The sequence below is a fragment of the Netta rufina genome, assembly GCF_964035555.1.
Source record: "Netta rufina genome assembly, chromosome: 11".
Lineage (NCBI taxonomy): Eukaryota > Metazoa > Chordata > Aves > Anseriformes > Anatidae > Netta > Netta rufina.
In genome coordinates, this window is record NC_140134.1 from 10,955,668 (window position 1) to 11,180,335 (window position 224,668).

At 49.8% G+C, this 224,668-nt stretch overlaps 9 protein-coding genes across 42 annotated transcripts; 5 read left to right on the plus strand and 4 right to left on the minus strand.

The window, feature by feature from the left end:
- Positions 1 to 629: 629 nt before the first annotated feature.
- Positions 630 to 10,367, plus strand: ADPGK (ADP dependent glucokinase). Of its 2 annotated transcripts, none has more exons than XM_084293558.1 (7): positions 630 to 874; positions 3,062 to 3,287; positions 4,498 to 4,560; positions 5,091 to 5,211; positions 5,722 to 5,918; positions 6,107 to 6,205; positions 6,786 to 10,367. In XM_084293558.1, the coding sequence occupies exons 1-7, from the start codon at positions 660 to 662 to the stop codon at positions 7,335 to 7,337; spliced, it is 1,473 nt and encodes a 490-aa protein (XP_084149684.1). In that variant the 5' UTR covers positions 630 to 659; the 3' UTR covers positions 7,338 to 10,367. The 2 variants fall into 2 exon arrangements, with proteins under 2 accessions (XP_084149684.1, XP_084149685.1); XM_084293559.1 differs by having other exon boundaries at positions 6,789 to 10,367.
- A 1,636-nt stretch (positions 10,368 to 12,003) lies between these two features.
- BBS4 (Bardet-Biedl syndrome 4) lies at positions 12,004 to 54,579 on the minus strand. Of its 4 annotated transcripts, XM_084293554.1 has the most exons (16): positions 54,433 to 54,579; positions 52,662 to 52,713; positions 37,016 to 37,095; positions 32,889 to 32,952; positions 31,981 to 32,092; positions 31,269 to 31,341; positions 29,389 to 29,442; positions 27,751 to 27,878; positions 25,933 to 25,987; positions 24,986 to 25,054; positions 23,629 to 23,781; positions 23,319 to 23,490; positions 22,744 to 22,813; positions 18,556 to 18,697; positions 17,984 to 18,194; positions 12,004 to 17,011 (listed from the first exon to the last, which is right to left on the minus strand). In XM_084293554.1, exons 1-16 carry the CDS (start codon positions 54,454 to 54,456, stop codon positions 16,860 to 16,862), a joined length of 1,611 nt encoding a protein of 536 aa, XP_084149680.1. In that variant the 5' UTR covers positions 54,457 to 54,579; the 3' UTR covers positions 12,004 to 16,859. The 4 variants fall into 4 exon arrangements, with proteins under 4 accessions (XP_084149680.1, XP_084149681.1, XP_084149682.1 ...); XM_084293555.1 differs by lacking the exons at positions 31,269 to 31,341; positions 31,981 to 32,092 and having other exon boundaries at positions 54,433 to 54,449; XM_084293556.1 differs by lacking the exons at positions 31,981 to 32,092; positions 37,016 to 37,095; positions 52,662 to 52,713; positions 54,433 to 54,579 and having other exon boundaries at positions 32,889 to 32,915.
- A 567-nt stretch (positions 54,580 to 55,146) lies between these two features.
- Positions 55,147 to 110,290, minus strand: ARIH1 (ariadne RBR E3 ubiquitin protein ligase 1). The gene is made up of 14 exons (XM_084293504.1): positions 109,779 to 110,290; positions 88,532 to 88,599; positions 80,681 to 80,825; positions 76,027 to 76,119; positions 75,597 to 75,652; positions 72,004 to 72,070; positions 70,884 to 70,990; positions 70,120 to 70,162; positions 68,744 to 68,815; positions 62,007 to 62,137; positions 61,853 to 61,910; positions 60,285 to 60,545; positions 59,345 to 59,457; positions 55,147 to 56,780 (listed from the first exon to the last, which is right to left on the minus strand). Exons 1-14 carry the CDS (start codon positions 110,142 to 110,144, stop codon positions 56,696 to 56,698), a joined length of 1,665 nt encoding a protein of 554 aa, XP_084149630.1. The 5' UTR covers positions 110,145 to 110,290; the 3' UTR covers positions 55,147 to 56,695.
- A 10,074-nt stretch (positions 110,291 to 120,364) lies between these two features.
- Positions 120,365 to 131,733, plus strand: HEXA (hexosaminidase subunit alpha; the record flags this gene model as incomplete). The annotated part of the gene is made up of 14 exons (XM_084293648.1): positions 120,365 to 120,599; positions 125,031 to 125,129; positions 125,490 to 125,555; positions 125,713 to 125,759; positions 126,002 to 126,112; positions 126,981 to 127,082; positions 127,158 to 127,290; positions 127,656 to 127,836; positions 128,144 to 128,230; positions 128,578 to 128,650; positions 129,069 to 129,246; positions 129,544 to 129,634; positions 130,011 to 130,115; positions 130,603 to 131,733. The coding sequence occupies 14 exons, from the start codon at positions 120,365 to 120,367 to the stop codon at positions 130,664 to 130,666; spliced, it is 1,572 nt and encodes a 523-aa protein (XP_084149774.1). The 3' UTR covers positions 130,667 to 131,733.
- Positions 131,734 to 134,160: 2,427 nt separating this feature from the next.
- Positions 134,161 to 143,878, plus strand: CELF6 (CUGBP Elav-like family member 6; the record flags this gene model as incomplete). Of its 29 annotated transcripts, none has more annotated exons than XM_084293249.1 (12): positions 134,161 to 134,446; positions 136,584 to 136,666; positions 139,547 to 139,595; positions 140,655 to 140,783; positions 140,872 to 140,951; positions 141,412 to 141,555; positions 141,711 to 141,855; positions 141,956 to 142,105; positions 142,227 to 142,289; positions 142,952 to 143,032; positions 143,132 to 143,275; positions 143,751 to 143,878. In XM_084293249.1, 12 exons carry the CDS (start codon positions 134,161 to 134,163, stop codon positions 143,876 to 143,878), a joined length of 1,482 nt encoding a protein of 493 aa, XP_084149375.1. The 29 variants fall into 29 exon arrangements, with proteins under 29 accessions (XP_084149375.1, XP_084149400.1, XP_084149386.1 ...); XM_084293274.1 differs by having other exon boundaries at positions 134,302 to 134,446; positions 139,547 to 139,626; positions 140,662 to 140,783; positions 142,931 to 143,032; positions 143,132 to 143,215; XM_084293260.1 differs by having other exon boundaries at positions 134,302 to 134,446; positions 139,547 to 139,626; positions 140,662 to 140,783.
- A 2,423-nt stretch (positions 143,879 to 146,301) lies between these two features.
- PARP6 (poly(ADP-ribose) polymerase family member 6) lies at positions 146,302 to 152,980 on the minus strand (the record flags this gene model as incomplete). Its single annotated transcript, XM_084293526.1, has 22 exons — positions 146,302 to 146,404; positions 146,477 to 146,561; positions 146,700 to 146,763; positions 146,875 to 146,954; positions 147,456 to 147,525; positions 147,682 to 147,754; positions 147,856 to 147,968; positions 148,387 to 148,435; positions 148,613 to 148,680; positions 148,824 to 148,889; positions 148,981 to 149,106; positions 149,234 to 149,326; positions 149,415 to 149,510; positions 149,767 to 149,820; positions 150,035 to 150,212; positions 150,462 to 150,611; positions 150,865 to 150,931; positions 151,012 to 151,102; positions 151,207 to 151,267; positions 151,481 to 151,575; positions 151,695 to 151,772; positions 152,948 to 152,980. 22 exons carry the CDS (start codon positions 152,978 to 152,980, stop codon positions 146,302 to 146,304), a joined length of 1,893 nt encoding a protein of 630 aa, XP_084149652.1.
- Positions 152,981 to 154,451: 1,471 nt separating this feature from the next.
- Positions 154,452 to 172,627, plus strand: PKM (pyruvate kinase M1/2). Of its 2 annotated transcripts, XM_084293502.1 has the most exons (11): positions 154,452 to 154,584; positions 159,220 to 159,389; positions 159,801 to 159,892; positions 162,145 to 162,276; positions 162,497 to 162,683; positions 163,484 to 163,754; positions 163,993 to 164,143; positions 164,971 to 165,123; positions 168,230 to 168,396; positions 171,367 to 171,548; positions 171,844 to 172,627. In XM_084293502.1, the coding sequence occupies exons 2-11, from the start codon at positions 159,239 to 159,241 to the stop codon at positions 171,948 to 171,950; spliced, it is 1,593 nt and encodes a 530-aa protein (XP_084149628.1). In that variant the 5' UTR covers positions 154,452 to 154,584; positions 159,220 to 159,238; the 3' UTR covers positions 171,951 to 172,627. The 2 variants fall into 2 exon arrangements, with proteins under 2 accessions (XP_084149628.1, XP_084149627.1); XM_084293501.1 differs by lacking the exons at positions 154,452 to 154,584; positions 168,230 to 168,396 and adding an exon at positions 168,905 to 169,071.
- A 404-nt stretch (positions 172,628 to 173,031) lies between these two features.
- GRAMD2A (GRAM domain containing 2A) lies at positions 173,032 to 180,171 on the plus strand (the record flags this gene model as incomplete). The annotated part of the gene is made up of 10 exons (XM_084293582.1): positions 173,032 to 173,159; positions 173,247 to 173,295; positions 175,089 to 175,161; positions 175,239 to 175,342; positions 176,090 to 176,188; positions 177,140 to 177,211; positions 178,277 to 178,339; positions 179,650 to 179,803; positions 179,876 to 179,975; positions 180,060 to 180,171. The coding sequence occupies exons 1-10, from the start codon at positions 173,056 to 173,058 to the stop codon at positions 180,169 to 180,171; spliced, it is 930 nt and encodes a 309-aa protein (XP_084149708.1). The 5' UTR covers positions 173,032 to 173,055.
- A 3,182-nt stretch (positions 180,172 to 183,353) lies between these two features.
- SENP8 (SUMO peptidase family member, NEDD8 specific) lies at positions 183,354 to 189,726 on the minus strand. The gene is made up of 3 exons (XM_084293052.1): positions 189,697 to 189,726; positions 189,257 to 189,415; positions 183,354 to 185,926 (listed from the first exon to the last, which is right to left on the minus strand). The coding sequence occupies exon 3, from the start codon at positions 185,881 to 185,883 to the stop codon at positions 185,245 to 185,247; it is 639 nt and encodes a 212-aa protein (XP_084149178.1). The 5' UTR covers positions 185,884 to 185,926; positions 189,257 to 189,415; positions 189,697 to 189,726; the 3' UTR covers positions 183,354 to 185,244.
- Positions 189,727 to 224,668: the final 34,942 nt, after the last annotated feature.

Genomic DNA, 224,668 nt, shown 5'->3' on the forward strand with positions numbered 1-224,668 from the left:
GGGCTGCAGCAGACAAAAGGATGTCCTCCCACTGCTCCCTGCTAAACCCAGCACAGGCTGCCTCACAGGAACGTGGGCACAGACCTGAAGTAACTCAACCTGGGGAAGGCACAAAAGAGGCTGAGAGCAGAAGCTGCGCTGCTGAGACAAAGGTTGATGAACATGAAGAGCTGAAACATAGAGCATGGGGCTACACAGGTGCTAGGAAGGCACTGAGAGAAAGGGGCACAGGCTCCCCGTTCTCCACACCACACTGCTTGCTCCCCGCTGACCTGAGGGACCGAGGCCAGGCTCCTCGGGGCCGGGCAGAGAAGCCTTGGAGGCCGCAGACAGCTCTGAGGCGCCCTGAGGCGGCCGAGGGCCGCCCACGCCCGCCATTTCCCCTCACGAAGCGCCGCCACGCTACCGCTCCCCCGGCCCTATTCCCGTAGCTCAGCTACGCCCGCCACGCCGCAGCGCTCTACCGGAGGTACGCAGAATGCGCAACGTTAAGAGAGGCTGCGCACTCGGCGTGAGGCCCGCCTCGATTCCCGAAGCGGCTTTACGGCAGCCGGCGCCGGGCGGAGGCGGGGCGCTACGGAGGCGGCGTAAGGAGGGGCGGCCGCCCGCCTGCCCGCCCGCCCGCCTTCCCCTCAGACGTGGCGGCGGGGGCGGCCGCGATGTGGCGGCGGGCGCTGTGCGTGGGGCTGCTGGCCCTGGCGCTGGGCTACCTGTGCCTGCTGGGCCCCCAGCTGCCCCCCTCGGCCCTGCGGCTGCTCCCCGCCTCGCTGCTGGGGGGGCTGCGCCGGGCCGGCTCCCTCGAGAGCCGCATGGTGGCGGCCTGGCAGGCGGCCATCGTCCGCCCGGCGCGGGGCTGGGCGCGCGTCGCCGTCGGGTAGGTCAGGGACGTGTGAGGGGGGGCACCGAGGGGAAAAACGGGAGAGGGAAGGGCGAGGAGCGAGTGGGAGGGTGCCTGTGGGGAAACCCAACGGCCTCTCTCTCTTTTTAAGCTGCAAAGAGGGTGAGGGGAAAGTTCAGGAATATCAGGCGGGTCTTCAAAGCTGGGTTTAAGCGTAGCCATGAATCTCGGTGTTATATATATAGCGCTTGACTCACTTTGTCGTAAATAAAAGGATGTGATGGGATAACTTGACTGTGATGCAAGGTTTGACCTCCGAGTGTTGCAAAAAGGTATTGAGTGTAATGGCTGCGTAGCTGCTGTGGGATCAGCTGGAGCCTTGCTCGTGCATTATGGTCGATGCAAACTTTCTCCCCTGAATACAGAACATTTCTAGTGTCCCCTTTAGTCTTATGCCATGCCCTCACTGGAAAAGAGACGGTTATCTTCAGCTTAGTCCTTTCTTCTTTGCTTTAAAGGGACTCAGTACATAGAAATAGCTAGATACACATAATAGATACACAACCCAAAGGCCCAGGGCCTCAATGTTCCACAGCAAAATAAGTTCATTAGTAGCATCTCCCTGCTGTTAGGGCAGATTATTAAAAGCAAGAAGTGTGTTAGCAGAGGAGTGGCAGGGAGGGAGAAGAAAGACAGCTGGAGGATGATTAGAAGGGTCTCACTTGAAAGAGCCGTGACTTGCTTTCTGTCCCTTTGCATCTTTAATGATTCATTAAAACATAAGATTGCTGCCCTTTTGCTGCAGTGAGGTTGTGGCTAAAATGCTGTTGAAAATTATTGTTTCTTTCTTTTTTTTTGTCTGCTGTGCAAGGGGATTTTTCTCCCTTAGTATGTGATGCACAGTGCAGCGGATTTCCAATCAAACAGGAGCTGCATTAAAAGTGCACTGAAAACCCTTGAGGTTTTTAATGTCCTTTATTCAGTGTGATGCACACTTCATGTGTTGCAGCCCAAGTCATGCATGAAAGGTCACTGATGAGGAGGAAAGGCCGTGCGGTTCAAGCTGACATTGGTATTTGGAGTGTTGTGGACAGATGCAGAGCAAGCTGAAGATCCTGGGAAAGCTTTATAGGTTGTTTGGATCACTGTCATGGAAGCATGGGGCAGAGGAACAGCAAATGCCCTTAGAGCAGTTCCAGAACATGCTATAGCAATTGTTCATGTGATCTCAGTAAATATTTTGTTTATATTACTGTCTCTCTGAAACCAAGGAATAGGAATGAAGGCAAGCACTCATAAACTTCCCCTAAAATACATCAGTAGAGCATGTAAGATGTTTCCTGCAGGCCTGGTTCCAGCGCAGAAACTGTCCTGTTCTCTGCTCTGACTTGGGCTCCGCTGTGTTTAAATTGCTGTAATTTATAAAAAGTTTATAAAACGAAGGTTTGAGCAGCAGGTCTGATGTCACTTAAGGCTGGATCTGCCAAAATGGTTCTTGTAACTTCCCAAGTGGTGCTGGATTTTTCTCCTGCTTCGCCATTTGAGAGAAGGAGACATGCCACTCCTGGAAACTGGGGATGGTTCTTTTCAAACTGCAGTCTTCGAATGTTTTGACTGAAAAGTGGCTCTCTTGACTTCTTGTAAACAGAATCACTCCAGGTACAGGGTGTTTGTGTATGTGCTTTTGCTTTTTATTAGCAATAGTTGAAACTCAAGAGGCTGATCTAGTGGGCTGAAATACTTTCAGTTTTAACAGTTTTGAATTGCCTGCAGGTTTTAAACCAGAACTAGAACAATAAAAGCTTCTTTATTTTAAGAATTAAAAGTTAAAAATGCTATTATTATGGTGTGTGCTCTTTTTTGAGCAAGCCTAAACAGCAAACAAAGTGCAAAATGTAACAACATTTACAACCACCTTTGAACACGAACAACTTACACTTTGTTTTAGTTTAGCAGAATGTTAAAAATCCAACCCTTCAGTGCTGTGATGGAGCACAATAAAGAGAGAGCACTTTAGTAAAAATTTAGAAAATTCATATCCCCATGTTTTTTTCTGTTTTGTTTTGTTTGTTTTTTAACTTGGTTGTTTTTCCTGAGGGCTGCCCAGATTTAACAGCAAACATCACTGGCTGGGAAGTGAAGTCATTGTATTGTCTCCCAGGCGCCCTAACGTACGCTCGTACGCTGGCTTTCCCTGCAGTGCATTTTCCTTCTCTCTTTCAGTGTCAACGCCTGCGTGGACGTGGTTCTGTCTGGTGTGAAGTTGCTGGAGGCACTTGGTCTCGAACCTGGGGATGGAAAAAACCACGCTGTCCTGACCTCCCAGCAGGACCTGAGGGAAGCATTTGTGCACTTCATGGAGAAAGGGGCAGCTGCTGAGCGCTTCTTCAGCGATGCGGAGTCTTTCCATCACATAGCACGGACAGCCTCGGAGTACCCAGGTGCCCAGGTATGTCCTCCACGGGAAGACAGGTTTTGAGAAGTATGGTTCTTATATTCTGCATTGATGGTGACTTTTGTTCTCTGTCTAGTGAGAGCCCTAATCGTTTAGGAAAAAACAGAGGACAGAACTCTGCACCTGTCCCAAACTGAAGGGTTTTGAATGGTCTGTCCCTTGCTTGCCTTTTCCAAACTGAAATACCAGCCCAAGATTACCTCTGCAGGATAGTACTAAAGACATTTTCATGTTTCATGGGAGCCAGATGGGATTGATGCTGTAAAAGAGGCTCTAACATGTTGTAGTGAGACAGGAAGTAAGGAAAAAATCCACACATGAGAAGTTGCAAACATGCTGATCAGCTCTAGGACCTTAATGCAGGGTTTAAATTCTCTCTAGAAGTAGGGATGATGAAAAAAACTCAGTGATTTTCCTGAAGCTTCACTTTCCAAAAGCAAAGTCCTGTTGCTCTAATTTATGCTGGGTCTTCTGAATCTAGCTGCATATCTGCTTGACAGCTAATTTCTACAGACTATTTAATGCTGCCTTATATGCAGTTTGCCAGCTGCTTTTGAAAATCTGGCCTTTTATTGGTCAGGACTTCTGCATGTTGGTCTATTTCTCGATGTTCGCTACATGGGCTTTCTGGCATCACTTGGTTATCAGCTGTATCTTTCTACAGCTTGTTTTCTGTCACCTCTTGGCACCTGTGGTCCTCGTGACAGATCTATGTTCTTTAGTTTCAGAGCTCACGTAGGTGTTTTCTTACTTGAAAGTTCGACCTTTCTTACCTAAAGAAACTTTCACAGTTCTGCTCGCTTTGTGTGGGCATAGATGGCAGGTTTAACCCTGAAATACTGTAGTTTTCGAATGACTGCTTGTCTGCCTGTTGATTTAAAAAAAAAAAAAAAAAAAAATTACCAATTGCCAGTGCAGAAAATCTGCACTGAAGTAGGAGGGAGTGTTAAAAATCAGTTGATTTGCACAGGGCTGTCAGTTACCTAAAGGCAATATTTAGACTTTAAGAAGAGAACACTTAAGTTGTTGGCATCTCACAGTGAATTGTAAAATTGTTTTACCTCCGTCCCCACTAAGCTTTCCTAAATTCTCTAATCCTGGAACCTTTCTAGAAGCTAAAATCTGAAGCCTGTACTAAGGACTAAGCACGTGTAAAGCTATCAAAGCAAGGGAATGCCCATACCTGCCTCGATCTGTTTTACAGCTTTACGTAGGAGGAAACGCTGCTCTCATTGGTCAGAAGCTTGCAGCAAATCCAGACCTGAAGGTAGGTGTGTCAAAAGTTATACGCTATTCACTCGGCTTTAAGGAGTCTCAAATCTGTTCTTTAGGTAATGGTTTACAGCTTATTGCTCCCTTGGAGTTACTGGCTGCTGTCTTAACCTTCTTTCCAATAAAACAAATATGGATCCCTGTGCTGTGCTGATCCTTTTAATTTTTGCTAATTTAATAAAAGTGGCTTCTTCTTTTCACATGGTCATGTGGAGGCCAAATCGTTGGATATAGACTAGTGTAAGGTCCTCCATCTTCCAGTGAGCTTGCAAGAGTGAAGAGAGTTTGGTTCTAAAGCTGTGATGGCTTATGTATTTCTGTACCGTGCATAACAAATCCTGAAAGGAAATACATTTTCCTGTATGAGAACTATCTTGCTCATCAGAAACTACTGGGAAGAGATGAAATGCGGGACTAATGCATGCATAGAATGGCTTTACACAAAATGAGATGGCTACTTCAATGCACTGAAATGCTGGCAGGGGACATGGCAGGGGATCCTTGATTGTTTTCATTGTTTTCTAGATCCTCCTTTGTGGCCCAGTTGGTCCCAAGCTCCACGAACTGCTTGATGACAATGTGGTTGTGCCACCTGAATCCATGCAGGAAAGAGATGAATTCCATCTCATCTTGGAGTATCAAGCAGGTACCGTACCAAAGGCTGAATGTTGGATGGAACCCTGATCATCACTAAGAGATTCCTGGGTTTACAGTTTTCCTTTTTTTTTTTTTTTGAATTGGTTAAAAGGACCGTGTAAGTTATCAGTACTGGCAGCTGTCACTGGGCTAATCTGGTAATTCTGTGCGCTGCAGGGAGCTGTGGTAGGTGAGCAAACATCTTAAACTCCTTTGAAACTTCATTCCTTTGTAATGCAGTTACTGTAAATACTGACTTATGCTGCTGTGCTGCCATCCTCTTGGTTCTGTATTCTTGTACACTGTGGCCTATAAAAACCAGGTATACTTTTTGTTTTGTGGTATATATCCTAAGCAGACCTGAGGGTATAATTCTGCTGCCAATAGCTGTTAATTGGGTGCAGTCATGGTATGAAACCATGCCTTCAGATTCCAGCAGGATATCCCAAAATAATCTGTAGGTAGGTGGTTTGATTTGCTTCTCTTCTGAGTTGGTTTGCTCCTCTTTGCTTTGCCCTAGGTGAAGAGTGGGGACAGGTGAAAGCGCCCAATGCCAACCGCTTTATCTTCTCCCACGACCTATCAAACGGCGCCTTAAATATGCTGGAAGTGTTCGTGTCCAGCTTGGATGAATTTCAGCCAGATCTTGTGGTGCTCTCAGGACTTCACATGATGGAAGGCCAGAGCAAGGAGATGCGACACAGACGACTAATGGAGGTAAGATACTTAGATCTCCTCCATTTCCATCCCAACAAATGCTCCATAGCAAACTCCGAGCTTCCCAGGCTTGAACTTGTAATAAGGTGCATCTTCCTGTCTCCCACAGTATGCACACCTTTGTTCCTTCTGTTTCTTTTAAAACACGTTTTAGGTGTTGTTTTTCACCTTTTCCTCTACCCCTGCAGGCTGTGGCCTCCATCTCTGACATCCCTACTGACATTCCGATACACCTGGAGTTGGCCAGTATGACTGACCAGGATTTTATGAGCAACATTGTGCATCAGGTAACAAAAAGGACGTGCTCTTTTCATCAGTTTCCTTTTCTTTAGTATCACAATGCGCAGACTGATAGATAATATAGAAATAAAAAAAAATAAAATGAGGTTTATCATTATTAAAATTGAAAACATGGATTTAATGTCTGCTGATGCATTCTGAACAGATTTACTGAGCTTTACTGAGCTTACCAGTCTCCTCTGAGCAGCAGAGAACTGCAATGACTCATGGCCTAGCAGAGGCCAGATTTGTTTTCTTTAGCTCACAGAGGGTATTCCTTTTAGAAAGGTTTGACTGAGGTTTCATAAAGGAGGTATCTTAAAAAGCTTTTGGTTGATCATCAGTTCAGGGTTTTTGCAGTATTTCTTTCCTGCAAATCCCAATGTTTAAGTTGACACAGCTCTAATCCCAGCATTATGTTACATGTGGATGTGATGTTCTGTTGCTCTTTCATGTCAAAGTGCACCTCTAGAAAAAGAATTTCAGAAATAGCCAGCAGGCTGTGATGCACTTTGGTAAAAACAGTACCGTGAAGGAGAACCCAGAAGTCTGACCTGTCTCTGAAGGAAGAACTCTTGCTCCTGTTAGCAGGTCTTTCCCCTGGTGAACTCCATCGGGCTGAACGAGCAGGAGCTGCTCTTCCTCACGCAGTCGGCCTCTGGTCCCCACGCCTCCCTTGCTTCCTGGAACGGCATCCCCGATGTGGGCGTAGTCAGTGACATCCTCTTCTGGGTCCTGAAGGAGCACGGGAAGACCACGGACCGGGCCTCTGATCTCACACGCATCCACTTCCACACCCTGGCCTACCACATCCTTGCCACGGTGGACGGGTTCTGGGGCAACCAGGTTGCTGCTGTGGCTGCTGGAGCTAGAGCTGCAGGGGCTCAGGCCTGCGCGACCGAAACCATCGACACCAGCAAAGTCTTTCTGAAGGCTCCTCTGGAGTTTGTGACCTCCCAGATAGAGGCACCTTCCAAAATATCCTTAAATCCAGATGAGCCAGTAGTGCATTGGCACAGAGAAGGCATCTCATTCCACTTCACGCCCGTTTTGGTGTGTAAGGATCCTGTCCGGACCGTGGGACTCGGGGATGCTATTTCAGCTGAAGGACTGCTATATTCAGAAGTGTATCCTCAGTAGGAGACCAGGGCCCCCCTTTGTCTCCAGTACTGTATGGTGTCTGAGGAACCATGTTCTTCTCATTAGGATTTCAGGCAGCGGTGATATAGGAACAGAATCAGGGTATGCTATGTTTTCTGGACATAACTGTAAAAGAGCCAAAGAATAATTCCAGGTATAAACTGTCAGATACATTCCAGTCACTTTGCAGCAACTAAAACATTTCACGTTGAAGTGCAGAGGTTTTAGTATTTAATGTGAAAATTGGCTTTTCTTTGTCTTAAGCATGTGGGGAGGGAAACAAATGCCAAAATCCCTGTCTGGAGTAGGTTTGCTCTGTGGGTCTTGTCTGTTAGTGCTGGAAAGTGCAACAGCCAGGAGAATTTTGTGTGTGTGGATCCCAGGCTGAGCACAGCAGTGCTTGGCCCTGCCTTGCTTCTGATAAAGTAAAAATAAAAGGCTCTTGCATTATCTCCTCTCAGCACATTGCTACATGGCAAGAGCAAACCTTGCGTTTGCTTGGTGCGATGATGAAATCTATTACTGACAAAATTACCTCTCAACCTCAGCGCCCCTCGAGCTGGAGGGAGCCGCAGCCCTGAAATGTGACGCACGCTGTACCTCCTCCCCATGTGCACAGAGGAAACCAGACTCAAGGCAGCGTAGGTGATTTTGGGTCACTTGTCTCTGTGATTATTGGTATTCAACTGAGTCCTAGTTGCCTGCATTTAGTTTGGGGGCAACTAAAAGTGAAGATAGTCAGGGTTTTTATTTGGGAACACAGCTTTATTTTATTGCCAGGTAAATCACAAAACGTTCCCTGTGTCTGCTGACCACTACATGCCAAGGGTTTCAGCCAGAGCGGCTCACAGCTTGCTTTCTTTGCTAATGGCAGGTGCTTATATCTGGTATTTTCCAGCTGACAGAAAAGCTATTGAGTGATAGAGACTTTTTCTTTTGTTTTGTTTGAGAACTGATGTGCAATCTTTCATCTCCCTGCCTTCTGTTCAGAAGGGTTAAATTATTAGGGAAGGGCCCTCTGGAGCTCTGGAGGCTCAAATGCTGCAACAGGTAAGACAGATGTGAGGAGCTTTTTATTTACTGTGACTAGATCACTAGGCTGTCTTTGCTGTGGGCAGCCTTTGAAAATAAAAACAGAGGAGTCAAATCATCTACTATCATTGCCTTGCTAGTTTAGAAAGCTTGTTAAATACTTCGTTTATGTATTTTTTACCTCTAGGTAGCAGCACACCATTGATTGCACAGCACCAGTGTTCTTTTGTCTCTTTTCCAGCATGGTTTTGTCTCTGTCCATTTCCAGGATCTTCAAGCCCATTCCCATAGCAATCAGATACTTTTTTTTTTTTTTTTTTTTTTTTTCAGTGTAACTGAATTAAATGCAATCAGCGTGTCTATGCAAGTCTGCACTGTACCAGAATTTGTAGGGGGGCACTTTTGGTCAGCCTTTGCATCTCAGCAGTGGGGAGGAGAGAACACTACCCATTAGGCTGGCCTGATCTCTTTCAGCAGGGCTGTCACATTGCCGTCAGTGATGTTCTCCTGGTGGAAAACGCCATTGTGAATGCTCTGTAAGGATAAAAATTGACAGCTGTTGTAACTTGTACTGACTCAACACAAAATGCTGTCTGTCAAACTTCTCCTTTCCCTCTGAGGAAAGTCTTAAGTGTTGCACCAGAGGAGAAATACAGGCAGCGCTGTGCTTTCCTGTAGCTTATCCCATCCTGGTCTTCCACCAAGTCTCAGTATTTATCGCAATGCAGGATCTTCTTAAGACTGAAAGGCTTTCTATTCTTTGTTGGTGCTTTGTTTTGTTTTAATTTATAAATTGTAGCATGGAACTTAGAGTTAAGGTTTAGTCTTCCTACAGAAAAAACAAATAAAAATTTTCTCCTTTCAGCCATCTAAAAGGTCTGAGGCCATTAGCGGGGTTATTTGCAACCTTTGATCAGAGCCTTCTGGTACAACACCGCTGGGACCACCAGTGGCCACGCATCCTGCCAGCTGGAGAAGTAATCCTTTGCTTACGATAGGTCCCACTTTCCTGACGTCGGGCCAAGCTGTGTGGATTCTCGGGTTGGAAACGAAACAAAACTAAATACACACAAGCTGTCATGAGCAGTGGTCCTGCTGCTCTGTTTCCCTTCTCTCTTCCAAAAGCATTTGCTGAGATACGAGGCCAGTTGGGCTGTGATTGTCTTTTGGCCATTTAAAATCAGGTAACTGCGCCACCAGAACTTGTCCCAAGGGTAAGGCATGCTTACACTAAAATGAGTGTTACAGGCTTAAATCCAGTCTCTTTTTAAAAACTAATTTGAATAAATAACTGCTGTAAGTAAGTATGAAAAAGGCAGTTATTGCTTAAGAATTCATCGGGGCCTAAAAAACCTAACCATGAAGCAATGCCTCTGAACTTCCTCCTGTTGCTCTGTTCCTTCTCAGCAGGTACCGTTTGTGCCTCGCCTTTGGCCTGCGGTTGTTGTGCTGCGAGCCTGGCAAGGCTGCAGCTCTGCCCGAGTATCTGCTTTGATCAGGCATCTCGCTGCCAGCTCGCCTGGTCACCAGATTTGTAACAAGTGTGACCCGTTAATCAGATAGGCCCTTGCTATCCCTGATCAAGTTTTGAAACAATCTATATGATAATAAAACTGAATCGAATGGCAGCCTGTCTACGCGTCACGTTTCACATGCTGTGAATTTGATCTGCTTAACTTCCCTCTGCCTCCCAAACTTAATTGCAGCAAGGCTTGCAGATTCCTGAAACCTGTTTGTCCCACATCTCTGCACAGCAGCAACAGAGACTACAAAAGAAAGCTGCTTGAACAGATCTTGCTGAAAAACAGAAATGGAAATAGACAGTGGTTTTTTAGTTTTTTTGTTTGTTTTTTTTTTTTTTAATTTTTTTTTACAGAAAAAAATAGTGAAATACCTTTCACTGGGGGGTTGGAACTTGTCCCCCAGGCTGCTATTTTTACTATCCCCATTGCAGTACTGTTGCTTTTAGTTCCTGGGGTTTGGTTTTTGTATTTTTTTTTCCCCATGAAAAACAGCTGGAGCACATCTTAAAACCATGTGTCCTGTTTTCTTATGAGTACTTAATGCTTAGAAAGGGGTCCTGTGATCTATGCATACGTGTGGTTGTTTTTTCTTGTAAAATCCAAAAGTCCTTGGTAGGCAAGAGATTATCCACAAATTTACTTACTTGATTACTGAAAAATCAGAAAAGTTGCAATAATACCCAAGTGTTAAAACCAGTCTTGAAAGGATGCCCCCTTACCCTCTCTTTCTGTTCTCATGCCCTCCTCATACCTTGAAATCCAGTGATGGCTGACTCAAACCTCAGCTAGCCTTGTACTCCCCAGCAGAAGGGTTTCCTTTGGAAATGCACTGGAAATGTTTATTTGCACATAGTTTGCTGAAGATGCAATACATGAGCTCATCACTGTGGCAGTAAGTCGGTGGCTCTCCAACTGATAGAACTGGTGTGTGTTGGTATTTCCACCTCTGAGTGCCTGTAGCCAGTGCAGCCATTAGTGATTTTGTTTTTTGTTCTTTTTTCTTTCACTTACCCTTGACCAAAACCAAGCAGTGGTTCCCATCTTCCTTCAAATGGAAGGTGCCGGCATGTTCCATGACGTTGCCTCCATGCACCTCAGCTAACCAGGTGGCAGGTTAGCTGAGGTGCATGAAGCTCAGGAAGGTTCAACATCCCTCAGCAGGGACATTGCTTCTCCACTGTGCCCATGGTGCCACGTGGTTGCTCCCTGGCCAAGGAAGAGCCTATCCCAAACCCCACTCTTTCCAGTTTAAATGCTCTTTGGTGTTTCACAGCACTGCTAAGGAATTACTTGATTTTCTTTGCTTTTGTGTTTCTTGGTTATCCCCTGTTGTGCTATGTAAGATCTGGTTACATTTGCTCTTTTGTGTGAGTTCCTCTTACAGAAATGATAGTGACATTTTCTTCCTTAGCTTTTATGCCTTGTCTCTAGCAAAGTCCGCATCAGCTGCCCGAATACGGTTAGAGCTTCCTGTAGAGCCTGGCTCCACTTCTCAGCTACTGGAATCCCAGGCTTGGACAGCAGCAGGGACAGATCTGCCTCCAGAGCCTAATGGACAATGCCAGCAGTGTGTAGGTCTTTGCCATCAGGTATTTTCTGCCCATATCTGTTTCAAGACAGGCTAGTCTAAGGCTTTTTGTAGCCACCTCCCAACAACAACAACAGAAATAAAAGATCTTAAGCTGTGAAGTCTGCTGGTGCTGCTGGTGGCTGGCTTTTTTTCTTACTCTCTTAATCCTGGACTGAATCACCAGGAACGATGTGCCACAGCAGGGTGATCTTCCCAGCCACGCTCTGAGAACTGAAAAGGAAAACCGGGGAACAGCTTCTGTGAGAAGGGTCCAAGGGCACATACAGCATTGCAGGTACCCCAAAAGCTCTTCAGACATCATGCTGTTGGGCTCCATGCTGGAGCTTGCAGCTAGGTAGAAGCTGATGGAGTGGACTAGTGAGCAGCTATGCTGCCTGCACGGGTACTCAGCACTGGCTGCGGGTACACGTGCTCAGAGCAAGCTGTTCTGGAGCAGTCCCGGCAAGCATTCCTGTCACACCATGTGCGTTACTATTTCTGGTGTAAGGAAACTCATCGAGTTGATGAGTACATTTGAAAGAACAGTATAAAAACAGAGGAAATACCAAATTTACATTTTTATAGCATTAGTTGGGTTGTTATGTTCTGCATTAAAAGTGAACGTTTCAACCCATATTAATTGTGCTGTTCTCCAGTGCAATTTGTGTTTTGGTAAAAGCATACAGTTAGGTTTTAAACCTGTGATCACAGCAAAGTAGTAGTTTCATTTTGAGGGAAAATAAATAAATACATGTCTATAGACTCATTGGTTAAAACCAGCTACAGCAGAAGCCACAACAACTACCACCTCACGTTCCACATTCAGGCAGTGATGAGGATATCAGAGAAATGGGAATGCTGAAGTTTGTCTTTGCTCTTTGTTTTTAAAATTTGGCTGCTAAGAGGCAGAGCAAACCTATTTGCAATGCGTTCTCTTTACCCCCTGGTCTGCTCTCAGCCCTCAGGCCTGTTTTCCTCAGCACCGAGTGATGAGCTCTTTAGCCAAACTGTTGTAGACCCGGGAGTGACTGCTCTCCTGTCTGTTCAGATGCCAGATGAAGCTCTGTTCCACAGCAGATGGAGCAGTTTCTTGCATAATAATCTCAGGTGGATCCTACGCCCTGACCAAACTGAATTCTCAGGGAGTTATCGATCCAGACTTGTGGTAGGATGCCCTTTCAGCAAGGGGAAAAAACGCAGGGTGGAAATAGCAGGCACAGCCACTCCCTCCTGTGCCAGAAGCTGGGAAAGATGGAGGTTCCAAACGGCTCCCTGTCGCTTTGAAAACTGAACCTGGTATCAGCCTTTGCTGAACTCATAGCAGCTGAAGAACACAAATACTGGCAGCTAAGGGTGAATAATCTCATTAAAATGCAAGTGGAAGAAACAACAACAAAATCCTGAAAACCTCACCTGTGAATGTCTCAGGAAAGCTGCTCCTTGTACAGTGCAGCCTGGTTAAAACTGGATTCAAATCTCACCTGCATCTCTCATTAAGAACCCCTGCAGAAAACACTGATTTTTTTGTGTGCAGTTTAGTTTGAGAGAGTGGTACAGCTTTCCTTGTAGCACAGCTGTTTTCTGTTACAGAAACCAGTCTTGACAGATGAAGTACTTGTAATACTATATGCTTTCTTGTAGCGTATATAGGTGTGGAGCTTATTATTTTAATAAGGCTCATTTTTCTTCATTCCCCTGAGGTTTGTCTGCTTCTGTAGAAAAGATTTTGCCACTTCCCAACAGTGAAGTCTAAATTTCAGGTGTTTTATGCAAGAACAGGACGAGTAGGACCCAGGCTCTTGCCATTATTGTCTGTCAGTGACCACAACTGGGCAAACGAGGGCATACAGGAACCCAGCAAGTACATGGTAACAGCGCATCAGCCAGCATCCAGTTGTCTCAGGGATTTCAGAATCAGAGTTATTTGGGTTTAATGCAAGTTGCTGGATGGGTAGATAATTATTCCTGGCTGAAACAAGATCTTGCTGTCCAGGCTTTTATTTTTTAACTGTCTTCTAGATTCGTTCCTGTCACGAAGTCAGTCTGCAGTCTACCTTGTAAGCAGTTTGATTTAACCTGGTTAATTGTAACACTTTTTTTTTTCCTGAGAAGGGAAACAGAATGTCCTAAAGCAGGTGGTTTCTGCTTCCCTAGAAATTAAGCTCATTATTACTTTCCATCTTAAGTTTTCAATTACAGGGGGAAAAAACAGAAAATTAGAATTATGGTTGATGCCAGAAGCAGGTTTTGGAACATAAGGTGTGATTTCCAAAATCCCTAAATGACTTTGTACAGTCCTGCTGAAAACTCCCTTGCTTAATTTCAGTTGAAAGAACAGTCCAGCTTCATTCTCATCATTAGATAGCATAAAAAAACTCTCCATAAAGATACTGCAAATTTACGGCATGCAAATGCTGTCATCACAGTACCCAGGAGGAGGAGAGGAGACGGGACAAGGAACTGCAGTTTTATTTATTATCCAACTGTAATTGCAGATTTAAAAACACTTCCTTAGATGTGAAGCTCCCTTCTGCTTTGCTGAAATCTGGAAAGAACAAGGTGCTACCTTTTATTTTCACAGAAGGAGAGTTAATCATCTGCGTAAGCTTTTTACCAGAAGGTGTATTTTAAATACCTTGACAGCACCTCCCCATGCAGCACCCCCTCAGTAGTGACACGTAACAATTACCCTAAAAAGCAGCCCAGAAGCTAACAGGTTGCACCAGTGGGACTGGGTGAGAAAAGAACCTGCTCCGATTCTTGCTTGGCCCTTCTGGTTCCCACAGCACCTGTGGGCCAAGGACTGTTGCACGTAGCCGGTTGGTTTCGTGATGCTGCAGTCCTGAAGTTAACTTAACCCGTGTACAACTGGCAGAAGGCAGGGGAAAGCAACTGGTGACATGAAAACAAGGGGATCGAGCAGCTGGAGGGAAAACCTTCTGCTATCAGCAGTGCTGGTGAGCGCGTGCCTGTAAGTGCTGTGTTCAGGTCACTGAAATTTCCACAGCTTGCGAGCCCTCATGGTAAGACCAAATGATTACAATGAGCAATTGCCACAGGAAAAAAACGTCTTGAACTAGAGTTCTGGGGTGAGATAAAGTTTCCACACCCTGCCTACCCTTGCTCTGTGATCTTAACTTCTTCACAGCTACGGTTATGCTGCAGTAACTTTCAGTGTAAAAAGTTTAATGTGAATAAAATCACTGCACTGTACCTGGTTTATGCTGCTTCTTGTCTGGTTTGTTTAAATTCTCCAGCACTCCACAGAAGAACCTGTGATTTCTTCAGCACGATGAACACCTCACCACGGTGCTACCCCAGGGCTGCACCAATTCAAAACCAGCCCATAGAGGAGAGGTGGAAAAAGCCACATTTGAGATAAGCCAGCGATTTTGGCAATCAAAAGAGAGAAAGTGAAGGGTTCCTACTCTTTTAGTGGCCCCTGGGGAGCAGGATAGCACTTCAGTTCCCAGCTGCACTCTAAAGATACATTAACGTCACTCTGGATAATAGCAGCTAACCAGAAAGCACCGCTGAAGGATATTAATGCACCCAGAGCCTTCCTCAGGCTGCTGCTACAAGTTGCTGCAGAGAAGTTTCCATTACTAACCTTGCCCTATCAGACTTGTTGATTACGGAGCGATAGAATGCAGCGGTGCAGAACAAAAAGCAGGAATATATTTTAAGAAGCTCAGCAGCCCAAACAGCAAATAGGCTGAGCCTGAAGCTTCAGCTGCTTTGGGCAAGTGCTAGACATCCTGCTTAGAGAACTCGGATCAGAAGTCCCACAGCAACATCAGCTCTGTGCACTTCTCTGCACACTGATGGGGAAGAAGAAGAAAAAGCAGATGTACTTAATCCAGTTACTGGTTCTTTATGTAAAGCATGGTGGTCCTGCCTTAACTCCCCAAACCAGTTGCTTTGAGGACCTGTACCAAGCTCTAGATAAATTCCAGGGGCAAAAAAACTGACAGGAGCAGAGAAAGGAAGGCTAAGGTTTTTCTGTTCAAGGATAAAAACACTTTCAAAGCATCTCAAGTATCACATGGGCATTAAAATTCCTTGCTCCGCTCACCAAGAGGCTGCTTTGCCTTCTGGAACCTAGCAGAAATGATTTCTCCTGAATGCTCCTATAAGGAAGGCATAACTGAGTTATTCAGAGCACAGCTGCTGTCACACTAAAACAATTTAAATTTAGTGTTGAAGCTGACCATGGCAAGCCTTTTCAGAAAGGATCTTTTTTTCCTGCAAACCAATCTTTCCCCCATGCTGGGCAACGCTAATTCTAAAGGAAGAACTCCAATCACATGAGCACAGAGCTTCACTGAGGCTCATTCACCCTGTTTCTCGGCAAACAATTAGGAATTTGGTTCTGGCAGACTTTTGTGCTGCTGCAGCTAGCCTGCTTCCAGAATAGCTGGCCCCTGAGCACCTGCCTTGCTCTCACCCAGCTCTGCAGTTTTCTTTGGCTGTTGTTAGCTACCACACATGCTTTAAAATAGATTTTCTCCTGTTGGATTCAAGAAATACACAGAGTGATCTTGGCATCGGAATGGGACCATGGTCCTAAAGGAGGTGGCTCAGCTGGCTGACACTCGTGCTGCCACCGGGCTGCCACGTTAACAGAACGACTGCCTCAAGACCAACCAGCTCGGCTTTGCCACGCAGCTGTCACCACTACAGAAAGGGTGCGCTCGTGTACTGCATGGCCACCACACGGCCCTGCCAAGGAATGAGAGCTCCCAGCTCAGCTCCCTGCCTGAGCAACCTCCTTGGCCCAGCCTTGAGAAATCATTTAGGAAGTCTTGCCTTTGTGAAACCAGGAGTGACGAGTACGTCCCTGCCAGGATCCAGGCTGTGTCAGGCCCAAGCCAGGCTCACAGCTCTGTGATCACCCTGGTGAGGTGTTTCGCCTTCACCCGTTCTCCAAGTGCACTACCACTGACCTTACTATGGCTTGTGCAGGGCTTCCTCAGCTTACAAGTTCAGCCACCAGAAGGGGTTGATCCTCTTTGGGTTCTCGTTTTCCAGGACACTAAGTCACTACTGCTGGCTTTTCTAAACTTACTGGATGCCTCAGCACCCTTCTGGAGGACTTAGAGATGAACACTGAAGACATCCAACCCCATCAGGTCTCCATCCTCCAGTCTCTTGCAGTAAGGTGTGACCACGCTAACAGTAGCTACATGGGAACCGCTTCTGACTGCTGCAACTACTCCTTGGGACAAGGCAGAGAGCACGTGCTAAAATCATTAACCAAAAACAGCTGCATTTAGCCTAACTGACAGTGGGGTGAAGCCACCGTGGGTCAGGGGAGAGGGCAGGTCCCCTTCCCCACAGGTCAGCAGGCAGCGTTGCAGATGTCCCCACACCTGCCCATGCTGACCAGAGTCCGTTCTAGTCCTCTGCCTGCCGGCTCCTGCGCTTCTCTTTCCGTTGTTCCTCGGCCTCTGTTGGTGCTGTGGTCTCCTCAGGACCCGGTTCTGAGCTCGGTTCTGGTTCCAGGGGCAGTGAGGGAGGCTTTGCAAGCGGAGCTGATGCTCCAGCACCTGGGGAGAGAACACAATTACAGAACGACTGTGTGTTTTGTCTGTTCTTTTGTCCCTCCAAACAGGATGGAGATGCAAAACAATCATAGCTATTTTTTGTTCTCAGATTTCTTCTGTCTAGCATTAGCTTATCAGCAGCACTCAATTATTTTGTGAGCTATTCAGCCAGAGACCTTACAGTACTTGGGGTTCTGCTGAAAGGCAGCTGAGGCACAGTCTCATTCGGCCAGGCTGCTGTGAGAAGTCAGCAGGAACTTAGGAATTAAGTCGTGCTTTGGAAGGGAAAATTGTCCCACTAAGGCTGGTTTATACTCAAACTGGAACCAAAACCACAGCGTAGCTTTCAGTTCACAGTTTTAGCAATCTCAGGAAGAGTTTCCAGGCAGTTAATGTAGCTCCTTACGGAATAAAATCAAAACAGGATACTGCCACGCTGCACTTGTATCTGTACATACATAGGCCAACAGATAATGTTATGAACCAGCTCCTCTGACATAGGTGATAAAGTCCTTCAGGTAAGCCCCAAATTCCTGTATGTTTTTGTTTTTCAGCCTCCAATTCTTTCATGCATGGAAAGTTTATTCCATGCGTGAGGAATGGAATGGGTCCTCAGGGGTGCCAAGGAAAGAGGCCTAGGTTACACAACCTCCTTCCTGTTCCAACCCACAGGAAACAGATCTTAACAGTGACAGAAAATCACCACAATCAGCAGTATCCTGAGTGCATTCTTCCTTGGGGCCAAGGGGCAAGAGCAGGTCAGGCCATAGGCAATGGAGATGCCCCCACCAAGCCCCCAGCAAGAAGCAACACATGCAGCTATCAGCCTAGGTCTTCTAAGGCTGAATATATCTGAATGGAGCTCTGTAAGCAAGTAAATATCCTCCAAAACACACGCTGTAACTCCATACCCAAAGGGACAGAGGCTTCTCCCCTCCCACAGTTCCACTTTGCAGAGGTGCAAAGGAGAGGTACCTGGTGGAAGCTGCATGCTTTTCCCATACCCAGCAGCCGAGGACATGGCTTGACCCAGGGCCTGGTTAGAGCCCAAGGGCTGCTGAGTGCTGGAGGATTTCCCTGATGGCGCAGCTCGCTGCTTGGATTTAGACTCTTTAGTAGGCTTAGTCCAGAGCAGGCTCTCCCCGACCTGCAGGGCAGCTCCCATCTTCTGGGCAACCTCCACCATCTTCTCGAGAAACAAAGAGAGGAGACCCTTGTAAACAGGAATACTTCAGACAACAATAAAGTCAACAAAGAAATAGAGCTGTGCAGAGCTGGCAACTGCCTTGGTGCTCGAGGGAAACATCTCCGCTAATTCATTCCCTTAATTAAGAGGGAATCTTGTCTTGCTGTGTATTGATTGAAGAACTGGGCTTCAAAGAGCAGAAAAGAAGTAAGCAGCTCTCAGCAGGCGACTGCTCTGCTCAGAAAATCTCATAAGCAGAATTTCTTCCTAATAATTGGACTCAAAAGTCAAATTTCCTCCTTGTTTGTTGCGAGTCTTAATGTGGCTTTCTAGTTCCTGCTGACAACTCGTAAGCACCTACCTCAGGGTCAAAGTCAAGAGTGCTGCTCTCCTTCACTGCATTGACCTTCTTCTCCATCTCCTGGTACTGGCAGAGGGCTCCCTTCTTGTCCCCCTGGTTATACAGCAGGACAGCGTAGTTGAGGTTGACGAGGGGATTGCACCTGCAGCAAACACAGGGGATGCATTGCACTTAGCTGGACTCAGACCACGCTGACGTGCCCAAGCAGCAAAGCTTCAGCCTGGCTCAGACAAGCCACGGGGTGCTCTGGCCCTGAAGTCCCATCTGCTCACATCGCTCCTCCACTGCCCAGTCTCAGTTGCTCTGAGGCGAGGGCTACAAAGATCTCCCCAAGCAGTGACCTCTGCTCTCAGGTAGGTGAGCTGGCTTTGTCAGCGTCTGCAAGATCGGTTCAAAGGAGGCAAGAGCTCTCCCTAAAATGCACGCTATGTTTGGGGGCAGCCTCAGAACTACTGGGGCTGCCTGTGGGAGGGTGGAGGAGCATAAGGCAGCTGTGCTGTGCTAGAGTTTGGTTTGAAACCAGCTGCAAAGACCTGCAGAACAGTTTTGCACTTGTCAGACTTAAAAGGGCAGCAGCAGAAGCCCAGCTGAGAGCAGAAACCAGCGCTGCGCTGTATTTACCCGTGCTACCACTTACACCTTTGGGAACAAGACAAGAGTCCGGCCTGCTTGGCCAAAGACTCAGAGCCCTGGGCCAGCAAAGCATTCCACAGTGACACTGACAGCATGAGGACTCTTGTGACTGCTTCACCCCCTTCAGGATCTTCTCTGCACCAGCCAACTCCTTGCACTTGGGGACTATCTCAGGACTGGCTTTAATAAATCCTAGACAAAGTGCCTGAGCAGCGAGCAGGCACCTCCGTGTGAGAGCTGGTGCCTGGGGCAGGTGAAGTGATGGGGGCTTTGTGAAAGCTGATCTCTGCTCTGACTCAGCACTCCACATTTGTAGGAGAGCAGCTTGTCATGGGACAGGACAGTGGCACTGGCTCATACTGATCGTACTTTACAAACTGACATGCTGCAGAACATGCTGTTTATGCTTCACGTTCCCTGCCTCTTCCCTCTCTTTCACCCAGTAAAACCATATACCGTGTGTGTATGGTTACAGAGGAACAGCGGGCAGTGCCTGCCAACGAGGGATTCAAAAGGAAGCCCAACACTGTGAGTAACACTGCAACCCTGTGCAGCTCTGCCTCCCCTCATGATTCTGTGATGGAGAACAGCATACGAACACAATTTTATATGGAATAGAATTGTTCCACGTGCTCTCATTTTCTACAGTACCCATTTTCTTCACCAGGATACATTAACCCAGAGCAGCAGCTTTTCTTCCAGCTTAGCCAAGAGTGTGAGCAAACTCAGCTGGAAGGAAAGAGCTAGCTGCTTCCCTGGGTTCTGGGATTCAGTGAACCCCTCGGAGACCTCTTCCTTCTCTAGCTGCTTCACAAGCCAAGGTTTACACTCAGCAAAATGCTCTGACCATTCTTCAACAGTCTGAATCCCACACTTAACTTGGTGAAGCAAAGCACATAGGTGTTATCTGACAAAGAAACGAACAGCAAGAGGGGCACCACAGGAGCTCAGGCAGACACTCGGCTCATCCTGGCTGCAAGGCTGAGACCTGGAAAAGCAGAGGCTGCATTTGGCCAGCCCGTAGCGTGTACGTGTATCCCTGCACACGGGTCAGCCAGGGATGCTTCGGAGTTTGCTCAATAAATGTGAGCGAGGGACTGGTGCCCTCTCCTGGAGCATGGCAGGGATAGCTGGAGCCATCCAAAGATTCCAGCACCCACACCCAGGGGGCCAAGACAGAGAGCTTCCTTTGTGAAAAGTGCAGAAGGAAAGGCGTCTGCCATCGCTGTGCAATAAATAGAAAGCATCGTCTGCAGGCCATGACTATCCATCCTCAGTAAGTTATATGACAGCGCTGCAAGCAAGAAGACTATTAGAAGAAATCCGATAGCATTCATCACCATTGGATTTCCTTTATCTGAGAAACCGGAACACTGATCCTGCAATAAAAATAATAATAAAAAAAAAACACCCTCCTCATCGTCTTTGCCAAAGCAAAGGATGTAATGCATGAGCAGATAAATATAAAAACCTGATTTCCTGAGGGAAAAAAAAAAAGCCAATAAAAACAGGAAAAAAAAAAAAAACACACAAAAACAGACTCACACAACAAAACACCAAAACCAGAAATTGGCCAGATCTGGAACAGCCACTTTTAAAATTAAATGAACTCTATCATGCTAGTTATCCTTCAAGAGCTGAGAAGCAATATAACGGTTAGAAAAATCAATAGCTAAATAACCAAAGGGGAGAAAAAAAAAAAAAAAAAAAAAAAAAAAGGCACAGCTATGAGCTAAAACCAGTATTAAGATGAAGAAACATCTTTTTTGAACATTTTGGCAGAACACTTTCCCTTCCAGACCCCAGCATGGTACCCAGACCAAATGTCATAGCGTGGCTATAAAAGTATTTATGGCAATGGGAACAGACACAGCTACCTTCATCCCAGCCAAACAGCTCATAATGTGCCAAGAAAGTAAGCCTGCGGGGACACGGATTCAGCCACAAAATAACTGTAGAGAATACAAGGCATGTCAGCTGAACGAGGCACAAAGAGCCTGACAGAGCCTGGATATTCCTCCCAGCAGTCAGTGGCAGTTTGTATTAATTTTTGCTTTGATGAAGTTTTATTTTCCTGGTGAAACTATAAAGCTGTAGCATGCTACTGGTGCCAGATATTTAGGCAAAGTTGGGGAGCTCAATTCCTATTCCCTCTCTTTGATCAAAGCACACAAACTCATGACTAAGCAGTCTGAATGAGCTTAAGATCCTGCACGCCCTTGCTAGACATAGAGTTCTGATTAGGAAAGCCAGGCAAAGGAGCCGACTGGATCTTGGTTGGAGCTTTTGGTAGAACAGCTGATGCATAATTGCAAAACACACAGCAAGACGTGTAAATCTTTGACCATGGCTTGCACAGGTTCACTTCCTGTGAGAAGGCTGCCCAAACGTCCTGACATTTGAGGCAGAAGTAGAAATATTTAAATCTTGCTTTGTAACTTTGTTGATGCATAACCATGAAGAATCTCAGTGCCAGATGTGTGCTGGTGGCGCCGGGCTAACCGATTCAAGGGCTCTGTCATGCATGCAAGCCAGGCAATTCTCAGCAAAGCGCCAAGAACATTTACAGCACCTCTTCGCAAAAGGAACTGCACTAAGGGGTCAGACACTATTCTTTTAAACTTGCTGCCTTTTTTTAATGGGCTTGGGAACTTCCAGAATTCCCAGAATTAAGCCTAGCCTGTGTGCCGAGGTTGGAGGGGACAGGGACCAGTGTTTTCTCCTGCCATCTTGTGGTGGCCACTATGGAAAAGAGCCTGCCTTAAGACTCACTGTGCAGGCTGCTCTCAGTATGCAAATATTCGCAGTAAACTGGGGAGAATCGCCATCAAACCTCCCACTAGTTAAAATGTGAAAAGTGAAAAATGAAAGGTAAAGAAAAGCAGACCCAGGCAGCCAGAACTATTCCTAAATTTGAGACAAATCTGTTTTTTCTGCCTGAAATGACGCAAATGACTATCTTTACCACTGAAAGGCTCACTTTAACATTTCTGAAAGCAAGTGCTCTGATTTTAAGAGCTAGATTGCAAACACCAGCATTGCTAACAAAATGGAGGAGAAAGAGCTGCACCACTGTCCTTTATATGCTTTATATTAGCTTCTTGCCCACATTTTCCCAGCTAAAATCTTCCCTCTGACCAGTTCAGAACAGGCTTTAACCCAAGCCTCTCAGTGCTCTCGCCAGTGCTTGAACTTTGGGTTATAAAATATTCTGGGATGACTGGTTTCCTTCTATTGAATCTGCTCCATTGTGTGTAAATAAAGGAGGACTGGAATCCAAAGCCATCATCACTGACTCACTAAATAAACAGTAAAATAAAAATCAGCTTTGGTTTGGTCTCAAACAAAATTTCTTTCATTTTTCAGAGCTGACCTGAATGGAAAAAAAACAAGTGGTTTTCAAACTGATTTGCATTGCTTCAGGAATAAAAACATTTCCCTAATGAAAACCATCTTGGGTCAGAGTAGTCAGAGCAACAAAGCATGTGAAGGAAACCAGGTGCAGGGAGGAAAAGCAGCGTGATCAAAGAGCTAAAAGATGTGATTAAGACTTACTTGTCCAATGCCACAGCTTGCTCATAGGAACGTTTTGCATTCTCAATGTCTTCAAGGTTTGTCAGAGCAACTGTACCAAAGGAAAAGGTACACACAGAAGATGATACTTCACAAGGACTTTACTTTTGGGATAATTCAGACTGTCATTAAATCATGAAATAAATAGGTGCTAGCAGGGTTGTCTGTATTACTGCGCCCAGTGCAGGTGAGGATTAACTCTTCTAATGTCCCTTCTTATAACTACTCATCTCACCAAATCACAAAAATTACCAGTGCTGGACATGCACACCCTCTAGGCAACACCAACCCAAACTCTTAAAGATAAAAAGTGTTTGGTTTTGTATTTTATTTTTTTTTCCGAATGTGTAACCTGGATCTAACTACAATTTAACCTTTCTGTTCACTACCAAGAGAGAACAAACTATTCAGGCTTTACACCCACTGGTGACCTGCTGGGGAACCTGGTATAGCCTTTGTCCAATGTTTTTTTCCTTCAGGACAAACTTTCCCTCTCCAAAACGCTGCATCTCCTAAGCTGGATATACACCAGAGCTGCATAACGGCGTGTCGCTTACCTGCAAGGAGCATGTACAGCTCTCCCATCTTGGGCTGGAAGTTGATGGCAGCACTGAGGAAGTGGAAAGCTGATGCGTACTGCTGCATCGTCAGGTGCACTAAGCCCAAATTGTACAGGATCTTCCAGTCAAAGGGAGCCAGGTAGTTTGCCCGCTTCAAGCAGCTGATAGCCTTCAAAAAGGAATAAGTGTGCTGTAATACAGCCCACCCAAGCAGACCTCTTGTCTCTGCCACAACGGTACTCGTGTTCTTATATAAAATTGAAAACATGAAAAAACATGAAGAAAAATAAGGAAACGAGATACTTACTGCAACGTATTTTTTCTTGCCGAAGAAGCACATCCCAATATTGTTCCACAGTGGGGGGCTTTCAGGCATGGTGCTGGCCACCACCCTGTATTTGGAGAGGGCAACATCAAAGTCTCCATGGGTCTGCATCAGGCTGCCAGCTGCCAAGGTGGCCTTTGAGAGAAGAGGAGAGCAACCAGATGAGGAACTGCGTTTCCCCAAACATGATGAGATGATAAAGTTGTTAAGCTAAAGCCATCTCAAAAGCAACCATTTAACTTTTTCAGTTGTTTTCTTCTAGGGGCTGCCAAAACCAACAGTGAGGAGCAGATGAACCTCTAGAACCTCTCAGCATATAGTGAAGACAGGGTAAAGAGGGACTTGTGTCCACTTTTTCCTGACCTATCTCAATCATAGCACTCTCTGAAATCCTGTAATGTAAAAAGTGCTTAGGGTATGTTTTAGGGTGATAGCATATCTTCTACAGCCCAGGTGTCTGAGAAGATCTATGCACTACTACTTTCTTTTTACCAGCAAGTACTGATAGAAACAGTTCTGGTGTAAGTTATCTGGAGAGTAAAAAACACAAGCGAGACAAAGCAGCCTAGTTCACACCAACTAGTTGATACTGCAAATTAATGGAAATATGCATTGGGGGAAAAAAGGCAAGTGGCTGCAACACATATATATTTAAACCACACTAAGCTAGTTAAGTCATTTATGATACTTCACGATGACAAGTAAAATTTGTAAGTGTAAAGGTGTTTTCACAATAACATTTGGCTTGCATTCATGTATCAGTTGTCAACCATGCATTTCAATATTCTACTTTGCTAACATCGTACCAAAGGAGGCAGCAAGAAATGAAGTAACATGTTTAAAAAGGGAAGCAGTTCCACAACCAGGAATGAAACCTAGATGCCAAACTCAGCTTTCCGGACTGGAGCCAAGGAAAAGTCACACTTGTATGTAACAGCTGGAAACACAGAGGATTATTAGCAGATGGGAGAATAATGTAATGGGACATCACTTGGGCCTGTGCTCCATGCCTAGGAATCACAGTGACCCAGGTCTTGGGCTTTTTAAAACAACGTCTGGAAGACTTCCATTGTAAAGCAAATTCAGTTCATTAAACTAGGTGCAACTTCAGATTAAAAAACAAGGGATCAATTTAACACCACATATTCTGCCCAGTTCCCTTTCTCTGTTTCCACACACATCCAGTTTCCCCTCCAGGGAAAGGTCCCAGAAATGTATTTTGGAAAAAGTTTTCTGGAGCATAATCCTTTTTTAGCCTCTCAATGATACAGACAGCAAAGCTTTGATACTGGAATTAGTTTCAAGAGGTCAGCTGGTTCATTTTCACTCCTCCTGATACCTTGTAATTGCCTTGGTCGTAAGTAAGTGCCTTTCCAAGGTGTTCAAAAGCCTTCTGGTAATCCCCAAGCTGGGAAAAGAAGTAAATGAGAAAAGTCAGAAAAAAATGAGAAAAGTATCAGAAAATCAGGAATAAGAAAGGAAAACATAGGCTTTATGGACACCCAAATTTCTGTTCAGCTAAAAAAAAGGACTCAGAAAAGTGATTTTTGCAGAGCTTCCACTTACTAACTTACACACACATTCCTGTTTGATGATTTACAAAACAAATCATAAAAATGGATTATGCTGAGCAGGATACACTGTTCCATCCCAATTTCCCTATCTCCAGAGAAAGGCAATGTTTATGAAGATCTACACCTTATTCTCCAGCATCTAAATAGATAGGGAAATGCTTAAGGAGCTTTCTGAATTAGCACTCAGTGCAAGTTTTCTAGCCCATCAATCCTGCCAGGATTGATACTGCCAGCTCTTCTTTGCCCATTTGCTCCTTGGGTAGCTTACTTTTGGAATAATCAGATGGTCCTGCCCATACATTTCACAGGTAAGTGATAAGTATGCCTTTGTTATTTAAATCAATGATTTTCTTCTATGGTGCATTAATGCTGCTTTCACGGCTGCTTTTGTTGTAGATTAACTTGCTGGACTCCAGCTCCAGAAGTAAGGTAATGACTAGTCATGTTTTACTGTACTTAGAGGATTTATAACAGAATTAGGGCAGCTGCCAGACAGAATTCCTGCTCTGGCTCAGATCCAGGATCAACTTGCTGTTAGCAGCAAAAGTAAAAAAGAAAATGAGAGAAAAGCAAGCTCTGTCGTGATAAATACAGTCCTTACAGAAACACAGGGTAGTCACATAAGGATGGATAGAAATTAACTCTATAAAACAGTCTTGGTCGTTTTGTAAATAAGTAAGTTCATGTAATAGATATGGGAAGTTTTCAGTACCTGCAAGTAAATTAAGCCCAGTTTTGTAAGGAGGTCTGTATTTTCTGGAGAGAACCTGTAACACAAAAGCCAGAGAGCTGCTTTGTGAATTGGCCCTTCTAGAACAAGGTAAATACAGAACATGGCATCGCTATGCTACACTGCCCTAGTGTCACAATAGGAAATTAACTGTTATTATTAATAATACTCAAATATTGGAACAGTTACCATCATGGGGACTTCCTTTGAACAATAATACATCTAAGATTTCAAAATGCCTTATAGATACTAAGAAGAAGTGAAGGCAGCTGTTTGAAATGGGTCTGGAAGCATGATAAGAGGATGTGGTTTTATTAAGCTTCACAGTGAGCCTGCATGAGTGACCTGGAAATAGAAAATGGGGTTCTCCTGTCTCCCATAAATGATCCTGTAAATCCCTCCCCAGCTTCTGGGGCCACGTGTGACAGACAATCCTCAGCGTTTCTGGTGGATCCCACACATTCATCATCAGACTCGCCATTCACTACTCTACAAAAAGATTATGAGCTGCAGACTGCTCATCATGGCCTTGTGGTACACTGCAATCCACAGGCACTGCTCTAGTAGTTAACACACCTCGGACAATATACACCACTGTTTAGCACAGCAAGGCTTCAAAAAGGATGCCCTTGGTGTTTTCAGTTACTGCATGCAACTCCCAAACCCTCGTGGCTAATTTGGGGTTCAGACAGCAATGTCATGAACACTTTTAAAAGCATCCCCATTCCCAGGAGGTTTTTAAGAAATAAATAGCATTAAAAAAAACAACAACAAAGTAGAAAGGGACGCTGTATGTTTGTGGCCTCACTTAACAGAAGTAAATTTTCAAGTCACTGCTATCAAGTCTTAAGAAATCTAGTATGTACAATCACACGGGCACATTTAAATCTCAACTGGAGCAAAACCTGTGTGCCTGGTGGAAGATAAACAGAAAGCAGTGACAGACTAACCTGCAGCTGGTAACAGCAGGCTAAATGCAGCGGGCAGATGAGAACAAAAAGAAAAAAGCAGGAGTGAGGAAGAAGGGAGGGAAGGGGGGCAGCAAGATAACCAGTATAAACCTGGTAAAATGCTTAGCAAGGATTATTTATGTAATAAACATTCTAGATTAATCCAAACGTCTACCCGACACAATATAATGCCAGAGAGCAGCCAAAAGCAGATGTGTAAGAAGGAAAAACAGCTAGTACAAAATGCAGATCCTCCAGTGGTTTCTGACATGCTCCTGCTTTCCTTTAGTCTTTTGCCTACATTTTTAAAAGCACCGGTAAATCAGACACTCAGGAACGTCCTAAAAAAGACAGATTGGTACTCAGAAATGGTGACAGGGTGGGAGAAACTCACCATGCACCAGCCCATCTCCAGTCTGCCTACTCACACTCCTTCAAACACAAATCACTCCATGAGAAACCCAGCAACTGAGTTTTGACAGACAGTCGGGGTTAGAGAGACAGCCAGGGTTAGATCTTGTTGGTAGAAAAACCTTTGGGATTTATTAAGTCCATTTGGGATATGTTTGCTCCGAGGCATTTCTGTCCATTTGTTTTCCACTGTTTCTTGGCAGACCTTCAAACAGCTACCTTCTTCCCTGACATGTTGTCAGCAGGAGTAGGACTACAGCTGAGAGCAGAGACAGCTGAAGAGCTTGCAAAGTGCTTGCTTTGCACAGAGACACTGTAATTACCATTAGCTTTTTAACTGTGTCCTCAATTCAGATCTGGGACACCCATCAAATTAATCCTGGCATAGGATGGAACACTGACAGAGAAAAAAAAGAAAAATATATATATATATTCTTACTCTATAGCTTTCTTATAGACTTCAATGGCTTTACCAGTCTCCCCCTCCAAAAGGTGAATTTTTCCCAGCATCTTGTAAGTCTGATCATGTCTGTTGAGCTCCAGGGCATTGTTTAGCTGGTCTCGTGCCTAAACACACAACCACAGAGAATAAAAAATAATCAGTGATCATTCCTCGGTGAAGCAACAGCCCAAGAGCAACCCACAGCAGCTAGGGAAAGGGAACAGCTAGCACCCTCTGAGCTCAGAGAGCCCTGCTAGCTAAGCCCAGCCTGGCTAATTGTTGAAACAAGTTCTGCATTGGGGGCCATGAGCTTTCTGGGACAGAAAAAAGGGAAGCAGCATGCTCCGAGCCAAGAGGCAACAACCTCACAAGGAAGAGAGGAGCACAGGCCTGTTCCTGTGCTTGAATTTGTTTGCTTTAAGGGAAGCCTCAGCCCTGTGAGGTTAACAGGTACATTGCAGTTTATTCCTCGCTCAAATGCTTACTCCAGCAGCAAGCAGGGATTGCCAAGTAAACCAGGGGAATGAATCAGCCCTTGTCAGGCACACACCGCTCCCCTCCAACAGGAGACGCTTTGCAACATGTCCTCCTCTTACCTCCTCAGGCCTAGCCAGCAGGACTGCAAAGAACATTTGCTGTTTCTGGACACACCATATATTAGAAAGAGAAATGCTGACAGGTTAAAGGAATGCTACACTATGGGATACTTGTTACCAACAACTACTGAAAAGACAGCCATCCCCATGGGCTTCGTTGTGTTTTAGGTGTCCTCCAGGAATTATTCAGCACTCACTGCTACCCAGGGTGACCAGTACGTCTCAGTTATGGGAAAGCTGGCAGGTCCCAGTATGGAAACTGCTAGTGCAGATAACAAATCCCATGGATGGACCTATGCTCCACAACATCCTGCTTTACAGCAATGCCTCCAACAGGGAATGCAGCGGGGTTTTGCCTGCAAGGACCACAGCATTCCACCAGAAAGAGCAGCAGGGAGCAATTGGGCCAAACTGGGAACAAAGGCTAAGTGCTGTGTTTTCCTGAATCCTGCCAGAGACAAGGGGAAGCAGGTTTTCCTTCAGACCAATGAGACTATTCACAAGATGCAGTAGTTTGAGCTTTATGCTGGGGAAACAGCTTGGGTCTTAACCATCACACTTCTCTTGCTGCAAGAAGATGGAATTGGCATGCTCAGTGGTTTGCTGCTCCTCACAAAACCTGCAATGTTTACCACAGTAGTTTTAAAAGGCTCTGAAACAGATGCAGCTCTTGATGGAGCACAGCTGGTTTTCTGTCTCGTTTGAGGCAGCTCTTTGAGGTTCCTCAAACATTCCTTTTAAGAACAGAAATGCTCTCTGAAAAATTCTAGTTCAGGAAAAGCCTCCTGGCCAGCAACAAGGCTAAACGCAGTTTCACTCTTATCCAAGTTCACAAACTTTCAGCTGACTCAAAATAATTCAACATGCAAATGAGAACAGACACAGCTCATGAACTTTTGCTCCCAGAAATGAACACTGAAGCAAAAAGCTTCCTTGATACCCAGCACTGCAAAGGGTCCACCTCAAACCCCCAGAGTGTGAAATTTCCAGGAGCCCTGCTTCCCATCTGTCAGGTAGGTGAGATGAGCATTTGCATTACCTTGTTGAAATGTTTCAGGTACATGTAGCACACCCCCAGGTTGTGGCTGATCTCCTGTATGAAACAAAGCAAAATAAAACCCAATCAGCATGAGGTTTGAGATGTGATACGTAATCTACCAGTGACAACAGTCATCGCTGACCTGGACAGGGAGACTCCCAGCCCATACCCTTCTTGCTTTAGTTCAAATAAACCTATGAATTCCAGTTGCTCCAGGAACCTACAGAGCTAAACTGTGACAGAATGGGAAAGACTACAGTCCAGAGGGACTAAAGCACAGAAATGACAATGGTATCTTTGGAGAATATGGAGCAAAGACTGTTTTCTTCATGTGACTCAGTTCCCAGTGAGATTCCTGAAGCTAACACCCATTGCCCTCATGGGTGGCTCTCCATCTACCTGTACAATCACAAAGACACACACAACACTGCATCCAGCTGGACAAAATTTAAAGATGTGTCTAACTTTCCAAAATAGAAGTCAAGCACCAGAAGGGCTGATATCCAGGATCTCTGGCAGCTGAAACACGTTTGCAACACAGTAGGGAGATCACTTTGGCATCCTAAACACTCTAGTGCCACTGTAGGGAACAATCATGCCACTAATTCATCGCCAACAGTGTAACAGCCAAGCTACTTGTCATCTTCCTCGCCCTGGCACATCCTGCAGAGCTGAAAAGCAAGGTCCACAAGTTCCTCGTTTCTATTCTGGTAAGCATTTCACTGCTTCATCAGTTTAGACAGCCTTGACCTTTGAGAGAAAACTCTCTTATTTACCCTCACAATGATACTTTCCTCGATGTGTCTCTCCAACTGTGGAGAACAGTAATGAATCAAAGAGCTACTCCTGGTCACTGCAGCTTGCAGAATGAGGCAGCACAAGCGAAGAGCACAGGCTGCTGCCAGTGCTGAGCCAGGTACGGGAAATAACTGATCAAAATGCCCACTGAAGTCTGCCTGCTGTGGCTGTAAATAGGGTTATAGTCATGCCAAGCACATACTGCAGGTAGCTTGGTTAGCTAAGGGACGATCCCCAGCATAAAAGGTTTCCGAGTTGTTTGGCACTGATGAGTTGATGAGAATAACATCAAATGTATCCTGGTATCAAGCCTCAATTTTAGACACACTGAGCACCAAAAGTACCGCTAAAGTCAGCAAGTGCATCATGTCTTAGCAAAAAAGATCACATGTGGCGAGTCTGTCCTAGAAACAACACTTCTGCAGGCAAAACGGCCACCTGCAGAAGGCTGTCCACAGCTAACTGCAAGCCGCGTCCTCTCTTTTCTCACCTCCTGTCACACATCTCCCTTTGCAGTGTTCTTCCTTCCTTCTTTTCCTCTTAAGAGGAAAGAGCTAATTTATTATTGCTTCTGTAGATATCAGCCTACATTTTGTCCAAGTAGATAATGCTTGGTAGATAAGAAGTAACCTTTTCAGCTAATTTGAGGGCGATCTTTTTCAATGCTGTTTTGCATTACGAAAGGATTCCCAATTACTGAAGCAAGTTTTAGTGATAATGAGGGTTTAATGATGACCAAAGGAGGCACTTCCCATACTGTCCTTAATGTCATTTAGCTCTTCTACTATATATGGCTGTGTTGATACTGGTACTTTGCAAAGCTCAGACACGTTGCTAGATTCTCTGCTGCTTGTGCCCCAAGACAAGGTGTGGGACTGCAGGCTGAGATCATGCCTTGCTCCTGCCATCCAAACCAGCGGCTGCAGAGCCTCATCAGCATCATCGTTCTGCCTCTCAGCCCTGCAGCTCACACTGCAGGCAGCATGAGCTCACCTCTGCCTGGAACACGTCTGCAGCTGTCTCCATAAAACTGCAGAAACATCTGCACAGCACAGTAATCTCCAAATCAACACAACACTCACCCAGTCCTTTTCATCGAGTTTAGCTGCTTCGTTGTACACTTCAATGGCTGCCTTGTGTTTCCCCAAAAGAAACCTGTGAAAGCATTTCAATTTTTATTTTTTCTTGCTTTGAAACCCTGCTGTGCAACCACTATCACCTTTGCCAGTGAGAAATGATGCTATTTGCTAGTTCTCCAGAGACCTGCCTGAGAAGCCCTGAGAAGTTTCCAATCTGAGCAATATGTCAGCACTGCTCCCTTTCAGGACCGAGGTCATTAATTCTGCACTCCCTTACATTATTGGAGATGCAAGGAATGAATCCACAGGCTCTGTCATCTGCCTTTGTCTCAAAGGAAAAGCACGGGTGATCAAAAGCAGACTGGACACTCAGAGACAAGAAGGGGTCTGCAGGGCAAGTTTACACTGCCCAAGGCTGCAGCTTTAGCTCTGGACCTGGAAATCGTTGTGCTACTTCTCTCACTTAAAGCACAAACACAAATGAAAAAAAAAATACAGAAAAAAAAAAACACACAACACAATAGCAGCCAAGCACGTAACAGAGAATGTGCTTTAAAGGGTAGCCCACGCTTCTGGAAAGCATCTCAAGTGTTGATAAGGAGGAAGCATGCTTGGAATTAAGCAGCCAGAGATTCCACTTGATGCCTGGGAGAAAAACAAAACCTGGAAGGTCCTGGGTAGCACATCAAAGTGAAACAATAAAAACACCACTCACAGCGATCGTGCCACCTGCTTGAGGTTGTCAGCACTTCGAGGGTTCAGAATGGAACATGTCTGAAAGAGTTCAAGAGATTCTTGAATTTTCCCCTCCAAGCGAAATATCAAAGCTGCAAGACAACATATACCAGGCAAATTAGTCCATTATCTGCAGAAAAAACGTACCTCTGACAGCAGGGAGCTAACAGGGGGTACAGATACATTATAGCAGTACTTGTTTGGTCTTTCTCCTCCTGCAGCAACCTCATGCAGAAGCTGTGTGCGAGGACAGAATGAAAATACACGCAAAGGACCCATGCTCGTTTGGGAAAAAAATCTGTTCTTTATGGTACAGGCATCTTGAAACCCTGGCCAACTGTTCGTTATGATGCAGTCTGGATTCCTCCCCTCCTCCTACAGGCTGCCATAAGCCCTTGGCCAAGAAATCTCAGCTGTCCCCCAGTCCAGTCATCTGCCAAGGTGACACACAGCCCTTTGAATTTCAACGCCAAGATCTGGGGGACGTTTGTGAGAAGGCAGAGGAAGACCACTCTTAGAGCCAGTGGCAAGACAACAGCCACCTGAGGCACGTAGCTCTGACAGACAACACACATCCACAATACATTTCACAGCACACGATCAAACATGACCCAATCGAACACCAGCACATCGAAGGCCAAGAGCCACGAGTCCAAGAAGGAACTGACGACAAACTCATCAGTGAAGAGAAAACAGAACATCTTGTCTCTGTCCATGTGATAATCCCAAATTTCAACACTAGAAGGGAGGTAGAAAAAAAGCCAAATATACTTACATATGAATTTTATACCCGTTTCCTTCTTTTGTCCCCACTTGTTCCCTGTATCTTGTATCAAAAGTAACTGGCTTTAGCAATATTAAGACTTTCAGAGGCCTCATGTGACATACCTTGAACGTAGACAGCATATTCACACCTTCCATGAGACTCCTGGAGCTGCTCTTTGATGACAGCCTGAAACGAGGAAGTGCAAAGACCACAGGGTAAATGTAATCCCCGTCTCTGAGAAGCCCATTTACTGGGCCACCATCACCCCCTTCCCAAACCGTAGCATGACAGTTTTCAAACGAATATAAACCCTTCACATTTTTTAATAAAGGCAACCTCTACGAAAGAAAAATGATTCTGATCAACCAAATGCCTCCTGTGACTTTGATTTGGAGAATCTTTTTGCACGTGCTACATATAGCTGTGCTGTATCTGGGCGCACAGCAGAGTGCCCCGAAATACCTTGAATTAAAACATCACGCAACATGTTGTCAGACACGGTGCTTCCTTCTGTGACACTAACGGTGGTATCACACTGGACACCACAAATACAACATTCACGTAACCAAATTTTGTGCTTGGGAAAGTCAGTATTAAGACAGAATTCGCAGCTAGTTTTTGCAATATGCTGTATTAAAACACTAAAAAAGTGCTCAACTTTCAACATTTTAACAAAACTAGTGAAAGAGATTTTGTTTCAGCTACATAAACCACAACTGTACATATAGGACAGGCACTGGATTGCGTTTGGGACAACTACAAGAGCGCGTGGAAGAGTGCAAATTCATCATTGTTTGTGAGAGCATGGTGCCAGGAATACCACAGCTGTTCAGTGTTTCTCTGTTCGTTCCCATTACCAAAGATAATGAGATATTACCTGGGGAAAACGCCACAAGAAATCTATGAAAGCATCCTCTGCTGATAAGGGTATCTACTCTAGGCCCTTTGTGAAGAAATAAATTGAATTGGAGCAACTGCAGCTGAGTCAGTGAAAGTCAAATGAACAAATGATGAGTACATGGGGAAAGGAAGGAAGAAATCTGAGGAAAATGTAAATTATTGTTGGATGCACTCCTGCAGCTGACAGCTTGGGGTGCGGGTGCAGTTTGGCTATATTCCATAGTCACACATGACCTGAAATTGTAAAAGTAGCCAAAATGAGTGACTATGGGCAGGATGCAAACTCTGACTACGAAGCAAACGTCCTGTTTCTGCTCTCTTTGAGGTTCCTCCTTTGCTCTGATGTAGAAGACAAAGAGGGGAAAGAAAGGAGGACTTCTGGGCTAGCAACAACCTGGCGCTCATCTGGTACTTCTGTCTAGTGTGTGATCAGTACCACTATCCCCTGCCTCCGAGACGAATAGAAATGAAAGGACCAGAAAGCAAGGAGGAAAATTGAACCTCAAACATAGCACATGGAATGATGGAAAGCGGGGTGAAGGCAAGGAGAGTTATTATTGAGAAACCTCACTGACAGAAAGAAAATTAAACAAAGGAAGGAAAAGAAAGAACAAACGTGGGCTGCTCTTCCCCTTGGCCATAATACCCTCTGATCTCCTGACCAGAGACCCTCCACAAGCCTACATTTTAGTCTTAACCAAGTACTTTATCATCGGACTTTCAGCTCAGACACAAACAAGCATTTCTGAACGCGGGTATGCAACACTGCCCCATCTACATAAAACCAGTCTCAGAGCAAGAGCAGGCAATAGAGAGTTATCTTTTATAGAGATCTGATTAATTCCTTAAGCCCTAAAAATCCCATAGTGAAAGGCCTTGAGCTGAGAAATATGATCTGTAATCCCAGCGTTTCCTCCCAAGTTTATTTAACTTGCTGACAGAATTTAGACGTATTGGCAGGAGACCAACCAGCATGAGTGATTTTAATTAATTAAAAGCATCTGGTAATTTTAATAATCCTTCCCTCACATGTAACAGAAGATTTCTGTTATGAAAAACGGTTAGGGGGAAGAGCTGGAGTTGCTGCTGCAAGCAGAACACACACTTTATGAGCTGCCTATGTGAAGAGCAAGAGCTGAGTGATGACGACTGCTTAGCAGGGCCCGTCCCTGCGCTCCCCCCTTACCACCCCCCAGATCCACTCTGCCTGCACTGCAATAGCAGGGCTGCTGCTGCCTCTGGCTCCGGGGGATGTTTGCCTTGTGCCTTGCTGGGTAGTGGAATCAAGCAGGCGGAGTTATTCATCTCGCGCTGTAATAAGCAGCAGCATTTGTCAGAAGCTTGGCAACGCCAGAATAGATGCAGGAGCGGCCCTGTAAGGGTTAAAGCCAATTTAATGCTTGGATTTCAGGGAGTCAATGTTAGGAAATATTTTTTCCTTGGGCTTTTACACCGCTGACAAATAGGGGAGCTTCTACAGTTGCGCTGGAGAGGAGGCATCTCAAGGCACTGAGTGGGAAAGAGTCTAACAAGATCAGGCCAAAATTAATAGCATCAGAGGTCATGTGTTTATTAGCTGAGTCTTAAAAGAAAACTGATGGGCATTAATGAATGCCCAAATTGTACTGGAATCAGTGAGTTTAAAGCCATTTCAGTCATCAGGAATAACAATGCCACCTTTCATTTTTGAAGGTATTGGCACTGAATAGCATGTTTGAGGCTGCCTATGCTCACGGCGTGTAAAGGCAGGCAGCTGGGGCATCCTGCGTAGACCTGTAACCCCACCGAGCACCAGCAGAGAGAGCCAGAGGCTACCGGAGGGCAGTTCAGTGCACCTAGGATCTGCATTGCCTCCTGGACACGGCTATGGTTCAGAGACTGCAGAAGGATCCTGGCATGCTGACGTTCTTATCTTCTTTGGGACAAATCCAGGCCTCTGAGCACACATTCATCGCATCTGGGAGGACGGACGGAAGATTATTTAACCAACTACTGTCCGGTGCCAAACTCTCCCGATGTAACCACAAAAACACGGTTCTGTGAGCCAGGAGGAAGGAGCTGACAGCTAAAGCAAAACTGGTCTGCCACAGGAAACGTTATTAGCTGTCTTCTCTACATCTTTCCCCATCTTTTACTTCCTTCAGTGACTAAAGACAAATTGCAGAAGCCAATGCTCCCTTCACACACCATCCACACGGCTACTTTCTGTTTTCCTGAGCTGTACGTCTCTGCACTCCACGAGTCTACAGCCTGCCATGGAACTGGCAAACGTACAAAACAGGAGACCAAGAAAATGCAGTCAGATCAACAGAAAAGGGAAGCAATTTTCTATTTAGATTACTAGTCCAGCCTCTGCTTAGATCTGTTTAAACCAAGATCTGAGAGGAAATCATTCTGCTGATGATAGAGCCCTCCAGCTCCGCTAATTAAGAGCTAAATGAATTTCCTCTGGCCTACCAGTTTCTTAAGCATCCCCAGGAGTTCTCCAACAGAGAGAGACAAGTCCTGGCCGATCCTGGTGTTTCAGGAGGGAAAAACTATTTCCAGATCTTCTTTGCACATTACAAAAACAGAAAGGCAACTCTTACACCCCTCCTCCTGCCACTGGCACATCATCTTCAGTGTGTCAGGAAAACACACTGGTTAATAAACTTGGCATTTCCTTAGTCCACTTACTGTTAAATCCCAAATCAAACAACCACTTCCATGATACCCACCAAACCGAGGAGAAATCAAAAGGTGCAGCGTGTCACAAGCAAAATGAAAGAATATCATTCAAGGATAGCCAAGATGTATTTTTAGACTCAGTAGAAATGTATTACTCGATTGAAGTGTTTTTTATAGCAGCTGTGTAGTACCCTTGAGAGACCTGCACTACGGAACTGCGTTATAATCAGTGTGGAAGACCCCGTGTATCACCTGGAACAAGAGAAGCTTGCAATCCTTTCATTTTCACCACTTCCAAACGTATGGTGAGTTTATGGAGCACTCTAGAGAACTGCACGTATGAATCCTGATTGTAGCTGAGGATTTAATAAAATTAAAGCTGTTTTGATCCTTGTCTTAGTTCTACTTTCTTTTGGTCCCCTGATTCCAAGAGAAGTCAGGAAGGAGGGTGACTACGGCTCAGCCTTACCTCAAAGTTGGGATATTACGTTGGTGATGTACTGGTTTATGGGGAAAAGAGGGTTCCTAACGACCCTGTGGCACAGCAGGTGATCTGGCAAACCTGGAAGGCCACAGCTCTGCACCTCCCCTGTCCACAGCACAGCTAGGCCAGGCATGAAAACCACCATTTGACAACATAGTTAAGTACTTCCTCATGCAAAATCTCAGCAGCAGCTCTTACCTTACACTCGTCATACTCCCTGCGAACGTACAGCAGATAGATGTACCAGTTTCTCCTCTCTATAACGGGTATCTCCGGCACTGCATGTAAAATACAAAATGAGATTGATCAGCAGGGAACCCGGGCAAAGCACGAGAGGGATTCTGAACTGCCTGCTCTGCAAGCACAACACAACTAATTTAAGAACAGCAATTGCACCCGTCGGTGCAATTAAACTTCCGACATGGTTGTAACCCATGTCCAGTTTCATTTTATTTCTCAAGCTGATGTGTAAAATGCATTGTTAGAGACAGAGACACTAAATGAGGTCTCTTAGCAGAAAACAGAGAAGTACCACCTCAAAAGGCTTGAGGCATCTGCTCCTTCTGGTGCAGCTAGAGGAGCAAGCAGCACCGAGCAGCAACACGTTGGCTACGCACACATTTTAATTTAGCACTAACGCCGGTCTGATGGGATTGGTTTTTCCAAATACGCAAGAAGCAGCTTGGGGAAATGAGTTAGATTCACATTTCAGAAGTAGGGCAGAAGAATCAAACTTCTTTAACATAAATTTCTGGGAGTGAATGAGAAGGAAATAGGCACCACACACAAAAGGAGACTTTGGAGATGTTGTCATTCTCGAGGTGTGAATAATTCAGAGAGGTCAGTCTTGGTTCTTTGAAACTGTGAAGGGAGTATGAAACATCACAGGTCTGAGATGCTGTGAAGCTACTGGCAGAAAAACCTATTTGATGCAGTGGAAGGGAGAGGATTGTGCTCCGGTGTTTCAATCGTATGGAGCTTGCAGCAGTAATTATGGCAAATCACGAATGGATGTTGCTTAGTGATATTCGTGTTGGGTTTAAAAGTTTAACACACTGCTGTGCATTTCATTACGGCTCAAAATGTATTGCTTGGTTCTCGTTTCTGCAGCTCAGATGCTGGTAGCTGAGAGGTAACCATAGCAACTGGCAAAAAGCTGTATGTTTGCAAGTCAATATTGTGACAGAAGCGTGGAAGGCAAAGATGGTCGCAGGGGCCGAGGCCACAGGGATGCCCCACGGTCCCCACTGCCAGCCTGCGGCACGGGGCAGGGTCAGATGGAAAGCTGACGTGACCACCTTAGGGCAACACAGGGACCTGGGATCCAAAAGCTCTCATCAAATGCTGCTCCCTCTCAGACCTTTGTAAGAACGGCATTTGCACACGCACGCTCCCCGATCAGTTGAATTGATTTCCACCAGCTTTATGTTTTCCATTTGTTCTTCCTCGTGGTTTCCCAGCAAGTAAGGAGTTAAAAGTGTCTACAAAGTGATTTTTAAAAAAGCACTATTTCATAAAGAGCGCAGAGGGCTGCTCTTCTGGACTGCATCGAGTGGTTACCTAATTCATTGGCAGACTTGTAATGACTTCCTTGTGTAAGTTACTGCAGATGCCAGGCTCTGACAGAACTTTCTTTTCCTAGAAATACAGCACTTAGGGGTACTGGAAATGAATTGCAGAAAGCAGCCAGACTTGTGTGCTGCCCCTGTGTGGCATCTCGCCACCACCCAGCACAAAATACTGAACCAGATGGCACATCAACCTGACCTATTCAGGTACTCCTTACCTTCTTTTGTAAGCATGGATTTAAAGGCAGGCATTGCAAACTCTATTTAACCATCAACGTTCCAATTCCAGTCCAAACTAAAGTACACTATGCTAATTTGTGCTAGTAATACAGCCTAAAATTACAAAATCCTGTATCATTACAAACAATGGAAACTGTTTTAAATAGGGAACGATCAGAAGAGACTCCAGACAAATCCCACCTGGTCTCCAGTCTGATGCCAACAGTACTGCAAGCCTTACCGAGAGGTCAAAAAGAAACAGAGAGCACCATTAAACCTTAAAACATACAGAAAATCGAGCTGGCTGGGGTGTGTTCCAGCTGAGGTGGGAAAGACCAAATGAGGTTAGACCCTACATGAATGCTTTGGGATATGGACGGCACATCAGCGAGCAGATGCAAGATGGGTTGTTGAATTCCTGAAGGAAAGGGCTTTTTCACAGTTGTGGGACCAGAAGGACGCTGCACTGCCGCCTACATGACAGCAATGCCTGCTGAGAGCAGTGCTGGGAAGGAAGAAAGAGGCGACGTTCACCCCAGCCAGCAACACGAACGCTAAATGTCACAGCACTGAGCTGGGTACCGAGCTGCAATCGATCCTGCGCATGCACTTCAAAAAAGCATCAGAGACCAAAGAGAACAATGCCATCTGGAAATGAACACATTTTATAATGGATTTGAGCGTGAGCTTGATCAATTTACCATAATCTACCTCAAACATCTGCAGCATAGACAGGCACGAGCCACGGCAGTGTTTTCTTTCCTTGTCATCTCCTCTGCCATTGTCCTGCTGCTGAGAAACAAGCAGGAAAGGAAAGAAAAGGACAAAATGGACACCGACATCTCACAAACACCGTCTGCCTTATGGGTCTGAGACTGCAAAACCCAGAAGAGTTACCTAAAAGAGCTGGGCTGGAGATAAAACTGAGAGGAAACAAAAAAGCCACAAAACACACAAGTGAATAGCATTCACATCTGCAGAGATAAAACAGTTTTGCTTCCCCCCAGCAATGCGCTGAGCTATCTCCTCGGATAACCAGGCGGAATTGGGAAAACACGTGGAGTTTTTCCTCTCCTAAAACACATTTGGAAATAGCAACAAACCTGACTGAGATGACATCAGCCTCCTTTTTCCTCTTTCCCTAAGACAAATAAATTGAAAAAAGATAAATAAATTCTGATGTCTTTCTAAAAAGATGTCTAGATTAATTCGTAGATATAAGCGATCTGAACACAAAAGAAACACAAAGATTCATAGAAGAATGTTGATAGACTCCCTGAGCCTATTCCAGAAAGAAAACATCAGTGGTTTGACCCCTTCTCTGAAGAACTCCACGACAAACATTACGTACCAAACCTGGTGTGGAAGCCACAGAGGACAGAGAAGAGTGGAAAGACAAAGAAACTGCAAGGAAATTAATAAATCATTAGACAAGAACTTGTCTAATCCACCCAAAAATGGCTGTGGGAAGCAAAGGACTGCTAACTGGGCTGTATGTTACCTACAAACACAACAATGGGTGAGGCATGCCATGCCGTACAGTGCTTGCTGCATTGGCCTTGACAGCAGCACGTGGCTGGATCTGGCCACGGGGCTGCTGCGAGGGGCACAAAGAAAGGAAAGAAGCACTGGCACCACACTGCAGACTCCTCAAGGGTAGGGATGATGGGGAACAGTGGAGTTTTCATGTGGCACAGTGGTTTGCAATCTCACCCTAATCAGAGGCCGCAACCAGGAGGTTTCTGCACAGGAAGAGCTGCTGAATTTGGCCTCACTGGGAGGAGCTGAGCACATTCATCACGTCCCTCAGGCTGCCTGCAATGCAATTTTCCACCTTTTTCAACACACCGACTTTCAGAAGTCCCTTGTATGTAACTGCTGCAGAGCACAGGAAAACATGCCTTTCTTTGCCACGTTTCGCACAGTCCACTACAATCCAGTGCCCGCGGGGATGCAGGGACCACAGGTTAGAAAAGCAGGGCTTCTGACCATTCTAGCAGAGGAAACAGACATATTTTCTGTAAATCATGCTGATCAAGGGCCAGTTAAAGAAAATGCAATTATCCCCAAACTGTATTTACAGTGAAAAGGGTTTATAGCTTGTGTAATTATCTTTTCGCCTCTCTTTTCTGAGAGTACAAAAGTCTACTCTCATTAAGCACCTGCGACAGGGTGCTAGGCACCAAATATATGATTAAATACCTCAGTCAAGAGACAGGCCAGTTGCTCTGCGGTGTTTTGATTGAATTCAAAAGGGAATCCATCTGATCCCCCTCTTTCTCGGTGGCCAGTGATTGATTGCACAACTTGCTCCCAGCAACGTGATTTTTCTTTCTGACAACGCGCCTTTACGGAAGTCACTGGAGTGGAAACCCCGACAGAATCAGAGGAAGATCATCAGGTTTGTATCTGCGCTGCACTATCATCGCTCCTCACTCCATTCATCCTCTTATAGATTTTCTCAAAGGACTGGAAAAAATGAAATCTGAATCGTCCCCTTTTGTGGAAACCTCCCTAGGAAATTACTTTGTGCTCGTGTCTTCGTATTGGGTAATTACAGCCTAGGTACCAGCTATCAACCAGCAGTTTTCAGATTTAATAGAAGCCTATTCAAATTGCTGTCATGTAAAAAACATGGGGGGGGGTGGACAAACAACCAAATTTCAGGGGGAAGCGATTGCTAAAGCACCAGCTGTCCTCTAGAAGGTACCCAGAGACTACTCGTGCTGTAGGCACAGCCAGATGAAGCCAACTTCACCGTAACCACAAGGACGCAGCCACCAGGCAGCCTGTCACCCCTCCTAGTTACAGCCCACTCCAAAACTGGATGCTGTAAAACAAAACCCTGCAGTCTTGAGAAAGCACACCAGCACATAGGGACTTTCAAGATTAATGAGTAAGGATGGAATGACTCAAGTCTCTCACTACCGTGGTGCTTTGCTATTAGCAGAGCTGCACCAAAGAAAAAATGTGGGACAGTGCATCACGCTCAAAAAGAAAGAGAAGGGAGCTTTGCTGCAGCAAAGGCATGAAGCTATAATCTTGTGCCATCAGAGAGGGCAAGGCTCTCTCGAAGACACAAAAGCAGGATTGATCTTTTTGACTTGGGATTCATTTCCTGGCTACAAGTACTTCTGGTCCTCAGCTTAGCATCAAACTCGTGGCAGTGTAACGACGTTTCACCTGCGGCTGGAGGAGGCTCCTCAAACCCGAGATGCGATGTGTGGTTAAGGCTTTCAGCACCAACATCTACCACATCCTGCAATTCCCAGCTCAGTCTCCCCGAGACATTTGCTGGCATTACTGCCAGGGATGTGCTCGTTCCCACCTGCAGAGTTTGGGGAAGGTTTGCTGCTGGGCATGGCTGCGGTTACAGCCCAAAATGAAGCTTGGTGCTTCCACAACTGTGTTTAATTAGACGCCGATAGGAAAGGAAAGGCAAGGATGAAACCAGCTGTGCAGTTCTCCTTCTTGCCTTGAGCTTCACAAGCTCCCAACGTGGGGAAATAAGGTAAAGCTGATGAAATAGAGGTAATGAGCATCTTCTGAATAAAAATAATACGAAAATAATAAGGAACAAACTCAAAAGGCTGCTATAGAACGATGTACCAGGGAACCTTATTTTCCAAAATAAGGTACAAATTATGGATAGAAAGCATTTTAAGCTCTCAGCTTTTTAAATTTAAAAACAACAGGCTGTTTTGACAGCAGTGAAGCACCCTACAAATCCCTAGCTAGGCTGGTGCACAGACACAAGAACAAGAAATCCTCTTCCTTACTCAGACACCCAAAGGCTTTTACTGAGACTGTGGCAATATAAACACATTATAGCTTGGGAAGAAAACTAGTAGAGGAACATCGTCCTGCCTACGCCCACACCCAGCTTTGGAGTTTGAAAAGCATATAAATGGAGACAAAATGTATTCAAAATTTGGTAATGATAAAAAATAGCTCAGAAAATCACCACCCAGCGGAGGTTGTTTATGCTACACTGCACTCATTGCGTGTGTATATCTGCATACATGTGTGAGAATACGGGTGTTCGAGTACACAACAATACCTGTAAAATGCAGAAACGTTTGTAAATGTAAAATACCTGTAAACAACAGAAAAAAGGAGAGAATTTTGCAACCATTTCCTCGCACAGCTGCAGCCATTCCCTCTGTTTAATTCCCTTCCCTCTGTTTTCCCTTTTGCAAATTGCTGCTGGAACACCTTTAAATCAAACGATAAACCCGTATGGTTCCTCCTTATTTACAGTCAGCTGGGGTTAGTAAAATTCATCATATACTACCCTGACGCTGGAAAGAAAGCCATAATTCATAGCTGTGATCTTACTATCACGTATTAATAGCTTCACAAGACACAGAGAGAACTGCAAGGAGGCTGAAAAACAAGAGCAGGTTTAAACAAAAAGGCAACATTTCTGACTCTACACCTCCCCCTGCAGGAAAATTAGCCAAAGTTATATGAAGAGATGAAAATTGTATCTTAAAGTTGATTTACACGCTAGGAAAAAAAAGGGGGGGCAATTTTTGTTGCTAGTTTACATTGCATGAATCTTGAAGAGCAGCCAGCTCAGACTTCAAAGTCAGTGGTTTTCCTGAGTTAAGGCATTTAAGGTCTGAGTTCCTCCAAATGAAATGTTTTTATTTGCAAAACAAATACCTGCACAGATTATTCCATATAAATGCCTCCACAGCGTGGGCTGCTCCAGTTTAACCTTTGAAAGGTGAAGTGAGGAGGTTACAGAAGTAAAGGAACCAATGCTTGCGACCACCCCAGACCTCCCAGCGGCTCAACCAGTTTGCTTACTGGGAAACCTCCAGTACCAGCACGAGGCTGGCGAGATACCGCTCTGCAACCCTGACTCCTTTCGACAAGAGGAGGGGAATTATATTTCCCTAAGCACGAATGCATTAGCCTGAGCACTGCGACACAAAGCATTTGATTCAGACCTAAAAGAGCGAGCAGCCTTGGGGTGAAGCTTAGTAATGCACACATACCTTCAAAAGCAAACTAAAAAAGTAGACTCTCGTTTACTGGCCTCAAAAAAAGACACCAACCATCTGTTTCCTCTGCACGAGCCAATTTTGAGCATTGATGCTGTCTGCTGAGCAGCAGCACGCATGCTGAACAGAAGAAAAACAAGTCTGAAACAACTTTTGCCATGTTTGCTTTTAAACGCAAGCTAATCTAGAAAAAAACAGGCTGATTCGACAACAGCTCTCAACTCTGCGCTGGAGATATTCAAGGATTCAAGCCCCTAGCAGAGCCCCCCCGCTGTTATCTTCCCCATTTCAATGCTTTCATCTTCCTCGATGCCCTGCGCTCGATACCCTGGTAGGCAATGGGGAGAGGGAGCTCCCTTTGGGTGTTTGTTTGTCAGAGTACGCCGCCCCAGAATAAAACTGCACAGGAGGTCCAAGATATGAGCTGATGACAGTAAAGCAGGGATGGAAGATATTTCCCCCACAAAAAGAAGTCATGCTGGCTGCAGACGTTCCCAAAATAACCCTCCTAACCAGCTTCTCATTAATTCCAGTTCCAGGAGCGCGGTAGCGATCAGTGCTTTCAGGATTTCCAAACTAATCCTTCTTTTGGCTTAAATACTTATGCTTAGGCTTTTTCTGTCTATGGTGCGAGGTGTTTTGCATAGAAATTGAAACCAAAATTGTTATAAGGCCTTTGTAAGAAAAAGCTTTCCCATGTAAAAGCAAAACAAAATTAAGGCAGGAATAGCACGGCAATTCAGTCCCGACAGCCTCCCAAACTTCCCACTCATCAGAGAGTAATAGCTAAAACCTCCCCGTGTTTCATCCCTTCCAAAAGAAGGATATTTCATATGTGGTCTTGAAAATGGTCCAGCGCTTCCTGCTACCAGCCCCTGTTTCTGAATGCCACTGTTTTTCCTGACGTGTTGCCTCGGGATGAAGTTTTCCACGCCAGATGTCTGTCCCAGAACAAAGATTTGCTCTTCCCTACTGCATGGGTGTCATGTCTTCATTACATGAGGACTTCTACAGCATTGGTATTTTCACCAGGTGCCCTGCCTCATCCTAATTAGGATGAATATAAAAATAAATCAAGGTTGGGTGTTGAATGACATTGCTGCAAAATGTGAACGATACAGTGCCTAAATTGCAGGACTTCTGTTACAAAGCTTAAACCTTATGGGGCAAAGGGGACAGAACCTGGAAGAAATGAAGAGTTTCTTTGTTAAGTCACTGCAATGTTGCATGAGACATGAAACCTCACTCTGATGCTGGAAAAATCACCTACCAGAGCTTCCCCACATGCCCATCCCTCATTTTTGGCTGCCCACGAGACCTGGTACCTCCCAGCACTGACTCCAGCAAGCACGATGCACGGCAGGGATGCTCTGGACACCGAGGTGTTAGCAGACACAGGGTTTGTAACTCTGAAGAAGCAAGCCCTCAAGCTTCAGAGAACCTCACATCAGTACCCACTTTTGACTATGACCTTGCAGCACCAGGGAATTTGTCTGTGCTGGGATAAACAAGACATCTGGCTATACCCTAAATAAGGGAGATATTTTTGACTTCACACTCCCACTGAGCTGTTCCCTTTTCAGTGAGTGCCACCATCCCTGTGCAACGGGTGATGTTGGAGAGCTGGGCAAAAGCCAGCGTGTAATTATGTCACGAAAGACTCAGGGGCTTGGATTAATGTTGCGCAGGCAAGGTTAATTGTGACATTCTTGAGTGGGATGCATCTCCCTTAACTTAGGCGTCAGAAAATTAAGCCAGCTGAGTTATTTGCCTTGGGCTGTCTTTACAGTAAAGGAGAGGAATACGCGTCCTCGGGGAGCGATTCATCTCACCCGGAGATAGGTGGCTGGGAGAGATCAGAGGGGTGGCATCAGGTGGGGCTTTCCACTCACTAAACATGGGCATAGGTGATCTGCTCTGACCTGGAGCTGGGTATCAGAGCCATCTAAATTAAGAAAGATGAATCCCGCCCTTCCTAAATTTGTTTGTTACTATTTTAGTATATAGATTTTTTAATTTCACAGCAGGAGATGCCATTTCATTTGTAAGCAGTACACCAGACAAACGAAACTGAATACTTTAAAATACAAAAGAAACTGCCTAGCACCAAGAACTTTTAAAGGAAGATGAAAAAAATAAATTTGCCAACTTAAATGTCATCCTAAAGTAGTACGTTGCAATTGTATGGCTAGATCTCCTAAAGCTGGGCTACTGCACCCCATATATATAGTGGTAGATATTTCTTAATTATCAAATCAGCAAAAGGCACTCAGATTACACTTGCTTGCTACAAGAGTTAGCACTTTTCTTGCACTTTTCATTGTCTAATTAGGTTTGCAATAGGTTTAAGAAGCAGATATGAATTTATATTTTTACAGAGGGGAAATGAAATTAGGCTGACAGCTGCCAAAAGATGTAAAACTAGAAGTGAAACCATAAAACGTCTGATTTAAAAGTCTGCACTAAAATTTTACGGTGACACCAGCCTTGACAGTACAACACACCTACCACACTCGATCTAAAACGAGTCCCCGCGTTATCACAGATATTAATGTGCACACACAAGAGGGCAGAGCTGTACTAGCACATTCAAACTTAAATGTTTTCAGTTCTTTATGGTGCGGGGTTGTTGCTTTGAGGCGAAGAGGATGAAGTGTATTACACAATTTAATTAACCCAAAATAACTCACCTTTTTTAACAGCTCTCTTCAGAACTAAAAACACCTTCATCAGATCCTGCACCAAACACGTGTGCCAGTGCTACCCACGTACCAGAGATGAAAATACTGGCTTTTCTTATAAAACAATCACCAACCAATCCGTATTATTTAGAAATCATTTTCTTTCAATGGGTTTTTAGGTTCAAATGGGCTACAAAACCTGGCTTGCACATGGCCAAATGGAACCAAACTTGTTATGTCCAGAAACCAGGAACCACATTTGTGTCATTGAGTCCCCCCTCAGCATTTCTGCTAACATATTTTCATTTTGACACACTTAAAAGTATTAATTAATTTAACTCAAGGGCGTCGTTTTTTATCTGGATTTCTCAGGCAGCTTCACTCTTACAAGTTCAAAGGCAGCTTTGAAGCTGGCTCAAAGAATGGATTTATATTGATTTATCAGGAATTCAGAAATGACCGGCTCTGCAGCACACAGAACCAACTCACCAGGGCACTACAAAGTTCCTGCTCCTCAGAGCGCTCGAGCCATTAAAATACTTGCAGGAGGGATGCCCATCAGTTCATCTGCGTGAGCTGCCTAGAGAGAAAGCTAGACGCATTCGCAGGACACCGCATAAAAGACGCCTATCTTTTTCTGCATAAGCTGGAAGTTTATGTGTTGCAATGTGAATGCAACAGTCACATTTTGAGATTGTCACCAGCGCTTCCTAACTACAGCCAGTACCACATGAAGTGAGTTTACTGCCCATCAAATTGGCACCAGCACCTGCTTTTTATTAGAGCCCAGTGACGACATCCTTGTCTTCAAGAATGAGGACCTACGTGAAAAGGACAGCACGATCAGTATTTGAGCTAAATATTGACGGGGACAGGAATAGCTAGACAAGAATAATACCCAGCACTTGAGAATGTTTCAAAATTCAATTAAGCAAAAGAAACTACTCCGGTAAGATGCAAAACACTGGGGCTTTGTCATCTATCCAAAACCCAGGTTTCTGAGTGGTAAAAGAGTTTTGAGAAGCTTTGAGCCACAAAGAAGAACACCCTCCTTACCGCAGCGTTTAAGAACAGGACACAACCACTGCTTTAAAACATCTACTCACATTATATGCTTCCCTACTTCTGGTGTCTAGTTTGGCTGTAATAGCCAGGTCTACACCAAACTTTGCTATTACATACAAAGTGACACTGAGCACTCATGTGTTTACCACTGCTAAACCTGTCTCATCGACTGTTTGGGTCAGTACCTTACTTTCTCTCTGCGAAGCAGAGTGCTATTAAACCAGAGGGAACTTTGTTTCCTCCCCTTCGGTAGCCCACACTGGCCTTACAAGCCATTTTGGCTAGTTCAGCTGTAATTATACCAGACAGAAGTGGAAACCACCCAAAAAAAAAAAAAAGAAAAAAAAAAAGAAATCAGATGAAGACTCACAAGCCTTGAAGCAGGCAGAAAACAGCCAGACACCTGGCTGATTTTACAGAAGTGCTCTGATGTGAAGCGATGAGTGTGTTAAATCACCCTGCGGGCAGAGCTGAGCAGGGAACACAAAATTTCTCCCTTCTGGTACGCTCGTACATCTTGCCTGCACCCTTCAGTACTATCTTTAGCAGCACTCAAACAGGTCAAGTAGTACTCTGCAGTATATTACATTTATGTAATATTTTTCACTGAACGTCTCCAAATGTTTTGTTAACTGAAAACCTGCAGCATCCAAACGCTGTCACTGAATGTTAGACCAATCTTCTCTTTGATAAATGTTAAAAAACAAAGCTGAAGCACTTTGCCAAAGGTCACAGCTAATCCAGAGCAGAATTCCTTTGCTATAAACATTAGAAAAATCATACCTACAATGGATCCAAAAAATATCCTAATGCCCCGGACTGGGGAGAACACTTAATCCTTGCTAATCCTTTTGCAATTCTCAAGTGGGAGATTTTCTCTTTGAATATTATCAACCTGCCCCATCCTTGGGTATGCGTAACAATTCAGAATTGCCTTCTTCTGTCTTAAGGGCTTCTGGCCCACGTTTTTCCAGCAACTCAAGTGTATTCCACTTTATTTTTCTACAGTGTATTTAATATGTTAGTTTTTTTTTTGTTTTTTTTTAGGATTTAGGATTTTAGGATTCTATCCTGTTATTAAAAATCCATCACTGTATCTCTGCAAAAGCTGGGGTCTAATATTTGTGTAGAAATCCAAATGCAAATCCATTAACCTCTGAACTGTTATTAGACTAACACGAGAGCCCAGAACTTGCTTTCTAAATAATATTTTTCATGACAAAGGGAAATAAATTCAAGTTCCATAAAAGCTCTTTTCCCAGCTTGTATTGTTGACTTTCTCTGCTGCGGCACTATCAGTTACCATAAAATGACTTGACTGGCCTGCGTGGCAAAAGGAGTGGAGAGCTGGGAGACAGTCGAGCTCAATTCAAAACCAGTACAGCATTTGGGGAAATATCTGATTAATTTAAAATGCAGCAGGGAGATTAAAACCCCATCTCAGCAGGCAGATATTAACTCTACGTTGCTTCAAGGAACAGAGCTTCCTTTATTCCACCACCAATTGCTTGGGGAGAAAATATCAACACAGGGAGAGTTATGGATCTTGATGTAGCAACAAAGGGAATTGATTTTCAGAGGAGCTCTCCCCACGGGGGGTAAAGGACAAAATAATGAACGGTTTTAGCTACTAACGTGTCAGTTACTGAATAATGGTTGTCAGCAAGCGCAGCTACAAGATACTCGGTGGGGCTTGCCTTCTGCCACCCCCTTTAATTTAGATTGCTATGTTCAGAGGTTTCGACCCCGATTGCTGCAGTGCCTTTCCCCAGCAGCACCACAGCCTGCTGCAGACCCCCTGCATGCTTGGCGGATGCTCACTGCTCTCCCTTTGGGCTGACCTTCCTGCAGGAGGGGCTCTCTTCACTCCAAACCCCTCAGGCTTTCACAGCCACCTGACTGACTCATCAGCCCCGACAGCTGCTAATTGAAGAGCAATTTCTGCCTCTTATCTCACAGTTAGCCTTGTTTAACAGCCAGGGTGCAAAACACTGCTTCCAAGTTTCCATTTTAAGTTGTCTCCCAGGACAGGGAGCATCCCTGTGAGGAGCACCAGGCAGCAGCAAGGGGAAGTCACCGGACCCTCCAGTCGTGCAGTTCAACAGCACTCAAAGTGTTCCCCTCTGCATAATTCAGACTGAAAACGTGGCGTTCCTTCTGGCTGAGCAACAAATCCACGTTTGTAGCTTCTCATTCAAATTACTTTTTGCAAATCTGAGACAACATTTTCAGAACCATCCATTTAATGTCTTACATCTGCCCAGGACAAACACGGGCAAGCTGAACCCAGCCACCGCGATGACTTCAGTTAGGATTCAGTGATGACTTGGTCATAGGCTACTACATCTGCGTGCAACGACGTTATTTAGTTATTATAATACGCGCTCTGTTCAGGGACAAATTTTATCCACACCAAACCACCTGTAAGAGAAAGCCCTAAGCTACTGTATCACAGTCTCATATCTCATCAACCTGCTTGCACTAATTCTAATGTTTTTCTCGCTTCCCACCTGAAAATGCAATGCAGATAATAAAGGCAGATCGCTGCAATAGAAAGTTACCATTCAGTGCTTAAAAATGTCAGTTTAAGATAACTTTAGCAGTGCTCTTCTACACAAACACACCAAGCAGATTTGCTTGGCTCCTTAAAGTTTACTAAAACTCTCCTCAGCCAAACTACATAGGGACAGAGACTTCATTAAGAAATTCTAGAAAAAATCCTGTTTAAAAAAAATCTGTCACAGGTAAGAGATGCTACTCTTCCCTGCCAAAGTCCCCAGAAGAATATACAACATCACTTTCATTTTTTCCTCTCCTCTCTAACATATCCCCAGCATCATACTCACACAGGACAGTTAATCACGCCCTATAACAAATCTTGCAGCTTCCTAGAGATTAACAGGAGGCTTAAATCAGCTTTTACCCAGTGTATGGAAGGCAACAGAGTCAAATATTAAATGGCAAAGGCTTCCAAAGCATTTAAGAACTTCCTGTGGTGAGCCAGGTACTGGAGGTGCCCCACTTTACCTCAAGACCCAGACATAATTACACAATCACAGGCTAGACTTTTTGTCTTCATGCTAGCTCACTTTGACTCAAGAGTCGTACAAGGGAGACCCAGGGGCACCAACAGTTGGATTTCATTTACAATTTTCCCCTCTGGCAGACAGCTGTGCAAACACCCATGCCAAATCAAGGAGGCAGAAGGAATATCGGGTGGTGACGGATGCAAAGCAATTCTTCCGTGCAGCCTGAAAACCTGAAGGAATGTTGGTGGCCCTTCTTAAAGAAGCGCCCGGCTCGGTTTCGAGGCTGTCGATCAGCCTCTTGATCAAACGGCAGGCAGGATCCACAAAAGCGGTCCCATTAAGAAAGTCACAACTGCCTCCATTCGCTCCCCCAAACAATCAATATTAAACTGCGCGCACTTAAAAGCAGGAAGGCTCGCGACTGACAGTTTAACAAGCAAGCTGACAGAGGCACGGCAGCTTCTACCCAGCACACCTCCGCGGCTCGTTCGTAAGGTTGACGGCCCCATCTTTCTTGCTCAGCTATTCCGTTCGCTCATGAATTATGCAGAGTTGATTTAATAGACCTCAGCCCGCCAGGAAAGAGCCGCGGAGTGATAGTCCATCTCTCGGCAAACACCATCCGCCTGATCCCTTTGCAGCTGTCTTATTTAGAGAGCTGAAGGGGATGCTGTCCTGAAAAAACAGGCAGAAGATGCAGCCTCCCAGGGTCAGGGAAAATATCATAGATGTGGCTTGCATGAGAAGGCAGAACAAGGTGAGGTTCCTGCAGATGAAGGAATCAGTCACAATCTTTACAGAACTGGATGGAGATGAGCAGTGCCTCCATGGAAGCCATACTAACTGTTGTGAAGTGAGAGCCATCCCTGCCCCGAAAGAGTTGCTGGTGGAGATAAAAGTTCTAGATTTATTTTTACTTGCATACGGGCCTGCAGCAGTAGCAATCTCTTCTTAGATCCGGGCAACATACCAGAGGCTCACGCTTGTGCAAGGCAACAACAGTAGGTGGATACAGGGCTAGGTGAGGTTAGCCTGGCCTCCCCAGAAAAAGGCAAAGAGGCTTTTCCAGCTTCCCAGGGCCAGTTATAGCACTGTGCCTACATGCAAGACAAAGACTTCACCTTTAGGCAGAAAACACAATGCCCAGTCGCCAAATAAGCTCCTTTGTAATGCCAGCATTACCAACAGGGCATTCTCCATCACGAGGGATACAGAAACATGGAATATTTTATCCCAAAGCGTGCTCTGACAGGAACACCACACATTGAGGTAGAAAAAGGCCAAACTGCAGTGCTCCCTACCTGAGCGTTCCTGAACTAAACAGCAAGGGAAAAGGTGGACTGCTTCCGACTTGTGCTGTCAGCATGTTGGGCTTCTGGCAACACCGCAGAGCTCACTCCGCATCATCACCTGAGCTGATGGGGCCCTGGGGGTGCTTGAGTAAGGGAAACGCAGAGAACCCAAACCTCACAGGTATGCAGGTCTCTACAGTGAGCAGATCCGTATGGGGAACGTGGGCACAGCTGAGAACTGCAGAGAAGGAAACGCTCACAGAGGGCACTGGAGCAAGTCACACTGCACGATTTAGGGAAGAGGGGGAAGGAGCGGCTGCACCACCAAGCTGCACTGCAGGCTTTACAAGACCCTTTGCAAAATATCAGGATTTAGTCAAATATTTCAATAACTCAAAATGCCACTGATCTAGTTCAGATTCAATCAAGATTTCAGAAATACTTGGAGACTTAACACCCATTTTGGTATATAACAAAGAAAAAAGAAACCTAGAGTTAAAACAGTTACAACCTGACTGGTTTGATCCCAGTTGCACATGCTTTTACTTCAAAATGTAGAAAATGTGATGTCAAAAAATTGATGAGACATGATGTTTGTTTCCCAAGATCATTTTTAAAGCAAAACATTATTTTGAAGAATGCAAGTATACACACAACCAAAAAGGACAAAAACACTCATATTATTTAAGAAGGTAGATGAATATCAACTCATTAGCAAGCCAAGAAGTATGTAACCACTAAAATAAAGTCCGTTAGATTATAAGATGCAGCCTGTAGGTACAATCAGTTAGCCAGCAAAAGCACTGAGCTAGTGCTGACATAGACCCTACAAAAAAAGTACTTGTACTCAGCAGCTTGCAGTCTAGAAAGCCTCGTCTTTTCCCAACGGACATTTCTTTCTTACTAGACAGCTGCACACACTATGAAGAAATCTTAATATCAACCTGCCAAGAAACACAATCGTATCTTAAAACAAACCTCTTTTAGGATGGGGTTTTGGAGGCTCTCTAGCCACTGGCAATGTAGAAACCTAGAAAGACAGAAAAGAGAAGTATTAAATACACCAGGCAAGGTTTCTTGAAGACACATTCCACAAAATAATCAGAAAGGACAACCGGCAAACCCCAAAAGAGTGCACAAAAATAGCATCGCTGCTGCTAGACAAACTCTGCCCTGCCAAGCACTAATCTTCCCTAGCCATAGCTCATTTGAGATTTCCACTCACTGTGTAGACTAAATAAACCTGTTTGTCTTACAGATTGTTCAGTTTTTGTAGGTTCACTGCTATTGATTAGGATTCCAGAAAGTGATCATGTTGCATGTGTTTACATTAAAAAAAAAACTCAAGCATTTAAGACACTACTTGGAGATCACAAGGCAAAATTTTAGAAGTGTGTTATAAACATTTATAAAATTCTTTTGAATGAAATGGTTCTGAGAAGTGAAGGAAAATCACAGCCTCTGTACTGACCTACATGAGAGGCACACGGCTGTGCAGGCTCAGACCACACCTGAGAGGAGCTCACTCCAGAGAAAGGTAAGTTTCACAGTGCATCTTAAAGTGTTTTGGGGTCATCTTTAAAGGATTTATTTAGGGCCAAGGTGACCTAATTAAACACCCAGCATTCTGCCTTTTCTTGGTCGAGAAATGACAACGTGGAAGTCACCCAGAGCAAGAGGAGAGAAAGTCAAGTGCCTTCTTCCCAGCAGGGGCATTCTCCACAGGCCTGCAGGCTGCTAACCAGTTCTTGAGGTTCTCTTGAGGAGAGGTTTAATCACTCTTCGTGAAGATGCAGTCTTTTAGGGAAAACAAGTGCATGCTCCAGAACATAGGGGCAAAACCAAAGGCACGCCGAGGGCAGAACCCTGCCCCAAACGCTTTGGGAGTGCAGCAACGCCGTGCCACACAAGGCAGGAAACCTCACCCCACAGACACTGCCCACAGCTTGCAGCCCGTGGAAATAAACCCAGTGGGGAATTTTTCTTACTGTACATCAAAATCGAGCACTTGCAGAAGTTACACAGGATCACCCAGGGGAAATATTTTCATTTTTGCCTTCCAAGTCTCCCAGGGAACAGTCCTCAGACAGTCCTTGTTCCTCTTCTTACAGGATTTTACAGGCCTGTCCCACCTTAACATTTTATTTTGTTAGGGTGGAGTTTCAGCCTACCTACTCGTTCCTTTCAGGGCTTTGGGAACATTTTTAGGTCTAGTTTTCTGGCTCTGGCCAGCTTCGTTTCTTAATTTTTAATATTTAGTCACTTTTCTGGTTGTTAATGAGAAGCGTAGCGTCGGTCCTTTTGCAGAGATACCTCACCCCAAGACCTTCTTCCCAAGCAGCAGTAATGAGTGCAGAGAGCTTCTTTTTGATATATTTTCAGTGTGTTTTTGTTTTTTGTTTTTTTACCAACACATCACCCCCGAGTGCCGCTCAGTGGCTTCTCCCGTTCCTCGCCTCCCACCGCCCCAAACACCCCTCGTTTGGCCACCCCTGCGTGCTGGCTTGGCAGCGGCCGGCCCCACAAACCGCCTCATTTCCCCCTCCCCCTGCCCTGTCAATACCTCCCCACCCCCGGGGAGCGAGAAATAACCCGATCCCGCCATCATTTCCCTCACGGAACGCCTAAAAACCCTTAAAATCGCCTCAAGAAGCGCCCGGAAGCGTCCTCCCACCCCCTCACCCCCTTAAATTCGGTGTTTTTTTTTAAGCCCGGGCTGCTCCCCCGCCCGCCCCCCTCAGCCCCTCACCGGCCGGGCCTGCGGCTCCGCCATGGCGGCGGCGGGCGGGCGGCGCCGTTGCCGGGGTTACCGCGCGGCCCAGTTCCGGCGCCGGGCCCGCCATGGCGGCAGCGGCGCCGCGCGGAGCCCGACGGGAAGGCGGCGGGGATGGAGCCGGCTCCCGCCCACGGGCTGAGGGGGGGCTCGCGGCTCCTGAGCGGAGCCCCCCTCCCAGAAAGGGGTCGCTGGTTGTTATAAACGCGTCGCCCTGCCCGCCCCCGGCTTTAAAAAGTATTTAAAAGACGTGACCGGCTCCTGAGTGGGATTCGGATCAAACAACAGCTAGGTTTTCCCTTCAGGAGCAGAAGCCCTGGGGCTGGGGTAGACGGTTTGGGAAATGCTGAGTAAAAACCATGGGTGAAGGCTCAGCCTCGCTCAAACCACACTGCTCCCGGAGCAGACATTTTACGTATTTTGAATAGTTGAAGCCCAAGTAGCCACTGCCACGGTGGTAGGCACAAACACGTCTGCATCGTCCCACCCCTCACCCGCCAGCACTCGAGTCGCAGCAGGAAAGCTGTGAGGTGCAGGTATCGGCATCCACAGGGAACAAATAAAATGAAGAGACTGCATTTTACATCACCACCGTGCCTGCGAGCTGCCCCTTTGCCATTTGTCCCCCTCGAGGCTGGCAGAGCTCATAGGACACTAGCCTGGCGAAAAATACCACAGGAGGAGTTCCTATACAGGAGTAAATTTAATAAAACCACCACCAATTGTTTACTTTAACATAGCTCTTGTTACAGAAATCATAAAAATGGACTCAGTAGCTAACTCATTAGTTCTTTCCCCTTTTAATTGAAAAATACCCCCACTGATTTCAATTTCTACTGCACTAGATGGAGTGTTAAATATTTGCCAGGACAGTATGCCCAGTAATCGAGCCCAAAACAAACACAAAGACAATTCCATCATCTTTCCTTTTCAATGTTACGACTCGTTATAATGTAAGTGAAACTTAACAGCAAGGAACGCTCCATTTGACAGATGAAAGGGGGAGGGAGAGGAGATCCACAGCCGAAATCTTGCAAGAATCTTTTGAGAAGTGGTGCAAAATACCCCTCCTTTTCCTGCCTCAGAACTAAGGAAAATTAAAAAAAAAAAAACAACACAAAACTCTAACCACACACATACACACACTTCCTCCAGGTTCAGAGTGCGTGTCCTGCGTGCATGGATGGGAACAGCTGAGTCTGATTTGGGCAGGCCAAGCAGTACCAATGTGGGGAGAGAAAAAAAATAAAGAAAAAAAGGCAAAGCATCCTGAACCACAATGTACATTCGTCACTAATGCGGTGCACACCGGGTTACCGAGTGTCAGGAGCTGAGCGTGAGGGGACGGGTCCGTCGCCAGCAATAGGTACACACAAAACCACAGAGGCCACGGCTGTAAAGGAACTGCAGGAAGAGGAGAAACCCCACTTCTCTGGTTAAAGCCTTCAAAAAAAGTCACTACACCAGCACACGCTTCCCCCACCCCATCACAGGGAAAACAGAACAAAACAAAAAAAAATAATCAAACTGAAAGAAAATGCACAGCAAATAGACATAATCTTGAAGATTTTTAAAGAATAAATATTTTTTTGTAATTAAACATTATGCAAACACGTGCCACGCTTGCTCTTTGTCCATGCATATGCGCTATATACAACTTTGAAAAATACTGTGTTGTCCTCTTTTTGTTTTAAAAGTCATATACAAATTTTTTTTTTCCTTGCTGTGTACCCCCCCCTCCTCCCCTCCCCAAGAATCACCTTTACAAGGAGCCAAATCGACATTCATCCGTGTACTTGGGTGGCAGAGAGGAGGAGGGGGGCGGGAGAGACATCCCCCCTTACCAAAGTACATCAAAATGGCTGGTTTGGACATGAAAAGCAGTGTCAAGAAATTGGTTTAAATTTCATCTGTACTACACACAGGAAAAGAAAGATAGAAAAAGAAAAAGGAGTCGGCTTGGAGAATGAAGCTACGTTACAAGTTAAAGTTGGAGGGTTTTTTTTTTTTTAGTGCGTCTGTCACACTCTTATTGGCCGCCTAGAATACTGTTGTACAATGGTTTATCTACCTTTTTTATTACAATATAATTTACTTAAATTTTCTGTTAACAAAACAGAATCCCGGTACTACAGACCAGCGGTGTAACAGGCGTAGTGCCTTGTGTGTGTTTTTATTTTTATCGCATGAGCACTCTAGATGGTAAAGGTTTCAGAGTTCGTTTTATGCGAGGCCTGTCTCAGTCCTCAATGTACTCCCACAGGTCCTTCTCGTAGCCTTCATGCACGTGCTGCAACAAAACCCTTCGTCGACTCTCGCAGTATCTGCAGCAAAGGGGGACAGCACAGAAAAGACAGGTTAGGAGGCACAGCTCGTCCCAGGCATTGAGTAATGCAAACCTACATTAAGCCTTGCTTCCAAAGGGGAGATCCCCAGAGAAGGGCTTTGTATCTGTAGCCAGTTAACAGCACTAATTAAGACTTCAGCTACTCCAGTCACTCACTTCAGGTCCCTAGGTGGAAAACCATGCAAATTTATAGTTTCCTGTGCAAAAGTATCCCCAAAGCCCCTAGAGCTGAGAAATCTGCTTTGATAACTGAAAAATGAAGGAGTGGCTGCAATTTGCAGAAGCTAGTGCACAGGTTAGTGGTGACACCTGCAACAGGAGGGAGCTCTCCTCAAAGGTGTGCTGATGCCTGCTCACTGAGCTGTATATAGACAATTCCAGGAGCTAGCTGGGCAAAACCCTGGAATGCTGACCCTGTTTTATTCCCCTCCAAAATCCCTGTAGAGATGGAAGTGGTAGAGCATTGAGAGATGGCTACAAAAAGGGCACTGGGCTGGCTGGAGGGCAGGTCTCACCCCACAGCTCTTGCGCCTCAGAGGGGCGCTATGCCCTGCAAGGTCTTCCCTCCTACACACTTAAACTGACAAAGCTGCAAATAAAGCTGATCCCAGAGTTAGGTACAGTCCTACCAGGATCAATGATAGTGAGGAAAAGGGATATCATAGGAACATATCAAAAGATGCCATGTTCATTTCAGGTGCATTAGCCAACTAAAAAGATAAAAGCAGAGAAACGTTTAAAGTATTCAGGTTCCAAAAGCAAATTATAAATAAGCAGCAGGCAATTCTGGATTAAACCCCTTCCAGTGGAGCACATCCCTCTGCTCACTAAAAGGAGCTGCCCAGTAGAGGCACAGGAGGAGCCCCCCAGCACAGTGCAGGAGACCCTAACAGAAAGCTATCCAAGCATAGCACATGCCAACACGTAGGCAGGAGTGCAAGTACATCATAGCAGCCTGAACTCAAATGTTTAATGCCCTAATACTGTTAGCATTCAGTATCAGATCAGATCAACAGATTTATCTGAATAAAACTGTTCTGGCTCTTCTCCCTGCCATCAGCTGTTGCAACACACGTCCTCGTACACCAAGTCCCACTGATTTTTACAAAGCATGCAATAAAGAACATGCACAATTACTGCTTTCCCAACTTCAGTTATTTTGTTGTCGATGAGAGGGTCAATTCTGTTTTCTAGAAATATCTTTGCAAGCTAGGAAATCAGTTTCCCAGTCTTTTAAACCCCGTCTGACCACCTCGATAACATCCTTGGTCTCAATCTTGCATCACTGTAACCAGTACACAAAGAGCACTGCGCAGGACATGATTAAGACATGACTGAACTAGTTAATTAGGGACCTGCACAGGCTTGACAGATGCATACTGTTTTCCCAGAAACTTGAAGGCAGACTGAGGATATATGTTGTCAGGCAATTCAAGCTATACAATTTTTAATTTCTTCTGGATAACTGTAGCCATCCCTAGAAGGGCATCCAGTTTCACAGAACCAAAGCAAACAGCTGCTTGAACTGATACCAACTTAGCGGCCATTTTAAAGGCTAAGTTACAAAACTTATCCAAAGAGGAAGTCTGAAAGCCTTGTCCAGTCCCAGCCCTGCTGCCAGACCCTTTGGCAAAATTGGCCACAGGCCCACTGTGAGTTAATGGCTGCTTCTTCCACTCCCCAGCATCCCTTAATCACTAAAGCTTACCCTACTTGGGCATATTTTTTTTTGCCCCCAACCTAGACACGACAAGTTTAGCGACTTTGGCAAAATGCCTCAAAAAAATGCAAGCCATAATCCTGTGACTCATCCACATTTACAGCTTTGAAATTTTCCACTGTGCAGAAGCAATTCCCCAGGGACCGTAAAAAGCACTGGCATTTCTGTCACCTGGGCCCCACTTCTGCTCTCTTTCAGGGTTGAACAGGTTACTCTCTCCTTCTTCTTCAGTACAGCTTTTTTGCACCCACTTTTTGCTCAGGGGACACACTGTGCAAGCAAGACAATGAGAAGAGCTGTCTGCTTTCTTATGGCAATGCAACCTAGGCCAAAGTTGTTAGTTGGGAACAACAAAGTCACTCCTTGTTTTCCTTTGGCAGGTCCTGGCCACTCCCCAGTGCTCCTTCTGTGCAGCGCACGAAGAGCCTTTGCTTTTGGTCACAAGATTTTTCTGTTCGGGACTTGAACCTTCTAGCTACTGCTCAGCAGAGCAGATGCAAGGAAGAGCTAGGAGCCACCTCCCCTGAGGGCTGGTCCCAGCAGGGGCACAAAAACACGCTGCCAGCATCTGTGAAGCCCCCTGCACGAGGGCTTCACGGCCAGCAATTTCAGGCTCTGGCACAGGACACTGCTGTTCTGAGATGCCCAGGGACAGGCTGATGATCACAATGTATGGCAGAGGGCCAACAGCAAACAGCTTCCCAGGGATATGACTCTAGAGAAAACAGTAACTTGACAAATACATGCTGCTACCCACCACAGGAGATGGCATTACAGGTGCTAGAGCAGCTCTGAGATACGAGGATTATTCAGAAACAAACCTGTACTTATCCTGTACTTTCTGCTTTATGTCTTGCAGCGAATCTTGGGAGATATCTCGCTCAAGGTACCCAGAAAGCACCTCTGTAGCATTCTCTAAGTCTGCTTGGTTATTCTGCAAAGACAAAAAAAAAATGTGTTTTTAGGTGGAAGGGAAGATTTTTCTGTCAATCCAACCAAAGTAAAAAAAAACAAACAGTGTGAGATATAAACCATGTAACACTGCAGTAACCTGCTCTGAGCACTGTGACTGAAAAAGTAGAAATTTCATTTGATCAGAAGAGAACCGTTATATCTACCAGCAAGCCCTATTCCTCCCTCGATCTGCAATATCCTGGCAAGTCTAAGGAATCTTTTCCTTACTACTACAGTGCAGTACAAGCCAAATGGTCTCCCATTATGCCCTTAAGTCTATTTCCATCCCCCCAGCATTGGCACAGCTGTACTGACTCCTGGTACATACAGCTTTGACTTCTGTTCAGTAGTTCCGTGCACCCTGACCACACAGCCCAGAAGCCTTATGCTTAAGTTCTGCACATAGACCAGTGAGGGATTGCTGTAAACCTTAAACAGCCAATACAGCTTCACGGGTGAAACAGACTGTGTAGGTTGTCAAGAGCAATTTTAATGGTAGTGCCCTTGGAAAAAAGTCAGCACCAGGGAAAGGAAAAACACTGGCGTTAAGTTTAATGCATTCTTTTGCCAGTTCAAGCCAGAACCCCAATCCTCTTTTTTTTTTTTTCCCCTCAGAGTGCAGCAACAAGTAGCAATATTTCATCTTCCGGCAGAGGATCTACAAAATGCCTAGCAGGGCATTTACAGACAACAATATTTAGAACGACTCACTTCTGTACAACTGGGGACAACAGCTTCTCCAAGCACTACACCCCTATGCCACTTATCTTTGTGACCTGAACTCCTGACAACCATGTTTTCTCCTACCTCAAAGATAATGGACTGATTATTCTTTTTGAGGTAGAAGGCAAAGACGTAAGTGTACATGAGTGTGGCACGACACTGGCAGAGGACGTCGACTGCTTTCTTCAGGAACTGCACCTCGATCCACGACATGTTGTGCTGCTGCATCTCCTCCATTTTCTGCTTCACCTGAGCATAGAGCTTGTGCTCAAAGCGCAGGCTCTGCATGTGGTTCATATAGCGGTTGCAGTAGAATAGGTACCTCTGCAGGGCTGCTCTGGATCGCTGTGTTAATTCCCATTAGGGAAAAAGAGAACAAATAGTTAAAACAAAGTAATGGCTGCAAGAGAAGTAAGCCCTTCACAAAGCTCTTCCTGACCCTGAGAACGAGCTTCCTTTCCAAAGGTGTTTCCTCTCCTCACATGTTGGCCAGATTCAGACGGCGCCACTTTGTGCGGCACTGTTAACCCTGACATTGTGCACAGAAGAGAGGCCAGACCCTCTGCAGCTCCCTGTCATGCAGGGGACTTCCTAGCACAGCTGCAGCATCCTCACTCCCAACCCTGAAAGTAATTGGAATCACATTGCTGAAGCCTAAAGTTTTTTTGTTTTAATTTCAGCCTCCCCTCTCAAGTTCCAAGGACCTAAATGCTTCCAGTGTCATAACAGACAGCCAGGAGCAGATTTTCCTTTTTTGGCTAATAAAGAATTCTAATTAAACAATTATTGTGCTTGTGTTAAGAGGGCAACCTTAGGTTGCCTAGGCATGTCGATTACAGAGCAGGGGAAAGACGCGATGTGCTAAGTAGTACAAGAGAACCAAGATGACTCAATACGCAGCCATTAATCTTATTTTCTTCTCACTGACAGATCAGCTGAAAACAAGGACAACATGGGCATGGTTAAACTTGCAGAGTGGATGTACAAAGGTAGCACACGCCAGCCAAAGTCATCCCTATCTGCAGGAGGAGGGGCTGCAGGAAATACTTTGGTTTTTGGCTGTAACGGTACTTTGACAGAGATGCAGGAAATGGATTTCTGCAAGCTGCAGCACACAGCATGCAATCCCTCCCCATTAAAAGAGACTTTGGCTCTGCTAGCCATATTCACAAAGCAGTTCAAGGTAGCTGCAGCTTCACTCCCAATTTCTACTTCTGTCAGGCCTCCAAGTATAGGTATTGGAACAACTGAAGTCTACTCTATTTACATTCAAAAGGTCTGCTGTGTTTAAACTCCTCGGGATTAGCATTAAGAACTTTGCAGTGAAGAGCATTTTCCAAAGGGCGTTGGGATTGCTGTCTCAGACCTAAAGCATTATGACGACTTCATGCAGGAGCTGCTATAAAACAGGCAAGGCAGCATGACAGATAACAACTGAGTTAACAAGTTCTCTACGCTGCACTGAAGTGATTTTGAACCTTCCCCCCACCCAGCGCAAGGCAAGAATCCAAAGCTGCTGGTGAACATAACTGTCTTTTGGCTTCGCGCCCAAATCCAGGAAATTCCTCGCGGCTGGTTTACAGGTTTACAGAAAGCCTAAAAGCATGCACAGAGCTGCTGAGCTCCCTCACCGCCAAAGGTTATGGACTCACCTCCTGTGCATCCCTTGCTGCCTTTGCATCATCCTCGTTGTAACGATTGCAGTTGTACCTGTAACGGGGACACCGATGCCACAGAGTTCAATTCAAAACTCGATGCAGTTTCTCTCGTGGCTGCCTCGCCTTCCCACCACGCTTCTGAACTCACCAGGCAGATCCGTGGGGCTCCCAGGGGCCCAGACACACCCAGCAGAACTCGGCTTTGCAGTTCTGGTTCCGACAGACCATGTGGTTGCAGCCCCCGTCCTTCTCGATGGTGACGTGGCATTTCGGGCACTCCTGTGGACAGGACACAGAGCACTGTCAGCACGGAAAGCGAGGCGGGCTTAGTCACAGGCATCCCTTAAAAATCTTAGGAAGTGAGAAGGGTTCTCACAGCAGTAAGAGACTGCACATCGGGTGAAACACCCGGGTTACTTTTTCCCTTTGATCATCAAGGTCCTCTTCGAAGTTAAGTCTCCAAGTAATTCCAACCTCAGAGCAGCTAGACAGACCAAAAAAGCAACAAGTATCACCTTCGTTGCTATCATACATTGCTAGTGGTACAAGGGATGGGTAATTTCATGACCTTCTCCAGAGTTACAATGGTAGCAGCGATGGTTCATAATTGCCCAGGGGAAGGCATCTGGCTTTCCTCACCATCAAGTGTTTGGTCCACTGCAGCACTCAAACCTCAAAAAAGCCTAGCAGTGAGCTGGTATCATGCTGCTATCAATCCGAGACACCTGCAAGTTGTGAAATGTCATCCAAAAAGTATCCAAAAACTACCAGCAAGAATCCATTGTGCTTCAAAGAAGCCTCTGTCAGCTAAAAAGACAATGCTCCTCCTGGGGCATTTCCACACTTCCCGTCAGGCTCCTTTTCTCCTCTTCATGTAACACCTCACTGAAGGCTTTTCTTACACAAGTCCACGTGGGGCTTCCTTTTCAGGTGTAAGGCTTCTGTCGAGTATGAGCATATCAAAGAGCAGCACTGCACAGGGAAATCTTCGGAGAAGATATATATATATTTTTTAATAACACCAGTATCACTCCCATAGATCAGCAGAATATGGCCACTTTCCAAAACGACATTCACCTCATGCAGAATATAAATGACTTCTGTAGTGTCCTACTGAGTACACAAAGCTGAAGTAGCAAAACCACGCTGAGCTGCATCTACAGGTGAAGGAAGCCAGTCCAGCTCATCTGCTGCTTGTTCCTGCCTCTCTGGCACTTCTCTCATGCTGGCAATACCAGAGTTGAACCGAGAAACTCCTTGGGTTAAAACCAAGCAATGAGTACAGTTGGAGAAAAAAAAAAAAAAAACATCTAGGCTGGATCAGCCCAGCTCATCACACAGCCACACCAGCGTTTGTGAAGCTATACAGGGTACAACCCAACACATTCGTGCACACACACTCCAGACGTCCCAAGCACTACCACGTAAGCTACATTTGCATGCACGTTGGTCCTGTTTGTGCTGTAAGAGCAGAATCTGCACAGTTACATACTCAGAGTATAACCGAGAGGTGCCAAAGACCATCATGGTCTCCACCTGTCAGAGGCGACCTGTCTCACTCGATGAGCAGGCTACAAGGGGAAAAAGAGACAAGGGAGAAGATGCTGGCATGAAACTGAACTTGGTTTTGGCCATCACAATTGAAGTGCTCTGAGCTGCTTGTGCTCAGCAGTGAATGATTTTCCAAGAGGAGGTGATGGTAGCAGAGCTGCACAGCTTTCCTCAGCCACGTGTCTCATCTGCTCAGGTGCCAACACTCGAGTGCCTCCGTGGAAGACACAGCTATAGCCAAACAGCTGCAGCCAGAGCTCCTGCTTAGGACAGTCCCACAACTGGGGCAAGAGAGAAACAGCTCCCAGACAACCTGCCAACGTGCCAAGGCACAGTGGAGTACATCCATGCTGCTTGTGGGGCCGTCCTCACCCACAGCTACACTCATTTTGGAGTGCTGAAATTCTGTTCTCAGGTCTTGGAGGATGCAAGTGAGCTCCTCCGAGTGTCAACACGGTGGTGCTTGGAGCTCCAGGGCAGCACCGTGATGCAAACCAGAACAAAAAGACCCTAACTACAGCCCTTGCAGTACAGGGAATGCCATCCTGGCCATGCGTTTACATTCTGCTAAGCAAAGCGCAAGGGAGAGATTACACAGTGAGCTGTGCAAGTTCTGAGAAAGTGAAGAAGCTGAACATTATTAGAAATTAAGGAAAAGCTATGAGAAGGATGCATGAAAAAAACAGCGAATGCTGGCAGAAAGAAAAAAAGCAGCAACTACTCAAGCCACTAATGCAATGAGTGGAGGAGATTTATAGATTAAGGAGGATATGGAAGGCAGTTCTTATGGAGAATTACGGCCATGCAACAACATAATAGCCAGCAAATCAAATTACTAAACCGGTAGATTATTCTGCACGTTATCTATCATGCCACGATGCAGAAGTGACCTCATTAACATTGTTCCACTCCGAACAATTCGGTGTTTGCTTACACGCTGCACTTTGCAACAAAAGCCCAGGCAAACCTGGCCAAGGAGAACAATCCCCATTCTGTGCTAAAAGGCTGCGTGTACAGAAAACCCCACAAACCTCAGCAGCTGCTCTGCGGGCAGGAGGCTAAATAGAAACACCTTCCAGATTTCCATGCAGGTGAAATTCCAGATTCGTCCTCCCCAGGACTCCCAGAAGCAAGGGACACACATTGGCCTCCCTGACGTATTCACCACGATGCCTTCACCTGTAACCAGCCCTAAAAGATGAACCCTCCAACACCACAGCGAGCACCTCAACAAAATCCACAACTGAACTTAATTACACTTGGTGCAAAGTAGCATGCTCTGACACCACCTAGAATCGTTGAGCAAAGGAGGATATTTTAAACGCTCGCTCGTCTGAGAGGAAGGATGGCATTTTGACATCTCAGGGAAGGCTGTTCACAGTTCTGGCACGAAACCGCGCTGGTGAGAAATGAAGGAGCAAAGTTCGCTGCTGGTGCCCAGGGAGGATCCAGGCAGCTGCCAGAATTTCCACGCGTTAGAACAAATGTAGGACTTCCAGAAAGTACAGAGGGAGTACATGTTCAGGCATTAAAACCAACCTGAAAAGGAAGAGAACTGGGTTTTTGCCATTTTATCTCGCTTGGAGGAGAAAAATGCCCAATAGCTTTTGTGGAAGAAAAAAATCTGCCTGTTTTATACATCAGGCCTTCAAGTCCTGTCTAGCCCAGAAGATAATGAGATGGTGACACGCCAGGAGCCAGAAGTGGTAAGGCAGGGGCATTTTTAGTATCAGATGAACAACTTTCATTAACTCCAATTTAACTTCAACAAAAAACAGTGCCTTGGGTGAAGACCAGACCGTTAACATCTTTGTTCTTCTTCCCTTAGTGCTCAAGATGCCCAAAGACCAACATCGCTGAAACTCAGGGTTAAAAAGGTTTTGTTCCCGCCCCCCAAACCCTTCTAAGATTCTTTCGGACAGTTTTGAAACACCTTAGGAACCCCAAATAAGCACACAAATCCAAGTTTTCTGTTTTTATTTCTTCATCCTTTGAAGGTCCACTTAGTAGAAGTAACTGATTCATGTGGTTTCTTTATTGCCAAAGCCATGCGAACCGAACACCACCAGAAAGCTGCCTAGTTTATTCAAGAAAGGAACTGTTTAAGAACCAAGTTTATACAACAAACTGAGGAAAGAAACACACAAAACTTTCAACTATTCAACCCTTTGTCTGCAAGAATACTGAGAACTAAAGCCTTGGTAAAGAACTTGCTTATAGGCTTACCTGGAATTTACATTTACTTAAACTAAAAGCCATCTACTCCAAGCACACCACGATCGAGCAAGAGCTCTATCTTTTGAATAAGCAGAAATAATTTAGTGTATAGGTCTCCTAAGATCAAATAAAATTAAAAAAATATATAGAGGAGGCCACAAAACTCACTCCTCAAATCTCCTCATTTTTCATTCAGACCACTCCAGGTTTGTCAAAAAATGCATCACACCACTCCGGTTTTTGAACAGAAACCAATTCAGCTGGGTTTTACTTTTCTACTCTCTCATATAACAATTGCCTCATTTTCCTTTCCTATCCTGTCTCCCAGGGCAAGCTGGAACAAACGTATCTCACATTCTCCTGTTGCAGAGGATTACCCAGACTCGAAGCGCACACGTTCCAGGAAGACTGGTGTTTTTCTGTTACGCCTCCATCGCGGTGAGATGGGAAGTGTTCTTCCCTGCACGGAGACCACATAGGACTGCAGCCCAGCGTCACGCTCGGAGGGCTTGAGAAAACACTTTTCAAAAGCTAGAAATGGCAACGGAGACAGCAGGAGCAACAGGAATGCAGCAGCAATTAAATGACTTGAGTTTTTTTCCCCCACCTTAAAATGGATTTTTGCACCTGATGGGATCTGATCCGATTCCCTTCTTGGTTCTTCAGAATGAATAAAGTCGATGCAGAATTTGGCCTCTGACTTGTACTCACTGAAGCGAGCAGCTGTGAAGAAGGTTCAAGACATCCCTCCCCAAACACGACTGCCCTGCTTTCCTTGTAGAAATAGTAAGGAGACTGACAGCAAGGGCAGACGTACGCACACCCAAACTGCGCAGCTCCTACCCCAATGTCTTAATATGGCAGGAAGGGATCTTTCCCAAGCTGTACAAACACTTGGCTCCTCTGTGACCGCGGACTGCACAGCTCCAACCACGCGTCTTCCAACAGCCATCCCCTCTCACACATCATCACAGCAGCACACAGTTCCCATCCTCGCTGCCCTCGAGAAGGCAGAGATCATTATGAAAGGGAGGGTTACATTTCTTGCCAGCTTTCCCCCGAATTCAATCTAGCATCAGTTCAGAGAGAGGAGAATTGTGATATTGTCCTTCAGTTATTTCAGTCAGTACGGACACCACAGGGCTCCACGACAGTTGGCTTGCTCAGATGTCTGGTGTAATTACCCTGCCTTTTTCCCCCCCCCTCTCCTGGTGCTACTGCACAGTCTGGACTCCAAAGTGTTTTCTTGCTGCAGGAGCATCTCTTATGGTATTAGAGGAAGTAGCTTAGACAGGGATGTGCAAGGACAACAGCCCTTCTGCTGCTGACACCAGATGACAGGCACTAACAGATAAGCTGGGCTGATGCCAGCATGGCTTGGCCACACTTGTTTCCCCTCCTCACCCTCCTCTGGATGGGTGTTTCCCACAAAAAAATAAAAAGCTTCTTGCTCCTGCCATTTAAACTTATTTCTGATAGTCTGAGATATGCTTTAAATACCCCTAGCATGGCTCCTTGCTGACAAAGTCTAGATCCCAGTTTAAAAAAAGGATGACCATCTTTACAACACTCTTTGGGCAAGCAAGCTGCAGATACCAGTCTAAAAAATACAAGGAGACAAGCAGCTTCGTATTTCCAGCAGCCTGTCTTAGTGACACATTACTCATGTTTCATTTACAGAACACACACAAGGATATTTTGGCTTTTTTTTTTTTTTTTAGATGAGCACAGAATCCAGGAAGGGAAAGCTTAACTTGAGATTATAACAACACCCCACAAGCATGAGGCTCTCCAGGAAAGCAGGCAAAAAAACCCAAAGCAGGAGAGCTCAGACCTTGGCCTTTTGCAGCACATGCCAAGGTAGGGACAAGGTAGGAGACGGAGAGCCCTAAGGCCAGAGCCAGTGTCACCCTTAAGGGGCAGCAGCAGCTCCTCCTCTGGCTCCCAAGGGCTCCACCACAAGCAAGATAGGGCTGTCCAACAGGAAAACAGGGCTGCGCCACTGTGATATTCCAGGTATTTGGTTCCCAAGGCTAAACTAGCTGCTTTACATGTGCTTGCACTCAACCCTTTCCAAATTATTTGGTTCTTCTCCCTCAGGTTTAATTTAGGCAGTATCTGAAGGGCAAGCAAACCGAGTAAATTTGGTTCGGTTCTTGACCCATGATCCACCTCTGAACACGTTCACCCCAGAAACGGCCAAGTTCACTTTCCTGAGCAGAGCTCAGCCCCCAAGCAGGGACCACACAAACCCCAGCCCGTGAAACAAAAAAGCACCGAGACTGCACAATTCCAGCACGCCTTTAGCCGTGCGTTTCAGCGATGGGTGTTTCTGCTCTCACCATAATGCGACATTCCAGTTCAATGAAAAACACGCAGCCAGCCCCAGAAAGCAGCAGCGCTGCCGCAAACAATGCCATTAACCAGTTACACAACGGGGCTAAGAAAACAAAGCGGCCATTTCCTCACACCCTCCCCACCTTCTTCCACCCTGCCGGCAGAAGTGAGACCTGAGTCTGCTCCTAGCCCCAGCCTCCCGATGACATCTGCTTCTCCTGTTTCCTCGCCACCACCCCGCCGCTGTTTTTATTCCCAACAAACGCAGACCTGCTGAAGTTTCACGCAAAGTTGGGCTTGCTGGAAGGAAGACATTTACATAATAAAATCTTAACAGCTGTTCTGCCAGTCTCTATCTGGAATGTTGCCCAGCGGAAATGAACAACTCTTCAAGAGACCAGCCCCGGGGATTTAAAGGCAGATGTAAATTATCACAGCTGTATCAAGCCACGGGTGGTGTTTCACACACCTGGAGTGAGGCACTGAATTGCTCAGGGAAGCCATCAGTGCCAGACAGGAGCCCAAAGACTTAAAACTTGAGCTTCCTTTGGGTCTCCAGTCAACTTTCTTACATGAACAAACTCTAACCTGAAGAATGTCCCTCAATTCGAGGCAGTAACACCTATTTGCACTTCAAAAAGTGTACTTCAGTGAGCTGAGGATTTTAATGTGTGCTTTTAATGACAACAGCAGAAAAAAAGAATCCCGTATTGACAAATTAGGTTGCCATTCTTCTTTTCATCTGATCGAGTACATAAAACACAAGGAGAACACCCTCACCTTTGTGTTTGCTGCAATCCAATTAGAAGTTTCACTGTCATCATCACACTTCTTAATCCACTTCTTTAACCACTGTTAGAGAAATGCAGAAAGAGTTACATTAGAACAGAGGAACCAGCTGTAAAGGCTCCCAAGACAGCTGCTTACATTAAGGTGATAGTGAAAAACACAGAGCTCAATGCTACCACACTGAAGTGCAACTTCACAAAGCTTCCTAGAGCGGATACAAATCCTTTGACTTACTCACTAGATACATACCAGAAGAGAAGAAGATAGGATCAGAAGTCTAAGCAATTATTATTATTCCAAAATCCTACCTGTTGGAAATTATCTTTTAGTAAATCGGGATAGGGAAACAGCATAGGTGATGCTAGAAAGCAGTGCAAACGGCAACTAATTTAGTTGCAGACATTTCCTGCAGCACCAACCTGATGCAGTGAGCAGGACCACTGCACTAACACTTCAGCAAAGAGTTTACAGTTCCTAAAGTTCAACCAGCTAAAGCTTTACATGGGACTCGATGTTACAGGTATTTTAAAAGTGATCTGTCAAAACTGTAGTCAGACCCTCTGTGCTGGCTACCTTTACACCAAGCCATGTCATGTATTTTTCCCTTGCCATCCACCTTAACTTCTTTTTTTTCCCTTCTTAACCTTAGAGGGAACATGGCTTTACCAAGTGAACACGAGTTACAAAAACAAAGGACTGCTTACACCTGGTAGATAAACTGACCACTATTGTTCCAGAAAGACCAGCCAAACCATGCTACACCTCTGGTGAGGCTTCCCTTTCCCCTCCCCAATGAAGTTTTTATGCATTTGTCACTAAGAACACAGACTGCCCTGGCCTCAAGGCATGAAACATCTTTGTGAGCTCTGCACAGGGCCACAGGAATCCTAGGTTTAACTGCAGCTTCTGGCAGACCTGTGAAAAGTAACAGCCCAGTTCCAGAGTTCACTGCATGGCAGCAGGTCCTGAACCAGGACCAAATTCCTTCAGTACTACAAACCCCAACCCTGCAGAAGCACCAACACCTACGGAAACGCTGAGTGTAGGAATGCTCTTTGTAAAGTGAGGCATTCGCTTCTGAAGCCACCCACTTCTCCTCCAGGGTCTCTGTTGTACAGCCTCCTCCTCGGGGTGTTCCCCCATGTGGCTGAGGAATTGTTCTATCAAAAAGAAACTTTCAGGCTTCCTAAATAAATCCTGGAGGACTTCTCTAATTCTTCTCATGAAGTGATCTAAGCAGGTGAATTACAATGCTTCTTGAAGCACAAGCTTTGCAGCTGTTCACATCATTTTTGTGTGTCTTACACATAACTTGACTTTAATTGTTTCAAAGTCACACATTTGGAAAATTGCTTTGAGACGCTCACCTTGCATTTAACAGGATCATGCCAGTTTTCACCACAGTTAAAGCTGAAAGTGAAAGAAAGGGAAAATAAGCAAATTAGGTAGCCAGCTATACTTTTATTTCCCTTGATTAACACCATGGAAATCTTCTGGGTTATTCTGTTGAAAGACCATGGACAACCTCAAGGAAAAACTACACACGTCAAACACCTCAAATCCCACAGCCTCACTGGAATATATATCACATCCGTGAATCTCAGTGCCAATGTTACACGCTTAGGTGCAACAGGGATTTATTTTCCTTCAAGCACCTCAGGCAGCTTTGCAAAATAAATTTGGTATCTTAAAAAAAAAAAAAAGCAAACAAAAAGGACCTCACCTGGACAAGACCCTTGACTTAACTAATTATTATAAAAACATATGCTGCAGGCAAGCTTGTTATTCAAAGTTAATAGACGAATGCCATGTCAGGACTATATACACCTAAAAATCACTGGGATTTTCTTCTTGCAATCAAAAACCTCACCTAACTTGAAATCAAGTAGCTGAAGGCCAACTCTCATTGAAAGTCAGATGTGGGGCCTGGTCAAAGGAGCCTTGAGACACCAGCTGCAACAACTGCACACCAGCTGGGCCAAATCCTGACTTACTATTTGAAGCCCACCTCCTCCCCATGCTCTTCCCACCACATTTAAACCCCATCTCAATATAAAGTCTTCTAAATTATATACTAAAACACTTTGAACACAAAAAGCAACATCAACTTCTTTTATGTGTTTGTTCTTACCAAAACTGACGTCCACATTTGCAGCGAACAGGTTTAGCATCAGGATATTGGACTTTAACAACGTGGTGGCAGTCTGGGGCAGGACACCATTTTAACAGTCGATTACACTACAAAAAAAAGCCAAAAAAAAATAATAGAGAAAGGATGCTGCACAAGAAACTTACCCATCTGCCCTTCAGCCCTTCAATCGCACTTCCTCCTGCCTTACTGTAAGTCTCCTCAGCCAAGGCATTTGCTCCCTTACTAGCGAGAGAAAGCAGGAATACAACCATCAGCATTCCACTGCCAAATGGAGTCCTTTATGAAAGAGGAGGAGGAGCACAACCTCTCCTGCTGACCTCGGAGTTCACTCAGAGAACACATTTGAATAATTTGAAGCTATGGAGCTCTCCACTGAAATAGTGCATTTAAACTTGTCTGCAACTACTCACTTCTGTTCCACTGCTCCCACAGCCTTTTTGAAACTTAAAAAGTTCACAGCCCTGCACAGTAACTAGCTCTTACTACCACTGCATCATTTCAAACAAGGAGTGTAAGCGTAATCGCAGTAACAACTTGCATACCAGGCTCTGCAACAAATGTGAACGCATGCAAGTAGAAAGAGGGGACAAAGGAAAGTCTTCCGAAGAACCTTTCTCTAAGATAATTCTGGTTTTGGAGGTGTAAAACCACTAGAATTTTGCTAAAAGCAATTTTACAGCTTGACTTCAAATGGCAAACATTAAAGGCACTTTCTTGTTTATAACGCTGTTTCCTGGTTTTCAGTCTGAAGCATCTCAGATAACATTCAAGAACTATAAACATGAAGTGCTCCTCAGAACTTAGCAATTGCAACAGTTGTCCAATGTGTATTTACAACAGCTGGCTATACCTCTAGGTAACCATGTCACCATGGCTTTTGTCCTATACATTTTTACTCTTCTCCTACAACTGTAGCTGTAGCTAACTGGGCTATAGAACAGCCCCCGCAAAGCCTCTCATTTGTAGTTACGTTTGATTAGAGACTATGCAAAAGAAATCCTATTCTACAGCTATAAATGAGCCTCACTTCCATGGTTTAGTACACATGCAAGACAAAAGACACCCTGGAAGCCATTACAAATTCCAAAGGAAAACTCACCTCTACAAAACTATTGGTTATTAAATGCTGGTACTTTAATTTAACCTTGGAATCTGTGATCAGACGCCTGTGGAAATAGAAAAAAAATGTAGTAAACTCAGTTTTCCCCCCCACACACATAGCCAGTATACACAGACAAAGGATTTTGATTCTTCCTTTTCTATGCTTGCAGGCGCTTTTTTTGTGCTTACCTTTTCTCTATTATATTATGAAATCTACAGATACTGCATTCAACTTGTAATATTAATATCAGAACCAGACAAAGCCATGAAGTTCAAGGGAACTAATCTCTCAGTGTGAGGATGTTTGCTTTAAAAAAAAAAAAAAAAAATCACTGTCTTCAAGAGCACAAGAACCAGAGCAGTTTCATTAGCTCGTTCACATTACAGGTGCATTTTGTGTCAAATTCCTTTAAAAAGCTTCAGAACTGCTGCGTTGACTTTGGTAGACCTTATGTTAGCTGGGTTTGAACGGAATGCAACAATTTCAGTTTGAAAGTCGATGTGGCTTTAATCTATTATATTCATCACAAAAAAGGCAAAGCTGATTGAAATCCAACAGCACAGAGTGATAGTGTCCACAGCGTCCACTTTACTTCTGAATTGAGTCAGCTCAGAGCAGAAGACAACCAGACAGGAATCCTTTAAAAGCATGGTGACCACTTTTCTCCTTGACACAACGATCCAGCTGGCATTTGCAAACTGTCCACGCTAGATGTGTTATAAATAATTTAATTATGTACTGCTGAAGACTGTCATATACATCTTTTAGTTATTAAAGAAACATCTTCTGCATTTACAAAGCTTCACATCAAAGCTGGCCTAGTACACACTTTGTGATATTTCTGTTTTAAATCCAACTGTAGTGCAGCCTGGTACAGCCACACCACGTATAAATATTCTAATTAATACACTGCCCATTTCAGGGTGCAGCCAGAATCAAGCATGCTCCTGCATGTTATCACGCCAGCGTTCACTGACAAACAGCGCACGTGACCAGGCGATGTTGCATAAATCCTAGCCCTTAGCAGTCTGGGGAGCTCCTCACCAAATGACACGCTGGTTATTACATAAACACAGCACGTGACAGCCAAATTCCCAGTGCTAAAATAAAACAAATCGACTGACAAAGCAGCTCATCAGGCCCTTGTCCGTGACGAGCCTGCAATTTCAGAGTGAAACTAACCAAAAAAGGAAAATAAAAATAAATTTGTCAAATAAATTATAAATCTCACTTTACTCTATACCTAACCTTCTAGATACAAAAAAGTAAATTGCTTAAGTGGCATTTAATGTATATATGAGATGAAACGAAGTTCATGAAAGAGTATTACACACTGACATGTCTTCAGAACAATTTCAGATCCATCCGAAGATGGCAGCTCCCCTTTATAAGGCCATCAGTTTGACACTTTTGTTCCATTTTCACAATGCAAACTCCTCAAAGACACAAAAGAATGAATTTTCAAGCCCCACATCAGGTGAGAATTCAAATACCTTCCCACAGGAATTACTCCAAGACCCTACTGCATTCTGAAGTGACACAGCAGCAATGTTTTTTGCTATTACGCAAAGGAAGACTAAAGTGAAGGCAGTGCTCCATACGACTTCCCATAAGAAAACCCCAAATTCACCCATTTCCCCCGAGTGGGTTGATTCTCAAAGGTTAGTACCGGCCTGCTGCCATCCACCAGCACAGCCACCAGGTAAGCCTGCCTCATTTCCTAATGAAATCAACAACTTTGCATGTAGGATAAAGCAATTACCAGCAGCATTAGCGAGAGTGAACAAGGGATGGGAACAGACTACCTTCAGCCAATCTGAAGGTCTCAAAAGAGCCAAAGGGTCTTTGCAACCTTCCTGCTTAAGGTCAGCAGGAAGAGCAGCAGCAGGAGAGCTAGCAATCTGCTAGCTGAAGACTCACAAATCAAGGAAATTCATCTGAATTGCTCAATTTGGACTTGCAGGGAGAGAATGCAACCTGGAGATGTACTGCCTCATTGATGGAAAGTACCGAGAAGGGAGTAAGTGAATAGCTTGGCCTATCTACTCTGATTTGATGGATAAAGAAACTTAAATGTCTCTCTGCATTGCACATTCCTTTTAGGCTTCTATAGCTTGGAAACCTAGAGCTGGAGACTTCGTAAAAAGAACAAGACTTAAAAAGAGAAAAACTAAGCACATGGGAGGGGGTGCAGTTCCAGATGGCATTACTGACATCTTCGTTCCTGCCATTTTGTAAAATAGCTGCAGATCACCATCACTGCTTCTCAGGCAAAGCACTAGAAAATGCACCTCTCCTTCCCCAGAGATTGCAGGTGTCCCCATAAGGGGAGGGAAAGGAGAGTTTTCACCTCTGTGCTTAACATTTCACTTAAACAAAGAGAACTTGCTTGTTTTACTGCCAGAAGTCCCAGCTATCCCTGCCGGTTCTAGGTGGGGCACAGCACATGCTTCCATCTTCCCCTTCCTCCCCCTTCTACTGCCGCCACCACAGCCTCCAGTGACCTGAAGACCCCCAGCTAGCCTATGTGAAGAGACCCCTGAGCACATCTCAGTCACTGAGAGCTACGACCAGGAACACCCTCGAGTGATTTCCTGCTGAGAGCGTATGACGCCGCAAGTCAAGCTCAGACTCCAGTAAACAAAAATCTCCATCACATCACTCAAGAGATGCCAACTTCAGTTTGGTTTCCACCCACTGAACTCCACAAACCACCCCTCAACGGGGCACGAGGATATTTCAGCTACTTCCACTTCTCTTCAGCCTACACTTTATGACTAACAGAACCACTGGCGCAGAGGGATGTGGGAAATCACTCGTCTGAAAGCAACTGATAGAAAAAACAGCAAATTAATATCAATGAGTGAGTCAGGCTTCAGGAAGGAAGGAATAAGGTAAGAGAACGAGCTTCTATTTAGATGCTTTTTAGCATGAGGAATTAAAATGAACTTAATCAAGGTTCAGCATTATGAAGGATATTACTCACGCAGTAGCATCACACAGCATAAAAGGGGAGGAAGCTTGTGGAATTCACTGCTTCGCCTTGTGCAAGCAGCCATCCTTCAGCGAGACAACTTAATAAGCCAAGTGACACAGGTTGACATACCAGTTTAATCAGATCTTGCGTTTGAGGGTCAACTGCTCTCTATCAGAGGGCATAAAACATCCCCCACCTCAGACTGTACACAGGACTGACATCCTCTGACTCACAGAGTAACTACAGCCATAGGACCTGGTGAACCAGTGGGATGACCTAGGTAGGAAGTCAAATTCCTACATAAATCAAAGGAAACAAAATGCACAAAGCTGTTAAACAGGGTTTGGAAAGACTGCCTGATGTTTATTATGCTGTCTCGATGACCCAACTGGTCAAGGAGTCTTTCCTCCAAGTACTGGGGCACAGGTTTTTCAGACCTAAACGGGAAGTTAAGAAACACACCAGAATCAAAATAGACACTTCAGTGCCAACCTCCCTAGTGCCTTAAGCTTCTACCCGGCTTTTTATAAGCCAGTACATATTTGAATAGCACATGAATAACAAAATGGAAAAAAGAGAAGAAAGCCAAGAGGTAGCAACTCATCATACTTACATAACTGTATTGTCATCGACTAAGATATCACAGCCATGAGCAGGGCATGAAATGGTCTGAAAAAAACAAAAAGGTCATAAAAAGAACAGTGTTTATCTTATTTATTTTTTTGCATCAGAGAATTCCAAGGCAACAGACTTCACTCCAACCACAGCAAAAACAGTAGATGGACTTTATCATCACATCCCAGATGTGCCACCCTGCACAGCACGATTCCTCCCACCCAGAGCAAAGATTTACACAATACACTTCCCTTCAGCTTCACTCACGGCAAAGACTGCAGCCCCCAAGGTTTTTAAAGGTTTGTAGTTTTATTGTTGCTCTTTTGTTTTTTTCTAAACTTTAGTGAAGGATTTCCCTCCCCCCTTCCCCCTCCTCTCCAGTACACAGAATGTTGACAAGTCGTGACGTGTACGAGTTGACATTTTACCTGTCCCATGCCTTCCTCCATTATTTTGGTAGTTAAATATTCACTCCAGCACTGCATACAGAACTTGTGTCCACACTCTAGGCCAGTAAAGTACTGCAACGACAAAGAACACAAGACGTTGGGACATTTTATGTATTCCAGCCTCCTCGATGATGTGCAGATTACTGCATCCCTCATCCCCCGTACCAAACCTGAGCCTCTAGTATTTATTTCCATCACCACCATCATGGGGCATCACTAACACAGCTCTAGACACACTTTCAAGGCCAGACTTCAATCCCCAGCCCTAGCAGAAAGGAAAGGTGTGGCCGACGTTTCCATCCTGCCTGCCTGTTCACACTGATCCTCATCTTAAGAGCACAAAACGGCTCTCCCCTTGTTTTTCTCTGGGAATTCAATAAAATAAACGTAATGCCACCAAGCAGGTCACAGTTATATGATGAGTTGTGCCTCCTGTTTGGCCACTTGGCTTGCAGCAACACGTGGGGGCTGCCTCTAATTCCCAGAAGAAGCCTACCTGCTATGCGCAGGCACTAATTTACCTCCCTCCTGGACAGGAAACAAGAAGCGATCAGCGAGCATTAAACAACAAATAAAAACGCACCCACTTATGGTCTTAATACGCACACAAAGTTTGCCAACTTGCTTGGTAAGCTTCCCTCTGAAACCCAGATGCTCATCTGATGAGGACACTAAAGATCCTAATTGGCAGGTGTAAATTACTAAATAAAATTCTCTGATAAGCAGCTGCAGACAGAAACAAGGACAGCTTCACCTGTGAATGCATCATCTACACGGAGTGTGTCAAGATACCATCTGGGACTGAGCAGTTACACAAGGGGTGGAGAAGCACACGGTGCTCAGCAAGGACTGAAATTAAGTCACTTTCCTAAGGTCATCTTAAAAGTTATTTTACACTGAGAGCCAGGGGCAGGGACAAGCTAGATTTGAAACTGTGCCCCCATAGTGTTATGCAGGTGACAGCCAAGCTCTGCAAACTCCCTTGCAGATAAAACAAGGACTCGACCCTAAGATGCCATCACCTTGGATGCACCTCTGTAAATGAAGGAAAGCTGTTTGCAGAACAGCCCGAACCAGCAGCAGGATGCTGTTCATCACGAAAAGGAGAAGTCCATTTTGAGAAAGTGTTCTCCCTAAACAGCTTCCTTGTCCATGTGAAACTCAAGGTGACAGCCACCACTCGCATTGCCCATTTTGCCCATCCAACACCGGCCTACACTTGTCTTCCACTGCTACCATGCTGGAACTGCGCAGCGCTCCTCAGCGCCTTCTTCCCACGGCCTCGCTCTTCTCTGATTCACGCTTGGCTGGCACCCCTACCATCAGCGGAGGCACAGGTTCGGACCTGAGGCTTGGAAACGGGCTGCGGGACTCTGCATGCCAGCCCCACGGCCCTGCCAGAGAGCCCATAATGGCAGCAGGAGGATGGTGAAAGCCGGCCCGAGTGGTCAGCGAGGAGCTGAGGGCATCTGGCTGTGCTTTGGGTGGAAATGGAGACAGCCACCCAGCCCCTCTGCAAATCGGAGTAGCGTGTTGTGTCAGGGAGATTGGCCACAGGTAGCTCTGTGGCCAAGGTAACTCCTCAAGGCTGGACAAGAAATTTGCTGCCAGTTCCTGAACGGGCTAACAAGGCAGCTGAGGCTCTCCACAGATGCTGCAGTGACCAAGTGACATCCCCTGGAGGTGCAGGGTTACAGCTGAAAAGTCTCCTGGTTTCTGCAACTTTTTAAACTATTAACAGCACATAACCAGCCTGAAGTCACCAGTTTTGCCTCAAATTGATGCTTCTCCACATGGAAAGAAAGCAGGGACAAGGGGATCACCCCTTACTAAACCTAAATGCTCCGGCAGCAAGCACACAAGGGGAGTGTGGCAAAAACAGGCAGTGAAAAGATGTGCTAAGTGCCCCCATAAAAGGCAGCCACCACACCTCCTCCCGAGCCGCAAAGAATTCAGAGCTCCTTTTAACTCACTTCTTTACTTTGAGGGAGTTCCCAATTATTTTTGGCCAAGTTGACAGCAGATGTCAAAGGAGCAAGTGAAAAAGAGCAACAGGAAACGAGTGAATGGGGTAACTGCGTCCGAACAGTTAACTCAGGGGACAGCTCTGCTGTCACCCCACCTATACTGATCACCTACATTTCATGAGATGCCAGGCACGAGCACGCTGTCCTCGCAGCACCAAGGCCACCAAAGAGGGGACCAGCTGCTGCAGGATGTGCTGACAGCTTCGCTCGGGCTTTCTTCAGGTCTGTAAGGATGGCAGCACAGCCTTACGTTAGCTGTGTGTGCTCAGCGCAGTTTCACAACAGCGTGATGTCTCCCAGACACCCCCAGCCTGGCAGCTTTCCTCTCAAATGGGATCCGAAGGATGAGATGCAAGAGAGGAGGTGGGCAAAGCCACCGCCCTCTCAATTCCCAGCTTCACCAAGAAGGATTTTGTCTGCAGTAACTATTGGGACTTGACCTCGGCTCACAGAGACTCGGGTTTTGAATATAGCTTACCCTAGAATTTAGAATTTACATTGACTAAACTTCCGAACAGACAGCTTATGGTCACTGTGGACAGAGACACCACAGCCCCTTACAGAAGAAGCCGTGAGCATTAATTTCCCTGTACTTCCACCTCCTGGGTACAGCAGAGACGGAGAGGTTCCCCTCGCTTGTCTCTCGTTAATCAACACTAGCAATTCAGAGAAACCCCTGCTCCCTTGCAACACCTCACTGCTCCAGTTAGGAAGTGCTTTTCTAATAACTGGGCCACTGCTATTTTTACGACCTACTCGAACTACAAAAGCAAGAACCGGTGTGCTTTGGGCAGTTCTTTCCAGCAGCAAGAAAGATGCTTCCCAGGCAGCATAAGTGTGTCAGGTGTGAGTGCTGGGCACACTGCTCCCATCCAGCACAGCAATTACACTGAAAAGAAGGTAAATAATACCTATTAAATGACATAAAACCTGTACTTGAGATCTCCAAAAGGACCTTTTCTGGAGATAGACCTTAAGACAACTGAAGAGGTCTCCCCCTTTTTCACCCCTCAGTCCTTCTCCTGTTTTCATCAAAAATGCTGCAGCTCCTAAGTCATTTCCTCACTCGAACATGGAGAGGTCTGTAGTGATTACACAGCAGGGCTGTAGCATAAGGTAGAGGGGCAGACAGATTTCTCAAACATGTCTTTCTTTTTAGAAGCACTTTATACAAAGCAAGCAATGATTCTCCTTCGCAGATACTCTCTAAAAAGGAAGTCGTAAGCATGTACAAGGCTTAAAAGGAGATGCATGAAGGCTTGTGGTTACTGGCCCAAGAGCAACAGAAATCTTATGCTGAGCATCTCAGCTGCCTCAAACTGGGCTTTGCTTCGCTCTGCCTGCTCCAGAGCAAGGAAAAGGCTGGCAAGCAAGGTCATGGAAGCAAGAGCCCTTCATTCATGGCTACTCATAAAACCCAAAGCTCATAATGGTTTCCATTATTGCTGTAAAGCAAGCCCATAAACACACCCAGAGCAAGAGTGGAAGTCTTACGTACGGGCTGCTTTTCTCTTTAAAGGTCAGGCAGATGTCACAGTGTTTTGGAGGATCAGAACAGCTCCACCAGGAACTCTAAGTTCCAATAAAAGAATTCCTCACCTATGTCAGCACCCTGCCTTTTGGCAAAGCCACTGTTGGACTCCCATGATTGAGCTTTTCCACTAATCTCCTTTTCTTCCCGGATTGCCCATCGCTGCTTTCTGCCCCGGGAAGGTCAACAGCAAGCTGCCTGCCTGAGCAAGACAGGGTGAAAGCCTGGACCTCTCCTCAGCAATTACACCAAAAAGGTTTTGTGAACAGCTACCAAAAAGCAGCACTAACACCAATCTTAACCAAAAGCCTGAATGAGAGCCCCAACAAGCCCTTCTACCCCGACCTTCTCCCAGTAGCTAGGTATCGTGGGAGCACAGTAAGTAATACCCATTATTTCCTCTGAGGAGCACAACTTTTATTCCTAGTCACACCTAGTTTTATTCTGAGCTTTCTAGCTTGACTGTATTGCATCATGATTTACTATTATAAGCTGTTTCCTGCCCTGCCGTTCTATTTAAGTAAATCGCTCTGCCTGTCATGCTTCCTACTTTTTTTTTTTTTCCGCCTGCCATTTATTTGTATGTCTCAATTGGTATCTGACCTTTGAATCCACCACTTGCTTTTTTTCTGAGTAACTTCACTGTGCTGCTGTGCAGAACCCAGCATCCTCAAAGGTTTCTGCAGAAAGGATAGTCCTTTCGTTTGAAATATGATGCCACTTCAGGAAAACTAATACTGTTTGAGGTTTGCTTAAAAAAAAGTTCGTCAAACCACAGAGTAAAAATTAAAGAGAATACAAAAAGCATTACAGAGTTCTTTGGTCCCTGCTGTATTACTCAGATCAACTGCAGCACACAAGACACTTTACTGTGTTAAAAACCATCTTGAACAGTTTTTTATGTCTATACTACAGATAAGAAGATTCCATCAAAAAATAAAACCTCAGTTTCTTTTCAAAGGCTTTTCTAAAGTGCTGTTGGAGAAGTCCTTACAAAAGTGCTCAAAATGTCGAGTTTCACACAGCAAAACCGGGGGTTACCCATCAGAAACTGCTTTGGATGCCAAGTACTCACCGAGTTTGGGTAGTTCAGATAGCAGATCTGACAAGGCATATCCTGGGCTGATGACCTTGTGTTCATCTGGCGCGTTCGAGACTTTTTACTGGGATTAATTACATGACACTCTGCAAAGAGCTTCTCCAAGTTGCCATCGAAGTACCTGCACGACACAGAAGAAAACAAAAATGTAACTCCCTTCCCTTTAAGTCACTTCTCAATTTCCATTTAGCCGTTAAATGTACAAGGTTGGTTTTGATACTTCAAAAAAAAAAAAAAGTTTTTTGTGGCCCCCTGGCCACAGAGGGGTCTATTAGATAAATCAAAAATTTCAGAGGTCTGGGCTTGAATTGCATATTCCTGAAAATTCAGGTACCTTCAATTCCTCAAGTAATTCATAATTCTGAAAGACATTGCTTTGCATTAAAGCTCCAAGACAGACAGCTGGAACCAGACCATCTGACTTCACAGTCCAGGCATCAGGGCACCTTCCTAAAGCACAGGTTTCTCAGGTTCAGTTCTCTTTTCAGCTCCAGCCTTCCACTTCTTGCTAATATTCTAATCACAAAAACATTGAGGAGGCAGAAAACAGCAATCGGTCATCACGCAGGCATTAACAGGTCCCTAGCTCCTCTACTTTGTGTTTTCCTCAGCGTGCTCATTTATGTGAAGTGTCTCGGAGAGGTCCTGACTCTGGTTTCAGCACTTCTCTCTCCGAGAAGCGACGCAGCAGCAGAATCAGCTGATCGAGCACTTACAGAGTTCACTGAGGTCCAATTAAGGCAACTGCAGGACTGCATTTCACGTGCTCCAAGCACCTCCAGAGTTTGGGAACGGCTGCTGGACAGGCGTCTATGAGATCCGGCCCTTCACCCAGCTCCAGGTGGAGCAGGCTGCAGCAGCACACTGCACACCTTGCCTACATCCGTGCCTGCAGAGAGGACGCATGGCCCTCTTCTCAGGCTCAAACCCTAGCCACTGAAGTACCAGCTGCCTCCAGCCAACGCAGAGATGTTTTAAGCAGATCCTAAGAAAATACAATTCCAGGTTTGCAGTGGTTCCAAAGGTCAGGGAAAGGAGGACATAAAATTGGTTGGGGGGGGAGATGAAAGGCCACTTGCTGTTTCCTACTCTTCCCTTAAGGACAAAAAGCACTGCTTTGGTTTAGTGTCTTACAGAAAGCTCTTCAGCTTGGTGCAGGGCCACACTGGAAAGAGCCACAAGCAGGCAAGTCGGCCTCTTCCCAATACCAAGACACCACACCACGCCTTCCTGCAGCCTGCAGCAGTTGCACAGAACTAATCAAATCTGACAATTAACCAGCTAACCTTGCCCGCATGAACATCCCCCTTCCAATGTCAGTAAACAAGTTGTTCCCCTCCCTTCCTCCATCAGGGAGTTAAATCCAAATAAAGTGGCACCTACCTAAGGGGGAAAAAAGAAAAACAAAAAACCAGAAGAACGCACATCTGATCATAGCACAGCCACGTTTAAGACCAGTAAATTTACTCCCAGCAACTGTCCCTACAGCAAAGCACACAGGCAAGACTGATGTAAAAGGTTCTTTACAAGGCATATTTTAAACTCCTCACAGACCAGGCAAAAAAAAACCAACAACTCTACTGTCCACCAACAGATAGAAGGCAACCAAGTCTTTCTGCCAGGGTCAGAATTTACCAAGTGGCTCTCAAAAATCCGGGACTAGGCACATACACATCATCTAACCAAAGCGCCTCTTGCTAGAGGGGTCTTATCCTGTAGCATTCCCAAGAAGTCCCAGATCTGCAGCAGCTCTCATACAGCTCTACCTACCAAAAACCTACCAAAAAGATCTGATTTAAAGGGTTAATGCTTTCTTAGAAGGAAAACCTATTTCTGAAGAGTTAAGAAAAGGTCTCCTATTTGCTGTCTCCCATCAGTGAATGCTCAGCGACTGCCACTCTAATCCTGATTCCGATCCCACTGCAAACACACGCGGCATTTTGGCATTCCTGCCAAACCACCTGATTGCAATGACTTTAAAATCATGAATGCAACGAGGCAACGTGCCACGCAAAAATGGTTCACGGCTGTTTTATAAGCATCTCGATGCAGTTCACATACTTTACCACCTGAATTTTCAAGGCACTGAATTTTGAGTGTGCTGTACCGGCGTGTTCTGGAATTGCAGCACACACGAGGGCTTCGCTGCTGCTCCCCAAGGTTAGCCCAGGGATTTGGTTTACCCAAGGTATTTTGCGTGCCCTCAGGGTTACTTTTATCTAGAAAACTTCAGCAAGTGAATTCAGTGCAGTCCCATTATACACCATATTTATAATGGATAATTATTAACCCTACAAGAAGTTTCCATCCCTGAAACTGTTTGGACCTGCAGGGTGATCGGCATAGGACAGCCTCTGTTCGAAAAGAGCACACGGACAGTGGGGCGGGATGTCTGCAAAGAAAAGAGTTTTGAAGACAAATCCTACAATGCAACCACAAGACTGGCACTCGTGGTCAGCTCAATGCTTATGGAAACAGCAGTGATGTTTGTAACAGTGAGACAGTTTAAGTGCATAACCACATCAGGAACTTCACTCTAGCACTTTCATCTTTTAGCTACATTCTTATAAGGTCTCTGAAAAAGCTACTCTGAGCCAGGACACCAACACACAGACAGAAGTTGCCAGCAGCTGCTTTTTCACCCAGAATCGCCTACCTCCTCTAAGTATCAACAGGGCCCAACTCACAACAGCCACCTCCTTCCCAAGCTTTCCCTATTTTCCCCATAGAGAGAGAGAATGGGAGATTAACCTCACTGATGTCGATGGAAACAGGGCACTGGGTACTCCTCCTCCACGCTGTGCCCACAGCCTGTTTGCATTTAATGCCTTTGCTTTCTTTGCTGTGCCAGGATGCTCTGAGCAAGTGATTTCCACAACTATTTGTACGTATGCATCTCGGACTTAAAATGATGCTGCAAGGGAACATGAACTCTATGAAATGCCTACGAATACCTGAAAACACACAACTGAAATGGGAACTCCAAAGTGAAGTCCAACAACATCTCTCCAGCAGCTCCACCACTCCTTATGTCAAGGCACTCACTGCCCAGCCACAAGACTGTTCCAGCTCCTCACACAGTTAGGGATGACTCCTAATTTCAGCCACCACATCTTTTTTCCCACTTGTACAAACATGGGCACAGACCACACACCCAGAGTTCCCCCTTTGCCCTTTCTATGTTCTTCCTCTGAGGGACTGGGGGACGGATTCTGCAGCTCCCTTCCTGGCACCACAAGTCAGCTCCTCGCACGACACCTCCCCACTTCCCCAACCACCCCAGCAGCCCCACACAACCGCTGCTTTCCACCTCCATTCATCCTTCTCAAATCCAAGGAGACCAAAGCAGACGCAGTCCTGGCAAGTTCTCACTGCCCTCTCATACAAATTCACCCGGATTTCTCCTGCAGATGTCCACCTAGCGCCTCCTGCGTGATGCCCACCTTTCTGCAGAGCTCCTTCATGCTAGCAGCTCCATTTTAACCTACTTCAAATCCCAGATTCTCTTCCAGCTCTGTGCTGATGAGACCCATCGTGACACTTCGTACTACTTTCCACTGCTAGGATCCTCCGGCTGTCTGTTTTTCCCCCATATGACGTCTGGATCTTCCTCTGAGCCGAATGCTTCCTAACGGATTTGTGCCAAGTCACTCATTAAGACTTTAACAAACATTCATCCCCAAATTAATTGATAAGGGGCTTATTAACAAGTCCCATCTGGTCTGCTACCCTCCCTCCCGAGCAAAGGGACTCCAGGCACGCCCTCCAAATCCCTGTACCCATAACGCATACCCCACATTTGGTATCGTACAGCTGCATACCAGCATCTCTGCTGGGAAACCTGGGAGAAAAATGGGAGAAAAAGCCTTTACTTCCCATCTTCCCTCCTTCAGGGCTCCAGAGTTATCCCACCCCCTTCACCCTCTGCTCCTCTCCCTGTCACCTGCAAGGCCCTGAGGTTTGCTTCCACTGCAGATGCAGCACTGTCCTCTCCCACCTTAGCCACGTGGCAACAGTCATTTCTCAAAGGAAACCCAAAGATTTGTTTTGTTCTTACTGATAGCGCAGGTTCTGCACCATATCCTCACTGCAGAGCATTCCTCTACCCTAATTTCTCATTCTCTTGGCTTGGATGCTTCACCAACCTGGGTTCTGACTATCCCCACACCATCCCTAAACCTCTCACTAGCAAAGGGTTGCTTCTTGGTAGCTGGGTCCTCCTTTCCATCCTAGGTGGGAGCACAGCATCTTTAACACCCCTCTGTGTTAAATCCCTTACATTCCCTTCCTCTCTTCACAAATTCAGCGATTCCAGCACTTAGGCCATTCCCGAAGTGTTGTGGTCTGTTCAGCAGCAGACTTTGTTCAATACAGCTGACTGCAAAACTAATAGAGCCAGTTATTGATGTTCCTTCTTTTCATTACAGACCAAGATGTTTTCTCTGCCACTTTAAACTCATCAGCCACACAGCAAAAATTCTGTTCAAGTTCTTCTAGAATTTCTTCTTTGCTTACCAAAACCAAGTCCATAATAGCATCGGGTCCTGTTGGCAGAGGGATTAAGCTGTCGACTCCTTTATTTTCTCAAAACAGCATCCATCTCTACAGACACCGCTGCTGGTAACTGCCCAATAACAATTTTCTAGACATAATCAAATTTCATCCCAGGGAGTATTCAATACAAAAACCCTTTCCACTCAAAACAAGCTCCTAGTACACACTTTGGGTTATTTACTTTATTGAAAGGGTATTTGTGAATGTCAGAAAATCAGCACACTCCCAGTAAAAGATACCTTTGCACCAAAAAGCTGCCCATAAGCAATAATTTCTTCACCTATTCAGCCCTGCTGAATAGTCTAAAAGCACTTCCATGCCCAAGGGAAAGGAGGGAGGCATGAAAGCACCTACAGGCAGGAGGGGGACCCCAAAGGCAAGGGCAAGAGGCAGCCTGGGCTAGCAGCCAAGCCACCAAGGCTGTTTGAGCATCTGTCCTCTGCTCAGGGGAATGCAGACATGCAGCCACCAAGAAGCACCTATGAGGGACCTCAGATCTCTCTCTGTATCCCAAATTGGGCCTTTGGTTATATGCTGAATTGCTTTTCTTCAGGAATTGCTTTTCTTCAAGACAATAACATCCTTGTTGTCTGAGACACGTGCAACACGTCAGAAGCTGGAGTATTTCCTGCACTACCCACTTCGATCCTTCAAACCAACCCACCCCAAAACACCACTGTGGCTTTCAGCCCCATCAAATAATTAGTACTTGAGGAGCGGATAGGGCAGCTTTTGAACTGTGGATGTTACCTCACTTGAGGTAGAATAAACACCTGTAACATATCTGCCCTCTTAGTAACTCCAGGCAATTACTCCATGACAAAGCTGTCACAGACCATAATAACCTGTCACAGACCATAATAACCCACGTATTAAAAACGTGCATAACAATACAACAAAGCAAGGAGGCTTTTGTGTATTAAACACATGGAAATTTTCATCTCACGAGCTCAGAGCTGGTAGCACTCGGCACTTATCAGAAAAAAGCCACTTGGTTTATCTGCTCTCCTGCAGGCGAAGTCCGATGGGGCTGCCCGCCGGGTCATGCTGATTCACGATGAGCTAAGGTCGGAGAGGCACTGCCCAGGTCTGTAAACACACACCATTGAGCAACGGAGCTGGAGCTCAGACTTGGTGTGACAGCAGCTACCACAAACTGCACCCAAACATCACACCTCAGCCAGTGTTAAACCCAGCCAGACTGCAGGAGCTTCTGAATGGGAGGAATCTGAGTCGAAGTTTGTGCCCGATCACAGCACGCCTCTCCTCTCCCCGTGGATGCTTCCCTGTCAGTTCTGTTTTTTAGTTTGGTGACACTAGCACAATGCTGCCCTACGATTTGGAAATACACGAAGCCAAGCCAGACTCAAAAACAATCTCTGTTTTGGAAGACTAACCAAGCCTAGATTTGGGCTTAATCAGCTTGTCTTTGTCTAAACAGGAAAACCTTCCAAAGCATCTATTTTCGCAAAATCCTCCACTTCGACAAAAAAGACACAATCTGCAGCTAGCTCGTGACCACTCGCCTCCCACCCTCACCCTCATCTAACACTGCAGCAATCGCAGAGCCTTCCTCAACCCTCTGCAAAGAGCCAGCCCCAGCCTCTGCCCCAGCATCCCGCTCCTGTTTCACGCAGCTGGGTGCCAGCGGAGGGCTGCAGACGGCTCCGTTTGGTGAAGAGATGACAGAAAGCAGCAATAGCTCCTCGAGGGAAAACGTTTTAGTGTTTTTCTAGTACAGCAGGGTACCTGCACCAGAACTGCAGCTCGTGTGCAATAGCTCTGCGGAAGCAAGGGCCACGTATTACATTACTCACAGGGGTGATCCTATGGAATTAAGATAAGTATTTTAATGAATACATACCCAGAGTAAATATTTACCTGTGGACTTCATAAATATTTACACTTAAAATGTTTGGCTGCAAACTGCAAAAGCCTTTAGCAATAACACCTTGCACAGAAGTGGCTGACACCCCCCTTCAAAAAAACCCACAGGCTAAACCGTATTTTTAATTGATGGCAGCCTTACCAAGCTTCTGGTGAGAACGGGCTAAAAAAGAAATCTTCCGAATAAATGGATGATGTTTCAGTACACTTAGGCAGAGATATCTCAAAGTGAGAAGGAGATAGCCAAGGAGAGTGAACTTTAGCCTGACTAAATGAACCAGCACAAGAAGCTTAAACAAAAAGAAACGAAGGGGGAGAAGTTACACAGAAGGAGCTAAGGCAGAAAGCTTAGCAGTTACAGTCAGTCAGCCTCAGAGTGACCATGCGTGGAGGTTCCTGCCTCCACCCAAAGTACAGAGCTCTGGGCTGCTTTCTCCTGCCCTGATCATCAGGAGACGGTAATTGAGAAGAAGCTGAGTAACGAAACAACCCTACAGATGCACAGACCTCTTCTGCCCTCACCCCTTGACCCAACCATGTCTTCTAACTCTTGGTGTAAAGACCAGCAGAGACTGCAAGCACCCTAAGTCACCGTGCTGCCTTTACTGCTCCTTCTGGTCCAGCCCAATTCCTCCACGGGCTTCTGAAGTGAACTGATTTCTCCAGCTCCTTCATACTCTTCAACAGCAGCACTGGCATGGATTTTTTTTTTTTTTTTTTTAAAGGTGCATTGCCACTGCAGGTAGATTTGACCTCCACTGTAAGACACAAGCTAGAAAGCACCTTTACCTGCAACACCTTCCAAAAGCTAAGAGCCAAAGAGAAGCAGCCATAAAACACTTTGCTCAGAGGGAGAGACAAAACTCCAGCCATTATTTATACACACATTATTTATACACACCCTACAAAGGAAAAAACTAGCACTGCAAAACGAAGACCAGGAAGGCAGATGCAGTTTACCAGCACCCCTCACCAGTCAGGATGAGTTTGGTCTCAGCAAGACTAAAGAATAATCAAGTCAGGAACATGCATGCTAGGATCAGATGCAAAAGCACCTAAATCCAAACCCAAAACAGTTGAGAGATAACAGGAATCTGTTCCTGCTTGCTTTAGTCCAGAGTCTGCAAAAATCCAGCAGCTCTACGTATTAAAACTGAAAGGCACCCACCACTCCAAGTGGCAACTAGCTTCCAAAACTTCTCAAGTCTTGAAGGCATCATTAATATTAAACCAAGGAGTCACTCAGCCAGTAAGAGCTGCTAGAGGAGGAAACATCCAGAGCTTACACAAGAGATTCTCCTACCACACACACTGCATTCATCTGTTCTCACACTAATCCAGTAATAAACATTTCTTGCGGGTACGATGTGAAGTGTGGCTGCTTACCTCTCCATCAGCTTCTCTTTATCCCAGTTGAAATGGCTAAGCAGTATTCGAGTGATAGTCGCTGGATTCTAGAGAAAAAAGAGAAAGAATAATTGAGTAAAACTGTTTACCGAGCTGATGTTGTATCGTGAGGATCCCAAGCAGAGTTCTCAAAAAGCAGATAGGGAAAACAGCGTGCCTGGTAACGGGCTGCCTGCACGAATTCTGTCAGCTTATACTGGAGAACAGTTTGTCTTGACAGATAGAAAAAAATAACAAAAACCGCAACACGTCTCTAAAGCAAAACATCTACACGAGAGTACAGCTGAAGACTTCAGGAACTGGTTAGCTACTGCAGCCACAACAGGTGGGACATCTCCACGTCCCACGTGCTCACGCAGAGTGAACCCAGGATGCCCTTTAGATGCAGGAAGGGCTCACCAGCACCCACCCTGCCATTTTTTCCTGCACAGTATTTGCAGAAAAAGAATATTCCACATTTGTCCCAACCTCAAACCCCCAAACTCTGGGCTCAAAACTTGCCCAGAAAGTAACCAGCCATAGGGTGACGATGTCCATGAAGCCTCCAGGCGATCCCAAAGCACCCCGAGGTTCAGAAGCACTACGTCATTATCCAACACAAAGAAATACAGCCTGGAAAGGTCAAAAACACAGCTACAAAAAGCCAATTTTCAGTTTACTCAAGTTTTTCCTTCCAGCTATGTCCGTATCTTCAGTCAAGGCTCTGGGCACACGGGATGAAATCCCATGTAGCTTTTTTTTAAACCCCAGCACTGTGCCCTGGCTCCCCAAATCCCAGCTGTCTCAGCTCAGGCCGAGGACCATTTACACACAACAGCAAGCACCCTAGGAGTGGGTGCCCGTCCTCTGCCATTCCACACCAAAATGGAAGTTTGCCTGAGGGCAGATTTTCAATGGACACTCTGAAGCTGTTGAAAAGTAGGACATGAAATAGCAATGTGCTTTTCTGAGCCCGCAGGCTATAGCTACAAGTTGAAGCTGCCAGAAGCCAACACTGCTGCCCAAAGCAGCAGTCCCACCCCTTCCTCACCCTCTGCTTTATTGCCTGCCTACACAGACAGCTGCATCAGCACAAGGGAGAGGGCAGGAATACGGAGCCGGCGACAAGCGGGACAGCATCTTCCAGCACTGACAGCATCAGAAATGTTCCCTGAAATAAAGCCTCAGAGTCAAAATTTGAGCACAAAGAACTAGCCTTGCAGTTTATGCTGTAAAAAGTGATGGTTCTCTCCCTCTTCAGCCTGTTCTTAGTCTTATTAATGCCAACATGGCTTATTTAAGGCCAAATTAAGAATTTTTTCCAGCTTAAAAAGCCCAGGCAAACCTGCTTTAAAAAGGTTAGATGTTCCAGTGGAGCCCCACGAACAGCTGTGATGGTCAGTCTGCAGCCAAAAACCCAGGAGTCAGCACTGCCGAACACTCCCTACTGTGAACAACGGCCCGAGTCCCCCTCTGAACGGGTCTCACATGCGACATGGATGTGAGCTCGGAGCCATAACCCACACAGGAGACGCACTAAGGCAGCACGGAGCCCCCTTTAAAAGGAAAAGGGTTTCATGGCAGCCCTGCCACCAAGCAGCTCAAGCCTCCTGCACCAAATAGTACAACATCTATTTTTAATTAACTCTTTATTTCTACAGAACAAATCCTGCCCAAAAACAGGGAACCCACTAAGGCATACCAGCCTCATCCCATGCACAGCTCGCTCCATCTAATCCCTCGGGCCCACCGCCCATGCCTGTGCTCCAGAGCTACAAGCAAGTTTCAGGCAGCAAAGCGCGCGGCTCCCTCAGCCACAAGGATCCTTTGGTCCAGAGATCTGCCAGAAGGATGCGCAACAAAGCAACATTTTCTTAACTTCTCAAGCAACACTGAGAGCTTTAAATTAGCCCCAAGACTTGTGCTACAGCAGCCCCCTTGGCTGCAGCATTAAGGCCTCAGGGATCACCCATCAGTTGCTTTGCAGGCCAAGAGGTGATGGATGCAGTAGGCTGAGTTTTCTCATTCAGAGGAGGCAGACAGACAAGTTCTCCCCGCTCTGGAGGGTAAATTACGCTGCGCTAACACAGAACTCATTGCTCTGCGGTGATTATCGAGTGTTGCAAGGCAAATCCAGCAAACGCCGCTCGCCAAAGGACGCACGGCTGCGAAGAACAGGAGCATCTCGTTTGGGGCCTGTCCATTTTCCCAACCGAGTGCCACTGCAGGACAAGTTTCTCCTGATCAGATGCCCCAAACACCCACGTGTCACACACAAAAAAGCTGTTTTTCCACTGCGACAGCACACGAACCAGCATGTTATTAGAGGATTACACTTCAGAGAGGAGCATGGTTGGCGAGGTGGATTGTACTGCAAACACGCAGCTCTTGGTGGGCTTCAGCTACAGCAGGATTTGTTCAGTGGTATTTTTTTAAAAAAAGGGAAGACCAGCAGCACAACAAGCTCCCACCAGCAACAGCTGCTTGCCCCATCCAAGATGGGGCATTTACAACTTGGCTGGTTGTTCAGCACCACCGAGGATTAACACAGCTCTGCCCTTGCCCCCAGGCTGCACACGCAGCACTGTAATCCAGCAGGGAGGGAGGCAGCGGTGAGAGGCTTGGTGTGCACAACACAAACCACCCCTAAACACAAACGCACAAACCTCTGGCACTATGGGCTGTTTAATTTAAGGCTGGGCACACCTGTAAGGAGCTGGGTGGCAGCTGCTCAGCATTAACTGCTGGCATGTGCACGCTTCTCCCAGTTACTGGGGAGCTGCTCTGGTTGGGGTAAGTCATCAGCACCTACCCCAAGGAGTTAGGTGCTGCAGAGCAGCTATGTCCCATCACCTGCCCAGTTGTGTGTGGGTTAAAATGGCACCAAAATCACCCCAAACCCTGCTTTGACACCAGTTCTGCTGCAGCCCTCCGTCAGCGTGGCTGCTGCTAGGAGACCTCAGCCGTGCTCCAGGCACCTGGGGGAATTAACTCCCAAATGATGCTGGGTTACGCAGCGCCGGTACGTTTTCTGTCCTGGAACTAGACAGGCTCCTCATTTTTCACCCAGGATTGCGGTCTGTGAGTGTCACCCCACAAAGATAACTTACAGACAGGCTACGAAGCTGCTCAGCTAGGATTACCACTCGGGCTTGGAGCTGCAGCCGGAGAAGTGGGCTTTTACAAAGGGTGCTTTCTGTTTACCAAAGGAAAAGAAGTAAAGCAGCCAGAAACAGCTGGTAAACTAAGGAAAAGCTAACACATTCAAACGTTCAATTTCCATTCAGACGTGGTTTGATGAAAGCTGAAACAGCAGATCTAATTTACAGCAGTCGCCTATTAAATTTTACATGTCAAGCTGAGGAAGATTGCCTAGAGCTCGGGGCAGCGAGCCTGTTGATATCCAGATATAAATGAAACCCGAGGAAAGCAGCCATTTTGTTGAAATTCTCAGGGCACTCTCAAAGACTCGCTGTCACAACTAGCTAGCTAACAAAACACTCAGAATAAAGCTCTGCCTACACAGAAATGCAGGCAGTCCTGCAGCAGGGATTTTTTTTAGGTTAACAAAGCAGCCAAGTCCCAATCTGCTTCAAACAGATTCCACTTGACTACTGCTCCTCAGCGGAGATATTTACGTTTACTGCTCTCGTCTACATTGTCGTATTTGGACACACTGATGCAAGCAGGAGACACAGGGATGGGAAACCCTACAAAGGTTCAGAAATCAGATCTGGACTTCACCAAAGAAGCATCACAAACTGCAATAAAACTCCTGGATTTGGCAGAATGTGAGGGACTGGAAGCTTGGTCACAAATACCTGAGTTAAATTCTTTGTGCCACCAAAAGAAAAGAACAAACTGGAAGGAAGAATATGGATGCCTGTAAATGCTATAAATGAATTATGAATTGAAGATTATTGGGACATTAGCTTAAATCAGAATTTCCAAGCAGCATAATTTGCTGAATGACAGTTTGCAGCACTTGATCCATTCATGTTTTCATCTGTCAAGACGAGCTGCACGGTTAATTCTTGCAGTTATTACAGACAAAAGCATACTTCAGCTTCTCAGCACACGCTGAGAGTAAGCTGCTGTTCCAATTTGAGCATTCACTGCAGATAAAAACCATTTAACAACAACTCTGCGTTCTCCAGAAAAATTCTCTCTCACCTCCCTGAGACCTGGTATTGATAAATTCTTCATTTTGTTTCCTCCCATTTCATGGCTTCGCTTGTGTTTTGTTTTTTAATCACGGCAGCTCTGGCATTTCAACAGTTTTCATTCTAACTGCAGCATTTATTTCCCATTAGCAGCGGCCTTCTCAGACTCTGTGCATCGATGTGAATTTGATACTGCTTCCAGGTCGGTTTTCTATGAATCTGCTTTGGCACACAGAGAAGACGCTCCAGAAACACTGGCTTCACCCAAGCCCCGCACATCAATGAATGGTTTGAGCCTCAGCAGCATCCACAGCTACTTTCCACAGGCACATAAATGCCCCAAGACCGTATTTTAAATTCCCTGGCAAAAGGAACCCAACTGGCTTCAGGGCAGATGGTTGAGGTCAAAGACTTGTGCATGAAGGTGACGCACGTGGGTCAAAAAGCAGAGGGCTGCCAAGAAGAGTTCAAAACTACACCTCTTTGGAACAATCAAGTTTGTTTGGAGCATTTGCTCTGAAAAAAAAGAAGCCAACCACCATGTGTTCCAGTAAGGAGGCAGCATGTCACGCCACCACTGTAAATATTTAATCAGCCCAAACCACAGTGTTTGCCAACAGAAGAGCACCAAGTGGAAACTCCGGCTGCCCTCCGAGCACGTGCAGGAGGGAACGGCACCAACGCTTCCTGCTGCCGCATCGCTGCACACACCACACAGAAGGACACAGAAACAAACAAAACTAACCAACCTGACACGTCTCACGTTAGCAGGTGGAGTGAGAGCCACCTCCCCATTAAAAGGTTTGAAGGATTTCTTGATAAATTAAGGAGATTTCTGGCTTGCCCTAGCTGTAGCCCTCATGATGGCCAGGATCAGCAGTGGATGCACCATGTGCTTCTCCCCGCTGCCCTGCAGGTGACCGTAGGCTGGCGTGCCCTAACCCGAGTCACACCTGATGGGCACAAGCACCATCATTAATGGCATCATTAATGCCATCAGGTGGTGGCATTAATGCCATCAGTCGATGGCATTAATGCCACCACCGAGCAGGAGCAGCACAACCCAACAAGCCTTCATTTCAAACCCGAGCAGGTTTGCACTGAGCCCGCTTTCTCAAGGCCAAGAGCTCACTCTCCATCTCCAGGCCGAGGGCAGCCAGCAAAGCACGCCGGGCACCAAACTGCTGCTTCCTCGGTCCAACAGTAGCAGAGGAAACGCCAGCAGCGAGCCCTGCACTAACCAGGTCACCAACTGTTGCTAGCACCACGGCTCTTCATCTGTGTGTCTCCCAGCCCCGTGCAGGTAACCTTAGACATAAACAGAGTTGGAAGCGTTTTAGATAAGCTTCTAGCCAGAATCACGTTACAGTAATGCTGTCATCATCAGGTCTGCATTGTCTTACACGTGTGCTGAGTGCCCTTTGTGAAGATCCATTCACATCTATTCCTGCAGGAGACAATTACAGGAAATCTTACAAACTCAACCCCTTTTCTAGCAGCTTAACAAAATCCCCAGGAACGGATGAGGGAAGATGAGACGTAAGCACTGAGCACCTCCAGGACCTGATCTCCTGAAGGGCTTACCTTCAAACTTACTCATTTTTAACACCACCAACCAAGAGCTCCGAGAAGGCCCTAGAAAACTCTGGTGTAACCCAGTACTGGCTGGCTCGATTACAGACACAGTGTGAGTGCTGCTGGAGGACAGCTACAGCTATCAGCCCACTGCTGCCATCCCCAGTCTCCATCTCTGCCATCCCGAGGCCAGGGGGAGGATTACTCGGAGGTGCCTTTCTGCCTTGAGCCACCTCATGGTTTGTAGGGCCAGGTCAACAAACACATGTGGACCAGAAAGATCTCAGCTTCCAAAGCTTGCTAGAAATAAGAAAATTGGTACTTTATCTCTATGCACCCACTGAGGACATGGTCTTTGCGTCCTATAACTGCACTGAAGTGATCCTTTCAAATTATCCAGCTCTGAATCACTCAAATTTCCCTTTTTCCTGCATTTCCAGGCAGCTCAACTAGAAGACAGGCTACCTCCCTGCAACACCGCCCAGCACTGCTGTCCTCTGGCTGGTACCTACTGCAGCTCCCCCCAACACACACAGCAGCTTCAGCCTGCATCCTGATCATCTCCTTAGCTTCCCACGTCTTACTTCATCTCAATCGCCCTTCACACATCATCTCTAATTTTGAAAATTAAGTTTTCCAGAATTATTGAATTAGTAACATTACACGTTGGCACCAAATGGCAGCTTGATACGAAGATCTCAGCTTGTAGTAACCTCTTTATCTGCACTTTACTGATTGTTTCTAGCTGATGAACATACACTCTTTTAGCAGAGGGAGATAATAAAAAGCAACTTTGGAGAAAACTTTATTACTCCACTTAATTGGTTCAAGAGACAAAACCGAAGCAGTCAGCTGCTTCGCATTTTCTCCGAGCCTTTTGGAAAGTTTTCAGGTTAATCATTAAGAGCCACAACAAAGATCCATTGTCTAACAAAGCTTTTAAATCCGAAAAGAAATCCTCAAGCAACAACTCCGGGATGAATTAGCAGATTTGGAAATGCAAGAACTGCATTCACACTGCAATACTTCCAAATAAAAGCAGAGCAGATGGGTTTGCCATGCTGCGGTGTTCTGGGCAGTTCTGGCTATCTGATGGCTGCAGAAGCTCCACCACCAACTCGACGGAGATTTAAAACCACATGTGGGCTACAACCAAGGAGGCTGTTTTTAAGTGCTTCACCTGCGTTTGCTTCTCTACCAGGTTTGATAATGGGATATGGGAAGATGTCAGCCCCTCCTGCACACATTTTGTATGAAGAACACTTTGGCTTCTACTACCTTTCACTCCAGCTTCTGGGTGTAAAGGGCACCCTTCCCAAAGGCAGCATCACACCCAGTGTTTGGCTCCTCCTGGGGTCTCCCATCACCAGAAATCCCAACGTGGGAGCAAAGCTCAGCAGATCCGTGCAAGCAATGAGCCACGTCTACAGTTTCCGGAGCTGCCGCCGAGCGGCTGTAGCTGACATAGTGAGAGAGAAGCGGAGTGGGAGCACACGGGTGCCGAGCGTGTTTCCGAATGGGTTTGTTCAACCCATTGCCTCCCACTCACCAATTTGCAAAGACTTGCCTTAAAAGAGTAGGAGAAGGTGATGGCATCATTTCCATATAATTCATTCAGTTTACTATTTTGGTGGCTCCCTGAAGTCTCCCATTGCCACGGAAGAAAACAGCACACGGCGCAGCAGCTGAGCTGTGGAAGGGGTGATTTTAAGCGCCCCATACGTGCCCCAAAAATAGTTCTGGCAATCCTGAATGCAAAGGACCCACAGGTTCATCCAGGCAGAGGTCAGGTCTTTGGTAACCACCACTTCCCCCTCAGGCCAAAGCTTTAGCCAACATCTCGTGCCTCACAGCACTGCTGCTGTTAGGGTGAGAAGTCACTGAAACAAACAGATGGGTGTTCGGAAAGAGCACTCAGAGCCCTCTGGTTCCCAAATCAACAAGGTGCCATCACTTTCCCTGCTCATCCACCGTGTATCACTACCACAAGCACTATCCACAACGTGTATTTCGGCCCCATCCCCTCCTGCTGTTACACAGAACTGCTCTTCCAGACCTCCAGGCTCAGCTTTTCCCCTTCTGTCCCCTCTGAACCTGCACTACAAAGCTTCTCACCCCACTCTACTTCATTTTGACCCACCAGTTGCTGCACCATTCATGTAAATGTACTGCAAACAGATCCAATTGTGCCAAATACAGAGGAAAAGTGTTGGTTTTCTCGAGACCACAAGCACCTCAATAGCAGAAAGCAGCAGCAATCGATACTTTTAGTCCCACAGAAGAGATGCAAGGTTACGGGTTCAATTCTTGTCTCAAACCAATAAGACAATTCACTAGCACGGAGCTTGAAGGAAAGCGAACAATATTGATTCAAGAGGAACACAAAAGCTGATTTTGCCACGGAAAGGAATGACCCCAAATGACAGCGGTGGAATTCAGCGAGGGGGCAATGGGTACCACAACCCCTCAGCTCTGCAACATGGCTGCAAAGAGCAGCATTTTTAGAAGAAACTTGCACTCTGAGAATGGAAAAAGCCCTCCTGAACCCTTTCCAGTGCCTGTGCACAGACAGTACCTTTGACTGGAAGAACAAACAGGACAGTGACCGGGCAGAGCAGTAAAATGGGCTCGTCAGAACCTGCTCTGAAGCAGCTGCATCCCACTGCTACCAGAAGCAGCTCTGAAAGTATTTATTTTGGCAGCAACACAAGCTCGTGCAACCGCTGACCTCTCCGTGGTGGGAGCACGACTGCCTGCACAGCTACAAGTGAAGCAGACGAAGGCACTGACCCGGGGAAGGGGTTTCCTGGTTTATTTTAACCCAGACCACTTCTGGGACCAAGATCACGGTGAGGCCAGACAGCCGAGTTGGCACAACTTGGACAGGAGGGTCTTGTTCCCAACAAGTTTTTCTGTTTGGGAGATCACTGCCCAGAGCCACGTGCCAGACATGTCCAAGTTGGGTTCTCCTGCCAGAGCTTCTGGTCCTGAAGGCTTGAAAGCTCATCAAGGTATGATTTGATGCACATTACTGGAGCAACCCAAAGCAGCACATTGGGGTTTGGGGGGAAATGCTGTCTTCTCTGGGTGCCCACTTCAACATCAGAACAAATTGCTGCTGGGAAAGCCCAGATCTGCCTGTGTCACCCCCAGAGCCTGGTCTGTGTGCGGTGAGAAGATGGTAAAGGAATACAGCTGAAAAGGGAACATTGCCGTACAAATGCTTTTTCCTTTAAATCATTTTACAGAAGTGTGAGCTATCACAAAAAAAGCTGTCCCTGCTTCTTTTTCCTCCCTCAGATGCGTATCAGAACATTAATTTTGCTCTTTCCCCACAGTCAGCACTGTGCATTGCCAGATTCTGGTCCAGAGCCAGACTCACCCACAGGACTTTACCCGTTCCATGGGCTCAGTACCTCTTGGTAGGAACCTGGCGCTGTTCCTCCCCATCAGGTAGCAAAGGCGCTGCTCTGCCAGCTCCACAAGGCCCAGCAGCTCACGGAGTGTAAGGAGCAGGCTGCCTCGACCCTGCTCAGCAATAGCTGCGCCTTCTCCGTGGGTTTTGCATGCCCTTGGGTAACACAACTTCATTTTTGCTGCTTAAGCACCTGGTTAAACCACTGCAGCACTCAACAGGCAGTTCTGCTGCCTCAGAAGGATGCTGCCAGCAGATCTGTGAAGAAGGCAGAAACTGGACTTCACCCCAGGAGGAAATCAGTCCAGCACCATACAACCATGCACAATGGTTATGAAACCCTTTTTTTTTTTTTATGTCAGATTTAAAAAACAAAAACATTCCACGTGTTCTTCTCAAAGAAACCAACCCATCACTTCATTCCCAAAGATCTGCTACTCTGCGTTAAAAATCTGTATGCTAGAACAGAACTGACTGAAAAACGCCTATCCCACAAGGTACCTGCACCAAAGTCCTTCCTGGAAGAGTATCCTGCAGTATTTCTGTGATGTCAAAAGACTGGATTTTTCTGGGAGAAAAAAAAAATACATTGAAGAAGTAACAATACCGTGACATACTTCAAGTGTGTAGCAGAAGTCAGGCAGAGCAGATGAGGACATTTTCCTGACACCCATGGCAGCGACGCACACCAGGAAGGGCAAATTCCTGACAACTTGTGCTTGCTTTCCCGTAGACAATTTCTATAGCAGATCTGCCTCTAGGCTCAAACATGTGCCAAGAAAACAATAACAACTAATTGATTTTCTGGATTAAGCGTTGCAAGTTCTCTGGAAAGGTCTCTGGTATCTCCAACTGCCCTTTCCTGGTCTCAACAGTTTTTCCAGATGATGATTATGAAAGAGTGAGCTGCTTTCAGACAGCGTGCAAGCAGAGGATCAGAACCAAGGAATATTCAACTCAAATACGTCTCAAACTGTCAGGGAATCTGTCTTCCACCTGCTTTTACCAGGAACCAATGGAGAATATCTGTACCACCACGGCATGCTCACACAGACAGATGAGAGGTTTATCACAGGAGAAAGATAATCCAACCAAATGGTGCTTGCCTTGAGCCCACTGCCTTCATGTTGACTCCTCTAAAATCAATCATTTCCACAGATATCCTGAGCACACCTTTACCCCAAAGGATGCTGCTGGCACAAACATGGCCCTTCTGTCCCAGCAGCTGTTGCAGTGCTTGGTTACACGGTGCTTTGCTCTTCTGAGAAGAAGTTTGAACAAAAGGACAGGCTAACTCCCCTAGCAAAAGGCTGAGCTCCTGGGCTCAGAGGTGCTTGCGGGGGAAATGCTCATTGCTCCACCATCTTGAGGTACCACACTTGTGCAGCCCGTGCCCTGCATCCAGGCTTCCTCTTCAGAACATTGCAATTAACATTTTCCAACAGAGAAGGTACACAGCGAGTAGAAAACAGTAGGGCAAAATAACTTCAATGAGCAGCATTCCAGTAGCACTCAAAAATCAATCACTTAAAAATCTACCACGAAAGCTAAACAAATCCCACCCCAACACAAAACCACCTCTCACACCTCTCACTGCAGCGGCCAGGTTATCTCAAGTAAGTTTTGAGACAGGGTCACAGGTGGTAGGCAGCCGCTCAGCCTGTCAGATGATGTGACTGATGACACACACGGACTCGGCAGAAGAATGTTTAGCCAGCAGCACTTCACAAGCAAATTTTTAGGGAGAAATCCTTAACGTCCTTCCATCTTATCTTCCTTCCCCAGGTCTGGGTTTGGTGAGCATCCAAAAGCTCCATATCTCTCCCCTCCAGCCCTTATTGCTTCCGATGGCGTCCCCTGCTCAAGGCAGGGCACACTTTTAGTCAGTGGGCAGAGAGAAGCCTTCGCTGCTCACCAGAACAGTGACACGTACCGTAATTCTCAAGCAGAAACACTGCTTGGGCTGACTTCATTTCCTCGTGTTGCTGCTGCTGCTGCCACCTTCTCATTTCCAGCCCTCACCGTGCGTTACCTCCGCAGCAGCCAGCAGAAAGATGGACAGCCTCACCCAGCTGGGACACGAAACAGGAAGAACGTAACCCTCTGAAGTAGCTGCTGGCCAGGTGTGGTTTCATGCACACGCGATGTCACCTTGAGGAGCAAGTCTCCCCTAGCAGAGCCTACAACCCTCAAGTCACACAAAAACACAAAATCAAAGTTGGGGACCTCCGTGCTTTTCAACCTGACAGGCCCAGGAAGTCATCGCCGGTGCATCTAGGGGACGTAATCTTTGGCAACGTTCTCACCTTGGCCAAAGCCCCGGAGCAGATGTGGTTACGGCATCTATCACTTCCCCCCACAGAAAAGCAGCTCTACCTGCAGAAGCGCTATTTTCTGGCAGAAGTTGCATCTGCACCAGGAAAACCTGCCAGCATCCTTTCCCCAACAAGCCTCTTCTAGCTCAGACCACTTCTTACTGATGACTTTGCAGTTTACTTACCACACTCTGCTCATTTAGTTGTACTCAGTTTTATAGCCAGCAAAACGGAGCCCCAGCAACATCCCATTTTACGAGCCAAAACTTCCACTGGAGAGGTGATTTTGCCTGTTTACACCTCAAAACTTTCCTGCACAGAAGTCACCAGTGAAGAAAGGATATTCTGGAGGCACGAAGAGTTTGGCGATTCCTCTGTTCATGCTCATTCATGCCTCTGAATAAGGCACAGTCACACCTGTAACTGCAGCCACCAGCTGCTGCACATTTCCAAGCGCTCCCCCTCCAATTAGTTCCCTTCTCAGCCACCCCAAAAAGCAACGTGGGTCCCTGCACCACAATCTCTTCCTAGAAGCATCCTCTGTTAGTACTATGACTGCAAGCCCGCTGAAGGGTCCCTAAGGAACACAGCAAAACCTGGCAGCAACAGCACCGAGCCCTGCACGCTCCCATAAGCTACCTACAAAGCACCCACGAGAACTCCTCCAAGCCACGCTGCTGTTAAAAAACAGCACTTGGTGCGTCTCAAAACTGTCCTTATCATTCACATCCAGAGCACACAGCATCCCAGCCAAAAAAGTCAACACCAGAGATAGAAGACTCGATCCCAAGCAGTGACCCCCACAGAGGATTATTAACACGAGAAGGCAGATGAGATTCAGAAATTAAGGCAGCAGGCCAAGAAGCATGTATTTTTTACTAATTTCTCAAAAATTATACCAGTTTCTATACAGTTTTCAAACCCATTTGCAATACACAGCACAGATTTCCCATCTGGAAGTAAATTATCTCATTGCTTAAATGCAATAGTTTAAGACCTTATCAAGTTATACTTAATCTTAACTGTCATAGCTAACTAAACTCGCCTTTACTATCAGCTATCTGTCCAACACAAAAATGCCTTCAGGTGTTCATTTCACCTCTTAGCAATACAAATAAGGAAGCTTCAAACGCATCACTTTATCAAGTAAGATAAAGCTGAGTATGAGAAGGGTTGTTAGAGCACATGCTAATGCATACATAAAATATGTATGAAATTGAAGAATAAACCCAAGTTGCTCAGAGAGCCTTTCAAGTCATCACAGAAGTATTACTAATTACCCAAACAAGGATGTCAGACATGTTTGTTCATCAGATCTTCATAGTAATTAGAAATTGTTACTTAATCTTCTGTATGCACACACCAGGTGGGATTTTACCCTGAAGACTTCCACTTCACACGAAAACAAATTTCACATTAATAGCACCTATTGGGTTCGTTTATTGAGGAATGCAGAACAGGAACCTGCGTTTCTCATTGCAAGGCAGGGACTCATTGCCTGGGCTTACCAGAACTTGTCAGAGCTCCCAGAAGAGAAATGAAATGCTGACTACATGCTGGAGTGCTCTTCCATCGCTTTATTAAGAAGTTGGTGTTCGTTCTAGCTTTGAAATGCATCGATCAGCGAAGTGCTGTCACTCCCTGTTCTGGAGCCTGAACTTGCAATGCCTCGGGAGATTTCTCCCTAGGCCCCTCAAGACACAGATCTGGCACGCACGCTCCCTTCTTGGTCCTCAACTCTTTGTGTTTCAGACCATTCCCTTCCAACTCCCTAATCTGCCGATCCCAGAGCCTGAACTGGATGTCAATTTTTAAGAGTTAACTTCTTCTGTTGTTCCTCCCGCCGAGAGAAGCGCAGTGCAGACCGTTTGCTCATGAGAGTTCTCCTATTTTCCCCCAGTCCCTCTCCACATTTGTTTGCCAGACAAAGGAATGCTGCTTGCATTTTGTGCTTTGTTACACAAGAACACACGCGATCCAAAGTTATCAGCTGCAGAAGGGATTTGCACTTAGCACAGCCATGCTGAGCTCTTCCAGAAGTTCTGTACGTGCCCAGAACAGGCCACAGAAGCTGAGTCTCCAGGTGTTGACACACACACTGAGCGTCTTGGCACTAACACCCAAGGCAGTCAGTTGTATCACCAGCTGACTACTTTCAGGTATAACCATACAAACCTAGTTCTGCATTTTTAGCACGCGTTCTGCACTTCAAGATGACTTGAGCTGTGCCCAAGCAGAATCCCTCAGCAAGGGCTCCTACTCTACCCTGCTGACCTGCTGGAAAACAGAGTTCAGGGCTTGCATCCTTCACCTGGCGAAGCAACAAGCAAAACATTATTCTATCAAGCACAGGGGATTTTTCTCAAAATGGTATGAAGGCAATAAGCGAATGATCAAGCTTTGAATTCCTAGTGTTGGAGACTACCTCCCTCCAGCTCCCAAATTCTTCAAATTACAAAGCAATCAAAGCTGGGTCTTTTGTAAATTGCCATGCACCCTCTCTCCACAAGAAAAGGCATGTTCATGATGTCCCAGAACGTGGAGGAAACCTCAAACCCTCAAAAAATTGAGCAAGTCATACAAAAAAAAAAAAAAAAATCTCCTTTATATTTTAGCCTTTATGTTTCAGCCACAATCACTTTCACTGCACACCTGGTTTTGAAGCAAGACAGCCAAGACAGGCTCCTCGCACCGCCTATCTCAGTGTTTTCCCATCTCTGGGAATCGGAAGCTCCACATCATGCTCTAGGATGTAAAAGCTTTAAATGAGGAAGGTAGAAACCCCAGAATGTTTTTGAAAAGGCTGAAAGGAAGGAACTGAACATGCTAGCATGAGCACGAGGGCACCATCAGCGGTTCAAAAAAAAAGGCCACAAAGCAGAGCTTTGGGTAGGCACGCAGGCTACCACCCCAGTTCTCCTAGCTCGTGGCCACAAACCGCCCGCTCACAGGGCTCTCCTTTGATCCCACCAGCTCTCCAGCACTTCCTAAAAGACCTGGCGACACCAGGGGTGCTGACAAAAGGGACCCTGATGCCACCACACTTGCACGAGGCAAGCCAGCGTGCTCAGAGGCAGGTGCCTAAGCTACAAGAAGCATTTTTTTCTCCTGAAAAAAAAAAAAAAAAAAAAGTCTCTAAATGGCTCACTAGCTTCCTCCTTGTCCCAAACGACTTACATGCTGTTAAAAATACCTGCCTAAGACTTGGAATTTGAAATTATTCCGGGCATTTGCAGATCTCAGCCTCTGCAAACAGAGGAAAGGCTTGGTGCAGCTAGCTGTGTGAACCTCTGTACTCGCACAGCACTCTTACTACCCTGAATACCAAAACCAATTACTCAGCGTTACTATGCCATGTAAACAAGGGACCTCTTTTGAAAGAGTGTCTGTAGTCATAAGGACATTTCAAATTCTAAAAGGCTCTGATTTGTGAAGCACAAACACTGCTGAACTAAGTTACAGATGAAACTCGGCTTCTTAGGAAGCCTTCAATAGCAGTTCTCAATGCATTCATTTAAGCCAGTATTTCCATCACAGCTCGAGATCAAAAGCTAAAAAGCAAGCCGAGGAATCAAATATGAGCCAGGCAAAGATGTTCAACTTCCCCAACCAAAAAATACCTGGGATGGTGCAGATTGAAGCATCAGCGGCTTTTTCCATCATCAGATTACAACCCACAGTTCTTCCTCCAGCTCAGAGTTGGTCACTTCACGCCCGAGCCTCCTGCAGTACCCTACAGGAGCTCCTGTATCAAACACGCAGGCATCTGTATTCCGGGCTGCACTCAGATGCACCATTTGGCATCACCAAGTAGCTACAAACCTGCCGTGTGCGTTTTACAATAAACGAGGCTGCAATTTTCCTGCAATTGCAGAAGCCAGAGCAACTTCGTGATGTTGAGCAGCGTTACACACCTATAGACAGAAAAAAGCCTCCCAGCCTTCATGGATGCCAAACAACACAGGGAACACAGCCGCAAGCAAGAGAAAACATCACTTCCAATATTTTTAGATCCCTCCAGAGGACTGGAAACACAACCCAGAACAGATAAGGTGCAGACTGAATGACACGGACGGGACTTTCATTATAAGAAGAGCACAGTTCAGAGTTCAGTGAGAACCATAACAGCAGACCCAAAATTCCTTGTTTACTCTGCCTCACGCATGGAGTAAGGGGGAAGAGAGCTTGTTTTCAAAGAGAAAAAATTCAACAGGTGGCAGGGGGGCTTGGGGAGGTGCTGTACAGGGAGCTACTTCTAATTTATGAGCTTACAGCCTCACTTCAAACAAAAGTTGAAGTCTTCCAGGTCTCAGTTTTCATCACAAGAAGCACACCCTGTCAAACTGCAGTTCTGTGCACCGTGCTCTTAAATCCAATACTGCTTGCCAAACAGCACTAAGCAAGTATGCAAAGTATTTCTGAATAGGCACAGCACTGCCCTACACTTCCATGCCACACCACAGGAACACTGGACGCATCAGAAGGGCGGCTTGATTTCCTATTATGAAGTTTAAATTCCTGCAAGTCAGAAACTAAGGAGTGAGAGCTCGGGATAAGCAGATAGAAAGGAAACCACAGCTCATGTATGACTGAACAACACAGCTACTGTTTCACACCAAGGAGGGTGAGTGCTGCAGTCTCTATTAGGACTTCTCCGTGGCACAGCAGTTTGGGATTTAGAGCAGAACCACCACTTCTGCTTTGCGTGCCACGTATGGTTCTGCTAACTAGAGCTAAACCCACAGGGAATATCAATGGCTGCACGTATCTTTTGTTCCTCCCCCCCCCATAAACAAATGTTTAAAAGTAACGAAAACCAGAACAAAGTGTTTTCAGTTTCATTTTGCAAACGTCCCCAGGACACAGCAGTCCCCATCTGCACCCACAGGCCCCCTGAGAGGCGGCCGCTTTGTTGGGATTCCTGCAAAGTGACGCTGGGGCAACAGAGCCCAGCATCAGTTTTTACTCATGGACAGCCATGAGATTTGTATTTGGCCTAAAAGAAACAAATCTAAAGCACAAAGCAAGTGGGCCAGTTAAGCACGAGCTTTAGCTTAATCTGGAGACTTAAAAGATAGAACAAACCTGGTAACTCTGAAGTTTATAATAGTATTTTTTTGTTAGCTTTATTATATTCAGAATTACATGTCTTAGCAGCCAGGGAACAGATAGGATGTCATTTCCAAAAGCCTCACAGTGATGGCTTGTAGCAGATTTCAGGAGCACTTTGTCACAACGAAGTTTGTTCCGTTCCTTGGAAACATTAAGCGCATTCCTCCGATAATGAAACACCTTATAAACGCCGTGTGACAGAACCATGCAGTTTAACAAAGCATTTCCTTCCAGCATCATAACATGCAGGGCCCCAACTGAATTTTATTATCAAATAGCTAACCACACAGTAAGAGAAGTCAGAGCCTTGCAAACTCACCTTGTACAGGCACCGCGAGCAGACCCAAAAGCAAGCAGCATCAGCCTCAAGTGCTTCCTCCCACAGACTCCTACCTAATGCTTGTCAAGCAGCTTCAAGCACTCGGGGTTTTCAAGATGTCATCTCGAACATGAAATCCAGTTCTAAGCACAGCCCTGGATGACAGCAGCGGTGCCTGTTGCTCGCTGGAAAGTCATTCCTATTTTGGACAAAGTATTTTGAACGCATTGCCAAGACCACTGAATTACACCACTACGTGGGAGATTTCCTAAGTTACGACTGGAAATCAGCACTTTCTGTCTGAGCAAGAGAAGCCACTGTGGAGTAACACCACTCTTCCCAAGCCACACTGGACTGACACTTGCTGTAACAGAGCCTGACTAACTGCAGAGCAGTGTTCTGGGGGATCTGCACTGCCCCGGTCACAAAAAAAGCCACCCCTTGTAGCTTCAGAGCAGCCTGGGGTTTTGGCTTATTGCAACATCAAAGCTGCAGCCGGTAAGGATACTCACTTCTCAACAAGTTATCCAGCCTGGTCCTCTAAACAAGGACCAGTATTCAGTATAACTGTTCTGATGTTGCACGTTACCTGTTCTACCCCGCAGAACCTCATTTCACAGCCTGCAGTAGAGAGGAGAGGTATTTCTGAGCTAGACTAAGTTGCGTGAGATGCGGTGCTTCTGTCTCTTCCCAAAGCCAGGGGGGTCTCATGAGCTCACAAGGCACGACACCCAGCTGCGTCCAGGGTGCTGCTCTGGGTGGGAAAAAAAAAAAAGCAAGGGCTCAGCTCCCTTTTCTGTGCTTTGTTTTTAAATGTCACCATCCATCTCCAAGCTTCACCCTGAGAGTTTTCCAATACTTAACCCTGCTGAAGTCCAAAAAGAACAAATGTTGTCAGGTGACATCACAGTGATGTCAAACACTCCAGAAAAAGCCGATCGAGAGCGGAAAATGAACCCAACTTAGAAATAGCAAAGTTGCACCAAGTTGCAACAAGGCAAAAACACTGAGCCAAGCAAGACTAGAGAGACACCGACCATCACGTGCTCTATTCAGAGTAGAAATAAACATGCTATTCTAAACATTTCCAAGTTTATTTTCAGAAAATCTACAGCAAGGACAGAAATAGCAGTCTGATATTAAAAAAAAAAAAAGAAGTAATGATGGTAGAAACTTATTTGGACAGTCCCTCATGCCACAGTACGGAGAAGACGAATACGGGGATGACATCCAACTGTGGGAAAATGCCTTTCAAAGGAGGCAACCTTTTGTTTACCAGAGCCTTCATGTCTAGTTTTTTGCAGTTGTTCAGTCAGTTATTCTGCCAGCAGCTGGAAAAAAAAAACACCCCAGAAGTCCGCCCATTTACGTTGACAACTAAAACCAAAATAACTTGTGGAATGATTCTCTTCTCCATGTAATTATAGCAATATAATGGAAGCGATATTTGGATCTGAGGTGGGGTTTGAACGTCTAAGCCAACCAACAGCGCGAGGTTAGAGGTTTATTCATCCCCCTATTTTTGCATTTGGAGGAGAAGGGGAATTCTTGCCATGTGGCACAGGGAGTCAAATCAGATTATCAGCATAAAAGCTAAATATTGTGCAAAAATCATCATTAGGCACCTGAAATCCCCCTTATGTTCAGACAAGAGAGAGTGAATGCAAAACACGGTGAGTATCTGACTCACTCTGAAACCTCCCGAGTTCACTGCAAGTTTAGCGGTCTTAGATGGCCAAGTGATAGAAAAAGCTAACAGCTCAGCACTCAGCAGCCATCTTCACGTGCACGTTACCTGCTGCCAGCACAAATCACACGCCTCGTAGCCAGGAAGTTTATCACAAGTTAGCCACTACTTCAGCAAAGCCTTTGTCAGGTCAAATCCCTGTCCTGAGAACTTTGGGCTGTTCTTATACAGCTTGCAGTTGGGAAGTGATTAAATGGATGGGAAAATAGATTTAATTCAACTCCTTCCACTGGTGGTTATATCAGCTAATAACTGTTCTTCAGGACCCGTGTTTTGTCAGGGACAAAGGCCCAAGGCCCTGCACATGGAAGCTGTATCTGCAGCTCAGGTACCCCCCCTTGCAGATGCTTCATGGCTCACCGATACCCTTTCTTCTCATTGCACCTGCAAAACAATCAACTGAAAAATAAAACCCACGACTGACTTCTGACCAGAAATTGGTACCTCCTCTGATGAGAGGGCACAGGCCCTACAGCTGAAGCTTTTGGACATCAGGGCCCTCTGCGTGGTAACAAATAAGCTCCTGAGGACTGCAACAGGCAACTGCAACTGTTATCATTTGATATCAAACTGCATTTAGATACACAGGGACCAAAGCCATCCAGTTCTAGACTGGAACAAGTGAATCACAGGACTGCAACCAAGGATCCGCAGCAGGATCCTGAGCCAACGTGAGTCCAGAAAAGGTTTACTGAACCAGAAAAGCAGCAGCAGCAATCCTGGTTGGATGCCAAAAGCAAGAAATATACAGAACGGAGCCCTGGAAGCTTTCAGCGCAAGCAAGAGAAGTGAGGATGAGCAAATGCTGAGGCACTGACTGAATTAAGTTCACTTACCTCCGAACAGGCTAGAAATCCAGTAAGGTGCCATTTCAAAGCAATTTGGAGTAACTTAATGTTTTCCTACCCTCTTCTGATGTCTGCTAGCACTTGAGCTGATGTTAGGTCCTAGGCTGACTCATACTCCAAACCAACTGACATTCTGCACCCTGCTAAACCAGGAATAACCACCACAAACCTAACGCCAAGACCTAAAGCAGCAGCCACGGAGCTCCTGCAGGCTGGCTGTGCTCTGCAGAGCCCCACGGAGCCAGCTCAGGGAAGGGCCAGGCCCCCCACCACCACCCTGGGTGCAAGAACAGGAAAAGGGTCTCCACCTCCCTCAACTTCTGGCTAGTTGTTCTGCTATGCTGAGGCCAAGTGTTCAAGTTATACAGCTTGAGAGCAGTGTAAAAACGAAGAAAAGCCATGGACCAGAAAAGAGGACCTCATTTAAATCAGCTCCTTAAAAACATGCAGGTGAATTCCTCAAGCCAGGGACACACAGGAGCAGGATGCTCACTATTCCTCATCAACAGAAACATTTCCACCACTTTGCTTACTCAAAGCTGGGACAAATGGTTGAGTCTGTCCAATACCACCAGTCCGGGTGGTGATTCTCACAGCCTTAGTCATTAAACACACCCCCACCATTTTAATCACTACTTCAAAGAGTTAAAAACTTCACCGAGTGTTTGCATGTTTACTTCCCATTTGCACATCTTCATTTCCCTCCATTAGGATCAATAACTGGGAGCAAGGAAATATCCATACGTAACCAGGAGATCTTCTTTAGCTCTCATAATCAGCTAATCGAGCCAGACTCCTTTATAAGCCTTACATGCGCGGTACTGTTATTAAAGTTATAAACTTTAATTTGACTGAAGAGCTGCCATTTACTCATTTCCTAGGTGAACACTCGGGCAGTTGTTTGCATCAAGCTCCCCATAAACTACGGTGGATTTACAGCGCGTGCAGCCACATTTTAAAGCTGCTCGTGGAGTCCCTGTAAAGCACAGGACAGCTGGGCAAAAACATTCACTGAGGCATCTGGCATTTAACGCTGGAAGTACATGCAACTAGGAAGCAACTGATTTGGGGGAATGGTGTCCTTTGTTGTGTAGTATCAATAAATTCAGTCTCCTCACACCACTTAGGAAATGCAATACCTTCACACTGCTGCTCACGCTGTCGGCTAAGGAGAAGCGTTTGCTGTTTGCTGGCTGTAACTCTGAATACCACCAAGCAAACCGAAACAAAAGAAAACACACGCACTCCGGTCACCTGCAGGAAAAGTGGACGGCACCAGAAACTTAGGGCAAGCCGGAGGAAAACCCAGCTGTAAATATTTAGGAAGGGATGCTAGATAGCCTCGGCGGCTTGAATTTCTTCCAGCAGCACAAGAGCCGGGAGATTAGATACGCTGGTCGGAAGGCAGTGGGTGTGCTCTGGAGCCCTGCTTCGTTTTTAAAACGCCACAATTAAAGGGAGGTGGGATGGGGGGGGGGGGCACAGCCAGCCCGTTCCAGAGCGCCCAACCGCTGCCCTGCCTCCGGTAACCGGGCGGCTGGAGGGGGGGGGGGGGGGGGGTGGAAAAGAGGCAAAACAGCGATATTAGCAACAAAAGGAAAGAAATCCCAAATGGGAAAGGCACAAAGGGGGGTGGCGGGGGGTGGGTTGGGGGGGGGGGGGGAGGCCGAGGACCCATCCCCAGAAACCGGGGGGAGCCCCCCAGAAACCGGGAGGGGGGGCCGGGGGCCCCCTCGGCGAGGCGGCGGCGCACCTGGATGACTTCGTTGACCTCGCGGATGCACTCCACCATGTGCTGCAGGATCTGCTCGGCCGTCAGCACCTCGTAGCGGTAATCCTCCTCCTGCTCCGGGCCTCCGCCGCCGCCGGGGCCCGGCCCGCCGCCCAGGCCTCCTCCTCCGCCGCCGCCGGGCCCCAGCCCTCCGGTCTCGCCGCCCAGCAGCCCGTCGCGCTCGCCGCCGCCGCGCAGGCCGGGCTCCACCAGCTCCACCTCGCCCAGGTCCAGGTTATCGTCGGGCTCGTCCTCCTCGTCGTCCTCCTCGTCCTCCTCCGCGCCGCTGTCCTCGCTGCACTCCTCGTCCTCGTCGAACTCGTAGTTGTAGCCCTCGTCCGAGTCCATGGCGAGGCGGCCAAGCGGCGGCTCACCCCGCCCGCTGCCTCGGCCGCCTCAGCGCCAACAAAGGGACGCGGCCGCCCCGCTCCGTCACCGCGCGCCGCGCACGCACGGCACGGCACGGCACGGCGCGGCGCCGCACGGCACGGCACGGCGCGGCACGGCGCGGTACGTCACGCCGCCGCGCCTCAGGCGCCGCGCCTGCGCGGCCGCCGCCATCTCCCTTCGCCCCGCCGGGAGCCATCTTGAGTGCGCGCCGCTCCCCCGCCCGCTTCCTTCCCGCCCCGCGCGCCGCCGCCATCTTGAGTGCGGCGCGGCCGCCATGCTGAGAGTGGCCGCGGGGGGTTGGGGAGGGGGGCTCATTGCTGGGGTTGGTCGTTGGGGGGGGTGAAGGAAAGAAGTTTAAGTGCAGAATCACAGAATTGTCTAGGTTGGAAGAGACCTCAGGATCATCGAGTCCAACTTCTGACCTAACACTAACAAGTCCTCCACTAAATCAGGGAAATGGGAGAGAAATCCCAAGGAAATGTGAAGGAAAGAAGTGTGAGGGAAATAGGAGAGAAATGTGAAGGGGAAATGAGAGAGAGATCCAAGGGAAATGTGGAGGAAAGAAGTGTGAGGGAAGTAGGAATCACAGAATCACAGAATTTCTAGGTTGGAAGAGACCTCAAGATCATCGAGTCCAACCTCTGACCTAACACTAACAGTCCCCACTGAACCATATCCCTAAGCTAAGGAGAGAAATGTGAAGGGGAAATGAGAGAGAGATCCCAAGGAAATGTGAAGGAAACAAGTGTGAGGGAAGTAGGAGAGAAATGGAAAATGGGAAAGAAATCCCAGGGAAATGAGAAGGAAAGAAACATGAGGGAAATAGGAGAGAAACTTAAAGGGAAAATGTGAGAGAAATCCCAGAGAAATGTGAAGGAAAGAAGTGTGAGGGAAATAGGAGAGAAATGTGAAGGGGAAATGAGAGAGGGATCCCAAGGAAATGTGAAGGAAAGAAGTATGAGGTAAACAGGACAGAAATCCCAAGGAAATGTAAAGGAAAGAAGTGTGAGGGAAATAGGAGATAAATGTGAAGGGGAAATGGGAGAGAAATCCCAGAGAAATGTGAAGGAGAGAGGTGTGAGGGAAGTAGGAGAGAAATGGGTAATGGGAGAGAAGTCCTGGAGAAACGTGAAGAAAAGAAGCGAGAGGGAAATAGGAGAGAAACATGAAGGGAAAGTGTGAGGGAAGTCCCAGGAAAATGTAAAGGAAATAAACATGAGGGAAATATGAGAAACATAAAGGGGAAATCATAGAAGCACAGAATATCCCAAGTTGGAAGGGACCCATAAGGATCATCAAGTCCAACTCCTGGCACCGCACAGGTCTGCCCAAAAGGTTAAACCATGAATGTGAGAGAAATCCCAGAGAAATGTGAAGGAAAGAAGCGTGAGGGAAATAGGACAGAAATGTGAAGGGGAAATGGGAGAGAAATCCCCAAGAAATGTGAAGAAAAGTGTGAGGGAAATAGGAGAGAAATGTGAAGGGAAAATGTGAGAGAAATCCCAGAGAAATGTGAAGAAAGGAAGTGTGAGGGAAATGTGAGAGAAATGTACAGGGAAAACATGAGAGAAATTCCAGAGAGATGTGAGGAAAATGTGATGGAAAGTAACATGAGGAAAATGACAGGGAAATATAAGGCAAATGTGAAGGAATAATTTGTGAGGGGAAATAGGAGAGAAATGTGAAGGGAAAATGTGAGAGAAATCCCAAAGTGTGAGGGAAATATGAGAAAAATGGAAAATGTGAGAGAAATCCCAGAGAAATGTGAAGGAAAGAAGTTTGAGGGAAATATGAGACAAATGTGGAGGGAAATTCCAGAGAAAGGTGAAGGAAAGACATGTGAGGGAAATGTGAAGGAAAAAAGTGTGAGGGAAATATGAGAAAAATGTAAAGGGAAAATATGAGAGAAATCCCAGAGAAATGTGAAGGAAAGAAGCGTGAGGGAAATATGACAGAAAAAGAGAAAATGTGAGGGAAATGACAGGGTAATATGAGGGAAATGTGAAGGAAAGACATGTGAGGGAAATGAAATGACAGGGAAATATAAGGGAAATGCAAAGAAAAGAAGTGTGAGGGAAATAGGAGAAGAATTTAAAGAAAATGTCGGAGAAATTCCAGAGATATGTGAAGAAAAGAAGCGTGGGGGAAATGACAGGATAATACGAGGAAATTTGAAGGGAAAATAAAAATAAAATGAGGGAAATGACAGGGAAAAGTGAAGGAAAGATGTGTGAGGGAAATAGGAGAGAAATTTAAAGGAAAAATGGGAAGGAAATCCCAGGGAAGTGTGAGGGAAATAGGAGGGAAACCTGAAGGAAGGAAATGTGAGGGGAATGTGTGGGAAATTACAGGAAAACGTGAAGAAAAGTGAGGGAAAATAGGTTCAGTGAGGTGCTGGTACCAATATGGGTGTGTGGGCTTGGCCCTGACCCCTCTGTTTGATGCTTTGCAGGTTTCATTTGATGCAGACGTTGCCCACACGTGGGGCAGCCCCTTACCAGCCAGCGTTTATCAGATGCCTCCATCTCTGTGTTTCCGAGGGCTGTTTCCAGTGTCCCAGGAAGAACGTGGGCAACAGTGATTACAAGCAGTGGGTCCCTACACACAGCCCATGCTTTCCAAGGAGAGCAGCTCCACACACCTCTCCCAAGGAAAACTGATTTCGTGTGGGCCATTCAGCCCCTGGGAAAGGTCATGCAGCAGCAGGCATGCAGGCACTGCTCACGTGTGGAACAGCAACATCTGCCCATGGATACAGGGAGAGGCGATCCAGCCTCTGTGCCACTTGTTTTTCCCTGGTTCCCAACCACGAGGCCTTGTGTGACCCCAGCTATGCCAGGTGGCATCTCTGCTCCAGCTTTGCTTTCTGGTCAGCGGTGATAAAAATAGCCAGTTTTTCACAGTTGTGCTGGGCATGATTCCCTTTCTTCAGTGGGCTGCATAACCCAAAAAGGAAAAAAAAAAAAAAAAAAAAAAGCTCCTTGAAAAGCTCCTTGCAGGGCAGGTACTATAAAAAGAGGCAGCCTCATCTGGAGCTGTTTATTATTTAATCTGGCATTTTGCAGGGGAGCAGAGTATGCACTAGTGGCTCTGTAACGTGCTCACAAACAGACCTTTCCCTTCTCTTCCCTTCTGCAAACAGCCGGGGCTGAGCCTGCTGTTCGAGAATGCTCTGGGCAGGTCAGGGCCGTGGAGCAGCGCCGCGCTCAGGTGCCCCCATCCCTGCTGGGGCCTCTCTTGGACGCTGCCACGGAGGGCAGGGGCAGACACCGAGCTGGCCGCCAGGCTGCGGGTCTGGGGCGCGGCAGGGGTTGAGCGCCCTTTGCCCCCCACGTCACACAGCGCCCTGAGCTCAGCTCGCACCCCACGACCGCCGGCTTTCTGCCTTTGCAGCTCTGTTGCCAATATCAGACGTGCTGGGCCTGGTAGAGCCGAGGGACGGGGGAGGTGAGCTGGGCTTATTGTTTGCAGCCGTTTGGGGAGCGCGAGGGACTCCGGTTGGCTTGGTAACAGGCTGTAGCCTGGCCCAGAGGAGAGCCGGCTGATAGCAGATCCTCCCTTGCTGTTCACTGCGGATGTGAGGAGACTGCACAGCCCCGGGAGGACTCCAGGGCTGCCTCCTCCACCGCCAGGCACTAATCCTCGGCTTCCTCGTGCCCTGGGGGATCGTTTCTCCCTGGGTGAAGCAGGTCATTCTGATGTGGTAACATTCTTCACCCACTTTGCCGGGATGAAAATGACCCGGTGCCCGGAGGGCGGGGGAGACTCAGCCTCGCAGTATGCGGCGTAGGTGTGAGGAGTTTCGTCAGCTCTTTGGGCCGGGAGTCACCGCGGCGCTTTGTGTTTGTGCAGCACCTGGCACAGCGGGATCCTGCTTCCTGCCTGTGCTTCCGCTGGCCTAATGCAGCACAAACAACAAATACCTTACGAAACAGGCAGGGGCACTTGCAGAAAATTAGAAGCTGCCGCCCGAAAGCTGCAGGGGTGTTTATTTGCTGATGGAGCACGTAAAGCGTAATGATGGCCGCAGTGTCAGGGGCTGAAGCGCAGGGTGAGGCCTTTGGGGATCCAAGCAGATGAGGTGTCTGATTTTGGGTGGATGCTCTGGAGGCCTTGCTGGGTACCCGTCTGCACCTTCAGATCTACAAGTAGCTCCAAAAATCAGTGCCGGGTGTTTTGTAGCACCACAGTCTCCATCCATGGGGTGCCTGCTGTCCTCACATCCTGCTCTGCCCCGGCATCGTGCCTGTGACCGGGTCAGGAGCACATCCCGGTGGCACAGGTGGGTGCGGGCTGGGCTGAGAGACATCGGGGCTGGGCACGCACATTGCCTCATGCCAACCTACCGAGTAAATAAAGCCAGCTCCCTAATTACCCTACTTATTTAGAATGGCGAAGGCCTGGGCATTAATCATCCTGCCCTACATAAATATAAATAGCACCGGCTTTGTTTAGCTCTGGGCTTACCAGCTGGACGCTTGCCAGGCTGGTGCCATCTCACATGTCAAGCGTTGGTGGCTCTGTTGGTTGTCACAGGCCCTCGCCTGGTGCCACAAAGCCCACGCTCCGACCTCTCTGTGGCTCCAGGACCCTCTGTGCCAGGTGGTGGCTGGCTGCACAACTCCACCTCATGTCCTGGTGCAAGAGGGGTCACAGAGTGGTGCAGTGTCCCCAGGGGGTGTGTGGCACCTCCAGGAGCTCTGTGTCCTGCCCAGCTGGTGATGTGGGTCACCAACAAGCGAGTGGGTTTAGGGCAGCGCGTCTGCTGCAGCACCCGCTGGGCCTGAGGAGCTGAGAAAGGTGCTGACCAGGCGGCACGGTTTGATCAGGGCAGCGTCCTAGGGGCCGTGCTTCACCTTTCTCCACGGGACGGGGTCATCCAGGTGTTGGCGAAGGGGTCCCTGCCCCGGCTGCAGCCCCGCTGCCACCCCAGCACCCCCGCCCCGTGCCTCCAGCGCCTCCCCGCTGCCCTCTCCTGGCCCCTGCCGAAGCTGCAGAGCTCCGGAGCCTCCTCCAAGCACGGTGCCCTTGTGCCCCTCCGGCTTCCTGCAGCTCTGCAGGGGTAGGGTGCCGGGTACGGGCGCTGTCGCTTAATTCACGGGTGTCCTAAGCCCCAGCACCGCCTCGCTGTCCCCCAGGGACCTGGCAGTGTCACCTCCCACCTGAACATCTCGCAGGGGAAATGCTGCAGCCCATTTGGTAGCGCATAGTCCCTTAGAAACACTGAAACTTTCTCAGGTATGTGTTTATAGAGGAAGGCAGGTTGTGTTCAGGCTCATGGTGTGTCCAATCTCCAGGCACCAGTGAACCTTCACCTGCTCTTCGCAGAAACCATCGGTCACAGCAGCTCCGTTACACGCGCAGTGAATGTGCCCTCGTTCTCTTCCTCCCACCCAGTGCAGGGGTAATTTCAGACAATCGCTGCCTTCCAAACCCAACTATCTCCCTTTCTGTGCCTAATTCCAGTACTAAACATTTATAAATGGTGATGGGGTCTTCCCTGTGCACCAAAGAACGCCATCCCACAGACATGGAGATGTGGTTCTCCTCCTACGGTCCCGGCCTTATTTTTTTCCCAGCAAGACACGGATCAGCACTTCTCTGCCAGCTGCTCCACAGAGCTGTGCGTGTCAGTCTGTGCTAATGACAAGACCAGTCTGTTTTAACGAGCATGGTTAAAACACTGATCTGCAGTTATTAAAAAGATGTCTCGGTATGAAGTTATAGCCATGGCCTCTGCAAAAGTTACAAAGCTTCTGCCCCAGTCACGTGCAGAGCCCTGGGTGCTCGCTGTCTCCTTGAGAGGTTGGTGAAAGGCACCCGGGAGAAGCACGGCTGCTGCCTTCAATTCCTTGCGAGGGGATCTGCGCTGCCATGGAGAATTTTAGGATTCCAGCTGCCTAAGAAAGTTGAAAACTGCTGTTCTACCCAATCTGAAAAATGATTTAGATCTCCATAGGCACCTGGTGCTTTTTCATTTTATTCTTGCAAGAGCTTAATTACACAAGTGATTCTAGTAACTGCTAACACTGAAGCTGACAAGAATAAAATATTGCGTTGCAATCACCTTGCTCCATGAAGTTAAGCACATGCTTAAGGGATTTACGGGAGCAGGGCTTCTCTGCACGCTCATTTCATTTCCAGATGGAGGAGTTCTTCACCGCACATCCACGGGTGCCTGATTGATTCCAGTTCAGCTGATTGCTCAGCCCCACAGCTGTGATTGAGAGCAGCCAGGGACGGCAGCCACAAATACTCGGCCTGCACAATAACTCACAGCAGCCTCGCTTCTCTCTGATAGCACCGCGTGGAGCCTGACATTTCAACGATCTGCCATCCAGCCCCACGGCCTTGACACAAGCACCCCCAAAAGCCCCTCTTTGATGTACCAAAATGCTACAAAGGTCTGGTGGCCCCAGAACCGCACTGAGGCTCAGTTCTGAGAAGGAGACCTGGGGATTCGACGTATGTCAGGGATCTTACCCGTTTCAGTGCTGCACCCAGCCTCACTCCTGCTCTGCTGCTCCATGGCCCAGATGGGACTGGGCAAATATCTCTGGAAAAAAAACCCTTCTCCTCCATCCCCTGGGACCTGTGGAGTTCCTGCAGTTGGAGAAGGGAAACCCAAGAGAGCTCCCTGTGCCCAGTTTCTGCTGTTCTCCCTGGGGGCTGATTTTGGCTGCCTGCACACCCATTAGTTACCTGAACCCCGAGTGTGTGCTGAGATGCCCCTCAGATCACCGTGGTCCAGAAGCTGTGCAAGCTGGAGAAATTCCAGCAGAAAAAGGCTTTGCAAATAATGCCAGTAGTGCAAATACCACCTAGCTGAGCTCTGCAGCGCTTACCGAGTCAGGAACCCAAATTCTTCTGACTGATTAACACATCTTGCCTCAAGCTTTTACATTGGACTCTGCTTTTAAGTTCATATTTGTTGAAATACTGCTCCACGCAAATATGCTCAGAGCCGAGCCCCACTCCTGCCTGCTAACACTGAATATCCCAGGCCTTGCTCCCCTTGCTTGTGCTCTCTCATCTGAAGAGGTGCCTTCTGCTAAACTCCATCTGTGCCGAGAAATTCATTTACCACATGCATCTGCTAAACCGTGCAATGGCAGCACGTAGCATGACATGCAGTGGTCAAGGTGGAAGCGGGGAGATTAAGAACGAGGCATCCCGTGTTTTGAAAAGCACCGGGATACACGCTTGTGGCTCTGAAAGCAGCCTGCCATGCACCAGCCTGTTTCAGCCCCCAAAAGTGTGGGTGTTCCCCATGGGTTGAGCTGTTAGTGAGGGATCTGGCTGATGGACATGGATTTAGGACCACCTCTCATTTAGGATCTTCTTTGTGCGTGTGCTAAAGCTCCAGCAGTCCTCTCTCGTCATCCCACCTCCAGCGGAGCGTACGCTCTGTCCACAGAGTGGCCACGAGCTGGAACAGCAGATGCATCGTCACTAAGTCATGCAGACAGCTCGCTCCCTGCCAGCACCTGTGTGACACTGCACTGAGCAATGTCCCCTCTGAAATTAGGAGATTGGCAACAGGAGGGTCCACGCCTGCAAATCCCCTACACACACACACCATTAATGCCCCCAGAGCATCACCACAAGTAAGGTCACTTCATCACTGCATCCCTTGTGGTTCCGATTCAAAAACCATAATTATCTTACCAAGGATTAAATGAGAGGTAAACAAGTAAATGGAGATAGTAAGACAGCACAGCAAGCTTCTGAGCCATCAAAATTCAAGTCAGAGATCTGCAGGCAGTTGCAGGCATTTCCAGAAGATGGTCTGTGTTTTCCAGAGCCCTCTTCCAGCCACAGCAGCAGCAGGTCTACTGACCTGGGAGCTGGCTTCATTCAGGAGCGAGTGTGCTTAAATAGCGTTTGGCTCAAAGAGCAAAATAAACAGGAAAAGTCCTGGGAGTGCCCTGTGGAGGTTTTCATGATCGCACATACCAAACTGATCCCAGAAAGCGAGCCCAGCTTGATTTAATAGCGGGCAGGACAGATCAGGCTCCAGCCCTGCGAGACGCTAAGGCACGTGCTGACATCCGGCAGGACTTGAGCAGGTGCTGGGGTGAACTGGGGCCACGGGACGATCCGCTTCCTCTGCTCCCTTTTCACCGGCTCGCATGCTTCCCACCGGTGGAGGAATCTGTATGCAAACCATCCTCCCGATTGAATGCAGATGCAGCCAGCGTTACAGGGAATTAGGCAGCATAATAGATGGTTTTATCCTTAAAAAAAATAACTGCTGTGGAACACAGAACTGCACTGACAGCCCAAAGGCCACCCTCAGGCACCCAAGGTGGACAAACCAGAAAGAACCAAGTGTGGCACTGGCCAGACTTTAACACCATTTATGCTAGAATAACAAATTTGTATTTCTACCTCATGCAGAAAACAGGTAATCCAGCACAGCCCTGGTGCAGAGTACAGTTTTCTGCAGAGTCCCGCAGCAACTTGGCTTTCTGCCTGGAACAGGACGGCTCTTGCAGTCAAACAAGAGGTGTTTGCAGGTACCTCTGCAACAGGCATCAGCCGGCTGGCGCACTGCGATGTTCTCAGCCCAGTGCACTGACATCTGCGGCCACCTGCCTCTTACTGTCTCTGAACTGATACAAGCGTGCTGTGGGGCTGGAGATCTCAGCAAGGGCGAGCAGAGTTGTGGAGGAGCATAGGTAAGCTCTGAACGCCGTGTCTCATAGTTTATCCTGTGCTTGTTCTTTGCTGACTTCGCCAGAAGTAGCCCAACTTGCCAGATGGATGTATTGCCCTCCAGAAATGCTCTGAGACCAGGAGCTGGCTACTGAGGAGCTACTGACGAGCATCAGCAGACTCTGGCTGCTCCATGCCCAAAGCAGGATAGCGTGTGAGACAGTTTAATTCCAGGCTCCAGAGATAAGCATATGCTCAAGCAGTTTTCTTACGTAAAGATGCATTCCTGAATCAGACTGTTAGTCTGGATTAATGCTGCCCAACTTCTCTGAGTCATCCCCCAGAGACATCAGGGTCCCCTAAAATAGCAACAACAACAGAGTACGTAGAAAGGCTTGGATATTTCGACTGCGGGCTACGATCACAACATTTTACATAAGTCTGGTGAACACGCCACCCGACACAGACTGAAATAAGGGTTTGCTTCAAGCCAGGGCAGCAGCCCCAGGGAGAGAAGCCAAGGCTCTCCTGCGTTTCAGCCTCACGTGCTGGGAAGCGCAGCCCTGCTGCTGCTGCTGCCATTGCCTGCTGTAACACAGCAGCAAACCGTGTTTTGTTGTTTCCTGCAATCTTAATACACTGAAGGAAGAGCCCAGAGATGCTGGAAGCGGTCAGAACAGCAGTGGCAACAGCTGGCACTGCACAGGTTTGAGTGCAGGCCACCAGGAGCCCTGAAGGTTTCTAAAGGAGCTCTGTTTAAGCTCAGGCCGGGGCAGCTGTTTGTGGGGCTGTGCTCCCGGTCTTCCCAAGGCTGATCATGGGCTTACCTTGGCGCCCTGCTTTTGTATATGGGCACCGCTGGCTGCAGATCCACCTCGTCCTGGAGGGGACAGGCAGCTCCGGGGGCTCCTCAGGGCTGGGGAAGGAGGCTGCAGTGCTGTGCAGGAGTTAAGCTCAAGGATGGAGACAGGCTCACAGATGGAGCCAGGGGGTGCCCTACAGCCCCCCTCCACCTGAAATTCCCCCACCTGCCTGTGGCAACCCCACAAAATCCCCACACTCATGTTTAGACCCCAACCAAACCGCGACCCCCTCCTGTGCCCTGGAACCCCCAGGCTGCCCTCGCTGTGGCGAGCATCCTCCTCCACCCTCCCGGCCCCACAGAAAGCCCCATTCCCTCAGCCTCTGGTGATGCTTTTGCGATGCTCAAAATCTCAATTCCTCAGGGGAGGAGGATCGTTCACTAAAACGCTGCTCGAGGGCGATTTTAGGGCTGTAACACGGGTAAACCCTGCACCGAGCAGCTGGGACTTCAGCACCTCCCTTTGATGCGCACGGAGCTGGCAGCAAAGAGCCTGAGGCCGCTCGGGGGACACAACTTCCCCTCAGAAACCCCTTCAAATCCCCCTTTAACCCCTTCTCTCGTCACCCCACAGCCGTGAGGGACCCGGGGCCGCCCTCCCCCGGCCCGAAGCCGGCCCGAAGCCGCACCCCCGGCGGGGCGGGGAGGGGAGCGCGACATGGCGGCGGCCCGGCCGCTGCTGCTGCTGCTGGCGGCGCTGGGCCCGGCGGGCGCCGTGTGGCCGCAGCCCCTCCGGCAGCTCTCCCCGCCGGCCGCCGGCCGCTGCCCGCTGTCCCCCGGCCTCTTTCGCTTCTCCTACGCCTCCGGTTCGGCCGTGGGGCCGGGCTGCGCCGTGCTGGACGAAGCCTTCCAGCGGTACCGGGCGCTCATCTTCGGCGCCGCGCGGTCCGCGGGTGAGGAGAGGGGGAGAGGGCGCGGGGCGGGGGGCGCCCGGCGGGCTCCTGGGGATGGAAGGGGGCGAGGAGCCGCTCTGGGAAGCGGGCACGGAGCTTTGAGTCCCTAAAAACTTGTGTGCGGCTTGTGGAAACACGCGCCTTGACGCGCAGGGGTCCTGTGTTGTGGTGGGACTTCGTAGCTTCACGCTGTAATAAAGCAAAGGTCTGCACCTCAGGCAGCGCCCAGGTGGGGCACGGCTCCTCTGCCTGTGAAAGTCCTCCTCAGGCCAAAGAAGCAAAACTGGCTCTGTAGAAGGGCTCCTGGCTTCAGGTTGGGTGTCCATGTGGGATAGAAGCGGTGTGTGTGCCTCCAGGAGCGGCACGCAGAGCTGCACCAGGGTGTTGGATGCGGTAACTGTGGCAGGTGAGAGCTGCTCCGCTCGCTTCATGGCACACCAGCCTCGTGTCGGCCCAAAAGGTGCACCGAAACCTGCCCGCTTCTAGCTCAGCCCAGCAGAAACTTGGCTACTGGGAAGTTTGGTGTCACCAAATCCTTGTTCAGCAAAAGGATGTTGCTCTCCGTGATGTAGTTGATGAAACAGAGATTGTGTTTTTTGGGGTTAAACCCTGGGTTTTCCTTAAAACCATCTCCCAAAGGGGAGTGGGGATGTGCTGACCCAATGACAAGATAAGGAAACCTCCAGTGTTGCAGTTCATCCCCATCTGTGCTGTTGGGTTGGTAGCCTGCTCTGCTCGTGGTGTCACCACCTCCTGTACAAGGCTTTCAGGGGGCTTTGCAGTGTCAGCAAATCAACTAACTGCCTCAAATAAAGCAACTTGTTGAATTTTTAGTGATTCTGCACTGGGGAGCACAAGCCCAAGTCAGCCTGGAGCTTCAGTGCCCAGCTCCTGTCTGAAAATTCCCGTCTTGGGTGCATGAATCCCACGTATTGCTTTTTCCCTCCTTGTGCTTCTCTAATTCACCTGGGGCTGATGGCTAGAGGAAGTGGTGGCTGTAGTCTGGTGGCTCGGTTGGTTGAATTGAGTCTTGTATCGAAAGCCCCTGTTGTTTTTTTATGTGCAGGGCAGTGCCTGCTATGCTTCTGTTGTTGTTGTGTTTAATAAAAACTAAAAATCAAACAGCCTAGCCTTCCACAGCACGGTGAGCACCAGTCATCTTGCATTTCTTTCAAGGAATTATTCAGTCAGCGTGTTCTTTTTATCTCATTTTTATCTCCCCCAGATTGCATTTCAGCACTGCAGCGTTGCGTTTTACTTCCTTTTCTTACTCGTGACCGGGGAGAGCTGCTGCCAGTCTTACCAGCGCTTTTCACAAGTCTTGGCTCTTCCCGTTTCGAGCAGCTCTTTGTGCATCCAGTGCAAAGATTTTGCCTTGAGAAAGAACTGCTGTTGCCTGGTTCTCACAAGTACATATTCTTGTTTTGGGGCTCTTTTTGTCTTTTTTTTTTTTTTTTCACAAGGTGAGCAGGTCAGCACCCCGAAGCAGCGTGACTTTTCTAGCAAAGAGGTGACAGCCCTTGGATGCACCCTGAAATTATCTATAGTATAAGATGAGAAAAGGCAAAAAGCTTTGAGAGCCTAGGCTTGATTTGGGGCTGATCGTAACTTCCTTGCATCCTGGCCTTCTTTGTGAAAAAGTGCTGCCTTGCTGCATGTCTGAGGTGAGTGAAGTGCTGCAAACTCCCTGGCTGCTTTTGCAGGGCAAGCACACACATCGAGGAGCCGGCACGCACCGAGGCTGAGTGCCTGCGTGGGTCTGCAGGCAGCCCGAAGAGCTCCATCTCCCAAGTGTGAAACGCTCCATTCATCCAAAAGAGCTCGTAACTCTGCTTCCCGGTATGTCAGCGTGAACTCTGTCGCTGCTGAGCAGAGCAGAGTAGGGTGACAGCACTGGAAGCTGCCCTGCTTTGTCTCAGGTGCATTGTGACAAAGGCAAGTGTGAAACACGGAGAAGAGACGTTTGGCTTAGCTCTTAAACTTGACTCTTCTAGGTAGCAAAAGAAATAATTTTCCATTTGAGGGTTGCAAAGACAGCATCGTTTCTTTACGTGATTTTTACAATTTTTCACGTTTTCCTGCTCCTGTCAGAGGGAGCTGTGGCTATTGCATTGTTTGGAGCAATTTCTTGTGATCACCAGATCGAGCTTTCCGTGCACACTCACCGGTCTCCATACGCTCTTTTTATGTGGAGTTTGGTCTGCATGTTTAATTTTAGGGCTTTTTTCCTCTTGGCCTTCCTTTTTTTTTCCACATGAGTGGTTAGTAATAGCAAGGAGTGGGAACCCTGCTTGGAAAAAAAAAATAGTTTCTATTAATAGAGAAAATAAATGACAGAAAGAGTTTTCTTCCTGTTTTAGCAAGCAGCTATGTCAGTTGAACAAACAAGCACGCCGATCGCACTGCAGAGAATTTAGGAGACTTCAGCATCTTCTCCTGACCTGCTTTCAGAGCACGCCAAGGCAGCGCTGGACTTCCCACAGAACAAGTTTAGGGTCCTCTTAGAGCCCTCCAAACATTAGTGAGCCACCTCCTCCTGCCTTCTGCGTGCCGGTGTGAGTTATCAGCTCTGCAGCACATCCAGCAGGTGTGGGTTGTGCCCTGAGAGCAGGCGTCTCGGAGTCTTTCTCCCTCTGAGTGGAGGGAGAGCGACCGCTGCCGCGGGTGGGATGCTCCAGCAGCTGTTACCGTAGCGCGCTTGGAGGGGCAGTCGCGTGTTGCCAGGGGTTGAAAATGTTTGGGGGATTTTTGGATTATGCCCAAACGCTGCTGGACTCCAAGCGTGAAAGCAGGCTGATGAAAGTTGGGAGGGACACGGTGGACTATTTGGTCGCATCAGGGACAGCCCTAGAGTCAGAGCCAGCAGGGTCAGGCTTTTCAGGGGTGTGTCCAGCTGAAATTGAGATATCTGCAAGGACGGAGAGCTCAGCCCATGCAGTAGGGTTTGAACACCCTCAAGGTGAAGCATATTCCTTTTCCTTGTCTCTGTGGCAGACCCAGTACAGTCTCTAGTTGGGATTTCCCTTGCTGTTCTTCCCCCATCTCTTGTCCTTCAGCTGCGTGCCTCCAAAACGCCTGTGAGCGTGTGACCTGCACCCTGCGTGGAGCTGCAGCCAGGACCTCTCATCCCTGATGCCTTACTGCTAAGAACCCTCTGTGACCATCGCATTAGCATCCTTGCACCCTGTGACAGTAATTCACAGAATCACAGATTCATCTTTGTTCAGATACACCTTCTGCTGGCTGCAGATTCCCTCCCCCATCAGAGGTTTACCCGTGCTGTGCTCTCTGCACTGGGTGTCTCGTGCTCAGAGATGCCTCTCAGGCAGGTTTAAGTGTGGTGGTGGCACCGATTCTGTTGCTGCTTCACTTCCCCTTTGTGCTGCCCGGCTGCAGTGCTTTTTTGGTACCCCGTGGCATGCTGCAGGCCGAGCTTCGCAGCGCCTGGATTATTGCTGGGCACTGACTTCCTTCCTCTCAAGGCTGCTGGAAAAGCTGCTGGTGCTTGGTAGGAAATTTGGAAACATCTGCACCTTAAACACAGCCCCCCTCGTCCTCAAAGCAGCTGCTGCTCGCTCCTGGAGGCTGCTTTCCTGCGACGAAACCAAAATCTCCACCCGAACGGAGGTGAGAGGCGCAGGCTGGGAAGTGCTCACCCTGGGAAGGGCCCTAGGGAGAAAATGAGTATTTGCCGTGTCGCCAGGCTTGAGAGCAGCCGTCCCTGCTGAGTCGCTGCCTTGCCAAGCGTAGGGAGCTGGTCTTGCTGTGCTCCATGTGCCAGCTCGCACGTCTGCAAGGTTGCCTTGGCTACCGGCTTGTCTGTACTGAGAGGAAACCTGAAAATGGAGGAGTGTTTTTGAGCCATTTCTCTCCAACCACAGAGGTTTCACCATTCCTTCGTGGGGGCGTTTGGGGTCTCTGGCTCCTCCGCTCTCCGCGTTTCACCCAAATGCTGGCGGTGCCACGGTCTCTCCACAGCTTGGTGTCTGACTTGTTGATGAGGCTCAGAGCCAAGCTTTTTATTTTTTGGTGGCTGTGCTGAGCGTTGGCTGTCCCTGGGAACGCTGTGGGGCTGTCAGTGTGACCCACCAATGTTCCTCCTGGCCAGAGATGGCTCTGAGCAGACCCCCTTACCTCAGAGCGGGTTTAGCACCTCCCTTGGGAGTCGGGGCAGCATCTCCCATGTGCTCCAGGGAAGATTTGGGCTTCAAAATGCTTCTTCAGATAGGGAAGAGCAGCCAGAGCTCCCACTGGGTTTATTTTCCCAGCTGCTGGGGCTGTGGCCAGCTCTGCAGAAGATGGGGTTGGACAGGGGCCTTTCTGTGCTAGGAAAGCTTCCGTCCAGGTTTTGCAGTTGCCTCTAATCCAGCCCAGCTTTGCAGTACACCTGCATTCATTTTCAACCTTTGTTTTGATCTGTGTGCCTTGCAGAGAGCAAGCAGCCCTGGAGGAAGCCCTGCACTGAGCTCTCCGTCTTGGTCTCCACGCCGGGCTGCGATGGCTTTCCCAGCCTCAACTCCAACGAGAGCTGTAAGTACTGGGAAGGAGGTAGCTGGAGCAGAGCGCAGGTATTTCTGTGCCTCTTGGTTGGAAATTGTACCCTACAGCACTTAATCCTCTTTTTGGAGAGGCAGGATCCTCACTGTATTGTGGAGAAATTGGGACAGGGGCGAGCAACTCACCCGAGGTTGCTGGTAACGTAGTGAGAGAGGTTTTGAAACAACACAAAAAAAACTACCCCAAAATCAGTTCTCTGAGACCCAGGGGTGCAGTCCTGTACCAAAACCACTGCTGGTCCAGCTCCGATCCCACAGCTGGGGCTCTCATGCCTTCAGGCAGTGTGTGAGGATCCTAATGCCTGTGCCAGTCCGACCGATGCTGTATTTTCAGATAAGCTGCACATCTCAAGGGACTCCTTGCTGCTCTACGCCGATGCCGTCTGGGGAGCTCTCAGAGGTGAGGCGTGCTTAGGCATGGAGCTTTCTGCTGGGCATTCCCGCCCTCCCTGCAGGCCGGGACATCTCCCTGCGCCTCCCTTCTCCCATAGACTTAATTAATTGAGCTCTCTTTGGAATCCGTGCTGAGCGAGTGACTGCGTGTGGTTCTCCCGCAGGCCTGGAGACGTTCAGCCAGCTTGTTGGGAGAGATGAGGACGGCATGGTGAGTGCGTGGCTGGCTCGTGCAGGGGACGAGTCCTTGCCTCGTCTCCTGGGGGCAAGCTGTGCTTCAGGGCAGTGCGTGCTGCCTCCTGAGCTGGTACAGCACAGCAGCTCTTCCCGGCCAGCTCGCACACTGCTCGTCCTGCTGGCCCTGGGGATGAGGCTGACCCTGATTTCCTCCTGCTAATGGCTGCGTTGCCTGGAGCCCTGCTCACTTCTTCCTTCTCCCCTCTCCTCCTGCAGTACTACGTCAACGAGACAGAAATTGTGGACTCGCCCCGCTTCCCTCACCGAGGCCTGTTGCTGGACACCTCTCGCCACTACCTGCCTCTGAAAGCCATCCTGCAGACCCTGGTAGGGTGCCTGGGCTGGGAGGCGTGTGTCCTGCCCCGCTGGCAGGCAAAACCGTTTAGCTGGGTGTCCCTCTCTGACAGCTGAGCCTCCCTGAGTAGCCTGGAGGGCCGCTTTTCTGTTTTCTTGCTTTTTTTGGGGTGTGTTTTGCTCATTTCTGATGATTCCAGGAGCTGTCTAGGGAGAGCCAGCCATGTGGCTGAGCATGGGCCACTGCGTTCACTTCTCGTCAGGGAAGAGCTTGCCAAACGGAAGCTTTTTGAGGAGCACCAGCGTGCTTATTTCTGGATGAAGCAACAGGCTGGGGTGGGATGGCAGCCTGACCTGAATTCTTCATACACAGATTTGCATGATGGAAAAATGCCTCCGTGCTGTCAGCCTTTCCTAGTGCAGTTCTCTGTGCCTGTGGCTGTGTTTGCTCCTGGTGTAACTCACAGCTGATTTAGGTGATTTCTCAGCTCCCTTCCTAAGTGGGAGAAGGAAGAAAAAGCCCTGAGGTATCTCGGATTCCTGCAGCCTGGCTTACTTTCCAAGGCTGGATCCTTTCTGAGGCAAGGGAAAAACACTTCCCAGTGGCATTAGAGGAAAGTGGGTGGTGGTTCTGCATCCATCCCAGGCAGAATTAAACTTCCCAATCTCAACCATTGGCTCTGGTATAAGGAGAGCAGGGATTTTGTTGTGAGCAGAAGCACTGATGGCCCTCTGCAGCTCTTTGTGGTGGTGGAATCGCTCTTGGGTCCTGGGGAACATTTGGGGATCTCGTGCTGACCATTACTCAGCGACCTGAGGTCTCGTGGTTCCTTCCTGTGACAGCAGGCTGGCCTTTCAGAAGGAGCACGACGTTTTTATCTGTGTTCCCGTTCCTTCCCAGGACGTCATGGCTTACAACAAGCTGAACGTGTTTCACTGGCACATCGTAGACGACCCGTCTTTCCCTTACGAGAGCTTCACCTTCCCGGAGCTCAGCAAGCAGGTAACCCCTGCTGGCCGTCCTGCAGCCCCCCGGCCGGCCGCGTGCTGCTTGCTGTGACCCCACGTCTTCCCCCAGGGCGCCTTCAACGCCATGACCCACGTGTACACTGCCAGTGACGTGCAGGCGGTGATCGAGTACGCCCGGCTCCGGGGCATCAGGGTGATCGCCGAGTTTGACACCCCCGGGCACACCCAGTCCTGGGGGCCAGGTGAGGAGCCGGGGGTGTGGGAGTGAGAGCCGTGGTTGTAGCTGCCCGGGGAGGGGGCTCTGCGATGTGGATCTCAAAAGCAGGGTGCGGGCAGCCACATCCTGCAAGGGTGAAGTGCCAATTCCCCTGTCCTGACACGCTGCCCCCTGCCCCAGCTGTGTGTGGGTGCGGTGGGGAGCGCAGAGCAGCGCAGGATGGGGATCTGCTTCAGACTTGCCAAGTCACAGAGCACATTTCTGGTGCACTGGCTGGGATTTTTGTCCCCCAGTGGCCTCTGGGCTGTGCCGAGGGCGGTCTGGGTGGCTACACGAGGCGCTACAGCCCCTCAGCCCCTTCCTCACTCTGCTGGGCTTGTCGTGACCCAGGTGCTCCAGACCTGCTGACTCCCTGTTACTTGGGCAAGGATCCTTCTGGGACCTACGGGCCCATCAACCCCATCCTCAAGAGCACCTACCAGTTTGTGACCAGTTTGTTTCAAGAGGTGGGCGCTGTTTTCCCAGACTACTTCCTGCACCTGGGTGGCGATGAGGTGGATTTCACGTGCTGGTGAGTGATGCCTGGGCAGAGATCGGGGCTGGAGGGGGCCTGGGGTCTGAAATAGGCCCGGTGCTCTGCTGCCTGGGTGCCTGGGGAGGGGGTCTGAAAGAACAGCCCCCTTCATGGGTGGGGGGAGAGCAGAGGGTTGTTCCTGTGGGAGAGGGAGCCAAAAATTTGGCACGGGCTTGCTTAGTCCCAGCCATGCTTCATGGCCACGATCACCTGCAGCTCTTTGGTGCCCTGCTCCCCTAGGCAGAGAGAGAGGCTCTCAGGGTTGGTGCCCGGGGATTTTATTCTCTTCTTTTTTGGTACGCAGGAAGTCCAACCCACAAATTCGTGCCTTCATGGAGGAGATGGGCTTTGGTGACGATTACACAAAGTTAGAGTCGTTCTACATCCAGAGGTGAGGACGGCTGCGTCCTGGGCCTGCAGCTGCAGTACAACAGGCACAAACGTCTCCTGCTGTCTCAGACAACAAATCTCCTTTTCAGGAGTGTAGGCCTTTGGGCCTTTCTGGCCCTGAACAGAGTAGCCTAGCCACATTTTTGGGGGGGAGACTGGCCGCAAAAAGGCTGAGGGAGAAAAGAGCCCTGGGAGGGGCTGTGCTTTCTCCCTCTTTCATGAGAAGTCCCTTCCTGTCCCCCTGGGGATGGCGAGGACGTTGGTGCTGCTGCTCTGGCTGTGTGCAGCTGGCAAGGAGAGGGGAATGTAGCTGGGAGGCCCCCAAACTCAGTCATGTTTCCACCCCAGGCTTCTGGACATCGTCTCTTCCCTTGGCAAAGGCTACATGGTGTGGCAGGAGGTGTTCGACAACAGAGTGAAGGTGAGAGCTGCCTGCGTTCCCTGGCACAACTCCCTAAATCTTGGGTGAATGGTGCTGGTGCTGCTCACTCGAGTGAGCCTGCACATGGCTCAGAAGTTGATCCAGTGCCTGCCTCGGTGCTTTGGCCCTTTGGGGGGCTTTTGCCGTGAAACAGCAAGCACAGAGCAAGGAGAGCTTCCCCGGAGGTACTGGATGCACAAGGACAGTGGCGATGTAGGGGCGTGGGTGTAACTCTACCTTCCAGTATTGTGATAACTGGTTCTGGACTGGTTCTGGTGCAGAGCCCTGGTCACCAGAGCATCAGGAGGTGTTTGGAGCTGGGGATGTCTCCGGGGCACTCTGCTTGTGAGGGGGGGCAGTGCCCTTGCTGCCCTGACGCTGTGCACAGGCTCCACGTGTGTTTGTGCTGCGGGTCCAGGTGAGGCCGGACACGATCATCCACGTATGGAAGAACTCCCCGCCCTACAAGGAGGAGATGGCGAACGTCACCAAGGCTGGCTACAGGGCCCTGCTCTCTGCCCCCTGGTACCTCAACCGCATCTCCTACGGGCAGGACTGGATGGCAGCCTACCAGGTGGAGCCCTTGGATTTCACAGGTGCGTTCCTCGGGGCGCGTTTCCTTCTGGCTTCTTGCTCAGAGGAGGTTCCGGGGCTGTCTCTCGTGATTCTCACTGCTGGTGTGAATGTGCTCAAGTCACCGTGCCTTGGCTGCTGGGCTCCCTGCTGTCCCCTCGCTGCAAACAGGCTGCACCTCAGCTCTCCCTGCCCCAGGGTTTGAAGCTGGGGCTTCCAGAAGAGCAAATCCCAGCATCCGTAGCTGTCCCCCAGTGCGGGGCAGGAAGGTGAACTTGTCTTACAGCACCCGATCACCTGAAAGCTGTGTCCTCTGGCAGGCAGCCCTGAGCAGAAGGCTCTGGTGATCGGCGGGGAGGCGTGCATGTGGGGCGAATATGTGGACGTCACCAACCTGGCCCCCAGGCTCTGGTAAGAGATGTCCTGGGGAGGTTGGCTTGGTCCTTCCGCGCGGCGTGGTGTGCAGCCAGGGCTGCTGGTTCAATCTCACGGTGCTTGTATGTCCTCTGGCAGCAGGGCTGTGGCACTAACAGCTTCACTGAGGCTTAAACGAGGTTCTGTGGCCACCTCTAAGAGCAAAACTCGCTCCTGTGCCACCTGCTGCTGCAGCCAGTCTGTTCTGTCCTGTCACTGGGACACCTCCCGATCTGCACCCGTCTGGGCGAGGGGCTTTTAACAATCAGAAGCCACGTGCCCTCGTGTGTTGGAGGACTTGGGTTGGGGAAGTGTTTGGGAATGTGTGAGAAGCTTTCCCTGACCGGGCTGCTGTTGTCACTTGCTCCTTAAGGCCAAGAGCTGGGGCTGTAGCCGAGAGGCTGTGGAGTGACGCGACCGTGAGGAACCTGCAAGATGCTTACAGGCGGCTGGCCAGCTTCCGCTGCGAGCTCCTCAGGTACCCGACCCCCCTCTCAGTGTGGGGGGACACTGCAGGGGACACCCCCTGCACACGGACCCTGGGCAGGGCCGGGAGGGTGCTGGGGGTGAGGTGAGCTTCCCTGGGTGTGAAACGAGCCGTAAAGTGCGGAGCATTTCTCGTGCCTGAGTGTGGGCAGAGCTTGCTTTGGGCTGGGCTGGAAAAGAGGGTCCCTGCTGGTGGAGGGGGTGGTGGCTGTGTGGGGGAGAGAGTTTTGTGCTGGGGAAGGGGCCCCGTCAGCTCCTGCGGCGCTGCCCTGTGGCACTTTCCCTTGCTGCATCCCCAGGAAAATTACCCTTAGGCCTCGCTTCCACACGTGAGCAAAAAATAACAGCCTGTAAGTGCAGGATGCAAACTGCTCACATCTGAATCAGCTCCGGTGGCTGCTTTGGGTTCCTCTGACCCCTCACCCCCCTCACCAGCTCTGTGTCCTCCGCGTAACGCCCGCTGCCTGCTCTGCTTCCAGGCGTGGTGTCCAGGCACAGCCTCTCTTCGTAGGATACTGTGACCACGAATTCGACGGGGTTTGAAGGGAGAGTCCTGCTGCCCTCGGGCTCTGCACACAGGAGGAATGAGCTCTCTCTCTCTCCCTCAAAAGCTGCTGGCATGGTGAAGGGACCCTTTCACTCCCCTTGCTTCTGCTCTCGCATTGTTGCACTGAATGTGTTTTTTTTTTCTTAGTATGCACTCTTTGCCCCTTTTTCTATTTTTATTTCTTTAAATCTATAAATAAATGACCCCAAAGAGGAAAAGGTGCCTTTTCATACCCAGCTGGGGCCTGGGAAGACCATGCAAGGGCTTTTTGCTGGGCAGGCCTTGCCCTGGAGCAGGCTCGTTGCAGGGATGCCGGTGGAGGAGCATCTGGCCGTGCCTCGTCCTGCTGGCCCTGCAGTGTGCTGGGTGCCTGCTCCGCTGGGTTAACCATGCCTATTCTCTGCCAGTATCCCAAATTTCATCCCTGCTAAGAGAATCTGGTGTCCAGTTGTGCAGTAACATATATGTGTGGGGGAATCCTAATCTTGCAGGCCAAGTGGGCTCCCTCAATTTCCTGCTGTTGGCCCCTGAAGGTGCTGCCTGTGCTGGGATGGCACCCGCTGGCTCCTGGCCTTTCCCTGTCCCTTCTCTCTGTGCCCCGGCTGCGTCCCTAAACCCTGGCTGCTCCTGAGACGAGCCCCGAAGCCTCTCAGACCTCACAAAGCTGCTGAGCCGGGAGCTGGGTGCGGATGTTCCCGAGGCACCGCTCAGCTCTTCCATCGGCTGCTGCCTCTGCTCGGGCTTTTTGTGTCCCCCCGCTGCTCTCTGGTCCTCGGAGGGGCTCAGCTCTGCTTCCCCTGCACCCAGGGGGCTTGGTTTGGACAGTATTTTCCTTGGGGAAGAGGCTGGCGTTGCCACGTGGCTGTCCCAGGGGGGTCGGCCGTGGTTCTTGTCCTTTGATGGTTGGGGAGAATTGAGGTTGGGCTCTCGGGGAGAATTCCCCCAGGCCAGGACTGCTGCGCGCGTGTCCTGTTTGAAACGAGTGAGCTCTGCTGTTTGCTCTCCGTGATGGATGGAAACTTTTCACTGTTGTTTACTTGGAATTAAAAATATTCCTAAATTACCAAGCCTCGCCTTTCTTCACCCTCCTGCGCAGGGGTACCCAGGCGGTACTTGGCTGTGGTGGTAAAACTGCCCCAGTTTTAGGGAGAAAAAGGATTGGGAAACCCAACCACCATGGAGCAGGGGAGCGTAGCCAATGGGCAGATTTGGGGGAAAAGGGGTGTTTCTTCCAACTGGACAGGGGAAGGGGAAGGGGAAGGGGAAGGGGAAGGGAAGGGAAGGGAAGGGAAGGGAAGGGAAGGGAAGGGAAGGGAAGGGAAGGGAAGGGAAGGGAAGGGAAGGGAAGGGAAGGGAAGGGAAGGGAAGGGAAGGGAAGGGAAGGGAAGCCATCCTGCACGCTGCTTCCTGAGTGAAGATGCTCCTCTGCTTCTTCTGGGTCTCTCTGGGAAACTCGTGCCCCTTTTCTCCGTTGTTTTGGTCAGTAATTGCTGTCCTGGCCTGGTGTTTGAGGTAGGGCATTGAAGGCGAGCTGGGATTGCCAATGTGCCCTCCTGCTCTTCCCGTGATGTTTGCTTCTCTTAAACTGAGTAACACAAAAGGCGTAAATAACAATGCTGGCTGCTTTGTTTTGCTGGGGCTCGATGCACCAAGTCCTAAAGAGCTCTGAGAGGCCGGTGTCAGCACAGCTCCTGGAGCAGCAAACAAACACTGCCCTGCTGCAACCACAGGAGCTTCTCAGCCCCCCGAGGACAACTTCTGCTCCATCCCATGCTCCTGAGCAGCCCCTTCCCAGTGAGTATCCCACTGCATCTTTTGGGATCAGCTTTAACCCATCCTGTTGTTTTTTTATAGTAGTCCTATTGTTTTTTCCCCATCACGGGGTGACCTGGTGGCCGGGGACCAGGAGGCTGCCGTGGTGTGGGGTCCCAACCCACAGGGGTGCCACCGGTCCCCCCGTTTCCCCCACTGCATCCTCGCGGCGTGTCGGCTCCTTCGAGAACATCTATTTTTACCCGGGATTTGTCATGTAAAACTTGCCGGGGAGAACACGGGAACATGCAGCGTGTGAATCACTCGGGGCCAACGGGTTTAAAAATAAACCCAAGCGGCGCCGAGGAGCGGCAGATGCCTCCTGCCCAGCCCCGAGATTTCGGCTCCGCTCCCCAAAAACGCCCGCCGCAGACACGGGGCACCCATGGGTGCTGCCTCCACCCAGTGCTGGGAGCACGCGCAGGGGCACAGTTTGCCCACAAGCAGGGCCGGCAGCAAAGGAGGGTGGAAAAAAAATAATAATGACTGCGTTTATGCAAAAACGTTTCAAAAACGAGATTAAAAAAGTAATTACCAAAGCCGAGCTGACGGACAAATGGGTTTCTTGGTGCAACAGGCGGCAGGAATCGATAATTCCTGGCTGGGTTTGAGGCGATGGGAGATAAGGATGTTTTGCCGTTGGGTTTTGTTGGGAATTAAATGCCGCTCCGTGCTGGAGGAATTAATTTTCATTTTCCCTATGAAGCCGCCCCCCCGGGAGCGCCGGGAGGTCTGGCCTCAGCCCTGCCTGGGGTGGGAGCCTCTGTGGGGGCAGCTCCTGCCCATGCATGCACACATGTGCAGCCAGATGTGTGTGCACATGCATGTGCTGCATGAACACGCACACACTCGTACCCATGTTTGTGTTTGCAAGCATATGCACACGAATGCTTGCAAACACAGGCTGCAAACACATTCACACAGGTGCTTGCACATGTGTGTAATTGCAATACAGGTGTGCATTTGCATGTACTTGCAACTGCTTGCATGTGCTTGCAACCATTTGTACACACTTTCAATGCATGCATGTGTTTGCAAAATTGCATGCTTGCACATGCAACATATGCATGCTTGCAACACATGCATGTGCATTCTTGCAGACTTGCAACACATGCGTGCCCATGCTTGCACAGTTGCACACTCTTGCAACACGTGCATGCTTGCACACTTGCAACACATGCACGTGCATGCTCACATATGCTTGCAACACGCGCATGTCTGCACATTTGCACACTCCTCCACCTCATGCACATGCCTGGCGCACACACACGCGTGTGGCCGCACCCCCTCGTGCCCCCAGCCCCCCGCAGTGTGCAGCCGCAGGCCCCCAATTAGCGGCTGCCCCCTAATTGCGGCCGTGCCCCCCCGGCCCCCGGGCGTTAACTCTGAAGCCTACCGAGGGCGGCCGGGGGGCGTGGCCCGGCGGCGATGACGCAGGCAGCGGTGGGCGGGGCCAGCCGGGGATTGGCCGCCGCCGCCTCATTATGCTAATGCCCCGCGCCCGGCCGGGGCCGGCCGGCTGACGTCACCGGGCGGAGGGGAGGGGGGGGGGGGGGAACGAGCGCGGCCGGGCCGAGCCGAGCGGCGCCGAGCGGTTCCGAGCGGTTCCGAACGGTTCCGAGCGGTGCCGAGCGGCGCCGAGCGGGGCGGGCGGGGCGGGGCGCGGCGCGGAGCGGCCATGGCCGCGGCGGGCAGCGGCGTGGCGGCGGCGGCGGCGGCGGCGGAGGCGGGGGCGGGCCCGGGCCCGGCGGGGGCGGCGTTCAGCACCGCGAACAGCGGCCGGGTGAACGGGCTGAGCCACCCGGCCGGCGCCATCGCCATGAAGGACCACGACGCCATCAAGCTCTTCGTGGGGCAGATCCCGCGCAACCTGGAGGAGAGCGACCTCAAGCCGCTCTTCGAGGAGTTCGGCCGCATCTACGAGCTCACCGTGCTCAAGGACCGCTTCACCGGCATGCACAAAGGTACGGGCGGCCCCTCCGGTGGGGACGTCGTGAGGCGGGGGGCGCCCCCGAGGTGGGGCTCCTCAGGTGGGGCGTCGTGAGGTGAAGTTATCCCGGGGGGGAGGCAGCCCTGAGGGGGATACCGTGAGGTGGAGGCTCCCCTGAGGTATAGGGCTCGGTGAGATGGGACGCCGTGAGGTGGAGGCAGCCCTGATTTGAGGTATTCCTGAGGTGGAGGCAGCCCTGAGGTGGGTACCGTGAGGTGGAGGCTCCCCCGGGTGAGGTAGGGCTCCGTGGGACACCATGAGGTGAAGTTACCCCCGATCTGGAGGTACCCCTGAGGTGGGGTGTCGTGAGGTGAAGTTGCCCCTGAGGTGGAGGCAGCCCTGAGGTAAACACACCGGGAGGTGCATAGGCGCCCCACAGATGGAGGTACCCCAGAGGTGAGGTACCTCAGAGGTTCGGGTATCCCTATAGAGGGACACCCCTGAGCTGGAGGCACCCATCTGAAGCAGAGAAACCCCTGCCACGGGGACAGCCGCCCAAGCAGGAGGCACCCACCTATGTCTGGGGTGTTCCCGCCTGCCTTGGGAGCACCCACGGGCTGTGTTGGGCACTGCCTGGGCTGGGGACACCCAGCTGGGTGCACCGCACCGGAGTGGGACCACGGAGCTCTGGGTGTCACCGGGATGGGACCTCGTGCTCCTCAGCAAGCTGTCACCGCGCTCCTGGGCTGTGGGCAGCGCCCGCCTCACCGCGAGATTTTGGAAAGCCGAAACTTGGCGCTAGCGGATGCCGGCGTATCGGTACCCCTTCGGCCTGGGACGACTCCTGGACTCCTTCATTCCCAGCACCAAGGCCTCCAAAATGCCTCCGACGCTGAATTTGTGCCCTAAGGCAAGGGAATTGCACGGTGCTGGCCCCAACGGCACTTTGTCCAGCACAGGTTTTGACCACCACGGCCCAGGAACACAATGTTATTGTGGATGCTCCTCTAATTCAAACGCTGTCCTTGCTCCTGGAGAGCCTCTGAGGGGAAACGTGGCTGCCGCTGCTGCCCTCCCAACTTCTCCTGGGCACCGTCCACATCATTGCCCGCAGAAGGGAAAAAAAAAGGAAAACAGAGCAGAGAGGAGGAAGCCAGCTTGATTACAAATGGCAAACACTGGAAACGCAGGCGGCTGGGAAGGCAGAGGCACACGCAGCTCGGGGCTGAAGCGAGCCACTGCATCGACCTCCGTTTTCCACCCAATATTTAACCAAAGGGGCTCTGTCTTTGCCCCCACACGGGCTGATGTGCCCAGGACCCCAGGGTGGCTGAAGGACCCCATCCCTTGGCGCCCCCCGCCCCGCTGCCACGCTCCCTCTCCTCCGAGGCACGCTGATTGTACTTATTAAGAGTTATTAATACTTAATCAGCTGGCGGATTTAATTGTGCCAATATTAAAAATGCATCAATGTCAATTTTATTCATTAAATATTTACTTTGTTGAAGGGAAACTGTTTTGCTGCTGTTTTAATATCACTTTCAGAAGCTTATGGATGTGACCTCGGCAAATACGGGGAGCCCTCGGATAGGGAGCGGCGCGGCGGCACGGGGACCCGGGACGCTCCCGTGGGGACAGAAGAGAGCCGGCCCCGGCCCTGCCGCGCGAGCCGTGGGGTGAGCGAGCGCTCGGCAGCGTGAGTCAGCGTGGGAAAACCTCGCCCCGGGCGCATTTCTGATTCCCGAAGCGCCGCGACGTGATGCTGGAGGAGCCGGAGCGCCTTGGCGGCGCGATGCCATCCGCAGCGGGGAGGATGCTCCGGGGTGCGCGGCAGCGACTCTTGGAAATCTGCTTCCCGGAGGACTTTGGCTGCGGCTTTCCCCAGGGCTCCCCGGTGCTGTGCTTGGGGCCGGAGAGCTGCTGGCCTCACTGTGCACCCTCACCTTCCTCCTGCTGCTCCCTCGTCTCTTTTGCATTAACATCTCCCTCTCTGCTTTGGGGCTGAGCTCAGGGCTGGCGGTTTTGCTCACGTGCACGTGGTCCCAGGATGGGTGTCCGGGTGCTGACGCGCCCCAGAGCCACGTTAGCCACCGGGTGCTGGAATTTGGGGTGCTCAGGGCGTTGTGATGGGTGCCAGGCCAGATGCTAACCCTGCCTCCCCGTCTCTGCAGGCTGTGCCTTTCTCACCTACTGCGCCCGCGACTCGGCCCTGAAGGCTCAGAGTGCCCTGCACGAGCAGAAGACGCTGCCAGGGGTAAGTGACAGCCGGGAATCGGGGCGAGATTTGGGGGCTGGCACCGCATCAACCTCCCCTGCCCATCTGCGGTGCCGTGGGTGCTGTGCTGGGCACATGCAGTGTGCACGGGCATCACTTTGGCTCAGGGGATGCTCTGCACGGGGGAGCTGTGGCCTCAGCTGTGCCTTGTGTCACCGCGTCACCGCTGTGACGAGTTCCGAGCACTCAGCCTAGTGCTTGGGGACGATGCCAGCGTGGCCAGGGGACTGGGGATGGCACCAACTCCATCGGTGCTGGGTGCGTGCTCAAACACAGCCCAATTAAACGCAGGCTCGTCACATTTTAACACATCCCCCTCTGCGGGGGTGGGTTTGTCACCCCTGGGTGACGCGCCGGGGCTCCAGGGCGCAGCGGGGTCCCGGCACGGGGCGCAGGAGCCGCTCCAGCGGCCGCAAACCCAGGCATTGATTTTCTCCCCGCCTGCGTGCCGCTGCGCCTTCTGCGGGCTCCGACCTCCCGAGCTTTAACAAAGTGAAAATAAATATTTAATTATTCTCCTAAATCAAAATCGATAGGGCAGCCGCTTGGCGGGGGAGAGCCGCCAGGCCCGTAAATACAAACGCCGTGCGCGGGGGGGGGGGGGGGGGGGGGGAGCCCTTTTGTTACGGGGCCGGGGGGCACCGTCCCCATCCTGTGTCCCCCCCCCTCCATGTCCCTGCTGCCATCAGTAGGCTCCCGAGTGAACAGCGCTCGGCGCCGCCCCCGCGGGGAGCTGCGGGACGAAGCCGCCCCCCGCGCCCCGCACCCGTCCCTGGAGCCCCGCTCCTCGCCGCGGGGGCGCGCCTCTGCGGGTGCGCGCCGCTCGCCCCCTGGCGCGGCGAGGGGGGCGTGGCCTCGGAGAAGCCCCGCCCACCTCCCCCCCACCCCCCCAATCTCCCGGCTCGGCTCGGCCCGGCTCGGTCCGGCTCGGCCCCGCCCCCGCCCCGCCTCCCGCGCGCGCCGCTGCGCGAACCGAGCCGAGCCGAGCCGGGCCGGACCCCGCCGAGCCGCCGCGGGTGGAGCCGGGCCGGGCCGGCCCGAAACGAGCCCAACCCAACCCAACCCAACCGGGCCGGGCCGAGCCGGGCCGGGCCGGGCCATGCAGCTGCCGCAGGTGCCGGCGCCGGGCCCGCGGCCGCCCGTGCTGTGGGTGCCCGCCGGCTCCAAGATCCTCTGCATCGAGGTAGGGCCCCCCCGCCTTTGTCCGCCGCCACGGCCCCGCCCGGCTGCGGGGGGGCAGCGCGTGTGTGTGTGCGTGTGTGTGTGTGCGTGCGTGTGTGCAATGGGGGCACGCAGGGCGTAGTGGGCGTGCAGGTGGGTGTCTGTGCGCAGGGGCCGTGGGTGCGCGGGCGGTGCAGCTCGCACACCCCCAGGGGCGTGTGGCCTCCCGCACGTGCGCGTGGGGCCGGCGTGCGGCTGCACGTGGGCGTGCGGTTGCGCCGAGGGCGTGCGAGGACGGGCGGCCGTGGGGCTGCGCGGGCGCAAGCGTGCAGGGCGCTGCACGGAGGCGTGCTGGCACGGGCAGGCAGCGGGCTGCGGGCACGGCACGCGTGCAAGCGTGGGTGTGCGGCCGTGGGCACCACAGACGTGTGTGGGAGCAAAGAGCGAGCCCCGGGGGTACCAAAAAACCCTTTCTGGTTTTCTCCCCGGAGCAACGTAGCCCCGGGGGAGGTTGGCGGGTCCCCGCGGCCCGGCGTTCCCAAACATCAGCCGCTCCCGGAGGACGCTGCGGGTTCATAAGCGGCGGGCGGGGACGGGAGGCACATCGAAACGGCGCTCTGCGGCTCCGAAATGTTATTCTAAATCACACGCACTGGGTTCATTATGTTGAGTGTATCACGGCAGCAATGGGAAACATCTTCCATCAAAGGCCGCCGTGCTGCTGAACGCGACCGGCAGCGCCTCCCCCCCGCCCCAAAAAATGGGGTCCCTCCTCCCGGCTGTGACAGCAGGACGCAGGGACCCCGTGTCCATCGGTCCCCTCCCCGAGCATCCCTGCCTCTGCGCTGACATCTCCTCCCCGCGTTTCCCGGGAGACGAGGCGGTTGCCGTGGAAACCGCCCTCCTCTTCTTCCCGAGCCTTCCTCCTCCTCCTCATCGAGCCTTCCTCCTCCTCATCATCACCTGGGGGCCGGCGCTGCCCCCACCCAGCTCTGGGGGTGCCCCCGCGGTGGCGGCGGTGGCGTTTTGGGGCACCTCCTTGTACGGGTGGCTGCCTCCTGCGGGTGTCCAGCCTGCCGCGCGTGCCCGTCTTTACACGCCCGTTGCACGCACGTCCTCGCATGCTGCCGTCGTGCGCCCAGGCCGTGCAGTACGTTCCCGGCACACCCGTGGCGTGTTGCACGCGTGACGCCCCCCCCGTGCATGCTGGGTGCACGCGTGTCGGCCTGCCGTTGCCGTGACGACCCTATCAAGCACATGGCACAGCAGCGCGGGGGATGCACGCTTGTTGCCGTGGAAACTGCCGTAATTGTAGCGCTTTTTCGGAAAAAAAGGGGGGAAGAGGAGGGGGGAGAGAGGTGGGAAGGAGAAATGGCCCTGTGCAGTGAGGCACGGCTGTGGGGATGCTCGCACTGTCCCCGTGTCCTGGTGCACACACACGTCACGCCCATGGGTGCGGGGACAACACGGCGCCTGGCACGCGTCACGCCCGTGCACGTCCCCAGTGCCACCAGGCAGCAGGGGGCACCTGCTGCCCCCAAAGTGCAGCCAGCCCCACGGGGCTGTGGCTGGAGCCTCCGCTCTGTCCCCGTGCCGTGCCCTCGTCCCATGCCCCCACATCCTGCCCTTCCCCACGGAAGGTGTCACCGGGGGCTGTGGCACCGCCGCCGACCGCCTGCTCCCGGTTGTGTGTTGCAGATGAACCGCCCCATCCAGGTGAAGCCAGCGGACAGCGAGGGACGAGGAGGTAGGTGCACCCCTGAGCTGCCTAAAAGGGCGTGGGGCTGCCCGATGGATGCCCTGAGCACGCGGCTCGGCAACGTTTAAAGGCAGAGGGCTGAGACCTGGCACTTCTCGTGATGCTGTTGGGTCCTAGAGGCCCTCAGGGACTGCAGCAGCGTGGGGACCCTCAGGGTGCTGGTGTGACAGCCAGCTGCACCCTGTCCCTCTGCCTGGGGTGGACATCTGCGTGTCCACAGCGCGCCGCGGTTCTTCGGCACAACGCAGCTGCTCCGAGCGCGTCCCGGAGGGACACAGCAAATAAATTACCCACTTACCGAGCGTAATTGGTGAGGGATTAAAAATCGATGGGTGAGCTCGGGTGCCCAGCTCCGGCCCCCTCGCCCAGGAGGCGACGCTTGGCCGCGTTCGCGGGGAGATGGTTTATGTTTAACCAGACAATGCGTGAGCCCTATTCCCTTAACTAATTTTCCCGGTACCTTAACGGGCGGTGCATTAATCGTCTCCTGCCGTTATTTATTTATTTCCCCGGCAACGCTCTGACAGGGCACCTTATTTTCTTTGTCAAATGCCATTAGCGCGCGGCGGGACCGTGCGGCCGCGCAAGACAGATGCTGGTAATAATCATGAAATTCTCATTATTTACTCTCCCTTCTCTCCTGTTTGGGTTATTGATGTCCCCCGGGCACGGCCAGGGACTGCGGGTTATTCTGATAGTCAATCATACGAATACAATTGCTGGGGTTTTGTGGGCTTTGTTCCCCAGCCACATCCCTACGCATCCTGTGGTACGGGACAGCATCTGCACCACAGGAGCAGGGTCCCGGTCCTCAGCTCCACTTCACCCCTAAGAAATCCCCCTGCAGGAGAGGGCTCCCACCCCGTGCATTTTGTAGGATGGGGAGGAGGAGGAACCCTGCGTCTCCACTGCCGGGTTTTGCGCTGGTGCTGCTGGCCTCCCTCCCTCCCCAGCCTCTTGTTCCTCCACGACCGTTTGCAAACCTGGCACAGGGGAGGGAACGGCGCGTGGCATCCCCCTCTCCGACGGGCTCTGCTTTGCTTTTAGAAGACAGGAAGCTCTTCGTGGGCATGCTGGGGAAGCAGCAGAGCGAGGACGATGTCCGGCGCCTCTTTGAGCCCTTTGGCCAGATCGAGGAGTGCACCATCCTCCGCGGGCCCGACGGAGCCAGCAAAGGTGGGAAGCAGGGAGCTGGGGGATGGGAGCTGCCAGCCGGGCAGCCCCCACAACCCCCAACTCTCCCGTGCCCCCACTCTGCCCGCAGGTTGTGCCTTTGTGAAGTACGGCAGCCACGCCGAGGCGCAGGCTGCCATCAACAGCCTGCACGGCAGCCAAACCATGCCGGTAAGCACCGGGCGCACCCCGCGGCCCTCATCCTACCCCCTGTGCTGTCTCCATAATCCAATCACCGGCTAATTTGATCTGTCTAATTGGATCAAAATCCCAGTTTGTTGTCCACATCACCCTGAGGTTCATCCTTGCCGCGCGCTGGGGGTGGGTGCATGGGGCTAATTCCCTCGCTCCAGGAGAAAGGTGTGATTTAATTAACACCGAAGGTCAAAGCTGTGAGCGAGGGGGAAAGGAAAACAGCGGTCAGGGAGCAGCCGCCGGGAGGAAAGACGGCTGTAATTAAACCTCGCATCGATCACTGCTTGCTGCTGCCAACCAGGCGGCATCCCAGGGCTGCGGGGCGAGGACGCTGCGGCTGCCGGGAGCCAGCGGGCCGTCCCCAGAGCAGGGTGACATTTTGGGGTCACGCCGGGACGGTGGCCCCGCCATCAGCCCCGTCTCACCCCCGCCCTAGGGCGCCTCGTCCAGCCTGGTGGTGAAGTTTGCGGACACGGACAAGGAGAGGACCCTGCGGCGGATGCATCAGATGGCAGGGCAGCTGGGCATCTTCAACCCCATGACCATCCAGTTCGGCGCCTACGGGGCCTACACGCAGGCGGTAGGAGGTGGCATGGGGTCAGCGCGGGAGGGGACGCGTCTTTTTTTTCGGGGCACGTGCTGGGAATGCTAACTTACCCTCCCTTGCCTCTTTCTTCCTCTGCACCTCGCTCACTTTTCCCTCTTTCCTCCCTCTGTTTCTCCTTCCCCCTTCAGATCATGCAGCAGCAGGCGGCCCTGATGGCGGCGGCGCAGGGGACCTGCCTGAACCCCATGGCTGCCATCGCTGCCGCCCAGATGCAGCAAATGGCCGCCTTCAATGTCAGCGGGCTGGTGGCTGCCCCCCTCACCCCTTCTTCAGGTACAGCCCCCGGCTTCACCCCTCCACCCACCTCCTCGGTGGCCTCAGCAGGGGGGGGACGCCAGCACTAACGCCCTCCCTCCTGTCCGTGGGGCTGCAGGTACGAGCACCCCCCCCGGCATCAGCACGGCGCCCGTGCCCAGCATCGCCACGCCGATCGGGGTGAACGGCTTCAGCCCACTGCCGCCGCAGACCAACGGGCAGCCCGCCTCTGAGACCATCTACACCAACGGCATCCACCCCTACCCAGGTGCCGGCCTCGCGCCGCCCCGCGCAGCGTTGGGGGGGTGCCGGGGGCGCGTGCTGGGAGCTGGTCATCCTCGGCTTTCCCTCGCTTACTCTCTTCCTTCTCCCTTCTTTTCTCTTCCCAGCTCAAAGCCCCACAGTGGCAGATCCCCTCCAGCAAGCCTACGCGGGCATGCAGCACTATGCAGGTCTCAAACCTCGCTTGCACGTCTCCCTCTCTCCCCGCTCTGCTCCGTGCCGGTTCCTGGAGGGGGGCCGTGAGCGCCACGGGGGGATCGAAGCTGGGCAGCGCGGCCCCACGCATCCCGGGCACGGGTTAGGGCAGTAACACAGCGAGAGAAGGGTGTCAGCGTGCTGTGGGAGTACTCTGAGCCTGGCAGTTGGTATTTAATTAGGAGCACCAGTGGCAATTTCCAGCTTTGCAATAGAAGACGAAGTTTCTGACCCCTGGTTATTATTTTGGCCAACCAAAAGTTGATAGAAGCCTCTCTCCTCCGCCTTAAGGCCGGGTTACTGGTGCCCCCAGCATCCCTACTGGGAGAGCCGTTCGCGCAGGCCAGGGCCGTGCTGGCAGAGGCAGGCTGCACTGCAGGGGGAGCCAGCACCCCAGAAAGGCTTTGGCAGCCCAATTGCGCCCTCCCACGGTGCCACATCCCACCCCGGTGCCACAAGGGAGGAACGGGACCTCAGCAAGCAGCCACCACCCGAGCGGTGACCACGGCTCCGCTCAGACCCCTGCGCCACCAAACCCTGCGTGCTGGTGCCAGCGAGGGTGGCGGCTGGGGACATCCCTCCAGGGGCCAGTCCCCATCCCTTTTTGGGGTCTCAGCACTGTGTTTCTCTGTTCCAGCAGCATATCCCACCGCCTACGCGCCCATCAGCCAAGCCTTCCCCCAGCAAGCGCCCATCATCCCGCAGCAGCAGCGAGAAGGTAAGGGGGGCACCCAGCCGCGGGGCCGGCTGCTCTGCCGCTCCCGGTGGCCCCCGCCTCGTGGCTGACGTGTGGCCCTGTCCTTTGTGTGTCACCCAGGTCCCGAAGGCTGTAACCTGTTTATTTATCACCTGCCCCAGGAGTTCGGGGACGCGGAGCTCACGCAGATGTTCTTGCCTTTCGGCAATGTCATCTCTGCCAAAGTCTTTGTGGACCGTGCCACCAACCAGAGTAAATGCTTTGGTAAGTCGCCGTCTGGGGCTCTCCCCGGTGGCTGGGCAGCACCGATGGGTGACCAAACCCAAAGCAGCGTGGTGGCTGTCACCCCAGGGCTGAAGGACCACGCCGTGCCAGGACAGAAGGACATAACCTCCTGCTGCCACTAATTAGGATATCACTGCATCACCTTAGTGTCTCCAGACCTCATCACCCCAGCGTACCCCAGTGTTCCCACAGACCCTGTCAACCCCATGCCCTGTGGATCCTCTCACCCCAGTGTCCCCACAGGCCCTGCCACCTCGATGTCCTCACAAACCTCGGTGTCCCCAGAGATGTCATCACCCGACGCGAGTCCATTCCTGGGCTTTGTGAGCCCGTCTGGGGGAGCATGGGTTCCACAATGAAGTTGGGCTGTGACCCTGTTGCAGTCGAGCAGCGAGGTGTGATGCTGATGGTGACAAACTGTCCCCCCCTCTGTCGCCCCGTCCCTCGCCCCCAGGTTTCGTCAGTTTTGACAATCCGACTAGCGCTCAGGCAGCCATTCAGGCCATGAACGGCTTCCAGATCGGCATGAAGAGGCTAAAAGTCCAGCTAAAGCGGCCGAAAGATGCCAACAGACCCTACTGACCCCTGCCCACCCTGGCCCTACGGAGAGGTAAGGTGGGGACCTGGGGGTGTCACCTGCAGCACCGCTGTTTTTAGCCGGATTTGCTCAAAAAATGCCTGTGCTGGGCTCTCTGCTCCCAGAAGACTGTGTGGGGCTGGGCGCTTGAGATAAAGAGTGTCCTTTTTTGATAAAATCCCAGTGATGTGGGATTCGTGCTTCAGCTGCCCACTGCCGGGGTGGGCTGGATCCTGCCCAGCAGCCGTGGGTCGCTCACGGAGCCTTCGGTGTCTTGCAGGTTGGGCGTCCCGCGGTGTCTGACGACTTTCCCCTTCCCCAAGTGCAGTATCCAAACCCGTAACTCTCTTTCTTTGCAACATGTCCCGGAGGAGGAGGAATAGGAGGAGGAGGCGATGGAGGAAAAAAAACGCGAAGAAGAGAGCCATTCTGGTCGTAGCTTTTCTTTTCCTTTTTGATTTTATTTTTTTTTTGATCCAAACGGTCTTGTTTGTTTCTTAACGGGATTGAGAGAGCGAGGAAGGCAGGAAGGAGAGCGACGCGGCAGTGGTAGCGGGGCTGAGATTCGCTGCTGGCCGCTTGCTGGGACTCGCCAAATCCCTCGCTGGGAGAGAGGACCAAGGCCCGGGCGGCCGGGACGTGAGCTACCTTTTTAAAGCACTCATTTGCTGCTACAAATTTCCCAGGAGGAACGAGGAACAGAGGCTCCAAACGGACTTTAAACCAAAGGCAGCGGGAAGGGACCAGCCTTGGGCGCTTCACCTGGAGGATGCTTGTTTGGAAAGAGAAATCATGATTGGTTTTTCCACGTCTGGCTGGGAAAAAGAGGGAAAAAAAAAAGGATAAAAGGATGTTGGACTTATAGAAGATATATATAAATAAGTATATATATATATATCCCATGGAGCAGGGTGGCGGGACACGCACTTCCCCCTGCTTGTCACTGGCACAGGGACATAGGATTACTTGTTTCAGAGTCATATCATTCCTTAGAGTTTAGGGACCAAAGGACTATTGCTTTTTTAAATATATATATAAATAAATTAATTTAAAAAAAAAACACACAAAAAAAAAAACAGGAAGAAGAAGAAAAAAAAAAGATTTAAGAAAAACCTCGGGCGCAAGAGCTGCGAGCGGCGCCAAGAGGAGCTTAAGGGCTCAGTCTGGGGGGGCTGATTTGCGGCTGAGCGCCGGGGAGGGGGGGATGTAGAGGGGTTTTTGGGGGGCTGCGGCGGCCCCAGCAGCCAAATCTGGTCAAAAGAGCCCCTCGGTCGCCTGCGGGAGACGGCGAAGCGATTTGGTTCTTTGGCCCTTTTGTGTTTTTTTTTTTTTTTTTCTGTTTGTTTTTCAGCCAAAAAAAAAAAAAAAGAAAAATGTGAGGTTTCGGCAGAAATGAAGCGAAGCAAAATAAAATTATTTTGTCAAAATCTTCACCTTGGTTTGTTCTTTGGAGCAATCACTGCATGCTGGCGTCCTGCTGCGAGCTGGGACAGCGCTGGCATGGCCGCGCTTCTTCCCCAGAGAGGGAAATGGGACGGGACCCGATGTGCACCAGCAGCCTCTCGTTTTGGGGTTTTCCTTTGCTTTTTTTTTTTTTTTTTTTTTTTTCTGGAAATTGACATTTTCTGAAGGTATTTGTCCCCACAAGCCAGAGAAGTGGGTGCGAGCAGCGTCTCTGGGGCAGGAGCAGGCCCCCAGCACTGCTTGCCTGCGGTGTCAGCGTTGTTTTGAAGCGATGGGGACCTTTTGCAGGGCATTGGCGCGTCCCCTTGGGTGTTCCCTCGCTGCCACACCGGGAGACTTCAGTAAACGTGGGAAAGTGGCTTTATTCATTTTATTTTTAAGGGAAAAAAAAAGCCCACAAACCTAAGCAAAAAACGATGGCATGGTCTCAGCCGCCGTGCAGCAGGGAAGGGCAGTTTGGGTTTTTTATTTATTTCGGGTTAACCCCAGGACCACGGTTAACCGCGGCGCGAAGCTACATCCCCGTCCCTTCCCCACAGCCCCTGCCCACCAGGGTGTTCAAAGAATTTTACTACGCCACGACAGATTTCTTTTCTCTTTTTTTTTTTTTTTTTGTCTGTTTTTCGTTTTTGCATGTTTTTTTTGTTTGTTTTTTCTTTTTTGCTTCAGTTTCTCGACTTCGGTAAAAATGCCGTCGCTGTAAACACGAGGAGGGACGGCCACCACCGGGCACGTGCCGTGCCCCACGCTGGCTCGGGGACGATGTGGGGACAAGGGGACCGCTCAACCCGCCCGCCGCGCGCTTGCCACTTCACGTCTACGTACAGGGAGGTGCCGCCGGTGCCCCCGCTTCTGCCCTGCCTGGAGCCGCGCGCGTCGCCCGGCCAGCGCGAAATCCACTCGCCCGTCCTCGGCCAAGGGCCCTCGCTCAGCGCCCAGGAGCGCCGTGGCAGGTCCCTGCTGCTCAGCTTGTGTACACCTGAGTCCCGATCACACGCATGATCTCCTTCTGGATTTTGGGGTCCTGAGTATTGATATTGGCGTCTCCCACTTGGCCGTCTTCGTACCTGGAGGGGTAGAGGGGGTGAGAATGGCCCACAGGGGCTGGGCACGGGCATATGAGAGGTGGCAGGACTCACACAAAGAAGAAGCGGGTGCAGACGTGGTCTGAGACGGGGCAGACCCAGATGTTGCCGTGCTTCTGCAGGTCCTTGGAGGTGATGACTGCCGAGGGAAGGAAGGGGATGTCAGGAGGGGCGAACGGGCACCGGGATGTTGCGCCGAGGACCCCAGGCCCCCCGTGGTGCCCAGCCGGGGAGGTGGGTGCTGCCCGTCCCCCCGCCACCCCGCGCGGCCCCGCACCTTCGCAAAGCGCGATGCAGTTCAGGTTGCGGCTCTGGAGAAAGCGGGACTGGATGGAGCGGGTCTGTGGGGAGAGCACACGGCGTCACCCCCTGTCCTGCTCCGGTCCCCAACACCCCCCCAGCCCCATTTCTCCAGGCCCTGACCCCCACCACTACGTCCCCCACCGTGTCACCTGGGGGATGGTGTTCATCCGGTTGTACCTCTGCACCAGCTCGTCCTTCGAAGGCATCCGGTGCTGCCCTTTCCCCATCCCTGCGGAAAGCGACACGGCGCCGTCACTCCCCGCCCGCAGGGCACCCCAGGGGGATGCTGCGGCCAGCGGGCAGGAGCTCCCCGGGGTGACATGGGGACAGCGGCGAGGACACATGCCACAGACACCCGCGGGGACGGCCATGCGGGATGCTCCCGGCCCACAGCTGAACCCTGGGAACCCACACGGGGGGAGCAGCGGCTTTTGGAGCTGGCAAAAGGAAGAAGTGGCCATTGTGACACCTTAAATTTATCTTTTTGAGCCTGGAAAATGCTGGTTTATTTGTATTTTTTTCTGCAGTGACCAAGAGGGCGCATCGGAAAGCCCCGGGTTGGCAGGGAGAGGCTGGTGCAGGTGGGATGGATGTGGGATGTGGCCAGGAGGCCTCGACACCCTGTTCCCACACGGCTCCTCCGGCCGGCACGGCACCGAGCGGCCCCGGGCCCATGCAGGGGGTGGGGTGGGAGCACAGGCGGGATGGAGCGGCGCAGGCAGCCTCTTACCTGAGTATCCAAAGGAAATACTGGAGATGGGGCTCAGATAGATGCCCTTGCCATAGGCTGCTCCATGCAGCTTGCAGGAAAACACTGGGGTGAGCGACACGGGGCCCACAGCAGCCTGGGCACGGGGCACGAGCCGCGGCGGCGGCGGCGAGCAGCATCCCTGAGGCTGCCCACATCCCTCCCTGCCCTCCCGCCCTGATTTGGGGCCGGTGGCGGCCAGCGGTACCTGCAGTTTGGTGTAGGACGCGTTGACCAGCCCGTTGCGGAGGATGGAGTGCCAGTTCTCAATGTGAGAGCCACTGCAAGAGCCAGCACCGTGTCAGCCCCGGCCCCACAGCGCCCAGCCCTGCGGTGCCCCGTGAGGGTCCCAGCAGCCCACCGCCGCCCCCCAGTAGCTCACTGGAAAGCGAAGGTGCTGCCGTAGAGCTTCTTGGCGGTGCGGAAACGGGCTTCCTTGGCCGGGGGGCTGCTCAGCAGGAGGAACTGGTGTGAGGTGTGCATGAACTTCAGCTGCTACCAGCGGAAAGGGAAGAGCAAAGGCAGTGCCGGCGGGGAGAGAGGACAGACAGACAGACAGACACAGATCATGCACGGCAGTCCCCAACCCCACGCCCACCCCAGCCCAGTGAGACTGCCCGGAGCCTGGCTGGAGGCCTTGGACATGGCACAAAGGCCAGGAGCCATCGGAGCTCACCCATCGCTGCCCGCAGCATCTCGTGGCTCTTGTCCTGTATCCCACCTCCCGCATCCCAAATCGTCCATCCTCCATCCCACAGCCTGCATCCAATGCCCCATATTCTAGGCACACGTCCCGTAGCAACATCCTACATCCCATATCATGCATCCCACCACCTGCACCTTACAGCCCACACCCTACGTCCTGCATCCCATGCCTGTGCAGCTCTATCCCCATCCTAGCTGGGCCACTTACCCTGCTGAGAGGCAGCTTGACGATGTGGGACCTGTTGCTGGAGATGATCCTTGGGAAAAGGAGGAGAAGAAAGAGGTCAGACAGGGTGGATTGACCCAGGATGTGAGTCCCACCCTGCTCCTGAGCCTTGGGTGCTGCCTGGTGGGTGGTCACAAACCCCAGGAGAAAGCAACCACGATGGAGCAAGGGGCCTGAGCCCTGTCCCCTGCAGCACCCTCGGCCTTACCATTGCAGGAGGGGATGTGCCAGGGGGTCCAGCTTGTCCATCTGCTTCTTGATCTCCAGATAGGAGCCCTGGCAGAGGCACGGTGGAGGTGAGAGCCCCTGTCACCCACCCACCCACTCGTGAAGGGCACCAAAATGCCAGCCAATGGAGATGACCAATGGGAAGAATCTCACACAGGTCCAAAATGTTGGGCTGGGGCCACACCGCATACCTGGGTCATCTCCCGGATGGACATCACGCTGTCCAGGGCCTTCTGCAGCCGCTCGTAATTCTTCTTCTGCACATGGGGCAGCAGAGGGGCGGCCGTCAGAGGGGTTCTCCAGCCGTGGCACTGGGGAGCGCTGCCCCACTGCTGCCCTGCTGCTTACCTTGGGGTTGAAGGCGAGTGTTTTGGGGTCGTTGGGGTCCACCACAGAGGGATAAGGCTCGAAGATGATGCTTTTGCGAGGAGACTCCAGCGCAGCGCGGCACATGGCCACCAGCAGGTCCACCACCTGGGCACGGAGATGGTCAAGGGGCACAGGAACGGGGTGAGGGCAGCACCCCAAGGAGACGTCGCGGTGGTCATCCCAAAGGTGCCACCCTCATGCCATGCACCCACCACACCCCTGGTCCCCGTACCTCAGCACCTGTGGCCACGTCCTCCGCTGCGCCAGACATCACGCCCAGGGTGTAGAAGGAGAAGACACACAGCTCCCGGGTGCACACGGCCGGCTGTGGAGGGGACAGGCAGCACGTGTGGCATCGGTGACAGCGACATGGCGTGACATTTGTGCCCGCCCGGCCGCTGCCACCACCACACCTTGAGCATGGAGCCGTTCTGGAAGACGTGCTGCTCGTCGCACACCACGCAGTACTCGTTGAGCGTCGGGATGCGCTGCTCCGCGTACTTCATGATCTGCGGGGCAGGATGAGGCAGTCAGCCCCGTGGTGGCAGCGGTGGCCCGGCCACTTGGGTCCCTTGCGCCTGGGAGATGTTTGGGACCACTACGAGGGACCACAGCAGGAGCCAGCCTCTGCTTTGGAAACCCCAGCGGGATATGGGGCAGTGGGGAAGATGCTCTGGTAGCGGGATGTGGACAAGTGTGACCAGGGACAGAGGGGACAATGCTCTGGGTGCTGGGCCAGGTCCCAGCAGGACGCAGGGCGCTCACCTGGACGAGGAAGCCGTACTCCAGCGTGGGGACATTCTTGCAGTGGCCACCAACCTGTGACAGAGCCCAAGCAGTGCCAGCTGTGTTACCCTTTCCCCACACGCCCCCTGCCGCATCAGGAGCCCCCGAAGGCCCTGGGTGCCCCCAGCACCCTCCTGGGGGCACACGGCCGCGCTGGGGATGTGCCACCTGCCCTGATGCCATGCGGCTGGGGGTAGGGAAAGGGGAGGGAGAGCAAAGCGAGCCCCGAGCCGGGGTTGGCACCCACCAGGATGTTGAAGGGGGCGACACCTGCCTGGGTGCTGGGGGTGTAGCCGAAAACCTCCCCCTTGGGGTTCTTCACCGTGCAGGACACGGAGCGGTTCATCAGGCGGTTGACGCGCACCTCGGGCGCGCCCAGCTTGCCCTTCAGCACCGAGTCTGGGATGACGGGGAAGCTGGGCGACCTGCGGGCACATGACCAGGGGGCTGCTTGTCACAATCACCCTCCCCAGATGGCGGTTTTCCTCCCAGCTCCTCCTTCCCCATAAATCTGGCACCCAATCTATGCCTTTCTGCAGGTTTTTGGGAGCTCCCACTCTCCTTGGCAGCATCCAAAGTGCAAATGGGGAAACTGAGGCATGGTGACAGAGGAGCGAGGGTCCCCGGTGAAGATGACGGGGCCTGGGACCCTGGGGACACAGCTGGAACCTTACTTGGGGATGGGGGAGAAGATGCTGAGGCCTGCTCGAAACTTCTTGATGGTGCCACTCGTCTTGAACCAACTGTGCCGCTTCTCCTGCTGGGTCTTCAGGAAGTCGTTGCTGAGGTGTTTCCATTGCTGGGATGTGAACATGCCCAGGATCCTGCCAGAGAGGTGGCATGGGTGCCCCAGCAGGGTGCCAGCACCCAAGGGTGCTTTGGCCAAGCTGGGGGTGTTCTGCTGGGTGCCCCCCAGCTCCTCGTCACCAGAACCCAGTGACAATCCCATCCTGGGGCTGTAGGGCGGGCAAGCAGACGTGACATGATGGGGACAGGGGCACCCGGATGGTTTTGAGGCAAAGCACTCCCAAGCCACCTCCCCACCACCCCGTGTCCCTGCAGTGTTTCAGCTCTTACTTCTTCAGCTGCAGACCCAGCCCGAAGCCCTCCTTGTTGGACGGCTGGAAGACCTCGATGGACGGTTCTGCCGAGAGCGAGCCACTCGTCACCCAGCGCCCATCCCACAGGCATGTGGGGACACCCCGAGTGCCCATCCCCACTCACCGGGGCCATCGAGGTACTGGGAGAGGGAGAAGCGCAGGCGCAGGACGATGGGCTCCGTCCGAAGCACCTTCCACGCTGTCGCCACCTCCTCCTGCCGAGGGACAGCCATGGGGACCCCAGCTAGATCCAGGGCACCCGAGGGACACCCCACCGGCATCCCACCACGGGGACACCCCCCGTGCCATGGGGACTCACATCGAGGAAGCTGATGTTCACGTGGAGGTCGATGTCCACGTCGTCAATGGTCCCATACTCCCTGCAACAACACGAGGTGAGGGGATGGGGTGAGGCTGGCGTGCCCCCTGTGCCACAGTGGGTGGCCTTGTGGGCATCGTGACGGGCACACGTGGCTCCCTGCGTCCCGGGGTGGCATGGGGAGAGTGCGGGGGACCTGGGGATGCCACGAGTGGGTGACAAGGAGTTGTCACAGCCAGGGGCACTGGGGATGTCACGGTGCACACACACCCACCTGACGGACACGGCATTCTCGCTGTAGATCTCCTTCACGGCCTCGATGTCGGCGTCCAGCTGCGGGTGGCGGTACAGGTCGGCGGCGCAGGTCCCCTGTGGCACAGCGCCCGTGGCATTGTCAAACACGGAGCCCCGGGGCCCCCATAAAGGGGACAGGGGCACACACAGCCCCCCAAGTGCCCAGTGGAACCCGTCCCCAGCAGTGGCTTTACCTGCACCCCATAGAGGAACTCCTCGGACTCATTGTCCCCGTCGGAGTCATCGTCCGTCCAGTACTGGCCCTTGAGGTCCTGGGGAGAGCAGATTGGGGAGCAGAGAGTTAGGGGGGGAGAGGATTTGGGGGAGAGGGGTTGGGGAGCAGATTGGGGGGTTGGAAAGGGAGGTTGGGATGGGTCTGGGGGCAGGCTGAGGGAGCAGGTTTTGGGGGGGAGATTTTGGGGGAAGGTTTGGGGTTGCAGGTTGAGGATGCTGAAGGTTTGGGGGGAGAGCCTGGGGGGGAAGCCTATAGGTAGGTTAGGGGCCAGGTTTAGGGGTGCAGGTTTCAAGGGGCAGATGGGGGAGCTGGGTTGGGGGGCAGATCTGGGGGAGGCAGATTAGGGGGAGAAAGCTCAGGGGGCAGGTTTGGGGGTGCAGATTGAGGGATAAAGGTTTGGGAAGGTGTAGGTTTGGGGGGCAGATTGGGAGGTGCAAGTTTGGGGATTCAGGTCCTGGTAACAGGCATGGGGAAGGTTTGGGGTATAGACAGGGAAAGCAGTTTGGGGGTGCAAGTTTGGGGATACAGGCTTGAAGTGTAGGCAGGGAAAGCAGTTTGGGGGTGCAGGCTTGGTGGGTGCATGATGAAGGGCGCAGGTTTTAGGTTTGTGGGACTGATTTGGGGGGCAGGTTTGTGGGTGCAGGTTTCCAGTGCAGGCAGGAGGGTGCAGGTTTGGGGGATAAGTTTGGGGGTGCAGGTGTGCAGGGCAGGTTTGGGGGTGGCAGTTTGGGGTGCAGGCAGCAGGGTGCACGTTTGGATGAGAGATTTGGGGATGCAGGTTTAGGGGCTGCGTTTGGGGGCAGCTTTAGGGTTCAGGTTTTGGGGCACAGGCAGGGGGGGACCCACACATCACCACCCAGGGACCCCGCAGCTGATGCGGGGGGGGCTGCACCTCACCCCTCCCTCCCTCATCGGGGGGCTCCCACCCCACAGGAGCCGTTTGCGGGGGACACGAGGGGACACAAAGGGAGACGGAGGGGACACGGGGGGACCCGAACCCCACGCTCGCCGCCGTCCCCCCCCTCAGCGCTGCCACCGCCATCCCCCTGCCGGCCTGTGCGGCGAGGCCTGGTCCCGCCACCACCGCCAGGCCCCGAATGATGGTGGGAGGGGGGAGGATGCCGTCCCCTTGTCCCCCTGTCCCCTCGTCCCCGTCCCCACGGCCGCCCCCTCACCATCTCAGCGCTGGCCGCGGCCTGCCCCCGGCCCTGCCGCCTCCATGCTGCCGGGCGGGCGGGCGGCCATCGGGCCTTGACGTCAGGGCCCCGGCGCCTCCGTCTCCCAGCAACGCCGCCCGGGAGGTGACGTCACCGCAGGGACCCCGGCACCGAACCCCAAAATGTCCCCAAAATGTCCCCAGGGACACCCTGAGTGTGTGTGTGTGTGGTCCCTCATGGCCCCACACTGCATCCCCACTGCAGCCCTCAGTGTCCCCAGTGTCCCCAGCACAAGGTCCCAGTGCAGAATATCTCCGTGGTGTCCACAGTGTCCCCATGGTGTCCCCACAGTCCCAGCAGAAGGTCCCCACAGTGCTGGTATGAGGTCCCCAATGTCCCCAGCCCGGTGTTCCTGCCCCTGTCCCCCCTTTTTGGCAAGGCACGGGGACACGGCATGCTGCCGCACCCCGCAGTGCCGTGGGGACACCCCACACCTTGTCCCCGCCACCACCTTGGACTTTACCCCAGGTGCCACCTGGCGCTGGGCATGTGAGGAAGGTGGCAGGACACGTGGGACGGGGATGTGCCACCCCAGGAGTAAGTTTTGTCCCCATATCTGTGTTTCCGCCAGGGTGAGTGGGGTCAAAGCACCCCGTGGGGACAGGTGGCTTGTCCCCAGTGGTGGCACTGCTGTCCCATGGGGACAAGGAGCTGGCAGAGGGGACGCAAGGGGTGGGCACCATGAACATGGCACTGTCCCCATCCTGGTCCCCAAATGTCCCCTCCTTTGGGGCTAACAGAAGAGCAGGGGACGCTCCCTCAGGACTCCCAAGCCCAGCAGTGACAATGGTGTCACCACCTTCCAAAGCCACCCCCAAAATTCCTCTTATTGGCCAAAACAGCCAAATGGCTCAATTTCTGCATGCTACATTGAGGTTTGGTGGAAAACGGGGCCAAAAAGCAGCATTTTGGTGCCCCCCCCAAGGGCCACTGAGATTTTTGGGCGCTCAGGCCCGGTGCGTAACTCGAGACTCCTATTTTTGTCCCCAAGCATCTATTTTTGTCCCCAGACCACAGCGCTGGCAGCACAGGGGATGGCCTGTGCCCCCCGCTGCCTCCATCTCCTGCGGGGTGCTGCGGCGTGTAGGGCACCACGCGGGACCCAGCCGCGTGGGCACCTGCCCTTTTTTTCCCCAGAATGCCTGTTTTGCCCCCAAAACTTGGGGACAACCATAAGGACAACCGGGGGACACCGCGGGGTGGCCAGGGGGGCGGAGGGAGGCACCACACGGTGCCCCCCGCCCGCCCAGCGCCCCTGCAGGTACCGCGGGCAGGGGGCGCGGGGGGGGTGAATTAAGGGGCGCGGCCCCTTTAAGAGCGGCGCGGCTCCTTTAAGAGCGGCGCGGCCCCTTTAAGAGCGGCGGCCACTCTCCTCCGGCGTGCCCGCCTGCTGCGCCGCCGCCTGATTGGCTGCGGGGCGCGTGAGTCGCCTCACTCCTCAACCGCAGCTTGCGCTTCCGCCGGAAAAAGTAGTCCCCGCTTCTCCCCCGCGGCGCGAAGCCGGCGGAGGGATCCGTGGGGGCGGTGCTGCGGCCGGGATCACCTTGGCGGCGCGGCCGGGCCACGCGCAGAGGAGCGGCGGCTCTCGGGCAGGACGGGAGCGGTGCTTGGCGGCGGGAGCGGCACCAGGAGGTAACGGCGGCCCCGGACAGGGAAGGAAGGGGCGGTGGGCGGGCACCGGGGGCCGCCGCCATCCCCGGTGCCCGTGCCGAGGCCGGGGGGCTCCCCGCGGGGCCGGCCGTTAGCGATGAGCGGCCGTTAGGGGGGTGCGGCCGTTAGCGGGGAGCGGTCCCTGAGGGGCGCGAGGCCCCGCGTGTCCCTGGCGGGGAGCCCGGCCTCGCGCCGCCGCCCTGAGCCGCTCCCTGCCCCCGGGCGCTGAGGCAGAGCCGCGGCAACACTCGTGTCGGCGGCCGCGGGCCCTTCCCATTGCCTCCTGCCCCCCCCTGTCCCCGGCTGTTTGCTCCGGGGGCCGCTTCGCACCGAGTTTGGGGTAAGGGGGGGGGGGTGCGGGCACTGGGACCCCCTCGGCTGCCTCCCCCCGAGCGGTAGAAGCAGCAGGCGAGGGTTGGGGCGTGCTCAGGGCTGGCCTCGGCGCTACCCGGCCGGCAGCCCCGGGGATGCGCTCAGGGGAGCTGCCGGGATGCCGGTGATTAACGCGCCGGGAAGCGGCCCCCCCGTGCTGCAAGGACGGCTCCTGACGGCAGCTGGCACCGGCACCCGAGGGCTGGGCTGGGCCGGGCCGGGCTGGGCGGCGAGGAGCTGCTCGGGTTGCCTCAGTGCCTCCGGGGAAGCTCGAGGGCTGCTTGTGCAACCCGTAAGGGCTGAGCTAAAACCCCCCCCACCGTCCTAAGCACGTTTTTGTGCCCAGTTTTCAAAGCAGAACTTCAGCTTAAGTATTTCTAGGAAGGAGCCCGCACGTGGTGCTGTGAGAGCGCTAGGTGTGCTCGAGGGAGGGACAGCCCTGCGGTTGCGGTTCGGTGGCCCCATGTGCCATGCTGCTGCGGCCGGCTTAAAAACAGTCTTCTCTTTCAGCACAGGGAGCTCTGCTGCCGGCCAGGTGTTGGACGCCGTGATTCAGGGCAAAACCCTGCCCCGAAACTTTGCTTTCACTCGAAAGCACTCTTCCTGCTGCTGGCGGAGACCGCAGCGCCGCATCCAGGCCTCCCACCCGAGCCGTCTGTTTTTTCCCAACTAAACACACGTTTTTATTAAAACCTTGAATTTATCGCCGTTAGCTGGAGCACCACAAAGCCGGCGTTAATTCCCCTTCCGTGCCCCGAGCTGGTAATTCAATTTAACACAGACAAAATGTTCCTCTGGCTGAGCGGGCGGGCCGGGCCACGTGCTAATCCTTTATCTCCCTGCGTCCCCGGCTGGGGCTGGCCCTAAGGGCAGCCGGTGGCTGCTGGGAGGGGGCCGGGGTGGCTGCAGCGTGCTGTGATGGCCGGCACGTAGGGAATGGGGCTGCAGTACCCTGCTGCTGCCACTGCCAGACCCTGCGCACAACATCTCCATCCCCAGCCCGCTCACACGGTTGGGCGGTGTGTGGCTGGGGGAGTCGAGTTTCCACCCCCAACTATGCATACATTTAAAGGAAAAAAAGGCCCTTTTTTTGTCATGTTAAAAAGCTTTCAGCTTGATAGCGGGGAGGTTTGATTTGTGCTGGTGTGCTGGAGGTTTGATTTGTGCTGGTGTGGCTGGAGGGCTTCTCGGCCTGTGTTGGAGCACGGCAAAGTGAAGTTGGTAGGTGTGTCTGCTCCGGCTGTATCCTCTAGATAAGTTCTTCCTTGTCACCAGCAAACATCTGATAGTCACCTCTACTGATTTATGGTGCTTTAAGCCTGCTGTGTACCTTTGCCCTCTGGGGAAGGCAGGCACAGCCAAGCCGTACGTGGCTCTGACAGCTCACCCACCAGCACACGGGGAGAGCACCAGTGTCACCCAGCACTGTTTGGGCGAGAGTGTCCTTCCCAGTCCCAGCACCCAGCTTACTGCAGCCTGACCCGTGGCAGAGCTGCAGGCATGCTTGGGGTTGCATCCGGCCTCCAAAAGCCTCGCATTTTGGGAGGCATCCCATGGTTGCGTAAGGATGTGGCGTGGCATCCTGCTGCAGCTGGGAGTTGTCCTTCCCTGGAAGAGGAACTGACCCTGTTAAAAGCCTGTTTTGCCACAGAAATTGATTTTTATTGCAGCTGAGACCCTGAAGCAGGGAAACATCTCTGCCCGGCGTGGCGGTGGTTAACACCAGCCCTGCAAAGTCACACTTCCCTCTGTTGCAGGCTGAGATAAGGGGGTTGCAGCGGGGATTGCCGCTCTGCGCAGCCTCTGCTTTCTTCCTCCCCTGGGGCAGGGCTGGAGATGCCGTAGACGTAACGTTTCTTGCTGCCGACCGCAGGATGAGCCGGCTCCACTTAGTCACCTTGCTGCTGAAACCGGGCACGCCGACCTCAAACGGTCCCGGCTTTCTAGAACGTTCAACGGCAAGGGAGGCACCAGCCATCTTTGGTGCACCCTGCCTGGAGCACGGACAGCTCTCAATCAGCGTGGGGATTTATCAGTTGTGCCCCGAGGAAGGAAATGAGATTTATCCAGGGAATCAGGCTTTGCAGGGTATTACTTTCCCCCTTCCATGCTCTGCTCAGACGGAGTGCACGGTGCCTTCAGGTGTCCGTGAAGTCCTGGTTTCCCATTGCTTTTTATTAAATGCCAGACATTCCTGCCAGGTTTATAAAACTGGTCCTTCCAGGAGAATTCAGTAGATGCTTTGTGAATGTGTGGTAAAGGGAGGCAGGAGGAAGTATAAAAAACAGAAACTTGCTGGTAGCAGGCAGATGAGGTTTTGTGTTTTTTTTTTTTTTTTTTTTTCTGCTGCGTTTCTGCTCTCACCCTCAACCAAGGCCCCAGCACCGCAGTTCTTCTGATCTCCCTGGGTTTGCAGGAAAATCTTGGAAAGGGGATTCTGACTCAAGGCAATTTCACTTTCCCTTTTAGTAAATTTGTAAAGCCTTTGGGGGTTAAAAAAAAATTAGCATTACAAATGGTTCGAGTGGGTGGGGGACTTCCAGGAGACAGGAGCTGCTTATGAAACAGGCAGAGCTCCTCCACGTGTTCTCAGAAAGTTGCACCAGTGGTGCTCTGGGTGCAGCCTGTCTCATCTTCCTCCACATCCTCTTTGGAGGTGCACGGAGGCCGTTTCCCAGCAGAGCCTCTCTGCTCGTGCCTGGCGCTGTCAGACAGGTGCTCCGGGATGCGGCAGCAGCAGTTAGAGGGCTGAAACACAGTGTTCAGGTCTGACCAGCGGGCATTCCCGTAATAATGTGACTTTGTCGAAGCTTTTTATGTGGGCAGGCTTTCTTGTTCTGACTGCAGTGAATCAGCAGGTTCTGGCAGGGCTGAGGTGAAGGACGCTTGCCAGGACAAATTATGGTTTTCGCTGGCCTGTCTCCTCGCTCTGCTCGGCGAGGCGATGAGGCGGGGGTGACTCAGGGCTGACTGCGAGAGGATCCGCACGTAGGTGGGGAGGGAGGGAGGGGGGAAGGGAGGGAGGGCCTGGCAGCACAGCGCTGCAGCGGGGTCTCTGGGGACCTCCCTGCCCCTGCCTTAGCAGCACAATTTCATTCTTCCGTAGAGCTGTCAGCTTCCTAGTGCCCTGCTTCAAAGCTGGAGGCCCTGGGCTAGCTGGCATGCACAGCGAGCACCATTTTGTGTGCTTGGGGCAGGCAGAAAACCCCATGTTGCTCAGTGAAGCCTCACATCACACATTTGCCGACAGCTTTTTCAATACAGAGGTGGTAAAATACTTCTCCAGGTGGTAGCACCATCAGAGGAAGCAGCTGAGCCTTGCCCAGCCAGGCCGTCTTTTACCTGGGTGTGAAAGCAGAAGGAAGATGGGAGGTAGAAGAGGACATGGTTGTGAATGGGATGCACTCCTATCACAGCAGACATCTGTGAGATTCAGTTTAGCTTTCTTGTGTGACGGGGACCTTCCCCACTCTTCTGGGGATGCTGTTGTACTGTACAAGCCAGCAGGCAGAGCTCACAGTTTGTTATCCCCAAAATAACCAGTCTCTGAGCCCTGCGGTGGCTTTCTGCCACCCTGGGTGAGGGTGAACAGAGGGGGCGGGAGCAGCCATATGGTGTCTTTGGTTCAAAGAGAGACCTTGAGGAGGATGTTATTGAGGAGGATGTTAAAGGAGTCTTCAGTCTTTTCCATGTTCTCTGCCACGGTGTTGTGTTTAATCAACTCAAGTCTACTTATCTGTGCAGGCTGAAGGACGGGTGTTAAGCTTAGGTGGACCCTGCTGTGATTAGGTGCGTCCCTGCAGAAGATTGCCTGCGTAGAGCACCTCTGCGGCCATGCTAGCAGCGAGCTGCCACGGCCCCCCCTTGGGGTGGGCACCGCAGCTGAGGCTTGTAGGAGAGAGGACTTGAGAGCTGGGAGGGAGGAGGCAGAACGCTGCCTGTGTGCTGAAGTGCTTGAATTTTGTTGCGTTGTGTAGCTCCAGGGGAAGACTGGCAATGAAGAGAAGCTATGAAGGGAACTTCTGCATAGAAGGCAGGTGAGCTTTGGGTGGTCTATGTGGGGAATGACATTTAAATAGAAGTGTGTCTTGCCTGTATCTGAGACTCTCAAGTAGGAACATAAAGATAGTCTGACCCAGTAGCAGCTTTCTTGTTACCTCCATATTCATCACGTGGGTGTGTTGGTGTCTCTGACGAGCGAGTGTGGGTGATCCCTAAACCTGGCAAGGCTTTCTTCTCTTCCAGACAAAAGACTCCAGTAACGATGTCGAAGCACCACGATGCGGGGACTGCTTTCATCCAGACCCAGCAGCTCCATGCTGCCATGGCGGACACCTTCCTGGAGCACATGTGCCGCCTGGACATCGACTCCGAGCCAACCATTGCGAGGAACACCGGCATCATCTGTACCATCGGTAGGTGGTTCCTAGATAACAGGGAGCTGCAGCTCTCCGCAGCAAATAAGCTGCGAACCCCTGTGCCGGTGAAACTCGCTGCGGAAATTGTGGGACGACTTGAGCCTTTATCCCTTGCCAAGGCTGGCTCCGTGTGTTGAAACAGCACGACTTTCCCATGCCTGCCCAACCCGTAGCATTGCTAGGAGTGGATCCAGTAGCCAGGGAAGTCTGGACTGGTTGGGTTCAAATGCACTCCCAAAGGCAAGTTAAAACAACGCTTGCTGCTGTAGAAATGAGCTGTTTCGGCGTTGAGCAAGTCTGTATCCACCATACCTTACTTATCCCTTCCACATGAAACGGTCTTGACGTCTGTGGGTTATCTCATTATTTTTTTATAAAGTTAATATTCCAACTGCTTCCTTCTTCCAGGCCCAGCCTCCCGCTCCGTGGAGAAGCTGAAGGAAATGATTAAATCTGGAATGAACGTTGCCCGCCTCAACTTCTCTCACGGCACCCACGAGGTAAGGGTGTGGGCTGAGCTGATGCTGCCCTGAGCAGGTCCTTATGTGTGTCTGCTGACCCCTTCCCTTGTGGAAGAGGATACGAAGGGAAGCCCAGCCTGCTCCAGAGCAGCTCTAATCATGTGGCAAGACAAGACTGAGCTCTGCCTTTGGGGAAAGCATGCCAGATGTAAATACTGAACCTGTGAGGCTGCTAGTAACACCTTAGTGTGCTTTCCAAGCCTTTTTGGAAGCAGATCAGGTTGGTTCCACACCCTTCTGTGCACCCACCTGTACCTGGGAGCCAGGTAGCTGATGTTAGACGTGTGTGCCAGCTGCTCGCTGTGAGGTCCTTCACTTCTTCCTCATGCCCTGCTGCTCACTTCACAAGGCTGCTGCTCCTCAGTTAATTGCAGAAGCCGAGAACTATTTCACGGTGCTGGGCACCTCAGCAGGAGTACACAACTGTCCTGTTGATCCTGCTTTATTGCTGGGGGCTTTGCAAGCCGGTGATCAATGAATGACCTTGTCTTAAATGAAAACTATTAGCGATTTGGAGTCACGACTGTGCCCATTTGGAGGAGTTGAACTCCTGAGTTTGCTTGGCTAACCAGCTGCTCGGGTTGTGCTCCTGGTGGTCATAAGGCTAGCACCATGGTATGCGGGTCTTGGGGCGATAAACTTATAAGAATAAGGTCAAAAGAAATCAACACTGCGGCCGACGAGCCCTTATTGATAAAAATAGATGACATCCTTAGCGATGCTGGGGGAGCCAAGGATCCCATTCCAGCTTGCCTCGAATGCTGCCCTGAGTGTTGAGGCTGCGTTTTCTCACTGGCTGCCCTCCAGCTTTCAAAATGTCAAACAGTAACCAAGTGACAGCTGTAGGTGGCTTTGCTTACTGAACCAGGAGCTTTGAGGTGCGTAATAGCTCGGCCTGTCACCCTTGTGGCCTTTAAAGGCCACAGGGCACTGTAGAAACCAAAAGGTCTGGTGCTTAGCTGTGGACAGCCATTGGACCTTGACTCAATTAAATACTGAGTTTTACACAGTGCTGCTCCTGTGGCTTGTGTGCTTGTTAGCTGGGATGAAGGACAGGGAGTGTGGCTTGGTTTTGGGTGAAGTCCCTTCTAATTCTGTGTTTCGTAGAGATGAGGTTAGGTGACAGTAGAATTCGTCTTGCTGTCATCTCTTGTTTAGTCTGACTGTCAAGTGTAGCCAGGCTAAGTTTGTGTTCCCTGCTGCTCCTCTGAAGCACTCAATTATTCAGTGAATTCAGGGGTTTTCATGTGCTGTATGTGTTTCAGTTGCAGTGTTTACCCTAAAACACTCAATAGGGCTTAAATTACCAACTTCAAGCCCCAGCACCTGGCTGCAGTTGTTTTATAGAGGAAGTTGGCTTTTACTTCATCTGTCTGCATTCCTGTTCGGCGTATGTCATTCTTCAGGAAGTCAGCCTGCCTAGGAGGCACTCATTGATCTGTATCAAAAGCAAATAAATTCCAGGTGACTAGGGCCAGATAAACCTAATGGCGCTGTACGGGCACATGGAAGGATCGGGGGCCTCCTCAGTCTCAGCTTGCACACTTGATCAGTAAATACCTTAATTTTTCCTTCTTCTAAAGAGCTAGCTGTGGCATATCTCTGGCTGAGGGCATGCAGGCCAACTTGAGCACAGCCTGTTCCTGCCCTACCTTGCTGGTGCTGGATTCTGGTTGTGAGGCAGGTTATTATGGGGGCAGTCGCATGTTTCCGGGTGAGCCAGGCAATACACTGTCAGCCCGTGGCACAGAGAGGTAAAAGGGCATTTCTTATCTTTAAAAGTCTGTCAAGTGTTGCATCACTCTGTCAAGGTTATCTCTAATCTTGTTTAAACTAGAAAGTAAATTGACCTGCTGATTATCTGAAGCTCATTCAGGGTAGTTGAGGTGGAATTTCCTCACAAAAGTGTCTGAAACCAGTGGTATTAGCAGGATGTGAGCATGTGAAAGGGTTTTGAAGCCTGGTGCACGGTGCTGGAGTCCTGAACTTCCGTCTGATATTGCTTTAGCACTTGAAATGAAATGCAAATACGTACATGGATAATATCCTCTGAGTAAATCCCTTATCCGTCTGGAAGATTTAGGCCGGAGCTGTAAAAACGTTCGTTCATCTGCCTGACAGTGGAATCCTAGGCCTGGTCATGCTGCTGTTCTGCTATGTTGAATGGTAGCTTGGGCAGTTTTTGGGGTGCACAGTGGTAGATTAAAGTTTCCATCTCTTTCCCTTGCCAGTATCATGAGGGCACAATCAAGAACGTGCGAGAAGCTACAGAGAGCTTTGCCTCTGATCCTATCACCTACAGACCTGTGGCTATTGCACTGGATACCAAGGGACCTGAAATCCGAACTGGACTCATCAAGGGAGTAAGTTCATTTTTTTTTTTCTACCCTTTTCAGTGCATAAGACTACATAATGCTATTCCTGTGTCCTGCTTTCCCCAGACAAATGATGTTTTGTGCGAACAAAATAACTGTGTGCATTATCTGGCATTTGTACCAAAAGTTAGGATGAAGTGCTGCAAGCTGGGAGGCAGTTGGGTGCCTGTTTGTGCTGGTTTTGCTGAAAATGTGTGTTTTGACACAGAGTGGCACAGCAGAAGTGGAACTCAAGAAGGGTGCAGCTCTTAAAGTGACCCTGGATGATGCCTTCATGGAGAAATGCGATGAGAACGTGCTGTGGCTGGACTACAAGAATCTTACCAAGGTTGTAGAAGTTGGCAGCAAAATCTACGTGGATGATGGTCTCATTTCCTTGCTGGTTAAGGAGAAAGGTGTGTAACAGCCCTTCCAGGATTTGCTAGCTCTGCCTGTTTGCTCTTTCCTAAGAACCTCTTTGACTTTTCTTTCAGCAACTGTTGCTTAACTTGCAGTTCTACGTTAAAGAAAGGAACGCTTTGCAGCTAGGCTTAATGCTGTAGCAAGACTTTGAGCAAAACTATCTCTGCTTCAAGTGTAGCAAGCTTTCAGTCACTAACTTGAACAGGGTTTCACCAGACTGATCTGAAACTCTTCAGAGGTACATGTGTGGGGGGTGTACCTGTGCTTGTAATGTACACCTGCTCATGCAGGCTATTTCAATTTTTTATGCAGGATTTAATATTTTATAATAAACACCAAGTTTTGTAGCTGCAGATGGAACTAGCTTTACTGGTAATGTTGGGGCAAGGTGAGTTCCACACCACTCCCTTGGTGGTAGTGCATAAACTGCTCCAGCCTGGAGGTGTTGCCTCCAATCCCAGAGGGTGCAGGAGCGTGGAGGTGAGGCTCTTGGGTACTCCATTTAGTGTTATGGGGTGCCTACATGCAGGAATGCAGCCTGGCAGCCCCACTCCTGCAGGGAACAAATGGCATCTTCCCCCAGAGCAGCACAGAAGTGGTTTTGAACTGCTCTGCTGTGCTTCTGTGGGTGAACTGAAGTTCCTATGTTCCATGAGACTACTGAAGAGAGCAGTGGTGTGCTTTTATTGCATCGATGCTGTTAGTGCTGCGGTTCTCAGGCAGGTGGTGGTGTGGGACCTGGCAGTGAGGAGCTTGCTGGTAAACACTGACTGTGGGAGCACTTCTGTTCCAGGCAAGGACTATGTCATGACCGAGATCGAGAACGGTGGCATGCTCGGCAGCAAGAAAGGCGTGAACCTCCCTGGTGCTGCAGTCGACCTGCCTGCCGTCTCTGAAAAGGACATTCAGGACCTGAAATTCGGTGTGGAGCAGAATGTGGACATGGTGTTTGCGTCCTTCATCCGTAAAGCTGCTGATGTCCATGCTGTCAGGAAGGTGCTAGGGGAAAAGGGAAAGAACATCAAGATCATCAGCAAGATTGAGAACCACGAGGGTGTGCGCAGGTGAGCGATCAACTTGTGCTCCTCTTGATTAGGTTTTGCATAGCTTTGTAAACTGTCTGCTTCCTATGGTCTTGTTTTTTTCCTCTTACTGCGGTGTTACAAGTTACCAAAATGGCACCTGGAAGGGCAGAGTGCCCATAGCATTGCAGTACAGTGCTCCCTTTCGGAAGTGGGAGGACAGAACAGGCGGTCTGCCCTCAGAACAACAGGGATAATGAGCCTCTTCTCTCGCTGCCAGGTTTGATGAGATCATGGAGGCCAGCGATGGCATTATGGTGGCCCGTGGTGACCTGGGAATTGAGATCCCTGCTGAGAAAGTTTTCCTTGCCCAGAAGATGATGATTGGGCGCTGCAACAGGGCTGGCAAACCCATCATCTGTGCCACTCAGGTACGTGAAACACAAAGCTAGCTCCTAACTGCCAGAGTGTCTGTGGGTCTGGCAGGGCAGGAGTGTCAGTAGCTGTCACCCCATGCTGTGGGGGGTGGGCTGGGGGCACATCCTCAATGGCATTTGGTAGAGGGTAAGGAACCAAGAGCAAAGAGGCATTGCAGTGGCTGAATAGCTCATCTTGAAGCACTTACTTAAAGATTTGTTTATGTACTCCAGCAAGGTTGTAGGAACTCTTGCAAGGGATGTGGCAACTCTGAGCAAGTTGCACTCACACTGCTGCATCAGAAGGAAACGGGGGGGAAAAAACAAGTCACCTTAGCCTGGGAGCTGCCACTCCTCAGCTTTGTGCATTCCAGTAGGGATCATGAACAAATAGTTTTCAGACAGTTTTCATGTGCTGGCAGAGCTCACTTCTGAGCTGTGCTTCCTCTGTGCATGCTGCAGCCAGGGGAGAGCTGAGCACCTGAGGAAGACAAGAGCTGGCCAGCCTGTGATAGCAATATGTGGAGTTGCACCAGCTTCTGGGAGAAGTGGGTAGGAAGAGCTCTGCTCAGGAGCAGTCTGATTTCACACTTCAGTACAGGTGCTGACATTAGCAGCTGTACTAAGGTTGAGCCTCTAGATAACCTATATAAAAAGAGGAACATCTTGCCTTAGATAAGGATTACTGTAGTTGGTGCAGACCTACTGTTGACCTGGTTTTAGATGAAAAAACAACAACCCATGACCCCAAACAACATCCTCGATGCTATCAGTCAAGCATCTTGTGAAAAAGCAGCTGATTCCTTTCCTGGTGCCCTGACTTTGGGCTTGTTCTCCTGCAGATGCTGGAAAGCATGATCAAGAAACCTCGCCCAACCCGTGCTGAGGGCAGTGACGTTGCCAATGCTGTCCTGGACGGAGCAGACTGCATCATGCTGTCCGGAGAGACTGCCAAGGGAGACTACCCGCTGGAGGCTGTGCGCATGCAGCATGCTGTGAGTAGTGCTCTGGGTGGGAGCCCAGCCCGCAGGTGGAGGTGGCAGCACGCTGTCTTTGATCTGAGCCTGCATCTGAAGATCTAAATGTGTCTGGTGCTAGGTGGCAGCACCTAGCAGTGTGAACCAGCCATTTTTTGGTTCATGCTCCCTCTGTGGGGTTTCCTTTACTGTAGCATGGTCCTAAGGGGCCTGAAACCTCACAAGGTGTGCTGCATGCTACTGCCAGGCAGAGCTGAGAACTGCTTTGCAGTGCTCTGAGTTCTAAAACTTTATTTTCCTCACACTAATTTTGACTTAAGACCAAGGTCAAGTTTTCTTGCTGTTACCTTGGTATAGGTTTCTTCAAAGGCCCTGTTTTAGTATGTTAAATTCCTTAAACTTCTCCAAGGTCAGAAAGCTGCTTAAGCAGTTTATCTCTAGATACTGAAAAGTATCAGCTAACTCCTCTGGGTTGTGGGAGGGAATAAGGGAGGCTGGTGAGTCTGATTTACAGCACTGTTGCATTTGGCACCTGGTGCTTTTGGTGGGGGGTATATTTGTTGCATGACTACTGACAGCACCATATTTTTACATGCCTGAACTGCCAGAAACCTCTGCTCTGCTTCAAGTTCACCCAGCTTGTGTTTCAGTTGATAAAAAGCGTGATGCCAAGTATCTAGAGGTACTGGTTCTCCCCAGTTACCAGTGCTGTGAATCACAGCAGCTTCACCTGCAGTTCAGGTTATATAGATTAATAAACCAAGTGATTCCTTGTGTTTGCAGTGCATTAACTAAATACCTTTTTATCTGGCCAGTATGGAGTGGTGTTTTTTTGCACATGGCAGATACAAAATACGACCTGATGAACACTGGGCAGTGACTGCTGGCCGAATTCTAACCTAAAAAGTTCTTCCTCAGCTTTTCACACCTAAATTGTGGTAGCTGACTTCCTACCAAGATTTGGAAACTTGCTGCAGCAAATTGTGGCATTAAAGCTTCAACACAGGCAGGTTGCGCTCTACTTGTAGTGTGAGCCCAGTACCCACTGCCTGTGCTCCCCTCTTCTGCGGACCCAAGAGTGACAGTGTTCGTTCTGCCAGGCCCCCAGAGAAATGTGGAAGGTTTTACCCTAATACTTCCATCTGAAATGGCCAGGCAGTCACAGTACAAAGAGAGCACCTTGCCTCAGGCATGGAGTAGCTCTTCTGTATGTTGTCTGGTCTCAAGCTGGTCTAGGCTCATAGTTTGCTTACCCAGCCCTGCCACAGGAGTATTTCAGGTAAAGCTTTGTCCCTAAGGAGATGCAGACAGCAAACGTGGGCTGTGACACTGAAAACAAGCGGAATTTACTTCATAGTGCCATTGCACCTCTGTCTCAGTGACTTGACCTGCCTATGCCAGTGGTTTGTGGGGTTGCTGCAGTGGTTTCAAGTAGCAATCACTTTCTAGCGAACTTCCCAGAAGTGAGCTTCCTGTTCCCTGGCTGGCATCTCCGTGACAAAAACAATTGCCTTGAGTTTGGTAGCAAGTTTCCAAATATTGGGCAGGCCATTTCCTACTTGTGGGATTGGGCTTCCTTCCAATCCCAGGTCATGATCCACGATTGCCTTAGTCTTCAAGTGCTGCCCTGGCCGTTTGACAGGACCAGGGTGTACAATGCTCTTCTGCTTCCCTTTCTCCCACTTCTACCCCCTATCTGTGCCCGCATGCCAACTGCAAATCCTGTATCCATTTCCATGCAAATAGAGCCAGGTTTGATGTGGAGTTGAATTGCTGTGCCCTTCTGTAGCCATTGTCAGAGCAGGCACACATACACACACATTCTAACTCTGCAGACAGGGGCTGTAGGCTTCCTGCTGAACTTGGCCTCACTCTGCATGTTGTGCAAAGCTGCCTGCCTCTGGACCAGGAGCTGACGACGTGCTGCCTGGCTGCCAGCGCTTGCGTTTGAGTAAGTGTTGTGAGGTGGACATGCACATCCTATTTACCGAACAGAAACGTGAAGCTGGTGGTAACAAAACTGACTGCTTCCCAACTGGGGTTGGCACTGCACTCCTGCCTGTCACGTGTGCAGTTATATTTAGCCATAAGACACTTAACTGCTTTGGCTTAAACAGTTATCTGTGGAAGAGGGATAATTCCCAGCACCATGAAAAGTAATCCATTAACACTAAAGTAGCAAAATTCTTATTTGGAAAGGGTCTAACTAGAAAGCTTTCATGACAATGGCACTACAGTCTCTGCTTAAACATCAACTTGTCATGCTTTGTGTAGCAGCTGTTCAGCTTTGGGAGTAACTGAATGAAGTTGTCCTTGAAAAGATGATCAGCCTTTGCATGCTTTTCTAGTCTCCGCAAGCCTTCTTTATTGGGTTGTCAAGGGCAAGTGTGGCCTTCTGAGATGAGAATTGTCCTTAAATGTGAGCAGTTCTCAGCACAGCGGGATGAATAATTTACTGAGCTTGTTGCAAATGCTTAGTCAGTGACCAGAAAGCCCTTCTTTGTGCACCTCTGGTCTGAATCTGGCACTACACAAATTCCCCTAGCATATGTGGTGTGACAGCCCTGTAAGGAAGGCTTGTTTCTGTTGTTCCTCTCTTACTGAAAGAAGTTGGTATAGCACTGGGAGGTAAAACTTTATTGGCTCTGAACTTAAACAAAGCTGGGAGGGAGCCCATCTCCCCTTTCTGGGGGTGAGGTAGGAAACCAGTTGCTCACCTGTTGGCTCAGAGTACGAAGGGGGCACGAACAGCTGCAAGGAGTACTCTAGAGGCATTGTGGGCAAGGAAGTAAAAACAAGCACCTGCAGCAAAGTGTATTCTGAATTGGCTTGCTCTGCTCCTTGATCCAAATTACAGCCAGAATGCTGCCTTTGAAGGCCTAGTGCACAGGGCCCCCAGATAAATGGTGTGGTGGAGCAGCCTGTGCAGCTGTGGTGTGGTAGACAGAACTGCATTCAACTAACTCAAAACCTGAGAGCCAATGAGTGTTTCACAGCCTGTCCTTTAGTATCCTCTTGCATGCATTACTATGAAAATTAAGTAAATTAACGTGATCTCATGTTACTCTGGTCTACCTTTCCTTTTCTTTCCTCTTTTCTCCTTCCTTCTTACTCGGGCCTGCAGATCGCTCGTGAGGCTGAGGCCGCAATGTTTCATCGTCAGCTGTTCGAAGAAATTTTCCGCCTCAATGTAAACAACAGGGACCCTGCTGATGCCATGGCAGTAGGCGCAGTGGAGGCTTCTTTTAAGTGCTTAGCTGCAGCTCTGATAGTTCTGACCGAGTCCGGCAGGTAGGGCTCAGAGCGGGGAGAGATTTAGGGCTCTGTAAGGTAACTGATGCTCATTCCCAGCATGTGGGTTAGGTGCTCAGAGTGCAAACACGTGCTTTATGACAGTTGTTTCAGGCAATAAAATCACGCTCCATGCTAACACTGCAAACATTCAGCAAGCAGCATGCAGCTCTGCTGTCAGCTGCACACACCCGCAGGGCAGGACTCAGGTAGGTAGGAGCAGAGCAAGAGTGCCTGGCAGTTGGGCATGGATGTCACCTGAGTGTGGGCTCGGCGGGGTGAGGTGCCTCCAATCCAGAAGAGAAATCTTGAGAATCAAAGGGTTCCTTGGCTGGGGTGGTGACCCCATCACCACAGCACACTGAGATGAATTTGGGCTAATTGGCGACTCTTCTGAATGTCAGCAGCTGGCAGCATTCGCTTGCTGACTGAGCACCTCGCCTTGCCCTGTGCTGGCCCGTGTGACTGATGTGAGTGTTGTCTTCCCGGACGCGTGTTGCTCTTGTAGATTGCCCGCGAGGCCGAGGCCGCCATCTTTCACAGGCAGTTGTTTGAGGAACTGCGTCGTCTGACCTCCCTGAACTGCGATCCCACTGAGGCTGCTGCTGTTGGCGCTGTGGAAGCGTCCTTCAAGTGCTGCAGCGGGGCCATTATTGTCCTCACCAAGTCTGGAAGGTAGGAGGCGACAGGTTCCCTCAGGTCACGCGGACATCGTGACCGGGTGGGGGAAGGAGACGTGCAAAAAGAGCGCTTTGAAAGCCCAGAGCTGTAATGGTGAAGCACCGGTTTTGGCAGCGACTCAGAGCCCGGGCTGCCTGTCTGCAGTGCCAGTTCCTCAGGAGATGGGCAGACATCTCAGACATCCGCACATACGCAAGCAGCAAGTTCCTGAGCCTGCCCCTGCCAGTGTGGCACCAGCACCAGGCCCTGCCTCCTCTTCCTGTTCTGCGCGGCATCTCTGCCAGGAATGCTGGCTGGAAGAGTAGAGGGAAAATAAGAGTTGCAGCTTCATTCAGATGTCTTAGCAAGGAAAGCAAGGAATTGTCAAGTTAGCTCTAAGACAAAAGTTCAGTGGAAACAGATTTTTTATTATTACTATTTTTAATCAAGGCCTTAGCCTTTCAATGTATCATCCAAACTAGAGGTCCCTTGCTGAACCTTCCGGGCATCAGCACAGCTTGCCTAAGCCCTGGGGCGAAGAGGGAGTGTGAAAGTGTTGCAAGTTTCCTTCCTCATGCCTGCCTGCGAGTAGCCTCGCTGTAAGAGGCGGGCACCCAGCAGCCAAGTGCCTGCCTGCATGGTGAGGTTAGCTCAGTGCCTTGGCTGCAGGTGAGCTGCATAGCAGGGATTTCTGTCCAGCGATGGTGACAACTTCTGCGTAGAGACTCACTCTTCCAGTTGTGGAGAGGAAGCAAAGTAGAGAGCTGCAGCCTTGCTGTGATCAGCCCTTCCAGCTAGAGGAACCAGGCTGCCCCATGTTCAAAGCGCATTGGACCATAAGTCTGAGGCTGCTTTCTGGAAGAGTCTGAATTTGGAACAGAGCTGGTGCTGTGGCAGAGATGTGACAGTGTGCATTGCTGAGCACGGTCTACCTGAAGAACCAGACCATCAGTGAATTCTCCGTAAAGTTACAGCTTAAAATGATTTGAAGCAGCTACTTTCTGGAGAGATGAAGAACTACTGAGTTTCTGGATACTCCTGTACTTCTAAAGTTTCTTTGTAAAAGGTTCCAGTCTTACACTTGACCTTTTTGAAAAGACTTGAACTCTGATATTTGAATATTTTTAGCCTTGGATTCTGTTACAGCTTTTGAGTACCTGGGTCCCATAGAGTTACCAGGCAGCTCATTGGTCAGTGTGGGAAGGATTGTCTGAGAGCTGGCACGTGTGACTGGGCGCTTCAAGCAGGCTGCTGCCTATTTCCGAGCAGTGGTCTTTGAATCAGAGCATTGCTGAGCTTGGCTCTGGGAAATGAGGTCGCAAAAGCTAGCGAAGCTGCTGGCATGCTTGTCGGAACCATGGAGCTCTAAATGTCCTGGCCTCGCAGCTTTAACCTCATTTTTGCAGGTGCCTTCTGTAAGCAAGCAGTGCCCAAGGAAGGGCGAGCTGCAGTCCCCACCCAGAGCGTGCTGTTTGCCGTGTTAAGGCATTCGTGTCCCTACCCGGGGCTGGCAGCAGTTCCTCTTGGAGAGGAACCTGGCAGCTGCCTGGCTCCCCTGGTGTATGGGGCCCCCATTTTGGGGTGAGAGGCACTTGTCTGCATGGCCTACAGAGGGGCATCGCTTTGTTTCTGGCTGGGTGGGAGTACAAATGTACGGGGTTGTGTGTTGGCTGCCACACCTCTGGGATCAAGTGATCGGTGTAGTCAAACCCGTTTCTGGGGCAGCTCTGCTTTTCCCTGACACAGTTTCCCCTGTAGCAATGCTTCTGAAAGCATCCTCCCTGGCAAGCTTTGGATAGCGCTGCTGGCGCAGGCGCTTGCCATCCCATAAAGCGGGAGCTCATCAAAACAGCAGGAACTTGCAGGGACCCCACTGAGATGCCAAGGGCTGCTTGCAGAGGCCGGAATAAATGGCTCCTAGCCACCTTCACATAGCAACCGAGACAAATAACTGCTTGTTTTCAGGACCAAAACGTGCAGATGGCACAGCCAGATCTTGGAGGTGAGGCCATCTCCCTCCCCAAGACTGGAGTAGGGTCTGTTGCCTTCTGGTGTTGATCCACCCAGTTGCTAAATTTGGAAATCACTTGAGCATCAAGCTCTGTTGGTAGAGCTCTTGCAAAACACTGTGCCAGCATCCCTCTGGTCATCCCCAGCACGGTTTTGGGGCTGCAAAGAGGAGGACGGGCAGTTTGCTCCTGGTGCTGGAGTGGAGGTGCCCCATGGGTTGAACAGGGGCTCCCTCAAGTAAGTGCTCCGGGGCAGCCGTAACGCGATGCTTCACCTCGTGCCCGCTGTCCTTCCTTGCAGGTCAGCGCACCTGGTGTCCCGGTACCGCCCGCGGGCTCCCATCATCGCTGTCACCCGCAATGACCAGACGGCGCGCCAGGCCCACCTCTACCGGGGCATCTTCCCCGTGCTGTGCAAAGAGCCCGCCCATGACGCCTGGGCAGAGGATGTGGATCTCCGCGTGAACCTGGGCATGAATGTTGGTGAGTGGCACTGCTCCCACCTCGGCTTTCCCAGTCTGGGGTTACCCTGAGCCCAGAGTGGCTGCTGTGGGGACCCTCATTTTGGGGAAGCTGCCCATTGGGAAATGGGGGCCAGCGGTTGCATAAGCGCATTGCATCTAACTGGGAAGTGGGACGGGTTTCATCATGGCAGCCTTTAAATAGCATCCAGCAGAGATCCAGCTTTGTTTCAACAAGCACATGAAGGGGGGTGATGCTCTCCTTGCTGCGTGGAGCCCCTGAGCCCTGACATCTTCCTCCTCTCCTCTTCCCCTAGGCAAAGCGCGTGGATTCTTCAAGACCGGCGACCTGGTGGTCGTGCTGACCGGCTGGCGCCCCGGCTCTGGCTACACCAACACCATGCGGGTGGTGCCCGTTCCCTGAAGCGCCGCCAAGACCAGCACCGTCTTCCTTCCCCCCGCTCCCCCTCCCCGTGCATTAGGCCAGCAGTCGCTTGCGATGTTCTCCTTGTCTCTAGAGTCAGATTTAGGTTGCTCCACACCACCGAGTGCAGCAGCAGGGGGAAGAAACCTTCCGTCACTACCGATACTTGAAGTGTTTAGTTTTTTTCCACCCTCTCCCCGTAGTTTCTCTGTCGGAGCAGGTTCGGGAGGGTCCTGCATGCTGATGGGACTCTGCTCCTCCACCTCCCCGTAGCCTAGTGCCTGTCCTCAGGGTGTGCCGTGCCTCTCCTTGCCCCCGCGGTGGGTGATGGGGAAGGGAACAGGCGCGGTGTGGTGAACGGTTCCGCTGTAACACTCCGCAGCTCCCCTGCATTGTGCCCGCAGCACCATCAGCACCCTCCGGTGACGCAGTTTGGTCCCCATATCCATGGGGTCAGGGCGGTTTGGGCAAACCCCAAAACCCCCTCCCACCCCATGCTGGGGTCCCACTGCTGTTCATCCCCATGGGGGGACTGGAGGCTGCAGCAGGGTCCTGGGTGCGCTTCCCTCGCCGTGTCACATCTGCGTGTGTCGTCGCCTTCCCCCAGTGTCCCTGTCCGTGTGTCCGGGGCCGTGGGCGCAGCCGCGCGCGTCAATAAAGAGCTGAGCACCCCTGCACCGCCCGCCTCCTGCTGCAGCAACTAGGCCGGGCGGGCCCTTTAAGGGGCGGGGCGGGCGGGAAAGGGGCGGGGCTACACCTGAAGGAGGCGGGGTTATACAAGACTCCGCCTACTCTAAGCAGGCGGGCGGAGCGCGCGTGTGAGGCGATGCGGGGTGCGGCGGCCAATGGGGGCGCGGGGCGGAGCGGCGGGCAGCCAATGGGCGGGCGGCGTGGCGCCGCGAGGCAGCGACGGCGCCGGGCAGCGCGGGGCGGCCGCGCAGGTGGGGGCCGGGGCTGGGACCGGGGCCGGGGCCGGGGCCGGGGGGCGGGCGGCGGGGGCCGGGGTTCGGGGTCCGGCGGGGCCGCGCTCGCCCCGGGACGGGGGTGGGGGGGGGCGGCGGGGGCCCCGCAGCGCTCAGCGCCTCCCCCCCGCAGCGCCGCGCCCATGCACGAGAAGGCGGCGCCCCCGCGGAGCCCCGAGCCCATGCCCGGCCGCCACCAGCTGCAGGCAGCGCGCGGCCACCGCAGCCTGGAGTCCCTGGACGGCAGGTGAGGGCCGGGGGGGAGGGCACCGGGATCCTTCCCCCGTCCCCGTCCCTGTCCCCCCCGCTCAGCCGGTGTCGCCTTGTCGCGCAGCCTCGAGGCCCTGAAGGACGAGGACATCAAGAAATGCCCCCGGGAAGCGGTGAGTCCCGCCCCTCGGTGCCTGCCCCGGGGCCTCGGGCTCCGGCCCTGGGCTGCGGGAGCTGAAAGCGAAGCAGCAGCGGCTGCGCCTGGCTCACGGGGAGCCACGAGCTGCCCTGAAAACATTTTGGGGGTTTTATGCAGAGCCAAGTAGAAAGCTGAAAGTTTGACTGTAAGCGAATTAATTCACTTCGAATTGAGCCCGTTTGGTTGCTCAAATCTCATCAGAGGTAGAACTTCTCACCCACGGGAAAAGAAAGGAGTGGAGGAGCCCTCTCCCCGCTGGGCTTTACGGCTCCAGAAGCAGCTCAGGCAGGGCACGAGCAGCAGCCGGGGCCCTGTCCCCACGCAGCAGCTCCCGGTGCTGGGAGCAGGGCAGCTCTCGGCCGTGGGGCCATGGCAGTGAAGCCGGAGCCGCTCCAGCTGGCGGCGTGACGCAGGAGATCATCCCGGGTAATCCAAAGCCTCCCTGCGAGCGGGAGGACATCTGGAGCACCAGCAGCCCCGTGCCCGGGCTCCAGGAGCAAGGAGAAGCTCCTCAATGCAGCAGGACCCTGGGGCTGGCACCGGGGTTGCCCCGCGTAGTGGGGTATTGCTGTGTCGGGACGGGGCAATGAGCTGCCCCTGCTTGCTCCTAATCCCATCTTTTATTTTTAATTTTTTTGAGGGCCCGGGTGTGTTTTCTTCGGAAATGAGCCCAGCCTTGCTGGGAGCCTGCCTCGCTCGGGGCTTTCTCAGGAGAGCGGGCGGCCTGTCCCACTTCTGCCTCGCCTCCTGCGCTTGGCAGGGAGCAGGCGCGTTGCTGCCCGCACCCGGCGAGGACGTTCCCCATCCCGCTGCGCCGGAGCGGATATATTTAGCAAAATATTTTGCCGATTATTCAGAGGCATCTGGGAGGATTCTGAGCGCCGGGCAGGCCGCCAGGCAGCTGGGTGCTTCTCCCGAGATGGCAACGGGTTTGTGCTGGGACTGGAGGTGCTTTGTGGGCTGAAGAGACATCCAGGGGTGGCTTGGTCCTTTTCCTCACCCCTAAAAGCCCCGAGATGCTCCCACCGATGCCCACCGCCAGCCTGGTGGCTCTCTGGAGGGTGCCTGAGCCGCCCCCAGGTGATGCTGAGCCTTGATCCTCTTAAACCCCAGCTCATCCAGTGACAAGGTGCGCGGGGCAGGGGTGACCTTGTTGCAGGAGGGCTGTGCTGGATTTCTCCGTGTCCTGGGAAAGCATCTCCTCCCTCGTGCGTTTGCCCTGGATTTCAGCTGTGCCGGCGGAGGGACAGGGGTAAAAATCTGCCCGCACAGCCTCAGAGGAGCAACTGAGCGGATGTAACGTGAAGAGCTGAGCTCCTGCCGCGCGTTTACCTGCTGTTTAGCATTATTTAACCACCGTGTCAAGGCGCAAACTGCTGCCGAGCCGCACATCGAGGAGGCACCGGGACTATAAGCAGCGGGATGGCGCGGCGCGACAGGCGCAAAGCAAGTGACATCGTGCCCTGCATTGGGGGCAGCTGGCACGGAGGGAGAATCCACTGGGCAAAATAAACGGGCTGCAGATGAGCTCAGTGGAAAACTGTCCTAGGAGAAACATGGGCGTTTCCTTAGATAAACTCTTGGTGGAAATGTTTTTGGGAGGGCGGTGTTTGCTGTTGCGGACCCTCCTGAGTCCCTTACCCCTGTGGTGCCGGGTCCTGATGTCCCCAGCCCGATGCATCTGCAATTTGCAAATTTGCGAAAAACCCAGCAGGGTGGGTTCGGGTCTCCTCTTTATCGGGTAATTTTGCTCTGTTCCCTTTGCAGGCCGCCAGCAAGTACAACTCGCAGTACCACAAGCTGTTCAAGGACATCCCGACGGAGGAGAGCGTGCTGAAAGGTGGGCAGCGTGGTGAGGGAGGGTGGTGAGGGGCTGAGGGGTTCTGGCACCCAGCCTGACCCTGCTCTGCCTTGCAGTTTGCTCCTGTGCACTCCAGAGGGACATCCTCATCCAGGGACGGCTTTACATCTCCCCCAACTGGCTCTGCTTCTACGCGAACCTTTTCGGGAAGGACATCAAGGTAACGCAGTGCCTGGGTGCAGGGTGCCCCGCGTGTCCCTTGCCCTGTCCCAAACAGCTCTCCCAGCAGCCTGCTTATCCCTTCCCACACCCAAGTGCCACCAGAATTGCCTTCAGAAGCCTCCGATGCAGCGGGGAGAGCTGCCTGCATCGAGCCCAGCTCTGCCTCTTCCGATAACCTGCAGGATCCGCCTTGGGAAAACAAATACTGGTTGGGTGTAAAATTCCCCAATGCAAAACCTCATAAAAGCCGCAATGGTGTCTGAAGGAAGATCAAAGGTTTCCAGAGGATTCGGGAAGAGATTTGCATCTCTCTTCACTTCTCTGCTTGATTTACAGCCTGACGTTCCCCAGTTAACGTTGTGGCTGACGGGGATCTTTGGGAGAAGTGACTTCCTTCAAAGCCGGGCTGAAGGGCTGAATTATTTATATTGGCAGCTTTAAACAAATGTATCTGATGGAAGCGAGGTGCTGCACTTCCAAAGCTCAGCACGTTTCGATGGAGTTATTCTGCCACAGATTGCAGCCTGCCTCGTTTTTAACCTTGTGTGCAGGACCTCTTGCAACGAGCCTTAAGGACTCACTGTGTTTGTGTTGGACGATGCCTTCCCTGCATCCTCACTGTTTTCATTGAGCAGAAATCGGCTCCAAGCTGAGCTTAACGCTGGGGGGTTGCCACGACCTTTAACGAAGACAAAGCCATCTGGGGGCAACGCTAAATCCCCTCGCCCTGTGTTTTCCCCTCCAGGTCGTCATCCCGGTGGTCTCCGTCCAGCTCATCAAAAAGCACAAGACGGCGCGGCTGCTGCCCAACGGCCTGGCCATCACCACCACCGCCAGCAGGAAGGTAACGGGCCCTCCCCGGGGTCCCTGCGGTATTTTTGGGGGGGATGGAGGCCTCACATTGCCGGCTGAAGCTGCGGGCTGCTTGGGGAGTGAGCACAGCTCTTCGTGCTGGCGGCCGGCCAGGGCAAACACTGCAGCTCAGCTTTTGTTCCTGAATTTCACTTTGTTTCTGGCCGAAGCAAACCCCAAGCAAAACCCGGCCGAGCCTGGCAAATCCCTGCCAGGCTCGAGTAAAACCTTTAAACTTCTTAAACCCGAGGAGGGGATGGGGTTTGGGCCACAATACAGCCTAAGCTGGCGGAGAACTTGGTTAATGGGCTGAGGCTGAGCTGTGGTTGAGCTTTTAAAATGCGCTGCTTGTTTTCTGCTGAAATGTGCTGACGTAGTCCTGCTCAGTGCTCCGAGTCCTTGCCTGCCAAGGCTGCTGCTCGTGGCAACGTTACGCGGATGGCATTTTAGCAGGGGGTAGCACAAGGCAGGATTTGGGCGTTTAGATCCATCTGCCCTTTGCAGCCGTCCTGGCTGCGCCGTGCATCGCGTGGGCTCTGTGTGTTGGACCGAGCCGCGGTCTGGGGGATGCTCTCGGTCGCTCCCGACCCCGTTCTCCTCCACCACGTCCTGCTCAGAGCCCATGGGGACAGCAGCCGAGCAAAACTGGCCCTGAAAAATCTGCTCCGTGTTTTAGCAGGCAGCAAAAATAGCTGCAGGGAAAAACTCAGGGAGATAAATACCTGGGGGAGGGCAGGGGGACGCAGCTCCCAGAGGGGGAAGATTCAAGGGCAGGACGTCTCTGCCTGGCACTGTGTTTGGAGAACCGGTGCTCCAGCAAACCCCGGGCAGCAGAAATTGTTTGGCCACGTCGGACTGCTTTTGGAGGAAGATTTAATCCAGGCTTGGGCTGGTGGGAGACCTCTCCCACCTTCTTCTCTCTCATCTTCTCTCTGTTTTTCAGTACATCTTTGTGTCGTTGATCTCCCGCGACAGCGTGTACGATGTCCTGCGGAGAGTCTGCACGCACCTGCAGGTACCCCCTGCCACGTCCCCCTGTCCCTGTCCTGTGTCTTGGTGTCACGCTGGCTGTGTCCTGCTTTGGGACGTGCTGCTGAGCATCACGGGGCCAGACCCGCTCTCAGCATCCCAGCAGGACAGAGCCTGTCCCTGTCACGTGGGTGTCACGGAGGTGTCCTGTCCCCGTGAGCCACCAGGGACCTGTTCTGGGTCACAGATGAGTGGGGCAGAGCCTGCAGTTTCTCCTCTCGCTTTCCCAGGGTGTGTAGATGCAGTATTTATAATCTGGTAGCAGTACTCGTTCTGCCAGTATGCGCATCGCTGCCTTTTCCCCAGATCTTCTAAAGTTTGTTGGGGGGTGGGAAATGCTATAAAATAAAATAAAAACCTGAATTGAAAAGCCTGAGGTGGGGAAGAAATCCATCAGTCCTCGGGCTGGAGGTGAGCATTACCACGTATCTCCTTCTCTCTGCCTTTGAAGTGTGTGGGAAGTGGTGCTGGAGCCATTCCTGCCCGGATGGGTGTCCCCTGGGACAGCAATTTGGGTGACTCAGCCCCATCCCTGACCCAGTGGGACACAGCAGCTCTGCCCCCGAAACTGCTCTGTGGGTATTTATCCAGTGGAAATACTGGTTTGCTGTTAAGAAACATTTTACAGGTTGTGTGCTGCCAGCAGCCCTGTGTGATTTCCCAAATACGAGATTTCTCAGGGTAGCTTTTCACCTGGTGGATGAAAAGTTGTGGGATACCTGTTGCTGAAACGTGCCCAGCTCTGCCCTAATGATCTGTTTTTCCCCCTTCTCTTCTGGTTCATCCCCTCTGCCTGGCTGGGACCCTTTGCAGTTCCTTGTTTCTTGGGTTTTGGGTGTGGTGGTTTGTTTTTCTTTTTTTTTTTTTTTGGAAATGGGAAGCAACCCCATCAGATGCTTGTGAGTTTTAAAGCAGCTCATCTTCATTGACCCGCTGGTGAACCAGTCGAAAACCTCAAAATCTCATTTTGTAACCCCAGCTGGAGCAGGGAGAGGGGTGGCAGGCTGTGAGAGGAAGGTGGGTCGTAACGCCCGTCTTGTTCTCCCTCCAGGTTTCGAGTAAGAAGAGCTTGAGCTTGAAGGAGTTCACGGAGGAGCCTGATGCCGTGTCCCTGGTAAGGCTTGGGGCTCACCCACAGCTCTGTCAGAGCCCAGGGCAGTGCAGGAGCAATCTGTCGTGATGGGGCAGAAATGGCTTTAAAAAAAAAAGAGTCAAGTGACAGATTTGGGAAGTCTGCAGCAGAACAGCAGCCACCGGCACAGCCAGCCGCTCCCTGGGGGTTGTTTATAGCCATAAAATTCTGACTGAAGTGCAAAACGCTTCTCAGCTCTCACTGCGACCTCTGAAACTGATGCAGCTCCCAGCTGCGAACACCGATAACGCTTTGGGAATGTGATTGGATTACCCCGAAAAAAGAAAGTGTTTTTTTTTTCCTGTTCTGGCTGGTCCTCAGGGAGCTGCTGGCTGGAAGTGCCCGGTGGCTGTGGCAGCGTTGTGCTGGTTCTGCATAGCTTCAGGAGCACGGTGACACTGCTGTGCTGGGCTGTGCTGGGGCTGCTGGTCCGGACCATCGGCGTTTTACCCACATGTGCTGGACCAGGAGGTGACAAGTGGGGTGTCTGCTGTGTCTTGGTAGCCCTCTGTGCCCAAAAGCAAGGGCTGTGCTGGTCCCTGGCCCAGCAGGAGGCAGGCAAAGGGGCTGTGATGTGAGAGGCAGGCTGGTGACAAGGACAACGCGAGCTCCGAGCCAGGCGGTAGGCGAGGGGGACGAACTGTTTGGTGCCCTCCCCGGCGTCTCTTGGCACCGACTGCAGTTTTGGCTGGGAGTGGGTTTTCCGCCGAGCCTGCGATAAGCTGTGCGGCGTCTGTGTAATTTTTCTGTCAAAACATTTGGAAAAGCGAGCGCGTTTCTGCGGCGCGCAGCTCGGGAGGAGCTGTGGGCGCGCGGAGAGGTCTGGCAGGTGTGTGGTGGGCGAGAGCTCGGCTGGCAGCTCGGAGAGCAGCGCAAAGGTCCTCGACTGCACAGGGGAACAGCCCTCGGGTGTTTTAAATGCAGGTCTAAAGACGAGGGCAGTGCCGTGTCCTCTGCTGGACGTGCTCAGGAGGCTGCTGTGGTGCCAGCAGCTCCGCAGTAAACGTGGTGGAGATGTCCCAAAACTTTCCCTAGCCAAAGCTTGGGGAGTTCATTGCTCCATGGTGAGGCCACGGGTACGCAGCTGGGAGCTGCATGGGGCATCCCAGGGGTTGAAGGTGTTTTTCCAGGCGTGACTTGGGGCTGGCAGCAATCTTCTGGTGCTTCCAAGGGACCTTTGTCCCCGTGAAGGCCATCACGATGGCGCATTGGATGTGGCTGTGCTCAGTGGAGCTGTGTGAGGGTTCGGGTGTGGATCCGGCCCCCTCAGCACGACCGGTTCCTCCCCACAGGAGGTGATCGTCCCCGAGGGCAAGTGGAGGAAGGTGTCGCCTGCCTCGCTCTCCCTGTCCCTGCCGGACGCCGACTACCAGTGCATCCACCGGGCCTCCGTCAGCAGCCTCAGCGCCAAGGAGAGCTTCACCTCCGAGGAGCCCCTGGCCTCAGGTGAGGGCTGCGCCCGGCCGGGGACGCGGCGTGGGAGGAGGCGCAGAAACTGACTCTCGGTTTGCGTTGCAGAAAGTGCAATAAACATGGAGGAGGAGCTGGAGGTGGAGCAGAGCTGCGTGGCGGAGCTGAGACCCTCCGACTACCAGCTCCTGAAGATCTTCATCGTGCTGTAAGTGCACTGCAGGCGGCCGTGCTCTGGGGAGGATGGGGCACGTGGGGTGTGCTCGAGCACTGGTGCTTGTTCCTCTCCCAGGATCTGCCTCCTGGTCGTGTCCTCCTCCTACCTTGCGTTCCGCATCTTCCGCCTGGAGCAGCAGCTCTGCTCCCTGAACCGGGACTACCTCTCCCGCGGGCACAGGAGGTGAGCACCCTCGGGGCAGCGCGAGCACCACAGATGGGGATATTTTTGGGAGGCGGGTTGAGCTCACCCCGTCTCACCCCGCTCTCTGCCTGCAGGTGACCGTCACCCCCAGCACAGGACGAGGACCAGACGGTAGCACTTTGTGTACAGGGCCAGCATGGCTGTGGCATCCCTCCAGAGGGCACCGGTGCCGTCTTCCAGCCGAACCCCGCGCCTCGCACGCGGCCCGGCTTCCCCTCAGCCGGTAACACGGGACCAAACACCTCTCCTCCTGCCTCCTGCTCCCCGCAGGACTGCCCGGCCGGCTCGCGGCCGCGGGTGCCAACTCCCCCTACCACTACGAACCCCTTTTCTCCCCGGGACGCCGACGTGCCCTAGCACCGGATGATGGCTCGGGGAGGGAAGCAAGCCCCCCCTTAAGACTTGCTGCTAAAACGGTCACTGTTTTTTACTCCAGACGTGGGTTTTCTTGTTGAAAGATGACCTGAGGCTCACCGGGAGCCCTATAAGCATGTGGATGAGCTGTGTCTGCCCTGGGTGAAGCTCTGGGGCAGGTGCAGCTGTGCCGGCCTGTTTGTCCCTCTCCGTGAGCCCCTCCTGCAGCCCAGACACCGCGGGGATGGGGGCACAACCTGGGCTCCCCCTGCCCCTTCTGTCCTGGAGCAAAGGGGCCTCGGGGCGCGCGGCCCCGCGCAAAGCACTTTAGGGTCCTCCACAACAGGCGTCCTCTGCAGGGACCGTGCCTGGGAATGGTGCTGGACCAAGGGCTCGTTAGCCCCGCTCGCCTCGTTAAGATGTCCCAAAAGGCCTGGCTGTCACGGGCGAGCAGCCGGGATGGCGACGTGCCCCCTCCGTGTGTCAGCCCTCGTCACTGCGCGGAGCGAGCAGGATTTGTCTGAACCCTTCCCTTGTGCGGCGCGTCGGGAAGGCAGGGGATACCTGTGCGATTTCATTGTGTTATTTTGCTTTTTTTTGTTTTGTTTTTTTTCCTGTTTTTTGGGAACTAAAAGTGCTGATGGGGCCAAATCCCTGAGCCCTGGGGAAAGAGCTCGCTGCCTGGCTCAAGGCTGTGAAAGTATTTTAAATGAAAATAAAACCACGATTTTCTAGCAGTGCCGCGAGCATCCTTGTGTCGATGCTGGGGTTGGGGAAGGGCTGTGAGCCCCGGAGCGGGGTGCTCGGTGCTCCCACGTGTTTGGGCTGTCCCAGGAGCTTTGGCTCATTGCTGACCGTGTCCCCTCTGTGCAAGGAAGGCGAGGACACGGCTTACATTTTGGTGTTGGGAGAAGGTCCTGGGTATTGTCCTCATGCCACGGCTCGGGACCGGTGGCATCCCTTTGGGGCAGCCCTGGCAGACCTCTTGAACCCCAAACATCACCACGTAGGAGAGGCCAGGAGGTACACGGAGTGGTTTGGCACCGTTTGGGGGACGCCGGGGTGTGCGTGGGGCACTCGGTGTCGCTTCTCCAGCACCAGGTAAGTGCCACGAAGGGTCCCCAGGGATCTCCAGACAGGTTCCCCGTGGTTTGTCTCTAAATTACAGGGCCAGGGACAGCTTTTGGGAAACCCAGAGCTTGGGGAGCAGGGGGTGAGGTGCTAGGGAGGGATTTTTCACTAGGTGGCAGCAAAGACTACGGGACTGCTGCTACAGGGGGTGGCAGGGGCGCCTTGGGGACGGTGTCAGCCCGCTGGTGGGGTCCTGAGCTGCTGGGGCTCGGGGGGACAGGCTCGAGCTGCCACCTCCTCCTCCTCCTCCTCCTCCTCCTCTTCCTCTTCCTCCTCATTGAGCACCCACAGCCGAAATCCCCCTCCCAGCCTGGCCCTGCAGTACCCAGTGCTGCCCTTGGCCCTCAGAGCGTATTTTGGGGGCACAGTGAGAATGGGACGAGGCTGGGTGACGCCTCATCACCTCGGTTTTTGGGAGATTTCAGCACCCTGGGGTGCTCCTCATCCTTCACTGGCACAGGAAAGGTGCTGCGATGCTTTCTTCAGGGGTTTGTTCTGCTCGTTTGGCTGGCACAGGTCCCTGAATGGCTATTTGCGCAGTGCCAAGCTCTTTTTGTTATTATTTTCTTGTATTTGCACAGTTCTGGGTGGTTTTAGCCCAGCAGGGAGTGTGTTTGGTGGCTGAACTGAAGGCAGGGATGCTGCAAAAAGGTTTTGGCTCGGTCATGGCAGTGGGCAGGCGGAAGCGAAGGGCGGTTTGGGTGAATGCAGGACCTGGCTTATTTGGGCTGGCACCGCAGGGACTGGATGAAACCTCACGTGGGAAAGGAGGCTTCTGGAGCAGGTTTCCATGCTGACCTGCTTGTATTCTGGGAAGGGCACCCCGCAGCGAACGCAAAGCAGGAGATACTGAACCATCTCCCCCTGCTTCTCCCTCAAAAACCACCTTTTTGGGTTTTGTTTCCCAGCCATGAAGGTGAGCACAGTGGCGAGGTGCCCGGCCGGAGCCACGGGGTGCTGCCACCACCCCACGCCCGCCCCATGGGCGTACGCAAGTGCTCACGGGGTGATGAGGTAAGGCTGTGTGAGCACTGCACGCACATCTCTCCGGAGGCTGTGTAGGAATTTTCTCTGTCCCAGCACTGGGAATTTGCCCCTCCTGGTTTCCCCTGCTCTCCCGTATATGCTTGCGGAGAAGGTTTGGAGTTTTTCTGATTTTTTGGGGACCCTGGTGTGATTTGGGAGCTCCTTTCTGCTGGAAGCTGGTTGCTTTCTTTTCTGGAGGGTGTTTGTCTGCTCCTGTTTGTTCTCCTGAGCTCGGTGACGCCTGGTTGAGCGTATTTACTTTTCTTTGTGTAAAGAAACACCACGTAGAAGCTCAGGGTGCACCAACCGTCTCCAGCAGCCCCCTGGTGTGGGACAGAGGCTCAGGCGGGTGGATGTCCATCGTGAGCGATTGAATCAGCTCACACAGGCGCTGGTGGAGTTCCTGCACTCACCAGCTCCACAGATCGCCCCCGTTTTACCAGCCCCAGGAGCAGTGCCTGCACAGAGGAGGACTCTGCCACCGAGTCACAGCCACCACAGACGCGATGCCATGGTGCTGCGGGACAGCCGGAGCCACCGCTCTGCTGGGTGCTGGCTGTAAGTACTCTCAAAAGAAGGGACAACAAGCGTAGGGCTTCAATTAAATTTTATTTGTGGTTCCCCCGGGGAAGAAGTGGGACCCTGGAGGCGTTTTCTTCCTTCACTCCCTCCTCTTGGTTGGGCAGGGAGGAAGATGAGGGAGGTGATGTTGTCACAGCACAGACAGAAGTGTTCGTTTGCATTCGATGAGCAGCTCCCCTGCAGTCTCTGAGCGGTGATTGTACTCGGTGCTGCGGGGCAGGCGGTGGGGCGTGGAGGTGTTACACCTGGGTAATGGCAGGCTCAGCCTTGGCGGCAGTGGTATAGCTCCGTCTCAGCAACACGGGCCCCACGCTCAAAAAGAAATCCCCTCGGCAAGCAACTCGATGCCCTTTGGGGCAACTTCTGTGGTTTTGGATCTGTCTGAGTGGTGGAGGTGCTTTTCCAGGGAGGGCTGGTGCTGGGAGGAGCCCTGTGCTGCTGGCTGCTTGCTGGCAGTAGTGGCTCGGAGCCTCGTTTCGCCCCACTGCTGTCTGTGATGGTTTGTTTGGGTTCTGGAGGAGCCTGTGGGGCTGTATCTACTTACCTTTTTCTTCAAAACAAGGGAAATTGATGTTTCTGCCCCATCCTACTCTGTGCTGGTACCAGTACTTGTGGGACTGGGCTGCAAATGAGCCGGGTGAGGAGTTGCAGGTCGAAAACAATCCCTCGCCTCTTCCGCGGGTTATTTTTGTCTTGGATTTCCCTGGTCCAGTTGGCACCAGGGGTGTGGTTGCTCTGCCAGACACCACCCGAACAACTGGCTCCTCATTTCTCAGGAGGTCATAGATTATTCCTTATCCTGCAACGCCATCTTGTTTGCTTTCCCACTGCCAGTCCTGTCTCTTAATAATAGGATCTGCTCTTAGATCCCATTTGGAGTCCAGCACTGGAGGAAAAGTGTGTTTCATGTAGGCCGATCGTGAGAGAAGTATATTAAGGACTGAATCTCGAGCTTCAAGGAGACCGCGCTTATCTTTGGCTTTTATACCTCAAATTCTGCCCCTTTGTTCTCCCTGGTATGTTTTTTTTTTTTTTTCTTTTTTTTTTTATCTGGAGTAATGCAAGAACTGGTTTTGTGCTAGAGAAAGCACAGCAAATGATAACAAGAGTTGGGGAGCACTGCAGAGCCCTCCCCACCAAACAGAGATGACCTAAAATTGTAATGAGAAAAGAAACTTCAAAGCCTGAGTGTCACTTTCCATCTCAATTAAGTTTCCTTTTCTAGGATTTGTTTTCTCAGCTTCCTATTAATCTTCCAGCAGCTCAGAGTCAGGCTTTAATTTGTAATCAGAGCAGACAGAGGTGGGGAAGGGGGGGGGAAAAAAGGGGAAGAAAAAAAAAAAAGCAATCTTCACGCAGCCTAGGAGCACCTATCTGAAGAAGACAGCTTTTTTTTTTTCCTGCCCCAATCTTTCAATAATCACAGCATTCTCTTTTGAGTCTCATCACTTGACACAATCATCTCAGCGTCATGCATTCTGCAGCCTTGCTGCTAAATCCAGGCTTCTCAAACACACTGAGCTGTAGGCACAAATTAGGAAAGTCCATAATGAAGTGTTTGGGGCTTGGTTTTAAAGGGGATTGCTAAACCTGGCCAGTAGAGCAATGCCCACAGCTAATTAAAGCCACCTAACGAGGGCGTGTTGCCTGCTGGGCAGAGGTGGAGAACTATCTTTAGCACCTCATTTTGCCACAGCAATTAGTGTAAAATAAATAAAATAAATAAATAAATAAATTGGCACTGATAGGAGGATTCCTTTGAAAGCAAAGGGGCTTTACTGGTGGGAAGTTCAAAGGCCAGCGATTTCCAGAGGAGACTAAGGCTTTGGGAGGAGGGCACTGCGGGTTGTGGCAGTGCTGGAGGGGTTACATTCTTCTTTGGGGAAAATCCTGCGCCTGGGCACCTCCCTCAGGTACTGGGGGTGGTGATGGCAGACAGGAGAGGCGGTGGTGGGGACGAGCATCACTTCTGGGCGAGCTTGGTGATGAGGGCTTTCCAGTCTGCTCTTTTCTGCGTGATGTAGGAGGGGGTGAGGAGCTGCAGCAAAGACTCCTGGTGGCCCCTGAAGTATCCCTGGCACAGAGCCTCGGCGTTACAGATCACATACATCCCACAGTCATAGCTGTTCTGCTGGGCTGGTGCCTTCTCCTCCACGAAGGTCACTTTGCCCCCTTTTTTGCCCAAAAAGGCCTCCAGCTTCCCAGCCACCTGCTTGGCATGGACGGAGTTGCACTTACTGTGGGAATCATAGTGGGCGAAGCACTTTTTGTCCCTGAAGTAAACCAGTAGGCTCCAGTGCGTGCCCCCAGCAGCCTGGTTGGAGTTGTCATTGATGGGCAAGAACACCAGCTTCTTGTGGAGAAGGTCTAGCGGTTGAAGGAATATGGCTATTTCTTCCTGGCTAAGGGCACATTTGATGAACTGAGCCACTTCAGGGCTGATAAAGCAAACCTGATCGCTAAATTCTTGGAACTGGTCGCTGGCAAAGTACTCGAAGGCAAAGCCAATGATGTGATCGTTAAGCCAGTTCGGGGGCTCCAGCAAGGCAAGGTCTGACTGCCGCAGCAAGCTGTCCATGTAGCTGAGAACAACAGGGTCCATCCTGCGCGGGTAGGGGCCGCTGCGCTCCAGGAAACTTCAGAAGCTGCAACACAAAAAGGGTAGGAGAGAAATTAGGCAATTAGACCACACCTTTGACAAGACACAGAGCCACAGCTATCTCGTGTTCCTTCTCAGCTATCAGAAAACCAAGTCTCCCAGGCTGAAGGAGCAGCACTGGCACCACCTGCCAGAGGGCAAGGCTGAGGACAGGCTCCTTGTCTGCAGCATGCGACAGGCTGAGCTGGCTGCTCGTGCTGCTCTAGAAGCAGTCTGCGTCTCTGATGAGATAAAAAGCCTCATGGTTACAATCTTCATTTGTGCTGTGAGTGGTTTCAAAGCAGTTCCTGCTCAGAAACTGCCAGCATTCCTTCAGCTCCGTGCTTTGCATAGAAAAAACACAAAAATCTTCACCTAGGAGAAATCAGTCAGCATTGCAGTGTTTTACCTGCATGGTGACAACCACTGTAACACTTTGCACCACTGGTATTCATTAGAAAAAGTCTTTTTAAGCCTGCCTGATAGCATACATCCCCCTTTGCCCAGCAGACAGTGCCGCAGCTCCGTGCCAGACGCGTGACCTGTTCCAGGAAAACCTGCTGGTCCGCCAGCACAAGAGGCACGGCTGCGGTAAGGAGAAGCCAAGCACAACAAGATCACAAACAAACCAGCTCCCAGCCGTGGGAATTTTTAGGACAATTCTCTAGATACCTGCTAAAGATTTCAGTAATTCTTGTACTAGCGAAGCTGTCAAATCCACCAAGCATCTCTGTCATTCAGCTTGGGTTTTAACTCACCAACATTTTGCTCATAAAAGACGTTATACTGATTATTTTAAGCTTCCTGAATTTGGGTTCAGGAGGTTATCTTGCAGCAGGTGTATTAGCACGGCTATGAAGGTGATCTTGAGAAGGGAAGAGTGTCAGTACTGCGTCAGACCATCCCATCTCTGGTAGCAGAGAAACCTGGTGAACGGCACTGCAACCGGCCACACGGACCAGATGCCTCAAGCTCTCCCAGCTCCAAACTGTTTTGAAATTCAGCACGGACACAGGCTGAGTCACTCCATCTTGTTTTTGAAGCCCTTTTGCTTTGTCTTTGCTGTTGGCTATCGCAGGTGAATGTGGCCACCTGGCTGCTCACGACCCTCCCATATCAGTCCGGGCACACTGAGCGCTCATATCCTTCCAGACAGAAGTGGGTCCTCGCCCTGACCTGCTCTGTCCCATCTTTTCCTCCTTGTTTGTCCAGACTACACTGTGTCCTCTTAATCTGTGCCTGCTTACCACAAGTAGTGGCTGCTTATCCTTAGGAGCCATCTGGTAATGCAAGCAGATGCTAGCACCTTGGTGTCCCCACCCACGTTTGAGGACATCTTCAGGGGACTCGCCTGGGTTTGCCAGGCAAGACATCAGCCTCTTTTCTGCTTTATTTGTGCACCCCCTAATTCTGTTTTTTCCTGGTTCCTACTGCTGAGCCCAGCGACAGGGCCACCTCTAGCTTACATACAGCTCCTTCTCAGAAGCTGCTGCTTTCCTGGCTGAGAGGATTAAAGTGTTTCCAGAAGGAGGTTGGGCAGCACACTAGGAGGTGCTGCTCAGCAGGCAATGGTCTGGGACCAGGCTGGGGTTGAGCCATGGGATCTTCCAAACACAAAGAGCTGCTTTCACCCTGCTGCAGCAGCCCTATTTTCCTTCCACTCCCCCATCCTCTGCCTGGGCTGCTCCTCTGCTGCAATGCAGCATCAGCCCCGAGGCATCTCTTTGTCTGTCTGGGAGCAAAGCGGCTTGGGGCAGCAGCAGTGCTGTTGCCTCACCCTCTCCTCGTCTGTGCCAAATGCGGCACGAAAACATCTTGGGGTTTCTCGAAGCGCTGTGTGCAAACTAATAACGATAAGATTGCTTCGGTATGATTCACTGTGAAGAAGACACTAATTATCTGTTATGATAGGGGAAAGAAATCACGTGTTGTTGTTTACACCTCAGGAAGACGATTTGTGCTTCTCACTGCAACATGAATCATGAAAAAACCCTTCCTGTCCAGGTATGCATAATCTCAGAGAGATTTAGATCTAATAAGTCTTGGCAGGGCCGCAGCGCACGTGACTCACGAGTACCAGAATGGCTGAAACACGCTGCATGTGTCATACGGCGGAAGGAAGGGCCGAGGTAGAATGTCTTGAAGAGCTAATAACTATTTGTGCATCACCGATAGACCCGGCACATGCCAAGCTGCAGGAGTCACTGAAAAGGAAGGGGAGCAGTCATTGTTATTTACACTGAGCCAAGCACAATGGTATTTGGACACGCTTCCTATGTTAACGAACTCAAACCATTTCCAAGTTTATGGAGCAAATCCTTTGCAACAGCCTGTGGTATAAAAACAACACAAGAAATCCAAACCAAGTCCCAGGAACACAGTACCATGCCTAATTATAACCATGTTTCTTGCGCTATACATCACACAATGTTTAATGACCAGTTTAAGGGGGTCAGAGGGTCACTACTCACATAACTTTACACATACCCATACAGAGCCCCAAATTCTCCTTTACCACATTTTTTTTCTGCGTCAACATCTCCCAGCGATGTACAAAATACACCCAGTAGCTTTCCAGGCAAGTCGAAATGTGATTACAGGCAATGGACAGATGCGAGCATCCTGTGTTCTGTTAATTTTCCACTCTGCAGCAACACAGCTTTATTTATTTTTTGACAAAGATAAAAAAGAGGGACATGTGGCCTCCTCCTACAGTCAGGAAGGGAGAATGGTTATAGCAAGTGCCTTACCACCACGAGCTACTACTTGTAATTTCACCGCCATCTGGCATTTGTGAAGCTGCTCGTGAGTTGTGCTGGGTGCCTCACAGGAAAACCCTCCACAGCCCCACATGCCCTTCAGAGCTGCTCAAGGCCAGCAGCAAGGACCGAAAGCACTGCGTCACGGAAGGCATCTGCTGTCAGAGAGCTCCCACTGATGCTAAAGGCACACTCACAGAGGGGCTGGGACACAGATCCCAATGCATGCAGCATTAAGGGGCTTTGGGCTCCAAGTGGCTCTGCTTGAACCCAGCCAGGATTTGCCTCCTTGAAGGCTCCAGCACACTCTGTTCCAAGGTTTTCATGAAAATAGGAATAAACACTGATGCAGGCCTGGAACGGTTGTTCTGGCTTACAAGCAGGAGTCTGGCTCCTTCACTTTATTTGCATGTCAGCAGCTGGGATTTGTGAAAGCCATGATCCCTGGCTCCTCAGCGCAGTGTTGGCTTACCTGATTTTGACAAGAGCAGCAGGGAGAAGGATAAAGGATCGTTCCAACCACCACCCAGCCCCACGAGCAAGCCCACCCGCTCCGGGACCCCCTCAGGGTTACCGACCTGACACGGCCGCGCTCTTACACGGGTTCCGCAGGCGGCCGCCGTCCTCGCATCTCCGGGTCTCCGCGGCGGGGCGATGGGTCCGTGGCTGCCGGCCCCAGCTTGCTCCGTGCCCGGCTGGGGCTCCTGGTGCGGGGCAGAGCCTGAGTTTCGGAGCAGCTGGCAAAAGAAGGCGCAGCGGTGTTATTGTTGTTGTTGTTGTTGTTGGGCGCCCTGGGCACCGCCTCAGGCTGCCCGCGGCCGGCTCCTGAGGGCCGAGGAGGGCCCGGGTGGGCTGCGAGCTGCGGGGCCGCCCCCCCCGCTCCTCCCTCAGCCTCCCCGGCGAGCAAACCCCCTCCCGGCACAACGCAGACACCCCTCTGCCCTTCCCTATCAGCCCTGCCCCCCAAAACCCCTTTTTCCTCACGTTTCACCCCAAAACCGCGGGGCCGCTCCCTCACCTGCCTCCTCGGCGCCGGCCGGTTGCCAGGCGCTGCCGTAAAGCAGGCGAGCGGCGCGTCGCAAAGCGGTCGGGGGGCGGGACCGCACCGTGTGGGCGCGGCTTAGACACAAAGGGCGTGACTTAGATAGAATGGGCGTGGCTTAGACACAGTGGGCGTGTCCCTCCCCCGGCACCTCCCCCCTCCCCTCCCGTCCCCACCCGGCGGCGCGCGGGCAGGCGGGCGGGCAGCGCGCGAGCCGCCCCCCCCCGCCCCTCCCTCCCCGCCCCCCCCCCCCCCCAGCCCGCGGCGCGAGGCCCCTCGGCGGCGGCGGCGGCGGCCGGGATGCGCCGCGCCCGGCACCCCCCAGGTGAGCGGCGGGGGCCGTGGGGTGGGGAGGAGAACCGGGGTGGGGGGGGGGGGGCTGCACCCAGCGCCTTTGTTCCGCCCGCGGAGGTACCGGCGGGGAGGGAGCGGGAGGGCGCCGGGGAGGGGGCTGACAGCGCCGGGGGAGCGGCTGCGGGGCCGGGCGGCGTGTCCCGGGGAGCGCCCCGCGGAGAATCGGTCCCTCGGTGCCCCCCCCGGTGTCCTCCGGTATCCCCCCGGCACCCTTCGTCACCTCCCGGTCTCCCTTCGTCACCCCCGGTCCTCCCTCGGCATCCCCCGGTCCCCCGTGTCACCCCCGGCATCTCCCCGGTGCCCCCCCCGGGTCCCCTCCGCTTCCCCCGGGACCCCTCCGGTCCCCTCAGCACCCTCCGGTCCCCTCAGCACCCTCCGGTCCCCCCATGTCCAGCCCCCCCCCGCCATCCCGGTGCCCCCGCACCCCCCCCAGCCCCTTCCAGCCCCTTCCCGGGGAGGTGCGGGCACTGTTGCTTTCTGGAATTTTCCTAAATCCGTGCGAATCGTCCCCTTTTTCGCTCCCGGCAGGAATGACCCCCCTCGCGACGAGGCGGGGAGCCGGGGGTGCCTTTTGTTGCGGGCTTCGCCCCGCAGAGAGCCTCGCAGCCTCCTCCTGCCTCGCTCCGTGCCCCGCAGCCGGGCTGGGCATTGCTCGGAGCTCGCCCAGCCCCTGCTGCAGCCCTCGTCGCCCGCTGCACCCAAAAGGGAGCGATTTCAGGAGAATTCGGCGTGGTGGCGAGGAGAGCTCCGTTGCGGGGAGAGATCCCCAGCGTGGCGTTGTGCTAAACCCATCGTGCCTTAACCCATGGTCCCGTCACCGTGAAGAGGTTCCCAGCTGGGGACATGGCTTTCTGCCTGGCTTCGTGGCTTCTCCTCCCCAAGGAGCGCTCGGAGGCGAGGCGTGAGTGTCGCCTTCCCGTGCGTGGCGGCAGTGGGGATGACGGGAGCGAGGGACGAGGCCGGAGCACCACCGTGCCGGGCTGCCTGCGGGGTCACAGACGGGCGTTATCGCCGGGCGGCATCTCCTCCTCGGTCACTTGCTCCGGGGCCGCGTGATAATCACGCTTGCCCTGACGTTTTTGAGTAAATGGCAATCGTGGCGGCTTATCCAGTTGTTTAAATTTAAATTAAGTGAGAAATTGCCCTGTTCTCCCTTATCGAGGGCTGTTCTGCGCTGGGATGCTCGTGGCGGGCTCTGGGGTGTTTCCCTGTGCGTCCTGCCCTAGAAGACCTGCGGGCTGACCGCCTTGCTCTGCTCGTGGCAGCTCTCCCTCCTGGCCCCGTTTTTCCAACCTCAAGGCTGTTTTGAAAGCTCTCGGTCCAGGCTGCTTGGAGCAGGGGAGATAATTGAGCAGCGTGACCGGCGAGTGATAAGCTCTTGTTTCCCGGTCTATCAACGATGGTGCGACTCGATACTAGCAGTGTACAATCGGGGATGACGTTACAGATTAAAATCCCATGGTCAGTCGGTGGCAACTGTGATGAATCTGAAGGGAACCAAGCTGCTGCTTCATTTGGATCGCTTGATTTTCTTATTTCTTAAAGAGTATGAAAATGTAGATTCAGCTTTGCAGTGTGTGCGCGCCTCAAATTTATTTCTTCTACGCATCCACAGCTCCAGTTATGATTTGTAAAATTCAATTTTGCCTTTTTTTTTTTTTCTTTTTGTGGGGATCTGCATTGTAAGCTTTAAAGGTATCAAGTGGCTGATGTGACGTCTGCTGTTGCAGTATCTTTTAAAAACACTGGTGCTTACATGTGCTACCTAGTAGTACTCTACCCAAATCTTTGGGAACCTTTGATTCCATTTTTCATATTGGGCCAAACATCTAAATGTCATGTGCTTGAATTATTTCTTATCATGTCCGTCTTAGTGAGCGTTCATCAGGTTTGCAAGAAAACCTCTGAGAATGTTAAGCATGCGAGGTCAGGCGCCCGGGAAACACGAAACCTGAGGTTACCTGTACGGCCGTAATTTAGCCCATTTCGAGGCAGAGCTGTACCAGAAATCCTAATTGCCAGTCCGCCACTTGATTTCCCTAAGGATGGTTTCCAGCTCTGGCACCTCGGGATTCCCAGTGGGGATGGATCCATCGCTCCTTCGCGTCGGCCACGAGTCAACAGGGGGAGTACTGGGAGCACAGGGACGGTGCCGCTCCCCGCGCTGGTTCCGCAGCTCCACATGCAAAGCCAGCGAGGAAGAATGGGGTCTGGGACCAAGCCTGCCCCATAATCCTGAAGTTTTCGTGGTCTCGAGCTGCCAGTGTTTAGCGAAACCGTGAGCAGAAGCGATGTGAGTGTTTCTCAAGGCGTTTGTCAGGTTTGGAGTTGTTTTTTCTTAGTGAGCACAGCAAGCAGCGTGTCTCTGATTAGAAGGCCATTTTCTGCCAAATTCTGGTTCTCGTTCAAACCGTGGAGCTGTTGAGTATAATTCCTTTAAAAGTACATTTATCGGGGGGAACGATGCTGTTGAGCTATTTCTGCTGAAGCGTCCTAGCTGCTTTAACTTGATTTGTAGAAATTCCCGCTTCCAGGTCTTTCCTAAATAAAATGGAATCGCGGTTCCGCTGGCATGTGAAATACTTGAGAAGTAGTAACACAAACCAAGTGCTTCAGAAGAGCTGCTGTCTGCAGGAAGAAACCTGACCGTTCCTTAGATGAATTGTTTTGCTGCTGTGTGACCGTGAGGCTCAAAACACGCTCGTCGGGTCGTTTATGAGACGTTTGGCTGCGTTCTGCAGGCCGGCTCCCCAGGATGGGATGGGTGCAGGTTCCGGCTTCAGAAGACGAGTTTTTGTTGGGTTTTTGTTTTTGTTTTTTGCTGAGGTTAAAAAGAGTGCCTTATTTTCTCAGGCTTCGGTACTGTGTGCCTACATTTGCTTAACTTCCTCTTAAGTGAATGGGATTTCTCTCTTTTCTAAAAGTAAACATGAGCATAAATATTTAAAGGCTGGCGGCTCAAGTTTGCAAATTCAAGACTTTCTCTAGCATTCCTTTAGACAAGAGCAGGATAATAAGAGATTTTTGGTTGTGTCTGGAGAGCTCCTTGCTCCGAGGCGCAGCTTGTTAATTGTTGGGACTTCCTGCTACGTGGTGGCGGTTAAAATGCTGCGCCGTGTTTTCAGGTTGGGCGGCTGGGATTATCGCTCGCAGGGAGCCATGAGAGTCAAGTGCTGCTGATGGGATGTGCATAGAGCATCACGACTGTCTCCTGATCGAGGTCAATTTTATGGTCAGTTTTCTGTGTTTATTTTTACACAGGCCAAATTTTTCTGTATGCTTCGGGTAGGTGTGGATGCGCAGGTGCCTGGGATTTAGCCTAAGTAAGCTATACAGGTGAAATGCTCGTCAAGGATGAAGGGGGGAAAAAAAGGAAATGCAATTGTCTTTGTTTTCTGGGGAGGACTTGGTATTATCTTGCTGTCCTGGTCAGCAGGTTGAGCACCACAGTGATGCACTTCTCGCTGGTGTGACTGCACAAAATGCTTTACCTCTGTATCTGAAGCAAACACAAGCCATGTGTCCTCAGAAAATGTCAAAATTCAAAAAGGGAGGCATATTGCAGGGTGATTTTTAGAACTGAAGTGGTTCGTGTATTTGTCCTAGAATATTAGCAAGAGTTGGGGCTCTGTGACTAGCAATTTTTTTCTGTGGGGAGGAACTGTGCAGCAAGCAGGTACCCACGGAAAAGTTTTGTAGGCAAGGTGAGACCTGTCCGTCTTTGCCACAAATGCTTTTTGTTGTGTTTTTTTTAAAACCACAAACTTTAATGCTGCGCAATTGTGTATTGTTGCTTGTAGCTTTTTTTCCTTTACAGTGAAACTGCTTTCCTTCCGATGGAACAAAAGCTGCTTTGCAGCGAGTGGGGTGCCGATGAGCTGCCTCATCACTTTCCCCGCACCCCCTTGCATTCCTGCCTTCACAGGACATTGGGATCATCGGGATCAGAAGCAACCCGAGCAGGTCACTTAGTCCAAAATCCTGCCCATGGCTATAGCTGGCTAACATTGGTCCTCCTTGCCCTGTGGCTTGCAGGTTGCAATAAAAGAAGGGCAGGGAGAAGTTCGGGCATCCAAATGCTGGATGAAAAGTGTCGGGGGAGAGCAGGGTTATCCCTGATCCCTGCTTCATGGAGCTCTGCAGGGCGTGTCCCTCGCTCAGTGCCCGCTGGCACGACGTGCTGCCACCTTGCACGGCGTTTCTGTGTTGCTGTTAAGCTGATGGAGCCGTAGGCTCCTGCCCAAAGAGGATCTGAGCTGGCTGAAGATAATCGTGGCAGGGGAAAGGAGAGAGCTCTCAGCCGGATCAGTTTGCTGATACCTCCTCACTCAGCAGCCTGAAGCTGGCAGGCCGACAGTGCTGCCCGCTGACGGTGCTGAGCTCTTTGGAGGTGGAACGGTCGTGCTCCAGGTGGTCGTGCTCCGTTTTTCTAGGTGAAACGTCACAAATAAACAATGCATAGCTGCTCCTTCAAGAACTGTCATTGCTCGCTACTTGCCATTAAATTGAGGGTTCTCGTTGTTGCTTTTGAGCCCCACTGGGCATCCACACAGCCCCGGGCCCCTTGGGTGCAGCACGGTGGGCTTTGGTGCAGGATGGGGCCATGTGTTATGTGTGATGATGCTGATGGCTCGCGTGCCGCTTCTGTGCGGTTAGGAGAGGATTAGCTGTGACTTCTGCATTTGCGTTTTCTGGTTTTCCTGTTGCCCTTGTGACTGGGAGCTGGGTTAAGCCTTTGAAACGAAACGGGCTGAGAGCCCCGCGATGCGAGGGATGCTCTGTCAGTCCCATGACACCGCAGCTCGCTGGGCTGCCGACTGCTGCAGGCTGCTCGATTTCCTCGCTCTGACTTCGGTTTGTAAGCAGGGCCTCAGTGCAGCACCGAAACAACTACACGTGTATAGTGTTTTAACGGTGAGGTCCCCGATGTTCCTGACCGTGGCACAAACCTGCTGCGTGGGGAAGAGGGCTGAAGCTTGTTTTCCTCGCCCTGGGACATGCACCGACTCGGCACACGATGCTGCCACAGAGCAGAAGGCGGGTGGGAGTGATGTGAACTGGTGAGGCACCAACTGATCCCGCTCTTGTCAGGCAGCCAGACGGATTGTGTGTTCCAGCTTGGCTGCGGCCATGAAACCCACTCTCAATTGTGTGTATCGGGCCCTTCCAGCCCCTGCTGGCGTTGATACCGGTGCTTTTTAGGGCTGGTGGGGAACAGGCCGGTGGGCTGCCCCCTTGGACCCTGCGTGCAGCAGCAGAAGACAAATGTGTTATAAAAATAACCAGCGTAATGCACGTAGGTACTGCGTTTGGTGTGCAATGGGCTGCTGTTCGATATTTCTGCTACATGAAACTAAAGTAGTTAGGACCTAACTAAACATGCAAGGAATGTTTTATTATTTTTATGATTTATGATTTTTTTTCTCCTGTTACAGCTACTTTGATTATTGCCTTTATTAATGTTAAGGAAAAAAAAATCTATGGGTTTCTCTGCCGGGTGTGAATCTTCTCTGCCGCTGTCTCACCTTGAATCACATCTGGTGTACCGCAACGTGACCTTGAGTCTGTTCCCTCTCTGGATGCGTGTTTAGAGTCCCTGCTTATATCCATCAAATGCTGATCATCTGACAGCCTCTACACTGTTTTTAATAAAAATTCTCAAGACTGTATTACTTGTAAAGAATGACCTTTCAGAAGGTACACGATCCCAGATATGCTGTGTCGGCGAGTGGTGGCTGAGCGTTAATGGGAGCGGAGCGTCTAATCCATGCAGATATCTTTGAAAAACCCAAACTCTTAAGGAAAAAGAAATAAAAAAACGACCAACAATGCACATTATGAATGTTTTTGATAGACAGCCAAGCATTCTTTTATTGTGTTCCACATCTTCGTGTTGGTTTTGTTTAGAGTGATGAACTTAAAACAGTTAAAATATTTACTTTAGAAGACTTCCGTAAGCCTACTGTTTTTTCTTCCGTTACATAAGTACATAGACTGAAGTACAGTTCTTAAAAACATTGACGTTTTCACTTTTGTAAGGCTTGTCTGAGGTAAAGAACTGTTACGTTGGTTTGTGCTTGTTGGGTGTGTAGGACAACCTCTCCTGGAAGGAATTAGGCAATGATTTAATTGTGGAGGAATGTGGTCCCATTAGGTGCAAAAAAAAAAAAAAATTAAAAAAAATTGAAGGCAATAAATCATTAGAAATTTAGCACTTGATTGAAACGACGTTAAGCAACTTTTTAGGGTTTCGGAATTAGTGCTGTTGGAAGAGCGGGGTTGTGTTTGTAAATAATCCTTCTGGGGGTTTCTTTGACAAATCAAGTGCAGGAGAGCTGTGTAGGAGGCCGCTCCCCGCACCTTCGGGCTGCGTTCAGCCTCCATTTGCCAATCATTCAGCAAGCAGTGGATAATTTCATGGGTTTTGTTGCTGCTGTCGGTGGCAAGGACAGCTGAACAACTCCTGTTTGAAGAGGGATTTTGGCGGGTGTCATCTAAAAGCAGGACCATTGTTTCTTCCGTTTCTTTTCATCAGAGAGTAAAGATACTGCCAGCTGAGAGGGCCAGGGCGTGCAGGAATTCGGAGGAGGATGCAGCAGACAGGCAGCTTGTTTTGGGTTTGGGCCATCTCACTTGTAGAGCAAGGTGAGACATCTCAGTGAGCAAAAAGGCCACGTGTGACGTGCTTATCCTCCCACGTTCCATGGGAAGACTGTTTGAGAGGTAATCCATGCGGGCAGGCGTTTGGGCTTCACGTCAGGAGAGCAGACTGTTCGCCGTGGTCATTGCCTCAGATAATCTTATCCTGAGACACTTCACCGTGCCTGGAAGGTAAGCACGGGGGTCAGGAGACAATGCAGGGCAGAGGCTGGGGTAGATTTGCTTGCGGCAGATAAATCCCTGAGGAGAGGTTTGTGCTGTGGGGGGTTTCTGATGGTTGCAGCTGGATTCGGGACATTGCTGCAGACAGACCCAGAGGTGGTTCAAATAGGTAGAAGTGAGGGAGGTTTGTCGTTTTTGAGGGGGAATGTGGGCTTTCCTTGCCAGCTGAAGAAGGTGGGAAGCTGTGTGTGAGGTCGTTGCTGTTTAGGAATGTAATGCCAGTGAGGAATCTTAAGAGTCTCACTAAATCATGAACGGAATTAACTACCCAAAAGCAACCAAGGAGTCTGCAGGTATGATTTTCTAAACAAAAAATTGCTTTTCCTGCTGACTGCGTACCCTTGTCTTGTTCTCCTCTAAATAGGCGATTGTCAAATTCATCATGACTTGTCAAAGCACAGGATCCATTTCAAGGCTGACACCGTAGTTATACTTCTCCTAGTACATCTCTGTGATCTCACTGTTCTATGCAGAGATTTGATTAAGGAATTTATTAACCTTGAGCTGTAATATTTCTTCCTGCAGGACTGAAATCATACCTCTAAGCAGTAAATTACCAAGAGGGATTACTTACCAGCAATTGCCCATCACTTGCCCCTACCACTCTGTAGAAGTGTCGTGGATTCATGTGCATTGTTTCACGCTCAAATCCCTTTTTAATTACAGAACAGGAACGGCGAGCCTGCTTCCAAAAGTATTGTTTCTGAGTTCAGTTTTACTATACGTTCTGTTCCTATCCCTCTCCCTCCATTTATTTGATTTAAATGCTTTTCCAGTGCTGCTGCTATTCAGCTGTGATAAACAATACAATAAACACAGGGGAAAATAAATAAAGCACCTCCAGTGAATGGGGGAAGAATAATGAAATACAGAAGAAGCTGAGCACCGAATAACATGCCTGGTTTGGGGTATTGAGAATTCATCATCACACCTAAAAGTCTTTGCTGGAAAGAAAGATGATCTGAAAACTAGAACAGGGAAAGACATATTCCTATATTTTTCTTGTATTTTTTTTCTTCCTGAAAGAAGATCTGAGCATCACCTGTAGTGTTGCAGGGCCACTTGGCTTTTGAGTTTTTATATATTTTAAGGTTTCCTCCTCTGGTTTACCTCTCATCAGTCCTGCTGTCCTATTTTCATGCAAGCCCTCACGCTGCTTTCATTTTTGGTTTGTTCAGGAGCCTGTGAAACTTGAGGATTAAAGCTGAATGAAGAGTTTTATGCAATTGTTGTTGTTTGAAGAATGGCCCCGGTGTGAGCTCTCTGGTGCTGAATATGGACGCTTTTCAATTACACAGAAAGCTCATTTAAACCTCAATTTAGAAGTAGCTCGGTGTCTGAGACTTGGTATGAAGATTGCACTCTTGTCTCTTGCACTGTGTTTTTTTAGGAAAAGTGAAATCCTTGAAAGAATATCATCTTTCAAGCAAAAAACAAACAAACAAACAAGCACCTTTTTGAAATTAAACGCCAACCTGTAGACGTGGATTGCAAGTGTTTTGGGTGCAGTTTTTCTGTGTGCCACATGCTTTGTAAGTTAACTCTACTTGAGCATGGACTGAAAGCGAGATTTTGGAGGACTTTGGTCTGGAATGACTTTCTCTTCTTGTGTTTAGGTTTTCTGGGAGCGTTAATCTACATACTTTTGTTTCAGGTATGCTGTTAAGGGGGTGGAGGGGACAAGTATTCAAAAAACTTGAACAATTTTCCTTAGGTGAAGGATCATTACAGGTTTAGATCCTGCTGTTATTAGTGAGACTCCTGTCAGCTACCATTTAACTTTCTGCATGTCAAAATTCCTGCTTGTGATATGCTCTCCTGCCTCTTGATGTGACCTTTTCTAAGAGTCCTTGAGCTTTTTAAGGTCTGGAGACTTGAAGTGTCTGTTGAACTCTGCAGGATGAGCAAGGAAAGTGACTATTTCAGTTAAGTTGCACAAACATTTCCATTGTAAAAAGTTATTTTTGGCTGCGCAGGGTTGTCGGAGCTGATTTTAAGATGGGGCTGAGCAGACACTTTCAGCTAAGGAAGAGTTTTCTTTTCCTTCTCCTTCCATCCCCATTTATCTCCTGAATTCATTTGTAGTCTAGGCTGTACTGGGCCATTTTAGGGTAAGATATGAGATTGGAAGCTTTGTGGATCTAGATTATAAATTTAAAACCACAGGGACTTCTGAAGCAGGAGAGAGACAAAGGTGAGAAAATCCCCACTTGAGATGGGAGTAATCCTTACTTATAAGCATGTCCTGTTTGATCTGAGGGAAAACTAGATGGGTTATGACTCTTACCCTATGTGAACATTGAACTGTGACTTATAATTAAAAAGTTTTTTTGCGGCGCGGGGCAAGCCAGAGTCTGGGCAGCATGGGGCATTTTCCACTGGCAGTCCTTTAGGATTTCGCTGCATGTAATCTTCATGTTTCAGAGCTAAAAACCTCATTTTGGAGTAAGAGAGGACTGTGTGGCAATTACGGAAGCATGCATATTTGTGTGCTTTAGGGAGCTATAGCTCTGAAAGGCTGGAATAATATTTAGCTAAGTGCTGCAGATGAATTTGAAGACGAGAACTTCAGTCTCAGCTGTGATTAGGTAGTAAGTACATGGTAATGTGTGTTCATCTTCCAAAAGGCAAAGGCTTCTGGTTCTGAGCTCCGTGAGGCTAAAAGCTTTGTGGGGCAGTCTGTCTGCAGAATTACAGTAAAAATTGGAGTTGCTAAGGCAAACGTGAAAACTGAGCAGCAAGTTAGCTCTTCACTGCACCCAGTATCGTCCCCATTTGAGCCCAGGCGTCAGGGCAGTTGTTAATTTTGGAATTTTGTGATCTTCCTGCAGGTACCAGGAGCTGCTCAATGCTTGGGGAAGAAGCAGGTGAGCTCGACACTTTGCTTCTCCTCAAGCATGGGGTTCCCGGCTGCTTCCACCTGAGCTGGAGGGAAACAAAGCTCAAAATCCTCTCATTTAGCTGAGATTTGTTGGTTAGGCTGTAGTGTTATCCTTACACGGATGCAAAGACGAAGATGGAAAGACCCACGGGGTGATGGAGGGTGCTGAGCTCTGGGCTTCTCCTCGAGCCCCCTGCGTTTTGCTGGTGCTGCATCTGCCGGGGCACAGCGCCTCTGCCAACTGGGGCCCAAACTGGCTTTTCTGCCCAGGTACCTGAAAATAAACAAAACTTTGGTCACCTGGCAGGAATCATAGCCAACTGTAGAGGCAAGTAGGAAAATAAGACTTTTTTTTTTTTTCTTTTGCATGTCCCTTCCTCATTCTCTACGTGCCGTCTAATTTCTCAAGCAAATAAGGTGTGGGTCCTTCTGGTGCTTTACTTGACGTGTAGCTGAGTTGTTCTCTAAGTTTTCTGCGTGTTAAAATATGCAGCAGTGCAAGTCGTATGTACGTGAATTCAGTGCTGGCTATTATTGTGTATTTGTATCAGTTATGCTCGTGTTGTTCTGAAGTATCCCCATCAGATTAATGTTGCAGGTGAAAATTTCGCTTGGGTTAGCTGCCTCGTATACTTCACCGTGCCTGAAAATGATGGAGACGCGTTTGCTCTTGCTGTCTTTTTTTTTTTCTTTTTCAATTTTGTTTCTGTCCTGAAGCAGTTAATGCAGAGAGATGTTGATTTGGGCAAACAATACGAGCCAGTTGCTGTGGTCTGCAGGGTGTGGCTGCGAAAGGTCTTGTTGCTGGTTCTGTTTGCTAGGCTGAGCTGGAAAGGGCTAATTATAGAGACAAACTGGGGAAGGAAGAGAACAGGGTCAATTAGAGCATCCAGCACAGCTTCCTTTAAATTAGTAGTTGGGCTGAAGAGATAAAAACAATAAAGAAGCATGGAGTGAGATTTCAACTGCTCTGGTGCGGAGTCCTGCCAGCAGCTACAGCAGATGATGTTTTGCAATTTTGGTTTGGTTTGTAAGTAAAGAACGTGTTGAATGAGTAGTTGTGTTACTGAATTGCCAGATTGCTTTGAGACTGAAAAGATGTTACCACTGCTTTTCCTTTAATAGGCTTCCCAACGGCAACCGGTCGTGACCGTGGTTTGAATGAAGCGAGGGAATGCCATGCCCCCAGCATATGAGTAATGTGGACTTGTGTGAAGAAGGAATTGTCTTCTGCACTCAAGATGCTGTATTTTAATTTAGGAAAAAAAAAAAAAAGAAAAGACTAAACCATACATCTATGTAAATGTGAAATGGATCAATTTGGGGCATGTTTTATCCCCAGTTTGAGAGCATACCGGGGCTTGGCTTGTCTTTCTTGAGGTTGTCTTTAGGGTTTAGAAGCTTTTTTCCTGGATTTATGTGTGAACTAACTCTGATTAGAGGAAATGGTATTTAAAGAGGTGATGCCGAAGCAGTATGAGCTTTTGGCTCGTAGTTGCACAGGTGTGGAAAGTAATAAACTCCTGTGCTGTCTGGAATTCATACAAGCCAGTAAAGAAAACCTTCTGTTGCACTCTTACCAGATGACCCTTTAGTCCTTTAACACACCCTTGTCTCAGTTTTTCTCCTTTTAGGAAAAAAAAAAAAAAAAAGGACCGATTGCCACACCCTCCCCACTTCTGCGGTGTATTTTTGCTTTTCTTTGGCTGGTTTGACCATCCTGCAGCGTGCAATTACTCAGAATTACTGTGCAGGAACGAATATGGTGGAGCAGGGAGGAAAAGCGGGGAGAAAATGCAAAGTTCTGTTCATGCTTTTCCATCCAGATTGGCAAGTTCCTTCTGCCGGTGCCGTGACTCATCCCAGGCTTCCTCGCTGGAGGCGACTTCTGGCAGCGCATCAAAGCAGAAGCCCATGCTTTTAGACCGTAGTTGAACCAGGACTTTCCTTGAGCGAAGGCTGTTTTGCTTGTCCTGGAACCTTTCATGTGCAGGAGACTGCAGGATGCGCCCATCTCTCAGGGAAATTCATGGTGAAGTCGGGTAATTCAGGTCGAGAAGGGTTTCTTCTTGCTGCTTTGAGCAAGGCACCTGCTTGTCTGGAGGGTCTTGCCCACCCCTCCCAGATCTGTGATACCATCGGAGAGCAGAGCTGGTTTTCCTCTTTATTTCTTGTTTTTGTAGAGTTTATTTAGGGTTTGAGCTCAATTTCCAGGCTTAGTATGTCAGCTAAAAAATTTCATTACTAGGAAGGGAATTTTTCTTTTTCCTGAAGGTACAGGTAGAGATGCGCTCTGCTTGGAGCTATGATGCCAGCTGAGTATCCTGCCCTCCTCTCTCTCATTATAGTTAAAACCAAGATTGCTGTAAGCCTTCAAAATGGCTTTTTTTTTTTTTTTTTCATAAGCTTATTTATTCTGAGCAAGATGGCTCGGGAGCATGAGCAGTTCCACCTGGAGGAATTTGGGATGGTGTCACTGGCAGGGAAAAGACAGGCCTGGATCCAGGAGAGGATGTCAGTCTGCAGCTTGAAGGATGTGCAGCAAAGATTTTGGAAGAAGGTTTGTTTTGGAATTTAGGGCTGCCTTGTGGAAAGCGTGGGGCTTTTGGGGAATATATTGCCAGTTACTTACTTGATACAAGCACCTCCTCATTATGGGGCCTACTCCAGTTCTTAGAGATTTTTTTTTAACTGAACTGTACTCTTAATGTTTTGAGGGATTCCTTGATGTCTTACAGTATTATATGGTATTTGTAGACTGTTTTTTACTTACTACGTAGCCTGTGTACCCCAGTTACAACCCAGCATCTCTTAGAGAAGAAAAGCTGGTACCTGCTGCGAACAGCTTCATCACACCCACAGGGCAGCGTAACAGCATGCAAAGGCTCCGGGTAGGTGTGGGCACAGCCCTAACTGGGGGATTTCTTTTCTGTAGGTGTCACGCAAAGAAGGGAAATGCTGGAGAGAAAGTGAGAAGGACGTGTAAATACTTAGAGGCTGCTTCTCTCAAACGCGCAAGGGAAGGCTCTTGGAAAACCATGAAAGTGGCTGTTGTCTTTTTCTTAATGGGTTGGAAATGGAGATTGGCATCCTGAGCTGGCACAGGAGCCAGCCTCTCGATAGGGATCTTAAGTTACACACAAGGTAGAGCCTTAAAGGTGCAGATAAAAATGTAAAATGAATTCAGTAAGAATGCATTAGGGTGCAAGAAAAGAGTGGTGTGGTCATAGAGAAAAAATAAATTATTTTTGCAGCAACTTTCTGTTAGGTTGAGACAGGGTTAGAGGGAAGCTGCTCTGCCAGCTGAGGTTAATGCCTGTGATGAGAGTTTTACAAGTGTGGATGAAAGTGAAAAATCTTCATCTTCACATTTTTTTTTTTTTGTGCTAAGGGAAAAGGACAAAAACAGATAGATGTGCTTTTAAATACTGGCATCATGAAGTGGTATCAGAGCTCCAAAACCTGGTCTGTGCCATTCTTACTTAATAGTGAGACCTTTTTTTCCTGTCTCTATTAGATTAGCCCCCTCAATTTTTATTTTGAAAGCGACATTTTAATGGTGGGATTGTTCTGGTCTCTCTTCTGCTGCCACATTGCACACACATTTCTTTCCTTCGCCCACATCTTAATTGTTTCCTCTGTGTGACAAAGTCCACAGGCCAGAGCTGCTTGGGAGGGGTGTGTTTTTTTTTTATCACTCACTTACCCTGCATCTGACATTGGGCAATCCCTGGAGTTTTGTAAGTATTATAGCAGCCTTCCAGGTATATTTAAGCACTTTTTCATCCTTTTTTTCAGATGGTGTTTGTGCGTCTGTCTGTGCGTTCCCTTCTCTGTTTGTGTGCTATGTTTTGGGACAATCAGGGCATTTTACATCCAACTCTTCTGCGAAGTCATCAAAGCTTCAGTTTTTATTTAGGCTTGTTTCCTGCAGAGAGCAACACGCGATTGGCAGCGACAGCACCAAGTTTCTTTTCCACGTGCCTCTAATCTGTCAGCACAACTGTTGAGAAGTGTTTGAACAAGTGGGATTTCACTGCATTGCAGGTCTTAAACTGCATTATTTTTACACTGTTAGTACAGAATACAGGATAAGCTTTGGGGTATTTGAAAGTCTGCAGCGGTTGAAGCATGTGCTTTCCTGGGAGCAGAGTCAAGTGAAGGACTGGAGATGTGAATTATTCCTGTGGCTTAACCTGTGGTTCTGCTGCCCGTCAGTTTTTCAAGTATTCATTTAGGTGAGAGCATTTAATAGCAATGTATTAGGATTTGTGAGATGCTCAGGGTAGCTGACAACCAAGATAGCTCTACTTCTGTCTCTAACTGAGATTTTTGCATGGTCCCCTTTAGAAAGGAACACTTTAAAACTGTACCCAAGCCTGCAAAGTGGCTTTCAGTAGGTATGTGCGCTGAAGAAGATAATTCTCACTACTTTGCTAGGTCTGTGTTAATGATTTGAATAAATGAGGGTCTTACTTAATTTTGCATGACTCTAGGTTTTTGTTCAGGCTCAGCACTATGATTGATAGACTTTTTTTCCTCCCACAATATGCTCAGCCCAGTCGAAATGCTATAACCAGCTTTAGTTTTCTCCGTTTCCTATGATTCTGAGTTAACCCTCTTTTCAGGAAATTAGTGGCTTCCTGTAGACTATTTGTAGTTGCTGCTGGCCGAGAAGAGTGAGGTGATGTCTATGCAATGAAATATGATAAAGTGTTTGGGAGGATTAGCTCTTTCCTTTTCTAGGATTAGCATGATACAGCCGGGCACGATAGCGGTCTGAGAAGGATGCCGCGTGTGATTTCTGCTCCTGTTGGAGCACAGCTGCCTGCGGCTGGAGGAGGAGCAGGGCTCTCAGTACCCTCCGGCTGATCGCCTTCCTCCTCGCACTGTTGCAGCTTGCTTTTGGATTCTGAGGATGAGCCAAAACTAAGAGTTTTTGTTCCGTTGTTTTATTGGCTTCTTTAATTAGTTTGGAGGTACTGGGGTGTTGGTGTTTTTTTTTTTTTTTTTGTGGTGTAGGAAAACAAAGCCAAAACAAAACCTGCTGAGAATTACTCTTGCTTAGGGAACTGTCAGCGGAGACAGAGAGACTGTGGTGCCAATTCTTGGCCGCTGCAGAGTCCCCGTTGGTGCCATTTCTCACCCTGGGAACTCGTGCTGAGGCTTCTCCTTCCTGCTCTGCGTTCAGCCGCACGCTCTGGACAGGAAGCAGCGAAGGCTGAGCGAATCTCAGGGCGCTCACGTTTAATACATTTGTGCAAGAATAGGAGAGTTGGGATTAAGGGCAGGCTGCAGCTTCGAAAATGCCTGTTTTCAGCGCTTTGCCAAAAGCAGAAGACTTCTAAGACTGTGGCGTTGAGGCTTGACCTACTTGTAGCTGCTTGGACATCTGTGCGAGGAGGTGAGGATGAAACAAAGCATTGTAGCTTCTTAATAGCAGAAACATGACACACGAATAACGTGCGTGGCTTGGCAGCGTTTCAGAGGAAGTCTGAGTAGACATGTCTTACCGGAGGCACAGGAATCACTGGGGGTGGCATTCAGGTTGTTCCTAGTGGTTGGACTGTCCGCCCCGCTCTGCTGTGCCCTTTTCCTGCTCTTTGGAGGCATTGTTGAGGGGAAAATTCACAGTAGTGGCACTCACGCTTATCTTATTTACCGTTGTTCAAAGAATATCTGATGCTATTGTCTGCTCCTTCATACGTGAAATCTAATCTCTGCTTCAATTAGCCTTGGTAATAAGGCTCCTGCTTGATAAGCGAGTAGACAAATATTAGCGCATTACCACCAAAGTCTTTATCCTTTGCCGAGATACAGTGGTTGAGCTTGAACACAGGTTATTTATGCACAGAGAACAAACTTATCTGGGTTCCCGAATTACCCCTCTTGCAAAGTGAGCATTCCTGCCCCTGAACAAAGCCGGATTCGGCTAGATGGATGCTTCCAGCCCCTTCCCTGTCACACAAGTAAAATATTTTTCCCACTTTTCCACGTGTGCAATATTTCTGGTGCTGCCTACGGCGTGCACGCAGAAAAATGCATAAAGAATCCAGTGTTTGTGGGCAGCTCTGCACCAGGCTGGGCTTTCCAGCAACGCATCTGAAATATGCGCAGCTCGTTCACGCGGCGCCTCCGCAGCCCAGTGACCTGGTGAGGAGGAGGATGGCGGGGGCCAGCAGCAGATTGTTGCTGTTGCAAATAAAACCACTCGTCCGCCCCACAGCCCTGTCCCGAGCCCAGATGTCCCAGAGGTTGGGCAGTGCGAGCAGAGCAAGTGAGTTGAGCTGTGCAGAGCCTCGAAGCTTCAAAGAGATAGCACCAGAGCGCTGCTGGTGGCAATGGGGATCTCTCTGGATGTTCTTTAGTAAGGGGAAGAGGGAGAGAAAATTGCTTCCAGAGGTGATCCTGCAGCTGATGGGAGAGATCTACTGAGGGAGCATGTGGATGGAAGTGGCAGGTGTTACGGACAGATTAGGTTTCTTGTTCTTATGCAAAATTCATGTCCAGGCTTTATGGTGCAGGGTGATCTTTTCTAAAATAACACTGAAACGGCCCTTGGAAGGCTCCCCCCCTTTGCAAAACAACCCGACCCACTAAATGGTGTTTGCTTGTTTTTTTTTTTTTTTTTTTTTTTTTTTTTTTTTACATATTTCTTTGTAAAAATAGCTAACCTTTTCCATTTTATATTCTCCTCATTCCTGCTATAAATGTCCTAGTGCCATCATTTGGTGCCTTTAACATCTAACTCAATCGTTCTTTCCACTGGCTGGGAAAGCACTGCCGGTGCTTCAGTTTGCTCTGGCTGTGTTGCAGCACAAAGGAGCTTCCGTGACCTCCAGGAGGTGAGGGAGTACTGAAGTTGATACTGCAGACCCCATGGTTGGTGAAATCACTAACCAGCTCAGCATACTGGAGACGGTTGCACGATATACAAAGCCGTCATCATCAATTCAGGTAATTTGAGAGGAAGCACTTCAAAATTCCTTTTGTGTGCATCAACAATTCCGTGTTAATTTTGAAAGCTTCTTTGCATCACAGTCTTTGCTTGGTTTTCCTCTCACTTGTGCTCCTGAGGATGTTTGCCCACAGAACTGGTAGGGCTGCAGCTGCCTAACATCTTCTTGTTGCTCTCGGGTGAGTTGTCTTCTGCTTGTGTCGTCCACCTTAAAATTAAATTGATAGAGGAGTTGGAAACTGCCTTCTTCGTGCACTTGGGGCAGGAAGAAGAAAGGCAAGCTGATGCATGCTTTCCTTCGGAAATTTCCCCGGATCTGTCTGGTTGCTCTGTAGGCACCGGGAGAAGCCTCTCTCAGACAAACTGGGTGTCTGGTGGCGGGTGTGATGGGCCTCCCCCTGGCTTGTTGGAGGGAGCCAGCCCTCCTCCACCTGCTGTCCCACTGAGGACTCTTTTAGCCAGGTGTTTGTACTCTTCGTGTATAAAATATTTAAAAAAAATAAAACTTGACATCTCCTTAAAGCTCAGCTTGGGAATACCTAAAGACCTTCCCAGTCTCCAGCCTCTAACGACTGGTTCCCCGGTGAGCCCACTAGTTTTGTGTTCCCCATTTCGGAAAGCGATGGTCTCATGAGAGTGGGAATGAGAGTGGTGGAGGATGTCACCTCCTCTGCAGGAACGTGCTGTGCCTGTGGATGTCCTTGGCTTCTTCCAGTGCCTCTCATCTACTTCAGTGCGAAAGCAGCTGGTCTAACTTTTCCAAGTGAAGATTGACACGTTTTCCCCCCAAACACACCAAGAAACAAACAACGCCTGGCAAACCAGTAAGGGTCGACCTGAAAGGAGATGTCATCCATTAAATACTTGCATGGAGGGCTGCGACTAGGATCTGCTGGGGTCCAGATTATTCAGCAGGACTGTAAAAATAAATTAAAAGCATATTTTTCATGAGTGCTTGTCGAAGAAGCCTTTTTGATTTATGTTCCTGGATCTTTTACATGTATGCATCTGAGATGAAAACCAGCATGGTTAAATGATGAGGTTCAGGTTGATATGAGCCAAACAGATGCACTTCAGAAAAAAATGAAACTTCAATCTTAAATTTACTTAGCTCATTTCCTAGTGTCATTACATTATCCTGATGATGAATGTTCTTCAGTTGTGTGATCCTACACTGAATATATTTTTAAACATTTCTTCACGCTTCCTTCTGTTGATCTCATCACATAGCAAAGTTAATAGATTTAAGGCAGTTTCATTTCCATACCATATGTTCTCTAAGACATTTTGGACGGATAATGATAATGCTTATACATTTTATTTTATCACACGATACCAGAATGTACTCTGTTTTTCAGGTAACAGAGGTAGGAGGTCTTCAGAGAAGCTATGAGTGAGATGCTTTGTTTTTTCCCCTGAGTGGTACTGTCTCCCATTCTCTTTCAGAGCAGTCAGGAAGGATGGCACTTGGGATGCGAGGACTTCTTTAACCCACTAGCCCATCGATGTGACCTTGATGAATGACTTCTAAACCTTAATTTATGTAACGTTGATTATTGCAAAAGGAGGAGTTCATGCAGCAGCTGTAAGTGTCACAGTGCGTTTAGAGGTCCAGGGCCGTAGCAAGAAGAGGGACAAGCAGCATTCCCTGTGGCACTGGATTTCCTTCGGCTCAGGATGGAAAAGGGGCTTTGCTTCAGATTTATTGGAGAAAAGTGTTTGGGGCTGTACGCTACATTGTTTGTAAAAGACTCCAGGAATGGCTTTTTAAATTGCCATAGTTAACTGTAAATGTAAATCACAAAATTGAATTGTGTACTCTGGGAAAGCACGATCTCATTTGGGAAGGATGTGATTTCTCCTATCTAAGAAACTGTGATCGGTGCCTGAAGAATAAGCTGAGCTGCAATTACAAGCTGCAGCTGATGCTTCACTAACACACCAAATTTTGCTAAATCACCTGAGTAAGGTACTGAAGCTGACAAATTTAACATCATCTGGGGGGTACAAAATACTTTCTTTAAACATGTGCAGTAGTTTAAGTGGTTTTGTGCTGAATGAATGAATAAGTTGTTCTTAGACTCAAGAAGTTCGTTTGTAAATTTGATTATTTGGTAACATAGGTTGGGAAACTTCCTCACATGTACTTCATTAGTGCTTTTTTCGTTTTGTAGATATCAGTATCCTTAAATATAAATGCTAAACTTTGTGGTCTTAGTAGAGGAGAAATCTTGAAGCACTCTGAAAATATGTTTGCTAATAATTAGTGTTAGAAAATAAATTTGAAATTGTCTAATTAAAGAAAATATTGTTCTGTTACTGAGAGTAACTTTACTCCATGAAATCCATTGACATATTTTAGGTTATTGAAGCTGAAACCCCTAATCGGAAGATAACAGGACTGTGACTGGGATCCAAGTGCTGTCCCCTCCTTTTTCTGGTTCTTAGAGGATTGTCAGATAGTTTTTGTATTTTTTTAGGGAGAAAAGCATTTTGTGTTGCTTTGCTGACTGTGTTTGGGTGAATTAACTATCGCTGTCCAAGAGGCTGAAAGATGTTCCTAACAGAAACTGGGTTTGATGTTACCAAAGGCGATGAGGGGGGGACTTTGAAGAAGGGACATGAAATTGGTTAGGAGTATAAAACTGCAAAATTCCTTTAGTAGTAGTGGTTTGGAAGATGGAGATGTAGGTGGTGCTTCCCTGTCAAAAACCTGAGACCTTGGGATGAGTTTTGATGAAGGGGAACTGCAAAACAGCAGCTTATGGAGTAGAAGGATGAATAAGGCAATAAAATTTACAGTAATTTTACGTATCTGAAGGAGCAGTTGGCAAAGTAGTGGGAGAAATGGGCAAATGTAGCAGAAGCTGAAAGGACAAGGACGATAAAATGTCCCAGAGTCTGAGACCTGGGAGTGTTGTCAGCTTACTGGGAGTGTTCGTGCAGCTTACTAGTATTTTATTGGTGTCTAAGCTCTTTAAATCCTTATTTCTGGTCTCGCATTTCATTCCATCACAACAAAAGCCGACCTCAGTTTCAGACAACCATGTTTAAAAATAGGCAACAGAAAGCCCTCTGCCTTCATTCTTTTAAAAACTTGTGGTCTGTCAAACCTGATTACCCTTTAAAAGTTAGGGTTAATGATGCTGCTTTTAGTCAAACTGAAGATGAGTTTCACTGCAGGCTTGATTGGAAAGGATCAAGGAGAGCGGAAAATCGATGAGACTCGAGTCAGAGGCTGAAGTCAATTAGAATAACCAAGAACACAACAAATGGTTTTCCGTGCATGTGGCAGATGCCAAATACTAACAGCTAAAAACCACTGATGCCCTTACATGGGTGTGAAACTTCTGATATTAGTTTCTGCCTGCGATTGAGGTAGTGGTAACAACAATAATAAGCTGCTTAAAATGCTTTTTCTCTAGAACGTGACTTTTAGGCCGAGTCCAAGCATGGAAAACTTCATCAGTTTGGTTAGGTAAAATCAAGGCTGCATTGTGAGTGGGAAATGCCCGACTGCTGCCTGACCTCAGCCTCCTGCAGCTCCTGAGCCCTCCGAAATGGCAAGAGCAGCGCATATCGCCTTTCAGAAAAGTCAGCGAAATCTCGGATTTCTGATCTGAATCTTGGGCTGTGATTCCTGTGCATGCAGCAGAGGTGGAGGTGGTGTATCAGGGACAGCATTTTACGGAGGGGAGTGAAAAAGCTCTTTAAAGCTTATTGCCAATGAACAGATAGAAAGACAATATGAGAAGTTCTTCTTATCTTTCAAATAATACAGCCTGCGTGTAAAGCAGTGATGGTGAAGAAATAGCGAGATCTATTTCAGTCCTCTGAACAATGCAAGTTAATTAGTGGCAACTTGGCTTTCACTTGTCCCTTTTCTGCCAGTGCATTTACGGTAACAGAAAATGGATGCCTCTTGATATTCCTGTCGCGTTTTATTGATGCGATGAACTACGATGAGTCCTAAAAACCTTGCTGTGAGATCAGCCAGCGCGCCTCACGATTTCTTTGCCGAGAGCATTTCCAAATCTGCAGGAGGAGCGACAACACACCTGTACTCGCTTCCAACACACGTTTGGAGGGTCCGTGAGGGCAGCAGCTCGTCTTGGGAGCTGGCTGTGCATCTGGCAAGCGCCGTGTCTCTGCGTGTCTGATGAGAGCTGAGAGGCAGCATCTGCTCAGTGCCTGACCCGTTACCGCCGTAGCAAAAGCCTGCAGGAGGAAGGCTGGCTTGTTGTGTGTTATGGCCCCGGGCAGCTGCCTGTTGTGGCGAGCGCTGCTGTCCTAATGTTTCTAATTCTGCCAGTGAAATGGAGTGCAAGTAATTGGGGGAGAAAAAAAAATGATAGGTTAAATCTTCTGATTTTTATTTTATTGCTGGGTCTCCCCTCCATCCCTCCTCCCCGTTTCATAATGAACTTGCCTTGCCTCCAGCCAGAAAATTGAACTAATGTTGTTTACTTGTCTTTTTAAATACTTGTTATTGGATTTCACTGACCTCTTTCTCTGATGGAGAGTCCTGCTGGCTTCGTGCCAGCTGAATACTTTGGCGTAACCTGGAAGCGTTCGGTTAACATGGGTTATGTTAAATTCTCAGCACCCCCTCCCCTAAGTTCTGCTTGCAGCGCGTGAAGCTTTTAGGTACTGCCGATGTAATTGGGTGGATGAGTATTGTGAAATTAATCTCGTGAGTATGGAAAATGTATCAAAAATATATGCGGTATGCACACACAAAGCTGAAAATGCTTCAGCTAAAAATTTTACGTGTTGAACGTAAGTTTGTACGTGTGGACATTTGGTATCCCTGAGTTAGGGCAACACTTTGAAAAATGTGGTCTGCTCATGGAAATGATCTTCTGTAGGGTTTGGATTGAATTTAGGTTCCCTTACAGGAACCGAGGTGGTCATTCCAGGGACCTTGCTTCTTTATAGAGACCTTCTCTTAGGAAATGTAGAGATGGAAGACAAGTTTGATAAATCATTTCAAACTTACGTAAGTCACCTGGTTCCTCTCTAATTTAGAAGTCCTAATAATTGGAAAAATAAACATAAAGGAGTGTGCAATCAGTTGCTAATTCTGCATTTAACAAAAATGCAATAGTCGTTCTTACTGGTGGTTTCTTTATACTAGCAAAGAAAGCATCTCAAAGATACTGCTACTGTTCTTTCCAAAAAAAAGAGATTAAAGACCCCTGTGTCCTGCAGCTCTTTGAGGGATGTCTGTATCTCATCTTCCATGTCTGTGGCACTGATAGTTTTTGGCACTGGTGCATGGAAGGGGCTGAGATAGCTGTGGGATTTGTGGCGAAGAGGCCTCTGCTTGCCCTGTAAGGGGGAAAGGAGAAATCGGGAGAGACAGATTGCCTGTGATGGAAAGTAGGAGGGGAAAGGGAGGGCACAGGGCAGCTGAAGGAGCGAGCATTAAGGTGAAAACCAGAGAAATGCAAGAAGGCTCTGCAAAGTTCAACAAAAGTGTTTCTAGTGGGCTCCTAACATGTTGGTAGAGACGGATGGTGAGGTTTTCTTAGATGCCTGCCTGTGTGGGCTCCTCCGAGACGTTCAGACTGACTTCCCCTGGGAGTAACCCCATAAAAGCAACTGAAGGTAGCACTCACGGAATAATGAGAAGAATCACCTCTGAAACGTTCCAGACCAAAATACCCTCGGGGAGGCTTTAAGATTTATAGCAGATCTTAAAGAAAATGAATATGTGAGGTGGGAGATTTTTCTCATATTGCATTTGGCACCCCTCAAAGCAGCAGCGAGCAGTTTGGGGATAAATGTGATTATCCACCGCCTGCAATTAGGGCAAATGCCATTGCTGAAGCAGCTTTGGGAGCCGCTGGGTGGTAAATGCCTGAACAGATGTCGAAGAAGCACTTCTGCAGGCCTCACTTAACAGCTCCTCTTCCTCCCCGAGATATTTCTGCTCAGGATGTGGAATCGTCTTTGAAGTTGGGGTACTCTTCTGTTGCAATCTCGTCTAATTTCTCAAGGCATTGGGGGATGCTTGACTTTTAGCAGTGCTGGCTGCCTGAGCTGTGTGCTCCCTGCCTGTTTGTTTTAATGCTCCCTTTCTGAGGATGGACCGGGTCAGAATTTTGTGTTTCTGGCCGTGTGAATCTGTTCTGTTACTTGAGGGGGTGAGGTCGGGGGAAAGGCCTGTCTTCTGCTATGACTTTTAGTGTTGCTCTATTCTAATGAGAAATTGTGCCTGGAAAAAAGTGGGATGCTTACTTCCCACCTCCCTCGTGCCTTCTTATTCTGCGTGCAAAGTAGCCTTTCTGAGCACGGGGCTGCCTTGTGGAAGTTTCAGGCCACCCGGCTGGGAGACAAAAAAGCAAATAACTTGTGCTGGTTCCAGTTGAATATGCTCCCTTCAATTTGTGCTTACTGAAGCGTGGAAATCATTCCACTGCCGATCTTGTGAATGTTGCTAGTTGTTGTTGCTTGATCTCCAGAGAAACCTCTCCAACCATCAGATGAGACAGGCTTGTTGTTTTCTGCAGTGAGGCTCAGGCTGTTACCTCAGTCAGCCGTATTGGACTGATTCTGTGATTTGATTTTATTTTTCCAGAACTTAGAATTGTACTTTTGAACTTTATTTACTCCAGATGGGTCCAGAGTTCAGGATGCATTCTTCCTTATCCTTCTCAGCAATGTACCATTAGCAAAAGGCGTATGAAGGCCAATGAAACCCAAAGGGCTTGTATAGTAAAATCTGTGCTTATGATGGCTGTGCGCTGTGTTGTGGCTGCTGCTGTAAATACTTGATCATTTTCATTGTAAAGAGCAGTAAAGATGATTTCTGGTGCGTTGCTTTCTCATTATGTGAGCCTTTTCTGCAGGCTTGGGGTTGTTGTGTTCATAAGGATGCTGCTGTCTGTTAAGAATCCACATTTACCAAATGCAGAGAGCTTTGGCTTTTTTGTTTTGATTTAAGATCAGGAGGGAGCGCACTTGGTATAATAGGTGTTTGTCAGCTTCTGAGCATGAGGCTGACTTCTGTTTTCGTTTTCCCAACCAGCTTTCACTGTCTCTGATGCACTTAGCTTGCCATGCCGCAATCCGAGCGAGTTAATCTGCTGTCTGACGGCATTACAGAAGATAGGGGCTTGGAGCAAGGCATCTTTCTCATGCATTAGTGTGTCAGATCCATTTTTTAAAACACTGCTTGACTTCCCTATCTCTCTTTGCTCTTTGTGCATGTACATAGACGAGCAGTGGAGGTGAAAACTTTCTCAACTCGCCTTGTATATTAGAAGAATCACCAATTCCCCCAAATATTCCCTTCTTACAAGCTGCCCAGTTGTTGCCTTCTCTATTAAAATTGTTGGCAGTGCTGCCAGGATGGCATCCTATTTGCTTCCGCCTTCCGAAGAAATGCACAGCTCGTTTCACGTACACCATGAAAAATTAAAACAGCCGCTGATTGCAGTTCCGTGTCCTCTCGTGGGAGCTGCCCGCTCGCTCCTGCAGCTGCAGAACCCAGAAACAAGTGGGAAAATTTAGGAAACACAAAACTCATGTAGGAAACCTTGCCCCTGTTGGGGCTTAGTGGGCAAAAAACTTGCTGCCATGCAGAGTCGAGTTGGAAGTGGTAATTGGGGTAACCTCAGCAAATGCTGAGTGGTATTTGGAACAAGCTATCCCTTCAGTTTTAAAGTAGTGATTGAAACAGTGGATTTGAAATATTTTTGCAAAAGGCAGGTGGTATACATTATTAAATACTTGCATGTCTCCCCCCTCCCTTTTTTTTTTTTTTTTTTTTAACTTCTCCTTTAGATATTAATGTTTTCCAAGAAATCAAAGCCTGTGTTGTCAGATATCTGATAATGACTATTTTTAGTGAAGCTGTCATCTATAATTCAAGGTATTTTCAGTTCTTCCTGGACTGCAATAAAGCTTTGTTTTCAGTTTCATGTCCCACTGCATTCAGAGTACTCATCTTCACGTTTAAAAGACACGCTGGTGTTGTGGCACTTAGCTGACAATTTAATTTTGAGTTTGATTATATTGTTTTGTGGTTAATTTAAATGCAACAACCTATTTGTGCCCTTGTAAATTATCATAATCTGTGGGATGAGTATTTTTTTTTTTTACATACGGCCTTTACAGGAAAAAGACTTATTTTTTTCATAAACTAGTTGCTGGAAGCCTTGTTTAAAATATGATTCACCCTTCTTGTTTGTTTTTAAGGTAACCGAGCAGATCTGGCAGTACAGTTTTAATATTCCTTTTCCTCTCATGTCTGATAACGCGTTCAGAAATGTGCCAAGACTTTTTCTTTGCTGTTCTGGAGAGCATGGAGGCTGAAGTCGCTCCAGACCACGCATGGGCTCGCAGTGTGCGGGTGATGGGATGGGGTACCTGCTGCTTACGTGGAGCTTTTGCTCTTTTCTGCCTCCACCAAGAGGCTCCGCACTGGTTTTGTAGGATGCTGTTGGAGTGTGCTCCATTTATTGTGGTGGAAGCTCTGCTGTGTCTGCAGTTTCTGAAGTCCTCAGTCCTTCTCGGGCTTCCAGCTTTTGGCGATGGTGAGAAAGGGGAGGGAGAGAAACTGGCCTCTGCCTCGCCATGCCTTGTCTGATGTCCCTTTGCTTAAAGTGTGCTCTGCTTGGCTAAGAGATTCAGAACAAACAGCTTTCTGGTCAACTTCTAGGAGGGGAAAATAATCCGTGGCTTCTAATTTAGTAAGATGTGTTTTTTTTTTTTTCCCATATAAACTAATTAAGTAGCTGTGAAGCTTATCGTGTTGGAAGGAACCCTGCTGACCCTCTGAAAACAATTGTTCCGGTTGAGGCAGATCTCTGCGAGCAACCAAAGCAGTTGAACTAACATGTGCTGCCTTGTACTAAAAAGAGCAATGGAACAAATGTTTCTCTTGCTTCTGTCCGTAGAGTTTTGATTGCTGAAACTCTTGGTTAAGGTTGGTCTTGGTAATGTTAAGAAACAGTGAATTGCAGGAGGAACCTGAAGGTGAAGGAGGAGAAGCTTGAAGGCTGCAGGATGAGTAAGCTTGTCCAGAGCATGCCCGAAGGGGTGCTGTGAAATTCCTACCTGGAGAATGCACTTGCTAGGGGCTTCCCCATGGCTGGACACTACTGAATCCACCATGGAAAGGGAAACCTTGCTCCACAAGTGCCTTGGCTCGTAGCACCCCGTGCTTAGCACACGATGGTCCAGGATTATTATGTTCCTGGGTTCAAGTCCTCTATGGTACAGTGTTTAGAGGATCTGTACGTTATTTTCCCCTTAGCTGATGGTGCTGTAGCTGCTGGCTTGTGGTGCACGAGGCTGTTTGGGCTGCTGAACTCTGAGATGGGCGCGTTAGGGTGACGCATGGTGTCGTCTCTCACTTAATGCAAACCTTAGTTCCAGCCAGGAGCAGCTGCTTTTTTTTCTGGCGAGGCTGCAGTCATTGCTGCTGAGGGCTGGCTTTCATTTACTGCAGAGGAGATTATTCTCTTTTGGGAAATGATTTCATCGGCGGATTGAAAACGGGAAGGTGAAGCAAGCAGAAGTGGCAAACAGGAAGGCAAAACCCATACGCGCTTTGCAGCGAGGCGAGGGTTGCCTTCATTCATAACGTTTTGGAAATGACATTTGAGGATTTGGAGGATTTTGAAAGACCCTGGGTGGATGGTGTCCAAGCCTTGCTGATTCGTATTTCCGAAGTGAGAGTTGCAGCAAGAGAAACCACTGCTTGGAAATGACATTGCAAGAGAGTTCAAACTGAACTGTAGTGTCACTTAAGGGATAGGAGACAAATGGAACAGAAAAGGTTTTTGTTGGAGAATTGGCTATTTGAACTGCAGTTTGTTAAAAGGTATGTTGTACTTAAAATGTAGCTTTTTTTTTTTTTTTTTTTTTAAGTGTTTGGCTTAAGGCCAGTGAGAGTTGGCTTTTATCATTCATTTTAATCTCGGAGTATGTATTTTCAGGATGTATCCTACCAGTAGGAGAGCTGGAAATGTCTTTCTGGCGGAAGAGGAAGCTCAGGTTTTTATGTATTGATGGGTCTCCGGGAATAGGTGGGTAATAACTTTTTGTGCAATGTAATAAAATTGACTTGGGAACACTGGAATATTATATTTGAATATGACAGATAGCTAAAAAGAGTTTTCAGTGAGAAGGTTGTAAAACCCTTCCTTTTCCCCTGTCGGTTGTATCTGTAGTCCTTGAGGAAGGAGAGACCAGCAGTTGTGAAGCTGCAGCTCCTCCCAGCACTGCTGCACGTGAATTTGACTTTGCAGCCTGATTGTGTAAACCTCTGCCAGATAACATCAGCGCTCCTGAAACCTTTGGGGAGAAAAAAACAACACCCTGAAATCATCATGAGATTATTTGACTCACTACTCAAAAATGGCGCGGTGACATTGCGTTACGCAAATCGCTGACTTCACTTAACTTCTGACATTTTCTAATGCAGCGATGCAGTGATGCCTGGGCACTAGTGTCGTGCAGTCGTGTGAGATGTATTGCTTCTGCATAGGCAGGGATCAGTTTTGCCCAACTCCTGCTTCAGGCCTGTTTGTTCTGGACCAAGGGTGCTGCCTCCCCTGCTGAGGTTGCATCCTTCAGCACGCTTTCCAGGCAGCTGTAGCCATGTTTCTCCTAACACCAGTGCCTGCAGGGCTGGATTAGAAGGTGCAGGATGCATTCGTTTCCCTGGGCTTTGCTCTTGAGCTCTGTAGGATAGAATTGTCTTGTCCTTAACACCTCTGTAATCCCTGATCTCTGAAATAGGTGTTCTCTCTGTCTGTTTTGGGGCTGGTGGGATGTCCTTAGCGGGAACTCCTGTGACACTTGGCAGTCTCTCTCTGCTCTACCACTCTATCTTTTATTTTTAGCAGGTTCCCTGAGATTTTTATTGTAAACACTGGGTGTTTTTTTTTCTTTTTTTTTTTTTTTTTTTCAGGCTTGATACATGAAATTTTAGCTGCAAACAGAAATATAAGTAACTACAGATGTGCTTCATGCACTGACTGGAAGATGCTATGTCCATTCAGAGTTTTTCAGCAAATATTTCTGTCATCTCTGATGGCTGCGTTGAAGGCACAGCATTGGCATGCCTCCTTTGATTTTATTCCTTATTTTTTCTTGGCTGTGCTTCTTTCTGGCCCCTGTGGTCCTGGATTATCACCCATCCATCACAGGCTGGGTTTTCTGGTTCTGAAGACCAGAGTCACTCTGTTTGCTCATTTGTGACCACAGTCTAATTTCTATTAGAAACACAAACCATAGTATTATGTAGGTAACATTATATGTGTAAGGTCCAACTTTCAGAAGCTAGGAAACACCAAAGAAAAAGGAGTTTCTGCAGAAATGCTGATGGATGCTGGGTGATGACGCTGCTTCTAGCTGCTTTTATTAGGGTTTTTCCCCCTGCCTCCCCCCCCCCCCCCCCAAAAAAAAAAAAAAAAAAAGGCAACGTACGCCTCTGCTTCAGCTGCTGTGACTCAAGTTGGGATCTCAAGAAAGAGGAACAGCTGGGGCCGTCTGTGTTGGGTTTTGTTTGCACCGCTCCTTTTGCTTCCCAGCATCACGCAGAAAGCGTGTGACGGAAGAAGGGATGGAAGGCACTTCTCCCATTCAGTTGTCTGAATCATAAGACCACAGTTTGCCTTCCTGTAGTCCCTTTTTTCTGTTTTACAGCATGCCTTCTTCTGTGCCTACTGTAGCTTCTCCGGCGAGCGAGGCAGGAACCCTGCAGACAAGAGCTCCATTCACGGTGTGGCCGTGATTAATTCCTTGAACACTGATTCATTCTCTGCACAGAAGGTGCTTTGACCTTAAGGGGAAGAGTAAGTGATTGTGATATTATTCATGCCTTAATTCAGTTCCTCGTTTGTAACGGTCTCTAGGAGTGATTTGCTTTGCAACAGTTTTTTCCTGTGGGTTTTTTAGGTGTGTGTATCTAGATACCTTTCCTTTTCATTTTGTCTTGGAGAAAAGTTGGCTCTAATCTGACAGATTTCCACACGAGACATCAGCAAGATGATTAATGGGTACTGGTGTCCTAGCCCTGCTTCCAGCTGCTAGGAGGGGAACTGTTGAGTAGTGTTTGTAGCTCTTGGAGCACAGGGGAACAGCAAAACCTCAATGCAGGGTAATTCCAGGTTCTGGAAGGGGGAATCATCTGCAGATTTACTCTGTGTATCCACGGGCCTCTTAAATAGGTGTCAGTCTCTTTCTTTAGTATGAAATCGACAAGATGCTGATGCCATTGCTGAAAGTGATGAATAAAAATATAAAAACACAGGAAAAAATAAGCCTGAGATGGCTTTTCTCAACTTTCAAGTCAATGAAAAAGCAAGCGAGCTTAGGAACAGCTCACAAAGTGTTTGCAACCTGTTTTAGGTTATATTTAGTGTGGGCAACTGCAAACCTTTGGGAAATATTTACATGGTTTTAGCTGAGTGTTCACAAATCCTTTCATATTCTGGGAATCTTCCTTGGGGCAGACTGCACATCTCTGACCCCAAAGGCATGGCAGTGGTGGGTGACCCCTGCTTGTGGAAATACTTCCACCTTCTTCCCCCTACCAGAGGGATGGAGGTTGACACCTGCCAAATGCGGTTTCTCCTTTTCTCATGACAATAACAGCCAAAAAAAAAAACTTCTGGGGTTTACAAGTCTGCCTTGGATTGCAGGCTTCAAGAGAATTGTTTGGGTTTGCTGTGATGCAAGAGGTGAAGGGACACTGGGTTTGTTAGGTGTCCGTGGCAGTCATGTATCAGTTCTTGCTTGACACCTGACAGTCCAAATAAGCTACTCTGAAACTTATCTGAGAGAGCTTTTCTCTGAATATGGAGAATCCTGGAGGGCTGAGTTCTTTGCTTTCCAAGTTTCTCATGCTTTCTGAAGAGCTTGATTTGACCTGTGATTGCAGACTGGCACAACAACGCTTACAAGTCTCACTTTTCCTGCATTTGTTTTAATTCCTTTGGTGGTTGTAACTCTTTCTGGGTGTAACTCTTCTTATGGAGGTCTTGCAGACAGCTTTACTGCAAGGCACCCCCCTTTGCTCCTCTTGTTGTCCCTGCACCAATACCTGGGCACAGAAATGCTAGTTTTAGGTAGCATGTGCACCATGAGGTTCTTAGAGAGTTTCACTGAAGTCATTGACTAAGCTACCATGGGATGTTTCTTTTCCATCACGGAAAGAAGAAAATCAGGGTGAGAGGTGAAGAGAGGGACCATAAAAAGGAGAGGGTTAGCACTGTATAGGTTGCCAAATCAACGGGTTTGTAAAACTGCACACAATAACTGTGTTCAGGATGACTGAAACCATCAAGACTGTGTGTGACTGATGCACATTTTTGTTTGTAAATGAAGGGAGCTCTCTGCCCTTATTTTCCTCCTCCTTGTGCAAAGAGAGGGTTGGCATCTAGATGGGCTTTTCCTGCCTTTCTGGATGCTGTAGTTTTCTGGTGGCATTGTCACAGTCGTTTTGGTCTGGTAACAGCTCCGTGGCAGGGGTTGCTCTGCCTGTGTTTCAGGCAGGCGGCGGCCCTGGGCCATTTGCTGCTGCCTAAGAAAACTTCAGAGAGCTCTCAGGCCAGTGCGTTCAGGTTAAATGGTGAAGTATGTTTAAATTGGCTGTTTCGGATTTTTAAGTTATCTATTTCAGGAATTTCGGCGGCACGCGGTATGCGTTTTGACGTACCAGCGGAGGGGTGAACCCAGTCTGTCTTGAGCAACCCGGGCCGTTGCAGTCGTCTGAGGATTAGGAAGGGGGAGAAAGTTTTGCTATTTTTGTAGCCACTCGTCTGGGTTATGTGATGCTACAATACAGCAAAGTGAACTTTGCTTCCAGAGTTGCTCTTTCAGCAGTCTCAACACTGACACTACCTTTTTTTTTTTTTTTTTTTTTTTTTTTCTTCCTCATTCAGTATTTGGCAAACCCTGGCCATGATTTCAAGCTATAGCTGTCTCAAATTATTTATGGCGGGTACTGATGCTTCCCCTAGACAGTTTATTTTGGCTTTTTGCTGCATGTTTCTTACACTGTCCCTGAAAAGGGAAATACTGAGGTTTGTCTTTCTGAGCAGAAAAGCAGGAAACAGCACAACCAAAAGCTTCCATTCATGCACTTTGTGGTAAACACTTTACCACAGAGGCCCCAGACCCCTTTTCTCCCTGCTTTTTACCTATCTGTCACCATAAAATTTGCAGTGTTTCCTTGTGTCTGCTCATAGACAGCGAGCAGTGTGCTCTGGAGCATCCTGCTCGCAGTGTACTGCCCTGGCTTGGTTTGTTACAGTGTCTTTGTCCCTGTTGGTCTAAACACTGTTCCCTTCCTTCCGAAGGTAATCGAACCATCGCAGTTCGTTTGATATCTCTTAAGAGAATAACACTTGCTTGAAAATGCATCTCCCAATACAAAAGCACTCCCTATATACAGTCATATGTTTCCTTTAAGAAAGCGTGTTTACTACCAGTGTTTAAGCACCATAAGCTATGGTCAGCTAATGAAAGATTGCCTATAGTGTTTAAAACACCACATGCAAGATCAGTGTATGCACAAAGCCTAGTTGACCACCAGAATTTTAGTATACTTTTCCTGTCAACCTATTCAGCATGTCATCAGGTCTTTGTTCAGATTTTTATATGGGATTCTGTGTTTTAGGACCTGCTTTGTTAGGTGGGAGGGCATAAGGCTTAGTTTGCAGCCTTGCATTTGTGCACAGGTCATGCTTTTTATGTTGCAAGTAGATTTATGTTGCAGCAAAGTGAGCAAAATCAGTGTGCAGGGTCAATTTGAGTAAGTCTTCATTCAAATACAGAAAATGTAAACAAATACAGAAAATATTAAGATGAAAGCATATCGGTTAAAATGCCATAAATTTCCAAACCCTTCCTTTCACAGCAATGCTTAATCTGAACGTTTTGGCCAAAGACTTTTGCATTTATTTGTCGTGCATCCTCCAGCTGTCAGTCTCTGCAGCATCAGCATCCTTCATCCTTGCCAAAGCCAGTTCTGTGATAATGAAGCAGTTGAAAGACAGCTCGGTGGTGAAGTCAGGTACTCCTAAAATCTGCCACTGATTGGGTCCGGAGACAGGCATCCTGTTATAGTAAGATAATAGCTTTTTGTAAGTGGCCTGCCTATTAGATGTGTCGTAATCTTTGATCCACTCTCGTGTAAGTGCAAATGCACGGCAACACTCGATGTCCGTAATTAAAGCAGTGCGTAGGGCAGGTGGTCAGGGATTGCAGAGCGCCTCTTCTTGGTTGTACTTACCATGACCATATTTAAAGTATTTGCATCTGAACACAAAAACAGTGTTTAGTTAGGAAAAAAAGCTGATTATGACAGTCTGCTAGAGCACCTTTCACAAAGACAGCCCCTTTCCCGATACCTGCTAATTACCATTTGCTTGTGTTTCAGCGCAGTGTTTTCTCCGACATGGTTTTAAAACTTGCTGTCTGCTTGAGGCGCATTTGATGTTGAGCAGAGCCAGGCTTTTGCACCTCAGCGGTTGGGAGACCACAAGCAATTACCTTCGTTAACGTCTCTTTGACCTGACACAATACTCCAAGCCGCGTTTAACATCATTAAAGGCAAATCACGTAGCCTGCCTCCTGGGATTTATAAGGCTCAAATTAACGCCTCTTCACTTTCACACCTTGCCGAATTTCTGTGTGGTTGGTGGAAGCTCTTGGCGCTGGAGCAGCTCGGGGAGACTTGGCCCTGGCTCTGCAGGAGGTTTGGGCTTTTGGCACTCGGTCCTGGAGCTGTTTGGGTGCAGGTGGAGTAAGCATCTGTAGGGATGAAAGCTTTAGGAGAGGTGGGGGAGAGAGGCAGGCTGCTGATGCTGCTTTATGGAGAACTTATTGGGCTTGTGAGTATCTGGAGGAGGGAGGAGGCAGCAGGGAAGGAGGCTTTGCTCTGGATGGCTCACTTGCAGTACTGTTTGCAGCTCTCAAGTGAGTCAGCAGCCTTTGATACGCTCAGATAACCTGAATAAAAATAGCCAACCATCTTGTGGTAAGCTTTGAAGTGAGATCTTGGTGAGGAATTACTGAGCTTAAGTGTTGTTTTTTTTTCCTCCTTAAAGAAAGGCTGATACTGGAGTCGAGGAGCTAGACAAAGAAAGCCCAACCCAGCACTTAACTGACATCATCCCTGCTGCATCTGTGCGGAGCCTAAACCTATAGGAAAGCAGCTGGAGCCCTTCCCAGTATATAATATATGTCCTGCTACCAAGCATTGCACTGCAGAGCCACACCAGATGTATTTCACTGTGACATATTAATTTCTTTGCTTCAAATAGCGTGTGGCTAGGGATAATACACTTGGTGAAATATTGGGGCGAGAAACAATGCAACATAAAATAATGCTTTTCATTTGAGGACCTCAGAAACGTGTGCAATAAATTAAACAAATAACCCAATTTCTGCCTCATGTCGCTGCAGAACATGAGGGTGGTGGTGCTTGGATGGGGGCCTCGGCTCTGGGTGCCAAGAGTGACTTTGGGAAGAGCACAGGGACAGGGTGAGCACTTGAAATGCTTCCCCTGAATGTTTCCCAACACTGAATATCTGAAGCTCAGGGGTACCCCAAATGCGGTTGGGCTTTGACTGTTTTTTTTTTTAACCACCACTAACATCTTGGTGCTGTTGGGGAGCAGTCATAGATGCAGGATCTCCCTCCTATGGGGCAGAGCTTGATGGAAATCTCAGCGTGAGGTTCTCCATCACACAAACCTTTATCTGTATTAAAATTCACCTGCCTTGGATCTCTTTTGTCTTCATCCTGGAATAACTGGGAGATCTTCGAGGGGAGTTTTGTGTTTGTTACAACATCCCATCACTGGAGAACTGCGGACTGCTAAGTCTGGTATTGCTTTAATTTGGGGCTGGTGGTGGGGTGGGTGTCTTATTCTCATAGGGATTAGGAAGTTATCTGCATTGCATATTTCAACACTGGAGCTTTCAGTTCTCTGTTTTTTAAGCAGAATGAGAGAATGAAAATGAGATTGTACGAGTGAGTTGGCTGTAACATGTCACGTCTGGCATTAAGTATGGACACGTTGGAAGAAGGTGGACTTGGTGGGGCAAAGGGCCGCTGATGGGGTGGCAATACCCTACAACTTGAAAGTGTTGTGTTCCATAAATTCATGCTATAACATGGTGATTCTTACTGCAGTCTGGATTTCAGAGCAGCGATCAGAGGAGGTAAATTAAATCAATACAAGTTCCTGGTCCCATTAGTGCTGCAGCAAAGTGTTGGGCATAGCAGCAGTTTGTGTTCTTAGAGCAACGCAGGAATTGTGTGATGTCTTACAGCCTGAGACAATGTGAAGCTTGTGACAGCCGAGTAAAGGACTTTTTTTTTTTTTTTTAAAACTTGTGACTGGGCAAATCATTGTTTCAAGAGTCTAAATGCTGTTCAGCATTCCTGTTCAGGCCTTTGAGTTGACAAAGAAGGCATTTTCCTTTCGGTTGGAACATGCCTGCAAGGTGACACATCAGAGTTTTGTAAGTTAGCGTTTATACAACTGTTCAAAGTCTCAAGAGGTTTAGTTCTCTTCGAGTGTCTAGAAAATACGTAGTTTGTGTGCACAGAAAGTCAGCGTTGGGAAAATCATGGAGTGTTTTCCAAAGTCACAGTTAGCTGAGCCATACTTTGCCTGGGTTCTCATGCAGAGCATGAACATGGAAGTAGAGGCACTAACTCTGAAGAAGTTATTTGGTAATGCTGATTAAACCGAACCAACTTTTGACGTGAACGGAATGCCACTGTTGATTCAGTGTGCTGACCAGTATGTTGTTCACAAAATAATGCTTTTCTTGTTGATTTTATTCTCAGTAAGGTACATTGATGGAAAAGCAGAGGGTCTGCTTGCGTCTTTGAT

What these genes read in the sequence shown, in the direction of transcription:
- SENP8 (XM_084293052.1), bottom strand. Translation starts at nt 185,883, where the DNA reads ATGGACCCTGTTGTTCTCAGCTACATGGACAGCTTGCTGCGGCAGTCA.
- BBS4 (XM_084293554.1), bottom strand. Translation starts at nt 54,456, where the DNA reads ATGGCGGAGCCGCAGGCCCGGCCG. An exon ending in GTCTATAAGAAAGCTATAGA is followed by an intron (nt 25,988 to 27,750) that starts GTAAGAATATAT and finishes TTTGTGTTACAG; the next exon opens with GTTCTCTCCAGAAAATACAG. An exon ending in CTCTTGACTTTGACCCTGAG is followed by an intron (nt 18,195 to 18,555) that starts GTAGGTGCTTAC and finishes TTTCTCGAGAAG; the next exon opens with ATGGTGGAGGTTGCCCAGAA.
- PKM (XM_084293502.1), top strand. Translation starts at nt 159,239, where the DNA reads ATGTCGAAGCACCACGATGCGGGGACTGCTTTCATCCAGACCCAGCAG. An exon ending in CCATCATCTGTGCCACTCAG is followed by an intron (nt 164,144 to 164,970) that starts GTACGTGAAACA and finishes GTTCTCCTGCAG; the next exon opens with ATGCTGGAAAGCATGATCAA. An exon ending in GTTCTGACCGAGTCCGGCAG is followed by an intron (nt 168,397 to 171,366) that starts GTAGGGCTCAGA and finishes CCTTCCTTGCAG; the next exon opens with GTCAGCGCACCTGGTGTCCC.
- ARIH1 (XM_084293504.1), bottom strand. Translation starts at nt 110,144, where the DNA reads ATGGACTCGGACGAGGGCTACAACTACGAGTTCGACGAGGACGAGGAG. An exon ending in TGGAGGAAGGCATGGGACAG is followed by an intron (nt 75,653 to 76,026) that starts GTAAAATGTCAA and finishes TGTTTTTTTCAG; the next exon opens with ACCATTTCATGCCCTGCTCA. An exon ending in AAAGTACAGGATAAGTACAG is followed by an intron (nt 56,781 to 59,344) that starts GTTTGTTTCTGA and finishes CCTTTGCTGCAG; the next exon opens with ATACTGCGAGAGTCGACGAA.
- ADPGK (XM_084293558.1), top strand. Translation starts at nt 660, where the DNA reads ATGTGGCGGCGGGCGCTGTGCGTGGGGCTGCTGGCCCTGGCGCTGGGC. An exon ending in CGGAGTACCCAGGTGCCCAG is followed by an intron (nt 3,288 to 4,497) that starts GTATGTCCTCCA and finishes TCTGTTTTACAG; the next exon opens with CTTTACGTAGGAGGAAACGC. An exon ending in TGAGCAACATTGTGCATCAG is followed by an intron (nt 6,206 to 6,785) that starts GTAACAAAAAGG and finishes TGCTCCTGTTAG; the next exon opens with CAGGTCTTTCCCCTGGTGAA.